The 243974-nt window shown below is 38.9% G+C and overlaps 4 protein-coding genes across 6 annotated transcripts; 1 reads left to right on the top strand and 3 right to left on the bottom strand.

The window, feature by feature from the left end:
• Positions 1-107008: 107008 nt before the first annotated feature.
• On the bottom strand, positions 107009-112712 carry LOC121303642 (60S ribosomal protein L35-like). The gene is made up of 4 exons (XM_041234446.1): positions 112614-112712; positions 110969-111105; positions 108756-108837; positions 107009-107196 (listed from the first exon to the last, which is right to left on the bottom strand). The coding sequence occupies exons 1-4, from the start codon at positions 112614-112616 to the stop codon at positions 107047-107049; spliced, it is 372 nt and encodes a 123-aa protein (XP_041090380.1). The 5' UTR covers positions 112617-112712; the 3' UTR covers positions 107009-107046.
• Positions 112713-117377: 4665 nt separating this feature from the next.
• LOC121303631 (actin-related protein 2/3 complex subunit 5-like protein) lies at positions 117378-124223 on the top strand. Its single transcript, XM_041234434.1, has 4 exons — positions 117378-118088; positions 121876-121948; positions 122908-123084; positions 123597-124223. Exons 1-4 carry the CDS (start codon positions 117949-117951, stop codon positions 123657-123659), a joined length of 453 nt encoding a protein of 150 aa, XP_041090368.1. The 5' UTR covers positions 117378-117948; the 3' UTR covers positions 123660-124223.
• An 8883-nt stretch (positions 124224-133106) lies between these two features.
• LOC121303628 (golgin subfamily A member 1-like) lies at positions 133107-179091 on the bottom strand. Its single transcript, XM_041234430.1, has 24 exons — positions 178899-179091; positions 175788-176018; positions 173228-173318; positions 168631-168705; positions 164973-165070; positions 163278-163310; positions 162658-162786; positions 159595-159764; positions 158354-158465; positions 157136-157231; positions 156715-156840; positions 148331-148426; positions 145223-145318; positions 144606-144701; positions 142925-143077; positions 142358-142453; positions 140596-140685; positions 140188-140290; positions 138729-138847; positions 136778-136936; positions 136620-136679; positions 135878-136057; positions 134891-134977; positions 133107-134045 (listed from the first exon to the last, which is right to left on the bottom strand). Exons 2-24 carry the CDS (start codon positions 175920-175922, stop codon positions 133965-133967), a joined length of 2481 nt encoding a protein of 826 aa, XP_041090364.1. The 5' UTR covers positions 175923-176018; positions 178899-179091; the 3' UTR covers positions 133107-133964.
• A 5407-nt stretch (positions 179092-184498) lies between these two features.
• Positions 184499-234446, bottom strand: LOC121303627 (protein SCAI). 3 transcript variants are annotated; one of them, XM_041234428.1, is made up of 18 exons: positions 234112-234446; positions 233863-233944; positions 229713-229844; positions 224065-224160; positions 216250-216336; positions 215652-215750; positions 213160-213256; positions 212520-212618; positions 209649-209801; positions 207929-208030; positions 206140-206241; positions 203619-203697; positions 196707-196806; positions 194917-194998; positions 191627-191699; positions 189326-189499; positions 186191-186291; positions 184499-185596 (listed from the first exon to the last, which is right to left on the bottom strand). In XM_041234428.1, exons 3-18 carry the CDS (start codon positions 229817-229819, stop codon positions 185450-185452), a joined length of 1698 nt encoding a protein of 565 aa, XP_041090362.1. In that variant the 5' UTR covers positions 229820-229844; positions 233863-233944; positions 234112-234446; the 3' UTR covers positions 184499-185449. The 3 variants fall into 3 exon arrangements, with proteins under 3 accessions (XP_041090362.1, XP_041090361.1, XP_041090363.1); XM_041234427.1 differs by having other exon boundaries at positions 233863-233947; XM_041234429.1 differs by lacking the exons at positions 191627-191699; positions 194917-194998; positions 196707-196806 and having other exon boundaries at positions 233863-233947.
• Between the last annotated feature and the right edge of the window lie 9528 nt (positions 234447-243974).

Consider the following 243974-nt stretch of genomic DNA (forward strand, 5'->3'; position numbering starts at 1 on the left):
AAAGCCATTTAAGAAGTGAGGAGAATTCCACCTTCCAAGTGAAATGACTAAGGAGGTGCAACACTAGCTAAAATCATAGCTTGCGAACAGAGACTTCTGTTTACTATCATGGCTACTTGTTCAAACCAGCACATTTGAGATCTATATAACTGATAGAAGAGTACAGCAGGTAAGATTTATGGAACTATTTTATAAGCTATATTGTAAATCATCCCTGAGAAATGCCAGCCGTCAACACTCCAACCCCTGTTATTGTTTCCAAGCAGGCAATGCTTTCCTGATATTACACAGAATATGCTGCATGGCTCCCATGTCCATATATCAGAGAGTCTTTACTAGTGATGTGAGCACTTGTGAAATGGAAATGCAATATAACGCTATACCTCTGCAGAGAAACAGGAAAGCTGCAGGGTGCCATTTATATCCCTTGCCTTGTTTCTCATCTTTTCCATTTCCATTGTCCATCCCTCCCAGTGCTGGTCCGTTAATTGATTGTTAACATGTATGCTTCCTTGCCAAGTCAAATTGCCCACATCAGGTAACCGGACAGAGCACCTGCAGTTTTATGTACGGTTAAATATGCCTGCCTTGTAAAATCATTCAAGGGCGAAACCACATAATTGCTCAGCAAATCTGAGTTCTGGGATTCTTTAACATAGGCGATTACTAGTGAAGTGAATTATGTTTTCTAGTTTAGATCTTGGCCTGATGCTATGTGTACATTTGGAAACAGATTCGAAAGAAAGGGCAGCCCCTAACACTCTTTATAAAAATGTACCATAGTAAATGCATAGCACAGCGTACTAAAGCTTAGTGAAAGCATAGGTAAGCATTGTAAAATCCAGAGTTGTAAGGTATTCAGATCCATGGTAAACTGTAATAAATGTGGAGTATAATTATAGTAAAAGCAAATTTACTGTGGTAAACTTTTGACAGAGACACACTTTGCTATTCTCCCAGTTAAGCCTATAAATATAGCTTGCATTGTGTTCAGTGCATTCATTTCACCATCTCGGCCCTCTGCTCTTGTTTTTTTTATTTTTATTGTCTTCAAAAAGAGAAAAATTAAATGAGCAATACCCTCCCTTAAAACCCACACCCTCCTCAGGGAACATTACTACTGAATATTAGAATTGATAGCAATATTATTATAATTTAGACAAGCTGTGTAAAAAATGCTATATAAGCGGGTCTCATATTTCATTAAATGCAATTATCCAGGAACCTTGCTGTAAGCATGCATAGATACATGATCTAACATTACATTTAACAATTGTGCTAGTTCTACTTTTCCAGTTTAGTGAAATTACTTTTTTGAGCGATTGTAAGGGACAGAGATAATAATTTTGTATTTTTTTTAAAGGAAGGTCAAAGGTAATACAGGTCTCCTTGTCACAGCTAAGGACACAAGACAGCGTGCTCAGTGTCTTCTTCAGAACAGTTGTTACCCCAGAAAAGGGAATCGTGACAATTTAAGATGACAATTTAATGGGTGCGACAATCTTCCTTTCATTGGAGCCCAAGAAACAATATATATTAGAAACACACTGATTCAACACTCTGTATTTTAAAATTCAGAGCAAAAACAAAAGGGGGCATAAGTATTAGTTGGGGGGATGGTTTAGTTTTTAAGGACTGCCTCATTTCAAGATATGAAAGTAGCTTTTTTTTTCATGAAGCCACAAATTTTTCAGCAGTCTCACAAAAGATAAAAACTTCCTGTCCTCAAAAAGATGGTTTCAACAGGACATACCCTTTTGCCTCCAGGAAATAAACTCAAACAGTTCACCTGCTATCAGAAAATCAGGACTGTGCCAAATGGAGAACATTGAGATGAATGCAGGCTGAGCTTAGTAATTTTATGAGCTCTTAATCATGCTTTAATTGTAATATAGATGACTGAATGAAACAGATTTTTTTAAATATCTTAAGAACAGAAGAAAGTTTACAAATTCAGCCCATCTTGCTCTTTTGGTTGTTAGTAGCTCATTGATCCCAGAATCTCATCAAGCAGCTTCTTGAAGAATACAAGGGTGTCAGCTTCAACAACATTACTGGGGAGTTGGTTCCACACCCTCACGATTCTCTGTGTAAAAAATGCCTCCTATTTTCTGTTCTAATCTCCATTTGTGACCCCTGGTCCTTGTTTCTTTTTTTCAGGTCGAAAAAGTCCCTTGGGTCGACATTGTCAATACCTTTTAGGATTTTGAAGACTGAATAGATTCAATTATTTTAGCGAGGTCACCAGAACTGAACACAGTATTCTAGATGAGGTCTTACTAATGCATTGTAAAGTTTTAACATCACTTCCCTTGATTTAAATTCAACACTTTTCATTATATATCTGAGCATTTTGTTGGCCTTTTTTATAGCTTCTCCACATTATCTAGATGAAGACATTTCTGAGTCAACATAAACTCCTATATCTTTTTCATAGGTTCCTTCTTCAATTTCAGTATCTCCCATATGGTATTTTTAATGTACATTTTTATTGCTTGCGTGCAGTACCTTATGCTTTGCTCTATTAAATGTCACTTGCCATGTGTCTGTCCAGTTCTGAATTCTGTCTAGATCCTATTTATGTGTTGTCTGCAAATTTAACAAGTTTTTTTACTATACCAGAATCTAAATCATTAATGTAGATTAGGAATAGCAGATGACCTAATACTGATCCCTGTGGTACTTCACTAGTTACCTCACTCCATTTTGAGGTTTCTCCTCTAATCATTACTTTCTGTTTTCTACATGTTAACCACTCCCTAATCCATGTGCATGCATTTCCTTGAATCCCTACTGCGTTCAGTTTGAGAATTAATCTTTTATGTGGGACTTTGTCAAAAGCTTTCTGGAAATCTAAATAAACCATGCCATATGCTTTTCAATTATCCATTGTCAAAGTTGCATTCTCAAAAAAAAATCAACCAGGTTAGTTAGACACAATCTCCCTTTCCTAAAACATACTGACTATCTCCCAGGATAATATTTTCTTTTGGATCTTATTATAGTTTCCATAAGTTTACTTATAATAGAAGTCAGGCTTATTGGTCTGTAGTTACCTGGTTTGGTTTTGTTTCCCTTTTTGTGGATCGGTATTACGTTTGCAATTTTCCAGTCTGTCGGTACCACCCATGTGTCAAGAGACTGCTGCATGATCTTTGTTAGCGGTTTGTAAATAACTTTGTTCATTTCTTTGAGAGGATCTCATCTGACCCAGGGGATCTGTTTATTTTAAGAGCTCCCAGTCCCTTTAACACTTCTTCCTCTGTTATGCTAAAGTTATTTAAAACCTTATAGGAACAAATTGACATGTGGGGCATGTTGTCAGTATCTTCCTTTGTAAAAACTTGTGAAAGTAATCATTTAATATATTCATTTTTTTTCTCTTCATCTATGATTTTGTATCTCTTAGACATTTTACTTCCTCCTTGAATGTTCTTTTGCTGTTATAATATTGGGGAAACTTTTTGGAATTGGTTTTATCCCTCTGGCAATGCTAATTTCTAGCTCTCTCTTGTCCTTTCTAACTTCCTTTTTGACTTGTGTTTGCAGTCCCAGTACTCTTGTTCTTGGTCCCTTTTTAACACTCCGTAAAGTGCCTTTTTTCTCAGAATATTTTTTTCTATTAAACCATTTTGGACATTATTTTTTGATTCCGATTTGTCTACTTTTGGTATTTAATTGTTTTGCACTTAATACTTAATACTTAATACTACATTTTTGAAAAGTAGCCAGCCTTTTTCTGTGGATGTTTTCTCTATTTTACTCCAATCTACTTCTGTTAGTCTCTGTTTCATTTCTTTGTAGTTTGCCTTTTTAAACTTGTAAACCTTAGCTTTAGTCGTTACTTGGGGTTTTAGAAAGCACTTCAAATGAGACCATGTTGTAAATATGAGCTTGCAATGGTTCTCTGACCTCTGTTGTAGTTATTCTGTTGTTGTTATTTAAAAGACTAAATCAAGGCATGCCAACTCTCTAGCTGGTGTATTGACAAACATTGCCAATAGTCCTGGCTCCCTCACAGGGAGAAGTGGAGTTCCTGCAGCCATCACCTCCTGAGGGTCTGCAGTCGCTGTCGCCTCCCGAGGGTCTGCTGTTGCCTGGGATCGCTAGCTCTGCCTCGCCCGGGGATGCTAGTGTGTTGCCGTCCAAGGATGCCTGCCTTGCACCACCCAGGAATGCCTGCCTTGCACCGCTCAGGGATGCCATGTCTGGATACCCTAGGGTTGCCTGCTGCTCTGCATCGCCGGGGTTGCCTGCTGTTCCCCATCGCCTGTGGTTCCCTGCCACTCTGCATCGCCTGGGGTTGCCTGCCGCTTCTCATCGCCTGGGGTTGCCTGCTGCTCCGCATCACCTGGGGTTGCCTGCTGTTCCGCATCGCCTGGGGTTGCCTGCCGCTCCGCATCGCCTGGGGTTGCCTGCTGCTCCGCATCGCCTGGGGTTGCCTGCTGCTCCGCATCGCCTGGGGTTGCCTGCTGCTCCGCATCGCCTGGGGTTGCCTGCTGCTCCGCATCGCCTGGGGGGTTGCCTGCCGCTCCGCATCGCCTGGGGTTGCCTGCTGCTCCGCATCGCCTGGGGTTGCCTGCTGCTCCGCATCGCCTGGGGTTGCCTGCTGCTCCGCATCGCCTGGGGTTGCCTGCCGCTCCGCATCGCCTGGGGTTGCCTGCCGCTCCGCATCGCCTGGGGTTGCCTGCCGCTCCGCATCGCCTGGGGTTGCCTGCCGCTCCGCATCGCCTGGGGTTGCCTGCCGCTCCGCATCGCCTGGGGTTGCCTGCCGCTCCGCATCGCCTGGGGTTGCCTGCCGCTCCGCATCGCCTGGGGTTGCCTGCCGCTCCGCATCGCCTGGGGTTGCCTGCCGCTCCGCATCGCCTGGGGTTGCCTGCCGCTCCGCATCGCCTGGGGTTGCCTGCCGCTCCGCATCGCCTGGGGTTGCCTGCCGCTCCGCATCGCCTGGGGTTGCCTGCCGCTCCGCATCGCCTGGGGTTGCCTGCCGCTCCGCATCGCCTGGGGTTGCCTGCCGCTCCGCATCGCCTGGGGTTGCCTGCCGCTCCGCATCGCCTGGGGTTGCCTGCCGCTCCGCATCGCCTGGGGTTGCCTGCCGCTCCGCATCGCCTGGGGTTGCCTGCCGCTCCGCATCGCCTGGGGTTGCCTGCCGCTCCGCATCGCCTGGGGTTGCCTGCCGCTCCGCATCGCCTGGGGTTGCCTGCCGCTCCGCATCGCCTGGGGTTGCCTGCCGCTCCGCATCGCCTGGGGTTGCCTGCCGCTCCGCATCGCCTGGGGTTGCCTGCCGCTTCTCATCGCCTGGGGTTGCCTGCCGCTCCTCATCGCCTGGGGTTGCCTGCCGCTCCGCATCGCCTGGGGTTGCCTGCCGCTCCGCATCGCCTGGGGTTGCCTGCCGCTCCGCATCGCCTGGGGTTGCCTGCCGCTCCTCATCGCCTGGGGTTGCCTGCCGCTCCGCATCGCCTGGGGTTGCCTGCCGCTCCGCATCGCCTGGGGTTGCCTGCCGCTCCGCATCGCCTGGGGTTGCCTGCCGCTTCTCATCGCCTGGGGTTGCCTGCTGCTCTGCATCGCCTGGGGTTGTCTGCTGCTCAGCATCGCCTAGGTCACCAATGTCACCAATATAAAAACAGTGCTATTTGTACACGTTATATCGCCACCCCGTTGTCCGCCATCCGCCATTGTTGTTTGGGTGATTTGAAACTAAGAGTGTTTTATTTATTTATTTATTTGTTTGTTTGTTTGTTTGTTTTAAGTATAAACTGTTCCTCAAAAGTAACCATGTATGTTTCATACAGATGGGAAAGGATGCTAAAACGTCACTATAATGTTGTGTTAAGAACTAGTACTGTAGTTTTAAAAAAGATGAATGTTGTGTTAAAATGGCGTGGAGATACTGTAATTGGAAACGTTTGAATGTGTGTTTTGTTTTTGTTTTTTTTTGACCCTCACTATAAAGCCACCCTCACTTATTCCCGTTTTTGCCCATGGCCCTTCCCAGGCGGTGTAAAGAGGGTTGACTTTAACGAGACATGATTGTAATTGACCTAGAAAAATCTTTCCTCAGTACGGTTGTGGTAAATCTGTACAGTTGAGCATTTAATGAAATATGTATATGGTGTATTTATAAAATTTCAATTTCATTTAATGCAACAAGAGAGATTTTAGCAGTCTGTCAAGAGTATTTTATAACCACCCCTCCTTCTTTAATTTTGTACATTAAAAAACATAAAAGTCTTGTACCAACATGTTTCATTTAATATTTGAGCTTTACATTTACTCCTCTTCTTCGTATTATTATTATTATTATTATTATTATTTATTATTATTATTATTATTATTATTATTATTATTATTATTATTCTGAGAGCTGTTGCTCAGATCTTTTTATTGATGTTTCCTCTAAGACCTTGGAAAGGGTTTTGAATTGTTGTTAAAAGCCCAGCTCCTTATCAACACTGCCAGAACATGGTAACTCTCTTGCACTTTCTCATTCCAGTAATCTCCATGGCTACCAGTACCAGCCCTTGACCCCTCGTGATGTAGCTCTATAAATCCAGAACAATACGATTTTGTGATTCATTTGCTGGACTGGATAATAAATTGTGATATCAATAAATAAAGTCAGCAATAAAATACATTTTATTCCAGGTTTATATTACCTGAATAAACCTGTAATACAATTGCAGATGCTACTGGTAGCCAGGTAGACAGCATTATAGGAATGAAGGAGTGAATGATACATTAGAATTACCGGTGACTTCATAAACAGGATTGCATAAAACAGTAATAATTATTAAAATAATAATAATCATAATAAATCAAAACAAAAAGGTATTGTTGAAATGGAATTGAAGCTGTTGCTTATGTCCTTTAAATATTTAACAGGAAGACCATATAAAATAATAATAATAAAATCATAATAAATCAATACAAAAAGGTATTGTTGAAATGGAATTGAAGCTGTTGCATGTGTCCTTTAAATATCTAACAGGAAGACCACATACAATAAAAAATAACAGCATTTAAGCAGGGTGTGTTATTTCTTTATGCCAATACACTGAAGGTCCGTTTAAGTTCCAAAATTAAATTGATTGTTTCTCAATCTGGAACACAATCATTCATTTTGCCCACCCAAACATTTGTGCATGACAGATTTTAATAAGAACATAGAAAGATTACTTATGAGTCATCAAGAACTCCCATAATGGAAGGAGATAAATTCCAACACAATGGTTAACATATTAAACTGATTAATCTAACTTGTAGGTATAAGCAGAATGTTTTGAAACAATCATTATTGTACATTTGTGGTTCCCCTTAAGAGCCTGTGAATGGAAATATAAGGATGTGGTCCAGAGCTGAAGGCATTAATCTGCCTCCTGAGAGGACAATCAGAGGCCAGAGGTTAGAGTAATTATCAAAGCAGGTGCCAAGTTAGTGCTCACACTTATGTGAGCATATATATACAGTGGCTTGCAAAAGTATTTTTAAGAAAAATAAAAAACGGAACTATCTTGCTTGCATAAGTATTCAACCCCCACACATTAATATTTGGTAGAGCCACCTTTCTCTACAATAACAGCTTTAAGTCTTTTGGGGTAAGTATGTACCAGCTTTGCACACAGTGTTGGAGTGATTTTGGCCCATTCTTCTTGGCAGATTTGCTCCAGGTTGTTCAGATTGGTTGGACGATGCTTGTGGACCGAGATTTTCAAATAGTGCCACAGATTCTCAATGGAATTGAGATCAGGACTTTGACTGGGTCACTTTAGGTCCTTCACCTTTTTGTTCTTGAGCCACTCCAATGTTGCTTTAGCCTTGTGCTTGGGATCATTGTTCTGCTGAAAGGTGAATTTCATCCCAAGCGTCAGTTTTTTAGTGGACTGAAGCAGATTCTCTTGCAGTATTTTCCTGTATTTTGCTCCATCCATTCTTCCTTCAATTGTAACAAGATGCCCAGTCCCTGCTGATGAGAAGCATCCCCACAGCATGATGCTGCCACCACCATACTTCACCATAGGGATAGTGTGTCTTGAGGCATAGGCAGTGTTAGGTTTGTGCCACACATAGCGCTTTGAGTTTTGGCCAAAAAGCTCTATCTTGGTCTCATCTGACCACAAAACCTTTTCCCACATCGCAGCTGGGTCAGTCTCATGCTTTCTGGTAAACTCCAGACATGCTTTCAGATGGTACTTTTTGAGTAACGGCTTCTTTCTTGCCAGCCTGCCATACAGGCCAGTGTTATGCAGAGCTCTTGATATGGTGGACTGGTGCACCATTACTCCACTCCCAGCCATTGAACTCTGTAGCTCTTTCAAAGTGATTGTTGGCCTCTCTGTGGCTTCTCTCACAAGTCGCCTTCTTGTTTGAGTGCTGAGTTTTGAGGGACGGCCTTTTCTTGGCAGTGCCTGGGTGGTGTGATGCAGCTTCCACTTGTTGATTATTGATCCAACTGTGCTCACTGGGATATCCAGACACTTGCATATTATTTTGTACCCTTTCCCTAATCTATGCATTTGTATTACTTTATCTCTAACTTGCGTAGAATGCTCTTTGGTCTTCATTTTCCTTCAGATTCACAACCTTACCAATAATCCTTCAACAGTTGGGTTTTTATCCAGAAAATGTGACAGCAACTTCAATGGTTCACAGGTGGAGGCCAATGATAAGGTAATTGTGTCCTTGTTAGGGCAATTTCTTTCATCGGTGCAAACTGGGAGCTTCCACAGCACAGGTGTTGATGTCACCTTACAATAATTGATTCTGAGTTTCAGTGTTTAAAAATAAAATATCAAACAGAACGAAATTTCAATGTACCATTTGTAATTCGGTAACATGAGAGAATTGGTCAGGGGTCTGAATACTTTTGCAAGCCACTGCATATGTTATGGTAAAAGTATGAATATTGGCATATCTTAAAATTTACTGGTAAATGTAAAGCCGTAAATGTCCGAAATAAATACGATAAAGCTTTACCTTAAACATTTACCAGTAAATGTCAAGAATAACCAAGTGGCTTTAGCTCATGACATTTACCTTGAGAAAGGAGACATCCACAAAAGATTTAAAATGAACAATTATTTATTGCTTTTGACAAATGCCCATGTCCATAATGAAAAGGCCCATAGACTTGTCCATTGGAGCTCGATAGCAGCCTCTATACGCTGGGCAAGCTATGATTTTAAATGTGTACTGCTTGAATGCTAACTAATGCTAATGAATGTTGCTAGAATGTCCAAGTCCTTCTTCCGGATATAAAGTTTCTATGCCTCAGAAGTCCATCGCACCAATGTCTTGATTAAGTGTGGAGAAATGCCCCTGGAAGCAGCTGAAGCAGTGACACAGGTTTTGAAAGAACCTCTGGAGTATTTATCAGGAGGAATCCAGTGCTTAGAAGAGATGCACGTAAACAGTCACAGAGCCAATTCATGGAGACATGCAGTAAAGGGTTAATATCATTTTAATTAAATTATACCAAATCACATTTTTATTTACAATGAAGGGAAAGCATAATACATGTTTTCATTATAAGCATTTGGGGGCAACACAGAATATTATTATTTGTTTATTTAGCAAACGCCTTTATCCAAGGCGACTTACAGAGACTAGTGTGTGTGGACGATGCATCAGCTGCAGAGTCACTTACAACAACATCTCACACGAAAGATGGAGCACAAGGGGATTAAGTGACTTGCTCAGGGTCACACAGTGAGTCAGTGAGTGAGCCAGGATTTGAACAGGGGACCTCCTTGTCTTGTCAGGGGAAGCTCTTGTCTTTAACCACTGGACCACACATTCCCGTCATGGTAATGAAATTACCATTGATTATCCTTTAATGGTAAATTAGATTTTATTCAATAGCACTAACCATCAATAGTTCACAGTATAATTAAAACTGTCAGTGCAATATCTTTTAAAACCAAGAAACTTGGACACATGACATAATGCTGTGCTAGGTCTTGCAAGACCAGTTATCTTGAATTGTCATACAAGGGTTTGATTTACTACCTTTGGGGAAGTACAAACACTTGGGATAATGTATTAGTGTAATACAGATTTTTAAAAGCAGACCAGTACTGTCAATCTTTGTACCCGGTACTGTCAATCTTTGTACATGTTTAACTAGACTCATAAAATCTAAGTAGATTAACAAAATTGACTTTGTTTTTAGATGTTGTTTGCTTGAAACCAGGAACTCAATACTATCGTATGGTTTGTTCATGGCCATGCAATAATTATACTACAGCCCTGGATGGAACTTGCATTACAGTTGAATTAGACGCAGGTATGTGTCTTGTTTCAGTTCAAACACAGCACACCTCAGTTTTGTTACATAAATTTCCATACCTGCCGTCTCAGTGTTGTGCTGGACCAGCCATCGCTGAGCTCATGTCTGTCCTTCCTAAAACCGCACAGATAAAAGAAAGCTTAAATGTCAATATCCAAAGTGCTGCATGAATAAATCAAGAAACACCACATTGAACATTGGCTTGTGAAACATTGGCTTGTGAAACATCAGCGACTGTACAGGAAAAAACAACAGCTGCTTCTCTTCCAGTAATATGGGCACTAGCTAAAAAGATACAGCCTTTCCCGGACTCTGAGCTTGTGAAGAAGTCCTCGTCGGAATTGCTGGATGAGCTGTTGGCTGGAGATAAAAACAAAGACGACATTCTGAACCGCGTGAAGCAAGTTCCACTGTCTGATTCAGCAGCAGCAGAAAGAGTGGAGATTATTAGTGAGGATTGTCTGTCACCATGCTTTCCGAATTAAAAAAAAAATACATGTCTCTTGCAGTTGATGAATCGTGCGATTTTACTGACACTGCCCAGCTATCATTTTTTGTTAGATTTTATGATGGTGAAATCTTCAAGCAATTTCAAGCAATTTTTGTGCTTAATACCATTAGAAATCTATGCTACAGTAAATGCCTTTGATCACTCATGATTAAGGTGAATTTTCCTATTTTTAAGTTTTATATTATTATTATTATTATTATTATTATTATTATTATTATTATTATTATTATTATAAGTTACTGGACAAGTGGAAAAAGTTTGAACAGTATACATCTCAGAACAAGTCATTGAAGGCCCTTTCAAAGACCTAGCCAATAAACTGGTTATGTCCCATTAAATGAAAAAAATACATCTCATAATCAATAAAATGCTAGTTTCATGAAAATGTGAAGTCATGGAAGTTATTAAATTATAACATATTATATCTTTTATACCATTTACAATGGGATGGAGAGCAGTTTAGCTAGAGTACGTTGTCTACATTCCTTTATCATGATACCATTGGGTCTGTTTAAACTTTACTTTTATGATTAGCTCAAATCCACCATTAAATCCAGCGTCACCATAAATAACACAGCGGAGAGTGGAAATATTCTATCTGCGGTGCCCCTGAGAGATAAAATGGGACACGCGATGAGAAAGCTGTAGTTTTCACACGAATAGAAGCACACAAGCGTGTCAGGAACCACAAAAATGAATCAGTGGATAAAAAAAAAAACTTGGCATCACATTTTTTTTTTCATAGTTTAGTTTTTACTGTCCCGTTACTTTTTATGATGTTTGCAATTATTCTGTGTGGAATTTCATTTTTGGGAAGTCTTTGTTCAGATTATTTGTCCATAGTTAAGGAGCTGCTCTTCAGGTCTAGCTGCTTGTCAAAGACGCATCTCTTGTAGTTGACTCTCTTCCTATAAAAAAAAATTACTACAAATCAATTTTTTACAGTAGCATCTTGGAAATGGTGCCTTATTTTTCAGAATGCTTTGGGGAACATTATAAAGTACTTCAGAAACCATACAAACTTTGCTTTTTTTTTCAACACAATATTTAATTTGTATATAATAAAATAAAAAGCTTGCGCTTTATGACTATGCCCCCGAAACGAAAATAATTTTATGTTGCAACAAAGCTGGAAACTGTATTGAGCATTTGAAAAAAGGAGTAACACAGGCATTTATCTGAGACTGGTTGAAAAATTGTCATTAGGTTTTCTAATTAAATTATTTAGATAAAAAAAAAAAAAAATGCAATTTTATCTGAGATTGTGTTAAGCCATGAATCTGGTTCTATGAGAACTTCTTTATCTGAATATGTAATTATGGGTGTTCTTGCATGAATTCGTAAATATTATAATCAAATCAATCAATCAAATCTTTATTTAATATAGTACCTTTGCTGCAAGTTGCCACAGAGCGCTTCACATGGGCAAAACATAAACATAGCCAGTAAGCATTAGAAGCAGACCAGCAAATTCACTAAATACAATGAAATGCATAATAACAAATTCATGGGAGGGAGCTAGGGATGCGTGAAGAATATGGGTTAGTATTTAGAGGCTTAGCCTCGAGGGAGTGATGATGGCCTGCACTCAGAGGATGGAAAGGTTCACAACCTGGAAAGAAGTAAGAAACAGAATATATAACAGAATTACGGCTGAGAAACCATCTCAAAAAACTAACTGTCCAAACCATGCTATCAAAATGAAATGTATGCTAATGGCAGCTGTAGAAACTTTAATATCATCATTACTGTATGAGATATGGAAAGAAATGGATCCCTTTGCCTTATGTAACTTAACAAACATCCCCTTTGGTAAAAGTTCTTCTGTTGACATTTATGGTTGACATTTTCGGTTGTTTAATTAAATTTCCCTGCAGTGGGGTGACTCAGATGCGCTGGAAGGAAAGGGACTGCAATGTGAGCTGGCACAGCGAATGCAATTCTGCAGTCCCTCACTGAACATTCTAACTAAAACTGTTAGATTTAATTTTATTTAATTTAGATTCAAGACCTCCAGATAGTTTCATGAAAGACAAAACCTGCTGAAGCTCTGTTTTAGTGCCCAGTTGCCTGGTAGTGTAACATATTAACTTTCAATGTTTGCATATAGTCATAGTTACCAAGTGGGTGTTGAAACAGGCTGTTCCCACCTGGCACTCTCATATAACATCTGGACTTTCTCAACCCACCACAGCTGGCTTACTATATTAACCCTGTAACCTCCAACCATAGCAGCCTATGCAGAAGCAAACAGCAGCAACAGCAGTACACTGTCTCACAGGGTTTTTAATGAGGACCTGGTACAGTGTGCCCCGCCTCTGTGTGTATTTTGTGTTTTATGTTGTCTGTTATATCTCTTATGTGTTTCATGGAATGTGGGTTATGTAGCACAGGTGATTTGAAACGCATATTTGTATTTAGGCATGGGGAAATGCACAATCACTTCACGTGCAGATTAAAATGGGTATTTGTATAGGGGCACGGGAAGTGCACAATTAATTGACATGCAGACTGTGCCGAGAGTCAAGTGAATGATTGATTAGCAATAGTCTCGGCACAGCTGTATAAAATAATGAATACTTCACGCACACAGGGTTGGGTGTACAGTGAGGAGGTACGAATGAGGGAGAGGAGAAATAATTAAAATCTAAAGAAAACAATTGCAGCTGGTGCTACACCGCTGTACTTGCTCGAATGAGTGTTTTGTTTGTCTGCTTACTTTGGCCAATGCACCGTTCTGTTTTGTGAAAGTGTTTTGTCTTGTTTAAATGTTTCTTAAAAAATATTTATTAAAAAGTGCAAGCAGTGTGTTTCATACCCCACTCTGCTGTTGTGTGATCTTGTGACAAAGTGGTTGATAGTGTGGAAGTGCAGGTGATCATTATGCCTGCTGTTGTGTGATCTCCATTCATTACCTGGGCTGACCTCACCACCACCCATACTGGTCACAGCACTCTTAAATGATTTTAGCTGATTTGTACTGCACGAAACATAATCTATCTATACATGTATTCTCAAAACAGACACTTTTAAAAAATATAAATACTATCTTAAGATGGTCTGTCAAAATGATTAATTTTTCATGTGAAGTTTCACGTCAGGTTTGAGAAATGTTCTAAATACATCCAGATCATTTGTTTTAATGTATGTGTTTTATGGTATTGACAGTTTCGGACAGGTGGGAGAGTTGCTGGCTGTGGTGCCAGCATTGCCTCATTCATGTGGTTCTTGGTACAGTCCGTCCATGTCTCGTAGGGCTTATCCAGATCATATACATTCCCTGGTTATCTGCAGTATATGAATGATTAATGGATGATTAATGTAGGATCGTAGTGTAATTCAGTATGAACAACAGCATGACAGTGAGATTGAATCATCATGTTCCCAAGGGCTGTAATTTTGAAAATAAATGGCGTTGAAGATTAGATTTTGTTTTTTTTTTGTTACTATTAAACTAGGATTTTGGTATTAACATGAATATAAATGATGGAAAACTCTTCCTTAATAACTGTATGCATTTGTAACCATATTTCTTTCTGGAGTGATGCGCTGTCATGGAAACAGGTGATTCCAGACTCTCTTCAGAGATCTCTAGAGGTAAAGAGTTAAAGGATTCAGCAGGAGGAAATTGATTAATTTCCAGCTAAAAAGGCAATTAAGCAAAATACAGCACAGCATATACAGCGCTCTAAATACAATTTTAAATAACAAATGTTAATGGTTATCTGAAAGTGTAGCGTCACGGCCATGGCTGATGAATGGCAGGAATGCAACCCAGAAACAGGAAATCTGCAGTTTAATTAACAAAGCAAAGAAACAAGGCAGTGGGTCCAAAATAAAAGGATCAAACTAAATAATAATCAGCTGTAGGCTGGGCATTCGCCTTCACGATCCACTTTCAAAATCACAATTCTAAACTCACTCTAAACTCCTCCAAACAAAGGGGGTATTCTCTCCCTTAATACTCAATACTCAGGTATAGATTCAACCCCATCCCTGCCAAACTTACATTTACCCAACTATTTACCCCGGCTGAGCTTCTGCCCTGCCACAGGTTAGTTACAGTCGACCTCAGAAACTTGTAGTGGGCTAATCGCATGCTTCAATTTCAAAGCAGCAACACAGGAATGTTTTTGTGTGTTTATCCCTTTCCTGTCTAAACAGAATGACTGCATACTGGCATGAATATCACCACTTTGTGTTTTAGCGCTTGTAGTTTGGCAACCATAAAGCACAAATTAAAACCCCACATATCAACAGAAAGGACATGCATAGCTGTTTAGAATGATATCATGTATTTAGTTGTGGGATGTATTTCATTTTTTGTATATAAGCCGAGCAGTTCTCAAATATAGTACACTAACAGCATTATAAACTAAAAGGCTTGTGTCCTCATAAATTAGAGGTTGTGTAACATGATGACTCAAAGACTCCTAAACGATCCTACTGATGTTCATAACTCAATCATTTTGTTTTATTCCGATGCTGTTGGCATTTTCAAAAACTGACAGCTGCTTTTGCAACAGAACTAAAACCATCATGTATTTTCACTGTCTGCTCCACTACATGTTTTCAGGATTGTAAAACATGTTTGAAAAACAAATGTTTCACTGTAGGGTTTATGCATTTCTAACATTAGTGCTGGATTCTTCCAGAACGGAGTGGAGCTGGAATGGGAGCTCTTATATTAGATACTAGGGAGCTCTTAGCTCTTATAAGACAGGAATGTGACTTGGTGTATGCTCTGAGCTTCAGTGTAGGAGGTTTTACATTCCAAAGAGTTTATTTTGTTCTTGGTGGAGCAATGGCGACACTGAGTTCTTTTATTACCAAAGAACTGGTTGTGTTTTATACAACAAAGACGTTTAGAATGTAATTCAAATGATAATGTCTAGAGCTCAGTTTAAACACAGTGAACAAACTGGAATAAAGTGTTGTTATTTAGCAAGTGCCAGCTGCTGTTTCATTATAATAATATAATAATGACTTGGATAGCATTATTGAGGAGTCTGGTGATAAGACAAGTGATCAGGAGATGATTTATCAGTATGCATTACTATGAAGACATATGTGATAAATACTGCGAACAAGGAGTGGGGCAGGGCTGGAGATGCAGTACTGAGTGACCTGTTGATATGAGGTGCCTTTTAAATCTGTTTTACTGTGAAAAAAATTACTTTTAAGCAGCGCGTGTGAAAATAAATTGGACCTGACGTGTCTGACAGGCGCTGTATAAATGGCCCACAAAAGGTTAAAATACAATAATTTTGTGTAACAGGGATGACATCAGGCCAGCACAGCAGACCACAGACAGGAACTTAGGTGAAATGCGCCCTGTGACACTGTGTTTTTATTAAAACAAAAATAAAATGTTTTTCAGAAAACCAAACACTTTTACAAATACAAAAGGGCGCGTTGGCCAAAACAAAAGTTTAAACAAAATACAATGAAAAACTGTTCAGACTGGACAGCGCCTTCACTGAATTTTTATAACTCTGCTAACACAAAAAAAACACTCGCTCTCGTTCCTTCTTCCAAAAACACTGCCCTGTACAGCTACACTGCAGGTCTTTTATATCCGTGACCGAGGGATTAACCAACTATCAATGATCTGATTATCCCTTGATCACATTTTACCTAGGTTTAATAAGGATGCTTATAACTGAACTGGTTTGGGAGGTCCTCCTCCCAAACCAACACCAATAGCGGCCAGGTGACTGCGCACAGACTGACTCCTCTGGTCAAAGCAATCCCAGCAGCCGAACTGCTGCTGGTGGAGGTGGTCTCTTGACCCCCCCTTCTCCGTAGCCGGCAGCTCTCTCTTCAGGGGCTCCAGCCACAGTATCTCCTGTAGTAAAACTCCTGCTGGGGAAGGTGGTCTTCTGACCTCTCCCCCTTCTGCACAGCTGGCAGCTCTCTAGCTAACAGTGGAAAGGCTGTCAGCTTCCCAGCTCATAGTGGAAATTTGGCAACCCTGAGCGGTGGCAAGCTGGCGACCCCAGTCAAGGCAGAGTAGACAACCCCAGGCGATGCAGAGCAGATGCTCCTAAGTGGAGCAGGCGTGGCATCCCTCGGGTGGTGACGTGCAGGCATCCCCGGGCAGTGGCGACGTCAGGAGGGGAGACCTTGGCTAAGAAGGTGGCAGCAGGAGCTTCACTTCTCCCCCCAATGAGGGAGTCATGAACAGACGTTCCTCCTTCTTAACTATAGTTATGTGTGGTGTCCCACAAAGCTCTGTTCTTGGACCAGTCTTCTTTTCCCTCTATGTGCTTCCCCTGGGTGATGTTGTCTGTAGACACATGGTAAACTTTCACTGCTATGCCGATGAAACACAATTGTATCTATCTCAGTAACCAGGTGATTCCACATATGCAAATACCTTAACTACCTGTCTGATATAAAAAAAATGGATGTCAGCACATTTTCTACTGTTAAATTCAGACAAAACTGAGGTCAATACTTTTGGGGTCGAGAAATCAACGATAGAGGGTAAATCAATGTGACTGTACAGTGGACAGCTACCCCATTGAGTCAAAGACTGAAATTAGAAATCTGGGTGTCATTTTTTTTACCTTGGTCTCACTTCCGCAAGGAACATTTCTGTTTCACAATATTTTTGTTGATTGAGACACAGCACGAGCCAAATGTTTCTACAGGGATGTAGAAACATTTGCTCTAATCAATGTTTGAGTCAATGGTTCAATCCAGAGAAGCTTGGATGGAAGCGTCAGTAACAAGCTGCTTCCGGGGCATTGATACAAGCATTGTGCACTTGCATCTGTCACCCAGGTCAACCCTGCCTTATCAAAAACAGTGTGAAATTGTGTACCTGACCCGCATGACACCAGGTCCTGACCCGGATAGGTTCTGACCTGGGTAGAACATGCCAATGTGAAAAAGGCATAAGAAATATTGCTAAATTTGGGAACATATTATCCCCATTTTGGCCTCTCTGCACTGGCTCCCTGTGCAGTATGGAATTGATTTTGAGATTTTGCTGTTCATTTACAAAGTCCTGAATGGATTAGTCAAGACTAAAAATGCACTTATATAAAATGGCTTTCTTATCTTAGAAACGTATCACTTATATTTGAGCATCAAAAGAAACATATCACTTATATTTGAGCTTATATAGTAATATTAAACTTTAATGTGGTAATAAATACATTGCATGCCTATGCTTTTAATTAATCAAACTATTAGATTTATTTATTTATATTGTGTGAAACTGAATGGATCCTGTATGAAGAGAAATTAAAGTTAGCTTACTTTAAGAAAGGAACATGCTTTATTGTACTTTATTGCAGGGTATGTTCATCCACAACTTTTATAAATCTTAGGTAAAACAAAACAACTTTGTACAGTTCTATCCATAAACCATTCTCTAGGGTAGCTCCAATTTTGTCAAAATATTTGGAAATTAAAATAAATCAATAAAATTAAAAAATTAAAAACATCAATGTGGTAGCCTAATAAATGCATCGCAGACCTATGCTTTTAAATAAAACTATCAACTTACTTATTTACATTTCAAAACTGGATCTTCTTCAGATCGGCTTTGGGTAAAGTGAATTTTCTGCATTGCAATGGGGTCATTCACAACAAGACAACCCCAAGATGAACATAACAAGATTTTGGGGTTCAAAAAATGTCAACTAACCTCAGGCCGATGGGTATGTATTACTGCTTGGGATCCTAACATATATACATATATCTATCTATATATACATGCAGTGGTTTGCAGACGTATTCACCCTCTAACAATAATGTCACATTTTGTTGAATTATAAATAATGTGTTCACAGTTTTTCAAACTATCTTTTTTTATTCAAAGCTGTAGTGGTTAAACTGAACACTGTTATATGAGGAGGAGGTTAAATGTCAGCAAAACTTGCAAAGAAAATGTACAAAATGAAATTTACTGGTTGCATAAGTATTCAGCCCCTTAAGTCAGTACTTGGTATAAGTTTGTTGGGGATCGTCGATGGACTGCTATCTTTAAGTCTTGCCATATATTTTCGATTAGATTCAAGTCAGGACTTTGACTGGGCCACTCAAGAACATTAATTCTCTTCTTGTTCAACCACTCCAGTGTGGCTTTGGCTTTGTGCTTCAGGTCATTGTCCTGCTGAAATGCAAATTTCCTCCCCAGTTTCAGAGGCTTGGCTGACTCAAACAAGTTTTCCTCAAGGAAAAACGTCTGTACTTTGCACCATCCATTCTCCCCTCTATCCTGACAAGCTTCCCAGTCCCTGCTGAAGAGAAGCATCTCCATAACATGATGCTGCCACCACCATGCTTGACAGTTGGGATGGTGTTGACTGGTGATGTGCCGTGTTGGGTGTGCGCCAGATGTAACGCTTGGAATTTAGACCGAAAGGTAACATTTTTGTCTCGTCTGACCACAAAACCTTTTTCCACATGTCTGAAGTATCATCTGCATGCTTTTCACAAACTCCATACGTGCTTTAATATGAGGCTTTTTGAGTAATGGCTTATTTCTTGCCACCCATCCATACAGTTCAGCTTCGTGTAAGGACCAGTTTATTGTTGATGTGTGAACACTGACTCCCATCTCAGATACAGAGCTTTGCAGATCTCTCACTCTCAGTACGCTCAGGTGCCAACAAAATGTGAAAACTTTCCAGGGGGTGAATACTTTGCATTATATATATATATATATATATATATATATATATATATATATATATATATATATATATATATATATATATATATATATATATATATATATCCAGGGTTGGCAATGAAACTTGAAACAAGCAATATGATTGGTTGCCACAAGGATGGCTGTAGTGGTGACGTCAAACCCGGAACAGAAACACACAGTGTCGCAATGGCTGATCTCTTAAGAATAAACAGACAGTGAAACAAACAAACCAACTTTTAACAAAACACAAACAAAAGGGCACAAGGGCCAAGATAAATAAACAAACAAACAAACATGGGACGAACCAAAAAAAGTATCGTGCTGAACTGTTTCAGCACCAATAACAATTGTTATCTATTTTTTCTCTCTCTCACATGCTTTCTCTCTGAACACCCAACCCCATGTGTGTGAATACTGACTCTATATATACCAATATCAATTACTTATATCAATTACTAATGAATCATTCACTTGAATCCCAGCATGTGCAATCCCATGCTCAAATATTATTACATACTTTATCTCCACATAAAGTGATTGTGTAATCCCTGTGACTAAATACTACTATATATTTTAACCCTTTGAAGTCTATTTATTCAGCGCTTGTCAGGCGCGTCAGGTCCAATGTATTTTCACACATGTTTAAAATATCCCCCCCTCCAACCTGAGTAAAACAGGGGAAAAGGCACTGAATTGCAAAAGCATACACAGTACTGTATTTCCAGCCAAGCCCCACCCCTTGTTCGCTGTATTTTTCACATACCTCTTTATAGACGTGCACACTGATAAATCCTCTCCTGATCACTCATTTTATCACCAAACTCCTCAGTAATGCGATCCATTATTCTATTACTATAACATCTCAAAAAGCTCTGCAGATGTCTGTGATATTCTTTGAGCGCTGGATGTGGAAGCAGCCTTTTGTTTGTGTCCATGTTATCTCTTTGGTGCAGGGGGGGCTATCAGATATGCTCTTTTTTTTCGGCTTCATTCGGCTCCTATCGGTCACACTCTGCCTTTTTGAAAGGTTTTCTCTGCTTTTTCTGGAGAAAAAACAGCCAGAGACCTGTGCTTTACGTCTTTTTGGTGATGTGGGACAGGGTCCGACATCGGACTGGAAAGGGAAAATTGTAATGTCGGACCTGGTCTGACATAGGACCGCAAAGGGTTAAATCACTTGTGCTACATAGCTCCATTATATCCCATGCACCAATACATCTCTACACCAACATGAACACGCCACATACAACATAAAACACAAAATACGCACAGGGGCGGGGAACCCCGCCACATTGGTCTAGCAAGGTTCCAGCTGTCCGTATACAGAGAGCTGGAGCCTCGTCACATATTCTAAATCATTGCGCTGCCTCACAGAATTTAAAGTACCAGACGGTAGCCATCTAGCTTTTTCAGCTACAGATGTACAGCTGTAACTATGAAACTGAGTGACCAATTACCTGATAACTCATCACTAAGAGGAGATCTGTTACAATAGTGTCCCATAGCATTCTGGTAAGTCTGGGCAGTGAGCCTGAAAAAACAACAAGATCAGTAATGGAGTAAAAAAATCACTGCCACATTTCAAAAATGCAGACAGCAATAACTCATTCGAAAAAATAAATGTTTAAGTATTTTTCTTTTTAAATGAGTATACATATAGAGTTAGATTCATTATTGGGTATGTGAAGGATGAGATGTGAAGTATAACAGTCTGTGTTTGGTCATGAGGGTTGTTCAATAATGTCAACATTTAAGTAGAATTGAAAACAATGCAAAACAACAATGGTGAGCAAGTTGTGACTCACCCTGTATAGAAATATCACATATAGCGCATGGAAATATAACATGACAGCTTAGTTAAAGCTAGAAATGCTGCAAAGACAAATATACTAATTTGCAAAACAGTTATGCAAGAAACGCCTTTACAGTACAGATAGTGTTATACGCAAATACAATGAATGTCCGGGCAGCCTTGCACAGAAATAAATGATTTTCACAGTGTAGAAATGGCTAAATAATAACATCTGGTAAATAAACGCTGTCCTTTGTGAGAACGTGGTGATTTAGAATAAATGAAATCCTTACAATCCCAGAGATTGAGACCTTTACTCTACTTCAATGTGTTAGACAGGACTGCACAATAAAATGCTTCTTACTGCCTGGGCAGGGAGGGAAGGGGAGAGGCCCTTCTGAGACGGGATTCAGTTTATGAGGTCCCTAAGTAATTTAGGGATAGTCTGCCTATGCTGCTGGAATACCAAAATAGAAACACAGTGAAATAATGGAATGAGTCACCCAGCCCACAGATGTGTGATATTGTACCACATCAGCAGAAAAGCATTTCAATTATGGAACAATCGCAGAAGATTAGAATTCACAATTGCTTCTTTCACTCGTGGGCTAGGGCATCGACGTCTAGTGGACCTCTGCAACGGTAGAGGGAGAACCACAGAGGGTAATGAGTTGTCTCTGACGAAGCGATAAAGAAAGTGATCCCAAATGCGAGGCAGCATCTGAGGGTGGAGGCGCCATTCTGACGGTCAAGGATCCATTTTACAATCTGCTTGGTCTGCTTTAAAATCTGTATGCTTAAAACCCCAATTCAAAATAATAATACAAAACGTCAAATTAAGGACTGAGACTACTATTAGCATCAAACTTATTACCAAATGACTAGGTAGGGGGGTAAAATGTAATGGATAAATTAAGCTATGGGGAACATGTCTTTATTGCCCAATTTACCCCCCCTCACTAAATATTTAATGAGCAAACCCTGTCACTCTTGCACCAACAGCCCAAATAGGTGCCAAGGCACTGTATTACTTTTACAGTTACTGAAAAAATATATATTGTATTACACACAAGATAATATTGACTTCAAATATGTTTTTTTTTTAACATAGTTAGGAACCAGTGCCATTCAGTCACCGATTCTGGAAACATTTCTGAAAGTCATGAATCAAAAAAAAAAATAGAACGAGACAAATTCAGCAAAGGGAAAAAGAAAAAATGTGAACAGAGCAAAGCAGTGCAGGTCATTTATTAAAATATTGAGTTGCTTATTTGTAAACCTGATCTATTTACCTTTTCTTTATTTTTTTCTTGCTCAAGATATCTGCTGGAATTCTGCAGCAGTGTCTTCGTGGCTTCAAGCCCCAAAGAGGGAAGTCCCTGCCAGTCATCATGGATCCCTGCGGCTCTCAGAAACAACTTTCAACTGCAGCTGAGAAAAAAATAGACTATTTACTCAGGCTATGTCTGATGGCCCATGCTTCTGTATCCTGATGGAAGTGAAATTGTGAATATTCTATGGACGGATACATCTTTCACCATCCAAAGATATGAGGAGGCAGTTGGAAAGCCCTACACACGAATTACACTGTGTATTTGTACCCTGGAAGATTTGTGCATGAATGGTTAGTGTATGTTTAAATATTACAGACAAAAATGTTTAATCGCTTTGCGCAGATCCTTACTATACCCAAATATATCATTGTAGGATTAGTAATAAGTAAAAATAAGCAACAGGGATATATGTTCGAATCCAAGGCTATCAATGTATCATGGCCAGGTCCTGTTGTAGGCAAGTACCCAGGGCCTGGAAAGTATGATTTCAGAGAATACCATGGAGATTAAAATGGCCAAGACCAATACATCATTTTTAATAGCAGTGCCTGTTACATTAAAAATGACAGCTTATATTGTGCATTGTTTGACTAAGGCCATTTTGTATCTTTTTCTATAGCACAGTTGTTTTTTTTTTTTTTATAATATCACCTCTTTTTTCAGGATAACTCCAAGCCGCTCCACCCCTCCTTTCTACAAGCCTCCCCCTTTCTTTTTTTCTCCCCTTTCCCCCCTTCCCCCCCCTTCCTCGTTTCTCCTTCTTTTTTCTCTCCCCTCCCTTTTCGTTCTCCCCTCCATCCTCCCTTCTCCCTCTTTTCATCTAGCAGCTCCTCCAAAACTCCCTCTTTACAGCAGCTACTGCATCGTGTAATATATTTTAATACTGATCATTACAGGGTTAACTTAAAGAGGAAGTAGCGGGGTTCCTGAAAAATACAGCGTTCTACGCCTCCACGTGTTGCTACAGCTGTTTAAATAACAGACCTGTGAATTTTTTTTACACTTTTTACACTTAAAACTTTTAAGACTTTGTTTCAAAGCATTTTTCAAAATTGCCGCTATTGCTTCTGCACTGGGTTTTGAGATCTGCCCTCTAAATGAGAAAGACCAATAAAACATTTTAAAAATAAAAAATGTAACAACAAGTGCTCTGGCTTTTCTGTTATTGCTGTGTTACCTGTCTGACCATGTGGGCAATAATCCTACACTATCAGTGCACTAGAGCAGCCATTTTTCGGAACCCTACTGCTTACTCTTCAAGTGTAATATTACAGAACTTGACCGAGCGATGCCAGCAGAGGGTGCAGAACTTTCAGTGTGCTCAGCTTCTTTGTTTGTGGTGATTTGGTTATATTTTATCAGTTGTTTTTTAAGGCTTATTTTGCATATAAAAAAATACTGTCTACCGATATCTGTACATTTTAGAAGTATTTATTCATTGGCAATTAAATTGGCTATTTTTTCTTTTTCTTGTTTACACCTGGCTGCACATAGGCATGCTACTACCTACTTTGTTGAAAATTTCACCCCTGATTACAGTCGTAATCAACCCCAGGTCTGCCCCCTACTGCTGCAGGTATTTGTAGATAAATGTCGGAGTGTGACAGAAAGCGGAAGGAAGCTTATGTTACTGCAGCTAAAACTACCATAGGTAATGCAAACAACTAGTAGGCCAACCATGTCTGGAAGCCCCTAGTGTAACAGACACTGGCCGTGAACCTGTGACACTCACACTGCAAGTGAGCGTCTTGAGCACTGTGCAAAACAGCTCATCTGGATGTATGGTCATAGAGCGTTAACCTCACACAACACTAGTTGGATTACAACAGATTCCAAGAGAATACTCCAGAGCCTTCAGTTTGGGTCACTAAAAAGACCCCAATGTTGCTTATTTTTTACCCCTAAATTTAACTAGAATTTCTCTGCTGATGGAAAGTAACACCAATATTTTAAAAGTACTCCAGCTTTTGTTTCACACTGCTCAATTCTTCCCCTTCCCAACCGGGCTGCAGGCTGTTCGATCCATGAAGCTTGGCCCGCTTCACTAATAATGTCCCTAGGCACTGCTCCCTGCATGGATCTCAGTGCTGGGCACGCAGCCAGGGAGTACAAACTGAATTTGAAACGGGACAAATCACAGAAAATCAACTAAGCAATTATTACAAACATGCAATACTGCGTTATGGACATGCAAAAGCTTAAAGAGGATCCAAAAAAATAACTAAGTGACAGAGGCTTTAACACACACAGTCCCGACACTCAACAAGCATTTTAAATCCAAAAATGTTATGACTTGGTCTCTGCTCATGTTTCTAGGTATAGCCTTTCTGACTGAGCCATCTGTTTCACTGAAGAGCATGGGTGGCTGTAATGTACTCAAGTGTGGAGTTCGACAGATGCGAGAGATTCCTTCTGGCTGAATGTCACTTGTTTTGTCTACCCTCTGTGTAGTGTTAATGTTAGGATTCTGGTTAAATGACATTATATTCTAGACTGTATTTAATGTTTTGTGACAGGGTGTATATGGTATAAAAGGGAGGAGAAATCCTTTGTTTGGTGAAGGAGTTTGAGGGCCAGTGTTCCTTTCTGTCTATGGGTTTGACTGCAATGCCACCCTGCTGCATATGATGGTAGTGGTGGGATAGCGGTGCAGTCCAGTATAAAAATCACAGTTTAAACACTCAAACCAAACAAAGGATTTCTCCTCCCTATTATACCATGTGGCTGGGACTTGATTGAGGATCAGTTATTCAATCAGGATCCATAATACCCTGCTCTGCTAGTTTTATTTTCTCTATCATTTTGCCTGTTCTGGTTTTTTTTTTACAACATGTCCAACTGTCTTAGAAAAAAAAAAGCTTAAAGTACACTGTATTGAAATCAGTGAATGTTTTATTAATTTACTTAATAAACTGAAAACAAACTACAATAACAAAATATTCTGATTGTGACCGGGTGCTCGTGTCACGTGTGTGGGTAGCCGCTGATTGTGCAGTACTGAGAGACCACTGAGGGTGGAGTTGAAAAGCCGGCACTTATTCACAACAAACAGAAAATAAACAAAAGGTGGTCATGTGACGTTACCAGCCATGGTAACGAACAGAGGACACATACAGCAAGCTGTACAAAAAGCAAAATAAAACACGGTACAAAAACGACTAATAAAAGTTGCCACACAGGGCGAGCGCTAACATTATAAACAAGGCATCCCGCTCTAGGGACCAGCTACACCATGTAACCCTCGGCTGTACATCACAAGGGATCACTATCCCCTAAACTAACCTACTGATGAGCCGGTATTCATAGGACGACTCCTGCTGCTTCATACAGCCTTGGCTGGGCATTGCCTTCACAAGCACCGCTTGCAGTTTCAGGATTATGTAGCTGTCAATCCTGCAAAGTGGAACCTCTCCTCCCGAATACACACAGCTCTCCTCTGCAGCATGGCTTTGCAATCGAGAATCCTGGCTTAATAAACCACTAAATTTGAGAACCTGTAAACCCTGTATGAGTTTATGAATAGTGATAGACTTAAATTTGAATTATGGCATCATTATGGTAGCATAAATACACTAAATGAAATGTATCATATTTTGGTGTACCATTGCACTGGTAATACATTTGCTCGATTAGACGTTTTTTCAGAAACCAAGATAATCAGTCAAAATGAAGTCCAAGCTGGTAAAAATGAGGAATACCAACTCGTTCAGCATTTATTCATATAGATGGGTAATGCATACTCTATACATATTTTTTATACAAAAAGTTATTTTTGTAATTTCCCCCCACGTTTCCTTTTTCACATAGGCAGCTTGATTACATTGAAAATAATTTAGCATTTAAATATAAGTTTAAAACAAACCTGCAAATGACTTCCAGACTGCAAATAATAACCTAATCATTTTTTTTTAAATCCTGAATAAATAATATTGTGTTAGGCATGGCTTAAAACAGAACCAGTCAGCCCTGACGGAATGGCCACATGACTGGGGAAAAAAAGACAGGATGTCAAAATGTTAAACATCTGATACAATGAGAGGCCCTAGACTGAGCCAACATCAATTCAGAACACCACATTTAATAAAGCTATGAATTCAACACAATGTATAACACCTTACTGCGGTAACCATATTTAACATTAAAGTGCCTTCCGGGCACAATTTATTAGCATGAATTAACACTTCATTTTAAATTTGTTTTGTATACCCTAACAGACACTGACAAATTTAGAAAGCTAATATGAACCATGTTAAAATGTTATGTTAACCTGAATATTTTTATATGGATATATGTAGCAATATAAGGCTAGGGTCTGCTAAGAAGCTGCCCTTGCCCAAACAGACTCTATATTAGGGGAGCCAAGCAACTCCATGGTTTCCACTGGGTAACTAAAGAGTAGAATATAAACTCCTTGTACAGTCTCATTGCAGTTTGTCAGTCAGCATAAGTTTGCTTTATTTTCATTTTTTATAGCAATCAGTTAAATATTATAATTAAGTTTGTAATTAATGTAAGAGCATAAGAACAAAATAAAGTTTATAAACGAGAGGAGGCCATTCAGCCTATCTTGTTCGTTTGGTTGTTAGTAGCTCATTGATCCCAGAATCTCAACAAGCAGCTTCTTGAAGAATACAAGGGTGTCAGCTTCAACAACATTACTGGGGAGTTGGTTCCAGACCCTCACAATTCTCTGTGTAAAAAAATGCCTCCTATTTTCTGTTCTATTCTCCATTTGTGTCCCCTGGTCCTTGTTTCTTTTTTCAGGTCGAAAAAGTCAGTTGGGTCGACATTGTCAATACATTTTAGAATTTTAAATGCTTGAATATGATCGCCGCTATTTCATCTTTGTTCAAGACTGAACAGATTTGATTCTTTAAACCTGTCTACATATGACATGCCTTTTAAACCCAGAATAATTCTGGTCTCTCTTCTTTGCACTCTTTCTAGCGCAGCAATATTCTTTTAGTAGCGAGGTGACCAGAACTGAACACAATATTCTAGATGAGGTCTTACTAATGCATTGTACAGTTTTAACATTACTTCCCTTGATTTAAATTCAACACTTTTCACTATATTGTATATCTGAGCATCTTGTTGGCCTTCTTTATAGCTTCCCCACATTGTCTAGATGAAGACATTCTTGAGTCAACATAAACTCCTAGGTTTTTTCATAGATTCCTTCTTCAATTTCAGTATCTCCCATACGATATTTATAATGCACATTTTTACTGCCTGCGTTCAGTACCTTACACTTTTCTCTACTAAATGTCATTTGCCATGTGTCTGCCCAGTTCTAAATGCTGTCTAGATCATTTTGAATGACCTTTGCTGCTGTAACGGTGTTTGCCACTCCTCCTATTTTTGTATCATCTGCAAATTTAACAAGTTTCTTACTATACCAGAGTCTAAGTCATTAATGTAGATTAGGAAGAGCAGAGGACCTCATACTGATCCCTGTGGTACTCCACTGGTTACCTTGCTCCATTCTGAGGTTTCTCCTTTAATCAGTACTTTCTGATTTCTACATGTTAACCACTCCCAATTCCATGCGCATGCATTTCCTTGAATCTGTGTTCATTTTAGATCTTATTATACTTTCCATAAGTTTGCATATAATAGAAGTCAGACTTATTGGTCTGTAGTTACCTGGTTTGGTTTTGTCTCCCTTTTTGTGGATTGGTATTACATTTGCAATTCTCCAGTCTGTCGGTACAACCTTGTATCAAAAGACTGCTGTATGATCTCATCCGGTCCAGGGGATTTGTTTATTTTAAGAGCTCCTAGTCATTTTAACACTTCTGCCTCTGTTATACTAAAGTTATTTAAAACTGGATAGGAACAGGTTGATGTATGGGACATGTTGCCCGTATCCTCCTTTGTAAAAACTTGTGAAAAGTAATCCTTTAATATATTGGCTATTTTTTTCTCTTCGTCTATGATTTTGCCATTTGTATCTCTTAGACATTTGACCTCCTCCTTATCTTGCTATTTTAATTTTGGAAAAACTTTTTGAAATTGGTTTTAGCCCCCTTGGCAATGCTCATTTTTATCTCTCTCTTGGCCTTTTTGACTTGTGTTTTGCAGTTCCAAGTGCTCTTTCTGTGTACTTTGTATTTTGTCCCTTTTAAACACACTGTAAAGTGTCTTTCTCTGAATATTTTTTTAATTGTTTTATTTAAACCATTTTGGCCATTTTGTTTTAGATTTTGATTTGCCTACTTCTGTTGAAATCCCCCGTTAATATGTCTTCTCCTTTGCTACATGTATTTCTAATGTCACTGTATAACAGATTATTTTGTTCTGTGAATTCGGCGATCTATAGCATGCCCCTATTATTATGCCCTTTGAGTTTTTGTTTATTATTCTGACCCATATTGATTCTGCGTTGTTTTTTTCTGGGCTTCAAGACTATTTTTGAAGTATAGCGCTATCCCTTCGCCTCTTCTTTCCTGCCTGTCTTTCCTATACAGTGTATACCGACTAATATTATTGGATCCCAGGGCTGAAATTTGGTGGAGTGATAGATATATATATGTATATATATATATATTATATATATATATATATATGTCTGTATATATATATTATATATATATATCTGTGTATGATATATAATATATATATATATATATATATATATATATATTATATAATATATATATATATACAAACATCAAATACACTGTTTGTAGTCAAGTCAGCAGACCCACTAGGCTATTTTATAGAAACGTGAAAAATGTAATTTTGCTAAAAACTATGCATTTCACCATATATTAGACTTGCATAACTCAGCCAGTATTGAAGCTATTCAGCTAAAACTTGGTACAAGGAAACTGCATCACAAATACAATGTGGATGAAATTTGTTACCACTTTTCTGTAGACTGAAGAGGACGCCACTGAAACTCAGGAGCCTGTCAGGGCAAATTTTATTAACTTTCATTTTCATTTTTATTAAAAAGAGTGCAAAACAACAAAATAAACAGGCCTGCTGGCCCTTGAAAAACAAAATGAAAACAAACAATATATACAAAATGAATGTATACATATTTACATTGATGATAAACAAACAAAATTAATATTTACATATTTACACTGAACCTGGAAGGAAATGACATCTCATCAAATTACATCTCATCTCGCATTTGAACTGTTTACATCCTTAACTGATGACCTGTCCAACACCCCCCGGGGCAGGGTCCACTGTCCACCCACAGGTCAGTCCAATTTCCAACCATGGCCAACAGGTGATGGCGCTTCAATTTTTGGATACAGAGCTCGCAGACAGATTGCTGCTTATTAACATTATTATCATTTATTACTATTATTATTTCTGCTTTTTTTCTTTTTATTTTATTTTTCCCTTGGGGAGGTGGGAGCGGTAGAAATTCGATGGAGAAGATTTACAGCAATATAAAAAGCAAAAATATAAATATAATATAATAATATGTAATATTGTTGTGCTCCGATAACATCAAAGAAAAAAAAATGAGACACACAGCTCTTGGCTTTAAAATATATGCCTTTTAGCCAGACTGTCTCTATAGTATATTATGTCATTCACAATTGACTAAACAACAACAATGAATAATAATAATAATAATAATAATAATAATAATAATAATAATAATAATAATAATAATAATAATAATAATAATTAGTAACAAGTGGCTCATCTGCACTGAGAGTCTGAGCTTGGATCATCACGTCCTTTGTGGACTCGTGTTGTTTTCTAATGAACGTATTCACAGATGATACACACAGCTGGAAGCGCTGGAGCTATGGACTGACTCTAAATAAGGTCGGCCCTGGACCCAGTTTCCTCCTTGGAGACGGTGATGCTGATGCATGTTGCTCGTGAAGCTCACCCTCCTCGACAACAAGCAAGCTCTCTTCTGGTCGTTCGGCTCACCTTTTCTCACTTCATTCCAGCGGGCTTCTGTCAATTAATCAACAATAACAAGAAGGATGATATAAAGGGAACAGAGTGCCTTGGACTGGACGGTCTGACAATTCATTCCAGGGAAACGTGGAAGTTGGCCATGTACAGGGCCCCTGAGTGGCGCATCCAGTAAAGGCTCTCTGCGTGAGTGCAGGATGAGCCCTATAGCCTGGACGCTGCCGGTTCAAGTCTGGGCTATTCCACAGCCGACTGTGGACGGGAGTTTCCAGGAGGCGGGGCTCAATTGGCTGAGCATTGCCAGTGGGGGGAAGGTTTAGGGGAGGGTTTAGGTCAACCAGGGTGTCCTTGGCTCACTACAGCTACCCCTGTATTCTGGCCTGGGTGCCTGCGAGCTTGCCTGTTAACTGCCAGAGCTGCGTTGTCCTCTGACGCTGTAGCTCCTGGGTGGCTGCATGGTGAACTAGCCTCCTCCCCCCCACCCTTTGCGTATCATACAGCCTGACGTCACAATGACTCAACCAGAAAAGAGCTACAATTTGTTGGTACTGTGTTGTGGTCATTGTGACAGGCAAGGAGCCCTATATGTGAAAAGGGGGCAGGGCAAAGCCCAGCTGTAAAATGTATTTGTTTTGTATTATGATTTAAAAATGTATTGTTTATTTATTTTTGAACGGGGTACCCCTCTGCCCTCTGTTTAGTGTGTGTTATTTTGTATCTGTTTTATTATAATTTATGTATTTATAAATATGACGGCGAAGCTGTATGTCTTTTTATTGTTTTATAGCATGGATGGGAAGCCCCATCCACATTAAAAACCTCTTGCATAAGGTGACCATCTCCTGAGTTAATTAATTGTTTAATTGTTTTTTTTTTAATTGGAGATGGTCACTTGCATAAAAGCCTGAAGCTCTCTGCACTCTGTGTGGGTGTTCGAGAGGAGGAACAAGATCATATGAGAGGAGAAAGAAACAGAGATTAAAATAAACAGGGTTAGTGTAAGCCCCCTGCACTTTTTAAAATCCAAGCCACGCCTTGTTAAGACGTCTTTGACAATGTTGAAAAGTTCTTCTGCTGCTGTTTTCCCTGCTCGTAGAATCCGAGTCCTTGTGAACCTCTAAAGTGTCATTGGCCCAGCAAATGCAAACTGAAACGTGTTCATCGGTGCTTATGTCTGTTGTTACATCAATCATGATAGAAGAAAATCACAATGTGTATGTTCTTAAGCCCCTTTCTCTGCACATCCTGATGCATTAGCATTAGCATTTCATTGATGGCGTCGTATGATTTGAAGTTGCTTCGATGCAGCCACAAGTTTATTTCAGGGACATCTTCACCCCTAAACTTTAGCAAACTCAAAAAATTATGGCAGTCAGATTTTTCATGCTTACAAAACCTTTCTATTGCACGATGCCATCCATCAAACCCATTCTCAATAAATGCAGATTCAGCTGTTTGTCACAGGTGGTTCTGGCACTTGGCAAAAGTTGGCAGCCGAAGCTGTCAATCATTTCATTTCAATTTGAAAAGTTGTCTACAGTATAAGCTTTTATCAGGAAGTTAGCGACTTTAACTGGGATGATGTTTGTGAGCCAAAAATACGAGGGCTTTTGTATTACAAAAGAAAAAGTAACTGTTGGACAGAGTTACTTTTAAAACTAAAAAGGCCACAGTGTTGCATGTATTTAAGTTTCACTGCAGTAATAAACAGAGGTATTTATTTATAAAGAAACTGTAGAGTTTAAAAGTGAAAGAATTAAAACATTTTCTCAGACACACAGTATAATTCTGGAAGGGCGTTAGACCTTCAAAAGATAAGGCTTAGTCTTTGGCACCTGAAAGCAGGATTCGGTGTTGGCTCTTAAACATGGGAACCTTGAATGATAACCAACAGAAGGTACTTTAAGAAAGACAGGAGAATGCACCTCGTTATATATATATAAGAAAATAATGAGAGCGTAGTTACAAAAATTAGAATGTAAGCTTTTTTATTATCTGAATCCGGCCAAAAATTATTTCATGCAGTGAATTTGGAAAAGCGCTTGCAGTAGAGTTTCGTATTAATTAAAAAAACAAAAAAACAAAAACTAGCTTTGCAGGTGAACAGGGTGTCTCAAACCTACTTGCGCAGGGTTTTTTTTTTAGAAACAGAGAGAGGTCAGGCTTAGTCCAAGCATGGTACAGTTATATAATATGAGACTATTATATTTAACATGTTCATTATAGCCTGAATTGAAATGAAAATAACTGGAGTGGCCACTGTATGCTTAGTGGTTTCATTCAAATGCTTGTGATTAACCCCTACAGTCTTTTTGTTCTACACTTTGTTAACACACATGAAGTTAAACTGGCCCACTGACAACACACTGAAAAGGTAACATAATATGCTGCTAAGAGGGACATACATATATATCCAGTTATAAGATATAAGAACCATGAGCTCATTTTCAATTAATTTTGAAAAGGGGCTCACCGGTACTTATTCACACAAATATAAGAGCTGTCAAAACAGTGCAAATCATTCAATTTAATTGGGTCTTCTGACATATTAAATGAGGTAAAACCCCAGTCAAGTGTCTCTCAACTTGGTACTCCAAGCTGACTTGATCCCTGAAAAGCTGATTGCTGTTTGGTTGTATTCAGAAGTTTCTGCCTTTTGAAGACATTTCTTATTTTTGCATGTATTCTACACTGCAGTTCCATATACTGGAGGGTAAGCATATAACGGGTTCGAAATTAACCACGGCCCCGTGGCCCGGGGCCCGGTAGAGATCACAGTTTGGTCGAGTTATGAAGCACCAAAGGCCCAACTGGGCCGGTATCCTTTTTTACCTGTATAATGTATATAGTATTGCTTCAATTGCATGAACGCAGGAAAATGGATCAGTGTTCCAAAAAGCAGAAAACCGAATTTACAAACCCACTTTTAAAAACATACCCACCCCCCTTGATAACTGCATAATCGCACTCGTCCGAACTTTCTCACGGAGCTGGCGCCTATTTTTCCATGTAAACATTGTAACGTCAGGAAATAAATCTGTGTGATCATATTTGATACATTTTCTGACAAGGATGCAAAATTTGATGCACAACAACCTCAGAAATGCTACAGGGAATCATTTTGTAACATTTCAATGCTAGATTTTTCAGAACCATGCTACTTACTCTTTAACATCATGCAATCAAAGAAACTACCAAATTTATTGCAAAAGTCTCCCTGGAACCATGATAGTAGTACAGTATTTCATGTTAGATTTAGAAATGTCACATTTTTTAATTTTTGTCAGTTTTTTGTTAAGTATGTGAACCTCTACAAAGTGGTATGTAATTCAACGTGTTAACATAACATTATTCAGCAGAGTTAATTCGACTTCAAGAAGCAAAATGTATTAATTATTTTACTTCTGATTGACTGTGTGAATGTCAGACCCACATTTTATCCAGTGTTGTTTGTTCTTCTCAAAATGCCCAGTTCAAATGTCCCTGCAATCTAGTTTCTGAGCAAGATTTAAAGGATGTTGTGACGTTTGTCCTTTTGCTTTTTACAACTGTTCTAACTTCCTGCTGAACACATTTCTTACAAACATTCACCCCGACGTAAGCATGACGAAGCGTGGGTAGGCATGGCACAAACATGATCGACCTTGAGAAAAATGCATAATGTAAGCATCGGAAAAGCATGATAAAGTGCAAGAATACTGTGCAGATTCCCAGGATAACATTTCTAAGGGACACTGGGAGCACCTGCTTCCTGTTAGCTTCCAGCTAGTATCAGCTCTCACTGCACAGGCCTCTCCCTGGATTCAACGCAGCAGGAGAAGGGGAGCCTGAGGGCATAAAATACCAAGAGCATGTCATCATGTTATTGTAAACTTATCCATGACCATCCATATATTTACCTTGCACTAGTTTTTTTGGAATATATTATACACTGCATTGGTGTCATTTAACTAATTACCTTTGCCAATTAGTTTAATTTGTTTCTTATTTCCTGTTTGGTGCAAAAATTCACAGACCCTTTTAAAAAAAATATAAAAATAAAAATAAATAAATGATAAAGAGTATTTTTTTTCTTAGCAATGTTCTTTTAAAGCCCTTTTTGATTCATTAAATAAAAGACTGTTGTTTAGAGGCCATTCCAAAACATTGTTTTCCCACAAATGTTGATTTAAAAAATCTTTATAAGGCCTGAGCTAAAGGGCAAAGTCACTTTTTATGAATATGAATCTAGAAGGGTTTAATCAATATCAAACTGTATTTTATTAATAAATAAACAACTCCTTAAAAAAATTCTTTACATTTTTTTTTTAAATATACACTTATAAAGGTTTACCAGGGTCAATTTTTGACAGTAATCTCGCATTTTGTGGCTATGTTTAAAATCTTTACCATACTTCTCTGGGCTTTCTCCTATGCGTGTGGGTGTTCGGCAGCAAAATGGAAGGTGCTTAAGTAGGACATCCTATCTCAGATTCTGAGTTTCACCTGTTTCAATTAGCAAAGCAAAACATGACTGTGTAAGCTGAAATGTTTGATAGAGTTATGTGTTCCCTCCCTTGTAGTTATGATTATTTTTACATTACCCACTTAACACAAATAAGCACTATGAAGCTCAAAGTTATTAGGTTACATTCCTCTTTTTTAATCAGTGTCTTATAGTTTTAGAATGTATGATTTTTTGAAGCTTTGGATGAATCCGCTATTGCTATCCTTAACCAGTACCACATGCTTCCATGATTAGAATAGATTAAACAGTGCCAGATCCCGTTAAAGTATGGAGGGAGAAATACTTCCCACCAAAAATTGCAGGGACTGTACAGAATATCTTCCAGCTCTTAACATTTACCATCAACCTCAACTTTCTCTTTTCAGGTTCTTTATCTATATCCACACCTTGGGCATCGAACAGGAGAGACGACACAGGTAAGTCATTTCAATATTTTATTATTTTTTTATTTAAATTGAGCGAATCAGACAAGAACTGGAAAAAAATTCTATGCAGAAAAAAAACAAAACCTAGACTTTTAGAGCTGGCCGTCTCTGTCAGTGGGGCTAGCGCTTGCCGTGTGTGGGGTGTCTACACGCAATGCTCTGTGTCTGACTCATTATTATCAGTGATGACCCACGCAGGTAACATCCCCGTTACGAACACCAAAATACAATTAGCTCCATTTCTGTGAAAGGGAAATTAAAACTAGTAACAAGACAAAAAAAAAAAAGAAAATAATTTCATTAACCATCTGGATATTTTAGTGCTAGTTTTGTAACATTAGCATTTATTTTACTTCCACAAAAAATAGAGAAACGGTGTTTTGGTGTAAAGACCTTCATAAATCTGGCCTTATGTTCTGTCACATGTGTGCAAAATGTACCAGTCTAGATGGTACAGCAGGCAAATGCACTAGCCTATCCCTCTAATTCAGCTGAGGTCACAAGGGAAAAGATGCTTTCTACATAAGAAAATATGGTTTAGGTAGGATACTGAGGTACACCAGAAGATGTTAGCAATACGATATGAATACTTTCCTTCCATCTCGTATTTGTAAAGCTAGTTCAATCTGAAAGTTCTGCGGTCATCTGCTGTGTTGGTAGTGACCTGCAATCCAGCATCCTGATTGAAGGTTCTGAGGTTTCTAATAGCTTTTTGAAACTCTTTCATTTACAAAGAGGATTATTTTAATGCAAAAGGTCCATATCTCACTTGTGTTACGAAAACACTGCTGTGGTATGTTGTTCACATCTAAAGGAACTGAGGTACAGGTGTTAGTCTAGACAATGTAAATCTTCAATCGAACTCTGAGAGATTCTATACGCTGCTGACATGTGCTTTTTATTACCTGGAGTAAAAAAGCACACAATTTCCTCCCACCTTGAAGCTTTCTGGCCAGCCTGTCATTCAGTGCACTAAACAGCCATTCTCTGGCTACTACCTGCAGCAGCAGAGGGTTATTAAAACCATATAAAGTGCTCTAAATGTTAACAAAGGCAATAAGGGAGCTCTCTATGTGTGTGGAAATGCACCTTTAATTATACAGATTCAAAATGAAAACCTTTGTTTAACAATTGTATGAAACCATTATCTATGCAATCTCATTCAGTTCAGCCTTGTTTCAAATGTTTTGTTGAAATCAATACATCAGTACATTTACACAGCTGAATAAACACAATCCCTTATGAATAAGGTTCTGACCTGCATACAATGCTTTTGATGGACGTTTTTCTTAAGTATAAGCAAAACCCTAAACTGGCATCATGTAAACCAGGTTGTGAAATCAGTTGGTTAACCATTTAAATAAACAAACTGCATTACGTCCAATTATCGATTTAGATCATATTACTGATATGTTTATTTTACTGTATAGGTTACAGTGACAGGTAGACCCTGTCACTGGTTCTTGAGTGCATGTGTGCCTTTATGGAAGCAGCTGGCACGTGCAACAGGAGACATGTTGCTAAGGAACTAATTGAGCAGGTAGGCTCTCCCAGCGTGGAGCTGATCAGTAGGTCTGGATTGGATGGGAGGCTGCACAGAACTATACACCACAGCTCGAGGCTACTGCCCGGTCATAGCCATTCAGACGGACAATGAGCAAAATCTTGCTTTGTTGACATCAAGGAGGAGAGCTTCCGCTCCATGGAGAGAACTACTACACAAAACTCTTCCACCCCAAGACGGTGCTCATGAAGGCATTACCCAGCCAAGGACATTTGAAAAGATCGTTTGAAGACGCCGGAGCCTCTGTGAGAATGACGGGACTCCCGGAGCCCAGAAGTAGGTCAGTTTAGGAGATGTTGATCCCAAGCAGTGTAGAGACAGCTTACATAGTGTAGTAGGTTCCTGGAGCGGGACGTTCCTTTTAGTGGAACTAGCGCTCACCTTTTGCGGCAAATTTGTATTTTTAGCTTTGTTTTGTTTTTTTTCTTTATTAAATGTGACACTAGGTACCCTAGTGTCAGCACTTATTAAATCTGAGTGCCTGTGCAGTGTGTCAACACCCAATTATCTGTGTCTGCCTCATTATTATGCAGTGACGACCACACACGCAATACTTCCCCTGTTACAGTTACCCAATATGATCACTATACCCCTTTTACCACTGTAACTAATACATATGTTTACAACATGAATCTGTGCAAAACTTGGGGCTTGAGTTTACAAATTTACTAAGCTACTCAAAGGATAGGAAATATGTCTGGTCTTTTTACCTTCCAGTATTCCAAAGAAAGTAGTGTAGCTGTGCAGCTATGGCAAAATGTTTAGTATCACCCTATAGAACAAACACATTTTGCTTTATAAAGTCGAATGAAACCTGCTGAATAATATTACGTTAACAAATTGAATTTCATACCGCTTTGTAGTTTTCCATATACTTAACAAAAAACTGAAAACAATTGAAAAATCTGACATTTCAAAATCTAACATGAAATACTGTATTACTATTATGGCGTCCTGTACACTTTTGCAATATCATTTTGTAGTTTCTTTGAACATGCTGTTAACTTATATTCATGTTAGTCCAGGGTCCAAACAAGAAGAGATGCTTATTTAAGGGTTTTTAATTTTTTTTAAATTAATTAATTTCTGTTCTTCTTAAATGTTTTTTTTTTTTTTAAATGTTTTAAAAATGATCAGTTTTAAGGTTACCATTGCATTGCTTATAAACAATGTATGTGATTTACATTGTTTTTTTTTTAAATTAAATTGCTAGATATGTGCACAGAACATCATTTCTGGATTCTGGGAAACACCAGTTATGGAAAGTTGCATTTGAATTGTGAGAATTCTGTGAGCAGTAGGATGTCAGTTGTAGATGGATTGTGTTCCTGCTGATTGTTAAACATCCTCTATTTATTATACAGTGCTCAGCTGTACACATGTTTTGCAGATAGTTGTCCAATTTAGCTATCATGTTAATACCGTTACCTTATGTTATTTTCAAACTGTGCAACTATGTTTTGCTTGTGCTTTAAATTTTAAACAAATAAAAGCATTTGAGCAAATGTAATGCTTCAAAATTCATTCCAACCAATACAAATACTCACCACCAGCATAACAGTGGCTGGCATTCATCGATATCAAATGGAACGAGTTAAGCGTTTCCTAAACAGGTGATATTTATTAGCTGTTGTAACATTAACCATGTGCTATAAAGACAAGCTGTTCTTTGAAGTACACTGCACTATAAATATGACACAGATTAAAACATGTGCTTAACTATTCCTAGAACTTGATTCATGAACATTCCCGTACACACACTCTGACAAAAAAATGGACATGTAGCATTTCTTAAAGGAGGGTTGTGTAATTGAAATTCTTTTGGAATTGAACTTAAAAATTGCTTACAAAATATGTGTATAATAATGACAGAATCAGGTGACTGAATCATTTCTCTTTCTCCCCTAAAGGGCAGCTGTTCATAACAGATTTATGCATGTTCAGCCCATTTCTGCCAGGTTCCTTAGTTGATAGCTGTGAAATGGGGTCTTATAGAATCCCAGTGATTTCAGCATCAACAACATGACTAGGTAACCCTTCCATACCCTCACCCATGTGTGTAAAGAAGCGTCTCCTACCCTCAGTTCTGTCTCCACTTGATATTATTGTTAATATTACAACTATAATGCATAATCTGTATTAACTAAAATTGATTTCCAAATAAAGAATGATACAGCTGATCACCTTCAATAAATCCACTCATTTATTAGAACTAAAATGCAGCACTTAACCTTTTCAATCATGTCTCCCCTAATTCTTTTTTTCTCTAAGATAAATAGATCTTTGTAGCTCAGTCCTTTTCCTTTAATCCCTGGGATCAGTCTGGTTGTTCTTTGTTGGACTCTTTCCAGGGCGACAATGTCCCTTTGGGAGTGTGGTTCCCAGAATTGGACACAGTGACTATTATCCTATGGTGAACATATTGACTTTTTACAGTACTGTTGCTTCCTGCTGTGTACCATGTATTGTTGCAAATTATTATTTTTTTTTTTTTAAAACACAATTGTGATTGTTCAGATGTTTTCATCCACATGCTGGGTCATTCATCAACAGGCGGGTTTTTCCTTCTGAACCTCATATAACAATGTGTGCCGCTGTCTAAAAATGAATCCCATTTGAGGCTTTAAATCTTTCATTCACTTCACCTTAACTCTCAAGAGAGGTTTTATTTTTACTTACAGTATAATGTCCCAGATATTTTATTTCTGGAGAGTTTTAGTTCTGATCTTTAGTTAACGTTTTGAAGTAAATGAGGCCTTTCTTTTGGTCTGTTTTATAACCCTTGTGGAAGGGACTGTAAGGCTGGCTACTGACAGGTTCACTGATCTTCACATTTGTAGCAGCCGTGATTTAGCCTCAGAAAAATAATTTAACTATGGATTACATTGCTTGTGAATTTCGCCCATAGACATTAGTTTTTATTTATTAATTTACCTATTTATGTATTGCATTTGTACAGCGCTTTTTATGCAAAAGTATTGCAAAGCACTATACACAATACATTTTTATAGCATGTCACACCTACAACTGCCACTCTGAGACCATTTAAATAACACTTTTAAACAACAGTATGCGCATAATACAGAAGCAGCAATTTTAAAGCTACATTAAAGCCCACTAAGATAAGAAAACCATTTAAAAAGTGCTTTTTTAGTCTTTACTTGAAAACTGTAATGGTCCCAGCTTCCCTGACAAACGAAGGCAGAGCATTCCATAATTCAGGATCTCTACAAGAAAAAGCCCTACCCCTCCTGTGTTGCTTTTGTTGACTCTCGGAATAACCAGCAGCCTCGCATCCTGTGATCTCAGAGTGCGGTCTGGAAGATACGGGATCACTAACTCCTGCAAATAACTAGGTGCTAATCCATTCAGGGTTTTATAAGAGAAGAAGGACTGCTGTATCACCTGCAGACACCCCAATAAGAGAGGCTGTCTCCTGCTAGAGTTGAATATCAGTGGCCGGGTCGGAAGACTAATGCTCTTGTAGGGAGGGGCCGAATGCGGGGTGTGTGAGTTTGATCCGCTCAGAGAGAGAGAGACAGCGAGGCGAGAGCGAGTATTAAGGACCAATTATTTTCACTGTTTTTCCCCTTTTTCATTAAGTGATGGAGCGACCAAGCTATGTCTGCCGAACCCTTGATAAACCGTTACAATGTTACAATTGCAGGATTCATTTATCCCAAAAATGAGAAAAGGTACATTTAAGAAAAATAATCCACGATGGGTAAATTAAGCTGGGTATTAAAAATAAAATAAAATTATATTGTTATATTAAATCAAAGAGAGCAGCCTCACAAATAGAATACAGAGAGGCCTGTAGAGATCTTAAAAAGCAGACTAGGAGAGTGAAAAGGGAATTAGAGAGGCAAGCAATGGTAGATAGTAAACTTAATCCAAAAGAGTTTTCAATATGTTAATGTAAAAGGAAACTGAAAGTCAGTAGTTTACGTGACAGCAGTGGTCATTTAGTGACCAAATTGCAGATGTACTTAATCAGCACTTTGTACAAGTATTTATAAAGGAGGACTTATACAATATACCTAAGTTCACAGAATGTACACAAACATCATTACCAGAGTTTGTTATAGAAGAGAATTAAGTACTATGAGACTAGCAGCACTTAAATAAACAAATCCCCAGGGCCTGATGGAATCTGTTCACATTTGAGAACACATTTTTAAACCAATGTTATATATACAACAAATCTATAAATAAAGGAGCCATCCCACTGGACCGGAAAATTGGCAGAATTGTTCCTATATTTAACAAAAAAGATCAATTGGACCCTGGGAACGAAAGACCTAAAAGTTTAACATCAATCGGATGTAAAATCATGGAAACTATAATAATATTGAGGAATATTTATATAGTAACAACATTATAGGAGACAGATAACATGGCTTTAGAAAGGGTAGTAGAAAGGGTTTACTAGATTTTTTTCAGGAGGTGACTACTAGAGTGGACAAGGATAGTGTGTATGACATCTACTGAGATTTGCAAAACACAAAGTTCTGCACAGAAGACTATATCTAAAGATAAAAGCAGTAGGAATAAATGGTAACGTAGTAGTGTTCTGTCATGCCTCATTTAAGGAGTATCGATATGATACCATGCACACTGTCATGATATTCGATATTATCGCGATACTTTGGATCTTATGTCCATTACAAGTTAAATGGCTGCCAAATTCCTTTTGTTTTTGCAAGTACATAAGAGGCTAATACACAGTTTAATGTTACAACATGGTGGACTTCTTGTTGTTGTTTATTATTATTTTCTTGCTGTTTATTATTATTGTTTAATTATCACCTGCACCTGGGAGTCATTGGAAATTAGGACCGGGTGCAGGGTATAAAAGGTGAACCTGTCACCTGCTCGAGGATGCTGAGTAGAAAGAAGCAGAAAGCGCGCTCTGTTTCCGAGCAGTCGATACAAAAATAGGTGTGTATTTTTGTTAAAACGGTGTGTTTTGTTTTTGCCAGGGAAACGGCTTAGCCGTCCTGCGAGTTAGTCACGGACTGGCACAAATGTTTAGTAAGAGCTCCAAAGGAGCTAGGTGTTTGTTTTTTTTCTGTTTATTAAAAGTGCACTTCAAAGGTGCACTTTAAAGGTCATCGCCACTGACTATACAATTCAAAACTGCTAAGAAAGCACAGCACTGTGTTAAAGACGCCACTTTCTTTATTTCTTACATATAAAAAGAGAACTCTGGTGTTTTGGCCAGCTTCAAATACTCCAATTACAAGCAATCTCTTGATTCTTATAGATAACAAAATAGCACAGAAATGCTTTCCTTGAAGCAGACTTGTTATAACAAGGCCAGGTGTTTTACATATAGGGGTATCTTAGACATGCTAACAGAATGTGAGCAAGGAATGACAAGCTTGTTGTGGAAGCCAATTCACATGGTTACTGCAAGAAATGGCTTGATGAGGTTCTTACTTGCATCAATAAACAACCAAATGAGCAACATGGGCCAAATGGACCTCCTCTTGTTTGTAACTTATGCACAAATGTGAGAATCCATTGCACGGCCGTAAGACTCTCACAATTGTAAAAAAAACGTGAGTTTCACGGGTAAACCGTGAGACTTGACATCCATGCTCTGTTCCCGTTACAAAGCGCCCTCGCAGTCTGGGAGGGAGATTCATCACCAAGAATCATTCTGTCTCTGTCACAATGGCTAATCGATCATTTCTTATTTAATTGCAGTAAACATGAGGAATATATCAAATCCCCATGCCTGATGCCAGTAACTCCATAATATCACATAAAACACAAAACAACATTACAAAGGAACATTTAAAATAAGGAAATATAATAATTGTATCATATTAAAGTCTTTTCAATAACCTACTATCGTTAAGCCCTATGTAAAAATGATAAATTGTTTTAGTTCAAGAAGTTACTAAAATACAAATATATAAAAAATCTGCTTCACACGTAATTTCATGCATTAAACATGCACTGTAACATGTAACACACGCCTCCAGTATTTTATGATATCAAAAACATTTTTACATACTATAGAGAGTAGTAATACTCAAGCATACTGCAAACCTGGGTATACCACAAAGTGTACATATAACACAGATTCCTCTAAAATGTATGCAAAAAAGTGTGTGCAATATATTCCTAATATTACATTTCAGTGTCCTCAGTTCAAAAAATGAAAAAAGGCAGCAAAGAAAATGAAACTGACAAGAAACAAGTAAGCCAGGGAGACACAGGAGTGCTGCATGTTATACAGTGCCACCCTGTCCTATGAGAAGTCATTGCACAGCAGGGTTATCTGTCAGCCTGCTTCACCCTGTCCTATGAGAAGTCATTGTACAGCAGGGTTATCTGTCAGCCTGCTTCACCCTGTCCTATGAGAAGTCATTGCACAGCAGGGTTATCTGTCAGCCTGCTTCACCCTGTCCTATGAGAAGTCATTGCACAGCAGGGTTATCTGTCAGCCTGCTTCACCCTGTCCTATGAGAAGTCATTGCACAGCAGGGTTATCTGTCAGCCTGCTTCACCCTGTCCTATGAGAAGTCATTGCACAGCAGGGTTATCTGTCAGCCTGCTTCACCCTGTCCTATGAGAAGTCATTGCACAGCAGGGTTATCTGTCAGCCTGCTTCACCCTGTCCTATGAGAAGTCATTGCACAGCAGGGTTATCTGTCAGCCTGCTTCACCCTGTCCTATGAGAAGTCATTGTACAGCAGGGTTATCTGTCAGCCTGCTTCACCCTGTCCTATGAGAAGTCATTGCACAGCAGGGTTATCTGTCAGCCTGCTTCACCCTGTCCTATGAGAAGTCATTGCACAGCAGGGTGACAGTTTTGTTTTTAATGGAATGGAATCAGTCTGGGTTCAATCAAGAAGATGAAGAAATGTGTCAATAAAATGTGTGGATGTTCCTGACAGTGCTCAGCAGTCTGTACCAGCACCCAGACAAAATAGGGGAAAATTGAATGAATGGTAAGTTATTGGAGGCAGCCCAGCCAGTAACAATCTTTAACAGATTTTGCACGAAGACAATGGAGTGCTAGAGATTGAGGACTGGAGCACTCAAAAAATTCAACAGCAAGCTCACTGACAATGCTTTGATTGTCCTGCCCTTAGATAGATGTCCCTGGATTTTCCTTTTAACGTATTCCAGACTTCTCCATACAGGATCCCTGTTTATTTTTGAGAGCTGGTTAAAAGATTATGTGTGGGAAACTTGTACTCAACTTGCAGTTAACTTGCTTTTGAGAATCAACATTTGTTTAATAAAAATAAATAAATAAATAAATACCCTGAACCGTGAAGTGGCCCCCATTTAATCACTTGCCACTGAATGTACCAAGTATGTTTTCCTGAAGTAAGGCAAAACGACAGGATTGTGTACTCCTTCAAAATGTAATTGTTTCTGTTGGATTAGCCAGAAATGTTTTAATGGCCTGCTAATTGTGTAAAAGGATTGACCTGTGTGCTGCACTCAGTTCAAGTGCCACCATTCTCTCCTGTCAGTTGAGCTGTTGCCATACCCGCCTTGCTTCTGTGTGTGTGGGCAGGGGGGGGGGGGACGGACGAGAAGGATTAAAGCTGTATACAGCATTATCGAATGCCTCCAGCTAGCTTAATAAATACAACCACATGTTATAATCAGGGGTTCACATAACTGCTACGCACCAATAAAAAAAAAAAAGTGGACTTCTATATTGTTTTTAAGATGCAAATGTCAACATTTTAAAAAACAAATAGTGATCCCATCTATCAGCCTCACGCCTTTCTTCCCTGATGCAGTCATGTGTAAGGTGACACCAAAACCTTTGATCCGGAACCCAGCATCCTTGACAGGGGTGCAAATCCTTTCAAAAATTGAAAGTTTAGCACCAGAGAGCCTTCTGATGCTAAATGATAAATACCACCCTAATCAAGCCTCCTTTACAACTTCTCACACAACATTAACCTTCTGTCCCGTGTATGTTTAAGTAGTCCAGACCCAATGACAGACTAGCATCATCTACTGTTGCTAGTCAAAAAATAAAAAAAAAAAAATAAAAAAATAAAAAAGAATAAATTAATTAATTATTAATAATAATAATAATAATAATAATAATAATAATAATAATAATAATAATAATAATAATAATAACAATTAAAATGGCTACTGGTGCCAGAATGTAATGTTGCTCACACTATACAAGGTACCCTGGCGCTACAATTTAGCTCCAAATTTTCCACCCGATCCCTAACATCCCAATTGTTCGAATGGTCGGAGGAGGAGATGGCGCTAGGCAATGACTCTGATGGTGACTCGTAATTTTGGTGCGTACCAAAACCATTTCTGCTGGTACTCACATGAGACCTAATGATAACAGTGATGTGAACCCCTGTCTATAAAAGTTTACCTTGCAAGAAATCCGTATCCACCCTTAAATTGCACCCGTCTCATTATTTAGTTTTCATTGGCTGATCAAGCTGCGGTTTCAGCTCTTGATTCGATTGGCAGGTGACTCCACGGTACCAGTCACGGTGCCAAACTTTCTTTCAAAGTAAACAGTTATACATAAAATACATGTGCTTTTATTTAAGAAGCTAGAAGGTGGATTTCTGTTTGATCAAATTTTAATCCTTCTTCTTCACATAGCTGGCCTTGCTTTGTTTACATTGGAAACCCCACCTCAGATAAAAGCAGGGATACCCTTCATGTGAATTACTGTCACAACTATAGTCATTGTAAATCACAAAGTCACTCATATTTTCCATATGAACACATGCACGATTTACTACCAACTGAATATAATTCTGAAGACATGGGAAAAAGGTATTTACTATGTATTGTATATGAACATGTTTGAACTTAAGAGGACACTTTTTAGGCCATAAGAGACAAGAAGGAAAACTGTACATATTACTGTAGCTGTGATTCTGGGCTCACATCATACTCTTAGAAACCACCCTCCTTGTTAATCTAGTTCTTAATAAGCTTGATATCGGCTCAGAAAAGAAGTAAGAAACTTGTGTGTGTGTGGCAAAGTGGTTTGCAGTGTGCAGGTGTAGAGGTGATGTGATTGCAAAGTGGTTTGCAGTGCTCAGGTGCAGCGGTGATGTGATTGCAAAGTGGTTTGCAGTGAGCAGGTGCAGCGGTGATGTGATTGCAAAGTGGTTGACAGTGTGCAAGTGTAGAGGTGATGTGATTGCAAAGTGGTTTGCAGTGTGCAGGTGTAGAGGTGATGTGATTGCAAAGTGGTTTGTAGTGCGCAGGTGCAGCGGTGATGTGATTGCAAAGTGGTTTGCGTGCGCAGGTGCAGTGGTGATGTGATTGCAAAGTGGTTTGCGTGCGCAGGTGCAGCGGTGATGTGATTGCAAAGTGGTTTGCAGTGCGTAGGTGCAGAGGTGATGTGATTAGGAAACAGAAGACAGACAACAAAGTTCATGATCCAAACAGAAACGTTTATTGCACTGTTTCAAGCAACGGTCCACAGTCCTGAAAAAATAAACACAGTAGAACACACACACACACACACACACACACACACACACACACACACAATCACAGGTCCAGAGTGAGTGCTAAAGTGCAAGTGGTGAAACATAATTTATTCATGTACAGTTGTGAAGTGTTGTCAGGGTCTGTGCTGGCCTTACACGACAGCTCCGGATCGTGTTAGCTATCTAACAAGAACAAATAAGTATGATTAGACATGACAAACAAACAAAACACTCACAGTAAGTTTAGTTTTCCTTCAGCAGTTTGTTCTTAACCATAACAAAAAGGAACAGATCACCTAGTCACGCCCCCTTGGATAGTGAGTGCAACCGTTTCTCCTCCAATCAATGGTTGCCACATCACTTCCCTTCTGGGGAGATGACTTGGTGTACTGTGGCTCCGCCCCCTTTCTAGATGGCTGACTTCCACCTTTCCCTTGGAATGAATTGTCAGACCATCCAATCCGGGACACTCTGTTCCCTTTACACAGCGCCCTCACGGGTCGGGAGGGAGATTTACAACCAAGATTCATTCTTTCTCTGCCACAGTGTGATTTTTGTTTCAGAATTAAGGTTAGAGGGTCACATCAAAAACATTACAAAAGTGTCATTCTATCATCTCAGAAATATTGTCAAGGTGATGCCCTGACTGACAAAGGCAGATACAGAAAGATAAATACTTGCTTTTCTAACATCTAGACTATTATAATGCAGGACTCTCAAATCAAATTTTATCAAGACTTTAAAAGGTGCAAAACTTACACTGACTGCCAGTAAAATACACAATACATTTTCAAATGTTATTATTCACATACTGCTATAAATGGCCTATCTCATGCATACCTGCCAGAGCTGCATACTCTGTATACTCAAAAGCATCCTCTGTGTGTATTTGTTGTGATTTCATTGTCTATATTCATTATTATTTGATCTTATCTGTCTACATTGTCTATTTTATTGTGTTTTAACTGAGGTATTTTCTCCATTTTGTGTTTAATTGTTGTGATTTTAATTCTGTAAAGCAGCTTGAGATGCTCGCATGAAATGTGGTATACAAATAAAATGTATTATTATTATTATTATTATTATTATTATTATTATTATTATTATTATTATTACTTACAAATGTTCGTCCACATTTATTTAAAGAATTAGCATGTGCCAGTACAATGGGTGTGTTATTGATCAAACACACAACGCAGCGTGATTGTTGAGTCGAGTCACTTAAAAAAACACTAGCATGTCTTTGTGACCGTACCTAGACTGGTGGCCTGTGAGGTCCGGCGTGACATAAAAAACAACAGCATTTCTTGTCTGGAAGTGACCTTCAACACATGGACTTGTGTTCCCACAGGTTCTTCAAACGGGCTTGAGTTGTACTTGCCTGTTGTCTAGAAATTTCTCGCTAGCAACAGATCTTTTCACAGGTATCTTTTCACAACTCTGAAGGAATGTGAACTTCTCCACAGTGTCGGCGTGCAATTTTAAATTCCTTTAAAGTGCAGGATAGCCCGTGACGAACAAAAAATTGTAAGACACGTCTGGGTTTCTCGCCCCTTAGCACTGAAGCGAGTGCTGTAACACCCATTGTAAAGTACCTTTGACGGGCCGAGTCTTTGGCCACAAGAGGGCTATACCTCGTTTTTTTGTTGTTGTTTATTTATTTTTTACTTGTTTATTAATATTCTCTGTTTTGAGACGCAAGAATAAAGCAAAACAATATCCTGAGGAATCTAATTATTTCAACACTATACACAAGAACAAAAACTGCAGAAGTGTGGATTTTTCATTTATTTCCTTATATACCTACCTGCATGAAAACCTCAGGGTGTGAGAATTTAAATGTTCGGTCGTAAGCAGCGATATACAAACAATAGGCACTCGTGTGTGAAATGTTAGACCACTTTGTGCTTCACTTAGGCATCTTAAACAAAGTTTCAGCCATTTTACCGTTTGTTTCTGTCTCTTTTCTCTTACTATTTTAAATTAATTGCATTTGTAGCCTTTTAAAGTCATCAATGAAATTAGACAATCACTAATTTGCAATCAAAGCAACAAAAGCATGGGGTGTTCTAATAAATGTGCACACAGCTGTATCCAGAACCATGCTTTAACTAAAGAGGTTTAGATTTATACTGTTACAATTGTTTTACTCCTTGTCTTTACACTTCAAAATAGGGACAACTGGCTCCAGGGGAGCAACATGCCCCAGTCAATTTAGCACTTACAAAAAATGTAATATATGCACTAACCCACACAAAACAATAGTCATAAATCCTGAATATGCCAAAACACTGAGTAAGCATAACTTTTCTAGCTACTACATACAGTACAGGACGTGTCAGAAAAATGATTGTGCACCTTGAATTACAGAGCACAGTAACTGGTACTGTACACACAAAGAGCATACATGTATCAAATTTTATACTTTATTTGTATAGAGCTTTTCAGGGCAGAGCCAATTCAAGATGCTTAACAGAAAACTGCAAAAACAACAATAAAACTCTAGTACATAAAAATATATATAATAACAGTACAAACAGTATAACATTGACACTTGCTTTGTTCAGCCTCTACCCTGCTAGGAGAAGCCCCAGCTGATTTTAGTATTTTAAAGCACTGGAGAATCCATCTCCATTGCATCAGTCCTGGGATCCTCTGAGCTTATAACATGTATTGTACATTTAAACGTAGTCAGAGGTGAGTAGAATGTCATGTAAATATGCAAGCAGACAAAAACAAACTACATATTTCATATTCCGTCATCCAAAACCATGAATGTGTAATGGATCCTGAATCTGTAACTGACTCAGTCCACACATATGGAAACAAGCTGTGAAGGACATAACAAAACAAATGGGTTCTGCATGTACCCACAATCCCTGTGTGTGCTTCCTGCTCACCTGGATTCTCATTTCAGCCCATTGAGTTGAATGGAAAGTCAAGGGCTGGACGTGAACCACAAAGACGAACATCTTGCCATTCAACTAACAAGCCAGCTCATTAATCGAGAGGCAGTATTATTATAAGTATTTTTAACTCAACAGCCGCTAGGAGGAGATCCATGACATATTCCCTAGCATGGTAGGTCATTTACACAAAATCATAAAAGCTGGTTCACATATGTCCCTGATATAGAAATAAGGGGAAGTTACTTTTAGGGCTGGACGATAGTGTTTTATTTATTTTTTACTATCGATGCATTGTTTTCATAAAGACCTGACACATTGATGCATCATTTTTTCATAACTTAAAAGAATAATAAGGACATATATTTTCATCAAATCTAATCACGAAATTAAGTTGAACTTAAAACTACACATTTCTAATTATTTATGTCTAGTCACACTGTTGTCTTACCTGAAGATGTCTGAACAGCAACCGGATTAGAGAAAAAAAAAAAAAAAACTGCAACGGGGAACACAAGAATTGAACTATTCACAAGTCCAACTTAACAAAGTCTGTGCTGTCTCCAGAGCTTATTTTCTGTTTTTATTCAGAAATATTATGGCATCCATATTCTCGGGTTTCAAAAAACTGAGTTTGTTCACAAGCATCCCTGCTTTGCTGAACACACTCTCGCTCGAGACCGAGTCTGTTGCAGGGATACTTAACATGCTCTTTGGCAAGGCTGCTAGGTTGGGAAAGCGCAATTGGTTATTTTTCCACCAATCAGGGGATCTTCGCTGATGTTTAATGGAGTTTCAGAAGCATAAATCGTCATCTCTTGTTGGATTAAGGTTTCCTTGGAGGTAGTGTGTGTTTGCTGCACTTCACAAAGTAACAACTCCATTGCTTGTTCGGTCTTCGTTTTCTTTTTAACAGGCAAGTCCTCTGGGCTGCAGTCACTTGTACAGGCATGATTTCTGCCATTTCTGAAGTTGTCCTCCTCCAGCCTCACTAGTTTAGACAATGCTTCAGACACACGGGCTTTGGCCTTTTCGACGAGGAAATCCAAATGGCGAAATCAGGGGTCAAGAAATTACGCAAAAAGCAGTGGGATAACCCCATTCATTGAGCTGATGTTAACAAAGTCGCTGAAACAAGTTACGCACTAGAACTCTGTGTAACAGGACTAAGCAAATCAGTTGAATTTGAAGAAGACAGTGTCTCCCTCTCATCAGCAACTTCAGTCAGTCTGCGTTTTATTACTGTTGCAAGAAGGGACAAAGAACTAGCCGTAATGTTTTTTGCACTCAACAGTACTGTAGCCAGTTCGAATGGCTGTAATAGAGGTAGTGTCTCAGCCATTAGCTTCCACTGCTCAGTCGTGAGGTCTAAAGTAGCTGCATCAGACTTTTTGGCCAAATCTGGGTTTGACAAAACAGCAATAACCGGCCATTTGAATTCAAGAAGGCGTTCACACATATAATAAACCGCGTTCCACCTTGTTTGTACGTCCTGTATTAACTTGAGTGGTGTTTTTTCTGTGTTCAGCATTACTGTTTGTTCCCTATTTAAAGCACTTTGCCATCTCACTCTTTTTAAAATGTGCAGCCAGCCTCCTTGCTGCTGCCACTAACGTATGGACTCATTGTACTTCCTCCAAGCTTTTCTGAATGCAGAGATTTATACTGTGCCCTGCACAGCTCACACTTGCCACGCTACCAAAAAGTAACACTGCACGCTCGCTTGCAGAAAGCAAAGGCATTGCTCTGCACATGTTGGCCTCGTCGTCATGAACACAAGCTATTACTTTTGCAGCCACTTCAAACTCTGTGTTTATCTGATTGATCACTTCTGCTAAATTCACAGCTGTGTGTCTCTCGTGTAATTTTTGTGTCACAATACTTTTGACTCAAGTTCCCAGTTTTGCCTAATGTAATGGCAGGTCATTGTTAAAAACGCTTCCTGTGCCATGCTTGTCCATACATCGGTAGTGATGGACATTGAATTACACTCCTGACTTAAATCCTGTCTAAGCTTTTCTTTTGCACGTTCGTAATCCAGAGAATTTGAAGATTGTCTTTCGACATGGCATTTCATATTCACAATCAGATTTTTAAACGCAGCTCTCTCTACTATACTAACAGGTCTGATATAAGACCAACTGCTTGTGCCCTTGGTCCTATTTCTACTAAACTATTAAAAGATGTATTTAGTGTTGCTAATACAAGCATTTTAACAATTATAAGTGAATCACTTTCACGTGGTATAGTTCCCTCTGCACTTAAGGTTGCAGTGGTTAAACCCCTGCTTAAAAATGTAATTTGGATCCTACAGTTATTAACAATTTCCAATCTTCCATTCTTAGAGAAAGTTGTTGCCAATCAATTATTCAAATTTTAAGCTTATTATACTTTATTTGAGAAATTTCAATGTAGATTTCGATTACACGCAAATCAAAGATACTGAAATTGAAGAGCGAATCTATGAAATAGACGTAAGAGTTTTTGTTGACTCAGAAATGTCTTCATTTAAGCAATGTGGGGAAGCTATAAAAAAGGCCAACAAGATGCTCGGATATATAGTGAAAAGTGTTGAATTTAAATCAAGGGAAGTAAAGCTAAAACTTTACAATGCATTAGTAAGACCTCTCGTCTAGCTCAGTTCTTGTCAGCTTGCTACAAAAAAGAGTATCACTGCTTTAGAAAGAGTGCAAAGAAGAGCAACCAGAATTATTCTGGGTTTAAAAGGCATGTCATATGCAGACAGGCTAAAACAATTGAATCTGTTCAGAATTGAACAAAGAAGACTATGCAGTGACCTGATTCAAGCATTCAAAATTATAAAAGGTATTGAAAATGTTGACCCATGGGACTTTTTCAACCTGAAAAAAGAAACAAGAACCAAGGGTCACAATTGGAGGTCAAATAAAGGGACATTCAGAACAGAAAATAGGAGGCACTTTTTTACACAATTGCGGGAGTATGGAACCAACACCTGAGTAATGTTATTGAAGCTGACACCCTGGGATCCTTCAAGAAGCTGCTTGATGAGATTTTGGGATCAAGAAGTTACTGACAACCAAACGAGCAAGATGGGCCAAATGGCCTCCTCTCGTTTATTACCTTTCTTGTGTTCTTATGTTTTGATTAAGAAGGTTTCCTACAGTATTTAGTGGACAAACTAGAACAGCATTCCATAAAGTTTTTACTCCAAATCATGTTTAGCACAGGAAGAAAAAACCCTCCCAATGGAGTTACCAAGCTTAGATATTTTATTAGAGACTAGTCTTGCATCATTTTCTTATTTGTTTTAGAACTGGATTCTAGAAAAAAAAAAAAAACAATAACAATTTAGAATTTAGAAAAAAGACAGAGATATTTCTGTGAAAAAAGGCAAAAAACCTTCAAATGTTTTTACAGGAGACATCTTTTGTTGCTGAACCCCATGATATTCATTTGCAATTATTTGTACTTTCCTCTGCTGGGATTCAGCAAAAGCCCCTCATCGCTCCAATATAAATGTTGCTGGAATCTTCATCCAGAGTGTACTTGGACCAAGTCCAAATAGCATTCGCACAAACTGTTATCCGCACTTTCTGAAACTCTCAGTACCTTTCATTACACTTGGATAAGTGTGAGATATGCACAGTACCTGTCATAGGACTGAGCCCACCATCAAAAAGTCCTTTAACTGCTTGGTTTGTGAAAAAAAAAATCGATTGTTTCTGATTTTAAAACACTACAAACATTCCAAATACATGTAGTAAAAGATTAAAAGTAATTCCAAAATAAGCATGTTTAGCATTCAAAACTAAGGTGTTGCCAAGGAATTCAAATTTTGCCTGAAGTTGCAAAATCAAGAGGTGTCTTTGCAAACTATTTTTTTTTTTTTAATTCTCCTGAGTTATCAAGCAGTTTATTGTTTGCAATTTAGTCATTCCTGCAATGTTTTTTTTTCCCTTTGTATCAGGTATTTGTTAGAAATCTGTCAGAAATTAGGATTACTAGCATTTGCCTTCTGATTACCATTGAACTTTGAAAAGAATACCTAAGCAACGACTAAAATCAAAAGAAAGTTATCATCAAAGGAATATTGCAGAAAAGCTCAATTTCTAGGGGTGCAGTGCTTTACAGGGAACAAGACAGTTTCAAAAACCATGAACTCATGTCTTTCAAGACTTTTTAAAGTTGTGATGCCCTAAACTAAGGTATTGTGTTCATTAACTATGTCTGAACTGATTGAAGTATGCTTTTCTGTTTCCAGCTGGTATCCCCCCTCTACTGCAGTAGAAATGTGATAACCCTTCTCATACTACAACATGAATCAATTCTTTAGTGGTACAGTGATCTTCTTTGATGTAAACACTGATTTGGGGTGCAGCTTTGGTCTTTCGATAAGCTTTATGGGTGCGCTTTGAACTCCTTGAATCAGTTGGTGTGGCAGCTCATCTATAGAAGTTCGAATGGCGTTACCTGAGATGGAATCATTTCTTGTATTGATTATTACAAAAACTAATTTCAGATAATGTTAGCTCAGGCTCATTTCTGGGGGGTTTGCAGCAAGATTCAGTCCTGCATTCATGTATATTCAGCCTGCCACCCAGTTTAGCCATATGGTGTAGTATCTTCACCCATACTTTCCTTGTCGATATGGCTCGTGTTTCAGGACTGTGGGCAGAGCCCACTGCATTGACATAGCTCAACTGACATAGACACCATACTGACATAAACAATGTACTGCAATGGTTTGACAGTGTACTGTAATGCATTGATATGGACAATTAATTGCAATGCATTGATATGGACAATGCATCAATGAGTTGGTTATTGACATGGAAGCATGCCCTGAATATGACCATGAAAATGTAAGTCTACGTGAAAGCAAGCCAGCAAACAAGAGGTTTCCTTAACCTGTTGCAATATGTGATATCATGATTTAAAATGAAAGCACAGGTTTGCATATTTCCCTGCTGATGGAAGTGGAGGCAATGCAAATATGGCCACAAATTAAGCTTAACTCAACAGGGGCAGATGGAAACAAGTCAGTAGATGTCTTTCCCTCAGTCACTCTGTTTGACTAGGAGGGTAGTTTTTTTTATCCGAACACCTAAATCAGCGGTTGAAATACTCTGTTATGCACTATTAAATCTGCACTGGATTCCAAATCTACTTTAGAATGTGTTGAAACATCCTGGTTCTTATTATATCCAGTGGAATTCATTTCTTATTTGTTCTGTTTGTTACTGCCAGTAACTACATTAGTTAATACAACACGTAACCATCAAATAAAAACAAGCTATGCTGCTCAGGAATGCAGATTTAAAGTTCAAAGACAACTGTAACTGATACAGGGGAAGCACATCCTGTGTGCAGTTTGTACACAGCAGAGCGGTTTAATTCCCATGCAGCAAGCATGCCATGTGGGGCAAGTGGCATGCAGAGACACAAGGCAATGCCCGTCTTACTGCTTTGTGAATGTCCTCCAGAGGGGTTCACACAGCTTGCACTGCCCATCACTGACTCTGAGCCGCTTGCTATCAATAGGCTTTTTTTATTCAGCTTGCGTTACATCCCAAGTTGTTTTGATTTTGTATAATCGACATTGGTATGCTGTTTATTTAAAGTGGTTCTGAAATTTAACAAAATAAATCTAAGAAAGGGTTGCAGATCATCTGTGTGAGCGACTTCCATTCCCAGTGATGTTATGGACAAAACAAAATGAAATGTTTTTTAAGATGTAGTGTTTTACATACAGTGCTTCACTATCTGACTTACACATAACAATGAAATATTAAAAACAGTGAATAAGTGAAAAACAGATGTATTATATTTTGAAGGATGTTACCCACAGTGAAAATATTCCTAGAGGATTCCATAATGCGGTTCATTCCTGGTGAGGCCAGTTCACTGTAAATTGAACATGGATGTAATGTTTGTATGGACTCTTGGCTCATTTTCTACCCTCAAAGCCTGACTTCCTTAACTATAACAGACCTTAACGTGGTCACGTATAACCTCCTCCCACTGCAAGTAGTAGCAGGAGCATGCCTGTCTGGCTCAGTGTGACATATATACAGGTTTAAAAGGATGAAGTATGGGTTCCCACAGTAACAAATGGAATTCCTGACAAAGAGGACTGTCAATAAGACTCTTAGATTGTGTTTAGTTACTACGTAAACCTGCATTATGTAATGCACACTTTTGGATGGAAAAGATGGGCCTCTCAAGACCAATGTATATCCTTGTTGCAAGTCAGTTTCAATAGGCGCTTGGTTTGCGTTGATTCTGTATCCATGACAGCAAGATGTGCTGATGTTTCACGGGGAACAGTCTTAAAAGTTGCTTCCCAAAGAACATATTTTGCTGCAGATTCCAATGTCCTACACAAATGCATTTGGTGGTGTTAACCTAGCGCCCAGTGAACATTAACCAATTCCACAAAGCTGGCACAGCTGAGAGGCGCCCAAAACAAAGTGACGGGGCATTTGAGATAGAAGCTGCATTTGCAGATATATTGGAGTAAATGCTCATGTAACTTGACGGCACTTGCTGTACAAGTAACAGTGACTCTGGACCTCAAGCACTAAATAATTGTGTGTGTGTGCGTTTGTTGGTGTGAATGTGTGAGTGAGTGTTCCTCACTGTGGATCAGGCCCATAGATCTTGTGGGAGTCTCTTTCCCACTGGCATGCCTTGCCTATCAAACTGACCTCCTGGCAGGAAGGAGTGGGGAGGAACAGAACCAAGAGACAAAGAGCTTTTCCATCTCCTCCCAAAATGGTCAAATAAGTTCGTTCGTTATCTGGTTGGGAGCCTGTTGGCCTTTTACTGGCTCTGTCCTCCCATGATATCCTGGTGCTTCAAAAACATGATCGCTCCGCAGGAAGCACTGTGAAGCTTTCCTTTCACCCCACCCCACTGACTAAACTTGTGCACTGGCTTTCCCCTGGCTATGTTGTTAAATCATGACAGTTTGAATGAACTAGCTGTGTGGCCTTGGAATTGTTCATTTCCTTGCAGCAAATTACACACTGGAGTAACAATTGATAACTAGGATGTTTTAATACTTCCACAGTTCATATACAGGTAATTAAACTGAGTCTCTTGTAGGGATGTGCAGATTTTCATATTTCCCATAATTCCCATTCCCATTTAATTCAGACACATTTATATGTTAATAAAAGAGAAGTTTGAAGTATTTTCTGGCGACCCCAGCTTGAGAACCACTGTCCAAGAGAGACACAGTGCAGCAATCAGGCTTGTGGATGAAGGAAGCTGGTGTTTGCATTTCAATCTATCTGGCACTTGCAAACAAACTTAACAGCCAAGTTTAGTTTCTGAGGATATTGCAGTGAAGGGTAAATGTTTGAAAAATGAAGTAAACAATCATCAAAAATCTTATTTTAGTATCAAATTGAACATGATTTTTGGGACACTGCATATTTAAGTCACTGAAGTAGATATACCTCCCAGCTATTAGATATTTAGGGGTAGATGTACAAGTGTAGTGACTGTCGCAATAGTCGCCAACCAGTTTCAAACAGGACTATGGTAAAATATACTAAATAAGCGCAATGCTGTTAGCGACTTTTTAGCAAGAACTAATGATTTGTAGGATGAGAAGAGAAAGGCTATTTTGTACCTGCATTACTCTCGTCGATTTAAAGACCAAATTAAGCATAGGTACAGACACATAATTCATGAGCTGCTGTCTGATTTAAAAGATGACCTGGAGATTGTCACCCAAGGGAAGTCATGTTATCCCTGCAGAGGTCAAACTATTGTCTATTTTATGAGCCTTGAAAACAAATTGATATGACATTTCTGGTTTCCCCAGCGTGTTGGGAGCAATAGACTGCACACATGTGCCACTAACCCCTCCAGCTGCACACATGTGCCACTAACCCCTCCAGCTCATTCTGAGCATCTGCATAAGAACTGGAAACATACTTATTCCATTAATGAGCAGGTGGTTTGTGAGTCACAGTTACTAATCACAAATGTAGTAGCCAAGTATCCAAAACCCTTGTCTCTGCTTGAAAAACACAGTGTTAGGTAAGAGTGGTGTATAGACATTATCCTTCGGGCACCCTCTGCTGTAGCAAACCACAACTCAGCTCCTGCTTTTTATTTGAAAAAATGTCGCACAACTCTCGCAATGCTGGAGATTTCGCTAAGCTGTCCAACAAATATTTAAATTATTATATTGCGGCTCTCTTCATTAACATATTTTTGCTTAGTACATACCGTATGACAAAATGAATACTTGGAGAATTATCGCAACTAAAATGCAAATTGCGGTATGTTTGTGATGCAACTGGCCAATTTTAATACATCTACTCCTTAGTACTCACACTCAAGTACTCACTTTTTCTAGGATGGCCAGAAAGCTGGTTTGGTTATAATGCAGCCTTTTTAATTGGTGTAGCTGTTCTTGTTATCCAAAGTCAGCCTGACTCAGCCTGATTCAAGGATACTTCAGAGCCATTTAGACTGACTGTAAAAACAAACCATAACAATAACAGCTTCAATACATTAGAAAAAATAAAACATTGCTAGTAAATGATTCCTGCAGCTATTACTTATATCTTATTATTCAGAATTCTCCAGAAAACATCTCCAGCTATTTTTTGGATTGGTGCCAGTTAGTTGGCAATATAATATTATCTATTAATCCATCAGAGTAGTTACAGAAATAATGTTCAAAATATATCCTGCAAAGAATGATTTGTATTTTTATTTTGGCAACACAATATATAGGGGCCGTTTTTATGCCTTCAGATTCAACGATGACCGGGTCGCAGGGGTGACATCAGACCAGGGAAATGAAATACAACAAGGAATGGTGGTGCAAAACTGAGATGCTACAGTGCTCGGGGCTTTTATTCAACAAACAAGAATAAGAGATTTATACAAAGCAAACGCATTCGAAGAGATGTACTGCTTGTGACTGCTTTGGAAATGGCATGTGTCAGAACCCCACTCCTCCTGTGTGATTTATTACCAGTGAATTAAACACAAAGATTAACAAAACCACCTGAACCTACTTCACCCCTACACCAGGGACTAGTCACACAACAGTCAATAAATTGCATTTAGCAAAAAGATGAGGGGATCCTGAGACAGTATTATAGAATATAGTTACAGTGTGTTAGAATTTTTATTTTAAGTTCACTTAGACTAGAACAGAGATTTGATATTGGTAACAACTCCAAGCAAACAGTTTGTATTTAAGGTGTATTGACAGGCTACAGTGTTTAAGTATCCTAAGCATGTAGCTCTAAAAAAAAAATAAAAGCAGTGAATTACAGCTGTCTAGTAAAGGAACACCAACCTTATAAAAGTTTACTGTGTAATGTCATTCAAGCTGATTAAAGCATAGGGAAAGCACATTAAAGCACAAAGAAGTGTGATAAGCCTTCTGAGACAAGTCAGTGGTACTCCAATGGCAATGTAATGGTTCTGGATTTAGGGGAAATATAATGGTACGAGTCATTGTTACAGATGCACTGGTAATACATTGCAGTGCAGGACAACTCATATTTGTTCCAAATATATTGAAAAAATGAAATAAACAAATATTTGAAAATAAATTTGTGTATATACAGGTATAGTATATACAGTTCTGGCAACATCTAAGTCAGATTGGCAGATTTTACCTGAATTGAAGTCTAAGTAGATACTATAGTCAGAGGTGATGGTATCTTTAATTTAGTGTTATTTTCAGGTATGCGTTACAAAGTGGTACTCAGTGCACCACACTTGCTTAGACAGCTTCCGCTAAGAAAGCAGGGAAGCACCCATTCAGATATGGTATGATATGCTGTTTTCAGTCTTTCACATTTTTTTTTATTGCATTTGTCATATTTTCCAATGTTTTACATCATTTTTAATGTTATTTATCTTTTTTTTTTTCCACTGTTAAGAAAACAGTATACAAATTTTTATCATATGCAATTCATCGGGTCTTAATACATTTTTTCTGTGGACTTCAATAATGTATAATTAATTCAACAATGTATAATTAATGGTAAATGTACCTCTTTCGACAATAGGAAGACACCCATCAGTTGCAAACAAACAATTGATTGCACCTGTACCAAAATATGACAGCGCACAGCTTGCAATCTGACATCGTATCACTTTCTGCCATTTCATGAGTCAGGTTTTGATTCGCGTACCACATTCTGAAGATGTGCCACTTTCTAACACTACGCCGACTCTAGTCCAGATCACGGCTTCTATCAAAGTGAAAAACAACGTCCACAAACTTGAACTTAAAGCTTATCTATAAACTTCAGGTACATTCAAACAGTATTCCAATTCCAAAAGAGAACAAGATAGTGACAGACAAGTTGTATTAACTTAATAATAATAATAATAATAACTTTTTGTATTTTTATTTTGTATTATTTGTGCCTTTTTCCTGAGGGCTATCGGACAACATCCGTTAGATAAACAGTTCCCCCACTACTGCTAGTTTAATGAAAATTGATTTGAGTTTGTTTCAAGGACTCGGACTCGTGACTCAGACTCGTGACCCGAATGATAGAGACCCGACACTAGACACTGACACAGACTCAGACTCGTGACTCGAATGATAGAGACCCGACACTAGACACTGACACAGACTCAGACTCGTGACTCGAATGATAGAGACCCGACACTAGACACTGACACAGACTCAGACTCGTGACTCGAATGATAGAGACCCGACACTAGACACTGACACAGACTCAGACTTGTGACTCGAATGATAGAGACTCGACCCTCGACACTTTGACACAGACTCGGCCTCGAAATTTGAGGACTAGACTGCAAGTCTGCTGCATGTTGGGCCTTTACTGGAGCGCTCCTCCACTGCGGTCCAGGCAATGAAATCTGCTTTTAGCAGCCCAAATGTGTGCTGAGTCACATCCTTGGTCCATATTTGTGCCTTTTTATAGCGCTGCTCTGCGGGTGAGGTTGGATTTAGTAAAGGGGTCAGTATCCACTCCTTCAAAGGGTAACACTATCTCCTTAAAACAAATGCATGCAGTAATAATCAATAATACTAATAATAAAGCCATTTAGCAACACAGCCACACATACAAATACATAAGTTCAACGCATTGTACAATTTAAAGCAAAGCAACTACATAATTATGCTGAAGTGTTAAAAAATACATTTCATTGTTTACGTTTATACATTTTAAAAATCAATGTTTCAGTCACCATCACAAACACATTCTCTGAATATTTAAAGCAGTTATACTCCCCTAACAACCAGCCATCTCCATTTTCATTGTCTGCACATTAATAGAATGGGTGTGTTTCCGATTCTGGTACAGATGCTCAGAATGAGCTAGAGGAGTTAGCGGCACATGTATGCTGTCTATTGCTCCCAACACGCTGGGGAAACCAGAAATGGCATAGAAAGTCTTGTAAGCTTATCCTGCTTTTAGGGGAAAATATGTATGTGGGTGTTCGCCTCAAAAATACATTGAGTACAGCTGCCAACTAAAGACATAAAGCAGAGTGGGAAATTCCAGCAACAGCTGCCTCAGTCCCCTGAAAGGAACCAGAGGCAAGGTAATGCAGGGTGGACAATAGCTTGACCACTCTGCATCTGTGCTTAATTTGTTCTTCATTTAAATTGAAGGGGGTAATGTGGGTACGAAATACCCTTTCTCTTCTCACCCTACAAATCACTGATTCTTGCTGAAGACGATGTCTCCTTCTCGCTGCAATCACCGAGGCCATGGTTAGGTGATAGTGTTTTCCATGCTACCTTTTAAAGATTTGCTAATTGCAACTGTTTAAAACATGCTTTCACAAGTTCTTAACAAATTGATGCTATTGTAAGTGTTGCAATTAACTGCAGCTTTCGTACATCTTGTAATATTTGAGAACTCTCATTTGCACTATCACTGCCCCCTATTTGCCAATTTATACAGGAACGGCCATAATTACAAACTGCAAACAGAAACTGCTGCTGCAAAGCATTGCCTAAAAAGTCGCAAAGGGTATTGTGCTTGTCTAGTGCATTTCTTCCAACTCATTTGCAACTGGTTTGCGACTATTGTGACAGGCGCAACCCTTTAGTACCCTGAAATGTTGCTGTGATCAGGAAATAATTTGGATCCTGCCTAATAATAAAAATAATTGGAGGGATGATGATGAATCAAATATCATTTTGGCACATCTACATGAGACTGGGGCTTTTAAGAAACAAATTGAGATAGAAAATGTTATTAGACTGACTTCCAGGACATTTATGAGCAAGAAGAAAACAATCCTTATTCATGAAGCTGAAACCTACCTGGATTGACCTGATGGAAATAGGTCATGTCAACACCTATTGGGATTATGTACTCAGTGGAGGAGTATAGCTGACAGTTCTCACTCTGATGCTCACTCTCTTTAGTTTCTGTTACCTAAAGTGTTGATTAAACAGAAGGGGAAATATAGCGCCTATCTAAGAAGGAAATTACTGTTGGTAGATTGAGCAGAATGTCTGTGTTGCCTTGAATGGATACAACCATGTATTACAAGGTTTGGCACCCCTAAGAAAGAGGTAAATCCGCTGCTCCAAAATTCAATATACAGTATATATGAACCTTTGTTTGTTTGTTTGTTTTCAAAAGGGGATCTGTAAAGGTTGTATGTACCCTTAAAAAGGTAAGAAATGGGAACTCATTGAACAGATATGATTAGCAGCACACCCTTATCTGTGCTGGAGCTCAGTGGACAGTTACAGAAAATTATGCAGGTTCATCTAATGGTGGATGTACAAGAGTCTTTCTTCTTATCGGAACCTCATGTGATTTATACTGTACTTGGGTAACTTTTTGTTATCTTGCAAAATTGCTCAAGCTGTGTCAAGTTAGTTGTGGAATGGTGATGGACAGCAATTTTGAGGTCTTGTCACAGATTTTTGATGGGATTAAGGTCAGCACTCTGACTGGGCCACTCAAGGACATCTATTTTCTTCATTTTAAGCCACTCCAGTGTTGCTCTGGCAGTGTGCTTTGGATCATTGTCCAGTTGAAAGACAAACTTCTTCCTCAGTTTAAGTTTTTTGGCAGAGGGGCGCATGTTTTTATCCAGGATTTCTCTGTATTGTGCGCCATTCATCCTCCCATCAATCCTGACAATATTTCCAGTCCCTGCTGCTGAAAAGCATCCCCATAACATGATCCTACCACCGCCATGCTTTACAGTGGGGATGGTGTTACCTGGCTGGTGTGCAGTGTTTGATTTGCGCCACACATACCGCTTAGCGTTCAGGCCAAAAAGTTCCACTTTAGTCTGATCAGACCACAAGACGTTCTGCCATATAACTGCAGTATCTTCTAGGTGACGTCTTGCAAACTCTTTGAGGGCAAGGATATGGGTTTTTTTCAGCCAGGGCTTCTTCCTTGCCACTCTCCCATAAAGACCCTTTTAGTGGAATATCTTGGAGATTGTTGATACATGAACATCATTGTCCATCGCAGCCACTGACTTCTGTAACTCATTCAGAGTCACAGTTGGCCTCACAGTAGCTTCCCTAAGAAGTGCCCTTCTTGTCCGGCAACTAAGTTTAGAGGGGTGGCCTGATCTAGGCAGTGTGGTGGTAGTTTCATATTTTTCCCACTTCTGTACGATGGACTGCACTGAGCTCCGAGGGATGTTCAATGCCTTTGAAATGGTTTTGTACCCTTCCACAGGTTTGTGCTTCTCTATAATCACATCCCTGACTTGCTTAGAATGCTCTTTCATCTTCATTTTGAGTCTTTCTTTTTAAAGTCTCTACCATACTGTGGGACCTTACAGAGAGAGCGGTATTTATCCTCACAGATTCATTTCAAGCAGGTGATCCACTCATTTCTTACACAGGTGGAATCCATCAAAAATTTGTGTGACTTCTTGAGGTAATATATTGCACCTGAGCAAATTTAGGCTTGGAATTACAAAGGATATGAATACTTTTTTAATCTGATAATTTCCATTTTCCATTTTTAGTAAATTGTTGAAAGCTTTTGGAATTTTTCTTTTGATTTGACATGGTGCTCAAGGCTTTGCAGATCAGTAGGAAAAAATCCCAATTTAATCTATTTCAAATTCTAACTCTGAGACTCTTAAATCTGAAAAAAGGGATGGGGGCTGAATGCTTTTTCAAGGCACTGTATCTGTGCTGTAGAAAAGATTTCTTTGCTCAGACAACATCTACTGACGCCACTGCAACTCAGACAAGAACATCCACTGATGCCATTAAGAGTGACAGGAAGTGTATTAGTTGTGCTCTCTTGCTCTTTACAGTGTATGAATAAAGACCTTTCTTGCTTTGAAGATATCTGTGTCCACACTACTTGATTAAGAGAACCTTACAGTGATATATGAAAAACCACAAGGATGTCCGCCTAACATGACTGTGCAGTGGCAAACTCTGACAATTCAATTGTGTCACTATTATGAAGCTGTATATATAAAGTTAAAAGCCACACAAACATTCAGACTAGCATCCAAATATATAATATGGTGTTCACAGGGCATGAGCAGCACAGATCAGTGCACTGTTATTAACCTTTAATATTATTGTATATGTATGACATTGTCCAAGAAGATGCTGTGCTGTACAAGGTTTGTTTAATGGTGTAACACTGTTTAGTATTTTGTTGATCATTTTCTAAATTTTAAATAATAATCAGAACAAAAGTTAATGTGCTAAGCATGTGTTTCTCCTTTTGTGGATTACAGCGGGCTGATGATTAAAAATGTAATCATTTCAATACTTCCAAGCTCACAGCAGCTTCTGTGTGAGAGAGCCACATCCATATGCTTTAAAATATTAAGTTAGCATTCTGGAATTATATTATTTTGAAAAGCTGTGTCTTTCTGCAGTTTGGGGTTAATGTTTTTCAATTGAATTATGCCAAACATATTTTGCTAACTTAAGATGAACAGCTCTACTGCATTTAAAACACATTTAATGGTATATCACTAAAACCTCAATGTTGTTAATGTTAACTTTTGTGAAATTCTGGGGGTGTGAAACAGGGTTTCGCTATTTCCTAATTTCACATGTCCGTCATCATTGACTCCCTTTTTAAACCTAGTCACAGCTCAGCTCTTTCTCTTGCATTAGCTTTTTTGACCCGTTCTCTACGCAAAAAATCAGGAAACCTCCATGCTGGATTCTCCTCAAAATATCTCATTCATTTCTCCAGTGGAAGCTCAGTACCATCTACTTCTAATGCAGAGCTCTACCCAGCCACCAGACCAGCTGCCCCAGCACCACGGAGATCGCTCCACATGTCAACAATATCAACATCCTGGCTGTAAGAGAGCATATGGTGTTGCTCAATAATAATTGTACCTTTATATCTGCTACACCTACGTTGCCTCCTTATCGCAAGTGCTCTTCTGCAAACTCACTCGCCCCCAGAGACCCAGGACAGACCCTACTCTCCAGGCATGATCGTCGCCTCCTCTCCAGCACAGGAGGACAGCAACAGGGAAAAGCACCCGAACAGCTCATCCTTCAGCTTCATAACAACATTTTCGAGGGCATGAAGTCCCTCATTCACCCCATTGCCATCTCAATTACTTCAGTTAATATTCCTTTGTATACATGGCTCTTATGTGCGTAATTGAAGTTGTATCTTTGTAAATGCATCTTTATTTGATGATTAATTTTTTCCTCAAATTGAGGGTGGAAAATTTGGGCAAGGAATACGTTAGTTAAAAATGGCTATCTACCATCGTTACACATCATAAAATAAAAAGTGTTTCATTAAGTAAGTACAATGCATTACACACATATTGGTTACAAATTTGATTAAACAAATATAATTGCTGGAATATGCTGGAATATAAAAGGCACATAAATTGCAAAGAAATTACAAAGTAAAATTACAAACATATTTCAATAATCATGTATGTATTCACTTCGCCATGAAGTGTATACCTTTGAATGAAAATAACTATTAACCTCTGTCAACTAAACAGTTCTCCAATAATAAAACCATAACCAGAATGAGCTTTGGCCTCTTGAGGTCAAAAAAGTAAATAACTAAATAAATAAATGCATAAATACTTAAAAATATGAAAAATATTAAATAAATAAAACAACAAATAGTGAATAAATTAAATAGTAAAAAACAAGACCAATAAATGGATTTCAACAAACATAAATAAATAAATAAATAAATAAATCGCTGTCATTATTTTGTTTTATTTTATGTTGTGTGCCAGAATTCCGAACATGGTGCAGTGCAAAGTGTACATAAAAAGCACAGAAATTACAAAGAAAATATAAAGTAAAATTCCAAACATATTTCAATAACTCTGTCTGTATTAACGTGTTTGGGTGAGTCCATGTATTATCGTGTTTGATACTTCGTCTTGACTCGCCCTGCTGATGTTGGTGACCAGAACCCTCATTGCACAATCAGCACTGTTGAAACACTGTCTTGGTTTTTTTTTTTGCGGCTTGGGAATTGGCAAGCTGTCAGCCTCCCCGGATATCCTGTGGTGCTTGGCCTGCCTCCCTGATCACCTGCACTGTTAGGCATGGTAAATCAGAGCCACATTCTCGACCGGCTAATCAAAAAGTGAAGCACATTAAATGCATAGTATAACCACGGAGAAGGATGATAAACTGCAAAATTCTGTGCAAATTTATGATCAACTTTATTATCAGCTTTTATAATGGTAAGGTAAACAAAATGCCAACGTACTACAAGCTGCAAGTCAAATATCTATTGCTCAAACTTTAAACCTTGACTAATAAACAGCAACCTTGTACCTAAAATGTCTGCTGTACGAGCACTACTACTAAAAATCAGATTACAAACTGTACCCTTCAGAGGAGTAATTACAAATAAAATGCAGACGTAAAATGGCTGAAAAAAAAGACTAGTGAGTCATCTATCTAAATAACTGTCAATAAGCGATCAATCTGACAGACAGGTAATTTGTATATAAACACAGTAAATAAACTAACTGGCAAGGAAACCGGCAAACACGAGAACCCCTCCTAAATATACTAAGAATCCAATATGTAATGGCATATCAGTAAGGGATATGTGAGCAAGAACATAAATAAAAGAACAGGTGCAAAATCAGATTAATACTCGCCTTACCTTCAGTGCCTACTGTGAAAATAAGATCCAGAATCTCTAAATCAAGATCCTTGTCCCCACTGGAGTAATCCTAATCACTCCCATTCTCCAAAACATACTGGATTGCATCATGTGACTCTACCTTGCGAGATCGCTTGCCGGATTCCATTTCAATATTCCACTGCTCACAAAATTAGCTCTCTCTATTTTCCCCCCTATCTACAAACTCATTGGTTCAAAGTTCATCTAGCCTTCCCTACAGTCCAGGTGATTGCTGTAAGCCTATCAGTAAACACAACTCACATTTCAGCGGCATTTTAAATTATGCAATTAAATAACAAACCAGGCAGAGCTGGGAAATATTCGGGTCTAGCATTGAAAGGGTTAAATAAATCACAGATTGATGCGCGGCAAGAACAGAACAGAAATACCGTCCCATCTCCCTCTTACCCTTCTTCTCTAAAACCCTCAAGCGGGCAGTACACCGCTAGCTCTCTGCTTTCCTGCCTAATCTCTCTCTGCTCGACCCTCTCCAATCTGGTTTCTACTCTGCTCACTCCACTGAAACTGCTCTCCTGTCTGTCACTAACTCGTTAAACTCTGCTCGTGCTGCCTCTCTCCTCTGTCCTAATTCCGCCTGCACTAGAGCAATGGCTGTACCTCCTCTATGCTCCCCTGCCTCCAGAGTCCTCTCCCGCTCCTTCTCCTCCAGAGCCCCACAGTGGTGGAACGACCTTTCTACAAATGTCAGGACTGCCCAGTCCCTGACCATTTCCCGCGCCTCCTCAAGACACACCTCTTCAGACAATACCTGTAAAACTCTCTCTCTCTCTCTCTCTCTCTCTCTGGACAATACAGCACTCTACCTTGAATGCTTTTTAACTTGCACTTATCTGTTCCCTATTTTACTGTATTTAATCCTCAAAATTATTCTCAATTTCGTGACATCCCAAGGTAAAAGGTTTTTAAAGGTTGTTATGGTAACAGGATTTAAAAGATAATTTAAACAGGACACTAACCTCACAGCAGCAGGTCCATATGGAAGTGCTTAAAAGTTGTTGTTTTTTGCCTGAGAATAGCAGCGTGGGTATTGAAATCAGATCATACTAATGCCTGCCATTTCCTAGCTTGCAATGTTCCAAATCTCCAACCGGGAGCAAAACATCCACTCAGCTGCAAAGATTTAAACAAAGGCTTCTAAATGTTTATAGCCAGGAGTGCTGATGCCCCCATAGCTGGTGTTCTTCAATAGTGTAGTTGGTGCAATCTATTGACGCTAGCAGTGTTTTGGAGTAATGCATTACCCTAGACAGGTAATAAAATGTGAAATAATAACATAGTTACTTTTTGTTACATTTTAAAAAAGGACTATGGATAAGTTAATGCATAACATGGAAATCAGAAAGCGATTCAACAGCGTAAGTCAAACTTACGTTACAGGAATGCAGTTTTCAGGGGTGAATCATGAATTCTGCCCCTCTCCCCACTTTACCAATCAGGAAGGGAATGATCACTTTAAAACAAACAAAATGTTAGAACTTGAAGCTACTGCACTAACAAGTAACTATGATGTGATAGGTGTTACAGAAACTTGGTTATCTGAGAGGTTATCTGATGGGGATGAATATAATATTGGTGGGTATACACTGTATAGGAAAGACAAGCAGGACACAAGAGGCGGAGGGGTAGCGATATACCTAATTCAGACACCGAGCCAAATAATCTGTTATACAATAGCATTAGAAATGCATGTAACAAAGGAGAAACCATACTAAAGGGGGATTTCAACTTCCCCCATACAAAATGGGAAAACCCGGTGGGGAGCACGACAGACGAAATTCAAATGATAGAAAAATGATTGCTTCCTAATGCAATTTTTCAAGGCACCGACTAGAGGGGAGGCATGCCTTGATTTAGTCTTTTCAAATAACGAAGACAGAATAACTAAAACAGAGGTCAGAGAATCACTGACAAACTCAGAAACAGAGACTAACAGAAGTAGATTGGAGTATAATAGGGAAAACATCTACAGAAAAGGGATGGCTATTTTTTTTTAAATGTAGTACAGGAGGTGCAAAACAATTACATCTCAAAAGTAGACAAATCAAAATCTAAAACAAAGTGGCCAAAATTGTTTAATAGGTCAATTAAAAAACATGTTCAGAGATTATGAATGAAAGATAAAAATGAGCATTGCTAACGGGCTAAAACCAATTCAAAAAGTTTTTCCAATATTATAACAGCAAAAGAACATTCAAGGAAGAGATACAAATTGCAAAAACATAGACAAAGAAAAAAAAATAGCAAATATATTAAATTATTACTTTTCACAACTTTTTACCAGGAGAATATGAACAACATGCCCCAAATGTGGATCTGTTCCTATCCAGTTTTAAATAACTATAGCATAACAGAGGCAGAAGTGTTAAAGGGACTAGGAGCTCTTAAAATAAACAAATCCCCTGGGCCAGATGAGATCCTCCCAATAGTACTCAAAGAAATGAAAGAAGTTATTTACAAACCGCTAACCAAGATCATGCAACAGTCTCTTAACACAAGGATTGTGCCGACAACTGTAGAATTGCAAACGTGATACCGAAAAAGGGAGACAAAACCGAACCAGGTATCTACAGTCCAATAATCCTGACTTCTATTATATGTAAACTTATGGAAACTATAATAAGATCCAAAATGGAAAATTACCTATATGGTAACAGTATCCTGGGAGACAGCCAGCATGGTTTTAGGAAAGGGCAATTGTGTCTAACTAACCTGCTTGATTTCTTTGAGGATGCAACATCGACAATGGATCATTGCAAAGCATATGACATGGTTTATTTAGATTTCCATAAAGCTTTTCACAAAGTCCTGCATAAAAGATTAATTCTCAAACTGAACGCAGTAGGGATTCAAATCTACATTAATTCTGGTATAGTAAGCAAACTTGTTAAATTTGCAGACGACACAAAAATAGGAGGAGTGGCAAACACCTTTGCAGCAGCAAAGATCATTCAAAATGATATAGACAGCATTCAGAACTGGGCAAAAACACATGGCAAATGACATTTAATAGAGAAAAGTGTAAGATACTGCACACAGGCAATAAAAATGTGAATTATAAATATAATATGGGAGATACTAAAATTAAAGAAGGAACCTATGAAAGAGATCGAGCTTATGTTGACTCAGAAATGTCTTCATCTAGAAAATGTGGAAGCTATAAAAAAGGCCAACAAAATGATTGGATATATAGTGAAAAGTGTTGAATTTAAATCGAGGGAAGTAATATTAAAACCGTACTATGCACTAGTAAGACCTCATATAGAATATTGTGTTCAGTTCTGCTCACCTCGTTACAAAAAGGATGTTGCTGCTCTAGAAAGAGGGCAAAGAAGAGCTTAGCAGTGCTTAGATTAGCGACCACGTTAAACAAAGAAGAGTTTAGCAGTGCTTAGATTAGCGACCGCGTTAAACAAAGAAGACTACGCAGCGATCTGAGTCAAGCATTCAGAATCCTAAAAGGTATTGACAGTGTCGACCCAAGGGACTTTTTCGACCTGAAAAAAGAAACAAGGTCCAGGGGTCACAAATGGAGATCAGATAAAGGTGCATTCAGAACAGAAAACAGGAGGCACTTTTGTACACAGAGAATTGTGAGGGTCTGGAACCAACTCCCCAGTAATGGTGTTGAAGCTGATATATAAAGTCAACACTCTTTATACTGCCTGGTAAGGGCCATGGGCAAAACAGGCAATAAGCAAGGGTAGCGTTATAGTGAGGGTCAACAAAAAAAACATGCTTTTTATTTTTTTAGTTATACAATTACAGTATCTCTAGACCATTTTAATAAAACATTAATCTTTTTTAAAACTACAGTACTAGTTCTTAACACAACTACTAGTGACATTGTATCTTTTTTTTTTTTTTTTTTTTTTTACTATACTGGTCATTTGAACTTTAGTGTTTGTGGCACAAGTGTAAGCCTGCTGAATACTATCCTCCATTAAACGATGCCATCTATTTATTTAACAGAGCAATTTAAGCTCAACAGCATTCTTTTTTAAGCAGTTAAAAAAAAAAAATGTTGAACATTTACAGGCAAACACTTTTTAAAACGAAAAGTAAAACTATTCTGCTGTTTACAAAACTGATGCTTTAGTTTCAGTTAGCCTTCATTTGTGCAAAACTTGCACGTAAACAAACAAACCTCTTACGTACTTTTTTTAAAACTGTGGTTAAGAAAGTCACTTATTTTAGACTGCGTCAGGTTAAAAAAATCGACTCGTTCCATCAAGGTAAGCTATTTGTTTTTATCCATTAGAATGTCTCCAATTGTCCTTTGATTAACAGTATATGTCTCACTTAGGCGAGAAAACACTTGCAATGTCTTGCTGACTTGCTTTCTTATTTTCAGATGCATGCATGCAGATTTTTTTATTTTGCTCTGGTGTTAAAAGTAGGGTCGACTCGCCATGTTATACTTTCCGTCAAAGGTTAACTGCATAACTTTGTTGTTTTAATTGGCAGTGATTATTTCGCTGGCACTAAAACAAGGTAAATGGCAATGCTCATATTTACTTTTGCTTGGCTTGGGAAGTTGGCAGGTGGCTGACAATGGGGTGGCGATATAACGGATAAAAATAGTCCTGTTTTTATATTGGTGACGCTTGTTCTAATAGCTGGCGGTATGCAAGGGTGGCATTATAAAGCCTTATGTCTTTGTATGTGATTGCGTCACCTACCAGCCCTGCTGCTGCCTTCCCCCATGCATGCTACACTCTCCCCTGCCAGCCTCAAGTCCGCTCCGGACTTCCTCACCAGGCTACAGTCCAACGAGTGCGTGCTGGGGTACCTGCATCCCACTGCTAACACCAGTGTAATGATCTCAGTTCCTGCAGGCAGTCGCCTCACACAGGGCAAGGCAATCCACACACAGGCGGAAGGTGGGCATGAAACCGGGACCTCTCGCACTAAAGCATAGAGCCGATACCGCTGTACAAATGAGCCGGCTCTTTTATACAGTAGTATCGGCTCTATGTTTTAGTACGAGAGGTCCCGGGTTTGCCCCGCCCTCCGCCTGTGTGTGGATTGCCTTGCCCTGTGTGAGGTGCCTGCCTGCAGGAACCGAGATATCATATATATATATATATATATATATATATATATATATATATATATATATAGTAGGCTCAGCTACATGTGCTGGCAACAAGGTTTCCATTACCCCGTCCTGTGAACAGGACACCCCTGGAAATGTGATGCAGCATCTCAGTGGTCTAACCTGTTGATTTGCGGTACGTCATAGTCATCAGCTCTTTCATCACCCTGATCATACTAATTGAATTGACAGCAGTTGCATGGACACACTGACACACTTGTTCGATTTGAATTCAACACTCAAAAGCTTTCAGTAAGTTTTGAGAATTGCTTGAAAATGTAATCTTTTGTCACTAAAATGTAACCCTTCTGATATTTAGATCATTGCAGAGCTCCAAGAACAGACCAGCTTTCTTTTGTTTTCAACAGCCACTCTTCTCCATTTCAGTTTGAACCGTGGGAATATCACGCAAAGAAAAATAAAAGAAAGCACATTTTGGAAGCAGTCGTAAACTAGACTTGACCCCCTATACACGTTCAATGGGATCAACATACCAGGCCTTTAAAAATTGTAAAAACATTCAAGCAGGTGCTTCGTGGGCAATGTGCCCATCCTGAGCCTACAGTGTATTTTATTTACTGCTAACCACTAATCTACAGGGACCAAAAGTCTACAGCTTTTCATGGAGAAGTACTGGTGATAAAAAGAGCAGGACTGCGTTAAATACACTTTCTTTTTTCCTGTGTTTTTAGTAATTGTTTAACTGTCCCTTTACAATTATTCTGAGTGGTTCTAAAACACAGTGTTGCTTTGACCTGAATTCAAGATGGTGCATATTAATATAAAGACACCTTGGCTTATTTCATCGATGCACATTATGCATGTCTGCTGCAGGCACCCAGTACAAAAGAGCAGCTCCTGAACACAGACTAGAAACATCTGTCTTGATCTTTGTTTGGCTTATAAACATCTGTTGCAATGTGCTGAATTGTTCTTTCTGCTTGTCAGCCATGCAGTATTATATGCGTGTTGCGTGTGCTTATTGATGAGAAACACGTAATGGATCTCCTCCTAGCAGCAGACACGTTAATAATACTGACATCAGCATAAGGCAAGTATTTTAGCTCTCAATGAATGAGTTTGCTCTTTAGTTGAATGGTAAGGCATTTGTCTTTAAACTGTGTGGCTTGCGGTTCACATCCAGTCATTACCTCTCTATTCAATTCAACTGGCTGAGATGCCAATTCAATACAAACTCTCATAGGCAGAAAAAATACTATTTTGTATGCCTATTTTAATAAAGAACTACATTTCTCTCGTTTTGACTTTATTACAAATAATTACTTTACATTCCAAATTGTTGTATACCTAGTAGACAATGCAGAGAAAAAGTGCCAACTAATCAGATCAATATTCTGATGGAATGCAAACATTTAAACAATCTATAACCAGGCATACTGAAATCAGGTATCTTTTCTATAGGTCATTTTGTTCCAGCTTGTAAACTGGGATCTACTTTAACTGGGGTTTATTACGGAACAGCATACATTTGTGTCTTTGTTTGTGATTGGTTTAGAATTATTACATTGGTATAATAGGTCCTTGTAACAAGGGAGATCTGTGCTGACTGTCTGATGCATATGTGGTTCTGCAGGAAGAGGGCAGCAACTCGTAAGATCTGCCTGTCAATCATGGCAATGACACGGAGAGGTTGGGTGAAGGTGTGTTGGCTTTCCCTCTGAGGCGGGGCCTGGGGGGGTTGCTCGGCTCATAAGAATTACGTTTGGTTATGCATTCGGCGGGCCCGACAGGGGATATCCAGTGATGCTGGCTGAGGTCGCCTGTGTAAACAAAAACCAAGCAGGAACGACAGTGGTTGGAACTGGAGAAAAAAACAGGCAAGCATGGCTGAGGAAGACAGTTGGCCTTAAATAATACAAACACTAATTAAAATAAATTGTTGCATACCCGAGGGAGATGTGTGTAGGTAGACGGGGAACTAGCCAAGCGTAGGACAGAGACCTGAGCTGACTGGCTTAGCGGCAGTGGGGGCACTGCGTAAGCAGCACCTTTATTTTTTAGTTTTATTACTGTTTTATTTTCCCTTTTTATTTTCGCCTTATTATTTCAGAGCATCTGTGTTTGATGACAGATACAAGTGCAACCTTTTTTGCCCATCGTTGGTATGGGGTTGGTATGGCTCCTATCGGTCTCACTCGGCCATTGAAAGGTTTTCTCGGCTTTTTCCAGAGAAAAAATGACTAGAGACCCGTGCTTTACGTCTTTTTGATAATGTCGGACAGGGTCCAACCGGGGACTGGAAAGGGAAAATTGTAATGTCGGACCTGGTCCGACATAGGACTGTGAAGGGTTAAACAATAATAAATGATTAGGCGCTGGTTGGATCAAAAACCTGGACCCAAGGTGAAGCCCCAAGACTGGAGCTGGAGTGAACAAATGAACAAATGCTAATTTACAAAGTGAATGCCATTTTTCCTCTATAAACTGTATATTAATCAGTTGCTGGATTTCCAACATTATCAGTGTTGCGGACCATATTGTATAAGCTAATGATTATGTGTACATTTACACCGCAAAATTGACACTGACAGCACCACTCAGTTGAGAAAGAGGACACCTTTCATTGAATGTGACTTGAGTTATGTGTGGGTTGTAAGAATTTCATTCTGACTGCCAGCTATTCATGATTTTATTTTTTTGATTAATTACAACACACACAGACAGGGATTAAAAACTGACACACACAATCATACATTGATTTTAATGATCAGATACAAATTCCTACGGTGTGGTGGATACATTGAACTGGGCTGACATACACCTTTATTTTAATTTTATTTCATTTTCCTTGCAGCTGCGGTGTTTTGCACAGATGCTCGTATGTCTCCTCGAGTAAGCGGAAGAAACTCTCACAGGCTTCCGGGCCCTTCTTCAGAAGCATGTGTACCATGCATCGCACCTTGTCCTGTGTGACCCTGTTCCCCTCCTGAACCTTCTCCACCTCCCTGATGTTGAAGATCTTTTTATCTTGTAGCCTGTCCAGGAGACCTTTCAGTATCGACTCGTTCAGCCCCACCACCAGTTTGGTCTGCACTTCATTCAGGCTCTGGGCTGGAAACACAAGCAGCACACAGCACAGTGTAGTTAAACCCTTTGTCATGGAGTGAACTTAAAGCCCATCTTCCCTTGAACAGGGTGCAAGCACCTTTTTTGAGTGAAAGGTGTATGAGGCCGAGATGTCTGACTCTTTGATAGAAACAGTTTAATTTATTTGAAGTCTTCCCACTGACAAGGGGAATGGGAACGTAGAGGTGGGAGCCCAGCTAATAAGATTTAAGTTTTTGCAGGTATCAGTCTTTTTAAGACTGTCACCCACACCTGTGAGCAGAAACTGACCCAAGACTGTCACAGCTACTGGAAGCAGGCTGATCTTTTGGATACAAATTGAACATTTGTGAACCTGCATTGATTGAAATAATATATGCTCTTTGTCAATAATGTATATGCACCTTTCAAATAAATCTGTAAAACCAGTAGAAAATATTGGGTAGCTGTTGTGTGCAATTTGTGAAAGCACCTGCTGGAAGGAGTCAAACTTGGCAGGCTCTTATCATAAGACCTTGTTAGCATATTCTAGTTTTATGAGAAAATATAGCCAATTAATTTTGTTACTTTACTCATTACATTCGGACAATAAAAGGTAGGAGTTTATATTAAAATTAACACTTTTAGAAAATGCTTACCGTAATGTCATATTAATCAACACCAAAAATTTGCCAAAGTCTAGAATGTCAACACCTGCTTTAAGTGGATTTTGTATGAACACAGAAAGTGGTCAGACTTAATTCAGTAAAATAATATTAAGATTTCTAAGTTAAACTGTTACACAAATAACATTATTGCTGAAAGAACATATTACAATTAAAAACTAAAGAGTTCAGTACTAACTGACACAGTCAGACTATTGTAAAAATTGTGCTGCGTTTTAAATAATATAAAACCAGCATAAATAATATTGCAGCAAATTATTAACACGTTACAATGATTTGAACTAAGAAAACTGAACAAGCGTTAATGTTAGAAAATAAACGTGTCTGTTTGTCTTTGTTATTATAGTGTATAAACTGTTAGAAGCTGGTCAGACTTAAAAATAGGGTTTTCCCTATCTTTAAAGTAATAAAGACTATCGTGCATGGAAGCCTGTAACGGTGAAAGCAGGCAGCATCTGGGGGAACAAAACACAGAGGTATCGAAAATTAACAAAAAGAAAAAAGTAGCCCTTTCTAATGTTTAAAACTAAAAAAAAAATGTGTTGCTTGTTTAATGCTTTACAGACAATTGGTTGCACCAGAGCTTATTTAGGTGTGTCATAGCAAAGGGGGTGAATACTTATGCAATCAATTATTTTCTGTTTTGTATTTGTAATTAATTTAGAACAATTTGTAGATTTTATTTTTCACTTTGACATTATGGACTTTTTTTTGTGTTGATCAGTGGCAAAAACTCCTAATTAAATCCATTTTGATTCCATGTTGTAACACAATAAAATGTGGAAAAGACCAAAGGGGGGTGAATACTTTTGAGAGCCACTGCATTGGATGCTCTAGAATTTAGCAGTGGGCGTTTTTAGCTTTATGCATGCATAGCTTAAGGGCAAAACATGTTATAACTATAAACGTATTGAAGTATTAATGCTGTTAAACCTGCAAAGGCACTGGAAATGCCCAGACTGCCTATTAGCAGGGATCCAAAGTGGCTTGCAACCACTTGATCCATTATTAAGCATTTAATAAATTGAAGGAGTACTAATACTGTGCTGATTCATTAAAACTTCTAATTAAATGAGTCTGTGTGTTTTTCTTGATTATTAAAAAGTAATCTGGATACGTTGCAAGCCCAGTGCATGAACGATCCACTTACAGGAGTCCCAAACATCTTTATGTCCTCCTGAACGTCTCCCCTGGGTTTAATATATATATATATATATATATATATATATATATATATATATATATATATATATATATATATACACACACACACAGTGCCTATAGGAAGTATTCACCCCCCTTGGATGTTTTCACAGTTTGTTGTGTTACATCATGAAATCTTGATGCATTTAAATGAGATTTTTTTTCCTTTGATTTACACAACCTACTCAACACTTTGAAGAGGCAAGATAATTTTTATTGTGAAACAGCAGTTATTGAAAAATAAAAAAAACTGAAATGTCTTGGTTAGATAAGTATTCACCCCCCTGAGTCAATACTTGGTAGAACCACCTTTGGGATAAATCTCTACCAGGTTTGCACATCTGGATCATGCAATATTTGCCCATTCTTCTTGGAAAAATTGTTCAAGCTCTATCAAGTTAGATGGGGATTGTTGGTGGACAGCAATATTGTCAAGTCAAGTGTTGCCACAGATTCTCAATCAGATTCAAGTCTGAGTTTTGACTGGGCTAATCTAGGACATTCACTTTCTTGTTTTTAAGCACTCCAGTGTCGCTTTGGCTGTGTGCTTGGGGTCATTGTCCTGCTGAAAGGTGAATCTCTATCCTAGTCTTAGGTCTTTTTTTGACTGAAGCAGGTTTTCCTCAAGGATTTGCCTGTATTTAGCTCCATCCATTTTGCCCTCTACCCTGACAAGCTTCCCAGTCACAGTAGGGATGGTGTTACCTGGGTGATGTGCTGTGTTGGGTTTGTGCCAAACATAATGCTTTGCATTTAGGCCAGATAGTTCAATTGTTGTTTCATCGGACCACAGAATCTTTTGCCACATCTTTTCAGAGTCTCCCACGTGCCTTTTTGCAAATTCCAAGCTGGATTTTACATGGGCTTTTTTCAGAAATGGCTTCCTTCTTGCCACTCTTCCAAACAGGCCAGATTTGTGGAGTACCTCAGCTATTGTTGACACATGGACAGTTTATCCCATCTCAGCCATGGAACACTGTAGGTCTTTCAGAGTTGTCATTGGCCTCTTGGTGGCTTCTCTGACCAATGCCCTTCTTACCCTGCTGGTCAGTTTGGGAGGACGGACTGCTCTAAGCAGATTCTGAGTGGTGCTGTATACCTTCTTAATGATTGACTTAATGATCGACTTGACTGTACTCTAAGGGATATTCAATGCTTTTTAAATCTTTTTATACCCCTCCCCTGATCTGTGCCTTTCCACAACTTTATCCCGGAGTTGTTGTGAAAGCTCCTTGGTCTTCATGGTAGTATCTTTGCTTTGAATGCACTACCCAACTGTGGGACCTTAAAGACAGGTGTATTTAACATGAAATCATGTGAACCACTTTTATTGCACACAGATGGACTCCATTTAACTTATTGTGTGAATTCTGAAATTGGTTGCACCTGAGCTTATTTAGGAGTTTCATAGCAAAGGGGGTGAATACTTATCTAATGAATTGATTTGTTTTATCATCCCCCATTTTTCCACACATTGAAAGTGTTGAGTAGGTTGTGTAAATCAAAGAAAAAAAATCCCATTTAAATGCATCAAGATTTCAGGATGTAACACAACAAACTTAAAACAACCAAGAGGGCGAATACTTCCTATAGGCACTGTAAATAAAAAGAGTATGTGCAAATCTGACACCTTACCACATGACCCCCCTCCCCACTCATTTGACTGAAAAGATTTTTAGATTTACTGATATAGTGTCCAGGCAGAATGAAATGAGTACCTGTGACATATATTTATTCTGTAATATCCACAATGGATAAAGTGTGCAGGGGGGGGGGGGGGGGGGGTCTGTCTTTTTTGCACAGTCCCCCTCTGGCATTTTGGCTTGTTGGAGGAGATAAACATTTACTGTTATGTCATAAATTTGCCATGCAGTCATGTCACAGTCAAGATGCAGATACAAGCATCGTATGAAGCCAGACTTTACCCCACATGAGGTGATGGTGTTGGTCCCTCTGCCTTGCCCTCTCCCTGCGAGAGAGCTATACATCTATGTAGTGTTCCTCAGCAGCCTTTAGATAGCATGACTGAAAGTTATTTGCACTTGTTAAGCAACTAGAACTTGTGAGCATGGTCAGCACCTGAGAACTTCCTTTTGAATATAGGAATTGCATTCTTAATTCAAGACAAACTCTAAATTTTAAGAAGCTAGTTAAGTTCACTTAAAGGAATGCTGAACGGTGGATCATCAAAATGTAAATACTGTAGTGTGCATTGGCCTGGAGCTAGTCCTCCCAATAAAGCCATTGAATATTGCCTCGTTAAGAGGTCCAGACCTTTTAGTGATTCGCTAATGAGCAGGCTTAGGTAGCTGGAGATCCGGGTCCCCCCCTCCCAGATCACTACAATATCAAAACGTATTAAGATTAAAAGTATTAAGATCTTGTACCATTTGTGTGTTTTCTCGTTTTCTGGAGCTCAAATTTAAAGATTGAAAAATATTAACATGTTATCTCTCTTAAGATGGCTGCTTCGAGTTGCCCATGACAACCTCTGTGTGTACCCCCAAGTGATGTCACTCTCTGTAAGCTGCAAATCTGTGCATGCCCCTCCCGCTATGCACAGTATACAAGAAGTGTGATCTGTTTCTCCAGTCAATTAATAATCATAACAATAATAATAAGGCTGTATTATTATTATTATTATTATTATTATTATTATTATTATTATTATTATTATTATTATTATTAAAATTAAAATTTTAAATCAAAATAGACAATATTGAAAAGGTGAACTGACCTGCGCCTTCCAAATGGACACTGCTGATCATTTCTGGATTTTGCTGAACCCTTTCTGGCGCTGCAATAGATAATGAAAATAACAATAAAAAAATTACAATTTGAGAGCAAATCTTGTTTTTTTTAAATATATATTTGAACAGTCGGCAAGCAGTGTCTGTTAAGAATCAACATCAACAAGTAGTGGCTGGAACGCTAGACTTGGAGCTCGAAGGTTGTGGGTTCAAATCCTGGGTGTTGAACAGCTGTTGTACCCTTGAGCAAGGTACTTCACTCAGATTGCTCCAGTGAAATGCCAGCTGTATAAATGGGTACCCATGTAAGTCACTTTGGATGAAAAGCATCAGCCAAATAAATTAATAATAATAACATTGTCAATACTGAAATGAGCATGGTGTCTTTTAACCTTTCCACAAGTAAATGGACACAGACAGGATTATGATACACAAACAGGGAGCCTTTTTTTGCCGATTCAGTACACATTGGGTCCCTGCAGGCCAGGACCATGTCAAAACAACAAACCTGAATGACTAATACTGACTAATCTCTTACTGTCTCCCAACTTGTCTCAGCAACCCTCACCCCTCCCCCCTCCAGTGCCTGGCAGAAAGTGGCTGGCAACTATATGCAAATCCTCTTCCTAACAACCCCATATACAAACACACACACCAACTGATCTCACACACAGTCAAACACACACACACAGACACACTCACAGATCACTTATGAAAATAACCTTAAGGGTACTTTATAGGAATACCTATAATTTGAGTGAAATTAAATTTATGTCTGTTTAATTTGGATGATATTAACCAGAATGTGACAATATCAGAAGTGATATAATTAGGAGTTTGTTACATTATAGTTTGGCCGAGACATTTGTTGATAATTAATTAACCGGAGTGATATTAAGCAGGTTCAATTGTATTTTTGTGACAAATGTAAGTCACCCTGGGTAAGGGTGTCTGCTAAGAATTAAATAATAATAATAATAATAATAATAATAATAATAATAATAATAATAATAATAATAATAATAATAATATATTAATACAAATGTTTAGGATATACTTATAATTCGAGTCCATCAGGTCCAAAATTTTTGGAAAAAGACAAGTACCGGGGGAATGGCTGTCAGCCTTCCGACAGTCGGAAGGGCGTAGCGTGGGGGGCGGGGGGGGTTATACTACCATGGACACTCAAAATAGTACCTTAGAATCACGAACCGCAACATAGAATCAATGTGCACAAAATCTCGTAGGCATTCTTATTTCTATAGAATACCAATAGATCTCAATATAGAACTGGGGCATTTTGTCTGTAGAATCCTATTAGGCCTTCAGCTGCAGCTTCTTATCATTCAATTCTGTCGCCCACATCGAGGTTCTATAAACTGTCGGTTGGCATTTTTACATACACATATGTTGTAGGGGGTAGAAAGCCCTGCACATGAAAAGTGGGCGGGGCAAAGCTCTGCTGTTTAAATATATTTTTATTTATTTTTAGAACGAGGTCTCCCCCTCCACCCCGTGTTGTATTTTGTTTTTGTGTTATAATTTGTGTGTTTGTATTTATGACGGCGTAGTCGTATTATTGTTTGTTTGTGTGTTTATATGTATATATATATATATATATATATATATATATATATATATATATATATATATATATATATATATAAAAACGCCTTTGTGTTATTGTTTTGTTTTTAAATGTATTCTGGCAGAATAAAAACATACGGTTTTGTGTGCGAGATTTGTTTTTGTTTGCCTTTTTATTTTTGTGCTCTGTGAGCAAAGTCTTTTTGTTTAAATAGTTAGTTTTATTATTTTTTTGTCTTTAATAAAAAAGGTGCTGCAACATCTTTTGCCATGCAATACTTGCCTGTGTGTTTTGGTTGCTGCATTCTGGCCTGACGTCACCACAACACCATTCCTGTCACAACATAGTAAAAGTTCTACTCATATAATCCCCCAGTATTTTTTTTTTCATCATAAATCTTCTGCACTCAATTGCAGCAATGTTGATGGGATATATGCAAAATGGATCAGCAAGCAGTATTTTTGTAAACAAGGAAGTATTTCTCATCTGAGAACATGTTGGAGCCAAAATCCAGAGCAAAACCGAAGATGTGATGCTGTATGCACCACACACCGATAAAAAAAGAATAGAGCATCTGCCTACGGAAATGGCTTGGTTCAGACAGTCAGTGTCAGGACATTGTAACCTCAAATGTGCATTTTTTACTGTTTGCTTTCATCGATTGATTGACAAAAGAAAATTTGAATTGAGTGAGAAATGGCGTGTTAAACGTTCAAAAGAATTCTTGCGTTCAGAGGAGGGTAAACATCACATTATTTTAATTATTGTCTGTGTTGTAAAACACAGAGGTTGTTTTCTCTCGGGTTCTTTATTGTCTGCATTGTAAAACACAGAGGTTGTTTTCTCTCGGGTTCTTTATTGTCTGCATTGTAAAACACAGAGGTTGTTTTCTCTCGGTTTCTTTATTGTCTGCATTGTAAAACACAGAGGTTGTTTTCTCCTGGTCTGCATTGTAAAACACAGAGGTTCTTTATTGTCTGCATTGTAAAACACAGAGGTTGTTTTCTCCTGGTTTCTTTATTGTCTGCATTGTAAAACACAGAAGTTGTTTTCTCCTGGTTTCTTTATTGTCTGCATTGTAAAACACAGAAGTTGTTTTCTCCTGGTTTCTTTATTGTCTGCATTGTAAAACACAGAAGTTGTTTTCTCCTGGTTTCTTTATTGTCTGCATTGTAAAACACAGAGGTTGTTTTCTCTTGGGTTCTTTATTGTCTGCATTGTAAAACACAGAGGTTGTTTTCTCCTGGGTTCTTTATTGTCTGCATTGTAAAACACAGAGGTTGTTTTCTCTCGGTTTCTTTATTGTCTGCATTGTAAAACACAGAGGTTGTTTTCTCCTGGTTTCTTTATTGTCTGCATTGTAAAACACAGAGGTTGTTTTCTCTCGGGTTCTTTATTGTCTGCATTGTAAAACACAGAGGTTGTTTTCTCTCGGGTTCTTTATTGTCTGCATTGTAAAACACAGAGGTTGTTTTCTCTCGGGTTCTTTATTGTCTGCATTGTAAAACACAGAGGTTGTTTTCTCTCGGGTTCTTTATTGTCTGCATTGTAAAACACAGAGGTTGTTTTCTCTCGGGTTCTTTATTGTCTGCATTGTAAAACACAGAGGTTGTTTTCTCCTGCAAGTTTGGGAGAATTAGTCGTGTAAATCGGTTTGTGGCCGAAAAAAATGCCCAAAGAGAAGGATAAGATAAATCTCGTTTACTTGTGTAAATGATGAAACACACAGGAAAATCCATGCCTAGTTTAGCACGGAAACCCACATTTCACGTGTAAGTGTTAATGAGTGTGTTTATTCTTAACTATAACTATTGCAAGGGAGCAGGTCAGTTATTACTGTGGATTCCAAGACAGCAGAAAGTAATGGCTGATGGGTGATTTTATTGTTCGCAGTGGTGCAGTTCACCTTAATGATAATGCGGGTAGCTTTCTTTATTATTGTGTTTTGCTATGTCTGGTCTGTCGTGTTGTAGATCTCTTGTGGCTTTACAGTTCTGTATAAAACCACTTACCATGAACTGCATTATGCCCTTGTTGTAGTATTAAAGCAGCTGTTTGAGAATACCCTTGCTGTAAAAACTATGCTAAAGTTAAACACGAAGAGCAAGTGAGCTGCTTAAATGTAACTGAATTAATTCCCGTCCTTTTTTCATCCTAGCTATGTCCAAAGACAACCCGTGTCTGCCCTCCACGTTTATAAATATAGTTGGTGATCTGGATGTGAGGCAGCACTATCGCCCAAAACAGCGCTCTCAGAACTGACCAAATACAACTGCAAATGAATGTATTAATGGTGTTTTATTTGTTTGCATCATTAATATACACTGTGTAACACAATTTTTGTTCCTGGGTAGTAAGTGTTATTTCCTAATTGCTTATGCCTCAAAAGTATAGAAAATGGCTATTATTCCCCCACAAACTTTGCTTTTGTGACCAGGACAGTGATATTTTGAAATTTACCTATTTCCAATGAGAAAATGGGCGAATTTGTGTCTTTTCATTCACATAAAGTCAGAAAAAAACAGCATATTAATCCAAATTAACATGTATTTATACTAAAGTAATACAAAGATTTAGAAGTGAGTAGTTTTTCGAGATTTACGATTATACTGTAAATCACTTTCACGAATCAGCTCCCAAATGTAGTCTCCCATCATGTTCTTGTTTACTGTCCTTGGTAGCAGCATTCAAAGTCCAGTATATCCTGGTGGAAGTGCTCGCCTTGCTCCTTCGAGTTCTCCCATGTTCTCCTTGAATTTATCAAGATGAGCATCAAGGATATGGACTTTGAGGGACATCCTACAGCCCATTGTGCCGTAGTTCTTCACCAGAGTCTCAACCAGCTCCACATAGTTTTCAGCCTTGTGATTGCCCAGGAAGCCCCGAACCACTGCGACAAAGCTGTTCCAAGCCTCTTTCTCCTTACTAGTGAGCTTCTTGGGGAATTCACTGCCCTCCAGGATCTTCTTTATCTGTGGTCCGACGAAGACATCGGCTTTGACCTTTGCCTCAGACAGCTTAGGGAAGAAGTCTTGAAGGTACTTGAAGGCTGCCAACTCCTTATCTAGAGCTCTGATAAATTGTTTCATAAGGCCCAATTTGATGTGCAGTGGTGGCATCAGCACCTTCCGGGGGTCCACCAGTGGCTCCCACTTGACGTTGTTCCTCCCCACAGAGAACTCGGTCCGCTGTGGCCAGTCCCGCCTGTGGTAGTGCACCTTGGTGTTCCTGCTGTCCCAAAGGCAAAGATAGCAGGGAAACTTGGTAAAACCACCTTGGAGACCCATCAGGAATGCCACCATTGCAGCCTCTTGATACCATCTCAGAAAAATGCAGATATGTATCCACTTAGGCAGCTGGAACTAAACTGAACTGGTGGGCTTAAGGCCCCTGTATTTATACTACTATTTATATTACTGGAAAGTTCTACAAAGTTCTAGAAGTTACTCCAAGTTTACTCAGTACTGAATCTATCTGGAATGTTCTAGAAAATAGATAAATTTCAAAATATCACTGTCCTGGTCAAAAAAGCAAAGTTTGTGGGGAATAATAGCCATTTTCTATACTTTTGAGGCATAAGCAATTAGGAAATAACACTTACTACCCAGGAACCAAAAAAAAAAAAAAATTGTTACATGGTGTATTCAACACAACAGTAAATCCAACACAACTTAAAAGAAAGGAGAGAATCTCTGACAGCACAAGCTTCCTCAGATGATTATTATTTATTATTATGTTATTATTATTATTATTATTATTATTATTATTATTCTTATTATTATTATTATTATTATTATTATTATTGTCTTGCATTGTAACAGACATTGTTTTCTCTCAGTTTATTATTATTATTATTATTATTATTATTATTATTATTATTATTATTGTCTGCATTGTAAAATGCAGACATTGTTTTTTATTTTTATTATTATTATTATTATTATTATTATTATTATTATTATTCGTTCCTGATCACTTTTTGTAATCGCATCTCCTCCTACATCTTTTAACTGATCAACTCAATATTCAGCACAGCTACTGATTTATGCTATTACTTTTTGTAGTGATTGATTTGAAATGTGGGCGCAGTGCCCAGAAAAATGCCGATTTTATACACATACATTACTGGGGCGCTGGGAAATATGGTAATTATACTCTAGTATAGTACAGTTTATTACTTTACTACAAGCAAACATAGAACATTGTAAGTTTGTGCTGCAAGTATTTATACATTTCATTATTTCGGGATATACTGTAACTAGCAAAGGCATTCAAGAAACTATTTTAATTCTCTAGATGCCAGCATTACATTTCACAATGGTTATAATTTGTCAGTACAAAAACTGTAATGGTTATAGTCATTCGTGGTGAAGCTGGACAGTTCACAGCTCCTTACACACTGCAGGGAGAGTGTTTACTATAGAACCTGTATAGGAACCCAAGTATGCCATATCCAAAAATGACCTTGATCTTGACTTTTGACCTGTTGCATATTATTATTATTATTATTATTAGTGAATACCTTGTCAAATTACTATAGAGCTAGTCTACCTATAAGGCATATAGAGATTGCTTGCATAAAAGTTAGCAGTGCATTGAAATTTAGGTCAAAATAATACATTTGGTACAAGTGATGTAATTCTACGGCTTAAATTTTGTCTTGTAGTGCAACTCTGTATACAGTTTATGATCAAGGTATCTATATATTTCAAACAGGCTGACATTTTCATCCAAAGCAACTTATATTTCTACAGCTGGGAATTTCAGTAGAGCAATCTGAGCAATCTTGCTCAAGGGGACAGCAGCAGTGTCCCACGCAGGATTTGAACCCACAACCTTCTAGCTCCATGTCCAGAGTTCTAACCACTCTACACTGCTGCCTACTACATGAAATGATTTTTACAATCTTAATTTTTCTATGGTGTATTTATTATCACTTTATCGGTGGAAGCATGATATGTTAAGCAGCATTTAAAATAATTTCTATTACTGAGTTTACAGAGAGCCAATAGAGCTGTGTGTCTCCCTATTTTTGCATGTTCTAATTACTGGAAATAAACCATTAACAATAAAAAATAACACACTAACAATAAAAACATTATTTTTATGTATCTCTGTAAATCTTCACCCCCAGTGTTCTGCCCCTCCCAACTAGGAGTGTCAGTAATAACAGTGATAACAAATAATAATAATTATAATATTAAAAAGACTAAAAACAGTATACTAAGAGCAGTATACTGTAAATCACAAAATTAAGAACAAAAAGAGATTTGTAACTGGAAGGGTGTGGGTTCAATTCCAGGGTGGAGCACCTGCTGTTGTACCCTTGAGTAAGGTCCATTACTCAGATTGCTCCAGTGAAATGTCCAGCTGTATAAATAGGTATATGTGTGAGTCACTTTGGATAAATGAGCCAGCCAAATAAATTAATGACAATTATAACTAGAGTTGCAAGCAACTTTACAGCTTCCAAGCAGTTACTGTGAAATTTAAGCGCATTGGTTGTTATAGATCAAATGTTATCATCACAAATCATTTTGGACACAGCTAACTGTGCCAATTTTGGCAAAAATATTGGAAGCATTGGTTAGCAGCAAATTAAAACGTTATTTGGATGCAAACAATATTCTAACTACGCAGCTCCCTCTGCTGATCTGGAACCAATTGTTCCCCCATCACAATGATTTTAGTGCTCGGGGTCTCTGGACAGGGGCCTAAATCATCCTCTATATTGCCTGGGGCTATAAATAAGGCCTTCCTTGCCTGCCAGGGCTTCCATAAATGTACATGATAAATTTCACATTCATTATGTTCCTATAGCCTGAATCACTTCATATGGCCCCAGCCATTTAGCACACAATTAAGATTCTGAGGAAGGAAGCAGCAGCATTACCTTGTCTCCTGGTGTAAAGGTTCAAATTAGTGCATTTTTAGTAATGCTGTTGTTGTCTGTGCTGAGCCGATTTGAGGTTGTCCTGGGCCAAACGACCGACCAAATACAGGCAATCTCTTAGTAACAGCACATGCTTCACTACATTTTTGGATGAGCCTTTGTGCGCCTCTCTCAACAGATCGAGGATGCCGCGAGGCTGTCAGCCATACAAGAGCTCGAAGGGGGAGAACCCTGTTGAACTCTGCGGCACCTCTCTCACTGCAAAAAGGAGGTAGGGAAGAAGTGATACCCAATGTTTCAGCATCGACTTCAGGGTCTGATTAAAGCAGTCCACCAAACTGTCTGTCTGTGGATGATAAACAGATGTCCTAATGGGACATATTTTTTATATTTTATACATCTGCTGTAGCGTGTTAGACAGAAAGTTTATTCCATTATCAGTCAAAATCTCCTTGGGGATCCCTACTCTAGGAATAATCTGCACTAATTTTGTTGCAATCGCAGCAGCATTAGTGGACCTCAATGGAACTGTATATATTCACGTCAGCAATGACTAATCATATGACATACAGAATAACCCGTATACAGTATGATCTCTGTCTAGCTGAAACCTGTGTCAACAACATGCTCTCGCTGCATCCAGCCACCCCACAGATCCATCTTCGGTTCATCCTCCTTCCTTACCTGTCATGATATTTCCCCTTTCTTTTGGAACAAAATTGACAACATCTGTTCTACGCTCTCCCACCACAAACCCAGTTTACTATATGACCACCTTGACCATCCTCCTCCTGCCCCCTTCTCTTTCTCTCCTCTCTCCATTGCTGATGTTTCCGGCTTGCTGTTGAAATCAACCACTGCCACGTGCCCCCTGGACCCCTGGCAGACTGACCTTGTCCGCCTCTGTGCTTCTGATCTTGCTCCCTCCACTATGCACACTCTCAACCTGTCCCTGGATTTCCAACCTGTCCCTCTAATTTCCATCCCATCTCCAATTTTTTTCTCTCCAAAACTCTCAAAAGGGCTGTAGCCAGTCAGCTGATAAAACATCTCATGGATAACAATCAGCCATAATCTGTAGAGACACCTATCTGTGCTCTGTAGGCATCTATACAATTCTATTGCAACCTATAAGTTATTTCCGTAAGGGGACACACACACACACACTCTCTCTCTCTCTCACACACACACACACACACACACCCCTGCACAAACACACTCTTACCTGACAGTGAATAGATGTTATTTTTAACACCACCAGACATCTTGTTAATATTCGGAGCGAAAATGTTGCCCCCCCCCCGACACGGTGTTGTGGTTCCCTAATAACAACAAGCACCAAAAACACATGACAATACTGTTCATGTTTTGTGCTGTAATGTGCTTTCTTTCTATCAAATAAAAATATCAATATAAAAATAAACAAACAAAAAAACAATTAATTAAATAATGTTTCAGCTAAAGAATATGTCTGTATGTGTGTGTGAGTGTGTGTGTGTCTATATATTTTATAATCTTTACGAAGATTAACAGATTTTTGTAGCCCTGTTTGACTGTGCATTATCTCCAGAAATGACATGCAATTAAACACGCCCAAATCTCCCTTTGAAAAGAATCATCACAATAGGTCAATGTCAACAAACAGAGAGTTGCAGATGATCCCATGGTTAGTGTGAAGGTCTATACTAACCCAATACGCTAGCTATAGTTCAGTACAGTCCTGAAGGACTAGCCACGGGATCATCCGCAGCTCTCTGTTTGTTGACACTGACCCTATACTACCGCTACTACTAATAATAATAATAATAATAATAATAATAATAATAATAATAATAATAATAATAATAATAATAATAATAATAATAAAAAATGTCCACGTTCGTCATTACTTGGGCTCCGAGTCTCATTATATAAGTCACCTGTAAAACAGTTTTTTTCATAGAGCAATATATAGGTTTGTAAAAAGGGTTCCATAGTAACCATGACCCTATGTGCATTTTCTAAGGAGTTATAAGCTAGTTTTTCATTTGACCTTTAGGAGAGGTCAGAGGTTATGGGCAAGGGCATTTTTTGATAGAGCATATATGGGTTCATATATGTGTTCCACAGTAACCATAACTCTATCTGCACTCTAAGGAGTTATAAGCACGTTTTGCAATTGACCTTTTACAGAGGTCACGAGCAAGGAACATTTTGGTAGAGCATATAAGGGTTGATATGTGTTCCATAGTAACCATAACCATATCTGAACTCTGTAAAGAGTTATAAGCTAGTTTTTCATTTGACCTTTAGGAGAGGTCAAAGGTCATGGACAAAGACATTTATTGATAGAGCATATATTGGTTCATATGTGTGTTTTATAGTAACTATGACTGCACTGTCAAAGGAGTTATAAGCAAGTTTTGCATTTGACCTTTAATAATGCAATGTGTGCAAGTATGTGCAAATTCACCATTGCTGAAATTTGATTGGCTCGTGGCAGCCATGTTTTTTTTTTTAAGGTAGTGAGCTCCTTTGAACAAACTTGATAGACAACCTTGCCAAGACTATGAATGAAAAGTTTTGCTTCAATCAGCATAATGGTTTCAGAGAAGAAGAAATTTGAATATATTTGACAATAAAGGTAGTGTGTGCCACAAGTTTCACAAAATTTGCGAAAAATCCAACATGGCAATGTGGCAAAGTGGCTGCTGACCCTCTCCTCCGACAGCATTTTTGCTGCCGGATAGTGTGTAGCAGAAGCCCTGGAAGAAGGAGCTGCCAGCCAGGAAGACATGGGGGAAGGAGGACCTCCCACCATGGACACCCCCATGGACACCGTGCTTCCCGTCTTCCGGGACTTTGAGACTGAGGGGGAGAGATATGTAACAAGACGAGGGGCCCTGTACAGTTTATATTTAGAACGGGGTCTCCCCCTCCTTCCCTGTGTTATTTTGTGTTTGTTTATTTATTATTTATGTATATAAATGACAGTGAAAGCTGTGTGTTTTGTTTATTATGATTTATTCTTTATGTGTAATTGTATAAATGGCAGTGAAAGCTGTGTGTTTTGTTTATTATGATTTATTCTTTATGTGTAATTGTATAAATGACAGTGAAAGCTGTGTGTTTTGTTTATTATGATTTATTCTTTATGTGTAATTGTATAAATGACAGTGAAAGCTGTGTGTTTTGTTTATTATGATTTATTCATTATGTGTAATTGTATAAATGATGTCGAAAGCTATGTGTTTTCTTAGTGTTTTGACGGCGTAGCCGATGGTTTTCGTTTTTGTAGTGTGGATGGGAAGGTGGCCATCTCCCGAATTAATTAGGTGATTCATGTGTTGCTAATCAGGAGATGGTGACCTGTATATAAGCCTGCCACTCTCTGCACTCAGGGTGGGTGTTCAGAGGAGGAACGGGAAAGCGAGAGAAGAGAGAAATTTAAAAACGAAACTAGTATAGGATCAGTGAAGGTGACTGCCCAGCCTGACCTGGGTTTTGTTATTGTTTTAGTGTTCGTGATTGTTTTTGTTTAAACTTTTCTTTCGCTCTGTGAGCAAGTGTTTTCTGTTTGTTTAAATTTTTTATTTTTTTCTGTCTTTAATAAAAACAGCGCACCACGCGGGTAATAACCGATTTTGCACTGTTAGGGATTATTGCTACTAATGTGATAGAGAGCCTGTTATATTAAATTCTGCACTATTTAGGTTTTTTTTTTATTATTATTATTAAAATAAAGTTATTGTTAAGCTTTTAAAAACAGGGTGTTTTGTGTCACAAGTTCTTACATCAGGGGTTATGGAATTTCGAACCTCTCTAGGGTCATGTTTACTATGGAAAACAAATAAGAACCCACATATGCATCAAAAAATGTCCTTGCCCATGATCTCTGACCTCTCCTAAAGGTCAAATACAAAAATGTCTTACAACTCCTTAGAGAAGGCAGATAGGGTCATGGTTATTACATAGGTAATGTTATTTCAATGCAAGTTGTTGGAGCAAAAAACATATCCACCACGAACCAATTAAATTTCAGAGATGCTTAGTTTGCCTATATTTGCATATTTTGCAGTATTTCCCTCTGGTAAAATGTTGTAGACACATCAGACACCATAGAGTAATAGAGGCCAAGGGAAATGAAAACACATAAATTAATTCATCTGATTGGTCACATGGTTTGGCAGCAAATGTCAATCAATATGACCAGAGTGCAAATATCTGCATATTTTATGAGTTTTGTCTACTCCTCTTGGCCCCAAGTCGTACTTCGTAATGAAGCAGACACTCTGGGATCCTTCAAGAAGCTGCTTGATCAGATTCTGGGATCAATAAGCTACTAACAACCAAATGAGCAAGATGGGCCAAATGGCGTCCTCTCGTTTATAACTGTTGTTCTGTTTTTCTGTTCTTATGTCTGTGAGTATTCCTGCACTGCATCACCTCTGCACCTGTTCACAATCAGCAGCCACTTTGCCACACCGCCACGTTGGATTTTTTGCGAATTTTGTGAAACTTGTGGCACAGACTACCTTTATTGTCAAATATATTCAAATTTCTTCTTCTCTGAAACCATTATGCCGACTGAAGCTAACTTTTCATTCATAGTCTTGGCAAGGTTGTCTATCAAGTTTATTCAAAGAAACTCACTACGTTAAAAAACACATGACTGCCGCGAGCCAATCAAATTTCAGCAATGGTGAATTTGCACATACTTGCACACATTGCATTATTAAAGGTCAAATGCAAAGCTTGCATTTACTGTGATCACGAGCTGTACAGAAATTTGACAGCCGGGGTATTTAAAATATGCTGCTGAAAGTTCCACAGCGCACGCAATGCTCTCTATCACAACTAATCACAAGTAGTAATCACAATTAATACTAAATCAACATTTATAAAATACTAACCATTATCCTGCAAAAAAACAATAACGTGATGCTTTCCAATTAACAAAATGTTCATATGATTTCCATTTTCACAAACCATATCCTGCTCTGCTGTAAACGCCTGGAAGCCTTAAAGTTGCCTGCAACTTCTAGTTATTACTTCTAGTGATTTATTTGTATTTTAATTCTACGCATGTATGTAAACAGTACTATAGTATAAGAAATAAAACGATTTTTTTATCAGTTGCCTTCTTGAGAATACAAGAAATACCATGTACTTTTCTTAGATGAGAACTTAACTTTATTATTATTATTATTATTATTATTATTTATTATTATTATTATTATTATTATTATTATTATTATTAACAGTAACAATGCTCCTGTGTTTTATATAAGAAAGAAATGTGCAATGTATCATTGTGTAGTATGCTGGAGAGCATTCTGAGTACTGAAAGAGGAGATATAGGCAAATGAGGAAAACAAAACTGAATGCTTTTGTGTTTTGTTTTATGCAGATGAATAAAAAAATTTAAAAAAGAAATAGCCTTGTGAAAATCATCACGTTTCATCTTCACGCAACGCAACATTGACAGAGGTGAGGAGAAGCCCGGTTACATTAGCTTTCAGACATAGTTCAATAGAAAAGGACCAAATACAATGTACAGTTTGTCACTGTCTGTCTGTCACTCTCTCTTTCACCCCTCATGCAATGTTTATCTCCAGGTGCTTGTGGAATGATGCAGGAAGGTTTTAGATTCCAAGTGTATCTTTTGGTATGAGACATAATCCCCTGGGAAAGAAACAATAGCCAGGGAGCAAAGGCTATGCTTTTTTCTCTGTGTTATTTTTTATATTCTTTTTTCAGCATGGATTTGAGATTTCCAGACAGAAATGTAGAATAGCTTTGTTCAAATCTGAGAAAGGTCTCTATTTTTGTTTTAACTAAATACAATACAGCAAACTTAAATTACTTGATGTACTTTGAATTTCCTATTGAAGAAAACATGCATGTCCACCAGAAAAAACTCAGACTGAAATATATTTATTTAGTCATTGCATTTATATAGTGCTTTTTATACAAAAGTGTCGCAAAGCACTGTACCGTACAGAGCAGAAAAAAAGACCCAACCACAATATCTTTGTATAGCATGTGACATATACAACTGCCACAATCAGACCATTTAAATAACAGATTTAAATAACAGTATACACATAATACAAAAGCAGCAATTTTAAATTTACATTAAAACCCACTAGGATAAGGAAGCCACTTTATAAAAGTGCATTTTTAGTCTTGACTTGACAAACGAAAGCAGAGCATTCCATAATTCAGGATCTCTACAAGAAAAAGCCCTCCCTCCTCCCGTGTTGCTTTTGTTGACTCTCGGAATAACCAGCAGCCCCGCATCCTGTGATCTCAGAGTGCGGTTTGGAAGATACAGGGTCAGTAACTCCTGCAAATAATTATGTTCTAATCCATTCAGTTTCTTGTAAGTTAACAGCAAAATCTTAAAATCAATTCTATACTGCACAGGGAGCCAGTGTAAAGAGGCCAAAACAGGGGTAATATGTAAATTTTTCCTGGTTTTAGTCAGAATTCTAGTGGCAGTATTCTGAACATAAAACACGTTTTGGGACACCAGAAAAAAGTGCATTACAATAATCAATTCTAGGTGAACCAAAGGCATTCCTTAGTGTCTCAACATCAGATACAGAAACAATTGGTCTAAGTTTGGCTACATTTCTCAAATGGCAAAAAGATACTCCAGTAACTTCCCTAATATACGTTTCGAATGATAGATAAGGATCAAAGATGACCCCCAAACTCTGTAGTTCCACATTTCCTTTTAGTTGGTTCTGTGATCTCACTAGCATATTCATCGTTGTATGTGAATTAAACATTAGAAAATTCTATGATGTCCAATGCTTGATGTCTGTAAGGCAAGTAGCTGATAATACCCAGGCAGAAGAAACTCCAGGATTTAGGTACAATAAAGCTGGGTATCATCAGCATAGCAATGGAAGTTCACTCCGTGTCTGTGGATAATGCCACATAGCAGAATCATATATAATGACATCACAGACAACTTCCGATAATGCCGATTTTACCTCCCCAATAGAGACCTACTGAAACCTATCAGAAAGATAAGATTTGAACCAGGTTAGGACAAGGCAATTTATAGTTCACCATTTATAATTTTTAAAATGTGGGTTATTAATAACATCAAGAACGTCTTTTAATAGTTTTGTAGGAATTGGATCGAGCTGTCATATGTCGAACTAGTCCTGTCAGTTTGTGACAGTGTGGGGGAATTCATGAGACAGAAAATTTATTTGAAACACCACTGGGGTGCACCGTTTTATTTTTTCCAGCAGAGGGCGCTCTTATGCTGCTACCCAAATACCGACAATAGTAAGTGGGTAGAGCATACAGCAATGGTAGGAGTTGACACAGTCTGTATTGCACTCACTGGTGTTGCGAAAAATAATCCAGAAACAAAAGGCGAAAGCAAAAAGGAAAATAAAACACAGTAACAAAACTACAAATAAAAGGTGATGCTCCTTGTAGCATCCTGCAGCCTCTGCTCTCCCGTGTGGCTCGGGTTTCAGAGACACTTTGCTGAAACAACTATGTACAAAAGTTTATAACTATCTGCAGTTATATCCAGCATAAGGACTTAAAAACACCATTAGGGGTAGTAACTATTGGAATACAGAAGGATATTTATATAAACTAAACAAGAATTGGCCATCTGGAAAAATAATCTTGGAAGGTCATCAAAAACTTTCGAATCATACTTTGTTTTTTGTATGGCTCATATACTTTCTAACTATGACACCTGCCTTCCACATTTCATTCGAGGTTGCTTGTTTCGGGCAGCACTGGATGCAGTTGAAGAATAACACAATCGTCATTACATTTTCTTGGCAGGTCAGAAACCAACTAAATGGTTCATTGGGGAGGAAATAATTTGGTATGTCCCACAAGCCAAACTGAAAGGTGGAACAGGACGTGCTTTATAATAAACTATGAAAGAAATGGTCAAGAATTGCCTGGTGGAATTAAAACCAATGTGAATGCAGCATAATACTGTACATAAAAGATGATGTCCTCACTCTGAATTTCCCATTTGCTTGCAGAAGTTGTGACTTCGTTTTGTGCTAGGCTCCTCTTAATCTGCTTTGTAATGAAATAGTTCTCTTGTTTAAAGCATGTCAAAGGCAATATTATAAATCAATGGGGTTGTGTCTCAGTCATGCAGGGACAAAGCAGCAGGACTGTAGAGAAGGGCAGTGATTTTAATCCAACTGGAAGATGCCATTCTCTCTGACTTGATTAATTAATTTAATGTGTTTGCTGGTTCCTTAGCAATGGATGGCATTCAGTGGAAAGCTAGAGGAGACATAAGCTGCCCAAACCAAGCACTTCAGTCCTGGGATATTGTCTTGACTTTAGAAGTTCAGTTTGGCATGACCACAGGTCTGATTGCACAGAATTAGATGTTATGTTATTAGGTGTTTTTATTATTACATTGAAATTAAGAGAATAAAAAAATTAAGAGAATAAAAGTAAATAGAAGGTATACATACCCCAGCACCACCCCCACCAAGTACTGAATTATAAGTATCTGTAAATGAAACTGAGTAATTATTAGGGCAGCCAAGCTGTAAGTAGTCTAATCTTTGGTGCCCAATCATCATCTGGATTTCCATTGAAAAATACACATTTTACTGCAAAATGAGTGGAAATTTCAACAGTTGAAGATTCATACTAAATCACAAGCTATTTTTTAAGAGAAAATTTGAATTTATTTAAATTACATGCAGGCTTTCCATCTCCAGTCCGCCAGCACTTTTGAATTATTTCTGAGTCAGTGTCATTCATTCACAATATTGCTTTAACTTCTTGGAACAAATGTCAAAGCATAGTTTGAACAGGAACCTGAGGTTCTGAAAACATCATGCAAGTTGTCATTAAGAACATTATTATCCCTCCAGAACTTGTGTCAAGGAATGTACATACCATACCCTCAGTAAGTATCTTTGTAACACTATATTTATGCAAAAACACAGGAATATATTTTAAAACAAATTGTTTACTGAGACTTACTAATCTGGATCTAAAATAAATAGTGCACCTGTAGAGATCAGTCCCTTTTTTTTGTTTCTTGTATGATCAAATTACCATATTTGATCATATTATACACTTGGGACAGATTATTAAATGCATAATGAAGCCAGGAAAAAGATCATTAGATGGTAGTGGCTGTTATTTTTATAAAGGCATGTTGGCTGATCTACCGTAAATTACATTTGCCTGTGGCAGGAAAATGTAACTGAAGAATAGCTCCCAAACTCATCAAGTCAAGGAACCTGAACACAGAATTATAACATTTCAATAAGACCAGCTTATGTTACTTATGTCTGTGGCACACATCTAGAACTAAAGAACAGCTCCTGAACTCTTTAACACAGATCTATCACACAATGAAAAGCACAGTGTTTGAGTCATTTCAATAAGAACCACTCAGAATGGCTGCAAACATTTATACAAAACTAAGGAATTGTAGCTATTAACTCTTAAAAATATATAAACCAAAACCATTTTTCAAGCATACAACAAATGCATGCAGCAGGGATGTTGGCAGTGCAATTTACCATCTATAACATTCTGCTCTTCAAACAGTATGAAACAGTCCACTCTTCCAGGAAGGTTGAGGGAAGGGGGTTGGATTGGCATTTTGGATAGTCGTCTGGGTTTCCCGGCAATGAGCCAATGTGCGCCTCTTTCTGCAGCTAGTTGGGGGTGTGCAGCCTTTGTTTTCTGTAAACATATCCACAAGAATTAGTGTCTTTGTAGAGGGGGTGACAGCTCTGTGGCAGGATTGGCGCTGAATAATAAATAAGATGACAGGACACTGGTCTCATTCAGGGTCTCAATAGGGCAGGATTGATGTATTTTCGTATGTACAATCTGCTTTACAAGCTTCTCTCACAATGCTCTATTCAGTTACCACACTGGTGCCCATGCCCCTGGCTCGGAGCAACATCAACACCCACTTTTCTCTTTTGATCTAATCCCCCCCCTTACCACGAATAATTATGTCTTTTGTATGCATGTGCATATTGCGACTATATGGAAGATCTTTATATGGTTGTGTCTATACTTTTGGAAAACTTTGAGAAATACCGTACAGATATAGTTCTCTTGGGTTGTGGAGTAGAAAACCCAAACTTTTACCTTTTACCTTTACCTTTGTAATGACCGCAACATGGACATCAACTGTAATACAGGTAGGAACATTAGAATACCATTAAGTATGCATATGTTTATCCTTACAGCTCCAGTAGTTGCACTTGTACAATACAATTGTATTCCTTTGTGTATGTTGACTTCACTACATTTTAGTAGAAAGCATACATTTAACAGAAACATTTTCCAATTCCTGGGCCTGGACAGGCAGTCCCTAAGAAGGAATATTTTGGCAAAGTACACAATTGTCTTAGGGTGCCTAAGTCTCCTCTACCATTGTGGACTTGTATTACAGGTTCAAAGGATTCACGGTAACCTCAAAGGCTTTCAAAGAACTTAGATGAACAACTGTGCTTGTGAACCACGATTCAGCTGACCACTGCTTTATTGCTTAGTTTAATTTGATGTGTAATCATTCATTTAGAGTTGATTCAGATTACTGATTCAGCGACTTACTATAATACAGATTCATAACATAAACAGACAAACCAGGAAGGCATTTCTAGATGAGATGGTGTTGCAATAAGCAACCTTGCTAGCTAGCCTGCTAAAGAAAATATTATTCCTCTTTATTTAGATGTGCTAGGGTTAGGATTTCTGCACTGGGGAACAGGACCTGCCATTTAGCTTCTCCTAGTATGCCTGTTCCAGCACACAAAAATGATACAAAAAGAAATAGTAAATCAATTCTGGTCTATCCACACTAAGATCTTTCGATTCTAAACAAATTACTGTGCACCTTTAAGAGTCTTCCTTTAATTAATATTATTCCGTTTGAATACACCAGTACTAAAAGGTTGCACAACAGGTGCTGAAAGGTGCCAGTGGAAAGCAGAAACACTAAATAACATAGAAAGGCAAGCTTTTCTTTTTACCCTTTTATTGATTTCTTTGTCACATGCTGATGTCTGTCTTATTAACTCATCAGCTGCTAGGAGGAGATCCACTACATTGTGTGCAAGCCATGGGCAGCATGTTGGCAATAATGCAGCAGAGGCCTTCCATGAAAATAGCATACAAATGCCATGTGCCAAGTCAGTGGCTGTAATCATGTGTTTTCATATGGTGCACTGTTTATGAATCATGCTATATAGTTAATGCGAAGTACTGTACAGTTCAGTAAATACCATAGGTCAAGAGAAATAGCATGTTACCTACAATGTTAGCTAAGTAAGCTGCAGTACCAAATCAAGGTGGTTCACTTCCAAAACTTCAAATGCTTGCATGCCACACAACGGTACCTCTGAGCTATACCCACAGATTTCCTTTGTTGAATTGTTCACACCACACAACATAGCAGTGATGTGACTTGGTGACCAGGTCAGGTCCCATTGAAATAAAGGTAAATAGATTGACTCATCGTGTGATCTTTGGGTTCTACTGACGTGAATTCAGCTAGCTGTCACTGTAAATAGTCAATCAAGTAAACTCAATTTCAGTCAGCACTCAGATATCCCAGATACACATCAGTCATGATTTACCAGCCTTGTATTAATAATAACACTAATTCCCATGATATACATGTAACAAATTAATGCACTTACCAGTCTTGCGTGATTTCCCACTCCGTCACCAGTTTTCTGATACAAAGCCCATCTCTTCAGTGTTACAATGTATTTGTTTAACCGCAAAGGTGATGTAAAAAAGTGAATCAATAAATAGTTTTAGATACTGTGATGTTTTTTTTTTTTTTTTTTAAATCTGTGATCTTTAGTTGCCTTTGTGCATTTTCATTTGCAAGTGAACTGTGACATTAGGGTCTTATCGAGCACTATATTCTGCAATTTTGAATACTGACTTTGGATCCTGTTTTAATTCTGGAAACTGTTATTGTTTTTTTAATCTTTTGCTAAATTGCATGCCTTTTATGTTTTACGCAGTTCTGTGCATGGATAACATTTTGATTTCATTTTGCTATTGGGTTGTTAATGGGAAATTTTATATACTGCTACAATACAAACCAGATTTTAAAGCATTGTTAAGTGCTGAGTTGCAGGGGTTCCAGGATATAATACAGACAACAATTGTGGTTCAATGCAGTAAGAAAACCACTGTATTAGCTTTTAGTGAACAATGGCTCCCATTCCCCTCCTTTCACTCGCACAGTCAATCTCAACTCTCAACCAGGGTTCCCAACTATTTTTACAAAAACCCACCCACTTCTTCCTGAATTTCTTAAGTCAACTAGACAGTGTGGAGAAGCTATATAAAAAAAGGCAAATCAAATGTTAGGTTATACAATCAAGAGAAGTTATATTCAAATTATACAATGCACTGGTACAATCACACCTAGACTATTGTGTCCAGATCTGGTCCCCATATCTTAAGAAAGACATTTTGGCATTGGAGAGAGTATAGAGGAGAGCAACACAATTAATTCCAGGATTGAAGGGCATGTCATATGAAGATAGACTGACAGAGCTGAATCTGTATAGCCAAGAAAGAAAGAGAGCCAGAGGCAACTTAATAGAGGTATTTCAAATTGTCAAGGGGTTTAACAAACTGCTGAGAATTATTTTTCACAGGTCACAGAGAACAGAACCAGGGGTCATATATGTAAAGTAGGGGAGAAGTAGCTTTTTCAAAGAAAGGGTGGTGAACCATTGGAACAGGCTGCCAGTCAGAGTTGTTGAAGTAGAGACTGTCGGATTCTTCAAGAGTAGACTGGATTCTGTCATGAACAATACTGTATAACCCTCTCTGTGACCATAATAAGACCTTACATCGCACTGATCTGTCTTTTTATACCATTGAGTAAACGAGCAGTATAAACTCCTAAGAAAAAATGCTCCATAAATACTCAGCAGCTGTATGATCCCCAACTAACTTTATTTTATTACCATAGTCCTAACCCACCTTTGCCAGCCCCCTGGGAAACCAAGAAAAGCAATCACCAATCTGTAGTGGTTTAATTAATAAGGCACTTAAATAAGACCACAGCCCAGCTAAATAATGTAAGGTCTATATTTTGTGTGGGAGGTTATTTCTAAGTGACACTGTAGTGCCACCTTGTGGATGTTTGCCATATTTAGTTATTATAGCTTCCTGTGAGGTACTGTATATAGTTTGCATTTTTCTTGCTGGTATGTTCTTCATGTTAATTTGTTTTAATGCCTTTGTGTGTTTTGGAGGTTCACTGTTAGTTTCTTGTTGCATTTTCAATACCCACAGGTCCAGTTCTCCTCTGACTATCTGCTTTGCTAGTGCATTACATGACTGCACAGTGAAAGTGTGGCTGACAGCTTCAACACAGTGCCTGCGTGAACTTAAAGGTGTGTATCGAAGAGATAATGGAACTCCTAAGTCAATTAATTTTTTGAACAAAGAAGTCCCATTATTACCAAGAAACACACCTCAACAAAGCCATTATCAGTATACTTCAGCTTGTTAAAGCTATTTATTAATTGAACTGTTTTTCTGAAATACTGCAGTCCATTGAAAGACTTTTTGAGAGCGGGGTTCAAGCATCCATGTAAAGCGTTTCATCAGTAAGCAGTGATTTTTAGAACAGGTGTCATGAATTCATTTGTGTTATCTTTTCAGCCCTGCTTTATTTGCTGTTGCATTGTTGAGTAACAATAACAGAACAGAAAACAATGGAATAGCAGTGTCTGTTTATTTTGTAGTGTAAAATGTAGCCAGCTTTGCAGCTTGAGATGTCAGAAGGGAGCACACTGGTAGCATGCATATATTTTCTTGCTGTTTGCCTATCTACAAGGATATATCTCTTAGAAAAACTAGAGGATTTTTGCCATTTTCATATCGATATATATATAGATCACACTCCTTTCTAAAGATGTCTACTGATTTCTATAAATACCTGTAGGTCATTGTTCTGTGAAATGCATTGGATTGATTCTCTATTGGGAATATAAACCCTGCTGGTAGCTCACCCCTGCTTTGCTCCTTACCCCAGGTCACACTAAGAGTGTAGAGACTGTGTTTTTCAGTCCTGACTCCAAGCTGCTCCTCTCTGATAAAACCGCGATCCTGCGGGGTTCCCAGGTAACGTAAAGAGCTTCAGCAGTGTTACAGCCAGGCTGGGAATTTGGCTCCATCTTACAGTTTAAGCATACAAATGAGTGAATGGTTAGAATGTTTAAAGCCAAGTCAGCACTCTGGAAGCATGTTGGTGTGGAGCTGCACTTGAGGAGCAGGGTTCTGCTAGTGATCAGTTCAATTACATTTTTTATCCTGAATGGATTTTCAGGGCTGTGTGATATTTAGAAACATGTGACCGTACATTTCAGGATTCTATACCAGTAAGGTCTCTAAGCACTTGTTAAGGATTACTGCCAATATTCACTAGCCCTGTCTACTGTGCAATATTCACTAGCCCTTGCAGAAAGAAAATCAAAGAACCACATCTGCCACACAATGTAGTGGTGAAAACTTGAGGCACTAAATAACACAGAAGAAAGAGACACGCACCATGTATGAAAGTCTTTTTTAAAGCCAGATTTATTGAAGCCAAATCAAATGTGAAAATGTTAATCCCTGTACCTGAGACTGGAGAGGTGGGGACAGGAACAACTCTACCTGAGACTGGAGAGGAGGGGACAGCAACAACTGTACCTGAGACTGGAGAGGAGGGGACAGCAACAACTGTACCTGAGACTGGAGAGGAGGGGACAGCAACAACTGTACCTGAGACTGGAGAGGTGGGGACAGCAACAACTGTACCTGAGACTGGAGAGGTGGGGACAGCAACAACTGTACCTGAGACTGGAGAGGTGGGGACAGCAACGACTGTACCTGAGACTGGAGAGGTGGGGACAGCAACGACTGTACCTGAGACTGGAGAGGAGGGGACAGCAACGACTACCTGAGACTGGAGAGGAGGGGACAGCAACAACTGTACCTGAGACTGGAGAGGTGGGGACAGCAACAACTGTACCTGAGACTGGAGAGGAGGGGGCAGCAACGACTGTACCTGAGACTGGAGAGGAGGGGACAGCAACGACTGTACCTCGGGTTGGACAAATCTGAACAGTAGTGCTGAGGGCATTTATTCTTCATGGTGTTTGGCTCTGTCCACTCTGTCTAGAAAGAGCATGTAAGAATCATGCACGTTCTGATGCATTGTGTGCTTTGTGTATCATTACAGTGAAACCATTGAACCCAGTCAACACTGTGACCATGACTGGCGGTTTTTCCTTTGTGGAACACAATTACCGGAGTTTAAAGGGTTTTCCTACCAATTACACTCTGTCATGCTTGAAATTGGCAAGTGCTGCATTAACTGCAATATTATATCATTTTAATAAACAGTATGGGGGATAATGAATTCCATGTTTGAATTTTCAAATGGAGCTGTATAAATCTGGTGATACGTAGAATATGCTATAATGCAATAAATATAATACAGGTATTAATATACAAATATAATAAATAATATACACAAATAATACATGCACACAATGTTTAGAAGTGCAATATTATATCATTTTAATAAACTAATAAACAGTATGGGGGATAATGAATTCCGTGTTTGAATTTTCAAATGGCGCTGTATAAATGCGGAGATACGGAGAAGTATGTTTATTTTCTAATTCTGCATTCACGTCTTTGTACGGTAACCCTGTCGTTGCGTGCAGTTGCTGTTCTAGCTCCATACACGCTAGAGTCTCCACCGGTACAGTTTAATGTTAATTGTGTAACAAGTAACAACAAACAGGGTCACTTTCATTTTTCACGTTGTATTATTTAAAAGCAGAGAAGCTGATATTTTTAATACGGACAGCAACATATTAGATTTATCTATTAGATTTGTTTGTGGAATGGAACGATATCATTGAACTCCCGACTAAAAATGATTATTAGTTTCCCCAGTTTTGAAGGCACAAAGACAAAAAACATTATCACCGATTACCAGCTTTATTCCAGACAGAAACACAGATGTGACCCGTGTGTGCTGAACTATATATTCCATATTCCCCTATTCAGTGCAAGGGAACGGTCGCAAGCCCCTCTGCCTAGCAACGACGTCACACCGTTATTTCTGGGGTTAAATTTCTCTAAAACTAGAAACCCCCCCGCTGCACATCTACACCCCGCGACTATGTGTATGCCGAGCGTGGTTCCTTACTTTGCTATACTTTTTGAGATACAGGTTTATAAAAAAGCTTATTAATCATTTCTTAAAAAAAAAAAAAAGAAAGAAAAAGAAAAACAGCTGGGTTTTTTTACGCCACTCTGTAGCTCAAAAACTATTCAACCAAATGCTACCCCGTATATTGGTGGGGTTTTACCCCCCTTTTGAGCTTTAAACAGGACCTTCGTTTGAACCTTAACTATGTCTGACATAATACATATCAGCGTTAATGTTAAAAGACCTTCCATTTTTGGCTTTCAGAACGGTGATATTTTAGAAGGTTTTCAAATTGTCCCCACTCCATTGGTGGCTTCTTTCCTGTCAATAACCAATCAGCTGCTTCCCCTATTGACTGACATAATTTTAGCCAATAACATGCTAACCCAGAAGACACTGCTGAGTTAAATGACCCAGGAAGTGCAAGTATAGCACATTCCTGTGAAACCTAAAATAGTTAATAGTAATAGATGTTGTGTTTTAAAATAAAAACACATGTTTGACGTTGTTTCTTTAAAACTGCACTTTTGAGATAGATTGTAGCTAATGGAAGTGCAAAATTGATGAGATTTCTGGAATTATTTTGTTAGCTGCAATTGCAATAGAGTTGACACTAAGCAGACTGAACCCCAGTATTGTCTATTAGACATATCCCCTGCACTAAGCAGACTGAACCCCAGTATTGTCTATTAGACATATCCCTGTCACGGGGATACAGTGGAGACAGACACAACTATGGACGTCTGTATGTCAAATTTTAGTTTATCTAGAGAATCAGCAGTCCAATTGAAAAGGCTTTCTTTAGCCTAAATTACTGAGTGTTTCAGAACTAATATTTATAAAACAAAAGTGCTTCATAAGTATGTCACTGACACCCTTGTTTTACGTAGCCACCTTCCTGCAGTAGATATTCACTATGATTCATATACCGTAAGTCCTCTCACACGTGAACTACTGCTTCCACTCTACACCAGGCCGGGTACAATAAACCTTCCTTTAAAGTAGATGTGAGGTTCCCGAATGCCGCATCCAGTAAAAGGCACTCTGCCTGGAGTGCAGGATGCCCCCTGTAGCTTGATCGCTGGTTCGAAGTCAAGCTATGCCACTGCTGACCGTGGACGGGCGTTCCCAGGAGGCCTGCGCACAATTGGACAAGCTCTGTGGTTAAAGTAGCTGTGGTTGATTTGTGTTTTGTGTTACAGGCGTCAGGGTCCTGGGACGGGACGGTTCGAGTGTGGAACCAGCGGGAAACATTAATCTTTCTGTTGGAGGGGCACACAGGATGTGTCAAGAACCTGTCCTTCTCCAGAGACAGCATACTGCTGGCTTCAGCAGGGGAGCATGACACGATACTTAACAGGAGCAAGATGGAAAGCTGGACTACTGTCAAGGAAAGAAAAGGCAAAAGGCCTGTGTCTTATCACACAGACGCTTTGACTTGTTTGTGTTCACAAAGTATATTTTCTTTGTACAAGCATATAGCCTGCAATGATGTCAACGTATTTTTTTAGATTAGAGTATGGGACATGACAAAAGGAAATGCCTTAAATCATTATAGGTATTCAGTATTATTTTACAAGAACTCTACTTGGAATTTACAGTACATTTTCATTAAAATAAACTTGGATTTGATGAATTTCCTGATACTATTCTACATGGCTCTGGCCCTATTTAGCCTATTTATGGAAGGCCTTGGCTCCTCTCCAGGTGAAATGCTCCCTGCCTTTCATGCAGTCACAGGCTGTGACAGCACTAGTGGCTTCTCACACGTTGGCAAAGAGAATGCTTGAGAAGTGCTGTTAAATAGTACAAAAAGGTTTCCTGGCTTGGCAAATATGGGTACATCAATAGTACCTTCAGAGTGCAATTGAAAATGTGAGTTTGTTCATAGCAACCCTCTATGACCACAAATCTTCTGATAGGAGCATAGATGCAGTACGGTACCACCTGTTCTGTCAGAAGCAGTTGACAAATTAACCATTACCGCCTACAACAGTCTAGAACAGCATTTAAAAAGAACCACTTACCAGGTGTATAGGTGGGGGAATTCATCAGTTGCTAAGCCAGTTTTAGCTTCTCCAGACGGACATGGCTGGAGTTTTCAAATTGATGGTAACATTTTACCTACCTGGAAGACTAAGCCCTCTGCCTCTGATGTACTGCTGGAACTTGAGGCATGAGGGTGCAAGACGTCTGAATGCTCCAAGTGTGGCGGCTCCAGTGTGAAGATGAATTGTACTGAAACTCCTGCAAAAACCCTTAAGACAACAATGGATGTCATAGCTGAAGACTCAGATAGTTCTGACTCAAGGGACACTGTGAAAAATATGCATAATGGCGTATCGGAAGCCACTGGTATGACAACCCAAGGATGAAATATGATGAAAGTGCGCGTAGCTCCCAGTCACTCGCTTCAAATCAGCTCTCAGGAGCCACCTGTTCTCTTGCTTTCAATGCTCTTCAATCCTGATATCTGTTATTAGCTGTTCTCTAAACTGTGATTTGTTTTTTCACTCCATCTTATTCGTATGATTCTGCATGACAGACGCATCCACAATATTTAGAGTTCACATCCTAGCCTTGCATTTAATGTAATATGCCTGTATTTGATGTATTTGCTTTCTTACTGTTTATATTTAATGTACTATTCCTTGTATTTAATGCATTATTCCTCATGATCTTGTAAAGCGCTTTGTGATAGTGGTCCACTATGAAAGACGCGCTATCAAATAAATATTGATTAATTGAATCAAGATTAATTGGTCACCATGAAAATACTGTGAAAGGGCTAAAAAGGAACAACCTGTTTTAAATAACCTTTGACCCTCTAAAAACCCATATGGAGAGCTTAACTGATGTTTCATCTTGCTTTGCCGAGTTTGAGCATTGTAAGCAAAACCGCACAAAATCTACCCTAATGACAAAGACATCACATATTAAACCAGTTCTACACCCACCCTAAACTTACTGCTTGGGGATAGTTCTTTTAGAAAAACATAGGAGTGTAAATCTGTAAGGGGGTGGAACTGATCTGAAATTTTCAACCCCTGGCTCCCAGAGACTAAATATGCATTTGTTTAAATGTAAAGAATGACTAAACGTACAGTATTAAAACACTGCTCTTTCATTCACCGTTAGTTTTTTTTTTTTTTCTCGCACTCAATGTGCTGTCATAGACAAACGTGAAGCCTGGTTTATATCACGAGCCATGCCTGCACAGCAATGTGATATAAAAAGTGTTCATCTGCACCTTCAGAGCAAGTGTAATAACAGATATATAAAAGCTTTTTCTAGATTTATTTGAATCATTTCTTAGCAGGTCTATGAAAAGACTTATGAGGACCCTTTCATACACAAACAGCAAAAACTAGAGATAAAACAAGCCCATATTTGAATTCTTTCAAATTTCTGGAAGTTCTAAAAATTGACCCGATAGTGTTACATGGACCCCCAGTCTACACATCGAAAAATGTAAAAACAAATGCATTAAAAAATAAATAAATAAATAAATAAAAACTCAGACTGAACATAACTACCCATTATAAAAAATGTAAAAAAAAAAGCATAGAAATAAGCTGAACTTTTAGATGGTACAGCTTGGAAGATGTAAATATTTTCTTGTTGGCGTTTCTGGATTTTGGGAAGGCAGCACTGGGATGGCATTGTTGGTTGGCATACAGTGTCTGGTGTGTATTTTCTCCAATCTTGCCGGAATATTTCCTCGGGTGTTTACACTCGTATACTGGAATCCATCCTCGTCCTCTCAGTCCGGAATACGAACTCAACTTTTACGAGGATAAGACAACGGATTCCGGAACACGTTCGATAGCGTTTACGCTACTAAGACATTCCGGAATACGTCCTCTTGTCTGCTCATTTCGGATTGTGTGCTTGTGTAAACGCACCTAATAAGTCTTCTGCGCATTTCCATCCTAAAAAAGACGAACATTTCATTCTAATACAATAGTTTTTGCAAGAATGCACAAGATGCTTGCCATGTTTCTTATAAATACATACAAATGTGACAATGAAACTGAAATGCTTTTTTGTGTTTTATTCCATACAAGGAGAACAAACTTATGCCTTGACAGCGTATTTGCGGATGGGGTAGAGGCGTTCCTTTCTCTGCTGCTTCTTGGTCTTCAAGCTCTCTTCGTGTTTGGTCAGCCTGCGACGCATGGCACGAGTCTTCTTGGGCCTCAAATCCAAAGGCTTGTACTTCTTGCCCTAAAAAAAAAAAAAAAACATTTGGTTAGCACTTCCAAACACTTTGATCATAGAATGACCCAACCACCAAATGCATTATCCAAGACCTATCCACTTTAAAAAACATTTCAACCAGAAGCTTCGCTCAATGTCATATCTATGGTCCATAACACTTTTTGAACGAAGGTTACTTCATGACTAATTTTTTTTTTTTTTTTTAAATATAGTAGTCGACAATTGTTTATCATTTTTTCTCCCAATTTGGAATAGCCAATTATTTTTAGGCTCAGCTCACCGTTACCACCCCCACGCTGACTGGGGAGCGGCAACGACGAACACACGCTGTCCTCCGAAGCATGTGGCATGAGCCACCTCAGAGCTACAGCGTCTGAGGAGAACGCAGCTCTGGGCAACTTACAGGCACGCCCCCAGGCGCCCGGCTAGACCACAGGGGTCGCTGGTGTGCGGTGAACCGAGGACACCCCAGGACGACTAAACTCTTTCTTGGTGGTGGATTTCAAATTCAACTTGGGAGGCAAGTCTAGCTAACATGTTTATTGTACCCAGCCCCTGCAAACTATAAAGTAGTATCCTTAAACGTCTACGACATTCAGCACTCAAATATCCGAACTTATAAAATTTTGACTTGCGACGGTTAAAACGAGCGTGACACATATCTGACTGACTATTTCATCTGATTTGACTTGCATGTAGGTGAGTATGTGGTAACCTGCCCCCTACCACCAAAACAACCCCTGCCCTACACACACACACACCTACCTTGTACAGAAAGAAAGAATGGGTTTGAGGAACTGCACAGAGACGCATATATTGTAACACGTATTTCTCTTTTCTTTGGCATGGTTTAGCTATCTGAAGACAGTACTCCTGTTAGTTTCGTTTTTCAGCCAGAGGGGTCATTCACTGATTTTTTCATTGAAATTTGTTAGCGCATGAGTTAGGGGAGAATACAGCAGTGAAGACAAATACTTGTCTTTTTTCAGGGAACATGAAAAAGATATGTCAAAAAGCAACTAAAGATCACATAAGTAAAATAAATGCATCACAGTATCTAAAACTGTTTAATGATTAACTTTTACATTATCGTGCCTGGTCTAATCTGGTGCGGATTGTAGCACATCTAAAATTCACCATTAACGCTTTGTTTTTGGATTAAAAAAAACAAAAAAACGCTGTGTAACTGCAGTGCACAATAAAGACCCTAATGTCACAGTTCACTAATGAAAATGCACAAAAGCAACTAAAGATCACAGATTTAAAAAAATTACACTAAAACTGTGATGATTAACTTTTACATTAAACAAGTCAATTGTAACACTGAAGAGATGGGCTTTGTATCAAACTGGCGTCCGAGTCAGAAATCGCATGCGTCGGGTAACTGCAATAATTTGCTACATATATATAATGGGGATTGATTTTATTCATAATACAAGAATGGTAAAACACGACTGATGTGTATCCGAGTGCTGACTGTAGTAAGCATTACCAGTAAATCACTTCTGGCTCTAGTACAATGTAATAAATTCGATATAACCAAACTGCATTCCAAATGTACTTACTTTGTAGAATTTCCTCAGATTCTCCTTCTGCGTCTGGTTAATTACAGTCAGAACTCTGGCAATGGACTTGCGCACAACACAGCTGCAAGATGGAGGAACGGGTGTAAACAAGGCAGATTTGCACCTGGACATTCAGTATTATTAAACATGCACCTTGTTACAAACAACTAAACTTAATCCCCCACTTCATAAGAATGCAACAGAAATATCAAAGGGCAGAGACAGTACTGCATCATATGTGGTAGAGCTTTTGAATAAAAGCCATTATGAAAAAAGTGTGCAATAGAAACACTTGGTTTGAACAGGTAAGTAGCCAAACCCAAACTATTAATACTTTGAATTAAAATCAACCATTTGAAACAATTTGTGAACTGTACCTCCTGAACAGCATGTATGACCAGGAAGACACCCCTGCATGCAGCTCAGGAGGAATTCCTTTAGCAAGAACCAATTCACACTGTATCTATCAGAGTCGAGACCAGTGCTGGGTGACTGTCTTGCAATTGAATCTTTAGGAACTTACCTTACTCTATTATAAAGAATAACCTAAAATACTGACAAACTTCCCTTTCTCACTCAGCAACCAAAGTAGATTACTGTATTGTGACAAAGACAGTATTGCAGCATACGTGGGAAAAGTAATTCAAATTTCATGAGGTAGTTGCAGAAATAAAGTTAGGTTTCTGCATCTTTACTAGGGCTACTGATTTTTCACAATCACGGAATCAGGCACTTTGAGAATATTTTGGGAAGATTTTTAGCTAAATTTCAAGTTTTATGTAAAATCCGCTTTTTTTCAGGCTTTGCTTTTTATATGAAATGATAGGGTAAAATCGGAAATCAGAATATAATGAAGTTTCCTTTATAAACATTATGACTGTGTGAAGCTTCTTCAGGTGCTTTACTTTCTATTACAGCAACAAGAGTCTAATTGAAAATCTTGGTTTTAATATAAAGTTGTGGTAATATTTAGTGTACTTATTTTAACTATCAACATTACATTTGTTCAAATGTCATGTTTTATTATTAATAAGTTGATACAATGTGGGGAAAACAGAATTTGCTATTCCCCAGAATGGAAGAGTCAGTAGCCCTACTTTACCAACATGGCCAGTGTTGCAGCAGATTGGGTCAACAGCATCTGGAGGTTTACTGTTCCAAAATACAATTATTTACCATACAAGTCAACAAAACTGACACTGGGCTTTTGCAGACACTAAATAAATGCTCGCAGATTTATAAAAATGCAAAGACCACCGGCAACAATGGCATGCACTTCTCTTAAATACAGTAGAACCTCAGTTACGAACACCATGGGAATGGAGGTTGTTCACAAGTCTGAAATGTCTAACTCTGAAAATGAGTTTTCAATGGTTTTAATAAATGGGTACACCTGCTATCACAGCCTGATACAGAATAATGATGCAACACAGCTTTAAAACTACAATACATTGAAAAATGCTAAATTGAACTTACTATTCAAATTATAACTGTAGCAAAAACACAGATTAAACGTTCAGGAAAACCTGGGTTAAAGTAGTTCTTGTTTTAATTTTAAACAATCTGCATTTGTGCAGCTTGCTCAAGTCATTCAGAACAACAATGACTTTGCTTTGTTTAGAAGTGAAATCTGTCTCACCTCTATCTGGATATACTTGTTGGTACAGAGATGTTGCCCTCTCCGTGACCAGCACGCTGCTTATGGAGTGCTTTATGAAAATCCTTCTCCTCAGAGGTTTACGATACATTGTTTTTTTAATGCTCTGCTGTCTTCACCTCCTTTGCAAATTGTTGGATTTTTTTCTTTGGACTTTAATATCACTTAAATTTCCTGATACCGTATTCCCATCACTGAGGATTGTACCGCTGTCAGCTTTGGAAATATTTTCAGCATTTTCTTTCAATTGAAAGTGCAACACGTTTCCATTTCCCTGTTCTTATTTCAGTAGGTTAACCTTGCACTTCATTTTTTTTTTTAAAACAGGGTTTTGGCTGCACTGCAGGCACGGTTGAGTGATTGCATACCTCCAACTGGTATTCGGCTGAGCGGTCAGTTGGTAAGTTTGGTGCTCGTATCTCTGAGGTTCTACTGTATACTGCATTGTTAAATCTCAGGTATATGTTTAGCTTTCTCCTGAAACACTGGCCTGCCTTGCCAGGGGTCAGCACAGTGCTCTGAAAGCTAGTTTGTGATGCAGCAGCCCATTACTTACATCTTGGAGAGTTTGGATGCAGCTCCGCCAGTCACCTTGGCGACACGCAACTGGGACAGCTCCACCTTGAGGTCATCCAGCTGCTTCAGCAGCTCCTCCTTCTTCTTACCGCGCAGGTCTCGGGCCTTGATCTTCGCCTGTACAAAAATTACTGTAGCATTCAGCAGTGCACTCAGCTTACAGGGTCAAGACCAACCATTTCTGAACCCTCACCTTTATACCTTTTCAACTCATAACATTTAGCAGAAATTTACTTTAACTAGTGCTGGGGAAAATATACAAAATAATATTTTTTACATGTATTCAGATACAAAATTCAGATGTTCGTATTCGCTAGTAGAAATTACAACAATACCCTGCACACACATACGTACATTTTATATATATATATATATATATATATATATATATATATATATATATATATATATATAGCATCAACACAGCAGACCGAGTAGACAGTGATCTCTACCTAACGCAACAGAGCAAGTCAGATTCTCATGGGTCAGAGCGAAGGCAGCACTGAATGCCTCTCGCTTAACTGTGCCCAACATGATGGAAATGTGTAGTGATTTTTTTGTTAAAAGTGGAATGGAATCAAACGAGAACCAAAACGATGAGTCCCCGTTGTTCTGTATTTCATTCACTGGGGTAAAGTAAGGCCTACACAGCGTATTCTTCACTCCTGGGATATTCCTCTACTGTAACGAGTTACAGATTGTAACATCTTGCTGTAAAATAAAGGCACTGTCTCTGTCTGTGTCCTGAGCAATAGGACGAATTACTTTAAAACGAACGAATATTTAAATGATATGCCAACATCCGGACATGAAAAATCCCGTAGCCCTAGTACTAACGTTAACTCTCCCAGGACAACAGCACGATGAAATCAAATATGCTCCTAGTGAGATGCAAACATTAAAAAAATGTAAAGAATTGATTCTGTTTACCCGATATGCCTGGAGAACAGCTACCCTAGAAACAACATGGCAGTTAGCGTGGCAGGCGTGAACTTTACCAAACCCACCCGAGAGAGATCCCAGATGACTGCTAGCATCACCTGGCTCAGTATTCACAACTCCTGCGTGTCTGTTTACATGTGCGGGGCTTCGCCTCCCTCCCCGTTACTCCGTTTCAAAATGCAAACCAGCGTTCAAAGCAAGGCATGATTTTAGTGCAACTAACAAGAAGTTCACTTTTCTTCATAGTCGTACAACTATCCGCAGCAAATCAAGAAAGCTACATTATCGGCATTGTAACGACCTGCTGCAACGCAGTGTGGGAGAGCCAGCCACTGATAAAACACTGTAACACACACACACATTTTAGACTGGAATGTGTTTACCGCGGCCCAATAATAAAGAAACGTGTTCTCCTGCATAGTGTGCACAGCATACTGTAAACATGCCAGACTACTTTACAACGGCACTCAAGAAGTGGAAATGGCAGCCACGACTCCCCCGGATCTGAAGGAGGGCACGACTAAACGTCATTTCATTATAAAATCGGACCGCAGTACTCTTGATTCAGCCTGGTTCGTGTAGATGCTAGTGTACTTCACGATTCTGTGCATTTGTTTCGCGTTGCGGGTGTTAAATTAGAAAGGATTGCATTGGATTCAGTTCTGAGAAGCGCAAACTCTCACCATCGTCACTTCTGGCTGCCACAGGAAAGGGAACGCACAGGGTCAGGTGAACCTCTACCGGGTTACGGGCTGAACCAAGTCTCCCTCGCAAAGCAGGGGAGTTCGGGCTAATCCAATGCGTGGTGCGGCTCTGGTGCTTCCGTCCCTCACTTCCTTAGAGACGGTTGCTACCTGGTTCCAAACAACATGGCGCTGTCAATGTTTTCGGGGTTCACTTTTTTTAAAGCTAATTAAAAAGGGGGAAGACTCTCAAATGAGTGGAATTTCAATCATTCTTATATGCTGGGTAAATTTCAGGCTAAATTGGCTCTCAGACTTTATCGTTTTATATAAAATGATTTAAAAACAACTATTTTTAAATAATAATAATAATAATAATAATAATAATAATAATAATAATAATAATAATAATAATAATAATAGTATGTAATATTAATGATAAAGACGTGGCATAGCTGACGCCGATGTATTATTCTACTGTACATTAACACGGCTTATTATTATTATTATTATTATTATTATTATTATTATTATTATTATTTATTATTATTATTATTATTATTATTATTTTATTATTTATTTATTAGCAGAGGTCCTTACCCAAGGCGACTTCAGTCCTAATAAGAGCAAATACACAACACAGTATGATTTGATATCGGGGCAGTTCAAGAGCAGATAACAGTGTTGAGAGTTACATCAGGGTTAGACACGAGTGCAGGTGAAATACAAGATAGTACAGATTCTGGTTCTAGTCAGCCCAGACATTTGCAGTTATATTCTGTGTGCCTGATTCATCCTGTAGTTTAGACGGAAGCTGTTGGGTGGTGCTGCAGGCACCGAAATAAACTACAGCAAATCAACATCCCTGCATTTCTGATTTAAAAATAACAAGAATACAAAAAATTGTTTCCTATGTGAGACAGTTTCTGAAAATGTTTGTGCAGAATTGTGAATTCTGTAATAATTTCTGTGATCGTATAATTGAGGAATCCTGGTAGGATTGGTGATTAAACCTGTTCGTTTATGATTAAAAGATAGTGTAGTGCTGGATGTAAAGATGTACGCAGAATAAAATAAAGTAGGCGAGTAGAACACGTTCTTATTACGCACTGTTTCATACGTGCTAACGTGCTGACAATACAGTTCTGCATTGAACACTTGATTTGGTATGTTTGATGTTTATAAATAAGGGTTAAGTCAACGTTAGTTAAAACCACACGCTGTGCTCTTCCTGCGGCTAAAACATCTGCTGATCGTATGACCCCTCCCATGTATGATGCAAATGCAAGTAAGTATAAAGAAAGATTACATTTGTTGAAAGCAATAGCAGATGTGAAATGGGTAGCAGATAAAGAGTGTTTTACGCATCGCTGTGTATAACCAGAGACCAGGATTACAAAGGATAAAAATAGGCTTTTCCATACCGGATTACAAATCTGTGTCTGTTTTATTCCTGCATTGCATCACCTCTGCACTTGTTAATAATCAGCAGCCACTTTGCCACAGTACTGCAGAGGTGAATGCTGTGGCTAAAACAAACATAATGGGTGTATAGCAAGAACATTATAAAATGTTAATTGTAAAAATCACTCAAAAATAGGGAAATACAAACATACGGAGAAACAGAAAAACAAGGAGGAAGAGACTAATATTAATGGTTAGGACTATGTTAGGACATACAGCATTTAATCATTTATACAGGACTGGGAGTCGTGAGAACAGCAGAACATATATTCAGGAAATGCAATGCATATATTTAGCAAAGAATCAGATTAAACAGAAAGTTAAGGGAAATTGAAGTAGCAATAGTAAATCATATAGAAGGGAGAGAAAAACAAATGGAGAAAGAGAAATGTATATTCAAATGTATAAAAAGCGTAGGGACATGGGAGAAAATATAAGGGAAGAACTACAATAGAATCATATGTGTGTGTGTGTGTGTATATATAGTAGAAGGTGTGCATCATCTCCATTTAGATGGTATGCACCAGCAAACCCTAAAAAGAAGACTTCCTGCTCTACGAGCTGTCAGACGAGGTGTAACACAGACCCAGTTTTGGAGATGGCGCCGCATAACAGATTCACGTTTTGATTGGTCTGTTGGAGGATTATGAGGTCATCACAAGTGGGAAAGCTTGGAGGCATTTTAACATTGTGATCAGAGAGAGAGAGATAGACGTGCTTTCCAGAACCTTTCAATTCAAATATATTATAGGGTATTTTGCAGTACTAATATAACAAATTATGGATGACTATTACTTGATATACACTATCATGTTAAGCACAAATGTAAAACATTATTTTTTATGAAGAAACAATCAAATGTAAATGTTTTGGGTTTTTTTTTAAAAAAAAAAAGCTTATTTCTTTATTATAATGAGGAAACTATGCACTGAAATAGAGACATGAAAAGTCATTAAAGCAGACGTTTTCTGTTACTGAAGGTCAATATTAAAACACATTTTTGAATAGGAACATAGCATTCAGAAAAAAGGACATCTCTTGATTATATAATGTCCGTCAATATCTAGTCATGCTTAGGGGTTTAATAGAATAGAATGGCAGAATTCAACATATTTTATTCAGCTATCACACACACACACAAAATACAATACAGGCCTATTGCAGCTCTTTCGCGTATGGGTTTTAAGAGACCAATGCCCTTCAACAACTTAACATGAATATTATTTTACTGTATTGGTAAAATATTCATTAACTGTGAGAAATGGCAATCTGTCTGGTGTGGTAAAGAGGGCTCTTGAAATGTGGTATGCTGGCAGCATAAGCCAATCTTCCATTGCTCGGCGAGTTTCAGACCTCTCCAAAAAATGCAAGATGGGTTGTTTATAATTAGGCTTGCTGCTCTCTACCTGCATTTAAAACTGTAATTAACATTGTTAACCCTTCTGAAATTCTCAAGCAGCTTCTTGAAGGATCCCAAGGTGTCAGCTTCAACAACATTACTGGGGAGTTAGTTCCAGACTCTCACAATTCTCTTTGTTAAAAAGTGCCTCCTATTTTCAATTCTGAATGCCCCTTTATCTAATCTCCATTTGTGACCCCTGGTCCTTGTTTCTTTTTTCAGGTCGAAAAAGTCCCTTGAGTCGACATTGTCAATACCTTTTAGAATTTTAAATGCTTGAATCAGATCGCTGTGTAGTTTTCTTTGTTCAAGACTGAATAGATTAAATTATTTTGGCCTGTCTGCATACGACATGCCTTTTAAAGCCGGAATAATTCTGGTCTCTCTTCTTTGCACTCTTTCTAGCAATATCCTATTTGTAGCGAGGTGACCAGAACTGCACACAATATTCAAGATGAGGTCTTACTAATGCATTGTACAGTTTTAACATTACTTCCCTTGATTTAAATTCAACACTTTTCATTGTATAGCGGAGTATTTTGTTGGCCTTTTTTTTATAGCTTCCCCACATTATCTAGATGAAGACATTTCTGAGTCAACATAAACTCTTATGCCTTTTTCATAGATTCCTTCTTCAATTTCAGTATCTCCTATATTATATTTATAATGTACCTTTGTATTGCCTGCATGCAGTACCTTACACTTTTCTCTATTAAATGTCATTTGCCATGTGTCTGCCCAGTTCTGAATGCTGTCTAGATCATTTTGAATGACCATCACAAAGTGCTTTACAAGATAGTGAGGCATGTATTTACTATAGCGTTGACAAGGCTGTTCACCCCTCTTTGCATACAGATAACACGTGGTTCCTCTCCACTAACAAGGCCATCAGTAATGTTAGTAGCTATTTGAATTACGATTGGCAGGCCGAGGGGTATTACTGCAGAACGAAGGCTCCCACAGCGTAGCTCACGCAGCGTGGTGTTGCGTGCGTCATCATTCTAAACTACAGCCGATCAGCCGGATGATGAATTTACTAAAACGGTTTATTTAATAACAATAACCCCAAACCTAAAGTTCGTGGGGTATTAGCCGTGGATCAACAATACTATGTTCCCCCTCTCTTATACTGTTTATCGTCACGTGGTAGGGGTGTTGAGGGTGAATGAAGCACGACCTAAATTACGAGATGCGCACGCAGCACTACAACAACTTTTCAGAGCTGTGCTGCGCTGTGCAGAATCTGCACGGATTGCACTGTGTGGAGCTTAACGACGTCATGCAGCAACCCTCGAAACGCGCATCTGTGCAGAACTGCGCTGTAACACGACCTCTGTCTTATCGATCACAATCGCTGCGTTCCTAAAAAGTCTGCGTTGCAGTCAGGAGTGTGCGCCCGATGTCACGGTCTGCGCAGTCGGAGAGCTTTGGGAGTTTTCCCAGCGCAGTCGACTGCACAATCATGCAGACCGGCTTGAGTGATTTTCTGCTTGCAGAAGACTAGTTTTTTTTTTTATTCACAGTTCCCATACAGATCCATCATAACTAGACTGGTAAATAAATTATGCAAAGACTTATTTCAGTAACCCCAAGACCATCTTTTATTATGAATCTGTTTAAGCAATTAAAGTTATGTACATCCGTTTCATATGGAGGATATTTATGTATTTATTATATTACACAATACTGTAGTTGTAATTTATGCAGCTCTTTTCTGTGTTAATCAAACCCCCGCTCTAGGTGGCGCTACCACGATCACTACTCCTGCATCTGGTTGTCTACACCCCTCTTGCACTGCTCTTCCATTGTTTTGAAGACGGGTCAGCTCCAGCGAAAACCCGCTTTCCATCGTCAAGCCCACTCGGGTGCACGCCCAAATTGTTGCCCTCGAGTGGGCTTGACGATGCAAACGAGGTATTAGACTCAGCAGGGGATGCGCAGACTCTGCGCCCAGAGCATGCGTGACTCTGTTGTCTGTTCCGGCTGCGGTCAAGCAGTTTGCTTTACTCAGACAGGGTATGCGCGCAGACTCGCGTATTTTGACGCAAAATCGAGGCAAACGCACCCGATGTTAAAATGCCTCCAAGCTTTCCCACTCGTGTTGACCTTACATTCCCCCGACAGACAAGGGCCAATGAAAACGCGAGACTGTTCTGCGGTTGCACCCCACGAACCGTGCTGGTGTGCCTGTGCGGTCAAGCCGCGTTCATGTACCTTCACGCCGGCCATAGCAAGCTGCTAACCCCGCAGACTCGCAGGGACCTGCAGCCGCTGTGAGGTAATTCCGGTTCCGCTGCACCTCCGGCGAAGCTGCCATATTATCGGGGGAGGCTGGAGAGGAGCGGCAGCGATTCGGCTTCCTGACGGTCTGCGCCGAAACACCAAGAGCTGCTGCTTGCAGGGCGGAGGTCTCCTTGCTTCGTACCCGGCTGGCTGCAGTAGGACGGGATCCGCTCGCCCTCAAGTGCCCCGATGGCGAAGAACACTCTGTCGTCGCGGTTCCGGAGGGTAGATATCGACGAGTACGATGAGAATAAATTCGTGGACGAGCAGGAGGAAGCGGCCGAGCAACAGGGTCCGGACGAGGCCGAGGTGGACAGCCTCATCAGGCAATATCCTTTACCGGAGCAGGGTACTTTACGAAAAAAAAAAAAAAAAAATGAAACTGTGTAATCACATAACGAGTGTATTCGATACATGTTAGGAGCTCTAGTGCTGGTAAAAAAGCATATTTTTACAGATACCAAAAAAATATATCGATGCACATTACGTAGTCATCATGCTTTAAAAAAAAAATAGATATTTTCTTCAAGGTGATACTGTTATTGCTGTTTATAAGTACTGTTGCAGTTCGAAATGCAGTAATGGGGCAGGACAGTAATTGTTTTTTTTTTAAAAATAGGTTTATCGTGAAAATACTGTAAATACTGACGTGAATCGTGTATTTGCAGTGTTGTTTTTGCAACAGTGTGGCTGTTTACTTCCTTGTACAGCTAACTGTCATTTTTCCATCACATGTCCAATGCAATGGTGTTATTCATTTTGACCGGTATCTCGATCCCTATTTTAAGGTTTTTTTTTTTTTTTTTTTTTTTTTTTTTATATATATAGAAGTGTTGGCAATACAAGTTTTTCGCAAGATGAGTTCAGAGAGAACCCGAAACGTATTCTTAGGAGTTTAAATATAGCCCGTCCCTCCGTAGGCGATATCTGAACATAGTTATATAACAGCACACAGCTTTAAAATTTTAATACCGACCGTTTCCTGCAATGCAAATGTCGCTTCTACACCAGACTGCCTCAGTCATTCTGTACGTCAGGTGCAGCAGATGCAGAATTTAATTAATGATGTAAATGCAGGCCAGCTTCAACACTCCTAGCATGTGAAATTGCTTCTGAACTGTAAAAATCACATTCATTGCTGCTTTGCTCCAAGGACATGTGTAGATTTTCTTCAGATGGCCACATATGGATTGCTTGTGCGGGGCATTACCCTGCAGATTATTACCTTCACTGCTGGATTCAAACAGCAGCACTTTAAAACACACCTGGCTTATAGATCACGCATAGACAGTAAAAGCCAGTTTTAGTGACAGCCTTTATTTGCTATGTTTTGTGGACTTCAGTTGCTAATTAGAGAGTAAAGCCAATATACCCAGTGTGTGACAGAACAGTGGCTTAGGCAGGTTTACCCCAGGTTTTAGCTGCAGCACAGAACCAGTTTTTCACCTTTCTGTTTGAAGTCAGATCTGTCACACTACTGATTTTGAAAGGGTTTTTTTTTTTTGAGTGGAATTTACATGGTAGTTATCTTTTTGGATTGCATAATTCAAGTATTCAAGTAAGCAATCCATCCATCCAGAGTCTGGAAAGAGTATTTAGGTGAAGGGCAAAAAAGGGTAATTGCAGTAAAAGCTCATGCTGTGAACTGTAGGGTGCTGTTCTCTTCTGGCACCATTGTTAAGCTTTATCAGAATAATCCTGTGCATGTTTATTAAAAGGGCCAGATTCTCAATTTGCTTGTAACATAAGACCCGTAATATTTAAAATACATGTGCCGTCTCTCATGTGACTGAAATGCAGATGGAATCCCTGGCATGTTTTTCTGTATTATATAAAAGCTGCATATCCCTGTTTCTGTCACAGTGGGTGCAGGTTTTATGTTCACAGTAAGTTATTAGCTGGTACACGCAGGTTGTTTTGTTCATAATGCTGTAATAACTGCTATTTCCCAAGGGGTAGTGAATGCTGATTAACTTTCCTGAAGGAAGTAGATGCAGTTCGGGTTAGGGATGTTCATGTATCTCTCTGAACCAGTTGAAGTACCATGCGTACTTCTTGCCAATCCTGTGCCCAGGTCCCTATACTCTCTTGAGTGTTTTGGTGCGTGTTTCTAATTGTGCAGTGTTTTCTTTTTTTTTTTTACGTCAGTGTATCAGTCCTAAGACATGTCTTGCCTGTCTAGTCCCATTCAATAAACTGCAAGCGTTTTCGTCTTTTGCAACATTTTCTGTTCATTACGGGTGCGCTCACTTTATTGGTTATTAAGGTTGTGTTTCAAATGTATAAATCAGACCATAATTCATTTTCCAGTGCTGTGCACTAACATATTATCTTTGGAATTCTTTGTAAATGTGTGGAGAAGAGAAAACATATTCTTCAATGCCTTGGCTCAGTTTTCTAGTGTAAATACTGCAGAGCAGTCCTGTTGGGATGTTTCACATTTTCTACAGGTTATTTTTTAAGCAGTACTGCAGTCTGCTACACAGATACACTACATTGTTTGTGACACTGCTCTCTAATGGGAAAATGTGTAGCTTTGTATTGCAGAAGATGCTCAATTGCTCTAGATAAATGAATTCTCTGAAGCCTTACTGATCTAGGTTACAATGTACTGGTACAGAAGTGACACACAATCTGGGCGTTTTCCTTCTCTGGGGCTATCAGTCCTTCTCTTATTTGGATAATTTCATATCCAGCTTCATCCACTGGCCTGATTTTCAAACATTGGTAACATCTGTATCTAATTTCCATTAGAAAACAGTGAAACTGAAACAGAAAACCCATTTTTTGCATGTGCAATTCAACAAGATCATTTTTAAGTGAGCAAGCCCGTGTACGCAAAAGCAAAGCTGCTTTATACTTCTGAAATGTGTACATTAATAAATACAGATCCATGTGTGTGTCTCTCCCCAGCCCTGTCTTGACTGGTTTTAAACTACAGCAGTATTTACCTGCTGCTTCCTGCAGTGGTCACCTCTTGCTAGTTTTATATTAGGAGTACAGTAATGTATTTTGTTCAAACAAATGATCATTGCACTTAACAGTGACTTGCATGAAATGTTTCTTTGTAGCAGGCTCTATAGACTTGTGGAACATGCAAACTGCACTACAGTGCAGGACATTGAACAGTGCATGTGCATCAGTGTGCCTGTCAGTTTCACTTTGAATTTCCTGTAAAGTGACAAAACAGAAACACATCTTACTTTAAAGAGTGATATTATCTGAGAGTGCTCTCAGGAAGTTCATTGTGAAGTGTTACGTACCAGGCGTAGGAGGTTCTGATGAGAAGCTGGGTATGGTTCACAAAGGGGTTTAATCTGCAGTGCTGCCTGGCTTTGTTTGCAATGTGGGTGCTGTCCTGTACTTTCCTGTACAAGCAAAAGACGAACTGCCTTACGAAGGACTTGCTCCACTCTAATATATAACTGCTGTTTTTTATTTGTGATGACATTTCTCATATTTTTAAGTCTTTCATTATTTTTAAAGAGCTGATTATCTCTTCATTACTGTTGTGCAATGTCTAGATTTGTTTTGGAGGAAGAAAAAATCATATTCATTGCTGCTTTGCTCCAGGGACGTGTAGATTTTCTTCAGATGGCTACATATGGATTGCTTAGTAATGTGTTGCCCCTGGTTGAGCATTGATTAAACCAAACCATCAGAATCTGTACTGCTGAATTGTTGCATCACTACTCTGCCTGCACAGTGAAGCTTACTCCTATCTGTAACTGGGGTAATTGAAAGGGATTAGAAATTGATGATGGAACTGGTTTTCATTGGGACACTGTCATCCCAAGTAAGGATTGCAGGCTGTCAGAAAATTGAGATGTTTAAAAAGCAAGCAAACAGTTATCGGAAGTATACAGCCAAAAACCACATCAATACCTGGCACATTTATTTGTAATTCAAGTACTGCAACAACCTTTGTTTAATGCCCATTTGCAGATTGTATTATAGACTGGGACTAGCTGTTGAATTGAAAAAAAATCCATTAAAAACCGAAGTTCCAGGAGTCCTGATTTTGTAACATTAAAAAAATAAAAATAATAAATCTGGTACAATGTTATAAATGCCAGGATTGACCAGTTTTTTGTTTTTCCTTAACTTGAGAAGCACAGGGGACAATATGGCAGCTTTTCACGCAGCCTTGCGGAATCCTCCAATCAACACCAAGAATCAGGCAGTGAAGGTAACAATCGGTACTAACCTTTATCGGATTTAAAATGTCACGTTATTGGGGGATTGAAAGGTAAGTTATGGGTGTTCAGCATGCTGCCGTGTCGAACGTATTCACGGCAGGACAGTGATGTGTGTAGCATTGTGACATGTTTTCCCACCTGAGGCAACTCCTAGGATTTGATTCCCATGGTGCAACAAACAAAATGTTATTGCCCTGCCAAGAATACTTTTATACTGCAGCTTGTTGAACTGCCCCATTTTTTAAATATATGGTTGAAGGGAGCATTGTTATCCTGTCAGCGTAGTACAGAATTACTTTATCTAACAGTTGTTTGTTATTGCTGCTCTTTGGTTTGTCTTGAAATTGGTTTCACTTTATGATTTGGGCTGTTGGCCCCCCTGGTAGGTAATTTGGAAAGTTTTCTCAGATTGAGGTTGTGGGAAATGCACAGAATTGTATTCAGTTGTAATTGAACGAGTTGTTAGGTTGAAAACATGGTGGTGGCCATTTCGAAGTAAATCCGCCTGCATGACCTTGAGGTACGGCACAAGGTGCTCAGCCATTTACTGGGAAGAGCCACAGACTATCGGGAGCTGAATCATTTTGATTTCTGAACTATTTTAATTCACAATTCTGTGCATTTGTGAACAACCCAGAATGATAGTTTTGACCTTGTATTTATTGATGGTCATTGAAAATCACACACTTCCCAAGGACAGTGGTTCCTGATATTCATTTTGGGAACCCTCCGTTAAGAAGTTTCCCAACAGCATTTGAATGAATAATTGTGTCGTGTTTGTTATTTCCTTTGATTATGTACACAAAGTGTTTTGAGTAAATGACAGTTGTAGCCACAATCGCAACATAACAGTAGTAATATGTACAACAATCAAAAGTCCCATTCTGGTTGGCTGGCAGCAAGATGAATATGCCGACTCTATAATCTCTTTTCTGTCTCTCCCCTCTAGGAGCGTGCCCAGGGAATAGTTCTCAAAGTCCTTACGTCTTTTCGAAGTAGTGAGATAGAGCAGGCAGTGAAATCATTAGACAAGAACACTGTTGACTTATTAATGAAGTACATTTACAAAGGCTTTGAAAAGCCTTCAGACAACAGCAGCTCAATCTTACTGCAGTGGCATGAAAAGGTAATCTATCCTGTCTCTAGCTATTATAAACCTAATGATACTTTTTATACTGCTTTTAAACATGTTTATAGATGAGAAACTGGATTGACAGTGGTCCAGTTGCTATTGTGATTTTAACCAGGATTAACAATGAGTTGCAATGTTTGTTTGTTTGTTTGTTTGTTTGTTTTTTATGGTTCACACACAATTTGTTGTGCAATGTACCTGCTGCAAGAAAACAGTACTTTCCCAGGAGCAAAGCCATTGGGAGCAAACTGTAGTGTTGGGTGCTGTCTCCATCTAATAAGAGCATGACATTCAGTGATGAAGCAGATATTGCTAAACTGTTTTATTATAGTATAAAATAAAGGTCGGTTAGAAACTATATGGACAGAGTGCAATTAGCTTAAATTAAAATGGGTTACAGTATGCTTGGGGAAAGGCCATAACTTACACCCTCCCATTTTTGTTACTTTAATAAGTGAATATCTGACACTTGTTCCCTATCTCTCCCCCGTTACTTCTACCCCCAGGCGTTTGCAGTAGGTGGATTAGGCTCTATAGTAAGAGTCCTCACGGCACGAAAGACTGTTTAAAAACTCAGACTATGCTTTGACCCGAGAAGAAGGAAATGCTATCAAGAAGAGACGGATAGAACAGTTCGATGAGGAAGAAGATTTATATGACAATAATGCATTCTTCTACAAATGCAAATTTATGGAAATGTTGTATGAAAATAATATTTGGTGAGAAGGAAAAAAAACTTGTATGTTGGAATGATTTTTAGCTAATAAGGTTGTGAGGGAAAGTTTATTGTATTGCTGTACATTTTTTTTAATCATATGCAAGATCTTGCACATCCTCACATTCCCTTACCATTATTTTTGTTTTTACTTTACATAACTTAAATATGATGTGACAATTTTAAGGTTGACAAAACTGACAGGCTGTTTGTAGCCAATGTTTTACAGTCCTAATGTGTGCCACATAAACAGAGCATAAGATGAAGTACTGTATGGGGTGTGGTACAGTGTTTTATTTGGCAGATGGCAGTATTGAGGGTTTTATTTTATTTTTTTCTCCCCATATTCTCATTTTACTGGGTTGATTTCATTGTGAAGTGCCTGCTGAAATAAAGCTCTTGGATCATCTTTATTGAACAATGCCTCTGTATTGATCATTGAAAATATATTCCAAACAGGCCGAATTGTATTGCTGGTAATGAGCAGGTTCTCAGTGCTTAACCTTGTACAAACATTGCTGTTTGGAGTGGAGTCATGCTTAAATGGCCAAGATGTAGCTCCTGGATGGGGATGCACATGGAGATTTTGCATTCCCAGAGGGTGTGGGTGGAAAATAGTCAGGGTCGAGTTCACCTTCTTGTGCTTCAGTGCTGCTAACTTGCCAAGCTGGGCCCTTGTGTCCAGGGCTTCAGTAGCTTGGTAACAACTATTTGTATGGTGAGTGAAAAGAGGCGATCGATTTAGCAGCGGGAACAAGGCTGCTCACTGATCTTCTTGAATAGGGTTACAGCAAGGAGGTGAAATTCAAATTGACAATAAATGTAAAATAAATTATTAATTCAAACGTTTTCATTATGGTTTCTGAACTATAAGCTCTAAGTGAAACTTTTTCTTCATCTCCACAAAATGAAAGCAACAGGTAAATAAGGCTAAACATAGATTTGGTAGAAACAGCAGTTGTCCTGATTTAAGAAATGGAAGTTGGAGCAATATTGTGACTTGACGATCAGAAAGTTAAGCAATGTTTCAGTGCAAGAGATTCTTATTCGGCTACCATTTTGAACATGTCTAGAACATTTTCAGTTTTTACTTGAAGTTGTCCCAGATAAGGTTTTCATGTACAGCACAGTGTATTTGTCTTTTTGAACCAAGCTGGTTTTACTATGGTCTTCGCAGCTGTTAAAGCGCCATTCTGTGTTGACAGTGCAATTAGTTGGTGTCTGTCTGCTACATTCTTTCACAGTCGTGAAAGGTAGGTCAGGTAGCTAACATGTCTGCTACTACCTGAGGCAGTATACGTTACCCCACCAATAGGAATCTTTGTTCCTAAATTTGTCAAAACTATTCAAGTAATGAGACAAGTATTTCCAGTGCTGCACAGTGAGTATCATTGCTTACCAATTCCTTGAAATTCGATATGCACTATTTAGTACTTGTGTCATGATGCATATACATCAACATATTAAATGAATAGAATAAGAGAAATGCAATAGGCAAGCGTATGCTAATAAACTATAATAATAAACTGACTAAATTAACAAAGCACCCCAACATAGTGCGGTTAAACTGTGCTGGTAAAGACAAGCATGACTTTAAACACAAAGGTTATTAACACAGCACCCCTACACTCATTAGAAAATGCAGCAGCAATATTCAGACTTTCACAAAAATTACTGAACAGAATAGTGGGGAACTCCTCACTTTGTCATAGACAGAAGTCTGTCTTTGGTGCTTTGAAATAAACATGCCATTGCAGTTGTTGCGAAAGAATCCTTGTGTGAAAGTCCCACACTTTGAATGATATACAAATTATGATCAAACCCTTTAAGGTTTTTGGTTTTGATGGTGGCCAGAATAAACAATGAGGTAATGGTGATATCACAGAAACTCTCCAAAGGTTATTATTTTGGTAATGTCATTCTGGGCAGTCTTGGTGGAGCATTTGTCATGTGATTAGTCAGTGCTGATGTCATTACTGATGTCATGTATGACATCATCTCTGATGCAATGCATAGGCATAACAGGTGAGCTAAGGGTGCGTGTGACCTCAACGTCCCAATTCCTGACTCGTGATTTTGAACTGCAACCTTAACATTATTTTAACAAAGTTTTTGTTCCTGAATTTCCATAGTTTTTTTGTTATACCTGAATCTACTACAGTATCAGTTTCTGAAGTTCTACACATATGGAAGAAAATGCGTTGTACAGCAACCCATGAAATGGAGACCACACAAAAAAAGCCTGGCATAATGAGGGTGAAACAGGGCTGAGTTGTCTACGTAAAACACTGCATCCCAACACATTGGGTCAGGGACCTAAAACTGTGAGATCAGCTACTGAAATGTGTCAACTGGCTTACTACAGTCTTTATCAAAAAATCTGTCCTTATGCACATGACACTACAGCAATCCACTAATGAGACCAGCTTTGTTTTTTGTATGCAAAATGTTCTAACTGCAAAAACGTGCTAGTTATCATCTATAGTGAAACATATATAATATTCCACACAGCATGCCGCATATACAGCATCATGAACATGAGACATAAATGTAGCCTATAGGATAAATACTACAATTGAGTGCAAATGTTACTTATTTAAGCATTTGAACCTGAAGGAGTGCTATTAGAATATGGATCTGTTATAAAATCAGGATAAAAACTATTTATTTTTTGATGAATTAGTTTGTTTTGCCAAGCGCTTACCTCAGTATTCCAGAGTGATGCGGTTTTCTTAGAAAACATCCGTGGTCTGTTCAGGTGGACCCTGTATCTACTTCCAGTTGCAGCGTAAATAGCAACTTCATACAGTACCGTAAATATTCTGGTATTGTTTTGTGACGGGTGTTATCGGTAACTTTTTTTTTTTTCAAATAGGTTTTGAGTGCATATTTGTGCAGTCAGCTAAAGTTCAATGTGTTAGGCTATTTTTTTTTGTTTCTGGTAAACATGCTGTTTTTGTGTTCATAAGGCTATCAGGTGACTGTCACTGGTGATCACTTAAACAGTTTGCATCCATTTGTTTCATTTTTACAGCTTGAATTGAATGAAAGCAGAGTAGCCGTTTGCTATATGATTTACTAAATTTAAGATATTCCATGCATCTACTGTTAAACTTCAAGACGAATTTGACTGTGATTCTGCATCTCCGGAAACTAGTCTTTTTTCATAATTGACAATGTTTTACGTCATATACGTTTCTGTAAATACTTGAAAATGAAAACACATGTTACAATATACAAAACAAAACATAGGAGTATCAAAGCAATGTTCAAGAAAATTGAAAATTGTCTCTAAATCTTGGATTCCTCGGAATAGCCACCCTTTGCCTTAATAACAGCCTCACAAATACGAGACATTCGGTTAACAAGTTTCAGCAGGAAATCACCCGACATGTCTTCCCAGCTCTTCTGCAGCAATTCCCAGAGATGTAGGGCACTTGTGGATAGCTTTGCTTTGACTCTTCTGTCCAGTTCGTCCCATTCAAGTTCTATGGGATTGAGGTCTGGAGACTGGGCAGGCCAGGTCATTAGATTGAGGTGTCCTTCACTTTCCTTCTTCGCCAGATAGTTCTTGCACAACTTTGAGGTGTGTTTCGGGACATTATCTTGCTGAAGAATGAAGGACCGCCCAACTAGCCATAATCCTGATGGAATGGCATACCTCTGAAGTATGCTATGATAGCCATGCTGGTTGAGCTTGCCATGGACTTGGTAAAGATCACCAACTCTGTCACCAGCAAAGCAACCCCAGACCATGACACCCTCTCTGCATCTTACAAATACTCAGCGGTTGGACCCAGATATTTCAAATTTTGACTCATTGGTCCATAAGACCAACTTCCACTTCTCAAACATCCAGTTTCTGTGTTTTTTGGTCCAGCCAAGTCTCTTCCTCTAATTCTGCACTCTTAACAATGGTTTCTTTGCAGCAATTCTTCCAGTTAGGCCCACTTCAGGCAATCTCCTCTGAACAGTTGATGTTGAAACATCTGTACTTCCAGTAGCATTTAGCTGAGCTTGTATTTCAGGGGCAGTTAATCGGCGGTTTCGCAGACTAGTCACTCGAATGAACTTGTTCTCTGATTCTGAGGTCACCCTTGGCCTGCCTGACCTTGTTCGGTCCTCATGAGTGACTAAGTCTTTTTTCTTTGCTTAATGAGCGTATGTTGCCATTTCCTGCTCCCTTACATTCAGGAATGACAAACTTGTGCCTATGCTACCTATATTTATAGTAATCATGGACCCTCATCTGTTAACAGTAATTGGTGACAAAAGGTTAATTAGGTAACATGCTAGTTAACTCAGAGAACATCCAACAAAGACACTTTTATACTTAGGCCAGTGTTCTAACACAGTGTTATACACATTTCAGAATTTTAACTGACTTGGGCTTCAGACTGAAATCCCCTTGCTTTGGGTGACCATTTCATTGAAATTGACAAGGTTTACATTTTCATTTAAAAATTACATTTTTGAATGCAATTCACTTATGATTATCAGCTTATATAAGCACACGTATCATATAATGAAATATTAAGTGTTTATACAGTTAAAAGCATAGATAATCATGAAAAACCTGGTTTCAAGCAGGTGTACTCAACCTTTTGACTGGTACTGTGTGTGTGTGTGTATAAGTACAGATAGAAAAGACGCTGGGTCCTGACTACAGTATTTGCGATAAACAAGCATGACTCTGCAGTGGTTGACGGCCAATCAAGATATTTTTTTGATTCTATACATTCCATGTTATTACACAATCAATTTTGTTTATTTCTAATGTAAAACAAATAGCTATGCACTTCGCATAGCTATTTGTTTTACATTAGAAGTAAACAAAATTGATTTATTTGGAAGTTTTTCTGGTTTTTGTGGTTATATGGGTGTGTTTTCGATTTTTGTAAGCCTAATGTAATGTAAATAATCATTTTAAGCCTATTTGAAATGTTTCACCATTATTTATAGCTGCTGTGGCACACAGTCTCTCAGCCTCAGTGTACATTTAAAGAATCGTTGCAGTCAGCTTGCACCAGTGCAGTGCACGACGTGCTTGGGGCTCCGGCTGGACTCCAGTACGATGCGCGCATTCTTGACAGATGACAGAGTTGCAGCTATCCAGGGCTGCCTCTCCCGGTTTCAACAGCTGGGTTTGCTTTGCATGCATTCCACCTCAACATCAAACGTGACAGCCACTGTCGGCTGACTGTGTCTCACGCGTGCTCAGCAGCCTTACGCTGGAGGAGGACGACCGCTCACCTGCGCGAAGGTGTGCAAATGGGAGTGGTGTTGAACCGCCCAGTGGTGACGACAGATGCCTCCAACTTCGGTTGGGGGGCGGTCTGGGAAGACAGAGGAGTACGCAGATCCATATCTTGCAGATTGATTGAACTTAACCCCACTTTTGGAGCTGCACATAATAGGGGCTTATAATGGAAAGAAAATTGCAACCTTAACTACTGTCCTGCCATAACATAATTGTTTAATAGTAAACATCAGAACGAACAGAGAATAACCTTGCTGCAAAAATCTTTACCCCCGTAACAAAATCCTGGACATACCCAGATATCTCAGACATACTTGTGCAACTGAAATGCATCGTTACCAACAACCATTTTTGATTTGATTCTGAAATTCAAAAAGCCCACATACAAAAATAATACACAAGCAGATTCTGTGTGAGTTTAATGGAAAAAAAGAATGTAGAGCACCTACAAATTATTCCCAAGCAAAACATCTTTCTGTTAATCTTAGTTTACATTATTCCTGTCAAGCTTCACAATACCAAACAGGGAATAAAGGTAGGAAGTGTCAGTTAATGCATTTACATAGGTGTCTCCACGACAGCAGATATTATACATGTCGAAGTGCACTGAGTCACCCACTGAACCCACTGAATCACCCACTGAGTCATCCATTGAGCTACCCACTGAGTCACCCATTATCACCCACTGAGTCACCCATTATCACCCACTGAGTCACCCATTCAGCTACCCACTGAATCACCCACTGAGTCATCCATTCAGCTACCCACTGAATCACCCACTCATTCACCCACTGAATCACCCACTAAGTCATCCATTCAGCTACCCACTGAATCACCCACTCATTCACCCACTGAATCACCCACTGAGTCATCCATTCAGCTACCCACTGAATCACCCACTCATTCACCCACTGAGTCACCCATTATCATCCATTGAGCTACCCACTGAGTCATCCATTGAGCTACCCACTGAGTCACCCATTATCACCCACTGAGTCACCCATTATCACCCACTGAGTCACCCATTATCACCCACTGAGTCATCCATTCAGCTACCCACTGAATCACCCACTCATTCACCCACTGAGTCATCCATTTCTCAAAACACACTGCTCTTGTTCAAACATAACAAAATACAATAAAGACTTCAGGCCACACTAAAATAAACATTGAAATAAGTTATATTTATATTATTTATATACTCATACCCAGTAGGAACAACCAGTTGGCAGCTAGTTCAATTCCATCTGCAGTCTCAGTATCTACACTAGAGACAGTCAGAGCCTCCCACAATATTCTAATTCAAGAGGGACTGATATTTTGGAATAATACAATTAAGCAGTCTACAAGACTGAGTCATACACTGGGCTCCTTTGTGGACATGAGCAGAGTACAAAAATAATTAAACAACTTCCACAAAAAAGTGTGTGTGTATATATAGATATATATATATATATATATATATATATATATATATATATATATATATATATATATATATATATATCTATAGTTAGATATATTATATCGGCTGTGGTAGGAATCCTTAATTAAGGAGTTCCGGTCGAATACAGACTTCTCAGGGAATGTTACCATACAAAAAATCATGATATAAAAAGTATAAATTTCGTGTCGGAAATATTTTCTCATTTTATTGTTGTAGCGACTTTATATGTTGGGCGAACATATTTTATGGTATGAACCGACATATATCCAATGTAAAATTAAGGCTTGACAATCCCTACTTTCCCCTCCAATTTCCTGTCGAAGAGAAATAAAGCAAATACTGCAAGAGCTTGAACCAAAGTAATACACATCCAGTGTTTTATAAATGTATTATATGTACAGTATTTCTATATAAATATTCATATGGAATGTATTTTACATAAATGCAAGGCAGGAAGACATGTTGTAGCTTCCCAGATTATATTTATTTATTTATTTATTATTTTATATTTTAAAAACAACCTCATCTCAAAACCTTCAGGTAAAACCTTATTTTAAAATGTGTATGTTTTCACATTATAAAATATATTCACCATGATGGGGGTAGCAGTTCCCCTCTACAAAAGCATGCTACATTGAACCAGATCATCTAAGCATTACAGAACGTGTTGTTTTTCTGTCTGGTTTGTTTAACCTTGCTGTTTGTGCTGTCCTGTTGATTGTGTGTTACAATGCACAGCAAAGATACACATTTCACTGGGATACAAGGTGCCATTCATGGATTTCTCAGCAGGTTCACTTTCAATAGTTGTATGCACATAGGCCAATAAGAACTATGCTTAGTAATTCTTTGTGCGGTAATACTATAAAATGTCATAGACAAACTGAGGGTTCTGATTGGTTCTAGCGATCACATGACTGCAGAATTTTTACAACAGCGCACAGTTGATATCTAATGTTGTAATCAGCGTGAATCCTGAATGTTAAGTTTTTTAAATGCTGATTTTTATAAAGTGCAGTGATACATTCCAGGTTGTGCAGCAGTTATAAAATGGATACTGTATAAGCAGCTGTGTGTTATCGTAACAAATGAACATGTTTCATTTGAAAAGAAAACTACAAAAATTACAAGGAAATAACAGGAACTAAAACAAACAAAACACATTTATGGAAAGATTTAAAGATTTAACAAAAGTGCAATTTGAACAATATTTCTGAAAAAACAAAACAAACAAAAAAAAATCTGCTTTTAAAAAAAAAAAACTAGTAATAAAATATACATCGTTATCGGTACTGTGTAAGATGACCAGTTTTTTTTTAAAAACAATTGCAAATTACCCTTTGGTGACCTTGACATACCCAGCCCAATGATCAGTACTGCTACTTGCTACACCCAGCCCAATGATCAGTACTGCTACTTGATACACCCAGCCCAATGATCAGTACTGCTACTTGATACACCCAGCCCAATGATCAGTACTGCTACTTGATACACCCAGCCCAATGATCAGTACTGCTACTTGCTACACCCAGCCCAACGATCAGTACTGCTACTTGCTACACCCAGCCCAACGATCAGTACTGCTACTTGATACACCCAGCTCAATGATCAGTACTGCTACTTGCTATACCTAGCTCAATGATCAATACTGCTACGTGAAACACCCAGCTCAATGATCAGTACTGCTACTTGATACACCCAGCTCAATGATCAGTACTGCTACTTGCTATACCTAGCTCAATGATCAGTACTGCTACGTGAAACACCCAGCTCAATGATCAGTACTGCTTTCATAAGCTGGACGTGTGTGTAGGCAGTTAGTGGGACCTCTCCGTTCCTCAAGCAATATAAAAATGTACTTACTGGAGTCCTAGATGTCAACTTGCATGTTGCACAGTACTAAATAAACCAAACTTCAAGTAAACGAAATACACAATGTGACGATCGGCAGAGGAGTCTTTCATCAGATAAAATAAACACTTTTTTGTATTTATGTTGTACTTTGTGCACCTTTAAAGAGTTTGTTTATTTGTAATACTCTAGTGTGCATGATAGCCTTCGATTACATATTGGTGAATTGATGCATCAAATTAAAACTTTGAGTTGCTAGGATACACACTTTAGGCCAAATCAAAAGTAGGCATATTGTATTCACGTTTTCTTGATTTAAAAATTAAGGCAAAACTTTTTTTTTTTTAAACATATAAATCTATCGATTTACCATCTTTGTTTCAAAGTGTGTTGTTGGATTACAAGGCAGTATTAATTAAAGATGCTGAACTTAGTACGATAGTTAAATTAGTCAGGATTTGTGAGTAATTCAAACCGTTTGCTTTGCTTTTTGACATAAAAGTTAACAATACTAAACAACCACACTTCAAATTGAAATGACTGCTGTTAAAGCATTGTATTTTTTATTATTATTACAATGTTAAAGGGGCATGTGATGCGGTCGCACACATACTCTTTTCAGTTGTTAAAAACTCAAGTCCTTTGTATTTCTTTTTTAAATAAGTGTTATAATTTGAATACAAGTTGTGTCTTTTTGTTTCACTATTATGCACAAATGTTTTTAGTTATTGGACCTTCTGTTAAAAACAAATGTTTGTTCTTTATTTCGAAAAATAAAACGTCAATGCATCGATTAGCGTTGATAAATGCCTATACGATAATCAAATATGAAGGATGTTTAACTTCTCCAGTAAGGCTACAACTGAGATATTTCCACCATCCAGAAGGTAATCTAATTGCCAGATAAAACTAAAGAAGTTAGAACCAATTTCTTCCATGAATCCTAAATGCCACGCACCTATTCGGGGGCATCAATATGTAGTGAATTATAGATAAAGCTGTGCAGTACACTGGAGGGCAGTATTTCAGTGCCGTCTGCGGGTGACATCTATAGTGTATACATTAACAATACAGCTGGGGTTTCAGTGAAATCTTTTCCTATTAAAAAGAATGCTTTGAATGGAGACGACGCAACTAGAAAATCCATCCCAACAATCACAAACAATCACTTCTGCAAAAGAAAAAAAAGATGCTCACTATTTGTTTGATTCTCCGTTATTTAAATCACAGCAATTAAAAATAATTTAAATCAGGAAATCTTAAATGCGTAATTCACCCCTTTACTGCCCCCAGAGACATTACCTTTCACAGAACCCCAACACATATTACCAACAGTCGCTGCAATCTGTCCCAAATGAAGAACATTTGCCCCCAGAGGAAAGTCTCTTAATTTGCATTATGTGATGCTTTGATGTAAACAGTTTCCTTAAAAAAGTAAAGCCTCATACTAAAAGACTGTAATAACAGTGATCTGGAAACACTTGGAAAGTGGCTCTGTTCTGGTTTCTACTGTAGTTTCTCACACACGCACACACATGCACACACACAAACCGGTGCGTCCAGAGCACTTTCAGTTCTTAGATCCAAGTGTCAAACTTGATTCAGTTCCAGTGTGTCGGGTCACCTGACACAGAGGGACGAATAATACCTTTTGGAGAAGGTTTGGAACCAAACCATGACATCTGGAGAGAGGAAAGAAGAATACAACTGTTAGGACGTGGAACATACTCTGGCAAAGAGACACTAAGAAATAAGAAGTGAGTAGGATGTAGCAACAGTATATAATAGTATATAGTGAGGGTATAATAAACAGTATATAGTAAGGGTATAATAAACAGTATATAGTAAGGGTATAATAAACAGTATATAGTAAGGGTATAATAAACAGTATATAGTAAGGGTATAATAAACAGCATATAGTAAGGGTATAATAAACAGTATAATAAACAGTATATAGTAAGGGTATAATAAACAGCATATAGTAAGGGTATAATAAACAGTATAATAAACAGCATATAGTAAGGGTATAATAAACAGTATATAGTAAGGGTATAATAAACAGTATATAGTAAGGGTATAATAAACAGTATATAGTAAGGGTATAATAAACAGTATATAGTAAGGGTATAATAAACAGTATATAGTAAGGGTATAATAAACAGTAGATAGTAAGGGTATAATAAACAGTATACAGTAAGGGTATAGTAAACATTATATAGTAAGAGTATAGTAAACAGTTTGTACAGGGATAATGGCACAGGTAACAGTCAGGCACAGTGCTCACAGTTTGCTTTGTCACCTAGCCCCTCCTAATATAACTTTTTACTATAAAAGGAACTCAGTAAAATGCACCAAGGTGGGTTAAATATTTCCTCACAGTCTTTTCCCTATACAATTAAAAGCTGTACAGATAGTCTTACAAATAAACATTGCAGTAAAAAGACAGCTTCTTACGATAGTTTTTCTCACTGGTTACAAACATTCCAGACATGTTGCATTTAAACATGTTTAATATTAAAGTTTGCACCTTATATTCTAACGTCTGCTTGAGCATGTCCTCCTCTTCTCGTGTGAAGTTCAGTAGCATCGACACAGCCTTTATTAACTGGTACGCCTAGGAGAAGAACGCAATAAACAATACAAACTTACACTTCAAAACCGGTCCCTCACTGGCTATCAAAATGCCAAATATAAAAACGTTGTTTTATGCCACGCATGTTTCGTACATGTTAAGCAATCAAAGACTTCTAGGTCCTTTTCATTTTTTAAAAGGAAGGACAAGAATTAAAATGTGCCCAACTTTAAAAATATAAAGCTAAATAAATGAGTCGGGCTGTTCTTTAACTGAAAATCATCTTCTCAGGATTACTTTTGTTTGCGCATAAAGACTGCAGTGTTAGTAACAGATGTGCAGAGTGCAGAATGTGATGCAACAATCTTCTTTTTGCTGTAGTTTTTATTGATTATGATTGATATCTACTGTTTTTTGAAAATGGGTAAAAAATTATCTGAAAAGAGACCACCTAAACAGCATCCACAGTGCTACTTCAATTTAGTTTCTCTGGACAGGCACCTGAAATATTGGCTTTCAGCAGCCATTACATGTCAAACCCTTGTCAATTTGGTCAAAATTTCTTCTTGTCTCTCTCTTCTTCTTGCTTAATGAACTTATTCTGGACTTTAAGTGGGTGTAACAAACAAAATGGTTCCATAAACCTTACCTGTCGTGCACTTTCATTGTCACAAATAAGCATGTTTTAAAATAAAACTACATCTTTCCTGTCATGCGTTTTCTTTCAAACTGAACATCTAAGACCTACATAGCAAACAGAAGTGCATGTAAGATTTATTAAAATACTTTGTTAAACACTTTGTCAGAAAAAATTTCACTTGTACAGCATACCAAATGAAAACTACAGGAAATGTTGAAAAGGCATGTGAATACTGTCTGGAAGTTAGTTTACAGAAACAGTAGGCTGAGTGTCTTCCTTATTGACGAGGGACTGACCCCTACCTCAGCCTCTCGAGAGGACATGAATTTGAGGACGACGTGTTTCAGGTACTCGAAGTTGATTTCCCGCGAGTCGCTGATGTCCGAGTTGTTGGTGACTGTAGTGGCAGCGCTGACGGCGGTCGGGGGATCAGGGCCCAGCCTCTCTTTCACACCCGGGGTTTCAGCTTCCGGTTTTATTTTCTGAATCATGAACAAAGAGGGGACTCCTTTTTATTTTTTCATTTTACTTTTGACTTATTCCTTACAAATGTAGCAGTATGCTTCTATTTCCACTGCTTCCACTGGTGGAGAGTTTGACTGTAATTACATTTTCAAAAATTCAACTTTTGTGTATTTATAAACAGAAGTACAGAAAGTAGTATGGAACTACATTGTGATTTCCCACAAAATCATCTAAACTAAAACCATCCACAACCACAGGACTATAGGAAATTACCCCAAACTGAGAAAAATTAATTTTTAAATGTGGTACAAACAGCTTAACAACTCTCCCACGAGTGTCTGTCCTTACCAGGAGGCTTAGTGGTCCTGTGGTTAAAGAAAAGGGCTTGTTACCAGGAGGTTCCAGGTTCAATCCCAGACTCACTTAACCTTCTTGTGCTCCGTCCTTCAGATGAGAAGTAATCAATAGGTCCTACTGTAAGTGACTCAGCATAGTTCACCCCCAAGTCTCTGGAAGCCGCTTTGGATAAAAGTATCTGCCAAATTACTAAATAATAATAATAACAGTGTCTTTGCTTACCAACTCTTTCAGGAGTGTCTTTTTCAGCTCTGCTAGCCTCTGTTGAAGTTGTTTAATTGTCTGAAAAGAACAAAACAAACCAGTATGTTAGTAAGACTGCAAATGTTGGCATACTCCATGTTTTAAACTACATATCCCCTCCACACACACACGCACACCTTATTCTTCTCTGAAACCTGCTGCTCCAGCTGCCGGTTCACTCTCTGAATCTCGGACACATCGTCTGCAGTAACGGCCCCGTTCTGTTCTTTCCCAGCATCCTCTGCGGGGTTCAGTCTCTCAGGCAGGGCCTGCACCTCTGCTTCCAGATGCTTCACCTGCGATGACACACCTCCAGCATCAGCAATACAGACTCAAAGTAGTTTGTTTTTCTTCTCAGTCACATTCATATTGGGTAAAACAATGCCGAAAGTGCTGGCCATGAACATTACACAACCTTTATTTTTCCTCATAATCCTTACATATACAACAAAGCCTCAATATATTAATTATGCATAAATATTGGATCTGCTTCTATCTATTTTCCTTTAGGATTGAAGGCATGGCCCTTGACACTGAAAAAAAAAATTAAAATACAAAATTAATCACATGCACAATGGCACAACCCACTTGGTGGAATGGAGTGGATATTCAGGTTATTGATCTGCAGTGTTATAAGGTGTTTATCTGTACATAATAAAACCACTCCCTTGCCTACAGTACAGAAAGCTAAAAGCCATTGTAATTAAGCATATTACAAGACAATCAGACTTGCTTACAACAACCACTTGCTTATGAAGACCCTGAAACCTGAATATAATATACCAGGGTTATGATAATAACCTAACATTCCCTTTCAGGCACGAAATGTAACCATGGGTAAGTAAGTGGGTATGGGTAAGTATAGCAAAGCCATCACAAGGGCAATATTGCAGAACGACTGGAAGCTACAAGACTAACTTGAAGGCAGCCTTGCACATTACCATCGGGAACTCCAGTAAAAAATAGCTAGGGCTAAAAAACATGAAGGAGAAACTCTCCTCTATGCCTGTGTTGTAAGGGTTGACTCGGAAGCCGCCCGTAACACTCTAGTTCCAAAGCCAGAGTTTTGAGGATCCACAGCACTGGTAGAACCTGGTGAAGGTACGAGGAGTAGCCCACATCGCGGCATTGTGAATGTCCCTGACAGATGCACACTGTAAAAGAGCCCACAAAGTTGCCATATTCTTGGTGGAGTGAGCAGTGAGTCTCTCTGGAAAGCGGTTGAAACTGCCAAATCCAGCCTCACCGTATCATCACCCCATCGACCGAGAAACAGACGGAGCTGTAGCTGGGTAACCCCAGGACGACTTTATCTCAAGAAAGCCAGGCGCAGTAGGGGGTACATGGCAGAGTGGGTAGGCTCATCCTCAAAGACGGACTGCTTTGTCTAACCTTGTGTAGGCCAGAGCACTTGCACAACTGGCTTCTTCAGAACAAGCCTCTAGAATTACTTACACTGGCATCTTCAGAACAAGACTCTAACATTACTTACACTGGCATCTTCAGAACAAGCCTCTAGCATTACTTACACTGGCATCTTCAGAACAAGCCTCTAGCATTACTTACACTGGCATCTTCAGAACAAGCCTCTAGCATTACTTACACTGGCATCTTCAGAACAAGCCTCTAGCATTACTTACACTGGCATCTTCAGAACAAGCCTCTAGCATTACTTACACTGGCATCTTCAGAACAAGCCTCTAGCATTACTTACACTGGCATCTTCAGAACAAGCCTCTAGCATTACTTACACTGGCATCTTCAGAACAAGCCTCTAGCATTACTTACACTGGCATCTTCAGAACAAGCCTCTAGCATTACTTACACTGGCATCTTCAGAACACGCCTCTAGCATTACTTACACTGGCATCTTCAGAACAAGCCTCTAGCATTACTTACACTGGCATCTTCAGAACAAGCCTCTAGCATTACTTACACTGGCATCTTCAGAACAAGCCTCTAGCATTACTTACACTGGCATCTTCAGAACACGCCTCTAGCATTACTTACACTGGCATCTTCAGAACACGCCTCTGAATTACTTGCCTCTGTCTGGCAGTTCTCCAGCTGCTCTGTCTGTGCTCGTACCTCGTGTTTCTGGCTGTTGAGTCGTGTCTCTGCGGCACCTTCTTTTTCAGCCGTTGTCCTTCTCATGCTCTCAATCTCTGTCTGACGCTGATGTAGTTGTGACTGTGCAGCTTCGAACTCTAGAGAAGAAAACAGGAAAATCATTCAAACCTGTTTTTAAGAAACACACTAATTGAAAACATGATATCCGTTACTACTTTATGTTATATAAAGTAGTAATTTTACAAGCCTTTTTTTCTCAGGAAATGTGTTACATTTCACTTCCTTGGTAATTCCACCTCAACAATGTCTTCTGGTTCATAGCATGTACTGGCTGAAAGCATGTCAGTGAATAGGGGACGCATCTGACTTGATACTGGCAAGAAAGAAGCCAGTGAAGCAGTGGGGATAATTTCACCCTTGAGATGAAATGAAAAACACTATCTTAAAAGTACCGAGATTCCTTTAATCAAGCGTAGAACCAAGAATTAAAAAATAAAAAACATATTTAAAATTAAAATACATCTTTACAATAACATGTGCTTCTGTCAAAACAGGGCATTTGAGACATGAAAATATGAAATGGAATGATTCATTTTCACATTATTACATATTGTTTGTGGTTAATACTGTATCATTAGAAATGGCTTCTTTAAAAACTTATGATGGAAAGGTCAGACTATTATATCTAGGAAAAGCATAATTGGCAATAGTGTTTAAATGCAAATTTATTATTTTATTTATTACTTTAATAATTAATCCATAATAATATTCATTTTGAATGTACAGTAATTGTCACTTAAGGGGTGGACAGCTGATAATATAAAAAATTAAAAATTAAAAAAGAAACCTCCAAGAAGCAACATTGCCCAGCAGGGGGCAGTCTGACAGTCTCTTGTAAACTAACAAAGCCATCTACAATAGAATTATCACAGCAAGTGGTACATAGCACAGATTTCTCATGTGTACAAATACATCTTCTGAAATTGCTCTTTGTGTGGTCTGTCAACTAACAAAAATTTAAAAAATAAATAATTCTAACATTATTTTTTTTGGCATACACCTAATATACGTATTGTTAAACTTACTAATATGTATACTTACTAGTACACTAAAAAGGGGTTAGTGTCATTTACTAACATGAACTGTAAACTGCTGAACCCAGACAGCTGGATGGATTTTTCTGGATTGAATCTTATGTTATGTTTAGCTGTAATATTACCGTTTTTCTACGCTCAACCTGATTTGGTTGGGCTGCTTGAGGTTTATACAGTGGTACCAAAACACATTCTTGAAGATACTCCAGCTTCAATAGTTTTATAAAACTCCTGAACTTTCTATATTAACTACCACTTCCCTTCTTTCCACAACATACTTCTCCTCTCTCTGCCAAAAACGACTGACAACTGTCACACACAGAACACATCAGTGGCTGAAGACGACTGCATTTGACTTTGTTTACACCTTTCTTATATATTACCTTGTTTAAGATGTTTCAGGTCCTCCTCCATCCTGGTCAACTCCTCAGCTTTTTCTGTAACTGACTGATTCTTGTCATCTAGAATTATTGTTAACTTCATAACCTTTTAGGAGAGAAAAATTAAGCAAAGAAGTCTGCATGGATAAAGTTTGGAGAACAATTACTGAAAACTAAATGTAGTAATTAGGTTTACCATCTAGAATGTGGAACAGATACAGAGAAACACGATCCGTGTATGAGGGTCAACATTTTGAAACTCCTACCCTATGCACTGAATGATGTTCATTACCTTCACGATTATTAATGAGGATTGGCTGAGGTCTGCTAGCCCTTCAGTCCATTTCAAAATAACACATGCTGCTTTAGTGGTGGTTGTAGCTGCATGAAGCATGAACTTGAAGCACAAACCTGCTGCTGAAGTTCTTCCTTTTGCTTCCGAGTTTCTTCTAATGCTTTTGCAATTTCAACACTAACCGTTTCTCTGCTACGTAATTCAGTCTGAAAAAAAGAAGAATTGGGGCAAATTAAACCATCTTTTTACTGGAAAAATCAATAAATACATACAGGAAATGTGATCAAATCTATTATTGTCAATTTGAACAATATGATCCCAATGTTCACACACAGATGATTTATGGTAGTGAAACCACGGGCACAGCAGTACAGATAGAACTGATCAATTTCAAAACAAAAAGTTCTGAAACTTTCTTTTTTTTTTTTTTAAACACTTAGCTGTTTGCTTTGGAGCGCCCCACACTGCAGTTTGTGTGAAGATGGGAACGGTTGCGTATATCACTCGTGAGTCGCACTACAACAGGTTATCTATGAATCAGCCTTACCTTGGAATTAGCCTACCAAGGTCTTTGTTTTCACTGAGAGAATAACACACTCACACTGGAGAAAGCTCAGTGTCAGTCACTACCGAGATCGTTTTATCCAGGTAGATTTTGTAAAAGTGGTCGTTCTAATAGGGCTAATTTCCATTGGAAAAAAAAAAGTTCTTGCTTCTTGGATCGTTAAAAGATGGGGTTCGTTAAAGAAGGGTTCGTTACAGTGAAGCTAAGCAGTATTTACAAAGGAGGATTTATGCAATATACCAAGGTTCACAGAATGTACACAAACATCATTACCAGAGTTTGTTATAGAAGAGAATGAAGTACTAAGAGACTAGCAGCGCTTAAATAAACAAATCCAATGGAAAATGTTGTGGGTGCATTTTTTGGTTTGGGTGCAGGATGACCATGCCCCTATCCACAGAGCATGTGTGGTCGCCCAATGGTTTGAGGAGCATGACACTGATGTTATCCATATGTCATGGCCTTCTTAGTCACCAGATATTCACATGGGATATTCTGAACCGACGCCTTGAAGAGTGGTGCTGCATCCCTCCTGCGAATTCCAAAACAAACAATGCACCATTGCTTTCCAACAACACCACCTCTTTTCAGTCTAGCTACTTCAATGACAGAAGAATAGACTCAAAATTAAACCTAAGCTGTGAACTCTGTCACATGATGACAGGCTTAACTTCAGGCAGTCTTAGGTCCGGCTAGGAGTACCACATACACACACTGAATACGTCTTTGGAAAGCCCCGAATCTGCAGGTGCAGTTTACTGTGCCTGATTAATATGTGCGTGACCTCTCGGTGCGCTGGCGCCCCAAAATGAATGGGGCTGAATTCTAAAGTGAAAGTTAAAGTGAAAGTCACCGTTTGCAAAACAACACCTAGAAACCAACACCATCGTATTTTATCCAAAACTGTTTACTTATACTGCAGTGTAGTGAGTTTCTATAAGGCCTAAAGATAGCGGCCGAGAATCACATACGAGAGAATAAAGTCTCGCAGCACTTGAAATATCCAGCACCACTTTTATTTTTTTATTTATTCATTTTAACCAGAACTGCTCAGAATGCGGCTCACAGTGCTTTCGTCACTGACACCCACTTCCTTAGAGAGTGTTGTAGCGTTTCAGGCATTCTAAACTGGGTGAAAGATACAGCAGCTTGGTGTCTTAAAATATCTCTGCGGCCAATTGTGTGGCACCTCCTGGGAACTCCCATGCACAGCCAGCAGTGGAGTAATCTCCAGTGTGTAATTGTATCTATTATTTCAAATACTTTAATACATTAATACATTCTAAAATGGCTTTCTAAGAAAAAGTCAATACCTTTGCACGGTCCAGTTCAGCTTCCTGTTTCTTCAAAGTATTTTCTGTTTCAATTCTTATCTCTTTCAGATTCTTATTTTCCTGCTCAAGTTGATTCTTTAAATGACAAAGAACAAGGCATTAGGATTCTACTGATTTTATGGTAAGAAAATAGAACACTGATAACCCTAACTAATCATGTCTCACCAATACATAATGATCATTCACAAAATAAAAGCTGACTACACTCGCCCAGACAAGGTCAACCTACCATTCTAAACGTCATTGTCTTGTTTTCTAAAGCTGAAATGATTAAATACATTTCTGGACCTTGTCTGAGAGAATAATTCAGTATTTGACAATAATCCATTGACTGTAGCGCTGTACTTGGGAGTTGGCTAGGCAACCTGGTTTTAACTGATTCTACGGAAAAAAATGGACACCTGCGGACAACTTACTCAATAATTTATCCTGTGTTTTCCCACAAAAAATGTCAGTAAAATACCTTCAAATGTTCACATAGTTTTTTTTATCTTAGGGTTGTCTTTCATTAAACGTACTTGGTGAACAGGATAAAGGGATACTTACTATGCTGTGCTGAGCAGCTGTTTTATCAAACTCGCGGGCAGTCTCAAGAGCAGATATCTGAGCTTCCAATCTGTTAACCTTTTCTGTAGTCTGATGGCGTCCAGCAGCGACATGTTGTTGAAGTTTGTTGCTCTCGGCTTCAAAATCAGTATACTGTGAACGAAATGTGCGTTAACATTTTACCTAAAAAACACAGGGATCCAATGCATTTCATTTATTTTCTGAATTCTGGGCTGGAAGAGAGGAAACAAGGTCCAAAATGCAGAACATTGCAAGGTAAACATGCAATTTTCTGTACACTAGAATTCTTGAACAATACTGTTTAAAAGGACAGTATAAACTCTTTCTCCAGTCCACTATCCAATTCAAAATGGGGTTCGCCAAAATTATCCAAGTGTATTAACACTAATGGTCTCAAACTGCCATCACCTTTTTTCAATGTCCCTAGAAAAAAAATAGGGTTCTTTAAGAAAAAAAAGATGAATAAAAAAAGAAAGGCACTTTCCTTGATGGCATGAGCAGTACTGAAAGTGAGGGGAAGGATCACTTTATTTAGGAACAGTTTAACCATGTACTTCTTTTTTGTTTAGGAAATATACCTAAGGTTTGTTATGTCTGGGACTAAATGATGGCCTTAATATTGAATACAGGGGTGACCTTAATATTGAAGGTGATATTACCATGCTTTTCAAACCAGGATTGAAGGTGTGGCAAAATGCCTCGCCCCTGGGCTATTTATTTGTGTTGTATGTTACATGTAGTGTGTTAATGCTGGTGTATAGTCATTGGTACACGGGATATAAATTGTATATAAATTTTGTATTTAGGCACGAGGATTGCACAGCACTTCACGTGCAGGTAAAATGTAATAATATGCGAGTACGGGGAATTGCACTTTATTAATTCACGTGCAGTTGTACCGAGACTCCAATTGAATGACTGATTAGCAATCGAGTCTCGGTACAGCTGCATAAAAGCAGCATGTTTTCACTCACTCAGGGTTGTGTGTTTGGTGAGTAGAGAACGGGATTAAAGACAGCGGTAATAAGAATAGTTCAAGTTAAAATAATATCAGCTCACCGTGTTTGTCTGTATAGTCTGTTTTGTTTGTCTCTCTATTTTGGTTAAAGTGCAGTGTCCTGTGTTTTGTTTGTCTTACAACCATTTATTTTCTGTTTGTTCATTTATTAAATACTGAGCGCAAGTAAGCACTCAGCTTCACCAAACTCCACCTCTCTGTTTATTCTGTGTTGGTTCCTGGTTCTGGTCTGACGTCACCCACTACAGCCATCTCTGTGACAATGTGACATTAGCATGCTGTTCAAACCAGGACTTAATATTGAAGGTGACATTAGCATGCTGTTCAAACCAGGACTTAATATTGAAGGTGACATTAGCATGCTGTTCAAACCCCAGGACTTAATATTGAAGGTGACATTAACATGCTGTTCAAACCAGGACTTAATATTGAAGGTGACATTAGCATGCTGTTCAAACCAGGACTTAATATTGAAGGTGACATTAGCATGCTGTTCAAACCAGAACTTAATATTGAAGGTGACATTAGCATGCTGTTCAAACCGGGACTTAAAAATGCACCTCCCCAAGGTAGACTTAAAGGGAAGATTTATTGTACATGGAATTTGGAAAAACTTTGTTAAACGACCGCATTTTTTCTCACCAGCTTTTTAATTTGAGCTTCTTTGTCATTAATTTTTTCTTCACTTTTCTTCAATTTTTCGTCACACTCTTGTATTCTTTGTTCAAGTTCACTTATCTAGGAGGAAGAGGAAGTGGCAAGAAGTGGCAATTAATCTACACCGGAATACAAAAGACATAACAATAACAAACTGACAGTTAAACTTTTCCAGGACAGGAAAACTACAGAGGATAACTAATTCAACAGGTTGTTTTTTTAAATTTGTTGTTTTTTATTTACAAATGACCACAACTTACAAAATGCTAAATCTTGTACACTGTTTAACTAGTTTGCGACCTGCAAATGTTGCATTGCCTTAGACCTGCCACAGAAATTAAAGGGAGAACACATCACTTGTATTGTGGATGATCAATAAGCTACCAAAAACCAAAATCGAGCAAGATGAGCCAAATGGCCTCCTCTCGTTTGTAAACTTTCTTATGTTCTAAGTGCACTGATGTCACTAAATACATTCTTATCTGAACCATGGACTATGTATTAATGCCAGTTATTAGTTGCCCATTTACAAGGTTTGTAAAGAGGAATTCCTGACTGTGGTGGTGTGATTGTAAAAGCTGTTTTACAGCAGCATGTTTTACCTGGTTCTCGCTTTGTTCTCTCAATGATCTTGCAGAGTCATCTTTACATTTCAGTAAAGTCTGTACTTCGGCTACTTTGCCGTTAAGTTTTGAAATCTAGTTTTTTAAAAAGATTGAAAAAAAGAAAAACATTTAGGGCAACCGTTTATAAGCAACAAACGAAAGCTATTCTTGCTTACCGTACCCCTCACCTCAATTTTCTAAAAACTTTGATGATATATGACAAGCGCAGTAAAACTCAGAACATTTATGTTAGCAACATCATACACTTTCAAAGAATATAAATACACCAAAACAGTGAAGCTACGTTCAATCACAACAAAAGTCATATCAAAGTTTTGAGGAAATTAAGGTGAGGGGTATGATAAGCAAGAATAGCTTTCACTAGAGTAACCAACCACAGACTAAACATAAATAAACTAGGTCACTACGAGCTAAATACTTTGGAGAAAGGAATGGGTTTCGCATGCAGAAGCAGTTCTCTACACAACTTCAAATGTAAGAATGACATAAAAGCAGTAAAAGTGCATCCACTAGATCCCCACTGAGAATGAAAATGCAGTCTACCAAAGAAAACAGTAAACATCACGGCTGAATGAATGTGCTGGGAACACAAACTCCCCGTCAGGTCCAGGTTCAAATTGCTTTCTTTTTGAATTTTTTAATTACTCAGTCAGCTATTTAGGGTTAGTCATGGTCATTTTGTAAAAGTACTGTGATTAACACTGCATGTAAAAAACAAGTTGTAAAGAAAAATATATTTAAATATGTTACGTTTAGATTTTTTTTTTTTTACTAGGCCTACTTTAAATCTATTTTTCTGATGTGCTTACCGACATTTTTCAAATACTATCCATACGTTTTAAAGTTATTATTATTAGACAGTCCGCTGCCACATTTGTAGCCGACTTTAAATTACTTTATGATTTCAACTTGAGTGCCTTTAAGTATGACGACACTGGCAATTTCTTACACTACTTGGTTTGATTAAATGAGCAGTACACAACAAAATATGAAAGCGGAACACAGAATTTCACAAAGAACGATGACAACTTGTTAATGAAAAGAAAAAACATTGTAGCCTACTTCAATAGGATCATTAGCCTGCTACATTATATTAACCAAAACAATAGAAAATAATGACGATCTGGTTCTCTTGCCTTATTCAATTAATATAATTTAATTAATAGAGAATAAAAACAATGACCTAGCCTAAGTTTAATTAATCGCTTTTGTAATCTACCAGCGGCTTCTGCTGCAGACACATCGCTGATAAGAATAATGCAGACTGTGGAACCCGGTATTCATATTGGAGTGTGTATTGTTGTTTTTTATCAATGTTGTCCTTCTGGACGTCCTCCGAATGCATTTTAATTTATGTATTTATTAATTTTTTTAATTACATAATGCAAAGCCATAACAAAACTGTGTAAAGGCTTATTTATTTATTTATTATTTGTCCTGCGGTTGCCTTTAAATGACTCTTTCTGCACGTACTACTGATTTGTATATGGTAGAATACGTGAATGTAAACATCTAACACAAGCACGTACAATACTCTTTCAAAAAAACCTGTTATGATCTTTAATGTACGGTTCTTAGGGTGGTATTATTGTCAATGCTTGCGCCCTGGCACCACTTTCTTTACAAATTAAGCACTTGAGCTGCGGTTTATTCCCATATTTCTCAATTCCTGCAAAATCTTTTGGTAGACTTTATTATTTCGGGCAATAAGACCTCGTGATCCATTCTCACAACAAATCCACACCCGTCCTCTGTGTGCCTGTGTGCACTGAATTTGCCGTCACATTCCACAGTGCAGCTCCTACTTTGTACAGTTGTGCGAACACACCCGAGCCGCGCTTGGTGGGCTTGGCTTGGCTTGGCTCGGTTCGGCTCGGGTGTGCAAGTGTGAAAAGGCTATATGTGAACTACAAGAATTTAGAAATGGAGTAACCCAGAGAAAAATCCCCCTCACTCATCCCAGTCATTCTTTCTTTACCTTTCTTTCTTTGATTTCCTCTTTGTGTGTCAGTCCAAACACACGTAGTTGTTACTTAGGACTGCTTTGCTTTTTATAGTGTGCTCAACTGTTAAAGTTCCTGATTGCACTACTAAATAAAGCTGGGTTCAGCGGGTCTAACACAGAGCTCAATTGCCTGTTTAGGATTCATCAGAATCGCTTTGCTCAATATGTTAATGATGGGGCAGGCGCTCTATAACAGGGCAAGGCAAGTCAAGTCAAGTCTTCAGAACACCATTTCAGTGCAGTATTTTTTTTTTCACGTCTTCACTCCATTTATGCGCCACAGAATTGGAGGCCAGCGCCGTTCGCTCTTGCTCTGTGATCAGAATACAGCCCTCAGAGTTTATAGACAGTAAGAGTTTAAGATGTTTGTGTTAATAAAAGATTTTTAAAACATACTTTGCATGTCTTTTCCTTGAGAAACTATATAAAACAGGTAGTAAATCAAAATGATTTAAAATCAATTATGTTGTTTTAAATCAAGTGGTTTAAATTAGTGACTTAAATTGACTTGATTTAAATCAGCCAACCCTGCAGGAAACAATGAGCCTCACTAGAAAATGCTGCCTATAAAATATGATACCAAACACTTTTTAAAAAGCATAAAAATCAATGTGTACTGGAAAATAAATGGATAGAAAAGTAAGTCATTTGTTAGGGTAAACTGAAAACACTGAACAGCTGTACACTGCAATGTTTACACAAAGAGTCAATTTACAATACTGTGTAAATACTGAATAAGTGGCAACTACTGTCCAATTGTAATATTTATACAGCTTGTCTGTATAGTCAGTGTGTTCACTGCCAAATTACAATCAGGAGCTGAACGAATGCATTTTACAAAGTAAACATTAAAAGGGTTTCTCTTGCTTATTTGTATTTATTTATTTGTTTGATTTTATTTTACACACATCCTTATCGTAACGGTTACTTGTATGAGTCTCACCTAAATGTTCTGCTAAAATAAATAACAAACACACCATTGATAACAAGTGGATACACCTGCTGTAGCACTGCACCGGAGGGATTTGCTTCTTGTTAAACTGTGTTTGATTTGTATGTTAAGCAGTCTTTGTACATACCTGTGTTTCTAATAAGCATACAGTTTCACTGTGGCTAGTGCAGGTCTGTAGCAGTTGCTGTCTGGCTTCTTCCACCATCTGTTCCAGGGATGACTTCTACTTTTCAAAAAACAAAACATACCACAAAACATGGGCCTGAATTCGATGGAGATGATGGCACTGCCATTCCTATACTTTATAATGGCTATGGTGCCAACACAAGTTTCATTGAAACCTATAAGGTACGAGACACTGGGGGTTATTTTCAAAGAAGATTCGCTCGAGGTTAGTGCTGTACGCCATTATTTCAGGCGCTAGAGGGTAGTGCTGTACGCCATTATTTCAGGCGCTAGAGGGTAGTGCTGTACACCACTATTTCAGGCGCTAGACGGTAGTGCTGTACGCCATTATTTCAGGCGCTAGAGGGTAGTGCTGTACGCCACTATTTCAGGCGCTAGAGGGTAGTGCTGTACGCCATTATTTCAGGCGCTAGAGGGTAGTGCTGTACGCCATTATTTCAGGCGCTAGAGGGTAGTGCTGTACGCCATTATTTCAGGCGCTAGAGGGTAGTGCTGTACGCCATTATTTCAGGAGCTAGAGGGTAGTGCTGTACGCCATTATTTCAGGCGCTAGAGGGTAGTGCTGTACGCCATTATTTCAGGCGCTAGAGGGTAGTTCTGTACGCCATTATTTCAGGAGCTAGAGGGTAGTGCTGTACGCCATTATTTCAGGCGCTAGAGGGTAGTGCTGTACGCCATTATTTCAGGAGCTAGAGGGTAGTGCTGTACGCCATTATTTCAGGCGCTAGAGGGTAGTGCTGTACGCCACTATTTCAGGAGCTAGAGGGTAGTGCTGTACGCCACTATTTCAGGCGCTAGAGGGTAGTGCTGTACGCCATTATTTCAGGAGCTAGAGGGTAGTGCTGTACGCCATTATTTCAGGCGCTAGAGGGTAGTGCTGTACGCCACTATTTCAGGAGCTAGAGGGTAGTGCTGTACGCCACTATTTCAGGCGCTAGAGGGCAGTGCTGTACGCCACTATTTCAGGCGCTAGAGGGTAGTGCTGTACGCCACTATTTCAGGAGCTAGAGGGTAGTGCTGTACGCCATTATTTCAGGAGCTAGAGGGTAGTGCTGTACGCCATTATTTCAGGCGCTAGAGGGTAGTGCTGTACGCCATTATTTCAGGAGCTAGAGGGTAGTGCTGTACGCCATTATTTCAGGAGCTAGAGGGTAGTGCTGTACGCCACTATTTCAGGCGCTAGAGGGTAGTGCTGTACGCCATTATTTCAGGAGCTAGAGGGTAGTGCTGTACGCCACTATTTCAGGAGCTAGAGGGTAGTGCTGTACGCCACTATTTCAGGAGCTAGAGGGTAGTGCTGTACGCCATTATTTCAGGCGCTAGAGGGTAGTGCTGTACGCCATTATTTCAGGAGCTAGAGGGTAGTGCTGTACGCCACTATTTCAGGCGCTAGAGGGTAGTGCTGTACGCCACTATTTCAGGAGCTAGAGGGTAGTGCTGTACGCCACTATTTCAGGCGCTAGAGGGTAGTGCTGTACGCCACTATTTCAGGAGCTAGAGGGTAGTGCTGTACGCCATTATTTCAGGCGCTAGAGGGTAGTGCTGTACGCCACTATTTCAGGAGCTAGAGGGTAGTGCTGTACGCCACTATTTCAGGCGCTAGAGGGTAGTGCTGTACGCCACTATTTCAGGCGCTAGAGGGTAGTGCTGTACGCCACTATTTCAGGAGCTAGAGGGTAGTGCTGTACGCCATTATTTCAGGAGCTAGAGGGTAGTGCTGTACGCCATTATTTCAGGAGCTAGAGGGTAGTGCTGTACGCCATTATTTCAGGAGCTAGAGGGTAGTGCTGTACGCCATTATTTCAGGAGCTAGAGGGTAGTGCTGTACGCCACTATTTCAGGCGCTAGAGGGTAGTGCTGTACGCCATTATTTCAGGAGCTAGAGGGTAGTGCTGTACGCCACTATTTCAGGCGCTAGAGGGTAGTGCTGTACGCCACTATTTCAGGCGCTAGAGGGTAGTGCTGTACGCCATTATTTCAGGCGCTAGAGGGTAGTGCTGTACGCCATTATTTCAGGCGCTAGAGGGTAGTGCTGTACGCCACTATTTCAGGAGCTAGAGGGTAGTGCTGTACGCCACTATTTCAGGCGCTAGAGGGTAGTGCTGTACGCCACTATTTCAGGCGCTAGAGGGTAGTGCTGTACGCCATTATTTCAGGCGCTAGAGGGTAGTGCTGTACGCCACTATTTCAGGCGCTAGAGGGTAGTGCTGTACGCCACTATTTCAGGAGCTAGAGGGTAGTGCTGTACGCCACTATTTCAGGAGCTAGAGGGTAGTGCTGTACGCCATTATTTCAGGAGCTAGAGGGTAGTGCTGTACGCCATTATTTCAGGCGCTAGAGGGTAGTGCTGTACGCCATTATTTCAGGAGCTAGAGGGTAGTGCTGTACGCCATTATTTCAGGAGCTAGAGGGTAGTGCTGTACGCCATTATTTCAGGCGCTAGAGGGTAGTGCTGTACGCCATTATTTCAGGAGCTAGAGGGTAGTGCTGTACGCCACTATTTCAGGCGCTAGAGGGTAGTGCTGTACGCCATTATTTCAGGAGCTAGAGGGTAGTGCTGTACGCCACTATTTCAGGCACTAGAGGGTAGTGCTGTACACCACTATTTCAGGCGCTAGAGGGTAGTGCTGTACGCCATTATTTCAGGCGCTAGAGGGTAGTGCTGTACGCCATTATTTCAGGAGCTAGAGGGTAGTGCTGTACGCCATTATTTCAGGCGCTAGAGGGTAGTGCTGTACGCCACTATTTCAGGAGCTAGAGGGTAGTGCTGTACGCCACTATTTCAGGCGCTAGAGGGTAGTGCTGTACGCCATTATTTCAGGAGCTAGAGGGTAGTGCTGTAAGCCATTATTTCAGGAGCTAGAGGGTAGTGCTGTACGCCACTATTTCAGGCGCTAGAGGGTAGTGCTGTACGCCATTATTTCAGGAGCTAGAGGGTAGTGCTGTACGCCATTATTTCAGGCGCTAGAGGGTAGTGCTGTACGCCACTATTTCAGGCGCTAGAGGGTAGTGCTGTAAGCCATTATTTCAGGAGCTAGAGGGTAGTGCTGTACGCCACTATTTCAGGCGCTAGAGGGTAGTGCTGTACGCCATTATTTCAGGAGCTAGAGGGTAGTGCTGTACGCCATTATTTCAGGCGCTAGAGGGTAGTGCTGTACGCCATTATTTCAGGCGCTAGAGGGTAGTGCTGTACGCCACTATTTCAGGCGCTAGAGGGTAGTGCTGTACGCCACTATTTCAGGAGCTAGAGGGTAGTGCTGTACGCCACTATTTCAGGAGCTAGAGGGTAGTGCTGTACGCCATTATTTCAGGAGCTAGAGGGTAGTGCTGTACGCCACTATTTCAGGCGCTAGAGGGTAGTGCTGTACGCCACTATTTCAGGAGCTAGAGGGTAGTGCTGTACGCCACTATTTCAGGAGCTAGAGGGTAGTGCTGTACGCCACTATTTCAGGAGCTAGAGGGTAGTGCTGTACGCCACTATTTCAGGCGCTAGAGGGTAGTGCTGTACGCCACTATTTCAGGAGCTAGAGGGTAGTGCTGTACGCCATTATTTCAGGAGCTAGAGGGTAGTGCTGTACGCCACTATTTCAGGAGCTAGAGGGTAGTGCTGTACGCCATTATTTCAGGAGCTAGAGGGTAGTGCTGTACGCCATTATTTCAGGCGCTAGAGGGTAGTGCTGTACGCCATTATTTCAGGAGCTAGAGGGTAGTGCTGTACGCCATTATTTCAGGAGCTAGAGGGTAGTGCTGTACGCCACTATTTCAGGTGCTAGAGGGTAGTGCTGTACGCCACTATTTCAGGTGCTAGAGGGTAGTGCTGTACGCCATTATTTCAGGTGCTAGATGATAGTGCTGTACGCCATTATTTCAGGCGCTAGAGGGTAGAGCTGTACAACATTATTTCAGGCGCTAGAGGGTTGTGCTGTACGCCATTATTTTTTAAAGCTGGTTCGTTTGTTATTCTTTTCTTTTTGGCGGAATATATAATGATCTAAGAACCTGTGTGTAACTTACAGTTCCACCGGTTTGCTTTCTCCCTGCCTCAGAAGGGGCAATATGTGTATCTGCCAGTATAAAAAGAGCAACAGCACTTCAGACCACAGGCACAACTATCCCTCACCCTTTTCAGCCACCCTTTAAGACCCCCTCAAATTCAGGATATCCCATTTTCATGAGAACAAACAATGCGCAGAGGAAACTGTAACCTACATATTTTCTGGTTACGCACAATGAGGGCATTTGTATTTTACGACGTTTTTAAAAAGAGGCTACCATTTGCTTTTGCACACATGCAGGATTATAACTTCTGGATTCTTATGAGGAAAAAGTTAAGTGCAAAACAATGGTAAATGTATTATTCTTATATAGTAGAACCCCAGAGTTACACACCAAACTTAGGAACTGACCGGTCTACCAAACCCCCACTTTCAACCGGAAGCATGCACTTACTCAACTATGCATGCAATGCAACCACATAGGCACTTCTACATAAGCAGCGTGCTGGTCACAGAGAAAGCAAAATTACTGTACCAACTAATGTATCCAGAAAGGTGAGGCAGATTTCAAAGAAAGTACAGGCAATTGTACTAGTAACATTTTAGTATTAAATAAAGCACAGTTTTTTTTGTCAAGCTGCACGAATGCATTTTGTTTAAAAACATGCAATATGTTAGCCCAAGTTTTCATGGACGTTTAAATTTGTGTTTTTGCTACAGTTACAATTTCAACGATCATAGCCATAAATGTACCCTTTTTTCCATTATAGTACTGTCTTAAAGGCTTTAGAACCATACCAATAGGAGTATTGTATTACTGTGCTGTATCCTTGTATTATTCGCCAGATTGAGGGCGTAGATAGCAGGTGTCCACATTTAATAAAACCATTGGAAAGTTACAGACATTTCAGGCTTACGACTAAGCTCCATTCCAAGGTGTTTCATAACTCTGAGGTTCTGCTGTAATTCCAGTCACTGCTTTAACTGTTCCACCTTGTAGAAGGTTTTTTGTGCTACGTTTACAACATGCTTACCATAAAACATTTAGAGCAAACGAATAGCATACTGTTACGATTCACTTACATTCTGCAATCTATAAATGTTAACAGGCTGAACAGCTGTATTTTATTTACAGTAGTCGTTGGCAAGGACAATTGCTTTGTTGCAGGACTTGTCTGTTAAGAACATAAGAATGTTTACAAACGACAGGAGGCCATTCAGCCCATCTTGCTCGTTTGGTTGTTAGTAGCTTATTGATCCCAGAATCTCATCAAGCAGCTTCTTGAAGGATCCCAGGGTGTCAGCTTTAACAACATTACTGGGGAGTTGGTTCCAGATTCCCACGACTGCCTCCTGTGTAAAAAACTGCCTCCATGTTGACTGATATTCGAGTCGTACAAGACGTATTCTACACCATGGATCTGGATCACCATAGACCCAGATTTGCCAATGCCGTCCTAAAACTCTGCCACTGCGACACTTTTCCGCAACGTCATTTTTTCGTCAATGTATGTTCACTCTAATTTAAATAAAAGGTGAGTGATATGTGTAGCATTTTACCGCTCCCTGCTAGCAGTGCTACGCCGCTCATGTGTGTCCTGTGCTTAACACTTCTGCCTCTGTTATGCTAAAGTTATTTAAAACTGGATAGGAACAGGTCGATGTATGGGACATGTTGTCCGTATCCTCCTTTGTAAAAACTTGTGAAAAGTAATCATTTAATATATTTACTATTTTTTCTCTGTCTATGATTTTGCCATTTCTATCTCTCCTCTTTGAATGTTCTCTTGCTGTTATAATATTGGAAAAACTTTTTGGAATTGGTTTCAGCCCCCTTAGCAATGTTCATTTCTATCTCTCTCTTGGCCTTTCTAACTTCCTTTCTAAGTTCCAAGTGCCCTTTCTGTGTACTTTGTTTTTGGTCCATTTTAAACGCTCTGTAAAGTGCCTTTAATCACTGAATTTTTTTTTTTTAATTGATCTATTAACCATTTTTGCAATTTGTTTTAGATTTAGATTTTTCTTCTTTTTGGGATGTAACTATTTTGTGCCTATAGTACTACATTTTTGAAAAACATCCATCCTTTTTTCTGTGGATGTTTTCTCTATTTTACTCCAATCTACTTCTGTTAGTCTCTGTTTGATACCTTCATAGTTTGCTTTTCTAAAATTGCAAACCTTAGCTTTAGTCGTTACTTTTGGGGTTTTAAAAGCACTTCAGAACGAGACCATGTTGTGGTCTGAGTTTGCCAATGGTTCTCTGACCTCTGTTTTAGTTATTCTGTCTTCGTTATCTGAAAATACTAAATCAAGGCATGCCTTCCCCCTCTAGTCAATTATTTTCTTTTTTATATTTGTAATTAATTTAGAACAATTTGTAGATTTTATTTTTCACTTTGAATTATGGACTTTTTTTTGTGTTGATCAGTGGCAAAAACTCCTAATTAAATCGATTTTGATTCCATGTTGTAACACAACAAAATGTGGAAAAATCCAAGGGGGGTGAATACTTTTGAGAGCCACTGTATATGTAAGTTTGTAGAATGTTGAAAAATTTTGGAAATGCACATTAATTGTATCATTGCTATGCTTTTATACTTTTCTACCAATGTAAAATATCAGTAACTAGCAATTAAGACTTGGACATTTCAATGTTTTTTTTACTACAGTTTACATAGGTAAGTTTTAAACCTATTAACACTAGAACCGTCATGTGGGTCAGTTTGACCCATTTTGGATTTAAAATGTTAATTACTCTTCTGTTGTAAATCGTTATGTGTATGTCTGTTTTTGACTTTTCCTAAATATATGAATTAAATATGAAAACAGTGTTTAATAGCAAGAATCGCAAAAATGACAAAGTTAGAACCTAGCAACACCATGTGGGTCAGTTTGACACATGCGTTACCATACATGTTTGTTTTTTTTTTTTGTTTTTTTTTTTTATATACCGTAAGATATTCTATTTATAAATGCAGCAAACAAGACACACTCCCTCCTCCTCTAGCACACGTTTTTTGTTTATTATTTAAAGCCTCTGTTTGTACACTGACTTATGAGACAGATTGCTATGATTGTAGATTTGTACAATTGCACCAAGATGAAAACTCAATGAAAGCCTATACTTTATTTCTCAATGTACCTGTTCCAGAAATGCAATGGGAATATATCAGAAGGAAATATTTAATCTTGAAGTAGTCATTTTGATTGGAATACGGCAAGCTGCACTCAGATGCATACAGCAAACCGGAACGACAGGGAGGATAACAACTTGTACCTAATATGAAAGATATGTTATATATATTTTTTTATATTACTTTTAGAAAAAAATATTTTGGTTTTAAAGGTTTTTATGTACCAATTTATACGTGTTTACACAATAGTGTTCAATGGAACTGCGTCTGTGTTTACAACAGAGCTCCTGGATGCAGGCACAGTCAGCTGGAAGACGCATACGCTCCTCCTTAGAGTACAATGCAGCCCTCATATCAGAAGTAGGGTTATATTTTATTTTTCTGTAGTATCAGAAACAATGATTTTGGCTTTATAGTTTTGTGTGTACATATACCTGTTTACACCTGTACACGGGTTTATGCACATACCTGTTTCTTTTGAAATGTATATTTTATTATATTTTTTCACTGTTTGTAGTCATGCTGTATATGCGCTCCTTTAAAAAATAAAGCCTTTTATGTTTAACTTTCCATTTAAAAACAGTGCTTCTGCAATGCAAATGTTAGATATGATGTTCATGAATAAACTTTTCAGTTGGTATGCCTTTCATTTTCACAAAAAAGCAGTTTAAAAATGTGTGTGTCATAATTCTGCATTCAAATGATTTTGCCATTATACTTACACTCACAATATATACATATCCATTAAGTGAAAAAATAAGTGATAAAAGAAACAATTGGGGCAACCTTGGCCCTGGTCAGTTTTACAGCTGTGTCTATTTGCTTTGTGCTGGGCAAGGTTGCCCCAAAGGTTTCTTGAAACTTGGCTTGTGCTTTTGATATCTCCACTTTAAATGGCTGGGCACTTTTGATACCCTGGCGTTTTTTCACATCTCCAATGTGTTTTTTTTTTCAGATCTTAACTAATACATGAATATATCCATTCATTCATTCATTTATTTATTTAATTGACTGTGTGATATTTTCTATTTTCTTTTATATTGTCTTTATTTAGGTACTCAAAGATCATATTTTTATCATACCACTTCCTACCGCAAGGGGAAGAAAATCTAGAAATCAGTTTGCTATCAGGCTGACTATAAAAGGCTCTTTCATTGTGTCAAGGTTTCATTGAGTTATGTAGAAGAGTTCATTACCTCTTTAAGAAGCTCTTGCAAGTGCTCATCCTCTGAAAGATTGCCATCAATCCTTCTCTCTAGCGAATTAATTTTGACTTGTAGATGTGCAATCTGCTTATCTTTCTCTTCCACCGCATTAGCCATCTGTAAGTGAAAGCAGAAGTCTGTGGTTCTATCAATAACTTCAGCTGAAGAATGTCCTTACAACACAATGGATAAGCAGTTCTCTAGATTTACGCAACGTTCTGATGTGTGACTTACTGAAGTACTGCATGAAAAGGTGCCCCTCGTGTATCAAACTCAAAGCACTTCAAAATGTACTTTTTGTGGTCATTTAAAAAAATAAAAATTTAATTTAGAAATCTCGAATGAGAAGGACAAAGCTTCAATTCAAGGTCAATTACAAAGCTACATTGTTCAAGTCCCGACAGAAGCTTACCTTTTGTTTATGCTGTTTGTGTTGTAATTTTAAAGACTCGTGCTCCGACTGTAGGGAGCTTAAAGTCTTCTCAAACATTGCAGCTGCACTTTGAGCCTAAAACAAATAAAAGGAAAGTGTTACCATGCAATGCTAGACTAGACATTTGTATAAGCAAGCCATGACAGAGCGTAGTGCATTAACTGCATCACCTGGTATCCAAGCCATGGCAGAGTGTAGTGCATTAACTGCATAACCTGGTATCCAAGCCATGGCAGAGTGTAGTGCATTAACTGCATAACCTGGTATCCAAGCCATGGCAGAGTGTAGTGCATTAACTACATCACCTGGTATCCAAGCCATGGCAGAGCGTAGTGCATTAACTGCATCACCTGGTATCCAAGCCATGGCAGAGTGTAGTGCATTAACTGCATCACCTGGTATCCAAGCCATGGCAGAGCGTAGTGCATTAACTGCATCACCTGGTATCCAAGCCATGGCAGAGCGTAGTGCATTAACTACATCACCTGGTATCCAAGCCATGGCAGAGTGTAGTGCATTAACTGCATCACCTGGTATCCAAGCCATGGCAGAGTGTAGTGCATTAACTACATCACCTGGTATCCAAGCCATGGCAGAGTGTAGTGCATTAACTACATCACCTGGTATCCAAGCCATGGCAGAGTGTAGTGCATTAACTGCATCACCTGGTATCCAAGCCATGGCAGAGTGTAGTGCATTAACTACATCACCTGGTATCCAAGCCATGGCAGAGTGTAGTGCATTAACTGCATCACCTGGTATCCAAGCCATGGCAGAGTGTAGTGCATTAACTACATCACCTGGTATCCAAGCCATGGCAGAGTGTAGTGCATTAACTGCATCACCTGGTATCCAAGCCATGGCAGAGTGTAGTGCATTAACTACATCACCTGGTATCCAAGCCATGGCAGAGTGTAGTGCATTAACTGCATCACCTGGTATCCAAGCCATGGCAGAGTGTAGTGCATTAACTGCATCACCTGGTATCCAAGCCATGGCAGAGTGTAGTGAATTAACTACATCACCTGGTATCCAAGCCATGGCAGAGTGTAGTGCATTAACTGCATAACCTGGTATCCAAGCCATGGCAGAGCGTAGTGCATTAACTGCATCACCTGGTATCCAAGCCATGAACTGCTTAGACTAAGAACTTGCCGGATATCATTTATTGAGGGGTAGTTATTGAATTGACATTACCTTCTGAAAATCTTCTGAGACTTGCTGAACGACAGTCTGTAGCTCCTGGCCTCTCTTTTCCAGTTGGGTTATCTTTTTCTCTGCTTCCATGTGTGTAGCAAGCAATTCCTCCCTTCAGGACAAAAACAAGTATGTCAGTCACATGCACTCTGTCAGTACAATAAACGGGTTTTGTATTTTTTTTTTAATTTCCCCTTCGAGCAGTAACCTGGCAAAGTTTAACCTAAAGTAAAAAAGTGACCCTGACCAGAAAAATCACTCTGAGCTCAGACTATACCGTCGTGTGTAGCACCTCGTTCCACTCGTAATGAACAGGGTTTTTGAGAAAAAAATACCAAAAGAGAACCGAACTCACTTTTGGCAAGTTGCCAGATGAGGGGTAAGTGACAAGTTTTATTTGAACTTCAGCCCAACCCTTTACCCTGTAGGGGTGCGGGTCCTAAAACGTTAGTATTGCAGTAAGAAACTTAGGGACTGTCAATTACTCATCGCCTGGCAACTTGCCAAAAGCGAGTTTAGTTTTCTGGTTTTTTTTTTTACTAACATGAAGTATTGGAAAAGAGCTCATAAATAAGGAACATTAAGTTGTTTTTAAATGTGGATCTGATGCAATGCTCATAACCCTGCTCAGCAAACGTGCACTATTTATTCTTCCTTAAATACCTTAGTGGCTGAAATTCATAATGACAAATGTTAATTACCATCTTCATAGAGAAGTGCGACTCAATATATCTATTAGAGGTATTCTTCACATTTGGCTCTATTTAAATCGGATAATTACAAACATTTAAAAAGTTCCATTGAACATTGAAGTTGGTTGTACATTCCCCTAAACTTTAGTATTGCTGAAAAGTGTATGTGCTAGTGTTTTAAGTTAAAAAAATGAAGTCCTCTCTTCGTTTTCGTTTATTTGTAAACATGCTTCCAGCCTGCCCTGGAGGAACTACACTCTTCGGGTGTGAGAGAGCAATTCAGTCTCCACTTTGAGACTGCGGGCAGACTGTGCTCAGTTCCAATCATGCCAAAATCATGCTGACTTTGTCATCAAGCCTGGACAACTCTTGCGGTTTAAAAAGACATACAGCAGTCACGAAGAGAACACCCACGGAAGCAAGCAAAGTTTTCTCTAAGAAAGAGTTGACTACCGGACACAATATGCCAAGGACAATCACTATATGAAATCGATAAATACAAATGTATTCAATACAAATACAAACTCCTGCATTCCCCCCAGGATGTACTTCTCTGTCCGAAGCGCTCTGTTCCGATTCTCAAAGCACTGTTTGTTTTCTTCCATGCTTGCCAGTTTCTCACTTTTCTGCCGTAGTTCCTCTCTGGTCTGCTTCAAATCTAAAACATTCTTCTCCAGTGCCTTTTCCCTTTGCATCAAAAGGTCTTCTTTGCTTATCAGCTATAGAAACAAAACATGACTTGGGGTTAATGTTATGAATATCCTGATTTTGTTAATTGCAATTTCACCCTAGTATTTAGAAGTTAAGATAAACTGAATGTAATCTATTACATCAAAATTATTAACAATGACTAGTCACTACAAAAGTGGACTGTGTTTTTGTTTTGTTTTTTTGCTATTTATTAAAAATGAACAATTGATTAAAAATCACGTCAATAGCATGAACACACAGTAACTCTGAATACTGACATAAATTAGGTGACATAACGGGTCACTAATAACAGTTATAGGGATACAGGAATTAAATGAAACACACTTTACAAATAACATATTTAGCTTCTAAAAGGGAAAGGCTTTATAAGTTGTTGAGACAATCTCTGTATGAGTGTTCAGAAAACTGCTCATCAAATAACACAGTGTATGCTCGTCCCTTCTACATATTTGCGATTATCAAACATAACAGATGTAATCTATTACAACTCATGTTTTTAGCAATTTAGGTAGTTTCAGTATAAAATCACAGCAATTATAACAGTCAGCACTCGGATATCTGTTACCCAGATACACGTCAGTCACGTTTTACCAGCCTCCGGCGCTATAGATCTGGGGGCCTCGCTGTGGATCCGCAGCGTGTATAATGACGGACTGGCAGGAGCACGTTCGGAGGACGCGTGCTCCAGCCTCCGTTCCCCGAGTCGGCGAGGGGGTTGCGAGCGGTGAGCCGAGGATACACATAATAATTGGGCATACCAAATTAGGGAGAAAAACCGGGGTAAAAAATTGGTGATGACTAAATTTATTAAAAAAAAACAAAAAACAACAACAATACATCATGGCGTACGGCAACTTGCTCATCCAAAAAATAACTACAGCTTGTCATCGTCATACTTAAACACAATAAACAATAATAATAATAATAATAATAATAATAATAATAATAATAACAACAGTGATTAACAACAGCGTAATAATAATAATAATAATAATACTACATACAAGCAGGACTTTGTCCTGCCCCCTTTTCATGTTACAGGTCGTATCTGTGACTGCTGACAGTATTACAGTTTTGCTTGTTTGGTACCATAAGGAGGTACAGCTGTAGCTTTAGTAACAACCTGCAGAGTAGACTCCCATTTTTATTTAGTACCTCAACTAAATAAATCTATTAAAAAACTTTGAATGTGCCTTTTGATCTAAATCATCATTAACACCCTGATTCAAAGATGATCAATTGAACAGAAAGAGTTAATACTTCAATGGGGTTTTTCTCTGACTCTTGCACTGCCTTCAAATATAACTGGTAATCTGTTGTTATCCTCAGCTCCTTAACAAAGGCTGCATGTAATTGCTTTACATAGAATACATGGAGAAATGTTTATATTGTCCAGAATTGCCTTAAGAATTCTAGGAGTCAAAGCATGCTCGATGTAAATACAATTCTATAGTCGGTCACTGAAATGTCGTCTAAGTATCACTTAGAGAGGGGGTTCCCAAAGTGTGGCCCACGACGACACTGTCTGCAGCCCTCGTCAACAATGTCTACATTTTCTTGGAAAGAAAAGACTTGGACGATTACAAGTTTAATTTTTACTTAATGCCAGTGTTGTAGGAAATCAGCTGACCGGGAAATAAGTTGATGGCACAAGTGCAGTAATGCAAAAGCAGGCAAAAGTAAGGTGGGGCAACAGTTTGATTAAAGGTAGGTTCACTGCATGGCTTTTTATTTTTATCAGACAGTTTTATTTGCAAGACTGTGTATGTTGGTGTGTGCTCGTGCCACTGTGTTTTCATAAGAACTATAAAATGTGTGATCGACGACTCTTTATATGGGAAATTCTTTTAAACCCTTGTCTTTTTATGTTCCTTTAGCATCGTTGTCAATCAGATGTAGTTTCAGTGCGATCGCAGAGATTTATTTATATATTAAATGACTTTACATGTCAAAATGTTGTCAACCTTTAATCAAAATTAAAACGTTTCAGTAATCTAATGACATGCTGCATCTATAATATTAGTATGACAAGGTTGCATTTTCACATTTAAATATTAGTATAGCTGTAACTTACAGTTTAGACATGACAAAACATAGGCCTACCACTGCCAGTTAAAAAAACCAATAGCATATACAGTACAATGTTTCGTCTGCATGTCTTAAACATTAATATTTATTGTTACACATACAATTATGTTTATTTAAAAAAGGTCCTAGCGTTAGGGTTGTGGTTTTTAAATTAGGATATGGTGAAGAAAATCAACCACAAACAGCCAGACGAAAGGTTTTTTTTTTGTTTTGTTTTGTTTTTTTTTTTAAAGAAAGTAATTGTGTCGTGTACTCAGGTTGGGAATTTAAAAAAAAGAAATTAAAAATCTGATGTTGTTTGCACACAATACATTCATTTAGGGAAGGTAAACCAAGATTAGTGCTAATCTGGGTCTGTGAAACCAGACAACAAGGTATAAATACAAACATGATCAAATGTTATCCAAAAAAAAAACTAGTTTACATATAGGTTTTATCCAAGATAGAAATATCTATATCTATCTATATATGTATATCTAGATAGATATATATATATATATATATATAGATATATATATATATATATATATATATATATATATATATATATATATATAATATATCTATATATATATATATATATAAAACCATATATAAGCAATTTTAAACAAAAAGATGTATATCTTGGGTCTATATATAAAGCTATGATATAGGTCTTTGATTATAGGTGAATTTTATTATGCGTTCCACCAGCCAATGTCCCACCTGTTAAGTGGCCCTGCTTGACGATAACTTTGAGAACGCTCTGTATTTGTTAAGATGGAATAGATTATCTGGACAATGTTCCCAGTGTAACTGTATAAAGTGAATTACCCTATGTTTAACCTTCGCCAGCTCCTGCTGTTGGAAGCCCTCCAGCTCGTCAATCTCGTCTCTCTTCTGGAACAGATTCAAACTTTGCTCCATCATTTCGTCCAGTTTTAATGCGAGAGCATTCTTCTCCTAAAAAGGTTTGGATTGAGCAAAGAAAATCAACTTCAGCGTGGAACACAGTTAACAAAACTATACAAACAAAAGGCAGGCATCTAAGGGAAAGATCCCATGATGTCTAGACGGGAACCAAATTAAACAAGGGGTTAATGTCAAGGTTCTGATAAGCCTTCGACAGTGTTTTGTAAAATTACTGCCATAAAAGGCTATTTTATTCTTTAATGATAACCACAATTAAATTTGACCCAGAGGACAATATAATTCATTTGTTCACCAAATAACAATGTGTTATTCGATCTTAATCATCCAATAACCAAAAGTCACATGATCTTAATATAGCAGCCATAACAGGCAAAGCGTACTGTTTGATTTTGGCCATGGATAATATCGATCATACAAAGTCAGCATCTTACTTTGTCAAGTATTATCACTGCCATGAAAAAAGAAACCAATTGAATCAGTGATGTAAAATGGGAAGTCGGTGATAAATCTTGTGACAGTACCTGTTCAAGAATTGATAACTTTTCTTTCCATTCCTGAAAGCAGATATGGAAAAAATGGAGTTAAATGGAGAAAGTATGACAAGTGTCAAAATACAAAATACACAAAACAGTGCAAGTGTGTAGAGTGGCTCAACACACTTGTGGCAGGGCTGAAGCCCTGCTGCTGTAAATGGAGTGGGTGTGGGAATGTAAGGCTGGCAGGGATGGGGTTGCATCTGGTGTGGCAGGTGTGGCCATTTCCCCTATTAGGTCTTTGATGCTAACTGGGGAGTGGCCATGTGTATAAAAGCAAGGAGAAATGCTCTGTTTGAGAGAGGTGTTTAGAGAAGGAAAGCCACAGAAGGCACAGCTCCGCCTGGCTCTTGTAAATTTTGTGTTTGACTCTACTTTGGTCCTTGTGCCGTATTTGTTCCTTTACTGTTGTTTTGTGCCTGTGACAGGGAAGATCTGTGCTGGCTATCGGGCGCATGCCTGATCCTGTGGGGGGTGGGGGTCTCGTACATATTGTTACGATATCACAGCAAAAGGAATACACTTTTTTTTTGGTGCATACGTATAGCTATTATGTACTATATATCACTATTTTTTTTTAATAAAGTAGCCGGCACAAATCTAGTCTCAGGCGGTGGATTGCCCGATCGGCTTATTTTGACACCCTGCATTCATTGTCACTATTTTTGCTTTAAAAATAATTGGTTATTTTTTAGCAGTCATTTAACACTTTAGCCTGTCCAAGTGCTTAACACAGAAAACCCGCCCCTTCAACTCTCTGAATGGTTAAATGTTGTGTCAAGAAGTAGCACAGCTTTCAAGATTTTTTTTTTCAGCCAACAACATGCAACTGATCTAGTCTGCTAGAAGTGTAATCTATTAATCGATCCTTATTGTTAAAGGCACAGTAGCATCTGCAAGCAGGCGGATCAGCTGGACGGCAACAGCGGCCTCAAATTACAGCAAACCAAACATTTAAGAATGACCCAAGAAGGGTTTACACCACTGCTCTAAAGAGTGTGAGAGATTTCAATCCAGAGATCCCATCTCATTGCAATTTTAACAGATACCTGGGTTTACACCACTGCTCTAAAGAGTGTGAGAGATTTCAATCCAGAGATCCCATCTCATTGCAATTTTAACAGATACCAGGGTTTACACCACTGCTCTAAAGAGTGTGAGAGATTTCAATCCAGAGATCCCATCTCATTGCAATTTTAACAGATACCAGGGTTTACACCACTGCTCTAAAGAGTGTGAGAGATTTCAATCCAGAGATCCCATCTCATTGCAATTTTAACAGATACCAGGGTTTACACCACTGCTCTAAAGAGTGTGAGAGATTTCAATCCAGAGATCCCATCTCATTGCAATTTTAACAGATACCTGGGTTTACACCACTGCTCTAAAGAGTGTGAGAGATTTCAATCCAGAGATCCCATCTCATTGCAATTTTAACAGATACCTGGGTTTACACCACTGCTCTAAAGAGTGTGAGAGATTTCAATCCAGAGATCCCATCTCATTGCAATTTTAACAGATACCAGGGTTTACACCACTGCTCTAAAGAGTGGGAGAGATTTCAATCCAGAGATCCCATCTCATTGCAATTTTAACAGATACCTGGGTTTACACCACTGCTCTAAAGAGTGTGAGAGATTTCAATCTGCAGATCCCATCTCATTGCAAGCTTGCAGTTATTACCTGATCCTTTGTTTCTAACGCCCGTTCCATTCCCTCAGACATCTTTACTCGGCTGGCCTGGTATGCTTCATTCTGTTCTTGCAGTTTCCTCATTGAAGCTGGTTATTCAAAACAAGAACACTTAGAGTGTGTCAATGGTTGTGCTCATCAAACAAATACACATTAGAGGGTGTAGTCCCTGAGGTCAACAAATTCATTTCTCCAATTCAAATTCATTGCCCTTTTCAATGCCCCCTTGTTGTGCCGGTGAACTTGTCATTTCTAATATGTTTCTTCACATGTATATAAAATGCATGTGTATTATATATGTGTATTACATGGATGAGTTACATGTAAATGCATGTGTATAGGGATACCCTGTACATAGTCTAGTGTATAAAACTATTTAAAAATCCTTTGAAAGGAACACTGCTGGTAGCATTGATGGGGCTCCAATATATCAGACCAACATGGAAGAGGGCTGGTGGAGAGATGCTCATTCACAACAAATCAAAGTTAAAGGATACATAAGGACCTTTTTATTTTATTGGGTTACATGTTCTCATGTTTTGCTACAACTGTTTACATAAGGTTTGTGTATTGTTTTTAAGGTTTATTTTTACATTTTGGCCACTTTTTTAAACTTTTAAATTGCATTCCCTGTCTCAAGATGGCTTCCCATGTAACTGCAGGGACCTCTCAGAACTACATTTCCCCATCATCCTCCTGCTCACTGGTAAATTCATCTCAGTGGACTCGTTAAGTAAGTCAGCGGCTCAGTAAAAGAATCAACTTAACAACTTGCTCAGTTCTGCTCCTGCTCAGTCGTTCAGAGCGCTCCTGAGCATTTCTCATGAGTGATCAGAGCGCTCCTGAGCGTTTCTCATGAGTGATCAGAGCGCTCCTGAGCGTTTCTCATGAGTGATCAGAGCGCTCCTGAGCGTTTCTCATGAGTGATCAGAGCGCTCCTGAGCGTTTCTCATGAGTGATCAGAGCGCTCCTGAGCGTTTCTCATGAGTGATCAGAGCGCTCCTGAGCGTTTCTCATGAGTGATCAGAGGTCTCCTGAGCGTTTCTCATGAGTGATCAGAGGTCTCCTGAGCGTTTCTCATGAGTGATCAGAGGTCTCCTGAGCATTTCTCATGAGTGATCAGAGCGCTCCTGAGCATTTCTCATGAGTGATCAGAGCGCTCCTGAGCATTTCTCATGAGTGATCAGAGGTCTCCTGAGCATTTCTCATGAGTGATCAGAGGTCTCCCGAGCATTTCTCATGAGTGATCAGAGGTCTCCTGAGCATTTCTCATGAGTGATCAGAGGTCTCCTGAGCATTTTTCATGAGTGATCAGAGCACTCCTGAGCATTTTTCATGAGTGATCAGAGCGCTACTGAGCATTTCTCATCAGTGATCAGAGCGCTCCTGAGCATTTCTCATGAGTGATCAGAGCGCTCCTGAGCATTTCTCATCAGTGATCAGGGCGCTCCTGAGCATTTCTCATCAGTGATCAGAGCGCTCCTGAGCATTTCTCATGAGTGATCAGAGCGCTCCTGAGCATTTCTCATGAGTGATCAGAGCGCTCCTGAGCATTTCTCATGAGTGATCAGAGCGCTCCTGAGCATTTCTCATGAGTGATCAGAGCGCTCCTGAGCATTTCTCATGAGTGATCAGAGCGCTCCTGAGCATTTCTCATCAGTGATCAGAGCGCTCCTGAGCATTTCTCATCAGTGATCAGAGCGCTCCTGAGCATTTCTCATCAGTGATCAGAGCGCTCCTGAGCATTTCTCATCAGTGATCAGAGCGCTCCTGAGCATTTCTCATCAGTGATCAGAGTGAGCGAACGGAATGGCCACCTGCAGGAAACAAGTGGAGATGACAGGCAGGACTGACAAACACGTTTGTCAAGAACGATGAACTGGCTTCGACTTATGAAGTTATGTGTTAATTGGCTAAATAAGATGGTGAAAATTGTTGTTTTTGAATTTGTATCATTTAATTTAATTTTAAAAAATGTAGAGCTGTTTTACGGTTATTAATGTATTATTATTAGGCTTGTAGTATTAATATTATTAATAATTTTCATTATTAATTGTCGTTATTGTCGGTATTAAACACAACCAGATATGAGGTTCAGTCCAAACAGAGCGCCGAACTCAGCGAGGTACAGCAGGGAACAGTAACTTCACACAGGGCCATTTCATCTACCATCACCTCAGAAACACACACAAGCAAAGGATTATTATTCTCCATTTTTAAATGTTGCTCAGTGCTCTCGTTGAGCAGAGCGTGAAGTCATTTAAATGAGCTCAGTGTGCTTTCTGAGCGCTCTCACTCTGAGCGGCTCACTTACTTAACGCGCCCAATTACATATGTGAGCAGGGAGATGATGGGAAATGTAGTTCTGCGAGGTCCATGCAGGTACATGTTGAGGGACTACCTCTCTGTATAGTGTTGAACAAGTTTAATCATTTGCAGTGTGGTAAAGGTACAGTCAATCAGAGGGAGTAGTACTTTACAAGGGTGCAGTCAGCACTCCAGATAAGCTCCACACCAGTGATTTACGCACTGAAATAAATAAAGAGTTGTGCATGATATTTACACTGAATGTGTAAAGATACGCACAGCTGCTGTATAAGTACAGGTTCACTGGCTCCAGGGTCTCAATGGTCAGATGTGAATATAATGCATGCGGAAGCTAGAGAAATGACAGGATAGCTTGTAGCCTGCTTGGGAATTACCAGCAACACGTTTTTAAATAAAATCAAATAAAAAGTATGGCTGAATCACTCACTTGCAATGCATGTTTGTGACTGCGTGTTTGTCACCCTCAACCTAACCTACCAATCTGTCAATCAAATTTTTCTAAGTTACATTATATAATAAATACAATATTCTGTGTTTGGAGAGACAGGATGCTTTATATTGCTATAGCAAGGCGATCAATAAGGAGTACGTTATTACTGTTTATTTGCATTAGTGCAGTATCGTTACAGTTTTAAAAAAAATTTAGGAAGCGTGTCTACTGACTTGGAAAGTAACAGTCCAGTACTAAAGGAAGGAGACTCAGTTAATGTTCTGAGGCTAACTTCGAGACAGCAACTTCTCAGGCGATAATATTATTAAGGCAGGACTAAAGGAGGACAAAATAAGACCACATTTTTGTACAGTAGTTCAAGGCTTTAGTTAATGCACAGCCCATAAGTTAGCATTAAAGTATGTACTGTTTATTATAGTACTAGTGACTTCAAGGTAGTGCTGCATTTTACACACACACAAAATAAAGTATACGCACATCGTGTTTAAATTGAAGAGTAAATGACTCAATGACTCAAATACTTATCTGGAGCACTGGGTGCACTATTATATATGACAGGGACTTCTGTTTTCTGGTCAAATCTAGTAGATAGCAGAGGTGGCAAGTTACAAAGTTGTGGGGGGAGGGAGACTATGAGACAGGACAACACCGTAGCCTTAATGTACACTTAAGACACTCTTACTAGTCCTCAATTACATATATTATGTAAATCACCAGGTGCCAAATGTTTGTGCAATCAAACTCCTGTTAAAGATAATAATATTATCTCCCTTAGAGCTCCTTTTATAACCCTACAGACTCAGGTGAGACTTATTCATGCTGTGCAAAGTAAAATCTCTTGAGAATAGATTAAGCAGGGCCAGTACGTACAATCTTGATGTTTTTCTAATGCAATTTCAAGCTTCTCTTTCGTCTTCTGCAAGATTCGGAGCTGTTCAGCATAATCTTGGGGATGTATTCCAGAAGTAAGAAAAAGAAAAGAGAAAGAAAAAAGGGACAACAAAGGACAAACATGAGTGGAAAATGGCAATGATTTTCTTACATGCGAAAACCATCACAGTTAAGGGCATGCCAGGGTGAGTGCCATCCCTTAACGTGGCAATGGGTTAAAACACATGGGGTCAATCTGGGACCAATTACAGAAAATATGGCATGGAGGTGTTACTAGCTACTTGCCTTACAGACAAGCATTGGAAATCACCGAACGGTCTAATGCTGAATTCAGATAAAACAGGGTCATGCTAGTGAACTCACAGAACCAACTAAAAGGAAATGTGGGATTACATGAGCTCGATCCTTGCAGCCTCTCATCAAAACTTAAACTAGAAATTAAGAGCTGGGGCTCATCTTTGATCCTGTTTTCTCATTTGAGACTCATATTAGGGAAGTTACCGAAGTATCTTTTTACCATTTAAGAAATAAAGCCAAACTTAGACCAATTATTTCCCTATCTGATGCTGAGAGACTAATTCATGCCTTTGTTTCACCTAGATTGATCATTGTAATGCACTTTTTTCTGGTATAGAATTCTGACTAAAACAGGAAAAGTGAACATATTACCCATTTTGGCCTCTTTACACTGGCTCCCTGTGCAGTATAGAATTAATTTTAAGATATCGCTGTTAACTTACAAGACCCTGAATGGATTAGCACCTAGTTATTTGCAGGAGTTACTGACCCCGTATCTTCCAAACCGCACTCTGAGATCACAGGATGCGGGGCTGCTGGTTATTCCGAGAGTCAACAAAAGCAACACGGGAGGAGGGAGGGCTTTTTCTTGTAGAGATCCTGAATTATGGAATGCTCTGCCTTCGTTTGTCAGGGAAGCTGGGACCGTTACAGTTTTCAAGTCAAAACTAAAAAAGCACTTTTATAAAACTGCTTTCTTATCTTCGTGGGTTTTAACGTAAAAAATGGCTGCTTTTGTATTATTCTGTGTATACTGCTATTTAAGTGGTCTGACTGTGGCAGTTGTATGTGTGACATGCTATACACATGTATTGTGGTCTGTTCTTTTTATACTTTTCTATAAAAAATGCTCTATAAATGCAAACAATAAATAAATAACAGGAACAAACACTAAGCAGTACAGCAGGCCTATGAGACATTTCCATTATTCCAATGAAAGGTAAAGTAAAATAAAAAATGTATACACTAAAAACACTGAGTTTTATTATTATTTTTAATTTCAGTATTAAATTCCACTGCAAATGCTGCACTGGAATTTAATAAATCAATATGCACAATTCACAAGAAAAAAACAGAAATGTCAAGAGTTTTAATAGTATTGTAAAATTTACAAGTATGTAGTGAAGTGACTATTTAAATGAATACACTCTGAACTCGACTGGTCCATTCTCAAATGTAGATATTAGAATAGCTCTATAACAGGGGCTCTGGAAGCGTATCTGGTAAAGGCACTCGAGTGGAGTGCAGGACGTGCCCTATAGTCTGGAGTTCTAGCTGGTTCCAGACCAGGCTATTCTATCGCCAACCGTAGATGGGAGCTACCAGTTGGCAGCACACAATTGGCCAAGCATCGCCCAGGGGAGGTGGGGGGGGACGTTTTAAGTCGGCCACGGTGTCCTCGAATGACCGCGCACCAGCGACCCCTGTAGTCTGTCCGGGCACCTGCAGGCTTGCCTGTAAGCTGCCCAGAGCTGCGTTGTCCTCCGACGCTGTGGCTCTGAGGTGGCTGCACGGTGAGTCTGCAAAGTGAAAAGAAGCGGTCGGCTGACAGCACACACTTCGAAGACAGCGTGTGTTCATCTTCGCTGCTCCCGAGTCAGTGCAGGGTGAGGGGGGGGTAGCAGTGAGTGGAGCCTAAAAATAATTGGATATGCCAAATTGGGAGAAAATAGTAAAATAACTGGCGATTACTAAATAAAAAAAAAAGAAAAGCTCTATACATTTAGAAGATTCATTGCTTATTTAGTAGGAAACACAAAGAGAATCTGAATAGCTGAAGGGCTTCCTTAAATGCGATGAGGGATTTATTTCACATTCCTGCTTTCACCATAGTTCTACTTGAATAATAAACCAATTCAACTTAAAATAAGGAAATAAAATATGTCAAATAAGTGTTAGAGGTTCACATAACTTGTATGCATGCGCACCAATTCTTTTAATGGACACTTGAAACAACCAATGATAGCAGGGATCTCGATTTTGCTGTCCAATCAGAGAAGAGGGATGTAGTTACGGGGAGTGGCGTTGTGTAAGTTCACTAACGCTTCGCTTCTCAGACTGAGCGTGGATGAGAGGAGGAGTGGATGCTTGAGAGCCGTTACATTTAAACATGAGTTTAAAAAAATGCATTTACTTCAGCATTTTACTTAAAATATTTTGGTTTCCTTCAGTTATATCCTTCGATAAATACCGCTATGCCATCAAGCTAATGTGCTCAACAACACTAATAAAGTGGAGAAGTGTTTTGTTTTTGAGGGCTGGAGTTTGGTGGTAGGCTATTGAAAATAAACAAACAGAGAATGTGTGATGATTTGTTTAAAATTGTAATAACCAGCAATCCGGACTCCTACTAAACATTCAGACTCTACTGCTGTTGTCTGTGACGCTGCCATTAAGCAGTGCTGCTTGCTAGCATGACTTTCCACATGTCAACATTTTACACAATAGTGATCCCGCCTATCAGCCTCACGCCTTTCTGCCCTGATGCACACTCATGTGTAAGGTGACACGAAACCCTTGATCCTGAACCCAGCATCCTTGACAGGGGAGCAAACGGTTTTGAAAATTGAAAGAACTGGTGCTAAATTATTAAATACCACCCTAATCAAGCCCCCCTTACAACATGAACCTTCTCTCCTGTGTATGTGGACAAGTGCGGGCGTGTCATTTCAGTAATCCAGACCCAATGATAGACTATCATCATCTAGGTTGCTAACAAATAAAAATAAATAAATAATAATAACTAGAGGTTAAGCATTTCGACAGGTTGCCATCCAGTAGTTGCATTGTCAGTTGTAGACATCACTTTCCATAGGTGTTTGTTTTAAAAAAAAAAAAAAAAAAAAAAAAAAAAAAAAAAAATTGACATTAATAGCATGACTTTAAGGAGAGGTCAAAGGTCACGATTAATGTTATTTTTGAATAGCGCTCATAAGTGTTCCTATCTGTGTACCACAGTAACCATGACTACCTACACTCTAACGAGTATAAGCTAGTTTTGCATTTGACCTTAAGGAGAGATCAAAGGTCAAGGTCAACATTAAGTTGTTTTTTTTTGTTTGTTTTTTTTTTTTTTTTTTTTTAAATAGAGCATACATTAATGCCTCCACACTCTGTGAAGTTTTTGTTCAACGGTGTTCATTATGTGTAATGAACTAGAGCAATGCTGAAATGTGATTGGCCCATGGCAGCCATGTTTTTTTACTGTTGCAACTTTATTTGGTCAAACTTTAAAGAAACCCTACTTGGATCATGTATGAGTAGCAGCTTTGTAGAAGACATTTGTGTGTTAACCCTTTGCGGTCCATTTATTCAGCGCCGGTCAGGCGCATCAGATTCAATTTATATTCACACGCTCTGTTTGTTTTACACGTTTTTAAAAATAATTTTATTCAAAGTAAAACGTTTAACTCTTCATCAAAAAGACGTCAAGCACAGGTCTCCGGAGAAAGCCGAGAAAACCTTTCAATGGCCGAGAGATCGATAGGAACCGGAAAAAAAGGGGCGGATCTGACCAATACACATAGTCCCTTCACCACTGACACAACACGGACATAAACAAACAAGATAGCTGCTTCCTCATCCTGCTTTCAAAGAATATCACAGACATTTGCAGAGCTTTTTGAGATGTTATAGTAATAAAATAATGACTTGGGTCACATTATTGAGGAGTTTGGTGATAAAAAAGTGATCAGGAGATGATTTATCATTATGCATGACTATGAAGAGGTATGTGATAAATACAGCGAATAAGGGGAGGGGAGGGGCTGGAGATGCAGTACTGAGTGTCCTGTTGACATACAGAGCCTTTTAAACCTGTTCTACTGTGAATAAAATTACTTTTAAACAGTGCATGTAAAATAAACAGCGCGAAAATAAATTGGACCTGATGCGCCTGACAGGCGCTGAATAAATGGACCGCAAAGGGTTAAAGCCGTACATCTGAAAGCATGTTTCATTGCAGTAGATAACCGTATCCAGTCAAAGGATGGCACCAAATATTCACAGCATGTCTTAAAGTAGAACTAATACAAATGTAAATCTTTTCAGTAAAGTACACTTCAGAGATCTATTTTATAGGTTTTGAACTATTCAAGTTTATTGTGTCAGAGTTTACCATATTAAATCTTTCACCTTATCAGTGCAAGTGCATACCTTACACGCCTCTTACCTGATCATTTGCTTGCGCTCACTAGCAATTCAGTTCAAAGGCAGCTTGCCTATAATATGTGTAGACAGAGATACAATATACAATTCTACTACATGTATCTATAAATACCTGACAATTTCGCCTCCAGTTTCCTAATTTGATAATTTCTTCTGAGGAGCTGGGATGACAAATCATCTCTGGAACTGCTCCCATCAGAGGCCTAGACAAAGAAAGGGATTGGTTTTATCAGAAGCCGATTTGCATTAGTTTGTTCTTTTTCTTTGATGAGAATAAACATTCTTTAAAGACAGAGAGCTAGCAGTTGAGAACACTAGCAGTACACTTGTTTAAATAATCACAGGCAAGTTTTGTGAACAAGGACTAACACCACCTCTAGGGAGTAGTAGTACAATACACAATGTCGCTGTTGAAAAGACAATGAATTCAGTCACACCCTGCTACTGTAAGGTTGCATTGTCTTTTTCAGTTTCATTGAAGTAAAGAGGGGGATATATATTTTAGTTTCTAGCTTAAGAACTTATCCAGATTCACCAAAACAAAAAGGAATAACTACAAGAACTCCTATCTCTGAAGCCTATTTTTAAAATCCTTCATCACATCAGCACGTCATATAGATCTATGCAGAGAAACACTGCTGTATGACAAACACCGTATTTTAAATGTGTAATTTAAAATTACACATCAGCTGGTTTATTTATTTCCTGCGCAATGACCAGTTTGTACTCCCCACCGCACTCGCTGTTATATTTAGTTTGGAATCCCCCTGATACTGTGTTTTTTTTAAATACTGATAAAGGTTACCACTCAGAATAAGTCAATGACATTGTTTGAAAAGTGTTGTCTATTGTACAGTCCTAATAGGTTTCAAATCTATAATTAGGGCTTCTGATTTTCCGACTTCTCTACTCTCCTTTAAGAATTCAAGCGATACCTGTTAAGTCATTTGTGTATCTCAATCACAACTGAGAAATGTGTTAATAGTAAAACTGATTTAATTTACTTTTTTTCTGTGAAAAAAGTTGCAGTTAAAAGAAAGTGTGATAGAATTCTGTGTGAAACCCACTCTCAGGAATCATTTACAGAACACATTTAACTTCACTCCCTCCCAGCACACAATTACCTGTGCTACAGCAGCACCCAATTCGACCGTGTGTGTGGTTTTTTGGTAAATTACATTACTAATGCTAAGAAAGATTTTTTTTTTTTTTTTAAAGAAAAAACAGAGTACTTTCTCCTAAATTAGTCTAAATATGAAAAAAGAAAAACATTAACAAAACGTTTCGATGACATGTTGAGTAAATTCATGTAATTTCATGTAGAGTAAATGCATGTAATTTCATGTAGAGTAAATTCATGTAATTTCATGTAGAGTAAATGCATGTAATTTCATGTAGAGTAAATGCATGTAATTTCATGTAGAGTAAATGCATGTAATTTCATGTAGAGTAAATGCATGTAATTTCATGTAGAGTAAATGCATGTAATTTCATGTAGTAAATTCATGTAATTTCATGTAGAGTAAATTCATGTAATTTCATGTAGAGTAAATTCATGTAATTTCATGTAGAGTAAATTCATGTAATTTCATGTAGAGTAAATGCATGTAATTTCATGTAGAGTAAATGCATGTAATTTCATGTAGAGTAAATTCATGTAATTTCATGTAGAGTAAATTCATGTAATTTCATGTAGAGTAAATTCATGTAATTTCATGTAGAGTAAATGCATGTAATTTCATGTAGAGTAAATGCATGTAATTTCATGTAGAGTAAATGCATGTAATTTCATGTAGAGTAAATTCATGTAATTTCATGTAGAGTAAATGCATGTAATTTCATGTAGAGTAAATTCATGTAATTTCATGTAGAGTAAATGCATGTAATTTCATGTAGAGTAAATTCATGTAATTTCATGTAGAGTAAATGCATGTAATTTCATGTAGAGTAAATGCATGTAATTTCATGTAGAGTAAATTCATGTAATTTCATGTAGAGTAAATTCATGTAATTTCATGTAGAGTAAATTGTAATTTCATGTAGAGTAAATGCATGTAATTTCATGTAGAGTAAATGCATGTAATTTCATGTAGAGTAAATTCATGTAATTTCATGTAGAGTAAATGCATGTAATTTCATGTAGAGTAAATGCATGTAATTTCATGTAGAGTAAATTCATGTAATTTCATGTAGAGTAAATTCATGTAATTTCATGTAGAGTAAATTCATGTAATTTCATGTAGAGTAAATGCATGTAATTTCATGTTGAGTAAATTCATGTAATTTCATGTAGAGTAAATTCATGTAATTTCATGTAGAGTAAATGCATGTAATTTCATGTAGAGTAAATTCATGTAATTTCATGTAGAGTAAATTCATGTAATTTCATGTAGAGTAAATTCATGTAATTTCATGTAGAGTAAATTCATGTAATTTCATGTAGAGTAAATGCATGTAATTTCATGTAGAGTAAATTCATGTAATTTCATGTAGAGTAAATTCATGTAATTTCATGTAGAGTAAATGCATGTAATTTCATGTAGAGTAAATGCATGTAATTTCATGTGGAGTAAATGCATGTAATTTCATGTAGAGTAAATTCATGTAATTTCACATAGAGTGCACTTTGGTTCTTGTCCCTCCAGCCGACCAATGCAAGCGTTAATACATACAAAGTCATCTCCAGAGTCGGCTCCCACTGAAGCGATGGACTCCTTGCTGACAGATCTGGGAATGCGCCCTCCTGCCCCGGAGCGGGGAACAGTCGCTGCCTCTTCCGCTATCTTCTTCTTCAGCTTCGCAAACATTCCGAGTGTTAAACTAAGCCAGTTCAAAAGAGTCCAGCAGCAGTGTCACCTCAGCTTATCAACGCCTGAAGCCTGTCAGTCAGTTCACTGGATTAACTGAGGATTACAGAAAATAAAATTGAAAACCAGGTTTGGAAAAATCTTTATAAAAAAACTTCTTACTATATGAAGAACCACTGCTATTATCTTTATGTTTGTTCTGTATTCATACAGTCAAACCCTTTAAAAAAAAATGAATGAAAACATTGAAGATGTGTTGATACAATAAATATGCTTTCTTTACAACTTAGAATACATAACTTGATTACAATAGCATATGGATGTAATGTACTTTCTGTACAAGTTCATCACAATCTAATATAATGTTCTACTTTGATTTTCAAATGTGATATTAAGTAATGATTGTATAAACCCAGAGTGTAAGCTGCTACACTATTGGCTCAGCCCCAGTCTGAGGTAATCCAAAGTAAAGGCAGGAAGATACAAGAGCACAATGACACCGTCAACAGGATGTAATGCGCCGTGAACAGCACTGATTCCACCTGGCCAGCACGCTGCTCGCTCATAACCACAATGCCATTCTCACTACAGCACATTTTAAAACTGGTTATTATACCAGTACATAGTGGTTTAGAACAGGTGTCGTTAATTAGTGTCATCGTTTCATTTATTGAGCAAGAACAGAACGGCTGACCATAGAAAACAATGGGAGAGCAGTGTATGGTTGGTTGTTGTATAAACAATGGGAGAGCAGTGTCTGGTTGGTTGTTGTAAACAATGGGAGAGCAGTGTCTGGTTGGTTGTTGTAAACAATGGGAGAGCAGTGTCTGGTTGTTGTATAAACAATGGGAGAGCAGTGTCTGGTTGGTTGTTGTAAACAATGGGAGAGCAGTGTCTGGTTGGTTGTTGTAAACAATGGGAGAGCAGTGTCTGGTTGGTTGTTGTAAACAATGGGAGAGCAGTGTCTGGTTGGTTGTTGTAAACAATGGGAGAGCAGTGTCTGGTTGGTTGTTGTAAACAATGGGAGAGCAGTGTCTGGTTGGTTGTTGTAAACAATGGGAGAGCAGTGTCTGGTTGGTTGTTGTAAACAATGGGAGAGCAGTGTCTGGTTGGTTGTTGTATAAACAGTGGGATAGAGTACAGGTCAATGGGGTAGAGTACAGGTCAATGGGGTAGAGTACAGGTCAATGGGGTAGAGTACAGGTCAATGGGGTAGAGTACAGGTCAATGGGGTAGAGTACAGGTCAATGGGGTAGAGTATAGGTCAGTGGGATAGAGTATAGGTCACAGAGATAAACAGTGCCTTGTTGATTATTTGCAGCTGATGTGTAACCAAGGCTTCTTTTTTTGCTTTTATTTTACTGTGTATATACTGATAAAAGCTGCTGCTGCTTCCTGGTAACAGATCACTTCAGGATGCAGCACTTTTATTACAAACAGTTGCATATCCGGATTTAAAGTAAAAATGAAGAACCAAAATATCCTCAGCAGAATCAGAGAGGAACCAGTAAATATGTCAGCTTATATGGGGTAATACAACTGATTTTAAAACACAGGTTAAAATATTCATATTTTTGTAAACTAAAATCGCTTTTAAATGTTCAATACAGTCCTGTCTAAAACACATAATATTGTTTCTACGAACATCTATTCATCATCACTCAGCAACAGGGGCATTCTTCCAAAATAACCTGATGTGTACCTCAAGTGCTAGAAACTCACACCCGCCGTGCATCCAGTCCCGAGATTCAAGCTTCCCTGGTTTTATTACATTAATGAAATGACCATGTATCTAAAGTGATACTGATCACACTCATCAATGAATGAACAACTGAGTCAGTAGGATTACTAACCTGGGTTGTTAATGGAGCTATAAGCGTGGAACAATGTACTTAACATCACACTCTTGGCACCTGATCATTTAAATCATACACATATTGGTGAGGGATGTGTTAGTTTCAAGCCTTGCTTTTATTATGTATGATCATTCAACAGACTATAAGGTACACTTTCAAATGACAACCTGCTGTGCAGTGTGTTATATTTCATGGACAGGTAAAATACTATAGCTGACTTACTTACAACCTTGCCAGCTCAGTAACAGTATGATTACACCCATTGACACAAAGGTTTAGGGTTACCTGATCGCCGGCAATGACCGACCTTTGTTACAGACTTCGGAGCCTAACCAATCAAAGGTCTCCAATCAACCACCACCTGGAACCACCCTAAAGCTCCGGGGGCGGGTCTTGCATTAGTTCAAAGGGGCCTAAAAACAGCTGACCGGCTTCAACGTAAGCATCGCAGGCCCTATTAAACTCGTAGTATGAAGCAACCTGGAGCACTCGCTTAAAACAACACTGAATCTAACTACGCTACATAAACAATTTGAACCTGCTGTTTTTAAACGTTTAAAAAAAGCCTGAATGTAAAACATCGGTACAAATATTATTACCAATAGAGCATCCAAAAATGAAAAAAACTAAATGTTATTCGAACAAATACTGTATTCATTCAACAAATGTGCCTCTACCAGACCTTACTCCCTCAAAAACTGTTCTGTACGAAGTGCTGCGTGACAATACCAATTTGAGGAAGTGGTTAGCACAATGTTGACATTAGCAATATGATGCTGTACCATGCTTTCATATAAAATGACTATATTTACACACTGAAACGCTAAACAGTATTATTACAACACAAGGCTGCAGGAGCTACGGTTATGAATGAAGCCTTGCAGGCATCGTACCAGAGAACACTGAAAACGCAAGCAAACAACTAACCAATTAAACAACACATACATAAACTGACTGCAAACAAACAGCAGCACAATAAATAACTAAACTTATCTCGATCCAGCAGCACAATAAATAACTAAACTTATCTCGATCCAGCAGCACAATAAATAACTAAACTTATCTCGATCCAGCAGCACAATTGAGCGGAACAAGCTGTTCGGGTTTGACAGCGACTTACAGTGTATGACTGTGAACAGATCCCTTCTCCATCCCGACAGTGAAATCATATCTGGCAGTCGCCGTTCATTTCTCTCTGAACTAATTTAGAATTAGATATACATAGCTTTCATTTTTTATTTAAATCTGAGGTTTTATTTTCCAGACTCGGCTTCTTTCGCCTGCCTCTCAGGGTCGGTGTATGTGGCCGATGACGTCTCCCGAGCATCATGCGTAGCGTGCACGCTCATTGGCTACTGCGGAAGGATAGGGCGGGCAGTGTTGCGATTAGCCCCACCAACAGTCAATCATTAGAAGACGCGTGTTTAACTCTTTCGGTGTCAGTGTCTTTTTTATTTCGAAGTGCTTGATTTTAACTGACGTGGGAATTGCCGTAATGTGTTATATTAGAATATGGTGTCTTCTTAAAACTATATGGGGGTGATTATATATATATATATATATATATATATATATATATATTCTGAACCTCTAAATTTAAAGAGGAAGACACACTAGGGCTCATTAAACATAGTCTTTATATCAGTGTATGCTTTTATAATACATGGATAAGTACAATGATTGAGAGGTATGACACAGGCCCGGTTTTTTGGGAAGGAACCGCATTTTGATTGGTCCATGCTTGTCACATGAATATGTCGTCACACGAGTGGTGACGCTTGCAGGCGTTTTTAACACCGCGATCAGATAACTAACTTCCAGTTTCTGAACAGTTCTGGTTTTTAGATAACGTCCGAAATTCTGCATTTGCGAATTCAGCCCAGTTTTGTGCTTAGCTGACAGCTCAGTTTCTAAGTCATGCATGCACAGTTTACCTTAAACGGGATCCATCAATGTATACTGGTTTCTTAAACCCAGAAGGTCTGATAAACCCTACGCATGACTATATATCAAGAGAGATTAAATAAGCAAATGTGTTCCTTTTTTGGAATACTATGTTCCTTCTCAATTTCTTTTTAATATTAGCGTTTAATAAAGGAAAACGACTGCAGTAATTAATTTGCATGTATCTATTTCAGTGCAGTGTAGTTTCATAATAAGAAATAAGTAATACTTTTTTTTAACATTTGCATTTTATTTCTGTTCCTTCACAAAAATAATGTTTTCTGGGGAGAGTAAAAAATACATTAACTTTGCTTCATGTACGAAGGGTTACTCTTAAATGAATTCACAGTCCAGTTCATGTGCATACGTGACTTAGAAACTCGGCTGTCAGCTAAGCAGAATATCCCAAAAAATGGGCTGAATTCGAAAATGCAGAATTTGGGACGTTCTCTGAAAACCTAAGAGGCCCAGAATTTGGGACATTATCTGCCCTACAAGTGGTTCTGAGACGCATCCCATACTGGAACAGCATGCTGCCCTGGTGGGGTGGTTCTGAGACTCGTCTCATACTGGAACAGCATGCTGCCCTGGTGGGGTGGTTCTGAGACTCGTCTCATACTGGAACAGCATGCTGCCCTGGTGGGGTGGTTCTGAGACTCGTCCAATACTGGAACAGCATGCTGCCCTGGTGGGGTGGTTCTGAGACTCTGCCCATACTGGAACAGCATGCTGCCCTGGTGGGGTGGTTCTGAGACTCGTCCCATACTGGAACAGCATGCTGCCCTGGTGGGGTGGTTCTGAGACTCGTCCCATACTGGAACAGCATGCTGCCCTGGTGGGGTGGTTCTGAGACCGTCCCATACTGGAACAGCATGGCCCTGGTGGGGTGGTTCTGAGACTCGTCTCATACTGGAACAGCATGCTGCCCTGGTGGGGTGGTTCTGAGACGCGTCGAGACTCGTCCAATACTGGAATGCCCTGGTGGGGTGGTTCTGAGACTCGTCCAACTGGAACAGCATGCTGCCCTGGTGGGGTGGTTCTGAGACGCGTCCCATACTGGAACAGCATGCTGCCCTGGTGGGGTGGTTCTGAGACTCGTCCCATACTGGAACAGCATGCTGCCCTGGTGGGGTGGTTCTGAGACGCGTCCCATACTGGAACAGCATGCTGCCCTGGTGGGGTGGTTCTGAGACGCGTCTCATACTGGAACAGCATGCTGCCCTGGTGGGGTGGTTCTGAGACGCGTCTCATACTGGAACAGCATGTTGCCCTGGTGGGGTGGTTCTGAGACTCGTCTCCTACTGGAACAGCATGCTGCCCTGGTGGGGTGGTTCTGAGACTCGGAACAGCATGCTTTTTTAGTGGCTTCCCTTGTGTAGGTGTGCTCTGGGAGAGATCCTCAGCATAACAATCGCATCGTATCGGTATTTGTACCTTAACAAATCAATTCATAAATTCAAAACACTCCAAGTCCAGATTCAAGGGTAAGGCTACAAGAAACTAAGTCAAGCGGACAAATGTGTCGGCAAATGCCTGGATTACACTGAAACAACCTGCCTAAACATGGCTCTCATTTGTTCCTTGTAGTTTTACCACATAAACTAATCCCCAAAACACCAATTTATTTTAAATTAAAATCAAATGTAATACTAGAAATGACACCATTCACAAAACTTTAAGAAACGTTCGTTAAAAGAGTAAGTAGCGTTGTTCCGATAAATAGAGCGTTACATGACCCCACGTGTGGCATATCTGTTTAAATAGAGCGTTACACGTGCCCATGTGACGCATATCTGTTTAAACAGAGCGTTACACGTCCCAATGTATGGCATACATGTTTAAACAGTGTTACACGTGCCCACGTGTTGCTACAGCTGTTTAAATAACGTAACTGCAATTTTTCTTTTCATTGTTAACATCCTGACAACTTTTTACACTAAGTCTGTTTTAAAGCTCTTTTCAAAATGGCCGCTCTAGTGCACTGATAATGTCAGGATTATTGCCCATATTGTCAAACAGGTAACATAGCAACAACGATCCATGATGTGGTACAGAACAGAAAAGCCAGAGCTCTTACCTTTTTTTTGTTTGTTTGTTTTGTTGTTTTTTTGCTCTTCCTGCAGTGCTTTAGAGGACAGATCTTAACCCCCAGGGCACTAGAGCTGTTTTGAAAACAGCTTTGAAACTGATTTTAAAGTTATTAGTGTAAAAAATGTCAGGATGTTAACAATGAAAAGAACAAATGTCAGGTACGTTATTTATTCAGCTGTAGCAACACCAGGGGACAGGTAACGCTATGTGTAACGTTGTATTCTTTGATACCCCGCTACTTACAAAAGGACTATTTGCTTAAAACTCATTTTCACTAATAAAATCAAGTTTGTAGTTCCTGAAACCTTTCTCAGCTGTTGTAGTTTTCACAGAACTTAAGTAAAAGCATTCCTAAACAGTCCTTCAACGTCTTGAGAACAGGGCCAGTGGTTCTGGGTTTATCAATATCTTCACATCAGCTTAAATGAACCCTCAAGTTCAAGTTGCTTGTTGCTAATGAAACCATTCTATAAATGTACTGCTGCTTACTTCCAATTACAAATTTCACATTACTGGAAACAAATAGACACTTGATAAAAAAAAAAAACACAAAACAAAACTATTTTTTACCAAACTAAAATGAAATCTGCAGATACAGCAACCATTAAACAATGTGTATATATATATATATATATATATATATATATATATATATATATATATATATATATATATATATATATATATATATAAAATCAAGGTTTTTACAATGCATATTAATAAATGCAAGACACTGGTATGACAGACTAAGGTTTGTTCACGCAATAGATGTGTACTGACTCATGCTTTGAGTTACACGAGCTCAAAAAAATGTGCTCTCAAAGAAACGGATGATTCGGAAACAAAGAATTTCTTTATTTAGGTTCTTCATTACGACAGAATTTTATAATCCAATATTCAACTACACAGTAAAAACTAAACATACTTTTATTTGAGTCACTAAAACAATACAAATACTTATTTTGGTTTATCGCATATCCTTTAACATAATAACCTACAAACAAAAATAGTTTGCAACCATGAACATTCAGGCAGTAAGTAAGAAATTAGAAAGTCCACAGCACATGCTCATTCCTAGTCGAGCCCCTGTGTTCTACCTCGTATTCACGTGGCGTTTGTTTCAGTGTAATTTTATTATTCCCTAAGTGTAGACCTCAACAGAATTGTATACTAGTGACACCTACTGGACAAAACAAGAGTACACTCTGACAAAAAAATAAGCAACAAAGCCAAATGCATTTCCAGTGCAAGATTACTAAACATGACCCCCCCACCCCCCCGTGTATTAATATAACAAAGTTCTGTAACAAGTTAAGTTCAGATGACCCTATTTTAATGTTAAACAGTGGCTGATCTAATAATGTATACAAACTAGATTGTTCCTCACTTCACTGGCTTATCCCTGCTGATACAAGATTATCAAATCAACCACACTATGTGTCTTCTTGTTCAGACCACTATGTATGTGTTAGTCACCCATAGTTCAAGCAGGATAAAGATCCACAGCAGACAACTGTAAAAAATACATTGTAAACAACCTTTCAATCAAAAGAAATATATTTTGTTGACTATGTGAAGTTTTTCACCCAAAATAATTCTACGGTTAACCTTGGAAAATGGTTTGAGTTGCAGCAAATCGTTTGATGAGATGACACTTCTGGTGAATCCAGACGCATTGGAATGTCAGGTTAAAAACTCGTTCTGGTCTATTTTGTTTTAGCAGACAGATACAAGTTGCTCCATACTCCAACATAATCACTTATACTTTCTTATACTAAGTCAAGGTAAACATTTCAGATAACTGTTTCATCGGTTTTATAATAAGAACAAAGTTGATAAAACAAATCACAGATGCTATAATGCTGGCATTACAAGTCAAAAGCTTGATGGAGGGGGATTCAATCAAACCGTGTATTATTTCATTGTTCTATGATGGCATTCAATCACAACAGAGGCACAATATACATGTATTTTAAATTAAGGGCTACAGGCAACACACATTTGGACTCTTTTTCTAACTGGAATGCTTGGGTGCTTTTCTCTTATAAATGGATTGTTCATTAAATACAGCCATAAAACACGGATATAGCTCAAAGAAATGTAGTATTTTTGATTGAATCTATAGGCATTTATTTGTTTTGTGATGGCGATGTGTGATAAAAGGTGACTAGTCCTCTGTCCAGGTAGAAATGACCATTACTGGTCTATTTATCACATTTGTTCACCAATACCAAAGCAAACTTTTGTCAAACTTTAGTATCAACACAAAAGGCAGTAACAGAACCCTTATAAAAGTTTGCCACAGTCATTTTTTAGTTTTCCCCATGGCGATACAATGTATTTAGCATAGTTTACCATGTTGTTACATTATCTTTACAATGCTCAGCTATGCTTTACAATGCTTACCTGTGCTTCACCTTGTTTTCACTGTGCTTTACTACACTGCTATGCTTTTACTATGGGAAACTTTTAGAAGGGGAAACTGAATTGATCATCCCTTTTTGAGCTCACAGAAGTAAAAAGCACATGCTGTCAATGTGCAGTAAAGTGCAAATAAATAGCTTAACAAACAATATTATATTTCCTAAGAAGAAAAAACCCTCTGCCACGTTGTTTCTGGAATGTATAGACAGATCTACTTGAGACTGCTCTCTCTGGTTAACATGGAACAGTATCCATAGGACATTTCTTGGGAAGCATTTTATATAACATTTTCAACATTAACAATCCAAACATACGACAAGTAAATGAAGTTGCATATCACTTACATTTTTTAAATTCTATCTCAATACAGATTTTCACCACACGGAACACAGACAATCCAATCAGTACAATTTACATCAAACACTATTCACAAACATGCTGAACGCATGAACTCAACAAAGCGCCACGTTTGTGGTGCTCAACCACAGATGGAGGTTTTATTGCATGGAATAGGGTGGAAACCATTTAGTACAAAGTTTTGAGGGTGTTGGCATGGGACTACAAATGATCCAGATCTGTGAATGAAAGAAGGATACAGAGGTACAACATGAGATTTGCATTGGGGATGACTGCATTGGAAGAATAGTCCTATTACTGAAGAACAGTAGGTCTGAATGATGGTCTATCAAAAGGACTATTTGATATACTGCCCCAGGTTGAATTGTTCATGCAGACACTTATCACTGCACAGACAGCAAAATCAGAGGTAAGGAATAATTACAAAGACAAGTAGATTGGAACAAATGCACATTGCAAGCCACGCATATCTGTAGAAAACAGTACTTAATGTACACATGCAGAACTAAACCTGGAAACCTGGCTTGCATCATTCAAAACAAGGGCCTTTTTCCGCTAGCTAACAGAAAAATCCAGTTTCAGTTTTGGATTTCAAACTGAAGCATCAGGTGCCTTTGAAATATGTAAATGTGTTAAAACAGGCAGTCGTGTTCTTTAAAAAGCCCTCAGAGTTATGACATCACTAATAGACATAGCTGCACCGTGTTTAGATACACTTTAAAAATATTACTCCAGTGACCTCTAAAAAGTAGAAAGGAGACACACGAATATATCAGACATAACGTAGGAAACCAGACGTTTCAAAAATCTGTAGCTTATAAAACAATAGGTCTTGAAACTAAGCAAGTGTGTTCACTAGTAATTGTCAAGGGTGTTGTCGTAGAAGAGATTCTGAACGTCCAGAACAGAAGCCAGCTCCAGGACGTGCTTTTGAACCATGGGGTTCTCGACAGTCTCTTCTTTTGGAAGCTGTGGATAGGTTTCAGGGTAATTCCTTGTCTCCTGAAACAAAATAAAGAACTTGGTGTCAGTGCAAGGATTTGAAGGTGCGTCTGTATTTAAAGCAATTGTAGCTAACAAAATAATTGCAAACATTTCCCACGCCATGCACATCCATTCACTAAAACAAGGTCTCAGATGTCGTTTTAACAGAAACTATGTTTCAGCAAACATGTATTTTCCTTTCAAATCAGCTGGCAGTACATCAAGTTAAAGAAAGCTTTGTTTGGAGAGTGATATTGTCTACGCCCCTTCAGGTCTTCTTTCCTGTCAGTAACCAATCAGCTGCTCCCCAAATGGATGCTTTGGCCAGTAAGATACTTTGACACTGCTGGGGTGAAATGACCTAGAAAGTAAAGCTGTAACCGATTTCCTGGAAAGCACGGCAAGCAAGCTGAGGACTTCTGTTTCCCTACTGTAACAGCAGACAACGTGTTTTAAAATTTAAATACACGCTTGCCTTCCCATGTGTTTTTCTTGTGAATCTACAGGGAATATTTTGTGAATCACAGTTCATATTTTTTGCCAACACATTTGTTAAGAATTACTGTAAAATGTAATCTGCAACATTCATGGCCCAGAAGTGTAGCTAGTTACCCTGAAAACCTTGTGCAGTCTCATAGTTGCTGAACAAAAGACAAACCGGACCAACAGTAACCGAAGAAATTCATCCCCAAAGAATTGGAGAAAAGCTTGATCTGAAAAAAAGAAAAGGAATGTTTGATTAAAAGACCAGATAACAAATACCTGTACTGTATGCACAATACACAAGCATGAGGCTGAATTCTCATGGTTATTTTACTGTCAGAGGCCAGTCCATTTGAAGTAGCATTGCCTGCAGGGCGAGTCATACAGTCAGTGGAGTGCAGCTTCCTGACTCTACAGATTTCTTCATCTTCGCTGGTAATTCCACAGACAGCGTTGCTCTGGCTCTCCCGCAGGTAAGGGAGGCAAAACCAGTAACAGCTACACATATCTCTGGGGAATGTAAGCAACTTTGGGGAATGTAAACAGATAGCTAAACAATGGAATAAAGTAGTACATTATACTGTAGTTGACCATAAAATTTAACATGATTGTGAGACCCTGTAATCTTAAAACTAAACCAAAGAATTCAATTTGAATTAATATACTGCTTCCCTTATAGCGGCTTTTAGAAAGTATGTTTCATATCGTAATATTAGTGTACCTTTACACCCCTACATACATGGTGGTAAAGTGTGGTTTAACATTATTGCATGGTGATTATAAATGAGCCCATTTTAGGTGCATTTCTTGCATTCTAGAATGTTTTATTAAACACTCAATAGTATAGAAATCTTAAAAGAAAGATTAGATTCACATACTTCTATCACTGGGTGATGTGGACTCCACCCCATGGTTTGTAGTGGTTCCATGCGTGTGTGTGCTACTAATCCACAAATGGGGCATTAAGCAGAACTGGTAGAGGAGACCCTTAACCTGTGATTTACTGACACGTTCCATTGAGCCTCTATTGTGATTGCTAAGCTCATTGTTATTGTGATTGGTAAATTCATTTGACGTAGCATTACATTACTAGTACTTAATCTGGTAAAGTGTGGCTATATTCCTGTTTGAATTGGCTCAGACTAGCGCAGGTACTGTGCTAATTGCTGTTGGATCTGTAAATTGGTGTTTTTCGATGACCTCAATTACTGGACAGAAACCAGTCAGGTTGAAGGGAGTCAACAATTGTTTACAAAGGCATATAAATCAAACATTGTTAAGTTTTGTGAGTCTTTTCATCTCTTTCGAATTGACTCCATGGATATCTGTGCTTTCTGATACAAACGTATGCACTGAGTTGTACTGAGGCCATGTCTGAAGTCAGTTTGGATATCGTGCTTATATGATTGTATTGGAGGTATACCTTTCTTGTAGATTAAGTGTTTTTGAATCAAAAACCATTTGTCAGCTTAACTTTTTCACTATAGTGGACTGTACATTTAAATCCTGGGTAATAATTATTTTACTGCTGTTAAGCTTTCTGATGTATTGTGCTCATTACCACTCTCTGAGTCCTTCTCAGTAGATGAGTTTGTTAATACCTACAACACCACCTTGACTGCTATCTTAGATACTGTAGTGGAGTGTCTTTTAAAAAAAGCTCACCGTGGTTCAGCGATACAACTCGTAAGATGAAATAGGAGGGTGGCAAACCAGAACGGAGATGACGGGACTCTAAACTACACGTTCAGTACATCTCATGGAAGGGCCGCCTGGTTAATAAAGGAAAGCTCTGGCATTGCCTAGATCATCATATTATTCTAATTTAATTGAAACAAATAAAAATAATCCTAGATTTATTTTTGCTACCCTAGATAAATTAATTAATCCTTCCCATAATAGTCCTACCCTTGAAATTGGCTCCTCTCTTAGCTGCAATGAGGCTTTCCATTAGTATTAATTCTTCTTGATCCAAGTGCTGCCTTTGATACTGTAGACCATTCCATCCTACTGAATCGTCTTGAAAGCAGAGTAGGACTGTCTGCCTTTGTCCTATCCTGGTTCAAATCTTATCTTTCTGATAGGTTTCAGTTTGTCTCTACTGGAGAGGCAAAATCTGCATTATTGGAAGTTGTCTGCGGTGTTCCACAGGGCTCCACTCTAGGTCCCTTGCTGTTTTCATTAGATATGCTACTGTTAGGTGACATTATCCACAGACACGGAGTGAATTTCCACTGCTATGCTGATGACACCCAGCTGTATTTGTCCCTAAAGCCTGGAGTTTCTTCTGCCTGGGTGTTATTAGTTACTTGCCTTACAGACAGCAAGCATTGGACGTCACAGAATTTTCTAATGTTTCATTCAGACACAAAGGAGGTTATGCTAGTGGGATCACAGAACCAACAGAGTAAACGTGGGATTACATGAGATCGACTCTCTCTCATCAAAACTTAAACTAGAAATTACGTTTGGAGGTCATCTTTGATCCTGATCTCTCATTTGAGACTCATATTAGGGAAATTACTAAAGTATCTTTTTACCATTTGAGAAATACAGCTTGTTCAGAATACCGTCACTAGAATTCTGACTAATACTAACAGCAAAATCTTAAAATCAATACTGTACTGCTCCCTGTCCAGTACAGTACTGATTTTAAGATTTTGCTGTTAACTTACAAGGACTTGAATGGATAAGCACCTAGTTATTTGCAGGAGTTACTGACCCCATATCTTCCAAACCACACTCTGAGATCACAGGATGTGGGGCTGCTGGTTATTCCTCGAGTCAACAAAAGCAACACAGGAAGAGAGAGGACTTTTTCTTGTAGAGATCCTGAATTATGGAATGCCCTGCCTTCGTTTGTCATGGAAGCTGGGACCGTTTATAGTTTAAGTAAAGACTAAAAACGCACTTTTATAAAACGGCTTTCTTATCTTCATGGGTTTTATCGTAACTTTAAAATTGCTGCTTTTCTATTATGTGTATGCTGCTATTTCAATCTGTTATTTAAATGGTCTGACGTGGCAGTTGTATGTGTGATATGCTATACAAATGTATTGTGGTTCGTTCTTTTCTGCTATGTACTGTGCAGTGGTTTGCAAGATTTTAGTATAAAAAGCGCTATATAAATACAATAAATAAATTAACCTTACCGAGGTGCGAGTAGGGCTAGTTAGGCAAGGACAAATAAAAAGACGTCCCATTTGTGGATAATCAGCACACACACAATGCTCATACTGGAGTATCAGAGCCCGATATCTTTACCTATGGAGCGGGAGTGCGAGATCAGCTGGCCCAGGTCACGGTTCATCTTCCTCAGGAACTCCTGGCACTTGTCCCACAATCCACTGCGCATGCTGGACAGCCCACAGACATAAAGGAATGCCATAAGGGGGTTGTAGAGGAAGAGCGTGAAGAGGCTTCCTCGCTGGGACTGATCTGAGAAACGCAGCAAAACAAACCAGTGACACACCACAAGCATCGCCACAAACACTTCTTTAATCGGGACCAGGAAATCTTGTTTCGTTAACAAATATTTCTTCCCCATATCATCATTCCCCATTATCATCGTCGAGATATAATCGGAATGTTTTAAAAATACCCACTGTAGTAAGAAAACAGAGCTTCAGGATGCTGAGTGAGTGTATTTTCAAAATAGTGTTTCATTAACTTCTATTTGTTGTAAGGACAAATACTGTTCATTTTCAAAAGAGGAACCAAGTACTGTAAATTAAAATTCTGAGAGCTTAGTCCTGCTACTAAGAGTTTTCTAAATTTGTACACTATTACAATAATAACATAGACAAGCATGTTTTTAATGAAACATTATATATGCTTCTTGCTTTTAAATAATAAAGTGTTCTCAATGCATTGACTATTAGCCGTCTGATTTGTATACATGATTTTTAAACGTATTAGCTGTCCATTTTCACACGGGCACTTTAGAGAGGTGTGAGTGTGCACTGAAGGAAACTTGCCCCTTGTTTTGCTCACGCTTAACAATGCATCTTTGAGTGCTACTGACTACAGGACTAACTAATCCACCTAATCCAAACAAAGCCACATAAAAAAGAGAGAACTTTATTGACATGCATGCAAAGATGTGCTTTACATGTGTGCAGATCAAAGAACTGCACTGCAGAGCCAACTCCAGTTTTAGAGTGTCGATACTGAACATAAACGACGCTGCATCAAATCCGGAGTTAGTGCCTAGTGTGAACAGAATACACAGTAACAGTGTAAGAGCAGACAAATGTTTTCGATAGTGTCTTCATAAGCAGTGGCTATAACATGTGTCCACTTGACTTAGTTTTACTTTATATACTGATGCACAAAAGAAACGCAACACTACGGTCTAATGGATTTAATCAAATATTTTAAACACAGATCTCAAACAAAATCACAGAAAATGTGACCAAAAAAAATCAGTATGAAACGTGACACTGTAAAAATGAAAACATTACAAAGTTAGTAGCGGGTATGATCTCCCTGAGCATTAACACAATCCTGGCTGTGTTGACACACAGACCTGATCAGCCTCTGGACAGACTGCTGTGGGATGTTCCGCCGCTCTTCTTGTGCTGCTGCAGCGAGCTGGCGAAGGCTGGCTGGTCTCCTGTAGATGGCTCTGGCAATTTGTTCTCACAGATGTTCTATTGGACTCAGGTTAGGAGAAAAAGCTGTCCACAGCAATACCTCAAAATTGTTTTCTTGAAGTCGTGCAATTGTGATCCTAGCACTGTGTGGTCTTGCACTGTCCTGCTGGAAAATCATCACATCCTGATTTGGCTTGCAGGAATGGGAAAACTGTTGCCTCAAGGACTTCGTCAATGTATCGCTGAGCAATAAAGTTGCCCTCAATCTGTACCAAGGGCGTTCTTGTGTTAAGGAGATTCCTCCCCACACTTCCACTGGTTGGCTTGAACAATGCAACAGTCAGTATAACGCTCACCACAATGTGGTGGGCCGGTGTGGTGACCCTCTGTCTTCCTGGATGTGGCCTGTTCCTCACAGAGCTGGTTTCTCTGGACTAGTCTGCTGATTGTTGAAGCAGAACATCTCATTCTCCAGGCAACATCTCTCACAGACAGATCGCCTTCAATCATGCCGATAGCAACCAGGCGATCTTCATCACTCAAGCGGGGCGCGGTCGTATCTTTCGCTGCTCTTGTGTTAATCAAAATCATGTCTTTTCGAATGGCTATTTATACAGATTCTTAATCAACTCATTTTGGCAATTTTAACTCAAAATACCAAACACTGAGCACCTGGCGTTTTTATGAACTCACATGACTTGAGCTCAGTATTTTGTTATTCCAGGGAACAATACTACTGAAACAAACAACAAACCTATCTGCTCACTATTTAAAATGTAAATAACATTATGTATGTGCCCAATGAGCTATTGACGTAAAAAATGGTCATTGTGCATTAGTATATACTGACTGAGTGTTTCGAAGTTATACATTGTATTGTTAATATTACTTCTATTAACACTATGGCAACCTTGTTTACTGAAACCCCATGGATATCTCTGCAATCAGGCGGTTAGTAATAATCACATACCTTGCATGTTCTTAGGATAGACTGTGGGAGAAAGTAGGCAAACTACGGGCTGTCCGAATAAGTTTGTGAAATTCTAGAAAAGAAAATAGCAAAACCATTAGAAGATAAATTTTCTTTATTCAAACAAGATGCCTTTTAAATCATGTAAGCATCCACTGTTGGGTTTAATACCAGGAACAAACACCATCAGCACACAAAACCCACAAAGAAAACTGACCGATTCCCTAAAAAAAAGTCAAATTACAGTACTGCCTTTCCTGTTGGTAACCAACCAGCTTCTTACCCGTAATGACTGACATTCTTTGTAGCTATTAAGATTCTTGACACTGAAGACACAGACCTATGAAATGCAAGTGTAACAGATTTTCTGGCGGGTAAGATGTGAAAACTGAGAATATTCTTTTACCTAGTGTAGCGTTTTAAAAAGAAAATACATTAGTACTATGTACTGTACGGTACAGTGCTTTGCGATACTTTTGTATAAAAAGCGCTATACTCTTCTTCACACAGAGTGCTGATTGGATGGAATGGGCTGCCTACTCATGTTGAAGGAGACACTTCTTCACAGAGAGTGGTGAGGGGATGGAATGGGTTTCGAACCAAATTGACAAAGTTTTGAAATCAATCAGCTAACAGGAACTAGACAAGCACTGATTGGCCGAATGGCCTCCTCTTGTACATACATTGTTCTTAATACAAACCTAGCTTGTAGCTCTTGAATGATTTTACAAAACCCCCTGATAAACACAGCAGTGATTCTACTGTGTATTTGGTAGCATTAGGTGCAATACATGCTGTTCTCCACTAGAGGGTACCCTAATTCAAACCATCTGAAGCAGGGTCCTACAGTAAAAGCTTCCTGACTGCATTTTTATAGATAAATGATGCTATTGTATATGAGCATCAATTTAAGCGCCAGTCTTTTTAAGAGGTAAACGCAGGCCAGGTGTAACGGGTTTGGCCAGGTGGCAGTGATTACAACGCTGGTCGTGCTTGTGCAGCATACAGTACAACAGAATGACCCGAGCACTTTACATTTCATACCAGTGCTTTGATACTCCTTCCAGTGGTGCCGTTAGATGTATTTTCTTAAATTCGTCAAACCTGTGCTTTTTCAACTGAACAGTGACAAACATTGCAATGGAAAATGCTTTTCTCTTTGCCTGAGTGAATGAATTCAAACTCATAGATAGGCGCACTGTATTTTACTGGAAACATTTGCTTTAGTGACCTTTGACACGGCCTGCATCACAAGAACCTGCCTCATTTTCTGCCTTGCTGAAAAGTTATAAAATTTTAGAGTGGTGTTACAGACACCTGGAGCTACTTTTTAGACTGATAAACAGAGACCTGAACCACTAATCTAGCTTTGGGAGCTTGATCTGGGATCAACTTTGGGAGCCTGACCTGTGTGTTGAACAGCAGGTGGGGCTTTCTTTCATTTATCCTGTCATTATGAATTTGTTGGACAGCAACCTCAAGCCAACAGACACTGACATAGAAGCTACACAAGCCTTTAAGGCAGAAGTCAGAAAACATCTAACAAATCAATTAAAACTGGATCAGCAAGGACTTGCAGAAACACTTCCCATCATTGTATGCCTGTTGGACCCACGTTTCAGGCACCTGCAGTTTCTACAGAATGACGTGAGACAGGCAGCCAAACACCATCTTTCAGAATTGGTTCTGAATTGGAACCAGTCAAGATCCTGTGATTCTGCTGCTGCCACCTGACGCAGATGCGGAGCTTCAAACGACAAAATCCAACAATGAAATGGACTATGTAGAAATGTTTTTGGACGTCACTTGAGGAAGGAAGAAAACCATGTTAAGCAAGAGATGACAGTGAAATAAATGATTACCTCACATTCCAACACTGGACAACCTGTTACTGTGGTGGAAGAAAAGGAAAGACCGATATCCCCGTCTGGCAGCTTTAGGGAGGAAATATCTTGCTAGCCCCTGCGTGAGCACTCCACGCGAGAGAATATCTTGCTAGCCCCTGCGTGAGCACTCCGCGCGAGAGAATATCTTGCTAGCCCCTGCGTGAGCACTCCGCGCGAGAGAATATCTTGCTAGCCCCTGCGTGAGCACTCCGCGCGAGAGAATATCTTGCTAGCCCCTGCGTGAGCACTCCGCGCGAGAGAATATCTTGCTAGCCCCTGCGTGAGCACTCCGCGCGAGAGAATATCTTGCTAGCCCCTGCGTGAGCACTCCGTCCGAGAGAATATCTTGCTAGCCCCTGCGTGAGCACTCCGCGCGAGAGAATATCTTGCTAGCCCCTGCGTGAGCACTCCGCGCGAGAGAATATCTTGCTAGCCCCTGCGTGAGCACTCCGCGCGAGAGAATATCTTCTCTTGCTGGAAATACCATCGACTGACACAGATCAAGTCTCCACCCAGGTGTCCTTGTGTTCCTTACATTTAAAAACAAGTGAAAAGGAACTGACACCAAGGAATGATGTATCTGATAAGTCGGAATAAAGATCGATACTGACAGTTTCCTACACTGGAAAAAAAACGTGTTTATAATATAATACTGTGTTTCTTATATGAAAGGCTTTGATTTTGTTACCCAAGTTAAAAAAATCACCAGGGTAAGTTTGTATTTATTTATTTTATTATTATTTTCCATGGTAGACTATGTTATGCATCAGAACAGAACAGTTTACTGTTACACATAAGCATATTGCCTGAACTAATGATTCAAATCCGTAAAAATAAATAAATAAAAGTAATCAGTAACGTGAAAATGAATTAAAAACTCTGATTATAGGCTAAACAATTCTATGAAAAACAGCGTTTAAACAGCAATGCGTCTGGTTTTCTTTTGACATGTTGCCTTTATTATTTTCGCTATGGCCATGCGGTTTTAAAGTTGAAGTTTTACAGTCTTTTACAGTCTTTTCTACCGGTTGGTTTTACAATGACGCACAAATTAGTTTTTTTACATAACTGCACGTTTACTTCAGTTCTCTCCACTTTAATCATCAAAACAGAAGTCATCGTTTCTGATAAAGAGATCTCATGTAAGATTATTAACCTCTGATGCATCAGAGAACTACTTAATAAAAAAAATAAAATAGTGATGTGTTGTTTTTTCTTTCTTTGTGTGCCTCATCCTGACTAGTTTACACTTAACTAAAGAACGTATCACGATGCATCGACACACAACGAATCAGTAGACCTTAAGTATAACTTCAAATCTGCCAGCAGAATTCTAGCTGGGTTTTGTTTGATTGTACTTTTCACAAAAGCAAGTGGACACAAACCAAACAGAGAGCAGCTTACCTTGTATGCAACACTATTGGAGGAATCTACGACTACGAACAAAGGCTTTCGCGTGAAGGGATACAAGTCACCTGGATGAAGACTAAGAGAAACAAGAGTTAGTACAGGCCTTCGTTAAGGATGGCAACACTACATTACAGCTACATTCACTATATGTACAGTGGAAAATCATAAGTCTTATTCGGGACGAATAGTTCTCTAGATATAGCCTTCAATCAGGCATTATTAGTATTGGGAAACAGTACTACCTACAATCATAGCCTGTGGAATGACGTCTTGTAACAAATGCCATTGTAAATCTAATCTAAAATGGGTGAGCAGCTCACAGTTCTATAGTTCATGGAGTTTGACTAAGTGTTTACAGCCACCCAGATGTAAAGCATTTCATCACAACTGGGCAAGCAGTTCTCTACATGCTGGTACATGTAAAACTGCAAGTCAGACACAGAGATAGAGAGACAGCCTCCATATATCACCAGATTATACTGAATCACTTGGGCTAACCAACTTCCTGAGCATGTGTAATGACAATTGAATGAGCTGTTCTCTAGATATGTGTGAGGACCAAACTGTGTGGCATGCTGTGCATATTTACAAAGAGTTACAAAACTGAACTTTTACCAAGACACAAGGCACCCCATTTTCATTATCAGTGAAGAAATGCTCCCTAAACGCTTCCAAAAGCTGTCAAACTGGGGTTTAGTAATAAAACAGGGGTCTAAGTATAACGTATTTTGTAACTTGTAGATCTCACATCTTTATGCAAGACTTTATGCAATCTTTACGCCAGACAACATTTTTATGAATCTATTTATTTTTGGCACAGTGCACAAATACATACAGCAAAACTGTTAAATATTATTTTTAATACTATACAGCGTATAGTATTCTATGTGTCTACAGTTCAAAATACATTGCATAAGTAATTTCCAATGTTGTTACAAAGAACTATTACACATCTGGGTGTATAAAAAAAAAAAAAACGTTCTTCACTTGCCTTGGATGAAAACTGTAAACTTGTTGAAACAGAACTACTTTGAGAATAAGTAGACTATCCTGCTGCAGTCGCTTGTCTCTGCTCATAAATTCAAACTTGTATTCTGTGTTGCCGTCAGTTTAATCCAAAACCATTATCAAAATACAGCAAGCAGTTCACACTAGATTAAAATAAACTGACTATGTTACATTCGGTAGAGCTATAAATAGGATGATATAACATTGCATTACTGAATCTTATTAGGCAGCAGCATAAAAAAAAAAAATCATAATAAAACTGACATGTCAATATGAATACAAATGATGCTTCACTGACAGTGACGCTAATACAAGCTATGCTACTAACCCTGGTTATCTGTCCTTCTGCTCTTTCCAGAGCCTTTTCAGTTTTTTCTTGATGTCTCTGGCAAATTGTATTACGTTTATGTTTTAGCTGCAAGAATCCACCTGTGTACAAAGCTAGTTTTAGTTTTGGTTTTACTGGTTAAGGGGGCCACCCCAGCTATGAGTAATCTTCTCATGAAGTAAGATGAACGAGAGAGGCTAGGGGAACAGCGATGCCCTGGGGTACCGCATGGTGTCTCATACAGCTCATTTGTAACTAACCTTTTGTAGCTATAACTGCATTATATGTCTGATCTCACTTGACTGTTTTTGTACATATATTTCAGTCACCAAGCAGCAGATTGTAACGTAAAGAACTACGTGAACAACGTTTTCTTGCTTGTTGGCAGCCAGGGATGACGAACTGCTGAGCAGCAGCTTTTCAATCCCTTCATTAATTCACATCTTACCAGTGCATTTCCTTGTGGGCCTGATTCCGCTTCTGCACCGTCTCCCCGTTTAAAATATCACGGTTACTGTTTGTGAGCACGCCGCCAAAATCATAGGGACCTGTGCAGGAAAAGGACAAACTCATAGGGACCTGTGCAGGAAAAGGACAAAATCATAGGGACCTGTGCAGGAAAAGGACAAACTCATAGGGACCTGTGCAGGAAAAGGACAAAATCATAGGGACCTGTGCAGGAAAAGGAGACAACAAGCCCACACAACAGTTCTGCAGCATCTACAGTACTGTATAGGATTTACAAACAACACTGGGCATAGAGCAGTATCAGTGGCAGCTGGCGAGCCAAGGGAGATTCTAAGAGGATAAGTAATCAGAGTTCATCTGCATTGGAGTAAGTCATTTTTTATTGAATTGTATTGAAAACACAGTATTGTTAACTTTAAAAACAGGTTGTACACATGCACACACACACACTATTTTTTATTTTTTCACTATAACAAAACAAACGGTTGTTTTTTTGTTTCTCTGTATTAGCCATCAGTCATTTTGAAAAATGCCTACAACAGGGAACTAACTGACTTACTTGCAACTTTAGACTTGATGAGGATTTTCCAGTTGTAAAAGTCCTTTTTGACATTCTGAAAGGCTGTTACTATATAAGTAGGCCTGGGTCTGTGGCAGCAAATTGCTAGGGATGCTGCTTTGCTTGAGGCATAGCCTGAGGCTTTTGTCTTTGTGCTTGATGGCAGAACTTTAAAAGGTTTCCCTTGCGCAGCTACAGGTCGGTTGTGAAAAACCCCTCTGGCTTTTGCAGAGGCCGGTTGTACCAGTCTCTGAGGCTGCTGTAACCTTGGCCGCTAGTTTGGTGGTGGTCTGCGCACTGGAGGAGGCCGCTTGGGAAGCAGGAGCACCAGTTCCCGGTGACAGTGTTGCAGAATGTCATCTACTGTGGGACCAAAAGCGTGTCCCGGAGTAATGGGAGCATCCAGCAATGGTGTCATGTCCCCATCAGCTATTCGTGCTTGGGACAGCCACAGCTGCCCGTTCAACTTAGATATACGGAGCACGTTCTTACTCACCAACCGCAGTTCCTCCAGCTGCTGTGGCGTGGGTCACAATGCACAGCGTACACGGTATGGTACGGTGCACAACATATAGTAGACTGTATGGTACGATGCACAACGCACACGGTATGGCGCGCATGGTACGGTACGATGTAAAATGCACAAGGTACGGTACGGTGTTTAGTGTACAATGCACGGTGCACACAGTATGGTAGGGTGCAGATGGTATGGTGCGGTGCACACAGTACGATGTACGGTACACATGGTAGGTGCTCACGGTATGGTACGGTACACTACCGTTGCGGTAACCTTGTTCACTAAGAACGGTGGTAGATCAGTGACCTAGAGCTACCGAAGAAGCAATATACAGGGATGCCCCTCTGTATAGCTTCTGGCTTAACCAAACACAGCCCTAAGACTGGAGGAAGCCTGCTGTCACAGCCCAGACAGCCTCAGCTCACTGTGCAGAGTACCGACGGGAACAGAAGCAGGTCTGACCTATAACACTCTTGCCTAACCAACAGTCTGATAACTGAGGAAAGGCTACTGCTAGAGCTCTAACAGTCTTCACACTAAGTCTGCAAGCAGATCTTAATGTGGCAACGACACACAGTGGGAAAAGCTGCAAACAGCTTGACCCAAAGCGTGTCTTGGTCTAACTCAGGACAGCTGAGTCCAGCAGCCACATTACTATTTCTGTGGAAAAAAACAGAACAAAGTAAAAAATAAATTCTCACGCAATACAGTAACCAAACAATTCCCCTTATTTTAATATAGTTTTTATAACAAAAAAAAAAAAACTTTTTTATTTTAATTTTAAGCTTCAACCAAAGCCAGCAGCTTAAGAGAGAGCAGCTGTAGCCGACCTGAAGGGGCAACGGAGCTGCGGGCTTCACGCACAAGTAAAATTACTACAAACATGTAAAATAATCATAGTAACTGTAATACACAAGCGATAAGTCAGATATAAGTGTGTCACTTCTCCTTGCTTCAGGTCTGTGAAAGGGTGAAGATGTTTGTCTCAGCAAGCAGGCGTGACTGCATCATAGCAGTGTGCTGCTTTGATAGATCTATTCAGGTTACACATTACTAAAGGTTAAATACCCATTAGGCAATGGCTACATTATGTACTTGATAGGACACTAGGTGAGCAACAAAGTGAGGATTCTTGAAGCTGCACAGAATTACTGAATCATGTACTATTCTATGACCTAGCAACAGCATTTGGGGAATAAAATGAACTGTGCAGTGTTGGCAGGTGGTGTGAACTTCTGGAAAATTATGTTTAATATTGTGCCACTGAGGAAAAAAAAAAACAGTTACTGTAAGATACTATATCCTAAAGCTAAAAAGTTTCTGTGCCACTGCTACCAAGATGGTTGGCTTCTCTCTTGCTGTAGACATCTGTTATTTATAGAGGAGGTTTAAATGCCATGTAATACTACTTTGGAATACTACTTTCATTTAGTCCTCCTCTATAGCGAGAGAAAACAGTGTTATGGCTTTATTTTAACCATCAAAAAGCTGACTGAGAAACTACGAGAGTGTGTGAGAGAGGAACCACTAACTAGGGAGGAAGTCGCAATTAATGGGTATCTAAACATGAACAAAGACAATCGTAATTAAACCAATCAAAAGTATTCATTACTCTAAAGGCTACCATCAATCCACTGCAACAAGGACCTTAATTAGTCACACCTCATTTTAAATAGATGCATCTAAAGGGAAGTGCAACTATGATATTAATTACTGACACCCAAGCTTAAACATATCCTAATTGTCACAGACAGATACCCTATTCACAGTACCTGTTAAAGTAATTAACACATTGAAAAGGTGATTGTAAGCATGAGGATCACACATCTTTAGGAGAGTAAATTAAGTATTCACTATGTTAATTGTCATATATTTTTCTTTTTATCAATGTATTTATGTTTAATTACAATTACATTAGGTTCTTAAAACACAGATTACCGGCTACTTTCACAGATTAACACTAGGTTTGGGCTACCTTACCCACGGTAACATTAGGTAGTCCAGGATTAGTGCTAATCAAATCTGTGAAACAAGCAAACTGACAGAGATGCAGTAAAGACGGAAGCAGGGAAACATGCATGACATGCATAATGGGATGCCTATCCGAAAATACATGCGTACAATAGGAATGCAGGGGATGCAATGACAATATGATCAATAGTAATTTTATGAAGTTTGACAACTGATTGAATGTTGCAAGAATTTCTGTCTATGTATGGTTGCAATTGGTGAGACAACACTAGAAAAATTATTGTAGTACAGTAAATTACAAACGACTGACTAAATAAAATGTTCATTTTATACAGAGTTGCAAGTATTGATCTCCTGTCCTACTCCTTCACTGCAAAATGCCTAAAGTTGTCATCAACTTTGAAACACTCAACAATGCTGAACATTAAAGTTACGGATGTAACCCTGGTTCCCTAAAACATTCCCTTTCAATTCGAAGAGGACCACCAACAATACTCTTGGGAAAAGCATGCCAAAGCTGTCGCAAGGGAGCGTTAGCAGAGACAGCAGAAGAGAGATGACTCGAGACCGCAAAACCCTAGTTAGCGGTGTGAGCATGCAACCTCAAGGACTCTTGTGCCTAATGAAGGTATACATGGATCTACCACATTAAGTCAGTAGAAGACAGTGAGTCTCCTCTAAAGAGGGCCCACGATGTAGCCACTCCTCTGGTAGAGTGTGTGGCCACCCGCCCAAGTGTGGGTAGGCCGGCATTAGTATATGCAGTTGAAACTGTATCGACAATCCAGTGAGACAGCTGCTGCTTTGAGAGGGCTTGACCCAGTGTCCTTACACCATGACAGAGGAAGAGCTGGTCAGACTGACAGAACTCTTGTCCTGTCTACATAACATCTCAATGCCTGAACCGGGCAGAGGGAGTTTAGTCTTCGATCCTCTTCCGAAGAACATGGAGGGGGATGGAAAGCCTCTAGCTCCACTGATTGATTAACTTAGAGAGGAATGCAGGTTTTCTTAACGATACCATCAAAACTTTGCCATGTTCGCCATCATGGTTACACTATGTGCACATGGTATCATACCGCAGCACAACAGAGCATCAATCATCAAGTGCGTCTAACACCGGAGTGTCAAGGCACCGAGGCTGTGAGCTCCCCAGGGTGTCGAAGCACCGAGGGTGTCTGACAAGAGCAGCGAGGCTGTGAGCTCCCAAGGGTGTCGAAGCACCGAGGGTGTCTGACTAGAGCACTGAAGCACCAAAGATACCAAAGGAACTGAAGGCCCGAGGCCTTGAGGACAGAGGTTGCAAAGCTCACATCCATTTATTGATGCCCTCAGTGCTTGAGCAACTGATATTCCCACTCTCTCATGCCTCGGTACTGACACCATGTGCACGCAGTGTGACCGTGATGGCGAACATAGCAAACCTGCATTCCTCTCCAAGTTAATCTGTCAGTGGAGCTACAGGCTTTCCATCCCCCTCCATGCCCGAGGACATCACTCCTCGGAGGGGCCTATCGGCAGCTCTGATATAAAATGCTCTGTGAATACCTGACCTGTAGCAGGCATATCCCAAAAGTACTGTTGGTTGTCATCTTCAAACTGAAAAAGAACTCAGACACACAAAGAACCTTTATCAATTCAATGACAAGCGTTTCAACTAGAGGTTTTTCTCAATGTCTTTGTTTTAATTCATGTTGATAGTATTACCATTTAGGAAATGCATGTACTATATTCGAAGATTCTTGTTGTTTTCAATTAAGCCAAGAACAATAATATTTTTGCCAGTCTTACTTGACTTGAAAAACGTCTTAAATGGTGCAAGCAAATTCCTACTTGGTTTGACTTAATGAGCACAAAATGCTTAATATGAAATCTGAAAATAAATTAATAAAAAGAACGACACTTTTTTTTTTATTTTAAAACCATTCTAGTGTACTTCACTAAAGTGAACCCATTATTATTTTGAAATACCACTGCTTCAGATTATTACTAGTGCTAATAACATTTTATCTAGATTTGGTGATGAACTTAAACCAGTTCATGGCCCTGCAGCAACAAAAACTTACTTCCTTATTTATTTATTTATTTATTTATATATATATATATATATATATATATATATATATATATATATATATATATATATATATATATATATATATATATATATATATATATAAAATATATATAATAAAAAAAAAAAAAAAAAAAAAACACTCACACAAAAAAAAAAAAAGTCTGGTTCTCTCGTCTTTTTTTACTGAATATAACTTGAATCAATGTAATATTACAAAATCAATGTTGCTGGAACAACATATACCTAGCCTATATTATTAAAACATCTTGAGGTTGTAGTGACCAAATCAAAGAACAAACGTCTGTTGCGCGCGACGCTGCTTGTCAGCTGTAGACAGTGCGGACCTGCTGGCCCCCAAGTTTGGTTACAACACATCCCAAACGTTTGTTGTGGTGTTTATTTATTTATTTATTTATTTATTTTTATCAATGTCACACTTCAGGCATCTTCTGAATAACTTTCAGGTTTTTTGTTATTACATTTTAAGCTTTTTAAAGTTTTACAGATTTCCACGATAAATAAACATATGCTCCCCTCGCTTTTCTAGCAATGACGTACATGTCTTCATTGCCAAGTTCGTTACTTAGCAACCACAGAAAATACAAATAAAATCTGCGGAAACAGCAAAGGAAACAGTCAGAAACACAAAAACCCAAAATGGTAGTCTTAAACAACACATTTTTCCAGGCCTGGAAATCTGCATTTTAAAATTCAATGTCTTTTCCATGATTTCCATGACTGTACGAACCCGACATTATTATCGCACCACAGTTTTGACCAAGAGAGCTCTCGGCTGCAGTCTGGTACTGTATAACCTGCTGAAAGAAACGTTATAGCAAGGCTGAGCTCTTTTTATGCACCTCCTCGGTGCGCCACTGATCCTAACAATATGTACCCACCCAGGTGCTTGTGAGAGATATTGGGGGTTCATTCATAGAGGCTGTACGCCTTTAAGAAGAAAGGCGATGGGATAGCAGCTGAAAACTTGTCAGCTGACACACAGTGCTGTTCTGGGTTTGATTTTTTCATGACGGAAATTGCATCACCACAAATCAGGCACACTGGCTTGCATTTCAACTTTGCAAAAAAAAAAAAAACTTGTGTCCATTTTTCATTAAAAACACGACACTCCGCATCCACTTTCCTTCTTTTGTTTGCAGTAGCTGTTTCTTTAACGAAAGTAGTACACGGTAGTAGTAGAAGCACAGAAAAAGGTGTTTTTTTGTTGTTTTTTTTGCCTAGCAACCACGTCATGTGCATGATGTTCTAAAAATTCAAAACCTGTGCCACATGTCTAACCTGCCTACAGCCCCACCGCTAACCTTGAAACAGTGAAAATGCGGACTGCACGCACTATCTTTGCTTTAGGCCTTCTTTAAGTGACTGTCATATATTTACAAACGTGTGCTGCGGGCCAGGCGAAATTAAACAGCGAGCCGTAGGTCCCCACCTGTTTTATAGAATAAAATAATTAAAATGAAGCATGAACTCCAGCAAACCTGATGCAGTCGTTCAGAGTGGTTCTCAGGATCTGTGCTCCAAGTTGGATTGTTTTGGGTTTTTAGAGTAATGCTGCTGGGGGTCAAGGTGTGTTTTCATACCCTAGGAAGCTCGCCCGAACTTCCCTATAAAACTTCCATTTCAAACATCAGATCTGAAATTACTCTCTTTTAAATAAAAAGGTTAGGATGAATGAATGAATAAGTTCCCTTTTTAAAGTAATAATGTATTGCGAACCAGACGATCTGAATACATTCCTAGGTTGTACCTTCATAATCAGAGCGGCCCACAGGAAAGACACCTGTTGCAGACAGATACATCAGCAGCACGCTATTGGCAGGAAGTTCCTAAAGAAAGACACCACATACAAATAAAACAGATACTGTCTATTCAAAATTACACTTTGCAGAGATTTGTTAAGACAAATATGGACATAGAAGAACCACTTATATATTTTAATAACTAAACATAAACACATTCAATGACAAACATTACCACTTCAAGTCTTTTTCAATATCACCACAAGATGTATGAACAATATTGTTACGGTGATACCTTTTTAATAAGATAAGCTAAAATATGTATACAAAATATATAAACTAGCTTTTGAGATCACAAACATCTCTCCTTTAAATCGAAGGCAAAAAAAATTCCACTCACAATCAACACAGAATGACACTGAAAGAGGCTTCTAGTGAAAATAGTTGTTATTAAATGGATTTAGTTTCTCTTGCTATTCCTTTAAGCTGGCACCACTGAGTGATTTGCAGGTCTGGATGGAATCACTTCTATATTTAAAGATTCTGTTTCTCAACCCCTGTGAACCAGGGCAGGCACAGTAATGTTTGAATGGCCTTAATAATCCAACAAAAAGAAAACGGCTTCAATTCACTAAATCCCACACTGCACCATTTATACGATTGCAGCGAACAAAATAATTCCATTATCTTACCGGTTTTGCACTTTCGTTAGGTATGTAGGTTTCAAAACACGCAGTTTAAAAAAATAAACAACAGATGTTATAGCAAACAAGTACAGTATGTTCTTGTTTACATGTTTACGATTATATGTATTTTCTTCAGCACATTTGAGGCATAACAAGTGGAAGTGTACAGCAGCTTTATGTAATTATAATGTTAGCTTTAAATGGTACAATAGGAGCCCTATATCTACCAAGGTAATGTATTAAAGAACTCTGTATGTGAATGCTTTGGAAATCTGACCTAGAGTTCTTTAAATAAGGTCCATTGGTGGTTCATTACAGTAACTGAGCTAACAGCAGTTCCACACTCATGCTCTACCATGCACTTCTGTTTATCACATAGGTCTCAAGTGTGCAGTTTTGAAAGAAACACCTGTTTTACAAACATGTATTTCACTAAAGCAGGATCTCTGGTGCTGCACTAAGGTAAGAACACCTCTGTTTGCAAGCTTGTGCACTTCCTAGGTCATTGGCCCTGGAGAATGACACTGTCTCCACCCTTTCACTGGCTTCGTTCCTGTCGTTAACCAACCAGCTGCTTCCTTTACTAACTGACATGCTAGTGTGTGTGTGTGTGTGTGTGTGTGTGGGAATGTAAGGTTGGCAGAACGAGATTAAATCTGTCCCTGGCAGCAATCACACGTGTGGCCATTCCCAATTAGGTAACTGATGCTAATTGGGGAGTGGCCACGTGTATAAAAGGAAGCAAATCCTTTTTGGGAATAGTTTGGGTGTTTGTGGGAGGAGTTTGTGGGGTGAGTATTTGTGGGAGGAGTTTGGGGGGGGTGAGTGTTTGTGGGAGGAGTTTGGGGGGGGTGAGTGTTTGTGGGAGGAGTTTGAGAGCGAGTGTTTGTGGGGTGAGTGACTGTGGGGGTGAGTGTCTGTGGGAGGAGTTTGGGAGTGAGTTTTGTAGGAGGAGTTTGGGAGTGAGTGTTTGCGGGAGGAGTTTGTAGGAGGAGTTTGGGGGCGAATGTGGGATGAGTTTGGGGGAGGAGCTTGTGGGAGAAGTTTGGGGGAAGCGTCTCTGGGGTGAGTGTTTGTGGGAGAAGTTTGGGGGCGAGTGTTTGTGTTGTGATTGGTGTATTGTTTTGTAACAGTGTAGTGAAGGCTAATGCTCAGCCTACAAGTAATTTATTCTTTTATTTTGGCCCTCCTGCCAAGTTTATTTTGTTCCTGTTTTTGTGTTGGTTTAATAAATGTACTCTTTAGTGCTTGAACTGTAGCTTCTGATTCTGGGTCTCTCTTCTGCCTGGGCCGTGACGCTACCATCATAGACCTTAAAGCATAGAAACAGAGAGCATCCTTTACTCTCCCCAGAAAACTGCACAGAGACCTACTGAGCTAATACTAGCGCAACAACAAAACATGCATAACATTTACTTTGTTAGCTGCAACTTAAAATGATCAAACACTCTCGTCAATTTCAGCAATTCAACATGTAGTGAATGTTTTATTCTTGACAATTCTAATTGAAACACTGTTAATGCACTGCAAAAAAAACAGCAAGCGCACAGCAAACCTTAAACCCAGGAGCACATCAAACCTTAAACCCAGGCGCACACCAAACCTTAAACCCAGGCGCACACCAAACCTAAAACCCAGGCGCACACCAAACCTAAAACCCAGGCGCACACCAAACCTTAAACCCAGGCGCACACCAAACCTTAAACCCAGGCGCACACCAAACCTTAAACCCAGGCGCACACCAAACCTTAAACCCAGGCGCACACCAAACCTTAAACCCAGGCGCACATCAAACCTTAAACCCAGGCGCACATCAAACCTTAAACCCAGGCGCACATCAAACCTTAAATGCTGCGGAGAGGAATGTGTAGAGTTGGCTGAAGGTGGGCTTGTAGAGCAAGTACTTGTGGGGATTCTCGCGCTTGGCAGGTTTCTCACTCGGCTCCTGGAGAAAAATCAGAACCCAGAAACATCCTGTGTCAAGCTTTTTTCCCTGTGATTTTTGCTTCTTTGTCACACCATCTATCATGAAGCCAGTACATCACACACAACCATGTTGTCAGCAGTAGCGCCACAACATCGACTCGCAGCACAAAACTGCACCTGAAGACTGTGCTGGAGCTGATAACAGCTATAGCCGATTCACAAGCTACGCTGACAAACACACAGTAAAGAATTGAATGTCTGTCAGCAATAAACATCCATTACAAACTGGTGACCATTTTTATTTGTTGTAACACATATTTACTGTGGGGCTCAAAACTATTGATCCCCTTTCATATATTCAATGTCAAATTCTCCAATTCATTTTGATGGTATTAACAATTTGAAAATTTGATATGGATTATATCCGAAGATTCACTTGTTGTTTTCAGAATGTCTGTGTAAAATATCTGGAAGAAACGATTTCTTAAAATACATTGAGAGTGACTTGGAATTGGATGACCAGAACCAACCTGTCAGTACATTTTAAACCCTGTTTTCTGAACCTCATTGCCAATAATAGTAAGGCGGTTAGCACTGTTTTATTTGTGGGGCACACAGGTCCCTTGTACCTTGGCAGGTTGTTAAGTTAAACAATAACATTAAGAAAGAAATTAAACACAATTGTTATTTTATTTTTATTTTTTTCCACTCACAAAAATACACCTGCATTTTCTTAGAAAGGCTATGCTAAGCATTTCAAGAGCACAGCTAGTTAATGTTCCAAAGTATACTGAAACATACCGCCCTAGGTCAGCAGAACCTCTAGCTATTTGTAAACATATAAGTGTGATGTATGCAACCCCATATGCTCTCAATAACTTGTCTAAAGGATGTTGGAACTGATTTTTATAGGATAAGTGGTTCTCTCAACATAAGTACTGTAAAACTCTAAAGTGTGATACACTGCCTCACCACTTTTTATTATGCTGCACTTGTACCCTGATGGCAATGGCTACTTTCAGGACAATAATGCACCCATCCACTGTGCCAGGACTGAGTGCAAATGGTAGGAGGAGTGTGACAGGAGTGTCAGGCTTGTTCAATGGCTTCTCTGGATCTTAATCCAACTGAGCATGTTTGTGATGACCCTGAATGTTGCATCTGCCACCCTGATCCTCTGCCACCCAATTGGCAGCAATTGTGTGAAATATTTATCTATTTTACATTTTATATAGCACCACTCGCTAACTGGCATCGGAGTGCTGTACAAGGCCAAAAACATTAAAATCATTTAACAGAGTACCATGTGATCAAAACATGGTATATCATAAAATAGTGTAAAACACACAGTACAACACAACAGTAATATATTGCACACAATTATACACTTTCAAATCATGTGCTACATTTTTAACCCTATTCTAGCTCTCTATGTCCTATGCCTAAATACAGTATTTAAGACTTAAAAGCGTAAATGTAATTACTCAGCACTACAAATATCAGTCATCATGCTGTTAAAGAATTACAAGTAAAAAAAAAAAAAAGCTGACAAAATAAAAAAAATATCATGCATACCACAGGGTTATAATTATACAACCGTCAGTGCTTCACTGCACTCATCCCATACCAGCACAGCTCCTTCAAGTTACTCAAGTGTCAGCAGGATATTTAGTCACTGCTACTCAAAGTGGATTTTGCTTACTTACCAGCATTCCAGGTTTATTCATCTGTGTTGCCAAGTTCACTGGTTCCCTCTCAAGAGCTTGGAGCATTCTAAACATATCTATTGTCAACTCGCTAAACTTGACCTGCAGGACAAGAAAGACTCATTACAAAATCAGAAGCCACTGCACACCTAGGCAATGGAACATAACACAGGCTTCACTCTGTTTGATCATCGAAAACTGCAGTGTCCCACAATTATGTTTATAGTGACTTCCACAGTTCCGTATTGAACATTATTTGTAGGGGTCTTTAAAAAGTCCCTGGTCATCAGTTCAGAAATGTAGAATGCCCAGTTATTTTACCCTGATTTCTTTCAGCAGAAATAATGCATCACCTTTTAGATACAATGGCTATTACACTCAAGACCCAGATAAAGCAGCAGCCAGTTCTATAGAAGATCAGTACTGGAGGAGGGAGAACAAATACAGTCAAGACTATTCTTCATTTCAATCGCTGACACTAATGTTAAATATGCTAGCACCTGTTCTTATTGTAGTCATATACCGTCTACCTAAATTTAATTAATCTTTTCTGACACAATTTGTCAAGTTCCTGTCATTGCTTTCTGCCAAACACAGTAAGGTCATTTTACTTGGAGATTTTAATGTATATGTTGATGTTGAATCTGATCTGAAATCTGTGGCGTTTAGATTCCCTTGATTACACCCCCCATGTTACAGGGCCTATGCACAATCATGGCCATACATTAGATTTTGTCATTTCAACAATAGATCCTAGTATATATGATCACTTGGTGGTTCTTTTTGAGATTAAGTTGTCTTTACAGACAGAGTGCAGTGCATTACATTACATTAAAACTAAATAAATTCATCCACTGCATCCTGGCTCTATATACTGAGGCTATTACAGCTCACTGCTGCGCCGTCTCTTTCACTTGATTAGTTAGTTGATCATTACAATTGTCTTTTATCAAATACTTTTGATACAGTGGCCCCAGTTAGTTTAGGTCGTAAACTAGAAAGCAGATGAAGGACTACAAAATTGCATATTCATTATGATATCAGGAAACGGCACAGGCTGGATTACAATAACGCTTGGAGAGAAACTCAACACACTCGTTTTTCAAAACTTACTAATGCAAACAGAGATAATCCCAAGGTCCTTTTCACTATTGATAAGTGAGTTAACCCGTCCTCGATTGCACCCCCTCATATCGAAGCTGTTTAACTGTGAGACCCCTCCTCGATTGCACCCTTGACTGTGTGAATGTTTTTATAGTCGTTTTAATATGCTTATTAATTCAGTTGCTTTAATATTCTTTTATATTAAGTTTCTATATAGTATTGTGTAAGTTTCGAGTTCTTTCATTTCCCATCGGCAAAACCAGCTACGTGCAGCTACAAATGGGAGTGGAGTCAACAATTGTTTACAAAGGTATAAATACCCAACATTATAAAGTTTTGTCAGTCTTTTCATCTCTTTTGAATTGACTGCATGGATATCCGTGATTTCTGATACAAACGTATGCACTGAGCTGTACTGAGGCCTTGTCCAAACTCTGTTTAAATCCTGTGCTTATATGATTGTATTGGAGGTATACCTTTCTTGTATATAAGACTGGAAATCTATACATAGTACAAGTATACAGACAGTGACTGAAGGAAATATACCAACAATAGCAATTTAGACTGGGCTTCAGAATGACCAACATTTGGACAATGGAAGAGTGTAGTAATATACCTGATTATTGCAGTTCCCTATGATTAACGCGTCAGCTAGCGTGAGCTGCCCCACGATCATGCCCTGCTCCAGCTGGGGGACCCCCCCATCCATCAGCCGCTTCGATGTGACCACCACAGTGTTGTCATCATTCAGCACCATCACTGGGTCAGCCTGAAACCCCAAAAAACAACAAGGAACAAACAAGCACAGGAAGTCCTGGGGTTTTTTTTCTTACCATTCTGTAAACATTGTGAGAATTGGATAGCTGGACTGCTATCCCTAACCCTCTTCCAGAGCCTCATCAAGACACACCTGTAAACCTGAACTCTCCACTATACTGAACTACATTAGTCTCTGATCCCCTTCCAGCACCTCCTCAACACACACCTGTAAACCTGAACTCTCCACTATACTGAACTACATTAGTCTCCTATCCCCTTCCAGCACCTCCTCAACACACACCTGTAAACCTGAACTCTCCACGACTGGTCTATATTAGTCTCTGATCCCATTCCAGCACTTCCTCAACACACACCTGTTCAGACAGCACCTGTAAACCTCACAACTGTACTGTGAGAGGAGAAGCAAAAAAACTGAAAAGCAGTAAGAATCTGGGATCTACGGCTGTTAAGATTTAAATTACACCTGAATTTAGAATGTATACCAAATAATAAGGGAACTTTAACTGCTAGATTCACAAACCCAGAGATGCCAATACTTGAGAGTGAACAAAACAGCACCTGCACAGCAAAATGAGTTCCATTTTTTTTCTTTATTAAATTGTATTTTTTTTTTTTTTTTAACAAGTCAGGATGGTAAAATAGGGTCTGTGAAACTTAATGCAAGTATCCAGTCAAATAAAGTTGAGGAAAAATATATATTTAGTTTCAAGTTAAATCTATTTTTCTTTCCTGTGCACAAGGGCTGAATTAAATGCTGTAAAGCATGTCTTTCAATGAACTTGTTCTTTGGATCTCAAATGCAACTCCTTTAGATCAGAAAGTCTCTCCCTTTTAATTATTCAAGGTCAAAAATGAACAATGAACCCTTTCAATTGTTCTCGGTAATTCCTATTTTTGCAGCACCTTCCTTTCCCTCCTGTTTTTGAGCTATAATAATAATAATAATAATAATAATAATAATAATAATAATAATAATAATAATAATCCTACAAAAGAAGCCACACAAAATACTTTGTATGGGCACACACAAGGCAAGTGCTCTCGAACTTGAGCTAATCATCCACTAGTTTGGGCTTATTTTCAATACTAAGCATTTCATATTGTAAATGTTTATTTTAAGCACAAAGTTGACATTTCCTGCTTCATTTTATGTTACCATGGGGGAAAAAATGTAAGAAAATAGTGCTAATAAAACAAACACTAATTGCTTAGGTCATGTAAGTTTAACACAAAAAATAAATAAATAAATAAACTTAGAGAGTCCGTGTACAGCTTTAAAAAAAAAAAAAAAAAAACTTTAATGTTCTGTTACTAAATAAGTTTAAAACGACTTGGTTTATCATTCTATCTTCTAGAGGAATCAAACTTCTGGCAACTTCTTGTTTTTCAAAAGATAACTGTTTAAGCACAAGGTATATTTTGTAATTCGCTGGATCACCATGTTTATCTCCAACAACATCAGGTCACAAAGAAAATGCAGACGACAGGCTGTAGTTAATGCAACAAGTATTTATTCTATCGACATGTTTTCTGCAGAGAATAAGGGATCCAACACTTTGTACCCTCTTGATCCATAGTCAGGGGTTCACATAACTGGTACATATGAGAGGTGAAAGTAACAAAGTAAATGTGATGCAAAACTCATCTATTCACAAAACACATACTCAATGACAAAAACAGCTTCTCTTAAATTGAAATTCAATTTACGCTAGGGTGCGCAAGATCTTTATTTGCTGAAGTTAGTTAATGATTCCTGATTCGAGGGCTGAATCAAACAAATAACCTCAAAATAAAACTATAATTACTAACTAAAACTGATCCAAAGGGACCCTGTATAACTTTATGTTGCTTTGCACTTTGACTGTTTTGTTTTCCTTCGTTTTTCTATTGCAAGTAAGAAATGTATCAAACACCGAACACATATTCATCCAGGCGTGTTTACCAAAGCATTTATACTCCTAAAAAACACAGAAACAGTGCTTCAATGATACGACATGTTGAAAACAGCAAAGATCATGAGCAGCACAGAGTGCTCTCCAGGCTACATCACATGGCAATCCCCGCAATGGAAATCGTGCGTACAGGTGGAAAATTTGGACGTGATAGATTCTGCGTTTTATTTTTTTTCTTTGAACTGCTAGACAAAGATTAAATAAGTATACAACGTGGTTTACAGAATATATAATACCGTTAAAAAAATTCAAGATTATTATTTTCTCTTTCTTTAACTTTTATTTGTGCATTTTTGAGTTGTCCTGCATGCCCCCTGTGATCCTTAGTGTTACCTCCAGTTGAAAACCCCTGGTTTAAATGAGCCAATCAAACCTCCAGGACCTTCAGTAGTTAATTTGACTTGTTAAACCTGGAGTATAATGGCCCTTCAGGACTCATGAGTTACAGCTTCACAAATAGGGTCTATTATCACTTTCAAAAGTTAAATGTAGCAAAAGCATGATGAAAGCACAGCATAACACGGTGGAGTTTAAGAATTGTAAAGTTTTAATTTGGTAAAGCACAACAAAAAAAACAAAAACATATGCATTTACATGGTTTGCCAATATAATCATGAGAAATGACCTTGCAAATGTACCATAGTAAACATTTATAAAGGGAGTTATACTGTAGGAAACATTGTAAAGGGGATGTTAATCCCAAGCCTGTTATTCCAACTTCCACACGAACCCAACACCACTCCAACGGATCTCACCTCAATGAAGGCTGCCACCTCCTGCAGGACCAGGTTCCACTCCAGCTGGTCCTCCGTGTTGAAGCGATGGGTGTAATCTTCAATCTCATCTGATAAATCCTGTTTGAGAAACAGAATGTCAAAGAACGACGAAGGAACGCATTGTCATAGTGATTCAACAGGTAAAGGCAGAACCGCGTGGCAGGCATGGCGAGTTGTACAGTCAGGGGAGTGCAGGTTCACAACCCGGCTGTGTGAAGCTGCTAGCCTTCGCTGGGAATTCCAGGAGTGTCACATGGGCTCTGGGCCTGTTTTGTCTCACCACGCTACTGTGGCCCCTATTGGCCAGGTGTCTGGTGAGCTCAAGCAGACAACTGCAGGGCTGGCCTTGTCCACCAGGGGCTGGTAGCTCACCGACATCCACTAAACTCCTAGGTCTGTTGCTTTCGTGAGGACCTCAGTAGTACATTATAAACTGGGGAGGAAATAATTATAAAAAAAGTGTTGAAGAACGTGAATATCATAACTATGATAATGAGGATCTACATGTAAACCAGCTCATTGTAAGCTGGGCAAACTGAAGTTTAGCACTGTAACATTTCACGGCAGCAGCATAATCAATTCTCTGTGTAAGACTTGTCAATGTTAATCTGGGACATACCTTAACCAGATCTTTCACAAGATCCATTTTATTGAGCAGAAGACAGACTACAATATATCGTGCATAATAACGCAGCTTTTTAACAACCAGTTCAGGCCTAGAAATAGAAGAAAAAAAAAGACAGGCTTCAGAAAGATGCATCAAACCACATGTTACTCTAGCCTCTTACTAGCAGTGTCATGAATGTGACCAGAGCACTGTGTTAGAGTCCTGCATCGGGTCGGGTGCCCAAGGGGTGACCTGCAAAAGCAGGTCAGGTTCGGGTCAGAATGTGAACAGCTTTCCTTTTAATACTTTGTAAATTATTGTATAATAATTATTATCCATAAACAAATTGCTACTTGCTTTTGAGTGATACTCTTTGTTTTATATGAATTTGTAATTGTGTTGTAAGCTGAGAAAAACAAAATCTATGTATAACCTTGCGATTTGCTTGGGGCCCCCATCAATGGAAGTAGAGCCCTGTGTTTGTGGCATTGAGTTTAAGCTTATAGAATGGGCTCCAGTGCAGCTCTGTCTCACAGACAGTGTTTTCAGGTGCAACGCAGCCCCAGAGGTCAGCAGTCAAACAATATGGAGTGGAAACTGTGAAGGGAAATGAAGTGCCCTGTTTGTATAAAAAGTAATGGGGATCCAAGAGACTTGTGTGCATGGTCTAGAACAGAGGTGGCTAAACAGCAGCTGCCAGGCAGTTCAAGTGCGACTCCTGGTGGAATGCTGGCTGACGCACACTGCAGCTCCAATGAACGGAAGAATAATAAACAAAAACAAAATGAGTAAAAATAAACAAATGTATCATTTTTGCTTATGTATTCATTACTGTTAATGATTCTTTCTTCTCTCTCATTCTCTCTTCAGTTTCTTTGAGCCTGTATGTTCACTGCAAGGATATTTCATCACTTGATGACCTTGGACACCGCTCGCTCGCACATACGTATTTCCATCACAGAGTGAGAGCGGGATGTGCAGCTGAAAGTGAATTTCAGAATTTTGAATTAAGAGCTTGTTTGTTCCATGGAGACAATGGCACTAAGCAAACCATCCATGAGTTATAAACTAACGTATGAGGCTTTAAAGCAGACTGGGAAAAAGAGGTTGCTTTCACTGGAAACAGTGTAACCCTGCTTCTCCTCTGCAACACATCGCTTACGCACTGTAGTCTGTACAAGGCACAGTACCTCAAACATCACTTTGAAATAAATCATAACACATTTTCAACACATTTTCTCCTGGATCCCCATTCGGGCAGATGCTCCTTACATCATTCAGTAAAGTGGATTTAATGGAAATGTTTTATTCGGCAAACATGAAATACCGCTCGTGCCAAACCTCCTTATCAGAGGAATTCATCGTTTTATAAAATTGGGAGTGTTGGCGCTAGACTAGAGAATGTATAAATGTCTAAAATTAGTATTTACATGTTACATCTCGTCATGAGCAGGTACTGTAATCCCTTTCAAAATTAATAGTGTATTTGTCATCCACAAAGCTCTCAAAAGTATTTAATACAAATTGCAGTAATACAAAAAAAGCGTATTTTTTTATTTTATTTTTTTTAAAACCCAGCATTCAGATCTTCAAGGGAAATCAGGTCAGTTACTGTATTTTGATTCATAATAACTGAATATTCTATTTAAAGTGCGTAATACATACTGTATAAAGAGAAATAATGGAAAAACACCAGTGTTACATTTAAAGTTTAATACACTGTAGATCTACAGTACAACACAAATTACACAAACTGGGAGGCTCTGGAATGTTCTATCCCTTGTTCTTGTGTATTTTGCTGCTTTCAAGAGATACTGCTGTAGTGCACAGTAATGCTAGTATTTGAAACGTCTCGCTCGCACACGTCATGTTTTACAGCGTGTGTCTGTGGCTCTCGGCCATGTGGAAATGTTGCTATGCAGCTCGTAGTGTGAGGAAACGAAGCCACCCCTGCTCTAGAATCAAGCCGACCAAATGAAAGGAAACGTTTTAGATTGAAAATGTAAAGTGTTTTCGTTGCGTCTGTCGTGCATACTGAATCACCACTTTACAGTTTCAACACTTTGACTGAACTGTTAAGAAGATGCCCAATGAAGCTCTATAACATATTACATTATTACAAATGCTGTGTAAATTTGTTTTAAAACTATACTATATGTCATTTCAGCCTTATGAAGCATCTTCAAATGTTCTGTTTAATTGATTCTTAATTGTAAAGCTGCACAAGGCAAATGCATTGATTCTGTACTGAAATAAATGATTATTTTTCACTACTGTTTAATCAATACAGGCAATCAATTGATTGAGTCTCTCATTGAAAGGAAACTGTGCATGTAAAGATACCATATGTAGTTCTGAAACACAAATATGAAAAGTTGAAGATGCTCTATTCATGGCTAGCACAATATATCTGGTGCCACTTTACTATATTTGAACTGATTCACAACAAACCACCAAAACCATAGAAATTGCAGTTAACAATGAACAGCTGTAAACAGTCATACCTATCTTCTTTATTGACTTGAGAGTAATAGGATCTTTGTCTTATTGCAGAATAGAAAGAAAAGGCTTCATTCAAATAGCTGGTTTCAGAAGTGCGTAGGCTACAACAAAAGTAGGAAATAGGAAAACAAAAACAGAAAGAATAAAAATGTGAATTTTGTAATGTTAAACATTATCTATTCAGGGCTACCAAGAGTAGTATACAAGCAGTGTGTTAGGGTACAACAGGCAACAAACGTCCCATCCCCAAGAACCACAAACACCAGACGCTATAATTTGGAAACACTTACTTTTTTTTTTTTTTTTTTTAAACAATAGTCATCACCTTTTATATGTACTTTTTAATGGTTCCTTATACTGCTGTGTAAATGAATAAAGTAATATAGAACAGCAAATCAAACTTTTCTGTTTATGGACATTCTTACTACATATTAGTACACTGGCTTTTACAATGCTTAATTACAGGTTTAAAACACAATGGAGGCCACTGATATATTTCTAGGTGCTGTTTATGCTTCATTCAGACTTAAAACGTTAGTACAGCTTCACTCAGAATCACTTACTAGTAGTAGTAGTACAGCTTCACCCACAATCACTTACTAGTAGTGGTAGTACAGCTGTCCAATCTTCGAAGCAATTTCTCCGATCTGCCACCTCTTTAGGCCATATCGGTTATCCAGCACTTGTCTGTTTTGAAATAGAGTTCTGTTAGCTGTTCTGGGTCTTTACCAGGGCTGTTTCAATTACAATTGATTATCACCACCAGAGGGGACTTCTTTCTTTTTTTTTTTTTTAATGCATGCTTTCCCTTCCCATGACTCAAAGGATACTGAATGGTTAAAAGTGATAATGCAGACATCCTTCATGCAATCATGGACAGTTTCCTGTGAAATGATATTGGAGATGGTGCACTGAGGCTTTGTCATTTTAGGATAGTCACTATCAATTGATAAATCGAGGACTGCATTTACCACACTTTGATAATAGAAGGTTATTTTTGAAACTATGTGCCGTAGTCATCTATAACTGGAGATCCTGTACCATTCCTCTATTCTAAATTTAGAAACAGCTTTATTTGTTTGTCAATGACATTGCATTGTTTGCCTTTGTTGTGCTAAAGGTCTTCCAAAGGTAACTCCCATATTATTTGTCTAAAAATCTTCACAAATATGTAGTCACTTATCTATTGGCATGTCCTATTGGGCTATAATTGTCAGTACAAAGAAGGTTCAACAAGGTATTATACCTTATGGATACCAAAGAATGTGGTATATTTCCAGACAGTTACATCAAAGGACCATACAGACAAAACTGAAACAGGTCAGAGAACCATTGGCAAACTCAGATCACAACATGGTCTCATTTGAAGTGCTTTTAAAACCCAACTCCTTGTCAGATTGGAAGAGGGGGGGATGGAAGCCTCCAATTCCACTGACTGATTCATGAAACCGAGATGGTCTTGTGCACTCGAACTGCACGATTGTACATCTTGCCTTCAACAACAGCAGTCACTGAGCCTTCTGCAATGATGCCTGCCTCAATGCATAAAAGTCATGAAGACTTGCATCATTAAATTGTTTTCCAAGAATTGACATGCATTGCAGATGGTATGAAAGGAACCCAATGGAAGGATGATGTTGTGCTTCCAGGAAATTTCTGCTGCTTTTGCATACAGAGCTTGATCCATAACAGAGAGGTACTACATCACTTATTGCACAGGTAAGAACCAAAATCAACAGAACAATGTGTATAAAAAATATGAGGATGTTAAGACAAAGCTAATATCATGAAACACACAGGCAAACTCACCACACACGAACAAGAGAGAGAGACAGAGAAACAGTAAAGTGCAGGCAAACTCGCCACACACAAACAAGAGAGAGAAACAGAGAAACAGTATAGTGCAGGCAAACTCGCCACACACGAACAAGAGAGAGAGACAGAGAAACAGTATAGTGCAGGCAAACTCACCACACACGAACAAGAGAGAGAGACAGAGAAACAGTAAAGTGCAGGCAAACTCGCCACACACGAACAAGAGAGAGAAACATAGAAACAGTATAGTGCAGGCAAACTCACCACACACGAACAAGAGAGACAGAGAAACAGTATAGTGCAGGCAAACTCACCACACACGAACAAGAGAGAGAGACAGAGAAACAGTATAGTGCAGGCAAACTCACCACACACGAACAAGAGAGACAGAGAAACAGTATAGTGCAGGCAAACTCACCACACACGAACAAGAGAGAGAGACAGAGAAACAGTATAGTGCAGGCAAACTCACCACACACGAACAAGAGAGAGAGACAGAGAAACAGTATAGTGCAGGCAAACTCACCACACACGAACAAGAGAGAGAGACAGAGAAACAGTATAGTGCAGGCAAACTCACCACACACGAACAAGAGAGACAGAGAAACAGTATAGTGCAGGCAAACTCACCACACACGAACAAGAGAGACAGAGAAACGGTATAGTGCAGGCAAACTCGCCACACACACACACAACAGAGAGAGAAATAATATGTTAATTGTGTTCAAATCTTCTTTTGTATGGACTTCATTAAAAGACTGTAACATGGTCAATAATGCCCACTATATTTCACATATTTGTCACTTGCACGTTTTATATTTATTATTGTACACTTTGATTTGATTCGTGGACTTTTTGGTATATTGTCGACTAGCACTTTGATTTGTCACTTTCTAGTAGCTTCTCCACTCAGTCCCCTTGTAATGCCTTATTGGGTACCGACTCACCGAGTTACTGATAGTTTTACCCACCTGTGAGTGGAGAGCTTGCCTGCGCGTATGGAGGCACGAGACTTTTTAACTTTTATATTTTTTGGGAGAGAGAGCTAATAAAGAGTGGTTTTAACCGCTATTAAAACCAGCCCTGGTGTCCTGCCTTTTCTGCATTGCCGCTGGATTGCCGCGTTGGGCGAAACTAGACTGGCCCAGACTAACTGTTGAAAAAGCATGTTTCGCCCAGCAGTCTTTCAAGTTCTGGGCTAACCTCGATCCATCTGATTGGACGCGGGCGAGTGCCGAAAGAAAGTGGCAACTTTGGGACTCGCCCAGAAGGCCTTGGCGAAACTAGATTCACCCGGGCAAAACTAGACTCATCAGAGCAGCGGGTTTCACCTTTAACATATAGATTAATCTCACATATCACACAGAGCTCTTTCATTTGTCATTTTGTAAACTGGTGAGGCGGTAAATAAATGCAAGATATTTTTGTCATTTGTAGTGAATACAAACATCTGATTTTTGTATCCGACTACATGTCAAAAAACATTTGTTTGAATATTTAGATATTTGTCCCAGCACTATTCATTTTATTTATATTTTCCATACCTATGTTGTCTATTGCTAGATTTGCTCCTTTAATAGGGTGACCAAACATTTTTTAGATTTCAATAAACAAAACCCCAAGTAGGTTATTATTAATAGTTTTCACTGAACTTAAACATATCTGAAATTATTATTATTTCAGATAAATTTTAAAATGTTAAAAATCTTTTTTTACGAACCAAATTTGAATTCAGTTCCTATCCGGTGGCCATCTTGGATTTAAGTTTTGCACTCAACTGACTTTAGCTTTTGAATAAAAATAAATAAAGGATTTGTCAAAATCTCACATTACAAGTTATCACATTATAAAATACCACATTACAGAATACCATAATACATATAAGAGCAATTATAAAAGTATGATAAGAGCGCATTCAAGCAAGAGCAAAATAAAGACTAAAGTAAAGATATGTTATAAGTTGGAAGAGTTACATATCGTCCTGTCTTGTTAATACTTCTGGCAAATGTATAGATCTCATGCATCATCCCATTTATTAATAAGGACACATCAAATTTTGCACAAAATGAATTTGGTTTCCCTTAACACTGTCTGGCACCTTCTAGCATTCCCAGCAGCAACACTTGTCATTGTCTCAGTGGGAGGGAACTTCGACTGGACACCTGTGAACCTGAAACGCGTCACTTAATCCAACCCAAATACCTTACAAAAACACACCTGCTATAGTACTAATTCAAAGAGGGTTGTCTTCCAGACACACTGTACTAATCAATGATATAGTTTTTGAATTTGATCTGGAATTTGGTTTCATTTTTAAAATACCAGCCCAAAATATTTAAACTATTTTTTGATAATGTTGTGACTGTCAGAACAACGTGAAAACTGAGATTCAGAAAGATTAAACTCTGTGAGGTTTACTTCAATGCTGTTTGTGTGTGTAGTATAAATGAAGCCGGTGTGGTTTTTATGAAAACAAGTAACCTGCAAATGAGACTGAGTGTGCCACAGACATGACGTCGCGGCGGAGTCTGGTAATGTCATTGCCACTTGTCTGAAAAACTGTTATGCAACAAAATCCACTGGAAAAAGTTTGCTTTTTTGCGCTGAATGTAATTAGGTGAATTGTACAATCCTAAGAATTATATTTTGTGAGCTTTATATAATATTTTCAGAAATTATTACTACGATTAATATGACAGGTTTCATTGTTTTGCAATATGTATTGACTTTAGAGCTCTGTAAACGTAAAACTACTCAAACGTCATACTTAAATATTTAAAAAGACAGGCGTGTAGTGGACAAAAAACTACACACACACACATACATACATTATATATATGTGTGTGTGTGTGTGTGTGTGTGTGTGTGTGTGTGCATTTTTCGATTGAGGATTACTGAGATCATTTTTAAATTTCAAAACTGCTGCAGCACACAATCCCTCCCATAGACGATGAACATGATCACGCCTTCTTTGCCCCCCCTACCTTTAAACTTTTACAATTACTTTCAGAAAATCGGTAGCAAATGTTTCTCTGGAGCAAAAAGCTTTGCAAATCCCTGTGTTACTGTGTTAGTAAATTAATTTTCACAATTCACAGGTTTCTCAACGTTTTAATTAAGAACCGGATCAATAGCAATCAATTACAACCAAAAAAAGAAAAACCGAAAGGGGGGGGGGGGCCAAAAATATTGCCACTTAGGAATCAGCTAGCCAGCCCCGCGACTGGATGTGACAACTGAAACTAAATGATATATAAAGTGAATCTAAACAACAAGAAGTTCTTTTGTAATACCCACTCCCACAAAAGTGCTTACAGTACCTGATCTTGAATGGTTCTAGTGTTGTAACTGTTTGGAAACATGCCACACCCTTTCGTGTCCATATAAGGTAGAAGACCTTTTTTTTTTTTTTTTTTTTTTTTAAACTTTCTTTGTACTAACACAGGAATCAAAACCCATGAAATAAAATAAGAATGCGATAACGCACAAGGTCATTTCTGGAAATATGCCCTACGGTAGTTCCATTAAATGAAACTGTTCTCCTTGCGGAGCGTAGCTGCATCATGACCACTGGGGACAGACGCTCACTAGATCATTAATCATTTCTGACCAGCCTGCCTCCTACCTGATCAGGATGGTTGCTTAAAGCTACAGTGACCCACCATCATGCACAACCGAATACCAAAAACTGTTACTTGTAAAATGCTGAATTAGCTGTAAAAATGTCTAATTATTAACATATTACAGTACAGAAATTTTCCCAGAAGCAAACGGAACCCATTACCGCATCATGTAATGGCTTTCTGCATGAGGTATTGATTAGGTTATTAATTATACGGTTTGCATTATGTGTCTGTCTTTAATAGTGTATGAATGTGTTGTTTATAGTCGTTTTAATGCGCTTACTAATTCAGTTGCTTTAATATGCTTTTATATTACATTTCTGTACAGTATTGAGTAAGTTTCGAGTTCTTTCATTTCCCATTGGCAGAACCAGCTATGTGCAGTTTTGCATATCCTAACATGACAGGAGATGGATGCTCCCTGCTCAATGTAGCACGTGGCGGACCATGAGGTCAGAGAGCACCGCCCCCTTCCCCACAGAGGAAGCATGTGGTTGGCTCTCTGTGTGTGATGAGTGAATGATGACCTCAACTACTGGACAGAAACCAGTCGGATTGAAGGATATGAATATCAAACATTGTAGTCTCTTTTCATCGCTTTTGAATTGAGTCCATGGATATCCGTTCTTTCTGATACAAACATAAGTCAGTTTGAATCTCATGCATATATGATTGTATTGGAGGTATACCTTTCTTGTAGAAAAAGTGTTTTTGAATCAAAAACATTTGTCAGCTTAATTTTTTCACTACAGTGGTACAGTAGAATATGTGCTATTTATTGCAGAAGGAAAAATCATTTGAATTGGTCATAATAATAAAAAGGGGATAACTGACTAACAGGAGAGACCTGTGCTGGATATCAGGAGGTCGGAAGCCCTGTAGGACCAGCCTGCCAATCATGGCAATGACACAGAGAGGTTGGGTGAGGGTATGCAAATGAAGGAGAGGGTGATTGGGGGGGGGGGGGGGGGTCAGATTTAAATTAGCCATGCTGACTGCCAACTCAGATTCTTGTGCTGTTAACTGTGAAAGTCCCCAAAATACTGTTTACATGAGCAGAGAACAGATTCACGGGAAAGAATCCATGTGTCATCGTGTTTGACATAGTTATTAAAAATCTGATTTGCTGATGGAGAGTACCTTTTTTTTAATACTATATTTTAGTGTTATCACCCACACTGCTTTTCACACATCATTTGTGTGTGTGTGTGTGTGTGTGTGGAGGGTGGAGGCAGCTGTCAGATTTTTATTAATAATAACCTGGGCCAAATCTGAGTGGTGATTGAACAGCCGTTTGGACTATTGCAAGGGTGGAGGCGGACACTGCTGAAAAGTACTTAAGTGAACCACAAGCTTGTTCCCCAAATTATCACAGCCTGCTGTATCCTGCACAATCTGTGCCAGGACTGAAAGGAGGTGCTCAGGCAAGCAGAGGAACAGCTACATCAGCCTCCAGCAAGAATTGCACAACCGCGATATGAAGAGGGTGCTGCTATTAGAGATGCAGAGTTATCTTTATTTTTGTAACCCGACAGTGAACTTTTATTTTGTATCATATTTTTGTTTCATTGACTTATTTTGTATTTTTTTATACCAAATATAGCATCCTCATTTGCGGTCTACTTGTGTGACTGCTTCTGCTTAATAAAGAATTGGAATATTGAGAAGTACTGCTGATTCCCAAGAAATAAGTTGCGAAAATTCCACCCCATGTTTTATTTTGAGAGTGGGTTAAACAATGTTGGTGTTGTGCATTGTATCAAGCTGCCTCATCATATCCTCTTCCCTTATGAATATTAACACCAAGTTTCTTCGTCGCTCCAGCGGATGTAAGTGGAGGGTGGACATGGGTTTTGCTCAGACATAACTAGAAGAAATTGCATGGGAGTATAGTTATACACATTTGAACATAGTACTTTACAATAAAAAGTCGTTTTGACAGTTGTTTGGAAAGCTATTTGCAAGTGTATTCTGAAGTACTGTACAGCAGCTGAAACCACCTGAATTCACAAGCCCATGATGCAGTTTATGAAACATTTATAGTAATTGTTTTACACAGAAACTTGGTAAATACAATATCTATGAGACTTTACAAACACATTTCGATCCGTGTATGATTAGCATTTTGCAAAGTTCTAGAGAAGACAGAGAAAAAAGTGGGGCTATCTGCAACATCAATCTGATAAAGGAAATACTGCAAACAAAACATTAATTACCCTGCTGCCACCTTTGGACCATGGGAACTCACATATTCCCATGTGACTTTTACAGCAGATTTAAGAAAGGACTTGAACAAGCTAATTAACATTTTCACGAGAAACTTGTTGATTTCACAAGCTTTTCCTAGAATCTCACAAGAAATGGAGACCTTCACAGTAAAATAATGACACTGCTTTTTGGGACACTTTCACAAGCTTCCCCTGTCAAGTTTCATGTGTATTGTCACGTGAATCGACAATCACACATGTAAACTGGCCTATTGTTGGTATTACCTTCCACAGCACAAGGGTGTCCCCTTGTGCATTAAATCAATACTGGATGATTGTGTGGCATTGCCAAAAAAAACTTTGTGACTCCTTTGTGTTCAGTGAATCCCCATTCCTCCCACACTGACCAATCACTAACCTCGAGACACACTTCCTCCAATTACAGTGCTCAAGTTTCTGATTAAACACTGCCCGATGAACCTCACATTAATATTACAGTTTCTCAGAAGGAAATTTTACAGCAGTTGGCAGAGCAAATATGAACGCTCACATATTCTTAATTAACTTGTCAAAATGTTTCGCGTCCCTCTGTACTGTCTGTCTGCCTGGGGTAACCATAAAAATATACACTCTTTGAGATGTCTGCCATTTTTACACATGAAGGACGAAGCATGAGAAATATGAGCAGCAACACATTAAAGCACTGCCTTTAGAAACAGACATTTGAACTTTTTCCATCCCTGAATTGCATACAAGGGCTCTGTCTTTACCTGTGCTGCTGCTGGAACTTCCAGAGTTTGGTGTAAACGTCGAAGGTACGTCCAAAGTAGGACTGCCACTGCTTGTGTCCGTATTGAGGTAAATCTCTGTGAAACAGAAAGTTTAATCAGCTTGGAATAATGGACAAAAATTCAAAGGGCATAATAATAGGGGCATGCTACAGATCACTGTGATGGGCTGCTCATCACTTGGCGTATTTTATTTATGTATGATTATTGTTTTCATTTGCACTGTTGTTGTTATTATTATTATATTGTATGTATGTATTTATTGTTTGAGACCATCGAAAAGGGAGAAAAGGAGTAACAGCAAGAGCAAATGCTACCAAGTGAGCGAACCACGGTATTCGTTTTATAAAGGATTATTTGTCAGTGTTTATTTTGTTTTGGCCAATGTGCCTGTTACTTTGTGTTTTGTTGAAAGTGTTTATTTTTTTCATTTAATAAACACACTGAGCGCATCCATAGCGCTTCAGTTTCGCCCCGCAGTTACTTGTGTTTCCGTTTGATTTCCCTGTTCTGACGTCACCCCTTTAGTCTTTTCAAATAATGAAGACAGAATAACTAAAACAGAGGTCAGAGAACCACTGGCAAAGTCAGACCACAACATGATCTCACTTGAAGTGTTTTTTAAACTGTCAGACAAGCAGTCTTGAGTTTAACAGTAATGTATTGGTTGGTTCTTTTTCTAGCCTGACACTGTATATATCATGTGGTATTAATGCTGTCAGTAGAGAGAAATGAAAGGGGAATGAATTAAATGCAGGCTGATGACTACCACTTCATCTGAATGACCTTGCATTTCACAGCAGGCAAGGGTGACGAGGTGAGGAAGAACATTCTCATTTCGAGGATTTTGGTGGCATTTCATTGAAGCCTGGCAAGAATCAAGCATCTTTGGTTCTAAACAAACTAAAAATAAAAAAATTTAATTAAGCACTAAAATTGTGCTTTGCCTTTTTCCACTCACTTCATCTGAGGCAGAAGCAAAGCGGAGCTCATAAAAAAGGTTAATTGTGTGTAATTAGAATCAATTCTGCTTAATCAGACCCAGCATGTGTTCATCTGGAATGAAACACATCCTCCGCAAATATGGACACTATGGTCCTTCTCTGGAACAGTTACAGCAGGTTTTAATTCCTGAATTGTGTTGTAACTATGGGAAGAAGAAACAGATCAACAAACACAGAGCGAATAGTCCAGTAGACAGATTTTCTGGAAATTCAGTGTTTGCTTGTTCACGTCATAAAATCGGGTAGACCAGGTCCATAGTAATCTGTCATTTATCATACTTTATTGTACATTTTAAAACTAATGCACACTAATTCACCACCTTCAGTATTTCACAAGTCAGACAGCGAAATAAAGTGGGGTCACTGTTCAAAGGATCAAAAGCGCAAAGGATCAAAAATAATAAATTTACCAAAAAAAATGAACTGCCAATTTATAGCTCGATTTATAGACCTTAGATTAACTGAACACCAGAGGAGAGCTTAAGCCCCCACTGGTTGGCCCTGTCCCTTTTTACATTTCAAGTAATTTCGGGAGGCAAACAGACATGTCCTGCTTCCTTGACGTGGAACTGGAACAAAATCAGTATGGGGTCAATCCAGCTTCAGAGGACGCAAGAGGGCTGCATGGTTTTTAATGGTTTACATCAAACAATAATAATTTTTTGGAAAGCCTTGAACCTTGAGGGCAGGGCTGTGCAGCAGGTGGATGGCTCACTGAGCTCTGCAATATTGCATTTTTCATTTAGAGGTGAAGCCAGTCAAGGCTCTTAACGGGTTTGAAAACCAGTAGACTTTTTAGAACCAGGTACAGTGAAATTGCAGCAAAACTTTAGGTTATGATTAAACCCTGGTTCCCCGAAATAGAAATGTAACCATAAACAAATCCCGAAACCTGAAGAAGTATATCAAAGCTGCTCGGAGAGCCATGCCCGCCCCCGAGAGCATAAATAGAATGCACACAGCGTCTCTTTTCCTTCAAGCCTGCTGCAACCATGGATGCAGCGTTCTAGAAGGTTACATTTCTATTTCAGGAAACCAGGGTTATGATAATAACCTAATGTTCCCTTTCAAATACGAAATGTAACCATTACCGAAAGTGTCAGTATACCCAAGATTGCTGCATGATTGTAATGCTACATGTCCACATTTTCCACCTGTACTAATGCATGGATTTTCAGTCTGATCTGGCTATTGTGCCTGGAGAGCGGTCTGTGCTGCTAATGGTCTGCGGTTTTCAACTTGTTGTATCATTGAAGCAGTGTTGCTGCATTTTTTTAGAAGTAGAAATGCTCTAGTAAACAAAAATGATCATCATACTGTGACGGTTTTTGTTTCATACCGCGGCTGTATGTTAATAACAGCAATAGCGGCTGGTTGAATATGTGTTCGGTGTTTGATAGATTTCTTACCTGCAATAGAAAAACGAAGGAAAACACAAAACTCAGAAAGTGCAAAGCGACAAAGTTATACAGAGTCCCTTTGGATCATTTTTAGTTAGTAATTATATATTTTTTCTTGAGGCTAATGTTTTTGATACTGTAAACATTTTAAACTGCACACTATGGTGAGGCGGGAAGTAATATTTGTATAAACTTTGTATTATTTATAATAACTTTCCCAATAGAAAGCAAGAGATTCCTAAACATTACCTTTTAATTCTTTGCATCCAAGTTTTAAGAATGAAGCCTACTGCTCAGTTTTCTGTCTTAGCAATTTGTCAGTCCCAGACTGGTGTGTACAATTATATATTAAATAAACGGGAGAAAAATATAACATGTTAACCAGATTGTTCTGCCTTTTATTGCAACTGCGATACCATTCATTGAGAGAAAACTGTAAAGGGTACTTGAACTGAAACTTCCAGAAAGGGGTACTGTTTCAAAAAAAGGTTGCAAACCCGAGTTAAGCGAAGCAAAGTGTTACCGAGCAATAGCCAATCGAGTGCGTTTTCAGACATGCAGTCGCCCACTGACCTCTCAGCAGCGTGCAAACTTCATGATGAGAAGACGGCGCCTGCAAATTGTTTTTTTTTTGGTTTTGTTTTTTTTGGACTGCATGTTAACAGCAACGAACACAAAGGAAAGAACAACAGTTAAGGTGGGCAGTGACACCGCTGCACAGTTAAGGTGGGCAGTGACACCGCTGCACAGTTAAGGTGGGCAGTGACACCGCTGCACAGTTAAGGTGGGCAGTGACACCGCTGCACAGTTAAGGTGGGCACACCGTGACACCGCTGCACAGTTAAGGTGGGCAGTGACACCGCTGCACAGTTAAGGTGGGCAGTGACACCGCTGCACAGTTAAGGTGGGCAGTGACACCGCTGCACAGTTAAGGTGGGCAGTGACACCGCTGCACAGTTAAGGTGGGCAGTGACACCGCTGCACAGTTAAGCGGCATCTAGGGGACTTTTAATGGAATAGACTTTTTGATTCTCTGCATTGGTGTGTATTTACTGAGTTTCTCTTGACCGATATGATAGTAATAGCCAATGTTACTTCTTTGGTTTGGTAAATTAATAGGAATGCAGTGATAAAAAGTTACAGTGCCTTGTTCTTGCTTATATTTTTGAGTATTTGTGTTTCATTTACTGATGCATGGCGGTTTTCTGCATGGCACTGTTCTAATGAACACTGTGGCTCACCGACGGACAAACGGACAATTAAAAAAAAAAAAAAACGCCCATTTCATGCTAAACCATGTGAATTCGGTAGAAATTGATTAAGAACTTGATTAAGCATATCAACCAAGGTTAAAGAAATTGTGTCATTTAAGGGGGAGCAACAAACAGCCTGTGTAAACTTGGATGGTTCAACAGCTTTCACATTACAAAAGGTCACAGAACGTTTAGATTTCACACTTTGTCCAGGAAACTGCACTTCACAAACCACAGCACTATAATCTAAAATAGCTAGATCAGTCACCTCCACATTACCAACAGTCCAACCAAAAGAAAAAACAGGGTCCAGCACACGTCCATGCGAGCGAGTGGACATGTCAACGTGTTGCACAATCCCCAAACTGTCCAATAATGTTAGAAAGTCTGCGGATAAACCAGTTCAGATATCGATGTGGATATTAAATCACCCAGGAGCAGAAGCCAATCCGAATTCATGCGCAAGAATGAACTTGCTCTGCCAACTATGTCAAAAATAAAAGTGGTGGTCTATAAACCAAAACAATACAAACAGACATATGTTTAAGCAAGAAAGATTGGCCAGATTTACGCCAACTTGCCTGGGGCCTGGTGGACCGCGGTGGGTCCAGGTCATCCCAATGTTAGTATCCGATCAACGATTAAATCCATGACCCGATCCTCTGTGTACAAACCAGACCCGATCCCCCAAGTACACGCCCTACCCGAGCCCCCGCGCACACACCCGACCCGAGCCCGTGTACATACCGGGGTCTGCATAGAATCCCAAAGTCACGGCATTCAGAGATAACTCATTTACTAGGTTGTAAACAGGATACAGCTAACTGCACAAACAGCAAAAAAGCGGCAGAGTACTTTAAAGACAACGTTTCTCGGTATGAGTAAACAAATAAAAACCTTGGTGATACAACAGCAGTCTGACGGTAAAAATCAGTCCTTTGTTATCCTTTGTTAACAGCCAACAACGCTACTCCCAATCACTCAATCCAAACCAGCCCAGTGGAGCCAAAAAATCAGAAAAGATCAGAAACCCAGGAGGTAAGAATACATATTAATTGATAAAGAAAACACGTCAGGCATGATTCTTTAATTCTTTAGGACAGAACTCCTCCAAAAGGCACACAAACCAAATCCGTTAACACATATAAATGACAGTAACACTAATCTCCTCTGTGCAGGGCAATCGCCCTGCTACACTGTCTTATTCCAACACTTCATACAGACTGTCACATATTGTGTCACCACACATTGCTAATGAGTTTAATTAAACTAACAATGAAACAGAACTGCTCCTATAACAACCCGGTCCCCTGCAGCCTGGGGAACACTCCTCTTTGGTGACACTTGGCTGACAGATTATCTTCTTTTCTTTTGAACACTTTGACAGGCCGGCAGGCAGGAAACCCAATCCAATAACACACTGAAGCAATTCTTCCACTCTTTGTGGTTTCACTTATAAAGTATTTGTTTAATATCTGGTTGAACTGTGCTTTGATAAAGCTGTGTTGTTGTCTTTAGAGTCTCCAGGAACTGAAATAGCTCCCCTTGCCTGAAAATATCCAGAACAATAAAACATTTGAGGGACTTAAAGCCACCTCTCTTTGGAATTCAGAGAGGGGTCTTCAGAAGCAGGGGATGAAAAGGAAATAGTACGCTTTGATAAATATTTTCCAACAACAGAGAATGACAGGGATTGTACATAATAGGGTATAAACGGATAAGAATGAAATCGAATGAAATCTGCTGAATAACGTTACGTTAACATATTGAATTAAATACTGCTTTGTAGTTTTCCATATACTTGAAGAAGAACTAACAAATTGAAAAAAGGGACATTTCGATCTAGATCCAAACTGGGGGGGAGGGGGCACAACCACCTAACTCTCCCCCCCCCCCCCCCCCTCGGCACCGCCATGACAGTACCCTGTTAATCAGGTTACTAGTCAATGGCCTGACATAGAAGAAGTCCTGACCTCAAGCCGTTGAAAAGCTGCTTCGATTTGTCCAAGAGGTAGCAGAAGTCTGTGACAGTCTTCCTCTCTCCCAGAGGGATGTCTTCTTCAGCTCCCCCGGCTGACATGACGGCTCCGGCACACAGGTCACTCCTGGAATAAAACAGCTGGTTTCAGGCCTAAAATAGCTTGATTGTGATAATAAATCAAAACTAACGTAAAAATATTTGGTAGATTACTGAACACACATAACCACGTAAACAATCCCAAAGTAATAAAGGGTGCCAGCTATCAGTATGACAACACAGTTGATAAACATGACGTCCATGGAGAGCAGCAGTTTACAGTTGAAAACTGTGAAACTGGTATTTAAAACCTAATTGGGTAAGCAAATGAGGTGTTAGTATCACAGTGAAGTATATTAAAATGACTGGTTTGCAGTATCTGGAATCGCTTTTTCTATTCTCAAGATACAGTGGTAGCCACATTCAGCCATGAAAATGTCGAAAGATGGTGCAGTACTCCAGTACTCTCCGCGGTACAACTGAAGTCAATGTGATATGCTGGTTCATTAACCGTTAGAGGGCGTTATCTGACTACATGGGTGAAAGTGGCCAATTATCAATCTGACTGAAACTCTGGCGCAAAAGCAGGAGGCATTCTGAGCCATTTTGGACCCCTCACATTTGAACTCGACTTTGACTTCGTAGAATGAGCAATTCAGAAATGACTTCTTAAACTTGTCATTTTACCCAATGGATGAACCTAATAAATCACACAAGACTAGTTAACAAACACAGTTTTTGAAATGTTACTCAAACCTTTTACATGTATGCATATTTCACATAATATTAATTTTAAAAAATCTACAAAATTAATATACAATCTCTGCTTAACTATCAGATGTGGCAAATACAGGGTTCATACAGTTTTCTGATACACATTTTAAGGACTTTAAGAACCTAATTTAAGGAGTTTGACATCATTTTCAATGTTGACAACTAAAACCAACTGTAAAAATAAAGCTTCTGCATTAACAGTTTATTTAACTGTACAATAGGGGTGTGAATTTCCAGTAATTTAGTGCTCAACTACTCGAGCGTTAAAAACATGGAGTACTTGAACCTAAAGCCAGGAAGGAATTGGAACTGATGACTGCCACTGATGGCTCGGACTGGAATGACAGTGACTCGGACTGGGACCCTGATGACTCTGACTGGAATAACAGTGACTCTGACTGGGGCCCTGACGACTCGGACTGGGACCCTGACGACTCGGACTGGAACCCTGACGACTCGGACACGGAATTTGAGGACTCTTACAAGTCTGCAATACATTAACTACATCAGGTAGTTCTGCGTTTTAACTAGTAAAACGTGTGCTTTCACGAAAGGGGTTACAAAGTGTATGCGTTTAAAACAGCACACCTTTTCCCACCCCCTGAACTGAGTGTCCAGCAATGCATATTAAAACTGTAAAGCCTTTGTAACTGTAAATTTCAAGAACTGTAAAACTATACAGTCTCTCAAATGTAAACATCTTACGTACATGCAGCTCTTCAGCGTTGTGATGCAGAGCTCTCCATTGCCTGACAAAGCTTCTATTTCAATTTTTTTTTTTTTTTTTTCAAAACCGCGTTGGCTGTACAGGTTACAGCGATTAGCAAACTACAGTTGCGCAGACACTGCAGACCGAACAACTAATACCGTTATTAAACTCCATCCATGGGTAAATCTTCAGCCAAGTTTCCTGAAAAACTTTAACTTTCTTTTCACTGACATTGCTTATTTATGCTGTTGTATCACTAAAGGTCTACTTTATTTGTGCTGTCGCATCACTAAGGCTGTATTTTATTTGTGCTGTCGCATCACTAAGGCTGTATTTTATTTGTGCTGTCGCATCACTAAGGCTGTATTTTATTTGTGCTGTCGCATCACTAAGGCTGTATTTTATTTGTGCTGTCGCATCATTAAGGCTGTATTTTATTTGTGCTGTCGCATCACTAAAGCTGTATTTTATTTGTGCTGTCGCATCACTAAGGCTGTATTTTATTTGTGCTGTCACATCACTAAGGCTGTATTTTATTTGCGCTGTCGCGTCACTAAAGCTGTATTTTATTTGTGCTGTCGCATCATTAAGGCTGTATTTTATTTGTGCTGTCGTATCACTAAAGCTGTATTTTATTTGTGCTGTTGTATCACTAAAGATGTATTTTTTCACGGTGGGCATGGATTTCACGATTCCCATGAATCAGAACCAGTGCCGTGTAATAATAACATCCAATTCTCCATTAGAACCAGTGCCGTGTAATAATAACATCCAATTCTCCATTAGAACCAGTGCCCTGTAATAACATCCAATTCTCCATTAGAACCAGTGCCCTGTAATAACATCCAATTCTCCATTAGAACCAGTGCCCTGTAATAACATCCAATTCTCCATTAGAACCAGTGCCCTGTAATAATAACATCCAATTCTCCATTAGAACCAGTGCCGTGTAATAACATCCAATTCTCCATTAGAACCAGTGCCGTGTAATAATAACATCCAATTCTCCATTAGAACCAGTGCCCTGTAATAACATCCAATTCTCCATTAGAACCAGTGCCCTGTAATAACATCCAATTCTCCATTAGAACCAGTGCCGTGTAATAACATCCAATTCTCCATTAGAACCAGTGCCCTGTAATAATAACATCCAATTCTCCATTAGAACCAGTGCCGTGTAATAATAACATCCAATTCTCCATTAGAACCAGTGCCCTGTAATAATAACATCCAATTCTCCATTAGAACCAGTGCTGTGTAATAATAACATCCAATTCTCCATGAAAATCTACATTGCTGAAAGAATACTATTTAAAAACGCATTGTTAAACATTCGCTTCACCCGCAGACAACTTGTTATATGAAATCCAGTTGAACTTGCTTACCCTAAATGATGAAGCACACAGCTAGAGGGTTTAAAAATGGTTTCATTACAGGACACAGACCAGCCCTACATTGAGCTCTTGTAACAGGGTGACAGACACTAGTAAAAACACTCTGAATATTTATTTTTTGCCAAATTACTCTTTGTATTTTTTCATTTGAAAGTTTGTTGTTTTTAAATTGGATTTTTTAGGCCATTTCACTTTTATAATGGAAAAGGTATCTATATTTTATTTCTGTAACAATTGGTGTGTGAATCACTCAGAAAACACAGATTTTTGTTTGCTTGAAATAACACTGCATCATAATAGGCTCTCTTTAGTATTTATTTGTTGTTGTTTTATGAATGAGTTTGAAATCTCCTGGAGTGCCCTTGGGTTGGATTTATGTTTTTTTTTTCTTTCTGCCCCTAGAACTGTCTTGGTGCCCCTGAATCTTCTGCCCCACCAAGGCATCATTGCCCTTCATGACCTGCCCTGAGACACCACATGTTCTGGGATACCAGAGAGAAGAGCATTACAATAAGGCATGCATTAGACTTTCAATAGACAAGTTAATTTCCACAGATAAGTCTATGCCCTATGGTAGTTCCACAGTAAATATTTCATTTTTGGTCATTACTTGTAGGCAAAATTCCCATCTTACACAGCCTAGTCCTTTTGTGTGGCAGTACAAGATCCCCTGCAGCACACCCAGGGTCAAGACTATTAAAATTACCAATGAGGTGTCTTGATTATCATTATATTGAAGTGAACAATCCAGTAAATGTCCTCTGGTCTGTGACAGCTCCGATTCTGTTATGTTATTCTTTTTTAATGATAAATGCGTGCTGCTGTAATGAACTGTGAGAACCTCAGATCAGACACACTGCCGTACTAACGTGTGATCGGTCCTGCGCTACTTCAATATTGGAATCTGACTTGCCACTTGCAAGCATGTTCAGTTAGCTGGTTTCCCATCGATCGGTTCAACTAATAACGTCCTTGAGAGTTTGGCTTTACTGCATATGTACCAATCAAAATAACAGCACCTGACGTGGGCCGGTACAGTGAAAGGTTTGTAGTGATAAATAACGTATATACTGTTCTGCTTTCATTGTGATGTGCAACTGCAGTACTAAGGCGTTCAATTCAATTTAACGAATTTATAGATAAAATAAAAACAACAAATTAATAAAAACACTGAAACATGTAAATGACCAGGAAGATGCATAAAAATAAAATAAAAAAACACTACTCACCGTTTTTTTTTCGTATATTCTCAAAATAAGATTTGGAACTACCTCGCAGTTAAGGTTTGGAACTAGACCTTGCCGTGCCAACCTGCTGTGGATAAAAGCAAAGCAAGACATCAAGGAGCGCCAAAATTATGTATTTTTGAGCATTTATCTACAGCGAAACAGATGTATTACAATTAATAATACTATGCTTTGCTGTTTGCATTAGATATAACATTCGTCAAGCACATGAAAACGAATACAAATTCTTACGTTTAATTTTAGTCCCACAAATTCTTCGATAAGTCAATATCAGAGTCAACATCCACAGCCTGCAACAGCACTTCTTGTCTTTACACACAAAGCTGGCAACTAACGGGCTGGCGTACGCAGATTTCAACAACGAATGAATCCACACACTCAACGCAATGTCGTGCAGTCATTACCTATCTACGTTTTCAGAGCCCACTGTGTCTCTCCCCAAATTAAAACCCGATTTTTCTAGCAACGTATAACTGATTACTGATGACTGATGACTATTCACTACTGATTATGGTGCCGCCGCTGCTCTTGCAGCTTCAGGCTTCAGTTGCGTTCTGTTGTGAAGCACCGCGCTACCTACCTTGAAACAGAAGTTAGTCCCGCCCCCTCGTCTTTGATTGTCACCGGATGACTATACGAGCTTTTTGATTTGATAATCGGATTGCCTGTCTATGCTGGACGGTGACGACAAACATGCCTGCTCGCGGGTTGCTGCTCCTGAATGTTAATTGGTGGGAAGGTGGTTATCTGGGGTAAAAACTAACACTACAGTGCCACCACGTGGCCAAAGCGCAGAAGACACTGTGAATGAACCGCAAAGAAAGGAACTATGAAGCTTGGAGTATGGAAAGTGAAAGCAACACAAATTAAACAATGAACGACAATTCATTAAGCGTTAAATTTAAGCAAGTATCGAATATTGAATTTTAGCATCAAATAAAAAATACTAGCGTTAAGTATTCAATTCATGTATCAAATATTAAGTTTGAACATCAAATAATAAGTTCAAGTTTGAATATTAAATGCAAGTATTGAATGTTAAATAGGGTTAAATGCAACAGTCGAATGTTAAAAACTAGCATCAAACATTAAATATGAGCTTTTATACATTCTGCCTTTTATCCAGTCGGTGCGCGCTTTAGCCATTCGATGTGCACTTGCAAACTGTCATTTATATCTGTTAAAGATATGCTGGGGTTTTTTTGTTTTTGTTTTTTTTATTTGACGAGTCTTTAGTCTATTTGATGATGTTTTTGTTAAAGATATGCTGTTTTTTTTTTTGTTTATTTGACGAGTTTTCTGTTTATGTGATAAGTTTTCATTGTATTATTTACTTTTTGTCACTTTCACCTCTCATAAGGCTTTCCCCTCAGACAGCTTCAATGACAACCCACCTCCAAACACAAGTTTGCACTCAATACTACACGGATGCCCAGATCAATTAAAATAAGAAAGAGTATTTACATAAGTAAATGAATAAATATATACATGTGTTAGCCATGTTTTCTCTATGTGTATGCTGAAGTCGTTGTTCTAGTCTAATTAGGGACTTTTCCTCAGCAGAAGGTTAAATATCAGAAGTTCAAGGTAAATATAAATTTTAATATTTTTCTTCAAGAGAAATTAAACACATACATAATTTTCTAATAATGATACAGCCCTCTCCACGCGGGCTCTGTCGTGTGGTAGATGACGTTGACTTTCTATGCGGGCTCTGTCGTGTGGTAGATGACGTTGACTTTCTATGCGGGCTCTGTCGTGTGGTAGATGACATTGACTTTCTATGCGGGCTCTGTCGTGTGGTAGATGACGTTGACTTTCTATGCGGGCTCTGTCGTGTGGTAGATGACGTTGACTTTCTATGTGGGCTCTATCGTGTGGTAGATGACGTTGACTTTCTATGCGGGCTCTGTCATGTGGTAGATGACATTGACTTTCTATGTGGGCTCTGTCGTGTGGTAGATGACGTTGACTTTCTATGCGGGCTCTGTCGTGTGGTAGATGACGTTGACTTTCTATGTGGGCTCTATCGTGTGGTAGATGAAGTTGACTTTCTATGCGGGCTCTGTCATGTGGTAGATGACGTTGACTTTCTATGCGGGCTCTGTCGTGTGGTAGATGACGTTGACTTTCTATGCGGGCTCTGTCGTGTGGTAGATGACGTTGACTTTCTATGCGGGCTCTGTCGTGTGGTAGATGACGTTGACTTTCTATGCGGGCTCTGTCGTGTGGTAGATGACGTTGACTTTCTATGCGGGCTCTGTCGTGTGGTAGATGACGTTGACTTTCTATGCGGGCTCTGTCGTGTGGTAGATGACGTTGACTTTCTATGCGGGCTCTGTCGTGTGGTAGATGACGTTGACTTTCTATGCGGGCTCTGTCGTGTGGTAGATGACGTTGACTTTCTATGCGGGCTCTGTCGTGTGGTAGATGACGTTGACTTTCTATGCGGGCTCTGTCGTGTGGTAGATGACGTTGACTTTCTATGCGGGCTCTGTCGTGTGGTAGATGACGTTGACTTTCTATGCGGGCTCTGTCGTGTGGTAGATGACGTTGACTTTCTATGCAGGCTCTGTCGTGTGGTAGATGATGCGTGGAGTTCCATGAAGCTAGCAACAATAAGCAACAATAAGATGATTACTTCTGGTTTTCAAAATGGCTCAGCGCAGTTAAAGTATCAAAATAAAGTTAGTTCCTTAAGATTTACATCTCTGTAATAGCAACACTACTCTTAATGTCAGGTGTCAAGTTAAAACAGACATTTTCCCTTCATTTTTGGGTGCTGGGCACACTCAAGACCCACTCCTGACAAAACTAAAGATCGTGCATCGACGAAAGTGGGGTGCAAAGTAATGTAAACACACTAGGGGTACAGAAAATCAGCACTTGGGGGAGAAAAAACCTAATTTCTAATTTGAGGAAATCTCCAGAAGTCCTTGGCTCTCAACAGCCTCCTTCTTCAGGGCATTCTATAAATATATATTTAAAAAAATTGCACAGGATTAAGTATAACACTGAAGAAGATCAGATCCAGAATGTCCTAAAAAACAAAACACTGTGAGAACTAGAAAAAACTAAGCACTTGAAATATTAATTTTAAGATATGGAACACAGAGGAACATAACATTTGATGAATTTAAAATGTATTTATAAAGGAATAATTCCTTGGAGGGCTAACTCATATATTAAAAGTTCTTTCATTTTATTGCAACACAGTGCAGTGTGATTACCACCAAATAGCAATGTTTTTGCAAACAAACACACATGATACTCCAGATCTACTACTGTCAAACTGTTTTTGAAAACGGGAACACCTATGGCAACATTCTAAAGAAAATGTTATGTTAGAAACAACATCACATAGTGCCACATATTGAACGGTGATCTATCTTTGTAATGAGGGAAGTATAGTTTGAATTTCCTTTTCATATGTTTTTAATGAGTCCATGTGGCAATGGTGGCCTGCTCCTGTGTGTATTTCTGTGTTAATGTTAGTGTATCGTAGTTGTTACACAGGATATAATACAGGTTATGCACACAAGTGTTTAAAGTGTATATTTGTATTTAGGCACGAGGATTGCACAGCACTTCACGTGCAGGTAAAATGTAATAATATATGAGCACGGGGAATTGCACTTTATTAATTCACGTGCAGTTGTACCGAGACTCCAATTGAATGATTGATTAGCAATCGAGTCTCAGTACAGCTGTATAAAAGCAGCATGTTTGCACTCACTCAAGGTTGTGTGTTCAGGGCAAAAGAACAGGAGAGAGTGAGAAGATTACAGCAAGCTTTAAAATGATAGTGAGCAATTGCTATGTAGTGCTGGAGGACCAGGACGGTACTTGTTTGTGTTTAGTGTTCGTGCCCGGTTTGCTAGTGTCTGTTTGTTTGGTTTGTCTATTTATTTTGGCTGAAGTGCCATGTTCTGGTTTGTTCAGCATCTTTATTTTCTGTTTGTTCATTTATTAAATGCTGAGAGCAAGCAAGTGCTCAGCTTCACCAAAACTCCACGTCTCTGTCCTGTGTGTTATTGTTCCAGGTCTGACGTCACCCCTCAGCCAGTCTTGTGACAGTCCATTATATATAGTTCTAATGCTGTACATTTTGCCTTGTTTGCATCATGCCTCATATCGATTCCAATAAGAATCCAGTGGGATGACTTTATATTAACAGGAAAAAGAACAGTTTAGAAACACCGCAAATTCCTATCATTTTGGGGGGTTGACAGTACTTCAATGTCATCACAACAGAGACTATTCAAATTTTGTCTGACAAATGTGGAAGGAATAGTTAACACACTTTTTTCTGAGAATGCAGGAAAGAACTCAAAGGTTTTTAAAGAACGAGCATAATCTATCAATTCATTTTTTTGTTTAGAAATAATTTTTAAATAAAATGATCTGGACATTTTGTGTTCTTTATTTTAGTTTGTTATGGTCTTTGGCGACTGGCATCTGAGGAGACTGGTAGATGGTTATGTTCAGATTCCCAAGGGTGACCTGCTCTTTGGATACAACTGCACTCCAGGTGCTTGTGCAGCTGCTCTCCGTAAAGAAGTTCTGAACGAAACCCCACCTGAAGAGCCAGACCTGGTGTGCCTTATTGCACCAGGCAACAACCTCTCAAAAAACACCATCCAACAAGCAGCCTTATCCGTTCAGCCCAGGGTAGATGGAATAAGGTAATAAATTGAATACTTTATTATTTTAATACATTTTTATTAAATAGATAAGTAAATAAATAAACAAATACAATGTTATTCTGTTTTTAAAAGATAGTGGTAATTGATTTTCCAAACTGGCTGACAGTGGAGTTTCCCTACCAAGACATGTTGTGACAAGAGTACCATGAAGTTGCAGCAAGTTGCAGTTGTTGCCAGCATGAACACAAAGGGATTGTGGCGAAGTGGTGAGTGAGGACATAGTGGATTCATTACACGGGCAATGATTCACAGGTGCAAGGGTGTTTATTAATGATTATAATGTTCAGAGCCTTATGATAAAACCTGTAAATAATAATAGTGATGGAAGTGGTGCAGCAACATGTGTCACGTCTGTTTTGAAAACTCCCACAGGTTTGACCCGCAACCAAAAGTCCAGTCTTTTCTCACCCAAACAAAACACAGACACAGTTCCTACAGTGCATGAATTAAGTGCTTGTGGTGCAAAGACAGTTCCGTAGTGAAAAGTGAATGTTGGTGTCCGGGTCTGATGCTGGCCTGTGGCTGCAGCTCTGGATCGTGCTAGTAATCTGGAAACAGGCAAACAAACAGCTTAACAAGAAAAAACTAACAGCACACTCACGGTTTCTCTCACAAATAATGGGACTCCTTCTAGGTTGTTGCTAACCATGTACAAAGGAACAGATCACTTATGCTATGCCCCCTATTTATACCCTCGCTCATGACCCCTAGGTTAACGAGCGCATCCGCTCCTCCAATCCTCGGATGCCACGCCGTCTCTCGTCCGGGTCATTGAGCTTGGGTGCCGTAGCTCCGCCCCCTTCCTAAATGACTGACTTCCACCTACCCTAAGGAATAAATTGTCTTGCCATTTATTTAAGAGTATAGATCTAACACCAAGATTAATTTCACAGGTACAGTATGTAGGAGCAATTGTGAATATTTTTGATGGTTAAATAACCAACACCAATTAGCAACTAGGCTTACTGATAATACTTTTTTTTCCTTCATGGTTTTGTTGTTTGGACTATACCCACCTACCCACTTCCTCTTGGTGGTTTATAGGTTCAATTACTAGATCATGCTTTTTTGTGACAGCTCTGATATTAGCATGATATTAGTACTGTCCATTAAAACCTGTTTAACTCTTCCTATAGGTACCTCTCCACTGTAGATCTTATAGCCCTTATAGCTCCCTGAAAGGAACTCTGACCTGTGTTGCCATGACAGGGTGCATCTAAGTGAAGGAAAGGAATGGAATGCCCATCTTTGCCCAGCTGATATGGTGTGCAGCTTACTTTCAGCTGAAAGTTCCACAGGGGATCAAGACCACCTCTGCTGCACTCAAACATGCATTCCGCAGAGTGACCCCACGGCTGGGGGGGAGAGGGACATGCAATCCGCAGAGTGACCCCACGACTGGGAGTGAGAGGGACATGCAATCCGCAGAGTGACCCCACGACTGGGAGTGAGAGGGACATGCAATCCGCAGAGTGACCCCACGGTTGGGGGGGAGAGGGACATGCAATCTGCAGAGTGACCCCATGGCTGGGGGGCAGAGGGACATGCAATCCACAGAGTGACCCCACGACTGGGAGTAAGAGGGACATGCAATCCGCAGAGTGACCCCACGGCTGGGGGGGAGAGGGACACCAGCTACACCACCACAGAGACGAGTTCCTTACTCATGGACTGAGGTGACAAGAGGACAGAGTAAGAAGACATCGAATAGTAATTGCAGGCGGCTCCACTCTGTAAGTTTAACATACATTTTTTTCATTCATTACAGAAAGAGAGGCAGATAAGTGTGACAGTTCAGAGAAAGTCAAGTAGATGTGAAAGGATAGAGAAGGTAAGATGGCAAGGAGAGGTGAGGCAGGACAGAGAGGTGAGGTAGGACAGAGAGGTGGGGCCGGGCTGAGAAGTGAGGCCGGGCTGAGAAGTGAGGCCGTGCTGAGAAGTGAGGCAGCACAGAGAGGTGTGGCAGGACGGCAAGGAGGTGAGGCAGGAGGCAAAGAAGGAGAGGCAGGAGACAGAGGAGGATCTGATCTTCAGTGTTATACTTAATCCTGTGCAAATATTTTTTTATATATAATTTTAGAATGCCCTGATGAAGGGGGCTGTTGAGAGCCGAGGACTTCTGGAGATTTCTTCCCCCAGTGCTGTTAACAGTAGTCTAGTCAGCTTAAAATTCACTTTACAAATTAAAAAATCTAACATGACTTTCACAATTATCTACATTACTTGTTCAGTCAGAAATACATCTTTCAAATGTTTATATCTGTTTTTCAAAATACTTCACTGTAATTGCTATTACCAATAACAACATCTCATTATTGATAATCGCATTCACATAGTGAAAATGCAAGCAGAATTAATTGACAATCATCCCAACTCCACATAAAACACTGTGTAGACTGCATGCAGGTGGTGATAACATGAAGCAGGCTGCAGAAGAAGATGCTAGGCGAAGGCGCGGTCAAGGACAGGGACAGGGATAGGGACAGGGACAACGTCAAGGAAGACAAGATGAAGTACGACCAAAAAGATCTACCGTGTTAAATGAAATCAGAGCAACAGTTGTTGACCATGTCATCAACAGAGGCTTGTCAATGAGAGCAGCTGGGCTCATTGTCCAACCTATTATGAAAAGGTCAGCAGTATCCTCTATCATCCGGACATTCCATACAGAGAACTGGTAAGTGTATAGAACATGCATAGTGTACCCAGTTTTGCAGTACATTTACTGACAGCAGTAGAGTAAAGTGTAACCACAGCATATATATTGTACTCTGTTTCCAGAATTGAGAAAAAGGCATGCAGCGGTGGCTGCAGTCGATTACTCCCTGATCAACTGGAGATGTAGTTGAGATGGTCCATTGAAAAAATGATATTCACCTCACCGAAATCCGGTAACGCTGATGAAGTTGTCACGTCTGCTGCGTTTTGCAGATTTTCACGTACTCTTTTTATTCGGTCTTATTTATTTTCTGTTTACTCTGCACACACTCTTAACTCAGGGGAGACGTTAGGAGGACAGAGATGTTATAAACTATTAGTGGTTTATGTTCGAGCACTGGACGAGCTATAAGTAAGTCCATATAACCTTTATGTAATCGAAAAAAAGACACTCAAGACTCAGTCATTTTAAGTTTTACAAATCAGAGCAATGCTCCTTCGGTTTATTAAAATGCTTTTAATATTTGGAAAAAGGTAGGTTGATCAAACCTCCAAATTCCAACACAAGCAGTCTACAAGCACCCACATCTATATTTCAGTTTCATTCAATATAACACTCTCTTAAAACCAAAACATAGTTTCAGAACCTTATAGCAATACAACCAATACATGTAAGACATAACAGTGTTAGTAATATGCTTACCTCCTATTATAAGGAAAAGTAGCGTGAACAAAGGAATCAGTCTGGTGGAGATCTGCAAGTGGTGGACCACTTCACCCTGTCAAGCAAAGGTCTTGAATGTGGTACCCTTTTGCGAAAAGTGTGAGTTTTTATAGGATTCGTCTCCATATGAATACATGGAGAATCTTTATCAAATCCAATTCTTATCTCTTTGGCACACAGCAGCCTAAAAATTTAGAGCCTTGTGCCAACAATTAATAAAAATATAACACCTGGTCTACACATCCAATCATGATCTCATCCGCTCATTTCTCGACCCCTCCTCTATCTAAAAAGCTAGGTGAAACAAAGAAAATAATATTATTTTGAATATATGAGTGTTGTCTGAAATATATACAACACTATTAGTTATGATTATATTGATTATATGTATTAATGTCTAATAATATATTCCCTCATGCCATTCTATTCTTCAAATTAGTTTTTCTTCTCTCTTTACAGGTGTGTGCTTAATAGATATTATAGGGAGCTTCCTTCTTATGTTTTTCCCCAATATAGAGTTTCTCTCCATGGATAATCTTAATGAGAGACAGTTTCATGTATATTATTATAACAGGCAGTGTTTAGCATATGGTCTTACACTCACAAATAGTTTATAGTAAAAAGCAAGCATATTAAACCTCATTTCAACATTTAGCAACATTTTCTTAGGCTAAAAAGGGTGCTGCAGAAACTTGCATTTGGGAATCAAGCCCATCTTGATAAGAAACTGCCTAAAAACTGGCCACTTGTATCAAACTATACCAGCTTCTACTGCATGATTTTATATAAAGAAAATACATACGTTTCACAATTAAGAATTAAAACAGCATTACGCGTTACTTTTGATTACACACTTACACAATTTTCCAAACTAAAGATTATACAAACAATACAAAGGATTATAACACATATTATTGCATCAATACATTTCATTTTAAATTCTCCAATCCATGTCCGGGGTTTCAGCTCACTCCCAGCAAGACTCCACTTCGGTCTCAGGTTCCACTCGGGTAGGCTCAATGAACATGACAATAGGCTCTCGAATCTATCGTCTCGCATCACAGGTGTGAGTCGCCATGGCCTTGACTTTGTACCTACAAGACACTTGTACACGCTTAGTAGGGACACCTTCCTCACATTCTAATTTTCCCAGATGCGCCCATTTTACTAAGTGACCCTTTCACAACTCATGCATTCAATCCTCTTAATATCTTTTTGGGTTTACATTTAAATGAGAGAAAGAAACACCTACAGAATCATTGCATTCAAACAAGATTCTACAGTGTTTAGCCAAATGACTGCATGCCGGACAAAGTCTGAGCCCAGTCACTGATGACTTGCTTTGGCACATATTACATACACAATTAATAAGAGGATTATGTTTTAATGTATGTGTCAGGGTTACTTCTGCACCATGTACAATAGTTCTGGATCTGTACACATTGTTACTATACACTTCTTTCTGCTCACATGGAGACACTTTAGAAGGGATGCCATTCATCCAGAATACAGTAGGGGGCCAAAATTCACTGTTTTTCATATCAGCAGGCACCTAACTTGTAGTTTGTTTATCATCATTAGTGGGCAAACTCAATACAACTGAATCTGAATCAGTTGATGAACCATGAGCCTTAGCTACTGAGATTCTCCATACAAAAGGATTCAATGTTTTACTGACCAGCCTAGCTGATTCAGCGTCATTTGCAACAAAGACAACAATGTTTTTGAAGGTATGACACCATAAGTCTAACTACAATTGCTTGTGTTCTACAAAGGCATCAAGTAACTATGAAACAAATTTACTTGGTGCCTTTTGAAAGAAATAATCCCAGGGTGAACCAGCTGTGAGCAGAGTACGTTCAGGTAGGAACACCATATTCATGCCTCAGTATACTGCAATAGAAGTGTATACGCAGGTACAGTAATGGTCTGTGCATCTCTATTTTCAGAAGGTATTGGAGCTGGATGCGGCTGTTGATGAGGCTGGCTTCAATTTGGTCAAAACA

Source organism: Polyodon spathula, chromosome 34 (genome assembly GCF_017654505.1).
Source record: "Polyodon spathula isolate WHYD16114869_AA chromosome 34, ASM1765450v1, whole genome shotgun sequence".
In the NCBI taxonomy this organism is placed as follows: Eukaryota; Metazoa; Chordata; class Actinopteri; order Acipenseriformes; family Polyodontidae; genus Polyodon; species Polyodon spathula.

What these genes read in the sequence shown, in the direction of transcription:
- LOC121303642 (XM_041234446.1), bottom strand. An exon ending in GCATCCAAACTCTCCAAGAT is followed by an intron (nt 108,838 to 110,968) that starts GTAAGTAATGGG and finishes TCCATCTTGCAG; the next exon opens with CTGTGTTGTGCGCAAGTCCA. An exon ending in ATCTGAGGAAATTCTACAAA is followed by an intron (nt 107,197 to 108,755) that starts GTAAGTACATTT and finishes TTTTTTTTTTAG; the next exon opens with GGCAAGAAGTACAAGCCTTT.
- LOC121303631 (XM_041234434.1), top strand. Translation starts at nt 117,949, where the DNA reads ATGGCGAAGAACACTCTGTCGTCGCGGTTCCGGAGGGTAGATATCGAC. An exon ending in GTGGACAGCCTCATCAGGCA is followed by an intron (nt 118,089 to 121,875) that starts ATATCCTTTACC and finishes CTTGAGAAGCAC; the next exon opens with AGGGGACAATATGGCAGCTT. An exon ending in TACTGCAGTGGCATGAAAAG is followed by an intron (nt 123,085 to 123,596) that starts GTAATCTATCCT and finishes TTCTACCCCCAG; the next exon opens with GCGTTTGCAGTAGGTGGATT.
- LOC121303628 (XM_041234430.1), bottom strand. Translation starts at nt 175,922, where the DNA reads ATGTTTGCGAAGCTGAAGAAGAAGATAGCGGAAGAGGCAGCGACTGTT. An exon ending in AGTTATCAATTCTTGAACAG is followed by an intron (nt 162,787 to 163,277) that starts GTACTGTCACAA and finishes AAACCTTTTTAG; the next exon opens with GAGAAGAATGCTCTCGCATT. An exon ending in TGGCGAAGGTTAAACATAGG is followed by an intron (nt 159,765 to 162,657) that starts GTAATTCACTTT and finishes TTGTTTCTATAG; the next exon opens with CTGATAAGCAAAGAAGACCT.
- LOC121303627 (XM_041234428.1), bottom strand. Translation starts at nt 229,819, where the DNA reads ATGTCAGCCGGGGGAGCTGAAGAAGACATCCCTCTGGGAGAGAGGAAG. An exon ending in TGAATAAACCTGGAATGCTG is followed by an intron (nt 206,242 to 207,928) that starts GTAAGTAAGCAA and finishes ATTTTTCTCCAG; the next exon opens with GAGCCGAGTGAGAAACCTGC. An exon ending in GACTGCACAAGGTTTTCAGG is followed by an intron (nt 185,597 to 186,190) that starts GTAACTAGCTAC and finishes ATTTTGTTTCAG; the next exon opens with GAGACAAGGAATTACCCTGA.